This window comes from Calliphora vicina, chromosome 4 (assembly GCF_958450345.1).
Source record: "Calliphora vicina chromosome 4, idCalVici1.1, whole genome shotgun sequence".
NCBI lineage: Eukaryota > Metazoa > Arthropoda > Insecta > Diptera > Calliphoridae > Calliphora > Calliphora vicina.
In genome coordinates this window covers 8,179,658-8,413,941 of record NC_088783.1, presented here as the reverse complement: position 1 = coordinate 8,413,941, position 234,284 = coordinate 8,179,658, and the positions used below count along the sequence as shown (strand labels likewise).

General features: G+C 29.3%; 4 protein-coding genes and 13 non-coding genes across 21 annotated transcripts; 16 read left to right on the top strand and 1 right to left on the bottom strand.

Moving 5' to 3' along the window:
- Positions 1–15,186: 15,186 nt before the first annotated feature.
- On the bottom strand, positions 15,187–201,472 carry Adar (Adenosine deaminase acting on RNA). Of its 5 annotated transcripts, XM_065510013.1 has the most exons (13): positions 201,271–201,472; positions 196,535–196,810; positions 128,987–129,071; positions 128,632–128,757; positions 126,899–127,053; positions 37,065–37,233; positions 30,912–31,094; positions 28,050–28,330; positions 25,509–25,659; positions 21,834–22,002; positions 20,596–20,695; positions 16,818–17,297; positions 15,187–16,666 (listed from the first exon to the last, which is right to left on the bottom strand). In XM_065510013.1, the coding sequence occupies exons 2-13, from the start codon at positions 196,565–196,567 to the stop codon at positions 16,568–16,570; spliced, it is 2,031 nt and encodes a 676-aa protein (XP_065366085.1). In that variant the 5' UTR covers positions 196,568–196,810; positions 201,271–201,472; the 3' UTR covers positions 15,187–16,567. The 5 variants fall into 5 exon arrangements, with proteins under 5 accessions (XP_065366085.1, XP_065366087.1, XP_065366086.1 ...); XM_065510015.1 differs by lacking the exon at positions 128,632–128,757; XM_065510014.1 differs by lacking the exon at positions 196,535–196,810.
- TRNAE-UUC (transfer RNA glutamic acid (anticodon UUC)) lies at positions 20,151–20,222 on the top strand. The gene has a single exon. It is a non-coding gene; the product is annotated as a tRNA-Glu (tRNA).
- TRNAE-UUC (transfer RNA glutamic acid (anticodon UUC)) lies at positions 20,407–20,478 on the top strand. The gene has a single exon. It is a non-coding gene; the product is annotated as a tRNA-Glu (tRNA).
- TRNAE-UUC (transfer RNA glutamic acid (anticodon UUC)) lies at positions 21,501–21,572 on the top strand. The gene has a single exon. It is a non-coding gene; the product is annotated as a tRNA-Glu (tRNA).
- TRNAE-UUC (transfer RNA glutamic acid (anticodon UUC)) lies at positions 22,465–22,536 on the top strand. The gene has a single exon. It is a non-coding gene; the product is annotated as a tRNA-Glu (tRNA).
- TRNAE-UUC (transfer RNA glutamic acid (anticodon UUC)) lies at positions 22,821–22,892 on the top strand. Its single transcript has one exon. It is a non-coding gene; the product is annotated as a tRNA-Glu (tRNA).
- Positions 23,160–23,231, top strand: TRNAE-UUC (transfer RNA glutamic acid (anticodon UUC)). Its single transcript has one exon. It is a non-coding gene; the product is annotated as a tRNA-Glu (tRNA).
- On the top strand, positions 23,381–23,452 carry TRNAE-UUC (transfer RNA glutamic acid (anticodon UUC)). Its single transcript has one exon. It is a non-coding gene; the product is annotated as a tRNA-Glu (tRNA).
- On the top strand, positions 23,865–23,936 carry TRNAE-UUC (transfer RNA glutamic acid (anticodon UUC)). The gene has a single exon. It is a non-coding gene; the product is annotated as a tRNA-Glu (tRNA).
- Positions 24,254–24,325, top strand: TRNAE-UUC (transfer RNA glutamic acid (anticodon UUC)). The gene has a single exon. It is a non-coding gene; the product is annotated as a tRNA-Glu (tRNA).
- On the top strand, positions 24,798–24,869 carry TRNAE-UUC (transfer RNA glutamic acid (anticodon UUC)). The gene has a single exon. It is a non-coding gene; the product is annotated as a tRNA-Glu (tRNA).
- TRNAE-UUC (transfer RNA glutamic acid (anticodon UUC)) lies at positions 32,740–32,811 on the top strand. The gene has a single exon. It is a non-coding gene; the product is annotated as a tRNA-Glu (tRNA).
- TRNAE-UUC (transfer RNA glutamic acid (anticodon UUC)) lies at positions 33,222–33,293 on the top strand. Its single transcript has one exon. It is a non-coding gene; the product is annotated as a tRNA-Glu (tRNA).
- On the top strand, positions 33,745–33,816 carry TRNAE-UUC (transfer RNA glutamic acid (anticodon UUC)). Its single transcript has one exon. It is a non-coding gene; the product is annotated as a tRNA-Glu (tRNA).
- Positions 201,473–204,826: 3,354 nt separating the features above from the next.
- Positions 204,827–206,437, top strand: eIF2Bbeta (eukaryotic translation initiation factor 2B subunit beta). The gene is made up of 6 exons (XM_065507007.1): positions 204,827–204,971; positions 205,037–205,123; positions 205,190–205,322; positions 205,429–205,752; positions 205,807–206,195; positions 206,262–206,437. The coding sequence occupies exons 1-6, from the start codon at positions 204,916–204,918 to the stop codon at positions 206,332–206,334; spliced, it is 1,062 nt and encodes a 353-aa protein (XP_065363079.1). The 5' UTR covers positions 204,827–204,915; the 3' UTR covers positions 206,335–206,437.
- A 15,543-nt stretch (positions 206,438–221,980) lies between these two features.
- LOC135957701 (uncharacterized) lies at positions 221,981–228,883 on the top strand. Its single transcript, XM_065508495.1, has 3 exons — positions 221,981–223,477; positions 227,430–228,011; positions 228,070–228,883. Exons 1-3 carry the CDS (start codon positions 222,461–222,463, stop codon positions 228,673–228,675), a joined length of 2,205 nt encoding a protein of 734 aa, XP_065364567.1. The 5' UTR covers positions 221,981–222,460; the 3' UTR covers positions 228,676–228,883.
- A 1,811-nt stretch (positions 228,884–230,694) lies between these two features.
- Positions 230,695–231,704, top strand: MED20 (Mediator complex subunit 20). Its single transcript, XM_065507460.1, has one exon. The coding sequence runs from the start codon at positions 230,738–230,740 to the stop codon at positions 231,461–231,463; it is 726 nt and encodes a 241-aa protein (XP_065363532.1). The 5' UTR covers positions 230,695–230,737; the 3' UTR covers positions 231,464–231,704.
- Positions 231,705–234,284: the final 2,580 nt, after the last annotated feature.

The following is a 234,284-nucleotide window of genomic DNA, read 5'->3' as shown; positions in this document are numbered from 1 at the left end:
TCCGTTTTTATATGGATTATCCCATATTTTGCTTTTTAAAAAGAATACAACAATTTTAAAATTAGTTTCAAAAGAACATATTTATATTATTTATGATGTTGTAACTTTAACCCCCAGTAACACGAAGTCTGGTTATGTATTAACTAATAGTTAAACTGACAGTTTTCATACAAAACTATTTTTAACCGACAATATAACTATTAGTTAAGACATAACCAGTCATCATTTTAATGGGGGAAAGAATACAGTTATTTCACTAAAACGAAGTGATCGAGAAAAAAGCATTTCGATAGTCTATCGACTCCATCAAGACAGATTTGCTACACGAGAACATCTGGAATTTTTTTTTGTTATTAATAAAATTCACAAATGTTAAAAGTAGGCCATTTAAATTCTGCGGATTTTAATAAACTAAATTATGAAAACCACAATGCACTAACAATTTAACCATGTCACATATACTATCATGTTTTAACAACAATAATGTATCAATAACTCTAAAAGAAGCTATACAAAATTTTAATTACAATATACTAAAAAAAACATTTACCTTTAGATTTTATTAAAAACATATAAACTTTTTGAATAATTAAAAGATGAAGGCCTTAGCAGCCAGTCTTAATTTTAAAAAATTGTATTTCTTGTAAATTTGCTTTATAATAAATAAATAATAAATAAATAAATAAAAATTATGAAAAACATAAATATATGTATATAAAACGAATCAAATTCTGAACATTTAATTGTAATACAATATAAAATTTTTTTTTATTCTTTTCATACAAAATGTGTACAAAAGTCGCAGAAATGGGTAGATTTTAAGAAATAGGTAGAAATTTAAAAAATATTTCTCGTTACAAACACCTAGGCCATAATTAATTACATATATTTATCTGAAATCGAGCTTGAAATTTGTCTGTATGGCAACACTCCATGGTACTATAAATAACATATTGCTATAACTGGTTGATGCCTGTACTAATATATTCCACTTGTGGAATGTAAACGCTATGTTACTATAATTGTAGGATTTAGAATTTTATAGCTCTAATTTAGCTATAACATTATAAATGCTATAATTATAGTAACAAGTGGAATGTATCAGTACAGACATCAACCATATCCATTAGCAAATAACAACGTTCTGTTATGAACCCTTAATTTGCAGCTACGCAGCACCAGGCGTCAAATGTTTCCATTTAAGATATGGTGTTACCAACAATTACAAATTTATTACCGTTACTATGGTATTGCCAACTCTTTGTTATTAAGATAATACAAGCATAGATTTTCTGTTTAGGGAAAATTTGCAGATATTTTAAATAAGTTGCGAGAAAAGGTGAGCTTTTTCATCTTGTATTTTAAAAAAACCTTAAGATTGAAGTGAAATATTATAATTAAGAACTCATTCAAAAACAGCTTCAGTTCATAGAATCTGTTCTTTAGTGAAATGAATTATAATGAACTATTACTTACATAAGAACATGAAACATTAAACTGCATACTTTCAAATTTGTTTTTTTAAGTTGTTCTTTATTTTATGTCATTTACTTTTGAATTAATGAAACATTTAATGATTCACTAAGGATCATTAACACCTTATGGTGTAACATTTGGGTTATTTATATGAAAATATGTTTCATTTAAATTATTGAGAAAAAAAACTAATTGATTGATTGATTAAATTAAAGAATGATAAATAACAATGATTTTGGTGACGTCAAAACTAAAACTGATTTTAAATATATTCTATACCCTGAATTATTATACCTTTAACCATGAGTGGCAAGGGTATACATATTGTTATATAATAATATTACGTAAAAACTGTTAAATTACTTTTTGTTGTTTTTGCATGAATTTATACTTAACTCAATGAACTTTCAAACCTTAAAAATAATTTTGAAAATTAGATGCAAATTTTAATGAAAAACTACATAATATATAAATACTGTTACGAAATTGTACTTGAATTCAAATATAACGATTTTAAGGGCTGATTTAAAAGTAGCATAATGCTTTCAAATAACAGTGCTGTAATAGCAAACTGTAACATATCTGTGTGCATTATTAAATAAAAGCTTTCAGTTGATTTGATCGTAAGTTGGCAACGCTGTATTCGAATTCGAACTTTGACAGTTAAAGAGCAATCTAGAATATTCGAGTGCAGATGGCAGTGTAATAAATAGTGGCAGAGGTTACAGTCGTGAGTGAGTTTATCAGAGACGCTTTTCGAATAAACATCAACTGAGTGCCTTAAAGTGTGTTGTGTTTTCAAGTAAATTCGAGTACATTATAAAGTGTGTCTTTATTTCTGCGAATTTATAAACGTGTATAAAAAACACTAAGTGACTATTTAATTCTGTTGTTGTACATTTTAAATAAATAAAGAGTTGTTACAATTTTCAAACTACTAAACGGCTTTTATTTGCAATCAAAAGTATCCGGTTTATTTAAAGGAAATAAACCAACGTTTTGAAAAGGTTAAAACGTAACAATACCTAAGAAATTCATCAATCCAAAAATTAATAAAAACAAATTAACCAGAACAAAATTTAATTTAGTAAAATTATTATGGTTTGTAACGTCCTTAACACGTTATTATTAAAAGTAAAATATTGCTGCCTTTTGTTTTCGTATTTTTTGGCAAAAAAGAGATTGACCAGCTCCTACCCATAAATATTCTAAAATTTTCAAAATTTTGTATCGAATTTTTATGCCAAATATATTTTTTTATTCCCCAAAATAAACTCTTAAATATTTTTGGTTTCCTTTTAACCTTTTTATGACTTTTGGCCATCTATTTTTAATAAAATTGTGTTTGGGGATAACGCATTCTGTGCCACGACATTGACCTTTTAGCTTGAAACCCAAATTTATATCAATTTATCATTCCACAGATCATTCCTAGGGTCATAATTTCTTTGATTTATAGCTGAGTATGATTTTATCAAGCATTTGATCATATAAGATTGAATTATTTATTCCAAATATTCTTCGAAAGTTATAATAGAAAAACCACAATCAAACTATAATTTTAAAATGTGTGTTTGTAAGATAAGATGAATATATTATCTTAAATTTTGGTTGAAATTGGATTCGAGGGACATTCCATAGAAGTCTGATATCACCGTGCAGAACATAAATTCCTGGTTTTCGAAACGGTGGGCCTAGAGTGTTATGATTAAAAGAGATAAGCGGTTTCGAAACCTAAAATTTATATTTTTATTTCAACGCAATGTTTTTTAAACCATTTCCAAACATCTATATATAGTTTTATTCTGAATTAAGCTAATTTGTATGTTCAGAAAACATTATTTTTTAAACTAGAGATCACATATACCACTTTTTTTGTTACTAAAAAAATTTGAAAAGTAAAATTAATTTTTTTGTTTTTAATTTTATTCATTTCGATATAAATAGATTCAAATTATAATTTTATAACGATTTTTTAAAACGAAACAATGAATATTCTATATTTCTTCGACAATTTCTTACGATGCTGCTATTATTTTGACTGCACCAAATCTGGGTATTTTTCAAAAATTTATTGAAAGGTTAATATTTCTTAAAGAAAACTTTACTCATAGAAGATAAATTAATTATCTTATATTATATTTAATTAAAATTACTATGGAAATAAAACTATTTCCCATGTTAATTGCTTTAAGGTTCTGTGGTGCTATTATATTGACCGGCACATAAAAAAAGTGCATGACTTTGGTCAAAACTGGGAGACACGGGTCTTTTATTTGTATCCGTATATGGTTATATTTCCATGACTTAAAAAATTACACACAGCTAAATTAACCAGAGGTTGAGAGAATGGGGGTAAGTCTGTTATAGGTTTTCTAAACTTTTCGACTGTGTATTCACCACAAATGTATCAAAACAAATTTCGGTCATTGCATATAAGATTAGGAAACGGGCACACGAATTTACTTATGACAGCCAATATTTTAAAATTAAGGTAGATCCAAAGCTATACGTAGTAAAAAAAAATTAAAAACATTATTGATGTTACCAATACACTCCTAATACACGTTATCTCGGCACCAAAATTTGTTTTCTTTATTTATTAACCTAATTATATTGAATACTTACTTTGTTTTAAACGTCATATATTTTGAAAAATAAATTACTGAAATTAAACAAATGAAAATATGTAATTTAATCAATAATGAAATGATAAAAACTTTAAATTAAAAATTCTACTAAAATTTAAAACACAGTTTGTTTTTGTAATTTTGGTTTTATTATGATTTTTATTAAACGGTTTCTTTTCATTTAATTAAAATTCTAAATTACTGGATTTTTCTTTATTATTATTTTTCTTTGTTTTAATTTTTAAATAATTCATAATTCATTATATTAAGGGGGAGAAGGAGAATAATAATAAATAACTTTTTGTTTATTTGTTTTTGGTTTTTCAGTTTGGTTGTTGTTGATTATAAATTGTTATTGTTAATAGAAATTTCAGAAAGTTGTTAATATAATTTCATTTACTTTTTTCAATGTAGAATAGATTTCATTTCATCTTTAGAGTTGTAATTAGTGTTTTCTTTTTTTTTGTTTTTTTGGTTTTTTGTTTATAGTTTAACAAAACTTTTTGTTTATCATTTTCAAAAATGACTAATTAAAAATTAAATTTTCTTTGTTGTTTTGAATTGTTATTGTTTAATATTGTTGTTTTTATTTGTTTGTTTGTAAGTATAAATATTCGTTAAGATAAGTTTATTAATTAAATTTTATTTATTTTGGTTTTTTATATTCGAAATTGATTTAAAAATCTAAAATAAGCAACAGTTCTAGAGTATTACAAGATTTGTTTATTTATTTATTAATTTGTTTCTTGGTTTTTAAATTTGTCTTCCATTTGTTTTAACTTTCTTTTTATTTAATAATAATTATAATTTTATTAATTAATGATGAGATTTATAGAGAGAGATTTTTAGAGAGGGAGTTAATTGAAAAGTAAGTATTAGTGAGTTTTCTTGATTTGTTTTACTGTGTTTGATTCCTTTTATTATTATTTTTAGTTTTTAAGTGTTAATTTGTTTATTTTTAGTTTGTTTTTTTGTATGAAAAAGTAGGTTTAAAAAGCAAGTGGTGAAATTTGTTTGTTTAATGGTTAATACCTTACATCCTTGGTATGAGGGCAGAAAAAGTAGGGTTCGAAGGACCATATTTGGGTGTCAACAAATTTGTGTTTTTTTTATACATTAATCTAGAAAATATGAAGAATGATAAAAACTGACTAGAACTTGTGAGTGTTAATCAACCATCCGTTATCTCGCTTATTTAGCATCATGTCCGCATATAATCAACCGTTTTTAGTCCATTTATGTTATTTGGAAGGGCGTTTTTCTAACCTCAATATTTTGGATAATAATAAAGTTTTTACGATCATCTTTTCTAGCCAATAACTATAAAGAAATATGCACTTTACAGTTTAACAACATTCGATTCGACAAGTCCCACTTTATTTTCAGATTCAATATTATTTACTGAGAAGTTTCCATGTATTTCCATTTATTATTATCCGAAGATGTGTGGTGTTCCAGTAAAATACAGTTAAATCTATTCAAATTAAAAATATTGAAGAAATCACACAATAATGATTAACCACGAACGCATTTTCAGAAAGAACTCATCAAACATTCGATTCGAAAGGTTTTCATTCGAAGATGTTCATATTCACTTCTGAGTAGTCATCCTGTATTTGCATTTATTATTATACAAAGATGTGAGATCCATAGAATTATTGTTTAAATCGATTCGAAGGTGATTTTGTTTGCACTGATCTGCATATTTCAACATAAGAAATTGTATTATCAATTTGAATTTAACAGTCTGTAACAGCTGCTTGTAACATTCATCATGTTTATAAACATTTCCATCAGTAGAAACTTTTACTTATCAACAATGTTGATACCACGCTGTTATTAACATTGTGTGACAACATTAACTGCTAACAATAACATTAAATCTGCAAAAAAAACTTTAGGTGATCATTGTGGAAATAGAACATTCTAGTTTTGTCCGTTCGATAATTCACGAAAATTATTAACAGCGAGTTGCTGAGGAGTATATCGTAGGCGCTTGTATTAACTGTGTTTTCTTTTTTCTAAATTATAAAGTGTGTTTTAAAATTGTAGTGTAAATTTAAATAAAGAATTGTTACAATTTTTAAACTACAAATAGCTTTTATTAGCAATTAAAAGAATACGGTTTATATTAAAGGAAATAAACCACCATTTTTAAAAGGTAAAAACATAATATATTTTGTAATGCCTCCAATATATTATTTATCTTGAGAAGAGGCATCAGATCTTTGAAATTATGTATACACAAAGTCCAAAGTCTTGGATAAAAATCCTGTTTCTTCTATGTAACACCTGAGGCGGTTTCCTGTCGGAGGAAGCCCTTAATATGTTCCAGTTTAGGTACTGCATTCCCTAATAAATATTTGTCTCTTATTAGATCAAAAGCTGAACGCTGGCGGCATAACTATCTTGTTCGTTAGCCTCATGATTGCAAGGTACGACTTCAATAAATTTTGTCATTATAGGGATCTAACCATCGTATTATAGTCGTCTCTCCAATATATAATGAGCCCATTTTATGAGTTATTTTTGGAGCTTCCGCGAAGGCTTGAAGATATGTATATTTTTTCAGCATCAGCTGATCTCAAGCAAGAATTCGGTAATGACTTGCAATCACTGTCAGTCTGCATTATTTAGAAGTTCTCCAATAATAATGATTTATTTATTATCTAATCTATAAAGAATTATTTACTAGAGATTTACACAAGAATAATTGTAATAGCTTGTAACTTGATCCGTTACCGTATCGTACAGTAGCCTGGCGTTCCAGTTTTACTGATTACGGTTGTTGGAATAGTCGCTATATGTAAATAGGTGTTTTAGTGATATCGGAATAATGACATATTTATTGTAATTAACTTCTTATTTGTAATAAGTGGTAAGTAGTTCTTCACTCTAAAAACATGTAAATGTTATTGTGTTAGTAGTAAAAAGTCAGCATTTTAAACCATGACAAGGTAATGAATGTTTTCGTTTCGGGTCAGTGAAATGTAATCAGAAATGAGCATGATTTGCAGAGAAATAATGCATTTACGAATAGGCTAAATTGTAATCCTATCATCGCTTAATCAATTACAGAATTCTGGTTGTTTCGAAATTGCTTAGGAAATCGCAAGCTTTTGACGGTCTCATTAAGTCGCATTTTGATTTAAAATAAATTCTAATGCTTTAGATACTAAAATATAGAATAGTGCCCATTTCATACTGCTTTCGCGCTGACTAACAAGACACATATTCTCATTCTGTTTTGTTTAGTCGTCACTGAGACAGCGACGAATGCACATGCTAAGTATTGCTATTTTTTAATTCTTTTTTCATGATCGCTGAAAGAAATATTTGGATTGTTTAATCACCCTTATCGTGAAAAACATGTGAAATTTATGTTCCCATGAAATATCCATTTCCCTCGAAGGGATAATTGCTATCGTGATATTTCCCTAAACTTTTTATTCACAATAGTTAATTTTGTTCGTAGCAGCTGTTTATTGTTTACAAAATTTCATGTAAAAATTTCACAACATGGGGAACAAAGTTTATGAACGAAACATGGGAAATGGGAACATATTTCATGTGAAATATTGATTCGTGATAGGGGTGAATATATTTCTATGATAATATGTCGCAGACAATTTGATTATTGTTAAAAACAATACAGCCAAATAAATACTGACATTTTTTAGTTCACTAAACATTTCTATCAGTGGAGTTCTCTTTCGCTCACCAACACAACTGCAGTTTTAGCTTTGGGCATCCCTGATATTGAATGTAAGGTATTATACAATCGTTTTAGCACGATCATTATTAACATTTTTAAGGAGTGTGAAGAAACTAGACAAGAATTTAAATAATTTCAACAATTTTAGAGGTCTTTGTTTTAAGTATTTGAGGGAGCGAGTGTTTTCTTTATTTTTTTTTTTGGTGATTCCTTTATAATTGTATGATTTTATTGATTGATTATTTACGTTGTAATTTCATTGACTGTGTTTTTTTTATTTATTTTTTGTAAGTTTTGCAATTGTGTTATTACTTTTAAGTATTTTTATTAAGAATTTGTTTGCAAAGCTTTAATTTCTTTGTTCATGGAAATATTTCTGAATTTTTGGTATGTTTTCTGTGTAGTATTGATGTATTTTTTTTTTTGGTTTTCATTGGAAAGTTTCTTATACTTTCCTTAATTTTTATTTTAAGTGTTTATTTGTATATATATTTTTTTTTTTTGCTTTTTTTCCTTCTAATTTAATTAACTTATAAATATGTTTAAGTAATATTGTTTCCACAAAAAAAAAGGAGAAATATATTGCTTGCTTTTGTTTTTAATTATTTTCATTCTAAAAGAAACCAAACATTTTGTTGTTGTATTCATTAATTAATTAATTACGTGATGTTATTTGTTTTAAAATTATAGTTTATGTTTTTATTTTTTAAATATTTTGGGGGAGTTTTTCAAAAAATTTCTAATAACTAAACTATTGTATTTGTTTTAAACTTGATTATAACGTTTCTTTTAAATTATTTAATTATTATTTGTATTCATTTTCTTTTTTCTTGTTAATTAATTAATTTGTTTGTATTGTTGTTGTTGTTAATTAATCATTTTTCTTTTAGCATTTTCAGAATATTTTAGAATGGATAAAATGCAGCTATGCTGGAAGTACTAGTAAAATTTAGTATCACAGTATTTTATATAAGATCAAATTTATAATTTTTTATTTTAAATTTTTATTATTTTTTTGTAATTTGTTATAAATTTTTATTATATTGATGTTAATTAAGGTTTTATGTCCCAGACCAAGTCTTAAATCATTAAATTAAGAAATAAATTTCCTTAAAAATCACAAAAAACTTGGGAATCTATAAATTCTTGAAAATTTTTATTGCGCCTTACCATAGGCTGTATATTTTGTACTTAAACAGTTGATCTAAGACTTGCAGCTTTGTTGTTCTTGTTGTCCATGTTGTTGAGTGTGTAGGAAAGTGTTTATTATTGAATTTTCTATTTGAGCTGGTGTAAGAATGAGTGAGTGTTTGGGGGGAGAGGGAAGTAAGTTTGTTTGTGTTTATGTATGTGTGAGTGAGTTGGTCTTGATTATTTTGGTTTTTTCTTTTGGGAGATTATTGATTTTGAGAAGACATTTTTAAAAAGCTACTAATATTTTTAAATTTTTAGTTATTTGTTTTAAAGTCTACTAATATTTCGTTAATAAATGTTTCATTTTAAAGCCTTTTTGGTGTGATAAATATGTGACTGTTTATTGTTGTAGTTGTTTTTTATTTAATTAAAATTATAATTAAAAACAATTTTAAATTAAAATAATAATAAATCACAAAGAACTATTAATCAAGTCGAGATTTCTTTTTATAAAGAAAAAAATTACGATTGTAAAACACATCAAATTTTAAATCTAAATTCAAACGAAATTTTGATTTAAACTGATCTATAGTTAGACAATAATCATTGTAGGTACCCTTCAATTTCCAATACTTGTCGTAGATGTCAAACGATTCAAAACAATTCGATTTATAAAATGATTCCTTAAATTCATTAAAAACATTTAATTTTATTGCCAGCATGAATAGATTTTTTAATACATTTGATATCCAATGTAAATTTTGAATTATGGGAACTCTGCACCATCAATTTCAATGGTAAAAACGTGGTTTACTGAATTTCGTTGTGGCCGTACAAGAACGGAAGATGCCGAACATTCTGGACGCCCAGTTTAGGTATCTATACCCGAAACAATTGAAAAAATTCACGATATGGTGTTGTCCGATCGGAGACTGAAAGAGGAAGAGATTATGGAAGCCATAGGCATCTCACAAGGCTCAGTGATTTTAATTCTGAATGATCGCTTGGGTATGAGAAAGCTTTCTTCAAGATGCGTGCCGTGTGACAACTTGACAGAAGTGTTTGGAGTTGTTTAACCGCTATATGGACGAGTTTTTGTGCCGTTTCGTAAATGTGGACGAAACGTGGATGCATCACAACAACAGAGACCAAACAGCAGTCAAAACTGGGTTTCTCGGCTACAAAGAAGGCCGATGTGGGTTTGTCAGCCAATAAAGTCATGGCGAGAGTTTTTTGGTCCTGATGAAAAAAGTTCTTTTTCATCAGGACAAAGGGGTACATGTGCAGTTTCCATTGCAAAACTCCATGAATTTGGCTACGAAATGTTCACTCTTCGAGTGACCATTTATCGTTTCCAAACCTGAAGAAATGGCACGGAGGAAAGAAATTTGACTCCAACAATGAAATCATCTCACAAACAAATACCTATCCAAAAACCTGTGCTTCAAAGTCACGGACTTGTTGACCGGTCCTAGTTTCAACTATTTTTTCTGTGTGACGGAAACAGAAAAAAATTTATTAAAAATAGGAAAATTTCCTTTTCTAGTAGGTCGACTTAATTCAAATTGAAATTTCAAGTTCTTAAAGGAATTGTTAAGATATTTTGAGAATATAATGACAATTAAACCCGTTTAAATTTATTTATACACATTCGGATTTGAAAACTACTTTCCAGATTAAACTTATTCAAACCCCTTTAAAACGTAGAAGTGTACACATTTTTTAATTATGATCGATTATTTGAAACATTTTACTAGTTTCTATGTGCTTAAGTTATGAAATGAACAGATTTTTTTAATATTTCCCGGTACGTGAATTTAGCAATCCCATAGAGGATCCTACTCATTTTCTTATATTATTATTATAATAATTGGGTTAATGCATTGGTATTTTGGGTCTTATTTTTAGAAACATAAACAAATTGTGAACATTTTTTTTAATGTTTTTGGAAATTTATCTAGAATTGTTCAACTTTTTGTGTGTGTAATAAAATCCTAATCAACTTCATATTAGCATTAAATATATTTAAGGTATCATTTCATAAAACGAATATTTTTAACACCTTACAAATTTGAGTGACTAAAGTCGGCTGTCAGAAAAATGGCCTAATACTGTGCTATTTTTTTGGCAATAGGATTTTGTTCGTACAAATTCTTTTTACAAGTGTAAGGGAAATTTATAATGGAAAGATTTAAAAAAACATTTACAAATATTTAAAAAAATTAACACCCAAAAATTATACAAAAACAAAAGGATAATGTTTCACTTTATTCATTCACACACTAATTTATTTAATTGAATAACAAAAAAATTATTTTTAAAAATACAAAACTTACAAATAAATACACAACAAAGAATTGATTAAGACTAAGACAAAAAATTACATTAAATAAAAATAATACAATAATAAAATAATTTAACATAAATAAAAATATAACACAGCTGTTCTGAGGGAAATGGTAAAAAATAAAATTTAAAATTTACTTAAACTAGAAATTTTACTTTCTAGTAATGTTAAATTTTACTTCTTTGCCTTGTCTATCAGAACATTACATTGTACATTAAAACATTCTAAAAATTAAAAATAGTTTGTATTACATAAAACAAAAAAAATATAAAACCTAAAATAAAAAAAAGAATAAAATTTTATTTTCAATATGAAAATGTTTCATAAAAAAAAGAAAATCAACTACAACAATTTCTAGAATGGTGAAATAGAAATGTTGGAAGTTAATAAAAAATGGACAAAACAATTAAAAAAAAACACACAGTTAAATTCAAATTATCAGAGAATTTAGGTAAATTTTAGCTCTAGCGATTTGTTTACTGAATTAAACCATTTTGTGAATAAAACGAATACTTATTCGAATGTCAGATTTTTTATTTATTTTGGGATTCCCTTAATGATGCCATTTGAAAATTATCTAGTTTTTAATCGTAAGCTAAGCAACATTCGAAAGTTATTTCGATTGCGAGAATTATCCACCTGGGGTTTAGGACAGATTTATTTTGAAAACCTAAACTCTAAAAAAAAATCGATATCAATATTTTTATTGAATGTAACGAAAATTTTGATCACAATCGAATAATAAATAAAAGTATTAAAAACTGATAAAAGTAGTTCGAATCTCAATACGTAATAAGATTTGAAATTGAAACTTCGAGAATTTCTTCATAAGCTGTCATGTTAAAGTTATTTTTCGGTACTAGCAACAAAAAATCAGTTGACACAGAATAATTACAATTTAAATAACCGAATTCCTGTCATCCAGAGGTCATTTACCCCCATGTCACTGAATTCCATTCCGATCGAAAGTGAAATTAATTCCGCATTTTGCTTCTTTAGAAAAAGTAAAACGTAAACTTCTTTCGGAAAGAAAACACTTTCAGTTTTCAAAGTGGAATTGATATTAGTTTGTAATTATTTGTTGTTTTTCCATATTTGTAAATAATTTCCTTAGCAAAGACTTGACTTTTGTTTTTATATATTAAACATTGCCAAATTGAATTTGGAAGTTCAGAACTATACACTATTTTGAGAATTGACAAAATCAAACGGAATCTGAAGAAGATAAAACTAAATCGATCCGAATAATAACTACGAAATTGAAACCATTCCAAACAAAATGTTTGACAGGCATGTTAGATTTATTTATTTTATTAGTATAAAATTCGCAGCCAAAACTATTTTCTCCGTGAGACAAAAACAGAAAAATGTTTGTTTAAAACAGGAAAATTAACATTTCTAGTAGTTCAACTTAAAACAAATTGAAATTTTAAGTTCTTAAATGAATTGTTCAGATGCTTAACACTAAAACATCTAAGGATATGACAATAATACTGGTTTAAATTAGTTTGATTTGAAAACGAAACGAATTAAGTATTTTTTTCCAGATTTACCTTAGTCGGGCCACTTAAATATTTTAATAAAGGTATAAACATGATCGAATTTAGATCGATTGTTTGAGAAATTTTGTATGGTTTAGTATTAAAATATTCGGGAATTAAACGGGAATGTATAGATTTTTGTATTGTTTTCCGGTAATGGAAAAAGTCCGGGAAATTGGGAACTGTACATATGACATTCGATCATGATTGAAATTTTATTTAACATTTAATAAAATTTAAATGTTTTCAGATTGTTTTTTAGGGGTTTGAATGTTTTTTTTTTTTTCAAAATAAGGAATTTTAAATAATAGAATTCTATATTTAGAAACTAAATTTACAGCGAATACCAAAAAAAACATAGATTATTGAATTACAAAGGACAAACAAGTTGAATAAATTAAGTTAAAAGTTTAGAATTCTCAAATCCGTGGATTTGTTTACTTCTACAGAAAATAATTATAGTAAATAATAACACTGTTATTTAAGTTCTGTTCCAGTATCCAGTGGTATACTCCTTTTTAAATGATCAGGTAAAAATCAGGAGATATAGGGTAGTATATATGATATACTTTGTCATTTGAAAATGTACAGATAATATAACACTGAATTAACAAGCAGTATTCAAATAATTTGAAATTTACAGGAGAAGGTAAAAACAAAATAAAAACTGTATTATCCAAATTTAACTTTTTTATACAATTGCTTTAAACCCCGTTCTTTCTAATACTATTACATTATTTTTTTGTGTATTTGAGTGAAATGTATTGGTATCACTAAAAACTCAATTTCATGTTAGGGAATTTCTCCATGAGACCAACCATATGTCAAAGCTCATTATATTTACATTTCGTCCATTGTTAGTTTTAGTTTTGACAGTAAATAATTAGTAACAACTAATTTAACGCAAATCGCTTAAGAAAATAATAAAATTGATCTTAAATTAAGTTTAGTATTTCCCGTTTGTCATTTCAAAATTTTAAATTTTTCTTACATTGTAATTAAATATAATTTTTCAGGGACATAACTGTTATAACCAATATTGCAAAAAATCTTGAAAGAAATGTTTATTAATATTATTTTGGTCTTTGATAACCATTCACCCCTATCAGCAATAACATGTGAAATTTTGTTCCCATGAAATATCCATTTCCCTCGAAGGGAAAATTGCTATAGTGATGTTCCCATGAACTTTTAATTCACAATAGTTAATTTTGTTCTTAACAGCTGCTTATTGTTTACAAAATTCCATCTAAAAAATTCACAACATGGGGAATTTTTTCACGTGAACGATGTTGATGAACGAAAAAAGGAAAAGGGAACATATTTTATGTGAAATATTTATTCGCGATAGGGGTGAATCATTATAAAAGATTTTTATTTTCTTAAATTTGTATAAAACTTCCCACATTTAAAAACTTTGCATTGAATATCCTATATTTAAATTGATTCATGATTAGAATCAATTAGATCAATAAGAAAAATGTATAACCAAATGAAGATGAATAAAAGAAAGTATGTAAAAAGCATAACATTTTCATTTTACTCTCAAATTTATATCAGACGGGGTCAGTTACTGAGATGAAAGAACATAATTATGCTTTCTTAAACCCTATGTATACAACTTTCACTGTATTTTGTTGTTTTGTCAACCATTTTAGTAAACTATTAAGAGTCTTATTTCGATTAAATATAAAATCATTTGACTTTGTTTTCTTTTCTAAAATACATTGAAATTCGAAGATGTTTTCTTTCGAATCGAATTCTACAATAACCCCCAGAATATACTGAACATACCGAACGTGCAAGTTTTATTTAAATTTGGGATTCGATATCGAATAAAATGTATAGAAAATTATAATGATTGTACTCGATTACGAGTGCTACACAATTTTTCATTGAAATTGAGAAAATTCTATAAAATTGAGAATTTAAAATAGAAATTTAGAAAATTCCAAATGATATTTAGATTTTTCTCAATTTAATATTGAAAATCTCCATTTCATAATGAAATTCTCAATTTCAAATTGAAATTTTCAATTTAATTTGTGTTTTTCTGAATTTCAAATTGAAATCATCAATTACAATTGGAATTTACTCAACATTAATTGCGAATTTGAATTCTCAATTTCTTTTGGAATTATCTCAATATCATGTATAATGTTCTCAATATTACTTGAAAATTGAGTAGAACATTCGAACATGAATTCTAGTATACACATTTAAGCAAATTTGTTTTCAGTAACTATTGGTCTTAATGTTGGTAGTTAAATGAAAATTTCGAAATAAACAATTAAAAATAATTATTTGTATGTTTTCCTTAATAAATTATTTAAACATGGGAAATTGTTGTAGTGATTGTAGAGATTTATTTAAAAAATATTACATAAATGAAATTATTATTAAAAAGATAAAACATAAATAAAAATTACATAAATTAAATGTATGTATTAGATGTATTGTAATTGTAATTGTTGATGTAATTGAATTTGTATTTAAATATTCTATGTTTAGCTTATACGTATGCATGTATCTTTGTCAAATGTTTATTATATAGAGTAATTTAAATTTATAGATAGTATGTATGTATATGTAAGTGTAAATGTAAGTATGTAATGTATTTATATAGATGTATGTATGTAATTGTTTTATAAGTTTTTAATGATTATGTATAGATGTGTGTGTGTGTGTATTATTATTATTATTATAATGTTTAAATATTTGTTATTATTTGTTTTTAGAATTGTTTGATTTATGTTTTAGATTTGTTTATATTTACTTTATTTCTTTTTTTTTGTATTTTTTTATGATTTTTGGACTAAAACGCCATAATACTTGCTTTACTTAGTTCCAGCATCTTAGCTACATTCTATTCTAGAAATATTCTAGAGCTCAATTTATTTAATGCCATTAAATTTGCGGCAGCAGCAGCAGCAGATTTTTTCAAAGGTCCTTGAGAACCTTTTAAAAATGTTTTTATGAAATTTGTATTAATAATTTTCTGTTGAATGCCAAGAAAAATTTCGCTTATATTAAATAATTGTTGTTGTTGTTGTTCAAGCAGAGAACAGAAGGAGAATTTTTGAGAAAACAACATAAAATGCTCAATAATTTTGCAATCAAGGCAAAAAAATGTCTTTTGTTGTAAAATGCTGATAATGTTTGGATCAGCAGCATAAATTGTAAATTCAACTGCCTTAATGGTTGTTAGAGGTTGAAGGAAAGTTCCTGGACCTGGAGTAGGACGAGGACGACTTTGTTTATAATAATAATAATTATAATAATTAGTAGCATTTATATATTGAACTACAAAAGCCAGTTGTAGTAATTGTAATAAATAATTTATAGTTAAAATTACTACTAAATTTTGTTGATTTTTTACTTTTAAGTTTAATTGTAATTGTAATAATAATAAGTTTATTATCCAAAATACTAATTGAATTTTCAATAATAATAAATATTTTTGTTCTTGCTGTTGTTGTGATAATTTACTTAAGAAGTTATCCATAATGCCTAGAAGAAATATTTGTAAGAAATAACTCATCTTAAACATTATTTCGTCAATGACCCTTATGGGTAATTTTGGGTCATTAATCCTGATTTTATGCCATTGTAGCTGCTGATGTTGATGTGGTTTCTGTTGTATTTTCAATTGTATTGGATATTGGAAAACAAAATTTAATTGTAATGCTGCTTGTTGTTGATTAAATTCTTCAAATTTAAGCAGTCATTCCGGAAGCGCAAATTCATCTTGTTCTTGAGGTTTCTTCAACCAGCTGCCCAAGTCCTCACGTCTAAAAGCCGCAAATAGTTCACGTTTGGCAATCTTTACAAAAAAACGAAATTGTACAAAGAAAACAAATATTAATAAATAAATTTCTCTGGGGGAAAAAAACACAAAAATATGTTTTTTTTTTGATTTGAAAAATCATAAAATCATAAAAAAATATAAATAAATAATTCCAATTCATCTCCACCTGATAATCTTTAACTTTAGACTTCGTCTGCCCGTAATCGGTTTGTATCTTCTTTTCGGGCAAGCCGGGTAGATTTTTCACCAGACTCCCGTATTTACGGAAAAACATTTGTTTCGTTATGCGCGAGATTTGATTGTTGACCGTTTTGCCGGTCAACGAATTCACCACTTCCACCTCAGTATCACCGGTTGTCCAATTAATACCGAAATTCGGTGCCTTGGCCTGATTGCGCGGCTCCGACGAGGTGAGCTGGGCCAAGCGCGGCTTATTCAGATGATAGGGTGGTGGAAGACCTTGTATGGATTTTTCAATGCGTCCGCAAACAGCACGATACATATGCTCGGGATGTAAAAGACTGCCCAATACTATGGAATGCAAATAGATTGGTTCTATAATAGAGGACAGTAGAGATCCTTGGATGCCGACTATATTCCAGCGTGCTATTTTATCCGAACAAGACATGGTGAGTAGACGATGACCCTAATAAATTGTTTTTTTTTTTTGGTATATAAAAAAAGGTAAATAATATTAAATTAATAAAACGGATAGATTTTTTATTTTTAGAGAATAGAAATAGCTAAATTTTAAATATTTTCAATTACTAAGATGGAAGGAAATTTGTTTAACTATTTTTTGGAATTTTCTGATAAATTTTAGATCATTTTTATTTCATAATTTAAAACCACATTAGCGGTATTCACAATGTAGAGTACTTGGCCTATTAAAAAAGCAGAAAAGCTATTTATTGACAAACATTTCAATTTCTAATGTATTTTATTTTTATTTTTTGATATTGTGCTCTTGTACTACATTACCAGGCCAAGTACTCTACATTGTGAATACCGCTATTATATTTCAAGACTTTATTTTATAAATTTCAATTGTTTACGTACAATTTTTATAGAATTTTTCGTTTATTTCAATAACTATTTTTAAAACAAGCCTTTAAATTAAATTAAATCATACTCTTTATTACATTATACATTGTGTGTACATGATATAAAAGCTTGTCGCAATATATGTTTTGATGTTGCTAGATTTGTCGCTACAACCTTTTGTATCATATAAATTGTATAATAGCGGCATTCACAATCTTGTGGAAATGGTCTAGCATCATTACAAAAGCAAAATTTTACAGTTATACAATAACAAAATACACACAAAACCCATACAATTTTGCATTTGCAATGATGCAAGACCATTTCCACAAGATTGTGAATATCGCTAATGTAATAGAGAGTATGATTTAATTCATCGTTTAGAGCATTTAAATAAATGCTTGTTTAAAAAATGTTTCTATTATTATTAATTTATTTCTTCCTGTATAGAGCACCTTGAATTTAATTCGAGCTGATCTAAAGATTAGTTTAAGAGCTTTAAAATATGATCGAAAATAATTTCGAATTTTCTACTAGTTCTGATAATATTTGAATTTAAAAACTCAAAAATCCGGTAATCCTTACTAACTTTATAAATAAGTGTTAATAGCTTAATTTGTCATAAATAGTCAATAACTTTGTAAATATCTAAAATCAATATTTTTTTAGCAAAAGCTCAGAAAAATATAAAATCGTTGTTAATATGTATTGAGAAAGAGAGCTCGATCCGTTATCACTAACATTTTTGTAAACAGCTTTGTTATAATGCGTGTAACTGAGAAAAGGAGATCAATCTCCTATTGTGCACTATATTGCAAATACTTTAAAAATCAACATTTTTAAGTTCGAGATTCGAAAATTTAAGAAATTGGCCGCTTTTCGTCCATAAGTTCAAATTTTCGAAATTAATTTCTAACATAATTCCGATCGAAATTGGAATTAATTCCGCATTTTGCTTCTTTAGAAAAAGTAAAACGAAGTATTTTTCGGAATGAAACAACTTTCAGATTTCTAAGTGGAACTTTATAGTTTTTCTCATATTTTTAAAGAATTTCTTTAACAAAAACTTGACTGAAAAAAATGTGTACTCGTAAAATACGGACATTTGAAATTATCATAAAATCTATGGTTATTAAGACACTTTAAACTATTATTATAGTAGATACGATTTTTACGATTCAAGAGTCTCTCGGGGTTGTCATAGAATCCAATCATTGTCGGAATCGTTTTTGAAAACGACAGAAAAAGTACATTGGTCTTTTGAAATCGAAAGTTATCGGTTTCATATTCGATCTAAAAATTAAATTCTTTATCGATTAAACAAAAAATTTCATTGGATTTAATAAGACAAATGTACCTTTTTTGTTGTTTTCCAAACCGATTCCGATAATGATTGGATTCTATGACTATTTGAAGCAAGGGTTACTATTTGAGTGAATTTACCCGTATAATTGAATTTCAAACGGACTCAGGGTTTTAAACTCTGGTTAGAATTCTTCAGATTAATGTGAATTCTATTCAGTTTCTAATGAGCAGCTATGATACGAACTGACTGATAAATAAATTATATAAAACTATGCGGATGTAATGCTAATAAGAATTCTTAATTTGTATTAGCATTCTTTAATGAAGAACCACCATACCAATTCAGATCTATTCTTTAAATAGATTTTTAGATTAACGGCTTCTTAAAGTGATTTTTTTTTTAAATTAATAAGGCAATGAATTGATTCTTAGAGTAGTGATAGTCGAAAGAGCTAAAATTTATATTGTAGTTATATAAGTATCCCATATGGTCTAGTGGCTAGGATATCTGGCTTTCACCCAGAAGGCCCGGGTTCGATTCCCGGTATGGGAAGATTTTTTTATTATTATTTTTAATAAGAAAAATTATTGAAATTTTTTATATTTAAAAGTTTATTTGTTTTTTGTTAATCATAATATTAATTAAAATAAATAATTTTATGTGATAAAATTTTAATAATCTCAAAACCAGTGAAATTTGACAACAATGTAATGCTATTATGTTTTTATTTAGCAGAAACAAGTCACTGTTAATTCACACAAATTTTATATCCCATATGGTCTAGTGGCTAGGATATCTGGCTTTCACCCAGAAGGCCCGGGTTCGATTCCCGGTATGGGAAGTTATTTTTTATTTAGAATTTCTCTTTAAATACAAAATTATTCGTAGTATTCTAATAATTACAAATATCAAATTAATTAACATAATTAACTTTAATTTATTGGAATAAATCGATAGTTATTTAAAAAAGGAAATATTTTATGAATTAGTTGAAATTTTTTGATTTTTTCAAGTGATTTTGTAGTTAAGAACACAAAAGATCGTTTTTTTTATTGTATTTTCTCTCAAAGAATTTAATTTCGTTACGCAGTGTAATGATGTAAAATCTTTATATTTTCTTAATGCAATTTAAATAGATCTTGATCTATATCCCATATGGTCTAGTGGCTAGGATATCTGGCTTTCACCCAGAAGGCCCGGGTTCGATTCCCGGTATGGGAAGATTTTTTTAAATCTTACTTTTATAAATATTATTTTATTTATTTATTTAACTATATTAAATAAAGTTAAAATTAATATGAAATTCTCCAGAAAATGCTACTTTTTCAATTCATTATAAGAAGATACACTAAGTATCTTCTTATAATGAGTTGAAAAAGTTCTTTTAGTTTATTAGTATTTTATATCCCATATGGTCTAGTGGCTAGGATATCTGGCTTTCACCCAGAAGGCCCGGGTTCGATTCCCGGTATGGGAAGTTTTTTTTTTAAATACTTAACTTAAATATTACTCTAAAATTTATCAGAATCTTAGACAAATTGTTAAACAAATTTAATAAATTTTATAAAAGAAAATAATATTTGAGAAAACTTACCTCCAAAACACCATCCCAGGTTTGTATACCATCACTACTCTTAACGGGTATAGTGCCCTCACCAGACTCAATCTTTGTACGCAATTGACCACGGGCTTTTCTATTGGTTGGTGACGGTAGTTGGAGTAGCAGGAGTGAAGTAGTAGTAGTAGGTAGTAGTGGTGTTTGTTTTAGAGTTTGAATTTGTTAAATTTTTTGTTTGTTCAAATTGTTTTTTGTCAATACATATAAAAATTATTGGGTTAAAAAAAATTTTTTGTGTTAGAAAAAACAAAAAAAAAAAACGAAAAAACATTTTTACAGCAACAATAAGTAAAATATGAATTTGTAGTTGTAGTAGTAGAGTAAAAGAGAGTAAAGAATTGTAATGATTTTACAATAAAAACCAAACAAAATCAAAACAACTCAAAAGAAATTTTATTGAACACAGAATTGAATTGAATTTAAAACCACAATGTTTTCAAACGTAGACAAAAGTTGAGAAAAAGAGAGAGAAAGAAAGAGAGCGTACAAATAGAAAAACAAAATAATGAAATGAATAGTAAACAAATCGATATTGTTGTCGTTGTTTTGTTATTGTTTACAATAACAAGAAAACAACAAACAAGTGAACAGAAGTAAAAAGAAAGAGAGAGCGTAAGAAAACACACGTTTTTTAAAGTGATTAAAGTTATTCTCATTTAAAATTTGATTTTTTGCCTTTAAAAACATTGGGTGTGTGTGTCTTTTGAAATCATCAAACAAAATTTAAACAAAAAACAACAAAAACTAAATGGAATTAATTGGAATAATTAATTAAACTAAAATTAATTTTTGAGAACTTTCAAAAATTCAAGTATTTAAAAATAAATTTTATTTGTGTGTGTGCAGACAGCGGGTTGAATTTAGCCATTAGATCGTTAATATCCCATATGGTCTAGTGGCTAGGATATCTGGCTTTCACCCAGAAGGCCCGGGTTCGATTCCCGGTATGGGAAGTTTTTTTTATACATATTTTTCTCATTTTTTCATTCATTTTTAAATACTTTGGTTTTTGAAAATTTCAATTCCAAAAATTGCTTTTTTTTTGTCATTGTTTTTACTCTACTTGTTCTACAAAAGAAATTATTGGTAAATTATCTTTTTTTTTAAAAAATTTACTTTTTTATGTATGTAAAAATTGATTTTTTATATATTAAAAAAAAACAAGGAAAATTATTATATAAAAAAAGAATATATCAAAGATATTAATTTTTTACCTATTTGGGTGTTTATCAACACTCGAGTCATTTTCGTGGGGACTAAAAATGCGAGCATCCCCACAAGGCGCTGTGTTAATGTACAGATGAAAATGTACACCGGTTTTCAATTTGTACGGGTATTGCGCATTTTCTTGGTTCCTCACGAAAATTGACTGATTTGCTGTTGCTATAAAAATAAATAAAATAAATTTTTGTTTTCATTAATGTCATGGTTTCTTTGGCTGGCGGCTTCATTTCTTTAAAAATTGTTTGTAAAAAAATGTTTTAAAAAACAAACGAAAAAAATCTGTAGGGGGTGTTAATTATAATTTCATATTCTTTTTTTTTTTTTATTCTTGTAATCTGGTTAATTAAATATTATGTACGTTTTAATTTTAATTTCATAAATAGGTATTATTTTCTTTTTTTTGTTTTGAAAAATCTACTAAATAAACTGAAAAAAGAAATATTATTTAAAATTGAAAAAAGAGTTCTTAAGATGATAAATTAAAGTTTAGTACAAACAAAATTAAAACAAATTTTAGCTAGTGATTTTTAGTAAAAAACAAAATTAATAAAGGCTAAATAAAAATATGATTAAAAAATATATAAGATGGTTTTGAAGATGCTGCATTTGATTTTGCTTATATCCCATATGGTCTAGTGGCTAGGATATCTGGCTTTCACCCAGAAGGCCCGGGTTCGATTCCCGGTATGGGAAATATTTTTTTATTATTATTACCTTAACACTTTTAAAAACACACGTCTTGTATTACAATAATTCACTTTGTTAAATTTATATGTATGTTTTAAGTTAATAATCACATCAAGAATAAAATACAATTTTAAATATAATTAAAAAAACATAATCACTTTTGAATAAATTTATCCATATTTTTTTTTTTAGCACACATAAAACAATCATGCATTTTTATTAGATTTTTTTATGAAAAACATAAAATGTAACAAAACGAAAAATTAAATCTATGCCTTGGATTTTTTGTATCCCATATGGTCTAGTGGCTAGGATATCTGGCTTTCACCCAGAAGGCCCGGGTTCGATTCCCGGTATGGGAAGTTTTTTTTGAGAAATAATTTGGTGAAATTTACAGACTTTTTGATATGTTTTAAAAGGAAAACAAAGAAATTCTAAGATCGACAACAAAAATTATATTATTACATAAGCAAACGTGTATATGTATTATATAAAAAAAATTATGTTTTTATTTGCGATTAAAGGAAAAATTGTTTGGGAGTTTTACGGTTGATACTTGTTTCGAATTGTTTTTGTATAAATAATATTCATTAATAGAAAAAATATCTTTAACTCTCCAATTTTTTATATCCCATATGGTCTAGTGGCTAGGATATCTGGCTTTCACCCAGAAGGCCCGGGTTCGATTCCCGGTATGGGAAATTTTTTTTTACATTTTTCAAATATTTTTTTATGATTTTTAACTCAAAGTGAAATTTGGCAACTATTTGTAATTCATAATTCAAAATTGCTATTTCGATATATTTTTATCCGCCTTACAAAACAACTCCAAGTCTGTAGGTTTTTTATATCCCATATGGTCTAGTGGCTAGGATATCTGGCTTTCACCCAGAAGGCCCGGGTTCGATTCCCGGTATGGGAAGATTTTTTTATAATTTAAATAAATTGGTATATGCCACATAGTTTGAAGTTGTTTGCTCTTGCAAAAGTCATGTTCGATAAAATAAATAATTACTATCACAGATTTTTGTAAAGATAACTAAGGATGGGCCTTTTCGGAAATGCATCACTGCACTGCATTTGATGCGCATCTGTGATTAGTTTGCGATACTTATGCAAATCAGCTGATGCTGTTGCGCAGACAATGCATCAGCCATTTTTGTGATGCTTGTTTGATGGATTTTTGCCCATCATCTCTGTTTCTCTGTTGCTTTTTAGAACTCAAGACATTTGGAATGCAGTAATGCATTCAGTTGGAATGCAGTAATGCATTTCCGAAAAGGCCCGATTTTTGTTAAATTATTTAAAATTATTCTGACTTCTTAGTTTCTATATCCCATATGGTCTAGTGGCTAGGATATCTGGCTTTCACCCAGAAGGCCCGGGTTCGATTCCCGGTATGGGAAGGTATTTTTTTTCTAATAAATTATTTCTTTAAACTATATTTTATTTTTTAAGACTAATAACAAGTTTCATATGAAAAGCGTAGTAAAGAGATACTCTACAATTTTATTAATAAGTTAGTTCCTGTTAGTTTAGCATTTAAACAGTAAATAAATGAAATTTAGGATTTTTTTATTATGATTATTATATTAGTTAGATTTTAAATTAAATGTCCTTTAAGAGCTAATACAAATTAGCAAGTGAAATGTGGCAACTATTTATTTTGTTGATTTAATTCTTCAATGAATCAAAACCACCTTTTTTCTTTCAGGTTTTTGTATCCCATATGGTCTAGTGGCTAGGATATCTGGCTTTCACCCAGAAGGCCCGGGTTCGATTCCCGGTATGGGAAGATTTTTTTTTAAATTCGAAAAAAAAGATTTGTTTTAATTATTTTTACTAATTAAATGCTTGCATTTCAAGTAATTGCCAAAAATAGAATAATTGTTTAGAAAACAAATTGAAGTGAAATTTGTCAACTTTTCTTTAAAGTTATTTCATATAGTTTTACTATTTTTAACAGCAAAACAATAGTTACTAAAGACAAATAAATCTTAGGATTTTAACTTAAATGTGTTAAAATAGCTGTTAAACGTTAGCAAATGAAATGTGACAACCAAGTATTTTGTTTTTAATTGAAGTGAAATTTGGCAACTTTTGTTTAAAGTTTTCATTTAAACAGCAAAAGGTACACAAAATATATAAAATTAAAGACATTTTATGAATTGTCCTTAAAGAAAATATGAAAATTAAGCTGCAGGTGAAATATGGCAACTATGTATTAGTAAATAGAAATTTCGCTTTTATTCGTGATGGTTATTATATCCCATATGGTCTAGTGGCTAGGATATCTGGCTTTCACCCAGAAGGCCCGGGTTCGATTCCCGGTATGGGAAGATTTTTTTAAGTTTTTTTTATTTAAAAATCATGTTATATGAATATTTAAGTAGAATAAAATTTAATTTTTTTTAACAAGAGACCAATATAAAAACCCAGATTTTAATATAATATGTTTGACCAATAATGATTTTATAGTAAGGTACTACGAAAATTTCGAAAAGAGAGATACTAGCCAAACTTGAAGACTACAAATAAATTATTTACAAGTTTTTTTTACACACAAAGAAATGAAAGTATTAATGATTAAATTATAAAACAGAGTAAGTATGAAAATATATGAGCACAACATTTAGTTCAAAAGGACAATTATAAGAATAACCAAAAGCGTTAACCAATTATAAAAAAAATAATTGAAATAATAATAAACACATTTAAAAATAGGTACATACAAGCCATTGGAAATGATCAGTTACACAACAAATGATTATTAAATTACTATTTTTTGTAGTTTGTTAAAGGTATAGACTAAATTGAGGAAAATAGGAGAAACATGCAGCATAACAAATTGTTGTATTTATATTATTACTATTATTAATTAATTGTTTTTTTTTTACTCTTGCAATTTTTTTTTTAAATTAAAATTTTTTTGAAATTAATTCATCTTTTTGTAGAATATAGATTTAAGACCAACTTACCCTGATTAAAGTGTAGTTCCAATTGTGCATACAAAAATTTCATAAAACAGCGACGTGATACAATTTCGGCGTGTGAGTCATTAAGGACAGTGCCATTAATGCTCATGTGCTCGCCACTGACACACTTGGTACCAGTCGACACGGAAATGACCTGGAAGGAAAGAAAGTAAAATAATTTTTGGAAATTTGATATTTGCAGATTTATATGTTGGGAATGTTGTGAAACCTTCCTGACCCCATCTGTTGTGAGTCCATTATATGTCAGTTTGAAGGATACATATCTGTCATTTATTGTCACTAAGATATGGAACATTATTGATTTTTTTTTTTGGCTTCGAAAATGTTGAATGTTGTGCCAACAAAGCGACATATGCGGGAAGTTTCACTTTACTTCTTAAATTTGAAAAAAAAATGTCTGGTGAAGCTCACTGATTGATCACCGAAGCTTATGGTCAATGTGCTCTATCGGCTTTAACGTGCGAGAGATGGTTTGTTCGGTTCAGAAGTGGTGATTTTGACACGGAAGGCAAAGATCGACCAGGCCAGCCAAAAAAGTTTGAAGACCAAGAATTGGAGACATTACTCCATGAAGATTGTTGTCAAACTCAACAAGAGCTTGCAAAATCATTGGGAGCTCAATCAACAATTTCAAAACGTTGCAAGCAGCAGGGAAATTGGGTACCATATCGAAGATGAGAGACCTTGAAAGACAATTTTGTATGTCTGAAATGCATTTATTCACCGAATCATTACTAGCGATTAAAAATATGTAGATCCATTACGATAACCCGAAGAGATTGTATGTAAAGCCCGGCCAACCAGCCAAATCGACACCAAATCCAAATAATTCATGGTACTAAAGTAATGCTCTGTATTTGGTGCGACCAAAACTATCTATTATGAGCTTCTGAAATCTGGCCAGACCATTACAGGAAACCTGTACCGAACGCAACTGATGCGTTTGAAGCGAGCATTGGTCGAAAAACAAACAGAATAGGCGGCCAGACATGAAACCGTAATATTGCATCATTTAAAAAGTATTTAGAAAGAAGTGGTTGGGAAGTTTGGCCTCAGTCTCCTAGTCAAGACCGTACCCCAGCCGACTACTATTCAATCGATGCAGAACGCTCTCTCTGGGAACAGAGCATCACCAATAACTGCTGGGAAGTTGATATATGTTCACATATATTGTGGTACAATAACAAAATATCTGGCAACATGAATTAGGGGTTTGACTCTCAGTTATCTATCTAGTTGACTTTCTAAAAAATTTGTTAAACAAAATCAAGAGCTTTTTAATTGTAGCACGAAATTGTTGCTAATTTCATTCTTTTGACATCTAAGCTAAGGTTGAAAAAAGTCATCAAGCATATAAATTTTCCAACTGGTTCTCAATTCATTTTTTTATAGCTTTAAAATGCATATTCTAACTACAATACTGCCTTAAAACACGAGTTTAATTAAAGCAAATGAAAAATACCATAAATCTTAAAAACTATATTAAAAAAAAATGCAAATTCTTTGGGTTGAATAAAAAATAGATCTTTCAAATGTATACAAAATAAATGTCACAAAAAATAGTTGCACATTTTTCCATATTTGAATTACAGAAAACAAAAAAACAACCTCCTATGACCATGACATTTTAATTATCCTTGCAAAATGGTATTGAAACAAAAAAAAAAGAAAGAGCTAAAGCAAATAACCAAACCGACTCTAACATATTAACCCTTTAACGCTCACATGGTTTTTAATGACAAGTCTTGTGACTTGAACTTGCCTTTTTAGGGTGCACTTAGGTTATGGCCAAATTTTGACCGAATAACGAATATGTACTAGTATCTGAAACCAAATATTCTGACGGACTCTAGACTCTAATGTCGTTCTATTCTTAAAGATTTGATTATAGGTTTGGTATTAAATAAAAAAAGTAATTTTTTTTTAATAATTGACTTTGTGTGTGCTTGGTTTTATGTATGGGTCACTCCATAATATTTCAATCCATTTTGCAGTTTACCCACTCCGATTTCATTGAAATTCCTTATACGGTTCAAATTTTATAGCTGTCTAAAATAGGAAAACTGGAGCATTTTTGGTTGAAAAACTTAATAAATTGTATTTAAGAAGAGATTTTATTAATAAATTAAATTGAGCTTTACATAGACCAGGGGCGAATCCAGAGGGGCTGAAATAAGACCCCCCCAAAAAAAAAAACGGAAAAGAACAAATTTAATCCCCCCCCCCAAATGGTTGACCTGGATACGCGCCTGACATAGACCTATAATTATTATTATAGAAACCATAAATATACTACATTTAAAACTCATATAAAGCCATACAATTTCATTTGCTCTTGTTTATGATATTTAAAGGTTTAATACTTTTATCCTTTACAGCTTTACAGTCAAAGCTTAAACAAAAAAAATGTTGTACTAAACTCTTAATGTATTTTACATGCAAAATATTTCCGTTCATATTTCACTCTACTATATTTTGCTCTTTTTTAACAATTAAGTTTTTCTTAATTCTCTTTTAACTTACTTGAGCCTCATTGAAATTCATATTTTCGGTCATTACAATGCCGGCCAACACCTTACGACGCGAATACGACTCCTGACCTTTGATCACTTCCATGAATTTCTCCAATACCAAACGTCCTATGGTATCGGCATGTATTTGTGGTAGTTCCATAGAAGCTGACTTATCGTCCATGGGCAAGGGTAAACTCTTTTGGGGATGCATCATGGGACTGTAGGAGATGTTGCAGAGCGATGCAAGAGCTGCTTTGGCAGCAGCATTTTTGGCTAATTTTTTTGAGGGGCCTGAAAATAAAGAGATAAATTACATTTAATAAGAGTTGTTAATTTACTTATTTTAAAACCATTTTTATTTATTATATTTTTTTTAATTCCTAAAAAATTTCCCCATAAAGAGATTTTTCTTGTTAATTTTGGGAATGCTGAATTTAAGGTAAATCACTTAATCCACATTTTTTATATTCCCAGATATATTTTGGCAAGCATGGGATTTTTTTTTAATTTTTCGGAATTCTGGGATTGTGAAAAAATTTCCCCATAAAGAAATTTTTCTTTTTAATTTTGGGAATTCTGATTTTAAGTTAAATCAAAGCTTATAATGAAGTTTAAGCACTAAAAATAGCACTTAATCTACATTTTTGATAATCCAAGATATATTTTGGCAAGCATGGGATTTTTCTTTTAATTTTTGGGAATTCTGGGATTGTGAACAAATTTCCCCATAAAGAGATTTTTCTTTTTAATTTTGGGAATGCTGAATTTAAGGTAAATCACTTAATACACATTTTTTATATTCCCAGATAATTTTTGGCAATTCTGGGATTGTGAAAAATTTTCCCCATAAAGAGATTTTCAATTTTGGGAATTCTGATTTTAAGTAAAATCAAAGCTTATAATGAAGTTTAAGCACTTAATCCACATTTTTTTTTAATTTTTTGGGAATTCTGAGATTGTGAAAAAATTTCCTCATAAAGAGATTTTTCTTTTTAATTTTGGGAATTCTGATTTAAAGTTAAATCAAAGCATATAATGAAGTTTAAGCACTTAAATAGAACTTAAACCACATTTTTTATATTCCCAGATATATTTTGGCAAACATATGATTTTTCTTTTAATTTTTGGGAATTTTGGGATAGGGAAAAATTTCCCCCTAAAGAGATTTCTTTTTAATTTTGGCAATTCAGATTTTAAGCAATTTGGGAATTTTTTATATTCCCAGAAATATTTTTCAAATTTATCTGTAATTGATACTCATTAAAATACAAAAAATACGCTTTTGTAACAAAGGGACATATAAAGGGCAACATTTTCCATTCGTTGAAGAAAATTGCAAATTTTGCTGATATTTTAAAGTTTAAATTAAGTTCTGTATCATATGCAATGCATAAAGTGTTTTTATTGAAAGCTTAGCAAGTTTTTGTAAGCTCTTCTAAAAGCTTATTAACCTTAAATATATTTTTTTAAATGTTGAAATAGAGCTTTTGTTAAAAGTATTGTATAAAAAAACATTTTTGTTGAAAATATTCATATTAAAAATACTTAAACTTAAGTTAGGCTTTCTACTTATGGAGCTTATGTTTTAGCTTTTGCTTAAAGTTCAGCAAGTTTCAGTAAATGTTCGATCTGGTATTCTTTTATTAAATTTAAAAAAAAAATAAATAATTATTTAACTAAAATTAATTCTTTTATGGTTTTGCCATAAAGATTCTGTTAAAAGTATAAAAAAACACTTTTATTTCAAATATTTAATTTCAAATACATACTTTTATTTCAAATATTTAAGTATAATATTTATTTCCTTTTCTTACAATTTTTTTTCATATGATTGGCTTTGCCACAGAAATAACAACGGAAAATACTTTTATTTTTATTCAAATCCTTTTGCAAAGCCAGCTGAAATGCTTGATCAAAACTCTGCAGATCATGGTTTTCAATAAGAATGTTTCTTAAGCCCGAACTCTGCAAACCATTAAGAAACTGTATTAATAAAATGCGATCTTCAAAATTACACTGTAACGCCACAGATTTAAGAGATTCTGCAAAAGACTGCAAACTTTCATTTGATTTTTGTTTGCATTGAAAGAACTCCAAATCTTTAGAGAGTTGATAATTGTGGGCTTCGAAATGTATTTTCAGTTTTTCTACCACTGCCAAATATGAAAATTCCAGTTCCGTTTGAGGAGCCAAGAGTTCGGTTAATATTTGATAGAATTTCTTATTGGCCATACTGATCATAAATGAGATTTTCGTGTTATCTTCGTTTATGTTATTAGCGATAAATATATGATTTAAACGTTGTAAATATTGCGGGAAAATATTGATGGCCGGATCAAACAATTCCGTGGAGTTTAGAAAGTGATGAACAACGGAAGAGGAATGTTGATCTTCACACATGATCGTAATTGTTAAGGCAAATCGCGTGTGATCGTTTTGAATTTTGTATTAGAACTAAATGTTTAAAATTTATTGTACAATATTTTGCAAGTATTTTCTTTATTGTAATTTGAAACTTTAATATTGCAGAGACAGAGAGAATAGAAGAAAAAAATATTGTAAAAATAAACAAATTGCTTGATCACTCAACAAAAATGGAAATTCAAAGCAATAAGGGTTTTACAAAGAATTTGAAATAAAGTCTAAAGTAAACAATGTTCATGATATATTTGAATAAAATAAAAAAAAAAATTAAACATTAAGAAAGAAACACTTCATTATATTTTCAAATTAATTTTTGAGAGCTTTAAGCAAGAGCAATGCTAAGTAAGAGACAACTCTTAAGATCAACGTGATCATGCGAGAGATTTCAGTTAAGGAAAGCTTCAGGAGATTTATGTTAAGTATACAAGGAAATATTTAAAATACTTACCAGTTCCATCAAATTTACTGTTGTTAACAGTCACAGTCATCTTGAAGCGACAATTATTCTGAGCCCCATCAATGGTTGAGCATTCGAAATGTACATCAGTGAAAAGTTCATACAGCAACATTACAGGTCCCTTGTCTGGTACTTTCTTTTGACCATCCACACTTAATGAACTTTTATTGGAATCTAAGGAAACAAACAAGAAACACAAATAATTAGAAAAGTTCCTAAGAAAAGGAAGCACAAAAAATATTTTTTGTATTTAATATTTTTTGTTATTTGGAATTCATTGGAAAAGCTTAGATGGATGAATGAATTTGGATTGGATTGTTGTTGCCAGGGTTGCTGTTAATTAGAACACACCGAAAAATAGGAAATGAGGATTAGATTAAAAGGAAAATTTGTTTGATTTTGAGCATGAGTTCATGTTTAGTTTTTTTTTTTTTGTGGGGGATAAAAAACAAGGAATTAAATTAACAAATTATAAAGGTAAAATAATGAAAGAAATAGATACAGTAAATAAAAATAATAAATCAAATTTAATTAAACTAAACTTAACAACAAAAATAACACAAAATAAAAAAAAAACAAAACAAATAATTAAATAAACAAAAAGCTTAAATAATGTTTTAGTAAATTTATAAAACATCTGTATAATTATAAATACCTGAAGGAGTCCTTGTTAGTTTTTATTTTCTCAAATAAGACAATTTTGAACAACATAAATGAACTGAGTTAGAAGTTAAAGATCATAAACAAATAACAAAGTCTAACTAATTTATAAGAGTAAAATAAATAAAGCTTCTATCAAATCTCATGAGAACATAGCTAAACAATTAATTACTTCTATGTACTTTCTGGAATCATGTAAAAATAAACGGTATCTCTTTGTATAACCAGCAACTTACCAAAACCCATATCCGCCAGATTTGCCATAACCACATTAAATTGCCTTTGACTGAAAACTTTTACATGTTTCAAACTTGTGATCAGCAGAACTTTCTGAACCATTAATTTTAGCTCTTGAATTTCAAGATTTAAAAATTTAACTTGTTGCGATAAATCCTGTTTAGAATTCAAACAATTTTCACAATTAAAAACAATATTCTTTTGATCCTCCAATGAGTTGATGACAGTGTCATCATTAATGCCACAGCAAACTGTATGTAGTTTAATGTGGCAAATGTTGCAGGTAACAAATGATTTGCGAATGTTTAACAAACACTTGGCACAAACACCTTTAATAGAAGACTTCATAGCAAAGGATGTTACTTGACGATAGAAAAAAACGTACTGTAATAAGCGTACTGTGTAAATCAATTTTTATACAATTGTTTTGTTGTGTTCTTATCTTATTCATAATAAAGCGAATTTTTTTTTGCTATTTGGGAAAGTCCCCAATTGCATTTAAGCGGTGTTGGCTGTGTTGAATTACACAAATTAACAAGGTAGTTCCTATAGAATTATTTTTTTATGTGAACTAAAACAAAGAAAAGTATTTTGTTTAACATGCAATCTATAATAAACCGGATTAAAATCTGACTTCTCAGTTGATAACCGTTTCAACGCATTTTGTGACATTTCTTTGTTTTTATACTTTGTAAATATGTATTTCTTTGTTTATAAATAAATTTATATTATTGAATTATTTAAAGTTCATGAAGGTTATGCATTTACCCAAACTCATGAATTTTTTATAAGATAATGTTCCATGATGATTGGTTATTTATAAATATGATCTTAATGTATTTAGTGATCTTTAATTTTATATTTTAAAGGCAGTGAGATGATTTCTTTTTATAACTGGCCATTTTGTGAAGTTTTAAGAGTATCCCATATGGTCTAGTGGCTAGGATATCTGGCTTTCACCCAGAAGGCCCGGGTTCGATTCCCGGTATGGGAAGATTTTTTTTAAAAATAATTTTCTCATGTTTTTATAATGTTCTAAAGAATTAAAAACTCAATTAATCCGCAATATTGAACAAATTTCACAAAATTTTGCAGAATTTTTTGAAATTGTCTCAATGTAAGTTCACATTGCACAAAATTATGGTTTGTTGGTTTGGTTGCTACTTTTTCATTTAAAAAATAAACCAATTATTGGAAAATAGTAAAACTATCAGACTGTAATATAGCAGTTCTTCGAATAAATATTATTTGAGAATGTTTGCTCTTACAAAAATTATGTAAGGTCAAATAAATATTTGCTGTCAAGCATATCATTGCAATGTATTTTCTAAATTATTCATAACTAGTTTCACTACTTAATTCTTCATAAAATGGTAACTATATTCGATCATTCTAGTTTCTATATCCCATATGGTCTAGTGGCTAGGATATCTGGCTTTCACCCAGAAGGCCCGGGTTCGATTCCCGGTATGGGAAGGTTTTTTTTTTTTAATTTCCAAAAAATCCTTCAAAATAGTTTTTCATTATTAAACGAGTGATTAGAAAACATTTCGAAGTGAAATTTGTCAACTTTTCTTTAAAGTTATTTCCTATAATATTATAATATTTAACAGTAAAGCAAAATAAAACGTATGATGTTTGCTTAACTGTCTTAAATTAGCTGTTAAATATTAGCAAGTGAAATTTGGCAACTATGCATTTTGTACTAATTTACATATTAAAGCGAAATTTTTCAATTTTTCGATAAAGTTATTTCCTATAGTTTTACTATTTTTAATATTAAATAAGAAAAGAAAATTTTATATAAAAAAATATTTTTTTGGAAAACTTCAAAATTTGAATATAAGTGAAATGTGGCAGCTATGTATTTAGCTTTTAATACTAGTGTTTCTATAATTCTTTGCTTCTAATCATGAAGGTTATTATATCCCATATGGTCTAGTGGCTAGGATATCTGGCTTTCACCCAGAAGGCCCGGGTTCGATTCCCGGTATGGGAAGATTTTTTTTTTAATTTTCAATAATTTTTTAATGGCTAAAAACAATAGAATCAGAGACTTTTTATTATTTATAACTACTATTTAAAACACTTAAACAAACACCATAAAATAAATTTTAATGCTATGTGAAATTTGACAACTGTTAAATTTTCTGCTATTGTGTTCTTTTATCAAATTGTATTTATCTATTGGAAAACTACATTTAACAAGCCAGAGTTTTATATCCCATATGGTCTAGTGGCTAGGATATCTGGCTTTCACCCAGAAGGCCCGGGTTCGATGATTTTTTTGGAATTATTTACAAAATTAAATTTGCGAATTACTTAAAGTAAATTAAATCGTTTAAAGCTGGAATAAGTGATAAAGCACGCGGACCAAAAATTAAAATCATTACTGATACTGGGAATGGCCTCTTAGATATATTTTCTTAGAAACGAAAATAGAATACTCAAAGGACAAGTATTAATTAGAGTTCACAATGGCCCTGAAAAGATCAGAGGTTTATGACAACAGCGGATTTCTTATATTCTGAACTTTAAAATTATTAAAATGCTGGATTTACAATAGATGGAGTATCTTTGGAACGCTGTTAATGTTTTTAATATATGTCATTTTGAAAGGTCATTTATGCTCATTTAGTTATTGAACATTGAACGGAAATGTTTAGTTTTGCTTCGAAAATGTCGAATTTGTGCCAACAAAGCGTGATATGGGGGAAGTTTTGCTTTATTTCTTTAATTTGAAACAAAGATCCGCTGAAGCTTATGGTGAATGGGTTCCATCGGTTTCGATGTGCGAGAGATGGTTTGTTCGGTTCAGAAGTTGTGATTTTGACACGGAAGACAAAGATCGCCCAGGTACGCCAAAATTTTGAAGACCAAAAGTTGGAGTCATTTCTCCATGAATATTGTTGTAAAACTCAACAAATGCTTGCAAAATCATTGGGAGCTACTCAATTAACAATTTCAAAATGTTCGCAAGCAGCAGGAATTGAAGCCGAGAGAGAAGCCGTTCATAAAAAATATTGCACTTTTTGTACTAAAAATTTTTTATAAATTTTCTTAGTGTGATTGAGTCAGAACCAATGACTTGTGTTGAATATTTTAAGAAAATTTATACAAATTTTTTAGTATGAAAAAGTGCAATATTTTTGATGGACGGAGTTTTAAAGTGGCATATTTTTGAATGTAATTGAGATGTTTACTTGAAATTTTTTTCGGAAGACCAAAAATTAACTTATCTAAACAAAAAAATATAATTCAGTAAATGTGGATTGAATTGTTCCTAATATTTGCAATCCTATTGAAATTATGATACAAATTTTAGTTTTAGAATCTCAATAAATATGTTATATGTAATAAAATCTTTATTTATTAACGAAACTCAATGAAATTTTCAACATTTTTTAAAATTGTCATTCTAAATAACAAACTGTAAAAAAAAACTTGTCAAAAGGACAAAGGGAATCCCGCAACTCATAAAAATTGGAGCGAAAATCCCAAAAATGGTATTTGTACAATTTTGCCCATAGGGTCCACCTTTTCCTGCGGGGCTGGGAAAATACATTGGGGATAACTAGGGCACACATCAAGATTTCTAAAGATGCTTTCCGTTTTCTGATCCCAGCTTTGGGATTTTAGAACATATGTTCCAATGTTGAAATTTTGATAAAAAATAGGTCCATTTTCGAAGGACATAAAGCCAACATATTCGAAAAATAGAACATATTTTTTATACCAAAATGTTCTTCGTAGAGATACCTTACAGAAAAAAATATAATATTGTTATATGTTCTTAAAGTTTATTTTTAATAAAAAAGAGTTAAGTCATCCTTTCGCCCAAAAACACCAAAAATCTACTATTTTTGAATTTTTAAATTGAAAATCATTTATATTTGGACTCATAATTGATATTGCTTTGAAATCTTTTGTATGATATTTGTAATTTAGTTGTCTAACTAACAAAAAAAAAATTCGACTCCATTTGGTCCAAAAGTACGCCCCATATTTTTAAAAAAAGAGGACCAAGGAAATTATAAGAAATAAATAGCACACCCAAGCATGTTTTTTCAAGAACTAGATGAGTGCTTTCCAAAAAAATGGATGTCAAAGGTACCCTACTTTGTAGGTCCCAATTTAAAAACTCGAATACTCCTTGGCTAAGTCCACGTCAAATTTTTTTCCGATCTGACCAGCCGTTTAGAAATGCCAATTTTATTTCTAAAAAATTTCGATTCTGCCCACTGTGCAGCATGAGACATTTCCTGGTCGTGTACTCCCTCGTTTCGATCGATCAGAATTGGCTTCTTATTTGCTACAACGCTGTATCAACGAAATTCAGCAACATTTATTCGAAATTTTCAACAAAATAGTTCAAAGCCGTGGAGGCAATTTGTCGGATGAGCTTTTTCATACATAACCCTATCCTGTGTACTGTACGATTCAATTTTATAGAAAACTACCAATCTTATCTTAAAAACTGTGCTTTAATATATCACCCCATATATGGAGTTAATCTATTTGACAACTGAGCATTTCAATTAATTAATTAAATCTGCAAATATCAAGCCGTAACCGCGAAAATATATTAACCAACATTATATTCGATTTTCATATTTCAATGCAAATCGAAAGTTTAGAATCGTTTACATAATTTGTCGAGAATTCATAGGTGTAGTTATTGAGCATTGTCCTATTGAAGCTTCTCTTGTAAGGTTTGCTGTTATACACTTAAGATATTTTTGCGATTAGGGTTAAAGCCAATTTGAATACACTTTAATTTAAATAAATCATCAACCATAAATATATAAACGCTGACTTTTAAAATTATTTTACTGCTCTAATATCATATATACCCTCTTTTAATTGTTATATAAAGCTGTTGGTTATTTTGTTTTCTTTCAAATACTCTTTCTTGTCTTATTAATTTATCAATAATAATGAAAATAAATAGAAATAAAAACCATAAGAAATAATAAAAAGAAACACAAACAAACAAAAAATTAAAAAACAAATACTTGCTTGACTTCATGCTCAATACAATTGTCTCAAACATTAAATCGTTTTGGCTAGTGGAGGTTTTGAGTTTAGCGGCACGTTTAACATGCTTCAACCAATTGTCAACAAGCTCAACCAAATCACTCTGATTTAATGCCTCAACATCTAAGCTTGATGTGGCATGCGGTTTATTATTATCATTATTGCAACTAGGAGTAGAGGTAGTGGGTGTAATTCTTGTTGTAGTAGTACCATTATCCAAATGTTCATCACTGGTAAAGTCCAGATTACAGGCTGGTTTCAGCGGAGTCAAGACAGCACCATCTTTGAATTGTATAAAACTGCGCAGAGCTGTGGCGGCAGCCTCGATGCGGGCAATTTTTTTACTACGTCCCTGTCCCAAGTATTTTTGACCATCAACCTGCAATTGAAGGAAATGAGAAAAAATAAATAATTATGTTGTTTATAATAAATTTTATGCATTTTGCTTTAATACATATATTTATTTGAATACAAATTGACGAATTTTTATTTTTATGTTATAAGAAATTTGAGTCTTTGTTTAGTTTATTTTATCTATTGAAAAAGTAGCAAATTAGGGGAAAGTTTTCACTGGACAAATAATAAACAATTTGAAAAAGTAAACTTCAAGTAGTGTTATTCTCGGAATGTTGTTGGATAAATTAGTTTTGAATATAAAATAATGCTGACTAACATATTTTCAAAGTTTTTAGTTTAAATAGAAATGTTTAAAATTTAATAAACCGAAACGTAAAAACCGACCCATCACAGCTGCTGCATAATTGAAATCTCTCTCCCTTAAGAGTTAAAGATTTGAAATTTTTTATATTTATTTCTACAAACATAGCTCAAAATATTTATAATAAATATCACAAATGTAAGCATTAATCATTTATAAAACGAAGAGGAAATAAAAGCATTGAAGTGTAAAATATATTTTTTTTTGCTCGCATGGAAATCACCAAGAAATAAATGCATCATAATTATCACGAGTATTACACGCAGAGAAAGAAACATGGTTCCACATGGTTACGACAACTATACTATGTTCGTTGTAACAATATATTTTTGTCGTAAACATATAATTGTTGTTTTAATTTAAACAATATTTTGGTTACTGTAAACGTTTATATATTCATATACAACCATTAAATGTTATAAATATGTTTAAGATGGAAACAGAATATGTTAACAACAACTAAATAATGATAAATAGGTAAACATATTATATTATGTAGTCATAATTTGTGTGTTATTTTTACAAGTAAATTTTGAGTGTCTGTAATTCCCATTCGCTCTATAGTTTTATTTGTATATTATCTTTAACTTTCCTAGAGCGAATAACAATAAATTTCAGTGAATTTATCAATAATATTTTAATTGGGAATTTAGTACCTTAAAACTAAAATCTATGTATTAAAATAAAATTTTGTATTTCTAAAAATAAATTTTAATAATAATATGATTACTTTGGATTTAATATGATTTAATTGGGTCATAAATATGATTACTTTGGGTCATATTATGATTGATTTATATCATAATATGATTATTGCAGAACATGTTATGATTGATTTGTATCATATGATTATTTAGAACATATTATGATATTTCATTATACCAATAATGATCATAATATGTTTTGTACTACAACCATAAATCTGATCATAATATATTGCTCTTAGTTTATGGTTACCGCAACTATGGTTTTTCTCTGCGTGTATCAATTTAAAAGCTGCACACGAAATAATTCTCTAATTTCAGCATGACAATAGCTTTCGCAACATGATTCGACACATGATTTTCTCGAATTTATTAAATTAGTTTAATTTTCTATTGACAGAGATGGTAATACATATATGGGGGATTTCATGTCAAGTGAAACAACTTTTGAAATCGATGTCTTCCGATCGGGATGAAATTTACACCAGGGTTAGTTCTATTGGATAGTAATTCAGACACAAGATCGGTCGAGAACTCTCTGATTTAGAAAATAAAGTTAAATGGATGGAATATTACATGTCTGGTCGCATATTCTTGGCGTTTTTCGGCAAATGCTCGCTTCAAACGAATCAGCAATGTTCGGTACAGGTACCCTCTGATGGTCTGGCCAGATTTCAGCAGCTCATAATATATAGGACCCTTTTGCTCCCACCAAATACAGATCATTACCTTAGCGCCATGGATATTTGATTTTGCTTCGGGTTATTGTAATGGATCCATTTTTCATCGCAAGTACCTAATGATTCGGTGCAAAAATGATTTTCTTTTATGGCGTTCAAAAATCATTTAGGACATACAAAATCATCTATCAAGGTATCTCGGCTTCAATACGTATGGTACCTAATTTCCCTGCTTTTGGATGAATCATCTTGCTGCTCGAAAACCTTTTGAAATTGCTGCTTGAGTTTGACAACAATCATCATTCTTGGTCTTCGAACTTTTTGGCCTGGGCGATCTTTGGCTTCCGTGTCAAAACCACCACTTCTGAACCGCACAAACTCGCATCTCTCGCATGTTGAAGCAATCGTTGTGCTTCAGCGGCACTTTTTATAACCTTCACCTTCGTGAGAAGGTGATTTCCACAATATTATTTTCTGATAACGGAGTCGATTAAGCCATGTCCGTCTGTCTGTCTGTTGATATCAACTTTCCGAAGCCCCCAAATAACTTAAATACACTATTCATGCATCAATATATCCGGAATTCTTCCGACTCGGTTGCTATTTAAAATCGGTCCATAAATGGCTGAGATATAAGGAAAAAAACAGGATTGTTGACCTATTATTGACCTATATCTGGATTACTAAGTCATTAATATAGACAATATGGATATCTAATGATAGATATTTCATGGAACTTTGCAACGACGTATATACATAAGACCATAGTAATAGGTTAATTTTTAACCCGAATTTTTTTTTTACCAAAAGTTTTTTTTGCAAAAAATTAAAAAAAGAAATTTCAAATTTCAAAAAAAAAAATTTGAAAAATTTTCTTTCCAAAAAATGAAAAAAACAACTTTGGAAAAAAAGAAGAAATTTTGTTTACCTAAAAATATTTAAAATTTTTATTTTGAAGTATAATTATTTTATTTTGAATTATATAAGATCCGGCACAGCCGAATAAAGCTCTCTTACTTGTTTTTTAAACAAATTTTCTTTTTCAAATCTCAATACAGCCTTTAAACAAACAACAATTGCAGTCCAAAACGTTTATCGACAATCTGTGCATAAATTTTAGACTGCAACACATAATAAATTTGTATGTAAATGCTCTTACCCCATTTATGCACTGATACCTACTAAGAGAACGAATGAGCAATTGGTGTTTATGTAATTGCAAATCACATAAATAAAATTTTCCTATAATTGCCAAAGTATGTTCAAGTGTTTGTGTAGTTGTTTACACATACACAATGCGATTAAGACCTCTACGCCATATCTCAGCAAAACTATTAAATTGCAAATTGCTGGTTGCCTGATTAAAGCATTTAAAAACAATAATTACGATACACAAATGTTTAGCATTAAAATGCCCTGTAACACACACTAAAGAAACTTGCACACATGCCAATGAAGGAGCAGGGCAGGCCAGACGACTAGGGAATTTATGTTGCAGTGTTCTTGATTATCGTAAACTAGACGAGAGAGGTGGTTGATAAGTTTTATTTGGTCTCTAAAAAAACAGCTTCTTTTTGACAATTAAATTTGCTGATCTATCTGAGATCTACAATCTAACATGACCGATCATGTAGTCGTAAGTGTTTCCATAGAGCAGTGGTCGGCATAAAGAGATCATGGATAATAAATTATTAAATACATTTAATGTACATTCATTCACTGTTGATTAAGATTTTCATAAATTTTTTACGAACTTCGTTGACTTAATAAGATCGCCCTCGGGTAGCCAAACACTGCCATAGAATCGCCAACAAAATGCTCCATTCAACTGCCTTCACACTGTACCCTTGTTAGCTGCAACATTTCGATGCCATGCCGATAAAATTTGCTTTCCTTGTCACAGTCTTGCTCATTTAATCTTACAACCAGAGAATGGAACTTTATATTTATGACAGCCATACAGAGTTTTTAAAAAAATTTGTGTGACTGACCACAAGCCAACAATTGCTGCTGTTTGCTGGTTGGCTCCTTTTAAAAATCTCCAGAAATGTGTGTGTGTTATATATGTGGAATAATGTGTGTTTTGTACACACTTCAAATGAGCATTGCAGCAAGAGCAAAATGTTTTTTTTTTTGGGAACAAATTGATAAATGTGATTTTTAATTCTTAGGTTTGAAAATGCTTTTAAACCAGGTTAATGGGGCATTAAGTGTCAACAATAGATTAATGGTATTGTTTGGTTGAAATTAGAAGAGATGTTAAAAAACCTGCACAGAGAAAACTGATTCGTTCGTTGTTAATTGATTCGATTTATTCGGCTGTAGTAACAGTAAATGAAAATTTTGGAACCTCAACTTGAAAATTCGGTGATGAAGATTGTAGTAACAGTAAATCAAAATTTAGGAACCCCAACTTGAAAAGTCGGTCATTTGATTAGGAACAATCAACTGTTTTCTCTGTATACTTACTGGGCTCTTATGTGACTTCCTAACTACCTGTAAGTTGTAAAACATGCCCAGATTATAATGAGAGACGCTCCCCAGTGGAAGAATTTCAAATTTGTTTTGAACTTCATAGACCAAGACGGCGGAGTCTCAAGGTACCACAGCGGGGTACCTCGGGAATAAATTGTTCGTTTTGATCCGGATTTTAAAGGTTTGTAATATATATGGAATTTAATAGAAGAGTCTCTCTCATGGCACATTAGTAAATGTATTGATGTTTCACAAAATGAATTCTGTTATTTGTTTTCGTATTGGTAATTATAACCGGCTTTGCTCATATTAGTGTTGAGTAAACTTGAACAGTCTATGGTGTTGGCCCCTGGCGGCTTTGAGTGCCGACCACTGAATTATAAAATATATCGTTGAGAAAAAACTAAAAAAAATAAATTCTCATGAAAAATTTCAAAACTATTTTGATGATTGCATTGAACATATAGTTTTTAATATTGAGTTTGATTTTTACATTAAATATTTCCTTTTAAATATACACTTTGTTGCAATTAAACCTTTTGAAGTGTAAATACCAATTTTTTTTGTATTTGCATAAAAAACCTTTTAAAAATCCACTGTCAGTAGTTGTTAGTGACAGTGAGTGATACTTTTTTTAAATGTAAATTTAAATTAAATGCAGAAACACTAGCAAACATATAGAGTTTATAGCATTACAAGTAAAAATGCGGTCATTTGTGGAGCTGCAAGAGTACAAACAGTGAAATCCCAAATAAACAGACACTTATCTTGCAATATTGTTTATGTGTACTTTCAAGGGAATATTTAGAAAAATAATTTATCGTTACTTAAAGATTTTGTTATATAATTCTATATTTGAAAAAGGGCCATTACTTGAAATTTATCTGAAAATACAAAAATCCACAACAAAACCAAAAAAATATAAAACTAAAGAGAAATATTTTATAAAAAAAATACAAAAAAAAAACCAATAAAATATGCAACACACTTACAAAACACTTGAAATATATAAGAGCTTGAACAGCTTAAATAAAAATGAAATAAAATAAACAACAGCAGCAACAAAAACTAAAATTCATACAAATGAAAAAGTTAAAATATTATTTGTATGTTTGATGATGCATTAAGCGCTTAAAAAAAAACAACAAAAAATAGAATTTAAAAAAAATATCACACAAAAAGCTCTTTAAATGCAATTCAACTGCAGCAGCCGTAGCACAAGAAAACAAACACAAAAAGGACTCTTTTTTTTAGAAAAAAAAAAACTGTTACAAAATTCATACACCAGGATCATAAAACACTCACACACAAACAACAACAACAACCATACATATCAATGTAAAATTGTATAAATGAAAACAACAACAACTACAAACAACAAAAACACATTTATTTATTTACGAACAGGTTTTGCTATTCGTATGAAAGACACGAGTGCATAAACAAATATGTATAGCGAATGAGTGAATGAGTGAGTGGCAGGGAGAAAGAGGATGGTAGAGTAAATGTATGTTAGTGCAAATAAATCTAATGTTTGTTGTTGTAGTTTGACTTTAGTTAACGTTTGTTTTTGTATTCACCACATTCAATATGAATGGGAGCATGTAAATACAACAATAATATTCTACAGTTTTATACTCTCATATCTAGCCAGCCAGTCAGCCACCCACACACACAGTAATTTATGTTCATGTAGTGGAACAACAAAATGGAATCGAAACCGGAAATGTATTTTGTACATTTGGTGTGTGTATTGTAGTGCAATACTATACAAAATACCACTCACAGCCGTTTCTATTTCCAGGGTTATAAAAGCACTAATCTGCATAAAACTTTTCTAAAACTACGATTGTTAGGTAGTACTCAAAAGAGAAAAATTAACATGGATTTAATGTTATACATTTTCTAGTTTTTTTTTTAAGATTTATATAAAATATTAAAATATTCAAAAGCAAATGTATTTAAAATAGTGTAATAAAGAGTGACCCAAAATTTAAGCATGATTTGACTTGTATCCCATTTGTGTAGAAAAGCTTTGCCACACGTAGTCCACCTCTTTTTAAATTCGACCACACTTTTGGACACCTTTTTTGTTATCTTCAATTGTCTTTTAACAAGAGCCCAATATCTCTCTACTGGATAAGGCCAGTAGAGAGATATTGGGCTCCAGGCAGTTATTATTGTTCTAGTACCGAGTACTGAGCTAACCGGACTCTGTTTCCCTACCGGATGTGTTGGGAGCTCTTTTGAAAATACTTTCTATTTATTGGCTTCAGAAACATCATATGGACCATTCCTTCTACTTGAACCAGGTTTTCTATCAACGGACAAGATCTCCCGATATTGTTTAATAACATTGGAATCAGTTTGACGGCAGACCTTTGATTGTTTGGCCAACATTTTGTAGGACCAAATTGGGTTTTGTTGAAAATATTTAACAATTGTAGTATGCACTTTTTCAGATTAACAACAAATGAACATTAACCATTAAACATAATAACTGAAATACTTTCAAAGGTAACTTGATCACCAAGTAAATGAGTAAAAATATTTTTCTTTTAAAATATCAATAATTTATATTCGTGAGTGATTTTCGGAAGTGGGCCTTATATGAGAGCTATGATCAATTATGCACCGATCACCATGAAATTAGGTCGTGTGATTTATGTCTATATGAAAGTTATTTATTTTGAATTTTGTGAATATTTTTAAGTGATTTAAGCACGTTAAAGTGATTTTCGGAAGCGGGTCTATATGGGAGCTATGACTAATTATGGACCGATCGTAACAAAATTTGGTGACATGAATTTTGTATATATAAAACTTATTTGGAGTGAAATTTGTGTAGATATATATATAAATTAAACATTTATGACCCATAAAGTCCAATTTCGAGAGGACATTTGTATGGAGGCTAGGTGAAATAATGGACCGATTTCAGCCAGTTTCAATAGGCTTCGTCCTTGGGCCGAAAAAATTATATGTATCAAATTTTATCGAAATATCTTCAAAATTGCGACCTGTACTCTGCGCACAAGGTTTACATGGACAGCCGGCCAGGCTTCTAAGTCGATAGGTATACTTTAAGGTGGGTGTTAGACCAATATGTTTGGGCGTTACAAACATCTGCACAAACCCATTATACCCTCCCCACTATGGTGGTGTAGGGTATAAAAACGTGTGTTAAGGTTTTTCGATCTCACTTCTCAGATGGTGTGACAGAATAGTGCTTTTGCAATTAACTTTTTGTTGGTACAACCGAAAAAAATTCTATTGGTTGCCACAACGAATCTGTTTTTTGTCTGTGTAAAAATGCGGGATTGATAATAAATGGCGTATCTTTAGAATGCAGTTTTTGCTTTTAATAGCTATATGACATTTTGAAATGTACATATCTGTCATTTATTCTTACTTAGTTATTGAACATTATAGTGTAAACAACATAGTTTTTATGCTTTGAAAATTTAAAATTTTTTGCCAACAAAGCGTCATATGCGGGAAGTTTTGCCTCACCCGCTTTATAGTTCAGACTTGCCCCATCCGACTACTATTTGTTTCGATTGAAGCAGAACGCTCTCTCTAGGATACACTTTACTTTGAAACAGAGTATCCGATATTGGCTTGATTCGTTCTTGGCCTCAATAGACGAGCAGTTCAAAGATGGGAAAAGGTCATAGCTAACAGTGGTCAATACTTTGATATATTGTACAAATGTTTCAAAATATAAACTAAAAATTTTAAAAAATTCTGCATTTTTAAGTCATACAGCCAATATGTTATGTTTGTTGGGCTCAATCATATTATAATTGTGCTATAACCATAATATGATCGTATGATTTATGTCATCGTTGAGGTGGAATCAAAATATGGTTGGGCACAATCAAGTGTATGAGATATGAGCAAGAGAACACAACTGCACGCAGAGAAAAAATATAGTTGGGCATGGTTACTGTAACCATTTCAATATTGTTACAAGTTTTTTAACTATATTGTAGTCACAGTAACCATTAACATGATTGTGGTAACCATAATATGGTTAATTTACGATTCACATGATTGTACCAACCATATTTTTTTTTATTTTTTATTTATTTATTTTCTATATTCAGTCCCGCGAAGCCAAATAGCTTGTCTGCGGAGATATTAACTTAATAAGTGTTTCTTTATAAGTATAAATATATAAAATAGTTGGTAGTAATATATTTGTTTACTGTAACCATATATATGGTTGATACAATCATGTGAATCATAAATTAACAATATTATGGTTACCACAATCATGTAAATAGTTACTGTGACTATAATATTGTTAAAAATCTTGTAACACTATTTAAATGGTTACAGTAACCATGCCCAATTATATTTTTTCTCTGCGTGTGGATACAGTTTTGATATCAAATTCTTAACAATCCTTTACTAAACGACTGCTAAGTAATGATGACAGCATGTAGTAGTCATTACAAATTATGTTAATCAGTAATGACGACAAAGCTCTAGATGGACATGTAATGTTATTGGCAAAATTTATATTTCAAACTTTATTTAACAGATTTTCTTGCTTTATCCAAAAATAATGAAAAAAGTCAATTTGTTTTATAAAAAATTCAATTTAAAATATATGTAAACAAGTAAAACTTTATTATTACAATAAAGACAAACTTTATGTAGCTCAAACGAAACGAATGTATTTTTAATCATTTGTTTAACTTTTTTTTTTCTGTGTGGCAAGTTTTTCTTTTAGCTTTTGTAATTCATTGTAATTATGTAAAATAAACAATACTAAGGAATTAAAGTGGATGTTCGTATGTATGGCCATAAAAAAGTCTACTAAATGTAAATTTACAGGCATATATTTTTAATATCCCTAAAGATATGAGTTTTTAATTAATTCGTATAAAATAATAAATATAAAAACGAATAAGTAGGTTTTAAACAAATTATGCAGTTGTTTCGGAGAAATTATAATATTTATTTAAGTGTTTTTTATAGCAGATTTTAGTTATCTTTAGTATTTATATGAAATAATGAGAAAAACTACATTAAAATCCTTAAACTATGCAATACAAAATCGTTAAATTAAACAGGTATCAAGTTATTTGTTCTTGTGGAAAGAGAAATGAAGAATATGGAGTAGATGTCCCAATTCGAGTGTAAAGGATAACGAAAATGACTAGATCATTTGCTGCCTTCTTCTTTTATAACGGATGTGAAACTTGGGCATACAAGGTATCAAATTAAAGGAATTTCCTAAATTAACTACAATAAACAGGACAACACAAGTCAGTAAATACAAAAAAAAAATATTTGCAAAATTTAATATTTCACATGAAATATGTTACTTTTCCCATTTTTCGTTCATAAACTATGTTCATGTGAAAAAATTCCCCATGTTTGTGAAATTTTTAAATGGTTTTTGTACACAATAAACAGCTGTTACGAACAAAATCAACTATTGTGAATGAAAAGTTCATGGGCAATTTTTTCATGTCAACATAATTTTCACATTTTATTGCCGATAGGGGTGAATACAAAATCGAATATTTAAAAATCTCACAAGTATTTAAATATTTCCGAACATTATTAAAAATAGTTGGCTTAGCCTTTTAAATGCCGTTATATGCAATAAATAGAAATCCATAATATTGCCAAAAAGGGACTATAAAAGGCAACATTTTATTAAAAAAAAGAATAAACAAATAAAAATTATCTCTAAATTGTATTTTCCCTTAAACAATTAAGTTCCCCCTTAATATTACATAATCTGTGACATTTTTTTAGAAATTATATTTTAACATTACATATATTTAAAATGTATATTACAATCCACTTCATTTATTTTAAGTAACTTGTTAAACTAAATATTCCTTTATACTATCATAAAATTTAATCGAAATAAAAAAGTTTTCAAATATATAAAGGCACTTTCAAAGGAAACATATTAAGAAACTACTGCATATTTATATTATTGAGCCCTAGAGTATGCTACCAATAACTAGAAAAAAAACATTTTTACAAGAAATTCATTTCATTTGAAAATTGTTGTATTTGCAGACATTTTACAACTAAAAAGAAAAATATAAAAACCAAAAAAAGTATTTTAAACAAATATTATTTGGCCAGTAAAGAGGTATTTTAACCAAGAAGCAGAAGGAGGTAGAGAGAGAATAAAATTCGATATATTTGTAGTTAAGTCTTGCTTGTTGTTGCCTTTATGACCTCTTCATTTTACAAATAAATAGTTTTAAAAACAAACATTCAATTCCACCAAAAACAAAAAAATATTCCACAGACATTCACACTGGCTCAATCTTCAATGTTTATTTATTTGGCCCTTGCTTTTTACGTTTTTCTGCAGCATACTTTGTGGCCACATTTTGCCTGTTGGCTGGCAGTTGTTATTTTAGGCCATCATACCACCATGTATGTATGTATGTATTTGCTGCTGCCTATGCTGTTGTTGTCATTGCTGGGTAGATGGTTGGATGATGTTGGTTTAGTGACTCTATTCTGTTGAAATTGTAGCATATTTTTTGGCACTTCTCTCTGTATGAGTCGACTATTGTTTGTCAGTAAACATTCAAGTGTTCGATTGTTTTCGTATATCTGTTCATGGTTGTGTGTATTCGTATAAGAGAATGTTAGTGTGTATTGGTGTTTAATACTCTGGTGGTTGTGTTTTTTTATTGATAACAAACACATGACACTAATTTTATGTTTATTTTATAAATAATATACAAAATGGGAAAAAATCCAAATAAAAATCTTTAACAATTTCATCTGGCAATGATATTTTGAAATGAAAAGTATGCTACAGTGAAGCTTAATAGTGGTGGTTTAATAGAAACAAACATTTTTATATAAAAAATGAAATTGAAAAAGTAACTAAAAAAATATTTATGCTAAATTAAGACTCTGAATCATTTAGGTTAAGTTAGGTATTCAGGCAGCCGTCCAAAACCTTTCGTCACTTGGGTTCATTGATTGTTTCTTTTGTGGTACCTGAGAAGCATTTAACTCGTATAGGGTGAACCACGATAAGGGTGAATGATTTTGAAGTCGAATTTTGCACCAACGAATCGTTACATGCGAGAAGTTTTGCTTTACTTCTTTAATTTGAAAAAAGTGATGTGAAGCATACCGATTGCTCATAAAAACTTATGGTGAATGTGTTCCATCGGTTCCAACGTGCGAGAGATGGTTTGTACGGTCCAGAAGTGGTGATTTTGACACGGAAGACAAAGTTCGCCCATGACAGACAAAAAAAGACCAGGATTTGGAGGCATTTCTCCATGAATATTGTTGTAAAACTTAACAAGATCTTACAAAGTCATTGGCAGATACTAAGCAGCAATTGCAAGCAGCAGAATTCATCCAAAAGTAGGAAAATTGGGTACCACACGAACTGAAGCCGAAAGACCTTGAGACACGATTTTGCAAGTCCGAAATGATGCTTGAAAAGAATGATAACCCGAAGAGATCAGCCGAATCGACACCAAAGCTAAATATCCATGTGTTTGGTATGTATTTGGTGGGAGCAAAATGTTCATATCTATTATGAGCTGCTGAAATCTTACCAGACCATCACAGGAAACCTGTACCGAACACAACTGATTCGTTTTGAAGCGAGCATTGGCCGAAAAACTCCCAGAATATGCGGCCAAATATGAAACCTTAATATTCCATCATGACAACGTTCGGCCACATGTAGCAAAACCTGTTAAAAAGTATTTAGGAAGAAGTGGTTGGGATGTTTTGCCTCAACCGATTCATAGTCCAGACCATGCCCCGTCCGAATACTATTTGTTGCGATCGATGCAGAACGGGATATGCTTCACCTTAGAACAGATTATCCGAAATTGGTTTGTATCCGTTCTTGGCCTCAAAAGATGATCAGTTCTTTTGGCTCGGAATCCATATGGTAATATATGGATGGGAAAAGGTCATAGCTAACAATGGTCAATACTTTGAATAAATTTATACTGTACAAATGTTTTAAAATAAAAGCTAAAAATTTGAAAAATTTTCGCATTTTTAAGTCATACACCCCAATATTTTGACTTAAAATTGAGATAATATGCATATAAATATGCATTTTGAAGTAAAATATAACAAAATATACATTATTAATAAAATTTGCAATAATATGCCATATTATTGTTGTCCTCAACCATAATATGATTAAAGCACAACCATAATATGCTCATAGCTGCTATCATGTATTTCCATAATCATATTATGGTTGAGGTAGAATCATAATATGATTGAACACAATCATATTATCGTTGTGCTACTATTACATCGATTATGGTCATCACAACCATATTTTTAAACTACAATAATATGTAAATATACTTCTCTTTTACATCCCTTCACTACTCTTTATATAGGTACATATTTCAATATTTCTGCAACATGTCATTTAGATGTTTAAAAAAGTTTTCTTAAAACTCTTTCAAATCCCACTATAAATATTACTTTTTTTACCCACAAACAATTGTTCCAAAGACAACAAAACTCCTAAATCCACTTCATTTAAGTATAAATTGGAAAGCAAAACAACAAAACTACTTTTATGGCAATAAATTACACTCTCATATTTATTTATTTATTGCATTATTGAAAGAAAATCTCTATTTTATAAAAGAAAATACTTTCAGCAAGAAAACAACTTTTTTTTATTAAATTTTTCTTTCCCTAAAAGAAGCTGAGAAGGGGAAAAACAAATACATATTACAACTACGACATACTTGGAAAATATTTTATTTTATTACTATTTGCACAAAATAGAAACGAAAGAAAGAAAGACAGACAGAAAGAAACTTTATATTTTATTCATGCCAGTGTGAGTGCTTCTTCTTTACATATATTTCAAGGAAGTTGCCTCACAAGCCACCAGCACAAATGTGTGAAAGGAAGTGTGTAGTTATGTAAAATACAACAACAAGAACAAGAAAATAGCATGTGTGACTTGCAGGAATTTAAGTTTATACATGAGTGTGTGTGTTTATATGCATTGCTCCCTCTCAATTCCCCTACTCCACACATTTTTACTTGTTGTTCAACTTTTGCTCCTTCTGGTGGGAGAGTATTAAAGCCAAATTAGATAGAGAGTGTGTGAGTATCATCAACTCAATTCAAGTCTTGGTAATCACTTTTACAAACAACAAAACAATAGCAACTACAAATTGAAATAATAAACACAATTATATTTAAAATACAACAAAACAAAGACCATTAATAGTTTTCGGAGCGTTCATGTGTGTGAAAAGTTTTATTTTTCTTAATATTTATATATTTTATTAAACTTTGTGCCACAAATTAATGTTGCAATAAGAAAATCTATTTCACCATTGAGACCGACAAAATTCGGAAGTAGTTTTCTATGGGTCATTAAATTTTAAATTAAATTTATTAAAGAGCCATACAAACTTTGGGCAGAAAAATCTTTAATCTATTTGAAAAATTAGAGTATAGTTTTATTCAAATTTATCTAAAGGCTAGTGTTTGTAAACCGGTTAACCGAAAACCCTGGTGTCTTAGTAGTTAATTTACGGTTTATTCAGTTTTTTCCACTCGGTTATCCGGATTTTAATTTGTGGCACTAAAATCAAGAAATTTCATTGTTTTGCACATTATGTTAAATATTAAGGGCCGTTTTCTCGTTAGGTGGTTATTTTTTTTTCCCAACGAAAAACTGCAGATTAAAGAAATTTCGTTTTCTCAATGTGTTAACGACCTCATCTGCCAATTATTTATTTATCGTCAAAATAAATTCAATCAGCTGACTGCTGCTCATAGTTTTTATGTGTTTGTGTTTTTGTAAACGAAATTAAATAGATTTTATAAAAAAAAGTTTAATAGAGGAATTAACATTAATTTGATGGAGGATGAACTCGAAGAACACGAGTTCCAAGTGAATGCTGAAAGAGTTTATCATGCCAGGCCTAACTACCTTTCAGATATGCAGGATAATGAATTTTTCAAAAGATTCCGGCTGTCGATGGGCACATGTAAACATGTTGTCACTTGAAGGCAGGGTTTCTAACTTTCACATCGATTTTGAGAGTTATTGCCAACTGAAAATAATGTTTTTTGTCGGTATATTGCGAACTCCAAAATTGTTAACGGACAGTTTATCGGCCTAATAAATTTATATCGACATTTAGTAACAGGCTGTTTGTCGATACATTGAGCAAGCGGGCCTAAGTCTGACTAAAAATTTAATTGCTGACATAAAAAGCTCTTTCAATACAAGTTTTCAGGCATTACAATAATTCTAAATAGTAAAGGACGATGATATTACTTACAAACTTTTTCAGAATCAATTACACATAATGCTAAAATAAATGATGATTTTACAAAACTTTAAATTTAACGAACGCCAAGAACGAATCAAGCCAATATCGGATACTCAGTTCCAAAGTAAATCGTATGCCAGAGAGTGCATTCTGCATCGATCGAAACAAATAGGAGTCGGACGGGCACGGTCTGGACTATAAAACGGGTGGTGAGGCAAAACTTACCAACCACTTCATTCTAAATACTTTTTAAAAAGTATTGCAACATGTGGCCGAGTGTTGTCATGATGGATTTATTACGGTTTCATATCTGGTCGCATATTCTGGGTATTTTCGGCCAATGCTTGCTTCAAACGAATCAGTTGCGTTCGGTACAGGTTCCCTGTGATGGTTTGGTCAGATTTCAGCAGCTCATAATAGATAGGACCCTTTTGCTGAAACCAAATACATAGAATAGCGATGGCGCCATGAATATTTAGCTTTGGTGTCTATTCGGCTGGTTGGCCGGGCTTCACATACGATCACTTACGCTTCAGGTTATTGTAATGGATCCATTTTGCATCCCATGTATGATTCGGTGCAAAAATTTCTTTTATAGCGTTCATGCACAATTTCTCAGCTGAAAAGCGCATATCGCTTAAAATTTGCTCTGGTGTTCTGACAAACGAAAACGCTAGAAATTTGGCGTTTTCAAACCGCTAGTGTATACTGAAATAACGTGGTTTTCAGAGCATGCATTTTACTTTTTTCAAACCTGTGCACTGCGTTTTCCAGAAAATGGCTTAATTATTGTTGAACATTTTTTGAGAATTTTTCAAATATTTATTATTTATCATGAGTTTTGTGAGAATTTATTATTTATGTGAATTTTTCTTTATTTTATTATTAATTGCAAATTTTTTGAAAATTTATAATTTGCGATGAATTTTGTCAAAATTTTTTGTATTTTTTATATTTATTGTGAATTTTTCGAGAATTTATTGTTACGAAATTGCATTATCAAATACAATTTAAAGCTCTGTAATGGCTGCTTGCAACATTCATCAAGTTTATAAAAAAATTACACCAGTAAAAACTTATAAATAATGTTGATAACACGTTATAAATAATATTGATTGTAAGTAAAACAACAATAGCTTTAAAAGTTCTAGATGATCATTGTGCAAATATAACATTAGAGTTTTTTCGTTAGATAATTCTTGAAACTACTAGAAGATGACGCTGCTTTTATAAATATGTAATAACAGCGAGTTGCTGAGGAGTCAGTATAAGTTTATTGTTTAAGCTAACATCTATTACCAGTGTATAATATACATATGTACATAAGAATGTGTATTAAAATAGAATGACTATTTAATTTGTTGTCTAAATTTTAATAAATAAAAATTTTAAAATAACTTTTATTTGAAATTTAAAAAAAGTTGATGTATTTAAAAGTAAATAAACAACTTTTTTAAAAGGTTCACACTCATTATTATTATCGCCAATTTTTTTTTTTTTTGAGAAATTACTACTAAATATTCGAGAAATTTAAGAACTAACTAATTATCGTAATTTTATTAGGTTTTTATTACTTATTGCGAATTTTTATTGGGAATTTCGTGAGAATTTACTATTTATCGCGAATCTTTAGAGAACTTTAATTTGCTTTGCTACTAATGGTATTTATATTTATTCCGAAAAATTACATATTATAAATCCAAAATCGTATAATTTTACAGTGTTGTCAGTTCTTGTTATATAATCGGCCAAAAGTATACACTTAAATAAATGGTTCATGCTCAATTTAATGCAAAATCTTTTTTATATTATTTTATTTTTTCATACTCTTAACAAAATTTAATTACAAAATTATACATACACGTATTGTATTATAATAAACATTTTAATTTTTTTTCCCAACAAATACTTGTTTCTATAAAATATGTGCAAGTTTAAGTGTATGTATTATTTGTGTCTCTAATTAGTAAAGCATGCATAAATATGTAACAAATATGTAACATTATAATTTTCATACTGTTTTGTAAATCTTTTAAAACTAATTTTACAAACTAACACTTTGCAACAACCATCACTAAAAGCTTCTTCAAGTCAGATTTTTATTTACATGGATACAAGAGCACTAACAAATTAGACACATACATATGCACATTCATACATAAAAACACATACACATGGATTATTTTTTACATACTAACACAAATTCAAATGGATGTTTAAATCTTGCGCTTAGTTTGCAATTGCTGCTGCTGCTGTTATTGTTGTTGTTACTCTTATTCTACTTAGAAATGTTGACATCAATAAATCCGTATCTTTCTCTCTCTCTCTCACACAAACAACTACGTACGTATTCTGAAATTCAGTGTTGCCATTTTGACACTTTTCGGGTATTTTATGAAGTTTTTTTGGTTTCGTTACCCTTTTATTTTTATACCCTTCACCATCGTGAGAAGGGTATATATAAGTTTGTCATTCCTTTTGTAATTTCTACATTTTTCATTTCCGACCCTATAAAGTATATATATTCTGGATCCTTATAGATAGCGGAGTCGATTAAGCCATGTCCGTCTGTCTGTCTGTTGAAATCAGTTTTCTGAAGACCCCAGATATCTTCGGGATCCAAATCTTCAATAATTCTGTCAGACATGCTTTCGAGAATTTTGCTATTTAAAATCAGCAAAATCGGTCCACAAATGGCTGAGATATGAGGAAAAACCAAGACAACCTCGATTTTTGACCTATTTTTTTACCTATATCTGGATTACTAAGACATTAATATAGACAATATGGATATCTAATGATAGATATTTCAAAGACATTTGCAACGACGTATATAAGACCATAGAAAGTTGGACCTACAATGGCTCAAAATCGGGAAAAAAATTTTGAACCAGATTTTTTTTTTAAAAAAATAAAAAACAAAAAAAAAATTTAAAATTTAAAAAAAAAAAATTTAAATTTAAAAAAAAAAATTTTAAATTTAAAAAAAAAAATTTTAAATATAAAAAATTAAAATAACAATCGAAAAATTTTTTTTTCCAAAAAATTCAAAAAACAACTGGAAAAAAAAATTTAATTTTGTTTACCTAAAAATATTTAAAATTTTGAAGTATAATTTGGTGAAGGGTATTTAAGATTCGGCACAGCCGAATATAGCACTCTTACTTGTTTCAAATACCCTTTTTAATATTTAAAGTATTTTGCTTTTTATCATTGTTTTGAGTGCCAATTTTACCATTTTTACACGTTTTGAATGTGTTATTTGCAAGTGATAAAATAAATTTTAAATTTTTTTACTCTTTTTTTCGTAATTGTTTTACCCTTTTTACCCGTTTTTACTATACACTTGACGCTTTTCTTCATTTCTAAAATGGCAACACTGCTGAAATTTATCCACATATGGTGATGCATAATAATAATAATGATGATGAGGATGATTATGGGGTTTTTAAGGTACGAACAAAATTGTACTCATTTTATAGTCTACATATTTTTGGTTCAGTTATTTTTTTAGTTTTGTATGCATGTGTTTTTTTATAAAATTCTTTAATTATGTGTTGGAGGCAGTACTTTAAAATTGTGAATTCATATGTTTTTGCTTAATTCCAAAAAAATACTATACACTTTAATAACCATTGTATACCTTAGGGGGTAACTAATTTCTGACAATATTTAAAAACGTTTCAATTGAATACACTCTTTAAAACCTCTGCCTTGTATAGGAGCCAGAACGTTCATAATATTGGTAAACAAACACATGTTTCATTATCATTATAAAGTATCCTTCACCTCCTACCACACACTCGCACACACCCCTTTTCCTAGCTATTTTGCTGGCAACTTGCTGTTGGGCTCATTCTTTTCAGTTGTTTTCTCTCATCAGTAATTAAGGTTATAAAATATAATTAAAAAATGCGCTGCATAATTCTAATTACACAAAAAAAAACAACAACAAACAAGACAACAGCAAAAAATAAATTTCTAAAATTAATTTTGCATATAAATGATAATTTTTACCGTTTCAAGGGAAACGACACATTGACATGTTTGGTTGAATTTTAAGTTTTTCTCAAACTATAAAGCAGGGATTTAAACAAAAAAGGATTTTGTTTACAAAAAAAAGGATTTCTTTTCAAAAGCTATAAAAAATAATAAGAATTTTTGATAAATGATAGAATGTAGCAGCTTAAAATAAACATGAGGTCGTTAGGCCTTAATTGAAAAAAAATTCTAGGAATGAACTAAGCATTTAAAAGTTTGTGAAAATTTTTTGTTGAGATAAATAAATAGTTGGGCAAATTAATAAATGAGGTTTGCTGCATGTAATACCAAGTTGTGAGATAAATATTTTTCAGGCTAATAGGGTGGTTTTCTAATAAAGGTTTTGTTTTTCAAAAATTAGCTATTTATAGTAAATTTTTGTAAAACTAATTATTTCTCTTTATATTTAAAATAAATTTACTATTCATAATTAATTCATAGTAAATTTGCAATGTCTTGTAAATGTACTATGTCTAGTAAATTTGCTACGTCTTGTAAATTCAATGTGTCTTGTAAATTGATTATGTCTGGTAAATTTACTATGTCTTGTAAATTTAATATGTCCAGTAAATTTACTGTCTTGAAATTTACTATGTCTAGTAAATTTACTATATCTTGTAAGTTTACCATATCTTGTAAATTTACTATTTGTCGAGAATTTTTCTAGAATTTATTAATTATTTTCATATTTAGTTATTTTTCATTGCGAATTTTTTGATAATTTACAATTTATACGGAATGTTTTGAGAATTCATTATTTATCGTGATTTTTTTTAAGAATTTATTATTTATAACGATTTTTTTGAAATCATGAATTTATTATTTACCGTGATTTGTAAGAATTTATTATTTATCGAGAATAGAATTTATTATTTTTAGCGAATTTTTCTAGAATTTATTATTTTGTCTTAAAAATGTGGGATTATTTTCACCGTGGTTTTTGTTTTCAATAATTAATGTCATTTTGTTATAGCTTGGAAAATGTCGAATTTTGTTGCAACAAAGCGCCATATGCTGGCAGTTTTGCTTTACTTCTTAATTTGAAAAAAAAGTGAAGCTGAAGCACACAGATTGCTCACTAAAGCTTATGGTGAATGTGTTCCATTGGTTTTAACGTGGGTGAGATGGTTTGTCCGGTTTAGAAGTGGAGATTTTGACACGAAAGACTAACATCGCCCGGGCCAGCCAAAACAGTTTGAGGATCAAGAATTAAGGCATTACTACATGATAATCGTTGTAAAACTCAATAAGAGCTTATTGGGAGCTACTCAAGCAGCAATTTAAAAACATCTGCGAGCAGCACGATTCATCCAAAAGCAGGGAAATTGGGTACCATACGATCGTATGTGAAGCCCGGCCAACCTGCGGATTTGTATCTTTTAAACGCCGTTTTTGTTTCTAATAACTTATATGTCATTTTGAAGTGTACATATCTGTTATTTATTCTCACTTAGTCATTGAACATTATAGTGTAAACAACGAAGTTTTTTTAGCTTCGAAATTGTCGAATTTTGTGCCAACAAATGCCGCTACACAGCTCACCAAGCTTATGGTGAATGTGTTCCATCGGTTTTAACGTGGGAGAGATAGTTTGTTTGTTCCAGTAGTGGTGATTTTGACACGGAAGACAAAGATCGCCCAGGCCAACCACCAAAATTTGAAGACCAAGAATTGGAGGCTTTACTCCATGAAGATTGTTGTAAAACTCAACAAGAGCTTGCACAATCATTGGGAGCTACTCAAGCATCAATTTTAAAACCTTTGCGAGCAGGGTACCATAACAATTGAACCCGAGAGACCTTGAAACGATTGTGTATGTCCGAAATGCTGCTTGAACGCTAGAAATGAGAATAATTTTTACACCGAATCATTACATGTGATGAAAAATTAATCTATTACGATAACCCGAAGCGTAAGACATCGCATGTAAAGTCCTAAGTTCTCTGGGTGGGAACAAAACGAAACTTATCTGACCAGATCATTACGGGAACCTGTACCGAACGCAACTGATTCGTTTGAAGCGAGCATTTTTCAGCCAATGCACGCTTCAAACGAATCAGAATATGCGGCTAGACATGATCCCACTCCGACTACTATTTATTTCGATCGATGCAGAATGCTCTCTTCACTTTTAAACAGAGTATCCGATATTGGCTTGATTCGTTCTTGGCCTCAATAGATGAGCAGTTGTTTTGGCTCGTAATCCATATGTTGCCAGAAAGATGGGAAAAGATCATAACTAACAATGGCCAAACTTTAATAAATTTATATTGTACAAATGTTTCAAAATAAGAGCTAAAAATATGAAAAAATCTCGCATTTTAAAGTCATACATATTGATTTTCTTTTAGGTTACATTTACTAATGTAACACCCTTTAGCAGCCCTATTAGTTTTGAGGTCTTTAACAAACATTATTCTCATATTTCCTCTTTTGACCACCACATTCTCTCTCAACCTTTTTATGAAAATGACCAAATTAAGTTTTTCATATATTTATTTTTTTCGTATTTTTTATAATACCAAAAAGTAATGTGTTGTGGTCCACAGGTACATAATCGTTCCAGTCTTGTAGTTTCATTACAATTCACTGCCACTCTAATGTGTATACATGTGTTCTTGCCTCTTAGTATTGTGTAGCATTTGGCATGAAGGGATTATGTTTTTAAGCCACAAAATGGACAGCAGCAGCAATAGCAGCTACGAGTAACAACAGCATTTCTGGCAGACACACATCTAATTTTCTCTAAAATTTTTGAACGATGTTTGTAATGGAGTTGAACAAAAAAAAACAAAAAGGTTGCAGCTGACAGTGGTTAGGTATGCCGAGTTGTTTGGGGAATAAAATAAAATTAGATGTAAAAGTCAAGATTATAATCTGGGATTTGGTGGGTTTGTTAAAGGGAAAGTATATTAAAAGCATGTTTCTTTATATCCTTTTATATGATATCTAAAAGTTAAAAATTCAATATACATATAGGAAAGTTTTAGTTAAAGACATAAAATGAAGGCTAAATTAAGGTCGTAAAAATCGGGAAATAATTTTTCTACAATATTAAATTTTAGATCAATATTAACAGCATGAATTTCTTCTTGAATTTTTAATGTTTAAAGAATGTTGGCTGCTGAAAAGATTCTAGCAATGTCATGTTTAAACTAAAATTCATGTATTTTTTAGTAATTTCATACAAAGTTATTTTTTTTTTGTTTGGCTTTAGGTCATTTATAAAATTTATAATAATAACACCATCAATATGCAATCAAAATTAAAGCTGTAATAATTGACAATGGATTGACATTTATCTACAATTAACTGTAAAACTCGTAAATTAAATAAATAATGACCAATATAATATGTATGAGTCATATTTATTTGCAATATTTACCATAAATCATACGCTTGAGTGTCCTTTTGGCAAATTAATATAAATCATACGCTCTAGTACGAGTAAAACATACATTAATTTTAAATTTATAACAGGATTTTAATGTAATAAAAAAAAGAGGACATTGAAATGCAATTTTCATGCCAATTTTTGTTTTATGTATTACAAAATATTTCACGAAATGCCATTAAAATAAAATAACATTTCAATTGTTTTTCAGTTATCTTATGAACATATGAACATTTATGTCATTTTGTGTTTTTTTTTTATTATCGAGTCTCTTGATAAATTGTTAACAATCATCATAAAACAAAATTATTATTTTTATAATGTGGTTTTTACATCTTTCTAAAACGAAAAATTTTATTTTGCATAAAAAACCATGTGAGCCACCATTTATTTGCTTTATAACCCTCCTTAGGCAAAATTTTGTTGCCTTTTTTCACTTTTTATCGTGTCATCATATTGGTTTTTTTTTATTTAAACTACATATCTTTGGTATTTTATAGGAATTTTCTTTAAATAATAAACGACATGAATATAAATTATTATTTTGTAGGTTTATTTTATTATGGTTCAAGAGTGTGAAATTAGCCATTTGTATTTTTTTCCTCCAAGTGGTGGTTAATGTGTCTTTTATCAAAAAAAAAACAGAAACAAATTGAGGAAGTCTTTTTGGGGTAATTTAGTATTCTTGTTGGGTTTTTTTCCCAATGCTTTGTTACCCATACTAATGTTCAAATTTACCATGAAGTTATGCTGGTTTAATGACTTACTCAACCCCATTTCGAACTCCTTGTGAATAAAACTCATTTTCGACATTTTTATTGACAGTCCAAAGTGGTTAAAAAAAATAAAACAGGATGCATGTTGCAAACTTTATAAAAGTTACCATTAAAAGGGGGTGTTTTTTTGTTTAGATTAAAGATAAATTGTATATTGAGAGCGGGTGTTCTAAATTAAAAAGGGAAACTCCATATGTTTGCTGCTTAACATCGTAGCGAAAGAAGTTTTACCTTTTCTCATTTATTCCCCACAAAAAGTAGTAGAAATAAAGTAGTTTTTCTAAAACTTTTTCAAATGGTATGTATTTCTACTACTTTTTTTAAAATATTTGTATTTCTACTCCTTTTTTTAAAATAGTAGTAGAAAAAGTATTTTTAAAAAAGTAGTAGAAATACTACTATTTTAAAAAAAGAAGTAGAAAAAGTTGTTGTAATAATACTACTAAAAAAAAAAACTTTATTTCCTCTACTTTTTCAAATAGTAGTATTTTTTAAAAATTTTTCTACTACTTTTTCAAATAATAGCCTTTCTACTAGTTTTTCAAATAGTAGTATTTCTACTGCTATTTGAAAAAGTAGCAGAAATAGTACTATTTTTAAAAAAGTAGTTGAAAACTACCATTTGAAAAAGATGTAGAAATACTACCTTATTTCCACTACTTTTTAAAATAGTAGTATTTCTACTACTTTTTTTAAAATATGTATTTCTACTACTTTTTAGTGGTATTTTTACTACTTTTTGAAATGGTATGTATTTCTACTCCTTTTTTTAAAATAGTAGTAGAAAAAGTATTTTTAAAAAAGTAGTGGACATACTACTATTTTAAAAAAGTAAAAAAGTTGTAATAATACTACTAACAAAAAAAAAAACTTTATTTCCTCATCTTTTTCAAATAGTAGTATTTTTTAAAAAATAGTAGTATTTATACCACTTTTTTAAAAATAGTATTTTTCTACTACTTTTTCAAATAGTAGTCTTTCTACTACTTTTTCAAATAATAGCCTTTCTACTAGTTTTTCAATTAGTATTTCTACTACTATTTGAAAAAGTAGTATTTCTACAACTATTTGAAAAAGTAGTATTTCTGCTACTATTTGAAAAAGTAGTATTTCTACTACTATTTGAAAAAGTAGTAGAAATACTACTATTTTTAAAAAAGTAGTAGAAAACTACTATTTGAAAAAGTAGTAGAAATACTACTATTTTAAAAAAGTAGTAGAAATACTTCTATTTTAAAAAAGTAGTAGAAAAACTACAATTTTTAAAAAAAGTAGTAGAAATACTACTGTTTTGAAAAAAGCAGTAGAAATACTACTATTTTGAAAAAAAGTATTAGAAATACTAATATTTAAAAAAAATTAGTAGAAATACTATTTTAAAAAAAGTTGTTGAAATACTACTATTTGAAAAAGTAGTATTTCTACTACTATTTTAAAAAAGGTAGTAGAAATACTACTATTTGAAAAAAGTACTACAAAAACTATCATTTGAAAAAGTTGTACAAATACTACTTGATTTCTACTACTTTTTCAAATAGTAGCATTTCAACTACTTTTTTTAAAATAGTAGTAATCTAATACTTTTTTTTTAAAAAAAAATTAGTATTTCTACTACTTTTTCAAGTTTGTACATTGTACATACTATTTTTTTTTGAAGTTTGTTGTAAACAAGTTTGGTTTTAGAGATATGGAGCTTTCATTTAAGAACCCATCCAACAAGAATAAAAATAGGAATATATTCTTAGCAGTTTAATGATAGTGTTTTCTATTTGAAATTAAAAATGTTTCACGAACTTTACGGTAAAGAACACAGTGATACAAAAGTGAACGGAAAAAAATATGCAAATAATGTTATTAAATAATTGCAAGTCATTACCAAGTTTTTGCTGGATACTTGTGAAATTTTAAAAATCGTGGCCATTTTAATAGTTTAAAGTAAAATCCTTTTTTTATAATTAAAAAAATGTTAAACATCAATTTAGCACAGAAAAGGCATTAATTAATTCAAAAATATCTTTTGATAGCGAGTTACATTTATGAATTTATCTATGATATTTTTATGTTAAACATCAATTTAGCACAGAAAACGCATTAATTGATTCAAAAATATCTTTTTATAGCGAGTAATTTTAAAATTTACATTGATTATCCTGGTGTGTGGTTTTCCACACATATGTAATTTCTATGAATTTTTATTGTCAAACTAATAAAAAGGTGTAAGTATACTCATTACAGAAATGTTTGTCTAAAATGTGTTCAAGATAACGAAATATAAAAATGATTTTAGTGTTGGTAAATCATGATTAGGAATACAAAATACTCGTACGTAGACCGTATGTGTGGAAAACAACGCATAAGGCTAAACAACGTATGTATTTTTTTAAGCTGAGTTAATGACAACAAAAAAATTTAAATTTCAAAAACTTTTAGAATTAACAATAAATTTAAAAGAATTTAAATAATACTTATCATTCTCTTTTATTTTCCATAATTAAAGTAATAAACGTACCTGCAAGCAAAAGAAATGAAAACAATTTAAATTGGTATTTTAATTTAGTTAAAATTAATAATTCATAAAGTTTTCAAACATGGAAAAGAACCCAACAAATGTAGCTGGCTCTTAAAAATACAGTCATTTATTTTATAAATAATAGTTTAATAATAACATTTATTGATTTGCCATATTTTCTGAAATAAGTTTATTATCCCCTCTATAATCTACTGCTAAAGTAATTTGAAAAGTTTTTTCTTTTCAACCTACGACGGTTGTGTGTTAAACTTCAAACAGTGACAGCAGCAAATTAAATTCCCGCTGCTACTGAAGATGATGATGGTATTACTAATAATAGAAACAAACTCGGCAGAAAGAAACACAAACTAAACTAATAACACCTCTGGTTTAGCGACGTCAACCAAGTTTCGATTTAAACTTGAGCACTGCTGGCTGTCTGTCCTCTTGTTCTATTCATTTAGATTTCTATTTCCAACTGAGCTTTGGATTGTTATAAACAGTTTCCGTTTCCTGTTGTGATTTTTTTCTTCTTTCGCCGTTTTCTTTTATTTCCTTTCTTTATTGTTTTGTTGGTGGTTTTTTTTTGAGTTTAAAAAAAAACTAGTATATTGTAATTCAAGTGTGTCCATGATACTTTTTAGTTTGGAAATGAAAATATTTTGTATGTAAATAAAAGGGATAGCAAGTAAGTATGAATTTATAATATGTATTATATTCATGATGAATAATACCAAATTTGACCATACAAATGTTATTGAAAATAACTTTAAAATGTTTACAATACTTATATTAATTCTTTTTTTCTATTATTGAAAATTAAATTATTTCTAATCTAAACAAGTTGGTTTTTAGTTATTTGATAAAAAGAATATTGAAATAGTTCTCTTCATCTGCAACCATATACAGTATCAGTAAATTCATGGTAATGACTTATAGTTACTCAATAACATACTTTTCAATGTCTACAACATACCGTCTTTATTACTTAGAAGTCGTCGTGTAATGACTTCTTTATTAATGCTCATTTAGTTTGTGTTAGACAACAATTGATAGCAGAGTACCTAGTGACTTGAGGAGAAATTGGAAAAAGTGAATATCGTCGGCTCATTAAGCAATATTTCTGCGGAAAAAACCATCACTCATATAAAGGCTAAGCTTGATAAAAAACTATGTGAGCTCTGTACCATCAATTTCAATGGTAAAACAGTGGTTTACTCAATTTCGTTGTGGCCTTATAAGCACAGAAGAGATTGAGGAAGCCATAGGCATCTCACATGGCTCAGTGGTTTCAATTTTGAATGATCACTTGGGTATGAGAAAGCATTCCGCAAGATGGGTGCCTCATTTGCCCACAATCGGGTGAACAACAGAGTACACACATGAGCAGTTTCCATTGCAAAAATCCATGAATTATGCTACGAAATGATCCCTCTACCGCTCTATTCTTCGGATTTAGCCCCGAGTAACTATTTCTTTTTTTCAAACCTAAAGAAATATGATTCCAAGATGAAAATGAGATTTGATTTCATTGTTGAAATCAAATCTCACAAAAAATACCTACATATTTTGATGACCTAGACAAATCTTGTTTTTTGCAAGGGATACAAATATTGGAGAAACGTTGGACAAAGTACATAAAGCTTAAAGGAGACTATGTTGAAAAATAAAATGATTTTTTATCAAAAAAAACTGTATTTCATTCAAAAAGGAATGGACTAAGTACTTGACTCCGAGTAATGAGTTCAAATGTATTAGAATTTAGCATTTTAACTCATTACTTGATAATGAAAGTTTTAGCTGGGCGTGGTCTATTTCACTAAAATCAAATTTCAATAGTTGGTCAATAGTAAAGGGTCTATTAAGCAATTCCAGTCTTTAAATTTAAATAAAACAAAGTGTGTGTGGGATACCATCGACAGTTTTTATTAGTTTGAAAGTCCTACACAGAGAAAACAGATTCGTGTTTGCAACCGAATCATTCGATTGGCAACAAATTCGGTTGCAAACATAGAATTCTTCGGTTCTATCAACAGAAAGTCAGCTGATAAAGAAAAATTTCGGTTGAAGCAGCCAACATTTTGTTACCACTTCTAAAATTTGGTAGCCACAACTGTATAATTCGGTCACTAAGGTTCGATTGGCAACAAATTCGGTTGCTATCACGAATCTGTTTTCTCTGTGTATAGATGTCATTATGTATGATAAGACAACCATATTAGAAAAAGTCTAACGGGATCAAATCGCACGATCTTGGTGGCCAGTTCACATCACCTAACGTGAGATGACCATGCCCTCAAATCGATCGTGCAGAATGTCCAATGTAGTAGGAGCTGTGTGGCACGTAGCGCAGTCCTGTTGAAACCACATATCGTTGGTGTCCATATCAATTCAGACCAAAATATGTTGGTAATCATAGAACTCGCCGTTGGCGGTGATGGCCTGACAGACATGTGGACCGATGATCCAAACCAAAAAACCCAAAATCCACATCAAACAGTGACTTTTTTCGAAATTCATTGGATGCTCTTGGATCTCATGTGGACTGGAATCGTCCTAAATTCGATAATTTTGTTTGTTTACGTAGGTATTCATCCAGAACCCACTCATCATTGCTGAAGATAACTTTTTGTTGAATTCTATATCCGTCCATGGTGAATTTGCAAAAGTCAACTGAATAAATGACAGCCAATTCGACAGATGTAGCTAATACAACATGGTCGCTATCAACTGTCAAAGTTCAGAAGTCCCTTTTGGATAAAGCTTTACATACATTTTAAATGTAGAAAACTGCTTAAGTTTACATTATTATTGAAATTGCTGATGTTTAAATAAAAGGTACTACAAAGACAAAAGTGTCCTAAGAGGCCCCAGATTTTTACAAATTTCTAATTTAAATAACAAATTTAGTTTTGAAGTTTCACAGTAAAAATTTTACTTACAAATAAGCTTAAAAATATGGAGAATTTGACAATTATATATTTAAATAATTAATTATTTTTAATTAAATTCAGTAGAATAATAAAATTTAATTAAAAATAATTAATTAAATATATAATTAAACATAATTGTAATTACAAAATAAAATAATACATGTAAAGGAGCTAAATTCGCCGAATATTATATACCCTTCACCAAATTATACTTAAAAATAAAAATTTTAAATATTTTTAGGTAACTAAAATTTATTTATTTCTTTCGAATGAATTTTTTTAATTTTTTTTTTTGTTTTAAATTTTAAATGATTTTTTTGGTTTTATCTTTCGAATGATTTTTTTAATTTTTTTTTTGTTTTTAAATTTTAAATGATTTTTTTTTTTTTCAATTTTTTTTAATATTTAGCGAAAAAAAAACTTTTGTTCAAAAAAAATTCGGGTTAAAAAATATTCTTTCCGATTTTGACCTATTGTAAGTCCAACTTACTTACTGGTCTTATAAACGTCGTTGCCATTTGTGGACCGATTTTCTCGATTTTAAATAGCAACCGAACCGGAAGAATTCCGGAGGTATTGATGTATGAATCGTGTATGTATGTAGTTATTTGGGGTCTTCGGAAAGTTGATTTGAACAGACAGGCTTAATCAACTTCGCTATCTATAAGGATCCAGAATATATATACATTATAGGGTCGGAAAATTATATTGTGGAAATTACAAACGGAATGACAAAACACAAATTGTGTGGTCCCTAAGGCTACCCTTTATAAAGCCAAAATAGGCTTTTGTTGGAAATTTGGTATCAGAAATTAACATATTTATGGAAGACAGATTTTATATTAAAATTATTATTCTATCAAACCATTTGAATGAAATTACTATTTATTTCTAATAAGTTACAACATTTCCCCCCTTAAGTTAAAAAGACTACAAAACTTTTACTTAATGTCGTTCTAATTTATTTATTTAGTTTTTTTTTTTTTTGCATAAAACAATTGTTAAGCAATTTTGTATTCGAATTCTATTTTAATAATAAGTATAGCGTGACAAAGGCAAGTTAATATCCTTGAATACAATTTTTTTGTCCCACAAAAAAAACAGATTTTCATGCACATTTCATTGTCAGACCAAGTTAATTTTTTTCTAATAATACCTGTCATAATTTTAGTATGAAGTAACTGGAAAAGGGGGTTAAAAATTTGTTTTTTTTATTGTTACCAACATGTTTTTAGGGTTAGAAATACTTAACAACTTGTTTTCTATAGTTTTTTTTTTTGACGTTACTAAATTGTTCATTTGATTATATTTTTTTATACCACATATTTCTATTGCCATTTAAAGAATTTTACAACTACAAGTGAAATAATTTTCTATCTAACAACAAATGTTGTTTGTGGTTTTTTTATTTTTATTTATTAGAAAACTACTAAAACTGTTGGGGAAACAGTAATTTATTGTTTGTTTATTGTTAAATTTTTCAAACAAAAAGTTTTTTGTTATACAGTCAGGTAAATAGTTGTAAGCTAGGTTGGCTGCCGATTCAAAATGGTTGAAAGGTAACGTTAACGACCTTTCCATTAATAGATAAATTATTTAGAAAATTGCAATTTTAAAATAATTTTCTAAAACTGAAACATGTCTTGATGATTAAAAAATAACGTGGAAATAGCCAGCAAACACAAAGTCAAACGTTATAAACATTTGATATCAAACATGCTTTTCAAACACAATTCAAATCTAGACAGAGCTTTGAATACAATTTGAGGTTGATTTGAGAAGAAATGTTTCACAAATGACATATCAAGTAGAGAAAATTTCATTTGTGAAACGTATTTTCGAAAATCCACATCAAAATGAATTAAAATTTTAAACCTGCGTCTAGGTTTGAATTAAGTTTAAGAATCATGTTTGATATCAAATGATAAAGCCTTTAATATATTTCAAAAATTTGACTTGATGGGTGATTGGAACTTAAATTGAGAATGATTTTTAATAAAGACTCAAACGTTTGAGGTTTTGTAAATGGAGTTATTTTTTTCTCAAACAAAAGTTTGACATTATGTTTGATATCAAACCATTCAGTTACTTTTCTTACTTTCAATTTTGCATATTTATTATACATAATTCATATATTGAAAATTGTGTACCTTTACTTATAACACTTAGTGTCATTTGAAATAGTATTAGCAAATATTGTACTTGTTTAGTTAAATTTGTATTTCCACATAAAAAGCTTCTAATATTTTCCACATACTCCATATCTAATAATAAACAAAAATTCATTGTTGATATTCTATGATTATTATTCATTTTGTCAAGAGTAACAAACAACAAACAATCAATTTAATATTTATGATACTTTATTATCAACATCATCATTATCGATATATGTACGAAAATCAAAATTGAATTCAAAATAATAATAATCGCTGCCATTAACATGCTCGTACATGTTAGAAGTAGAGTATTTATTATGAAACGTTTGATTTGTTTGTCACTCCTTGTCTCTTTCTCTATCTCTCTCTATTTCACGCTAATATTATTTATTGACAATGTCGTTTAATTTATTGCAAAAATTCTAATAGAAAAATGCAAATTATACGAAATGAATCAAATTGCAAAACAATAATGAAATGGCGGTTTTGATTAGGTTTTGTAATGATATTTTGGTTTTCAAAATTAATATGAACATTCAAATGATGATGATGATGTATTATGATTTGTTTGATGAAATAAACGAAATTTGTAATGAGCAATGAAGTGGGTTAAAATGTGAGGTAAAATATTTATTTACTGCAGAGTAAAATGCAAAGCTGTGGAGAATTGAAAGTGGAAATATTAAATTAACATAAATTTAAAATTGTTTAAACAAAGTCTTTCACAATTAACACTTTGTCTACCGACGGTAGTTATAAGTACCATAACAATAATAAGCTTACAAAATGAAAACAAAACATATTTTGACCCTTTTTGCCCGAAAGTACTTTGAATTACACTCTCATCTTTGGAATAATATATTTATTTTGCCTATTGGCAACCTCGCTTACCCAGAATAATTTAAACAACAATTTATGAGTTTTTTTTTATCCTTTGGCTGATGCTGACCCAACGGTACCAGGTCCCTTTCGGATCCTTGCAAGGCCCTTTCGGTACCATTCTGCTCCCCCACAAAGTTAAAATTTTGTAAATAACTTCCTGAAGTCCTTATTTTCAATCTATATATATAAAAGAGTAACGTTACTGACTGACTGACTGACTGATTCATCATCGCACAGCCCAAACGGCTGAAGCTAGAATCACGAAATTTTAACTGTGGGTTCCTCCCTCCCCAAAACGATCCGATAAGAAGGGATTTTTGGAAATTCGAACGTTTAGGGGGTAAAAAAGGGTAAAAACGGGTAAATTCGGTAACCTTATATCTTCAAAACTAATAAAGATATACAAAAACTTAAAATAGCATGTTACTCCATTTAAAAAATAAGCTGACAGGTGTTTCGTACTTTTTGGAAATTCGAAACTTTTAGGGGAGAAAACGGGTAAAAACTGTATTTTGGTACTTTTTTTGCACCCTATGTATCTTTTAAACCAATAAACATAGAAACAAATTTTAAATCGTATTCTTTAACTAACAAAAAATAAAAAATATAAGTTTGGTACTTTTTGGAAATTCGAACCTTTAAGGGATAAAAATTGTGTTAATTTTTGGTACTTTTTCATAAAATATGTTTTTCTATAATTTGACATAGACATACGAATATTTTATTATGAGCTCCCACCACGTTACAGAAATTTATTTCAATAAAATTGTACCACCTCAATGGGGATAAAAAAGATACCAAAAAGGGGATAAAATCGGGAAAATATATTATATTTGAAATTATTAAGCCAATTTTGATAATTTTTTTTAACGTTGGTTCCTGGATTCATACAAAAATTAACTAACAGGGTGTTATTTGGAACTCGAGTACCAAGGTGTATATTGGGCCAAATCCGGGTAAACAGTTTGGTACTTTTTTTAAAACATATTTATTCTTGGGCACATTAACACAGATTTTAATATTTTGATACATGCCTGTAGCATAAACAATTTTGGCAAAATGGAATATTTTTAAATTTCAAACTTGAGGGCTGTTCAAGTAAGAAAAGGGAAATTGGTACTTTTCTCCTAATAGTAATTTTTTAAAATTTAAATTATTTCAGTTATCGACATTAAAGTTAGCTGATATGTATTTGAGTGAAGTTAGTGTTAGGAATAGGGGATATTATTTAGGTACCAAAATGTGTGAACTGTACTATAGGTACTTTTTCTTTATTCGAATGGTACTTTTTGTAATTTCTTCACCAATGAACCTAAAAACATGAAATTAAGACCGGAGTGAGTGGGAATCTACAAGTGACTGCTTTTTGGTACTTTTTCTATATTCGAATGGTACTTTTTTGAAATTTCTATAATAATGGACTTAGAAACATGAAATTAAACATATATGGTCCTAAGTGAGTGAGAATTCTAGGGGGAGACTTTTTGGTACTTTTTCTTTATTGGAATGGTACTTTTTGTAATTTCTTCACCAATGAACCTAGAAACATGAACTAAAGCTTATATATAAACCGAGTGAGTGGGAAACCACAAGTGTGGGTTTTTAGGTACTTTTTCTATATTCTAATGGTACTTTTTTGAATTTTCTATAACTATGGACTTAGAAACATGAAATTAAGCATATATGGTCATAAGTGAGTGAGAATTCTAGGGGAGACTTTTTGGTACTTTTTCTTTATTCTAATGGTACTTTTTGAATTTTCTATAACTATGGACGTAGAAACATGAAATTAAACATATATGGTCCTAAGTAAGTGATAATTCTAGGGGGAGACTTTTTGGTACTTTTTCTTTATTCGATTGGTACTTTTTGTAATTTCTTCACCAATGAACCTAGAAACATGAAATAAAGCTTATATGGAACCGAGTGAGTGGGAAACCACAAGTGTGGGCTTTTTGGTCCTTTTTCTATATTCTAATGGTACTTTTTTGAATTTTCTTTAACAATGGACTTAGAGACATGAAATTAAGCATATATGGTCCTAAGTGAGTGAGAATTCTAGGGGGAGACTTTTTGGTACTTTTTCTTTATTCGAATGGTACTTTTTGTAATTTCTTCACCAATGAACCTAAAAACATGAAATTAAGACCGGAGTGAGTGGGAATCTACAAGTGACTGCTTTTTGGTACTTTTTCTATATTCGAATGGTACTTTTTGAATTTTCTGTAATAATGGACATAGAAATATGAAGTTAAGCATATATGGTCCTAAGTGAGTGAGAATTCTAGGGGGAGACTTTTTGGTACTTTTTGTTTATTCTAATAGTACTTTTTTGAATTTTCTATAACAATGAACTTAGAATCATGAAATTAAGCATATATGGTCCTAAGTAAGTGAGAATTCTATGGGGAGACTTTGTGGTCCTTTTTCTTTATTCGATTGGTACTTTTTGTAATTTCTTCACCAATGAACCTAGAAACATAAAATAAAGCTTATATGGAACCGAGTGAGTGGGAAACTAGAAGTGGGTGCTTTTTGGTACTTTTTCTATATTCTAATGGTACTTTTTGAATTTTCTATAATATAATGGACCTAGAAATATGAAATTAAGCGTATATGGTCCTAAGTGATTGAAAATTCAAGCGGATACCTCATGGTACCTTTTGTTTATTCTAATGGTACTTTTTTTTAATTTTCTATAGCAATGGACTTAAAAACATGAAATTAAGCATACTACATGGTCCTAAGTGAATTAGAATTCTAGGGGAGACTTTTTGGTACTTTTTCTTTATTCGAATGGTACTTTTTGTAATTTCTACACCAATGAACCTAAAGCGATGAAATTAAGCTTATATGGACCCGAGTGAGTGGGAAACCACAAGTGGTGGATTTTTGGTACTTTTTATATATTCTAATGGTAGAGTTTCCAAAAAATCGAAGAATTTCAAAACCGCGGTTTCGGTTTTAAAAAATTAAAAACCGATCGGTTTCGGTTTTGTGATAATTTATTAAATCTTAATTATTATAGAAACAAAATTAGTTGATAATATAGGAAATGATATACAAATCTAAAATTCAAACTTGACGGGTTATGGTTTAGTGAATGCGAATTTAAAAGTGATAATCAATGGTACTATTTCCTTATTGCAATGGTACTTTTTGAATATTTTATAATAATAAACATAAAAATTTAAAATTTGGAACACATTTTGCATTTTCTATAATAATGGACCCAGAAATATGAAATTAGACATTTACAATTAGATTCACAAACGGAGACTTAATAGTACTATTTCTTTCTTCTAATTGGGGTGGCGAAGCGCACCGGGTCTGCTAGTAATTCATAAAAAAATAAAACTTTTTCAACGATTTAAAGCCTTGGTTCACAAGGGGTTAACAAGTGCAGTATTTTACATTGACTTGATCGCTGCATAAAATAATGACAAGTCAAAGGTTACAGGAATGGATGTCTATATCTTGCTTATTATACATTATACACGCAAAATGACTGTGTTGTTCCTGATTTTAAAAGTTCAGGGTCATTTTGACCCCAAGTGCTATTAAGGATTAATTTCCATTTTTGTGCTGTTATTGTAAATACTAGAATTCATTTTATATTTTTCTTAAGTTTCATCAAAATCGGCCCAAAAATATATAACATTTCGCTATCTTTCCATTAGAAATTCCAAATATTGAAAAATTGACCTTTGACCTTCACGATTTAAGGGTTAACGTTTTCCGATTTTAGGAAAACTTTCAGACTATATTTAAAATTACCTGAACTATAATATTCTGAACAGATTTTACTTCAAATTTATAACAGTAAGGAAATTGAGCTCATTCGCCAAAATATGGGCAAACAATTAGTTTTTCTCGAAAATCGCAAAATTTAAATCGCAGGTACGGAAAAACTATGGGAGGTATTGACATAATGATCAAAAAATTCTGAAATTTGTTTAACAAAATTTTTAAAAATTTGAAATTGGAGTTTTGAAACTGCCGTTAAAAAAAAATATTTTTTTTTGGTCATACCTGCGAATAGGTTAACGGTATCCTACGAAGACAAAAACTCATATACAAGTAAATATGTATATATTTTAAGTAAAAATTAGCTCTTATTGTAATATTTCTTAAAATATGTTTATTTTTTTCCTACGTTTCTTGTTCTAGTGGCCTGAGACACGTTAATAGCCTGGCGATTATTTAATAACTTTAACATTTTTTAACCAATTTTTGTGTTTTATATCTTATTAGAACGACAATTACGTACACATATCGATTCTTTTAAATTAAATTGCAAAAGTAATTATTTAATGGCAAAATTTTTACAAAAACTGAAAAAGTTGCATTTTTTTCCCCTTGTAAATGCACCACAAAACTAAATCGCAAGTCGGCACGGGTTGCAATCATGATAGAAAGACAAAATTTCATATTTAACTATAGTTTTATATATATAAAAAAATTAGATGGTATGCGTTCCGAAATTCCAAAAAAAAAAAAATTTTTGGGACACTCTAACGTACACATTTCGATTCTTTCATATTAAATTGCAAAATGCATTTTTTCCCCTTGTAACTAAATCGGAAGTCGGCACGGCACGGTTTGCTTTTCTTAGAACAAGCTAAACATTTTTTTGGTGTTATTTTAGATCATTACGAAAGTTTTCAGCGGGTACCGTTTCAAAATTTCAAAAAATCTAATTCTAAGGGAGACTCTAATGATCTTATTATAATATTAGTATGTACAACCATAATATGATTGTGTTCAATCATACATATAATGACTCTATCTAAACCATAATAATGTTATGTAAAAACGGGAACCTGATATGATCATATTATGGTAGAAGCACAATCATATTATGATTGAATAAAATGTTATTAAGATTCCGGAACATTCATAATCTGATTATTTTTAAACCTATTAGAGGACATGTCCACATTATGCAGGGGTTGTTGTGGTCATTTCATGATTATAAAATTAACAATATTTTTCCAGTTGTCATCAAAAAATAACATAACTCAGCTATTACGTTCCAATGCATGTTTCTAAATTATTCCAATTAAAATTAAACTTGAACTAGATTAAATTATTTCTATTAATGAATAATAAGGGAGATATTAAATATCTACTTTCTGCAAAAGTTACTTTTTGACTAATATTTCTTTCTTCCTTTGGATATGGACACAAAGAATATGCCACAATGCAACTAACTCTCTAAACAAGTCAGTCAATTTAAAGGTCTCTGCCACAAAACAACCTAAATACACAACAATTAATAAGTACTTACGACAATTTTAGACACATTTACAATGAATGCGGTATGTTTATTATTGCAATACCCCACCAACCAACCAACCGTCATTACTTGCAGCACGCCACCACAAACGAAGAACAATGAAGAGAAGAAAAACGGAAGTAATTCGTCTTGTGATTATTCATTTTCTTGGTAAAACAACAACATTTAGTAGTAGTGTTGGTTGGTGTCCTTTAAGATCTTTTGCAATCGAAACAACTTAAGGGCCTCAATCAAATAAACTGCTAAACCACCCACACAATCACACACACACACACAGAGACAGACAGTTGGAAAAGTCTGTGGAACTTAAATCAAATGGTAGTCAAACGTTTTGCAGGGTTAGGGTTGGTGTGGCAGCTGGTCTCAGTGGGTGCACTTACATAGCACACACACTGTGACAACCCACTTAGAGAAGAAAGCTTTAGACATTAGTGTCATTGTTGTTAGTTGAACTTATTGTTGTAGTCTTTGATTCACAGAATATTATAACTGTTGTTGTTGGTCAATATAGTTGCAGTGTGCTGTGGCATGCGGCAGTGGCATTATATTATAAGTGTATTAAATTTTTTAACTTTCAGTCTATTTACAACATATTTCTTGAGTGCTTTGGTCATTTCTGGCTCTTGTAGTTGTTGTTACTGTTGTTGCAATTACAAAAAGTTTAGAATTTTTCATTTGTCAGGTTCATTCAAAGATATTTGTGCGATAACTTGCAGTTGACCAACCAACCGCACAAATGAAAGTTAGCCAGTCATTTAGTTTTGTTAAACCAACAGAAAATTACCAACAACAACTTTGTGGCAGTAAATAGTACAAACTATTTTTATCTATCTAAAATTTCTCCAATTTACTGGCATTTTTAATATTTAATTATAAACATGTGCTTTCTAGTTACCCTTGGCTGTGTTAGTGCAAGTAATTCTCTTTTGGCTTTTTTTTTTCTTCTGTCATTATTTTCTTTTTCTATTTTGTTGGCAATTGTGTTTGAAGGACATTTAGACATCAATTGATGGTTTGATTTCTCTCTGTCTCTCTCTCTTCAACTGTGTGTGTGAGTGTGTCATTTCTATTGCTGCCATCTCCCATTGAAGGAAGACCTCTACTGTGTGAGTTGCTTGCTTTACACAGTTCACTTTTAACATTTAAGTACGTCACTTTTTGGATGCATTTTATTTTTGCTGTTGTGCTATTTATATGAATGCAGTAGATAGATTCTCCTATGTATTGAAGTGGTCATTTATAGTTGTCTCGTTGCAGTGTGTGTTTGTCATGTCATGTCTGTGTGTGTCATGTAGCTTTGACATTTTTTTTCTTTTTTTTTTGTATTTCGATTTTGTGTAAAATTGCGGTTGCAGTTGTGTTCTAATATTTGCGTGCCAAATCAACGTTAATTATAATTGTCTATTGATTTTTGTGGTTTATATTTTATTTTTTAAATGAATACTTACCAATGGCTGCTAAAATGTTTTAAAAACAAATGTGTACCAATAATCGTACATAATAATATTATTTTTAACTGGCGTTTTATGACAGCACCTTTTCAACGAATATTGATTGATGAAATTTTTAAAGTCTTCTAAAGTCCTAATTATTAATATAATTGTATTGAAATTGGGCTCCGCGAACCAAGAGTTTAAACTATTTTTTTATATGAATTAATAAGGAGTGAGATCGAAAAAACACACGTTTTTCCTTAAAACTTTTTTTTTCTGGTCAAGTTACTTTTGAAAAGTATGTCAGTTATTATGTTTAATGTCAATGATTTCAAAAATTTGTTGTTAATCTGATTACGAGAAAAAAGTGCGTACTAAAATGATTAAATATTTTCAACAAAACCCAACGTGGTCCTACAAAAAGTTGGCCAAACAATTAAAGGTATGACCTCAAACTGATTTGAATGTTATTAAACAGTATCGGGAGAACTTGTCCGTTGATGGAAAATGTGGATCATGTAGAAGGAATGGTCCACATGATGTTTCTAAAGCCAATAAATGGAAAGAATTTTTAAAAGAGTCCGGTTAGTTCAGTACTCGGACTATTTAGTACGAAAAGTTAAAGCCAATGCAAGTTTAAAAATATACAAGGCTCAAAAAGTTCCTGAGTTCCTGCACGGAAATTGAAGTCAAATTTTATTAAAATAATATACTTGCTGCATAATGGACGACGAAACGTATGTTCTGTAAAATTTTTCGCAGCATCCGGATCAATATTTTTATCTTGCTGATGCTCGATTTTTCCCAAAAAGTTCTTGGTATGCAGTTGCAGCAAAAGAAGCCAAACATTTGTTACAAAGGGCTTTAATAATACCGAAATTTACATCAAGGACTGTTTACAAAAGAGGATGCTTCCATTCATAAGACTTCTTAATGTATCCACTTATTTTTGGCCTGATTTGGCATCATGTCACTATCGTAAGCAAGGTTTTATTTTTACCAAGCTAGGTAAATCCTTCAAACTGCCTGGAGCTAATGCCAGTGGAGAGATATTGAGCTCATGTGAAAAGAGAATTGAAGAGCACAAAAAGGTGTCTAAAAGTGTGGTAGATTTTAAACGGTGATGGTCTACCTTTTCGAACAGAGTGACAGAAAGCTATATATATACACGCAGAGAAAAAATACAATTAGGCATGGTTACTGTAACCATTTAAATAGTGTTACAAGATTTTTAACAATATTACAGTCACAGTAACTATTTACATGATTGTGGTAACCATAATATGGTTAATTTATGATTCAGATGATTGTATCAACCATATATATGGTTACAGTAAACAAATATATGTTTGTGGCAATCATATTTATGATGAATAATTTTATCATAATATGTTGTTCTCAGATTATGATAAGCCGAGAGCCGACATAATATGATATATATTTGTTTACTGTAACCATATATATGGTAACAAAAAAAAAAAATTTTAATTTAAAAAAAATAAAAATTTTAAAATTTTTCAAAAAAAAAATTGGTTTATTGTATGGTCCATAGCTGTAGCTTGTGAATAAAATACAAAATATAAATATTTTTTATATTATTTTAGTTTTTGTTTCCAATTATAAATATTTATTTTCCAAATTATTTATTAGTTAAATAAAGTATTTGTCTAATTTATTAATAATATTTACAGTTAAATTTATCCATATTTATATCTTTTAAAACCAAATAAATTATAAATATAATCATTTTATATTAGTTTAATTAAATTATATTGATATTTTTTTAGAAAATAGTAAAATTTTATATATTCAAATAAAACAAAGTTCAATAAAATTTAAATTTATTTCGTTTAGATACAAAAAATCAACTAATTTCTTTGGAATATTTATTCAAACAAAACACAAAAAACTAAAATTATTCAAACAAAAAATGATTGAATAGAAATAATTCTAATAAAACTTTAGAAATATTTTTATTTCTCACAAATTTGAAACAAATAAATTTATTTTTCCAAAAATTACTGAATAGAAATAATTCTAATAAATGTTAAAGAATATTTTTATTTCACAATAATACTGATGTAAAATGTCTTCTGATTGCATTCTTAGTTGAAAAAGTTATTTTCAAAACGAATTACAAATTTTTTTCAGACCCTAATTCTCTGATATCTAATATTCTATTTTTAAAAACTACTACTTAATCATTGATTATCACTTGAATATGAACACAGATTTATGGTTTCAATTGGAGGTTTATTATTAATTTAAATTGTGAAGAACAAAATTCATGAATTATTTTTGAAAACTGTTTTTAAAGTAACTAGTTGTTCAAAATGATCGTCTGACATGGCATTCCTCCTACGGCTATTTATAGTTGAATTATTTTTGAGCATTGTTTTTGTTTTTTCATAGCAAACGAAGGATCTTTTTCATAATCATCGGATGAAAAATCTTCATCGTCCGAGCTCATTTTCACACACAAAAATTTTTTTTATAAAACTGTTCAAAAATCTGTTGTTAAAATATTTGACTTTATTTTCACAAATAAAATTATTCAAAGAAAATTTCTATGAATAAAAGTATTCTAAATTTTTTTGTTGTATATTTAAATATTTTTCTTTTTTTGGAGAAATAAAATTATTCAAAGAAAATTGCTTTGAATAAAATCTATCAACAAATGTTCGAATAAATAAAATAATATTTCATTTATAACTAGTTGGATAAACTAAATTAATATTTAATTTTTACTATAAAAATATAATTTGAAAATAATTACATGTTTTCATATTGATTAAAATATTATAAAATCTATTCATTATATATTGAATAAAATACAACTTATTGTTACTAAAATACAAATAATATTAATATAATTTTATGAATGTTTATTCAAAACTTTTCAGTATAATATATTTAATATCGTATTCTATTTAAATCAAATAATATTTATTGCTTTATATTCTAAATAGATATATATTAATTAGTATCCTATTTTGAATAATATCGAATGATTTCAATATAAATTTATTTTTTAATTAAGTTTTTGGAAATATTTTGAATACAAATATTCACAATTTACAGCTATGGTATGGTCAAACAATTTTTTTCAAAATTTATTTTTAAAATGTTTATACATTTTTTTTTTAAATTTATTAATGAAAAAAAAATTTTTTTGGTGAAAAATAAAATTCGGTTTAAAAAATATTTTTCCTGATATTGCCACATTGACGTTTATACGTCGATGCAAAGGTTTCATTTCATTTCCATATTGTCTGTATTAAAGACTTAATAATCCAGATATAGATACAAAAAATAGGTAAAAAATCGAGGTAGTGGTATTTTTCCTATATTTCAGCCATTTGTGGTCCGACTTTTCCGAATTTAAATATCAACCAACCGGTATTATAGCGGATATGTTGATTTATGAATCATGTAACTATGTAAATTATTTGGAGATTTCATTGATTGATTTCAACGTACAGACGGACATGGCTATATCGACTCCGCTATCTATAACGATCGAGAATATATTTACTTTATGGGGTCACAAATAAAAAAATGTACCAATTACAAACGGAATGACAAACTAATATATACCCTGAAGTGTCACCATGAGTAAACGAGATGTTGTGTATTGCTAGGCCAACTCCAACATATTGTCATGTTATGTCATTGCAATGCTAAAAAACTGTTGAGCTCTGTCATGAAGAATACTAGCAACTGATTTAGAATCGCATTTTAAATTATTAGTTTGGAAAGTATTGAATAAAGAATGGGCTTTTGTCTATCATTGCAGAAATGTTTCAAACATTTTTTTCGCATTTTATATGACGTTATATTTGACTTAACTCCAAATGACCTTGAATTGTACATCATCATTTCCTTTTCTTTTATGTCAGCAGTGAATGTAAGAAGTTTTCTTATTATTATTGTTGTTTTTAACGATTTTGTATATGTATATGAGAATAAATTACTTTTTCTTTTGCTTTTAAGAAATATACAATAAAATACATGAAGAAATCGTCATAAACCAACATCAAATAAAACTAAAGAATGTCACAGACGATTTAGACGTGTTTTCCTTTATTTTCTCTTGTTTTTTTGTTGCAAAATCATCATCATAGCCAAAAATATCATTGTGATTTTCAGCAACATCATCATCATTGTTGTTGTCAACAATGAGGATGAATGAATAAACGAATAAGTGAGTGAGTGATTGAATGCGAAGAGACAACTTGATGTATGAGAAGAACGAACATGTTGCAGTTGTATTTGTCAAGTTTGCGGTTTTTAGCCGTAAAAACGTGTCAGTGGGAAAATGTTGGGGATTATGTATTGTGTCCGTGTTGTTGTTGTTGTTTCGCTTTCATTATACGCTTAATTGATTTTCTTTTTTTACTTCGGTAATTTGGCAGATTTTCACATAAAAGATGCAGGAATAGCGTTAAATCGGCTTTATTTTCAGTATTTACAGAAAATAAATTACTTAGGCTTTAAGTAAATTCCAATTATTTATTTATTTAATAATAAAATTTTCACCACTTTAAAGGTATGTTCTTTTAAACAACTTTCAAAGAGAAATCAGCACTATTTGAATAAAAAATTTAAAAATTCTTGTAAAAAGTTTCCAAAGAAAGAACAGAAATAACCCGGATTATAAAAATATTCAGCTCTAATTTGATATCCTTCAGAGCACAACTTCCAATTTTCGTTATCACTTTTCACCACATTTTAATATAAAATTTCACTTGTTTTTCGCTTCTTGGGAAGTTCTTTTCCCTAGACAACTACTATTTATCTACAGGAGACGAAAGTTTAATTTGTTTTGGTTAAATTCAATTCGACTGAAAGCGAAAATTCATTTTCTAAAAATAACAATTTATAGCAAACTCCCTTCCATTGACTACTTTAAATCGTATTACACTTTAAGTTTAAATGAAAAGCTCCTTATATTTATTCCTGCATAATAATGCAACTAAGTAAAGTAGGTCCTCAAAACGTCAGCAAGTTATAATAAAACTAATATCATTATGATTGCAGTAAACAAACAGTCAAACAAACACTTTAATGATTAAAAGAATAAACAAAAAAAAAAGAAAAATTTTATGCTGGAAAAATCAACAAAAACAGCTTAGAGTGCTAAATTGGACGATGACGAATCTGATATGCGCTGCATGACAAACTAAATTTAAATGCTATTTTGTTCGATTTTTTTTAGCAATGAATTGAAAAATATTTCCGCTTTCAGTTGTTTTAATAAATTTCCATGTAAGTGCAAAAAAACCCGGTATTTGGAAAAAACTGTTTTTATTGAAACAACGGTTTTAACTGAAGCACAGTATTAAGAGATAAAACAGGTTTTAGTGACAGATGGTATGAAGTGAAAAATAGTTTTTAGTGAAACAACGATACTATTACTTAGTGAAAACGAATTTTAGTGAAACATGCTGTATTTAGTGAAATAACGTTTTTAGTGAAGCAACTGTTTTTAGTGGAAAATGTTTTAAGTAAGAAAAAGTTTTTGGTTAGACAACGGTTTAGAGACGGTTTTACTTAAAACGGTTTTAATTAAAAACCGGGTTTTAGTGAAAAACATGTTTAAGAGAAAAAACGGATTTTTAGTGCAAAATATTTTAAAGTAAAAAAAAAACAATTTTTAGTGAAATACGGATTTTTAGTGAAAAATATTTTAAAGTAAAATAACAATTGTTAGTGAAATACGTATTTTCGGTGAAAAACGGTTATAGTGAAAAACGGATTTTTAGTGAAAAATATTTTTTGGGTGACAAAACGGTTTTTAGTGAAAAATGTCTTTTAGTGAATATCGGACAAGGTTTGTAGTAAAACACATTCACCCCCATCGGCAATAACATGTGAAATTTATGTTTCCATGAATTATCCATTTCCCTCGAAGGAAAAATGAATATCGTGATAATACCATGAACTTTTCATTCACAATAGTCGATTTTGTTCGTGACATCTGTAAATTGTTTACAAAATTCAATCCAAAAATTTCACAACATGGGGAATTTTTTTGACGTGAACGAAAAATGTGAAATATTGATTCGCATAGGGATGATTACTTAATTATAAAACGATTTATGGAGAAACACGGTTTTAAGTGAAAACAGTTTTAGAGAATAATAGGTTTTAATGAAAAAACTTGAAAATTTTTTGTGAAAAACGTGAAGAACGGTTTGTAGTTAAATAAATATAGTGGAAAACGATTTTGAATGGAAAGCGATTGTAAGTGAAAACTAGGGTTTTTAATTTCCCGACCTTTTTTGATTCCCGGGAATCGGGAAATTTTTTTCTACATTCCCGGGTACCCGGCTATTCCCGAAATATATAATGATACTGTAAATTAGGTATATTATAGCCAAATTTCATATAAAAACTTAGTGTTATAATTATTAAATATCAGAGCTTCGAATTACTAAAATTTGAGCTTAATTCACTAAAATCTTAATCCGTAATTAAAAAATGTCAGTCTTTCATTCCATAATTCCATTCCTAATATTTAATTTTTTAGATTCAATCCCAATCCTTTGTTTAAACTGAATTAATTTTAAAGTTAATTAATAACAGAATTTATTCAAACAGAATGATTAAATTTTTGTTAAATCAAATCTTTTACAAAATTAATTGAAAAAATTGTCTTAAGCCTTTTTGTACTAGATTTGAATTGAAGAAAAATTTAATCAATTAATAAATTTGAGAAGCTATGTATTTTGCATAGCTGTAAATTGTGAATATTTTTATTCAAAATATTTCCAAAAACTTGATTATTTTTGAATTTTAGTTATATTTGAAAAAATAAATTTATATTGAAATCATTCTTTATTATTCAAAATGGGATACTAATTAATTCATATCTATTTAGAATATAAAGCAATAAATATTATTTGATTTAAATAGAATACGATATTAAATATATTATACTTAAAAGTTTTGAATAAACATTCATAAAATTATACTAATATTATTTGTATTTTAGTAACAATAAGTTGTATTTTATTCAATATATAATGAATAGATTTTAAAATATTTTAATCAATATGAAAACATGTAATTATTTTCAAATTATATTTTTATAGTAAAAATTAAATATTAATTTAGTTTATTCAACTAGTTATAAATGAAATATTATTTTACTTATTCGAAAATTTGTTGATAGATTTTATTCAAAGCAATTTTCTTTGAATAATTTTATTTCTCCAAAAAAAAAGAAAAATATTTAAATATTCAACAAAAAAATTTAGAATACTTTTATTCATTTAAATTTTCTTTGAATAATTTTATTTATGAAAATAAAGTCAAATATTTTAACAACAAATTTTTGCACAATTTTATAAAAAAATATTTTTGTGTGTAAAAATGAGCTCGGACGATGAAGATTTTTCAACCGATGATTATGAAAAAGATCCTTCGTTTGCTATGAAAAAACAAAAACAATGCTCAAAAATAATTCAACGATAAATAGCCCTAGGAGGAATGCCATGTCAGACGATCATTTTGAACAACTAGTTACTTTAAAACAGTTTTCAAAAATAATTCATGAATTTTCTTCTTCACAATTTAAATTAATAATAAACCTCCAATTGAAACCATAAATCTGTGTTCATATTCTAGTGATAATCAATGATTAAGTAGTAGTTTTTAAAAATAGAATATTATATATCAGAGAATTAGGGTCTGAAAAAAATTTGTAATTGCAATGCAATCAGAAGACATTTTACATCAGTATTATTGTGAAATAAAAATATTCTTTAACATTTATTAGAATTATTCAGTTATTCAGTAATTTTTGGAAAAAATAAATTTATTTGTTTCAAATTTGCGAGAAATAAAAATATTTCTAAAGTTTTATTAGAATTATTTCTATTCAATAATTTTTTGTTTGAATAATTTTAGTTTTTTGTGTTTTGTTTGAATAAATATTCCAAAGAAATTAGTTGATTTTTTTTGTATCTAAATGAAATAAATTTTAATTTTATTCAACTTTGTTTTATTTGAATATATAAAATTTTACTATTTTCTAAAAAAATATCAATATAATTTAATTAAACTAATATAAAATGATTATATTTATAATTTATTTGGTTTTAAAATATATAAATATGGATTAATTTAACTGTAAATATTATTAATAAATTAGACAAATACTTTATTTAACTAATAAATAATTTGGAAAATAAATATATATAATTGGAAAGAAAAACTAAAATAATATAAAAAATATTTATATTTTGTATTTTATTCACAAGTTACAGCTATGGTATTTTGTTATGGATTTGAAGAAGAAATTTAATGAAATTAGAATGATTCAGTAAGAAATAAATTATATAAATAATGAATTATTTTTTTAAATTTTCGTACGGAAAACCCCAAATAAATAATATTAAGCCGTCTATTATTGCCGAGATATAAGCAAAAAACTGTAAAAAAATTTTCACAGTTTTTAGGTGAAAAAATAGAGTTCTAACTTGTTTTCTATGTATTTTCGTCAGTTTTTAATTCCCGGGATTCCCGACTAAAATTCCCGGGAATCGGGTAGTGAAAAATTGGCAAAATTCCCGGGAAATTTGTACCGGGAATTCCCGGGATAAAAACCCTAGTGAAAACCAAAATAACGGATTTAGTTAAAAACAATTTTAGTGAAAAACCGGTGAAAAACGGGTTTATTAAAAAAAAAATTTTTTTGTGAAAAACGGTTTTAGTGAAAAACGGCTTATAGTCAAAAAACGGCTTATTAAATAAAAGTGTTTTAGTGAAAACCGTGTTTAAAGAAAAGAGGATTTTTGGTGAAAAATTATTTAAAGTGAAAAAACGGGTTTTGAATAGCGTTTTTTTTTTGGTGAATCAAGTACAAGGGGTTTAGTAAAACACGTTATTTAATGCAAAAGGTTTTTTATTGAAACACAGTATTAAGCGAAAAAACGGTTTATGGTTAAACACGGTTTTAAGTGAATAATGGGTTTTAACGAAAAATCATGTTTTATTGAAGAATATTTTTATATTTATATATTTTTAGTAATGAACGATTAGAACGATTTTTAGTGAAAATGGATATGCCATACGGGTTTTAGTGGAATAACGATTAGTTAAAAACGATTTTTGTAAAAAAAAGTTTTTTAATAAAAAAAAACAAAAATTTTTAGTGAAAAACTGATTTTAATAAAAAAAACATGGTTTACTGAATCAATGGGTTTTATTTAAAAATGGTTTCAATTGAATTTCGATATAACCGAAAAAATAAAATCACCATTTACCTCTGAAATACAATTTCTTTAGACTTTAAATTTAATTTCTTTAAAAAAGTTTATTGATTTCATAATATAAAACTGTTTCTGAATTTTGTTAAAAAGTCCGAAGTTGGAAATAACGCTACCGATATAATGCAATTAGCGTTACCGTTTAACCGTTTTGAATAGCTAGCCAACCTTAATGTCATTTGTAGTGGTGACAGCAAGAGGTAAGAAGCAACGGTATTTTATGGTTAACGGTAGTTATTTTTTCGTTAGCGAAGGCTTAACGGTAACTGTAGCCAAACTTCCATTAAAGAGTCACAAATGAATATTATGGCAAATGCAAACGTTATGACAAACCTATAATACTCATAGTGAATGTTAAAAAAAAGGTGCAAAAAAACCGTGTAAATTTTAGACCCAAATGCACGCAACACAAAAAAAACAGCCAGCAGAAAAACAAAACGACAAAGAAAATAAAAAAAAATATACACTTGAGATGCTAGACAAACGTAGAAAATAGGATGAAAAACAAGAAAAGATGCCAAAGAAGTAAAAGAACTGCATTTGGAACAACAAACAGAAGAAAAAAATAACTCTATAAAGTTAAAAAGACAGAAAGAGATAAAGAAGAATAAACGTAAGAACAAAAAAATTTATTAAGTACAAGTACTTTTACCCCCTAAGAATTGTAGAACAATTGTTTGCAACAAGCAGAAAAAAACGACTTAAGAAAAGACAACGAGCTTGAAGTTGGAAAAAAGGGGAGCACAACTTAAAAATCATATAAAAAAAGTATATGGCAGGCAATAAAAAGAAGACAAGCAGTAAGTACAGTGGGAAAAACAAGTAGGACAACACTAAAAAAACAAAATTATGCAGAAATAGTAAACAAACTGCAGATTTTTTTTTAATTCTAGGCTTCCAGGAATAGTTTTCTCCATTGTTATCAAAATTCGTCAATGGATATATAACAGCGTATAAGAGAGATCTAGTGCATTGAAATTGTAAAATTTGCAAATATTTTTAGCTGATTATGTATTTTGTAACCAACATAATCATTTTCTGAGGGGGACTATTTTTCTAAATGTATGGGGACTAAGGACAAATGTTGCCCGATTTTCGCCATACTTTAAAGTACAATTTCTGAGTACTTAGAACCAATTTGCGCAACATTATTCCGGCGGGACATTTGTATGGGCGCTAGATGAAATCATGGACCAATACTGCTCATTCACAATATCAAAACAAGTAAGAAAGTATGGTCGGTCAAGCCCGTCCATATAATACCCTACACTAAGTAAAAGAGCAAAAACATTTTTCTTTTAAAATTTCAATAATTTATATTTTTGACTGATTTTCGGAAGTGGGCCTTATATGGGGGCTATGACCAATTATGGACCGATCACCATGAAATTAGGTCGTGTGATTTATGTCTATATGAATGTTTACTATGTTGAATTTTGTGAGTATACCAATATTTATGCACATTATAAAGTGATTTTCGAAAGCGGGTCTATATGGGAGCTATGACTAATTATGGACCGATCGTAACAAAATTTGGTGACATGAATTTTGTATATATAAAACTTATTTGGAGCGCAATTTGTGGAGATACATTTAATAATTAAACATTTATGACCGATAAAGTCCAATTTCGGAAGGACATTTGTATGGGGGCTAGGTGAAATAATGGACCGATTTCATGAACCAAATTTGATCGAAATATCATCAAAATTGCGACCTGTACTCTGCGCACAAGGTTTACATGGACAGCCAGCCGACCAGCCAGACAGACGGACATCGTTTAATCGACTCAGAAGGTGATTCTAACATCTGCACAAACGCAATATACCCTCCCCACTATGATGGTGTAGGGTATAAATACCTTCGCAACAGAAAGTATTTGTGGATAATTTCAGTCAGCTAGCTCCTTTCGTTTGGGTCCTTTTCAGCAGACACACTGGCGGACGCACTTACAGACATAGCTAGACCGTCTTAGAATCTTACGAGGACCCAGAATTTATATATTGTCTAGTTATAAGACCAATATTTCGTTAATAATATATATTTGTTGATGGTGGATATAAAAATAGTTGTATTTCAGTGCTAACACCTGGGGCACAAACACCACTTCAAAGCCGCTTGGGCAAAATGCAAACTTGTGCGAAAATCTTAATTTAAGTTCCATTTATTTCAACCACTGTACTCTTATAACCTGCAGTCTAACAAACTCACTTTGAAAAAAACTTTTTTTCAAATTAAGAACAAAAAAAGCATTCCCTACCTGTAAGTGTACTTTTAGCTTGAAGTTGAAATAGAAAAAAACAAAACTGAAAAAAAAGCATATAAAATATTAAATCCTTTAAGGGATGTGTACAAGTAGACTTGTTTTTTTTTTTGCTCCCTTAGGAGAAAAAGTTAGTTTTAGTGCAGCTCATAAACATGTTTTACATGTGTGATTGAATGACTGCGCAACACAGCCCGAAGTCTAACTAGATGTCATCTCCTCTGAGGTGTTTGACTTGAGGGCAGAAAAACTCATAGTTAAAAGTTAATATGGAACAACATAAAACAACTCTAAAAGCTAAATATAGATTTTTTGATTTAATTTTTTTTGATATTTGTATTTTCAACATAAATCAATTGAAACTGCATGTGTGGAAAAATTGTCACAAGGAATTAACGCTTCAATAGTAGATTTTTGTGTGTGTGTGGGAAGCAAAAAAAAAAAAAACAAAATTTTACACTTGAATAAAAATGTTTGATATGCGGGTACTAGAAGTCAGGGGAGGAGAAAGGTTGGTGGGGGTGTCTATAGATGTAAGAATGTGTTAAAAGTGTAGTGATATGATTATAGAAATGAAAAAAACGAGGGTTGATTTTAATGGTTTGGGAATGTTTGTACATTAATAAATATTTTGTATATTTCGAAGCAAAGATTTACCGTTACCTCTTAAATACTGTTATCGTAATAATTGAAATTACCGTTAACGCTAATAGCGCTCCAAAATAATCAACTACACCATTTCCAATTGTATTTCAGAAGTTTCTAACTGTATTTCAGAAATTTCCAATTGAATTTCAGAAATTTCTAATTATATTTCAGAAAATTCCAATTCAATTTCAGAAATTTCCATTTATATTTCAGAAATTTCCATTTATATTTCAGAAATTTCCAATTATATTTCTGAAATACAATTAGAAAGTTCTGAAATATAATTGGAATATTCTGAAATATAATTAGAAAATTCTGAAATATAATTAGAAATTTCTGAAATATAATTGGAAATTTCTGAAATATAAATGGAAATTTCTGAAATATAAATGGAAATTTCTGAAATTGAATTGGAATTTTCTGAAATATAATTAGAAATTTCTGAAATTCAATTGGAAATTTCTGAAATACAATTAGAAACTTCTGAAATACAATTGGAAATGGTGTAGTAAGAGAGCTAAATTCCTATGTGCCGAATCTTATAGAGCCATCACTAAATTTAATTTTAAATAAAAATTTGAAACCTTTTTTAGGTTAAATTTTCATTTCAAATTTTTGTTTTAAATTTTTTTGTGAAAAAAAGCTATGCCAACTTTTTTTTGAATTTATTAGTGAAACAAATTTTATTTATCACTAAATTATAATTTAAACTAAAAATTTTAAACAAATTTTTTTATGATTAGCTTGGGTGAAAAAAAAATCGAGTTAAAAAATATTTTCCCGATCTTCTCTCATTGTAGGTCTGACTTACTATGGCGTTATATTCGTCGTTGCAAAGTTCTTTGAAATATCTATCATTAGATATCCATATTGTCTTAGTAATCCAGATATAGATAAAAAAATAAGTCAAAAATCGAATTTATCTTGGTTTTTTACATATATCTTAGCCATTTGTAGGCCGATTTTCTCGATTTTAAATAGCAACCGAACCAGGTCAACATTTTTTTATTTTTATAAATTTTATTTAAAAATAGTGTTATATTCACAATTTCAATAGCACTTATGAATTCAACTGAAGTCAACCTAAAAATCTATCATATCTACCCTCAAGGCCCTATGACCTGTCTCCTCCTCTTCACCATAAAGCATGTCAAATGTTAAACATGGGAGTTATTAAAAATAACCTTCATAAAGCAGAGATATAAAAACCGGGTAAATTACAGCCTGTCAAAGTTCACCACCGGGAAGACATTAGCCTGGACAGAAACCATTTAAGACGATCAAAGCAAAAGTTTAAAGGGAAGTTTTATTAAATACTGGTCATGATAATAATTTACTCTCTTAAAATTAAAACGTTTTCCTTCAAAGGTGTTTTAAAACCCAAATAAATCTTAAGTTACAGCTCGTCAAAGTTCACCACCACCATGGGGGGCCATTAACCAGTACAGAAACCATTTAAGACGATTAAAAGCAAAAGATAAAAAGGAGGTTTTATTAAATTATAATCATGATAATAATTTATGCTTTTTAAATTAAACTTTGTTCTTCAAAAGCATATTAGAACTCAAATAAATATTATTCGAGTACGAATTGAAAACCTGAGAGAGTGTCTCAGTGGCGCACATTTGGGGCCGATCGATAATTCTGTATCTTCTGAACTACTAGTCCGATTGCAAAATTATATACGAATAAAACTCAGCAACGCTCGCTTAAAACAAATTTTGCTCCAACCAAATACAGGGAATTACCGCCATAGATATTTTGCTTTGGTACCGATTCGGCTTCACATACGATCTCTTAGCTTTGGGTTATTGTAAGGGATCTATTTTTCATTGCTAGTAATGAATCGGTGCAAAAACGATTTTCTTTTATAGGGTTCAAGCATCATTTCGGATATGCAAAATCGTGCTTCAAGGTCGCTCTGCTTCAGATCGTATGGTACCCAATTTCCCTGTTTTTGGATGAATCCTGCTGCTCGTAAACGTGTTGAAATTGCTGCTTACTATATTCTTCATAGAGTAATTCCTTCAATTCTTGATCTTCAAACTTTGTTGGCTGGCCTAGGCGATCTTTGTCCATCGTATCAAAATCACCACTTCTAAACCGCACAAAACGTCTCTCGCAAGTTGAAATCGATGAAACACATTCACCATAAGCTTTGATGCGCAATCTCGGTGTACTTCAGCTGCACTTTTTTCAAATTAGAGAAGTAAAGCAAAACTTCCCGCATATGATGGTTTGCTGGTACAAAACATTTTCGAAGCAAAAAAAAAAACTTTATTGTTTAAAATATAATATTCAATAACTGAGTGAGAAGAAATGACAGATGTGTATCCTTCAAAATGACATATTAGTTACTGAAAACAAAAACCTCGTTCAAAAGATACGGCATCTATTGTAAATAAGTCATACACTCAATATTTGCTAAAGTAAAGATTTTTCATCAAAATCATCTTAAGATTCAATTAGATCATATTTGAGTACGAATTGAATACCTCATACCGCAGTGTAAGGAGTGACAGCTTTTGCCTGTTTTCAGACTTCCCTGAAGGTCTTAAAATTTTATCCCAATTTAGAATTATTCCATAATGGTTGAAAAGACCTTGAGGGCTAAGCCATAAAATAAAATTGTATACATATAAAAAACCTCTACAATAAATTAAGGTATTTTTAAAAACTCTATTATATGTACATATGTGACAAGGTTGTTCCTGTCCCACTGCTTAACCCCTCTCGTAGAAGTATTCGTCATGCCACCAGCCTCGCATATAACAGCTGGCATGTCAACGATTAATAGAGACATGTGTGTACAGGAAATTCGAGTTTAATGATTTAATATGCAAATTTTTTTTCGTAGCTATTTGCGATTAGTTTTGATTTTAAGGAAATTGCCATGAAATGGCAACTAAGTGGATTGCGAAAAAAATCCCAAAGAAAAAAAGTTCTATAAACAAAATTTCGTTAATTTAAGTAAATACAAAAAGTAAAAAAAAAAAAACGAAATGCTGCTTGTTAGCAAAATGTTTTTTTTTTAACTTCGAAAAACTAAAAAATGGTTATACAATTTAGCTTGTACTTACTGTTGAAAAATTGGTAGTATGAAAATTTCAATGTTTATCAAAGTGTAATTGATTACGTGCCAACATCGTTAAAACTTACCTGCAAAGAGAGAGAAAAAGAAAACGGAAATTTAAGTTAGAAAAATATTTACAAGTATGTAGTTGAAGAATATAAAGATATTTTCGTAGAAAACTTACTTAATTAAGTTGTTGCTAAGCATACTAAAAGTATGCTCTTAGAATAAGGATATAAAACTAATAGCCTAAAACTATGTTTTTAGATAAAAACAAAAATACAACTATTTTCAACCCCCTAATAGTATGCTTTATATTATTAATGTATTTTGTATAACTAATGGCGGGTCATAGTGGGCAAAACTGCTTAAATGATTGATATCTATAATATTTTCCTTTCACTTTTTGAACCTTTTGTTGCTTATTTTTCTTTTCCTTTTTTACTTACTCTCAAAAGGAGCTTAAAGCGCAAAAGGAGTTAGATAATTAAACATAGAGCAGAATGTGTATAAATAAGTTGATGGATTATCATAGATTATTTGAAGTAACACCTAGATGATGGTTTATCCTCGAGCTATGAGCTACTAATAAAGTTGTAGAGATTAACAATGTAAAGTATGCTAGGAAAAATAAGAAGTATTTATGCAAATGTGAAAATGGTGAATTATCCAAGGCATACACCAATTTACACAATTAAAAGCAAAATTAAAAAAAGATATAATGAAATACATAAATTATCGATTTATCTTTACCAACCTTAAGATTTGTTATTTGTTAAATTTCAAATAAATCATATTCTACATACTCCCCTGCAGTATCAATGACACTTTCATTTAATTTAAATTATTTAAATATTGACCAAATTGCTATATCTCTAAAGCCTGACAAACCAGTCTCCTCTCTCGCCCTTATAACACATAATTAAACTAAAACTATGAAATTGCAATACCTATTGAGTTGTAGTTCACTTTCCCCTGGTGGAAATTAGCCATGACAAAAACCATTTAAGACAATATCAAATATACTTAGCAGAAAACAATAATTTTGTCTTTACCAAACTCAAGATTTCTGGTCAAAATCATATTAAGTTTTAAATAAATCATATTCCTCATATTCCCTGGCAAATTCAACAACACTTGTATTTAATTAAACTCAACTATAAAACAAAAGTTCTATTACAAACACCTGTTCCGCTCTAGAGCCTACAACATTGTGGCCAAATTGCTTCCCCTCGCCCTCTCTTGTCCTTATAACACATAATTAAACTAAAATGTTTAAATATGGTATTATTTTAATTAACTACAAATGTTGGTTGATTGGTTTGCCCAACCAGCCAGCCGGCTGGTGGCTGGCTGGCACAATAAAATACATATATAGAATACTAATATGTGTATAGCCTACTTTTAGGAACCTACATCGAGCAAAAACCTTTTTGTACACATGGAAAATTTATTGCTTTTAATTTAAATTAATTTCTTTATAAGCAACCACCTCTAGTTCATTTCCTCACCCCCCACCAACAACATGATATATTCAATACGTAACTTGATTTATTGAAATTTACACTTTGCTCTCCAAAAACCAATACATGTTAAGAGATCGCCTGCATACATTCAGGCGATAACATACATACATAATATAGTATATATAGAATATTTTATGTGGTACAACAGCAGCATATAAATATTATCATAGAATTTCTTGCAATGCGAAATTTTGCGTAAATACAGCAGCAGCAACAAAGCGTAGAGCAGTCAGCCAGGGTGTTTTTGTGTATTTAGAATACACTCGGGGAAAAATGTTGGCAATACATAAGCGGTCAATATTTCTACAGAAAAATATACTCCATTAAGGAGAATTTTTCTATAGAAAAATTTACTCCATTAAAGAGAGTTTTTTCTATAGAAAAATTTACTCCATTAAATAGTGTTTTCTACAGAAAAATTTACTTTATTAAAGAGAGTTTTTTCTACAATTTTCTTATAGTCTTTTGCTATAAGAAAATTGGCTCTATTAAAGAGAGTTTTTCTATAGGAAAATTTACTGCATTAAAGAGTTTTTCTATTGAAAAAATTACTGCATTAAAGAGAGTTTTTATATAGAAAAATGTACTGCATTAAAGAGAGTTTTTCTATAGAAAAATTGACTGTATTAAAGAGAGTTTTTCTATAGAAAAATTGACTGTATTAAAGAGAGTTTTTCTATAGAAAAATTGACTGTATTAAAGAGAGTTTTTCTATAGATTATTACTGCATTAAAGAGAGTTTTTATATAGAAAAATGTACTGCATTAAAGAGAGTTTTTCTATAGAAAAATTGACTGTATTAAAGAGAGTTTTTCTATAGAAAAATTTACTCTATTAAAGAGAGTTTCTATATAGAATACTTTACATTTTACAAACGTTTTCCAGGGAATAAGATTAGAGGAACATAAATTTCGTGATTTGAAATGAAAGTAACTAGGTTTTTATTCTTAATCTACTGACTATAGCTAATTCATTACTGTCAGGATAGGAAATAATCTCATAGATTGTTTCAATCATGATCTAATTGTGGCCATTAATTATTCCCCATACAACTAACATTTTTCTATCAAGTGTATAACTATAATATAAACAGCCAATACTGATGGTGTACAATGATGTTAATGTAGTATGTAGGAAGTAAAATAAACCCAAAGGTACATTCAGTATAAACATATATGTAGAAATGTATGCCTGAAAGTATGCCTTTGCATTCGCCAGAGTATGTGTGTGTTTTTCCTAAATGTTTTATTTAAAACATAGATAATAAATAACAAAACTAGTACTAGTTAAAACAACTAATACTGGTGCTTTTCCACTAAAACAGTTTAATTTTGTTTACAATGCTCACGCATATAAAAACAAAAACAACTGGAATATTTGTAAATGCGTCTAAAACTAGTGAAGCCCAAAGGTATGCAATGTATGCTTTTGTTTTAATGTTGGTTTTTAATTTATTTAAATATGCGTGTGTGTCTGCTTGTACGAGCATTCATTTGAAAGCCTAAATATAGACTATAGAATATGCAAAACACTTTGCAAGCCTTTATTTTGTTTTAGCATTACAATTGACTCTGTTGTGTCTAATTATGTCAAAGAATTTTTTTGTTATTTTCTTTCTAAGACCCGGAAGTCGATTCTCTAAACACAGCACAACAAAACAGACATTATCTAAACAGCAAACAAATTGCTCAAATCAAAAACAAAATAGAAGCATTTATTAAAACCAGCTAAAATCTAAACAAACACCAACAATTCAGGCATTTCATATATAAAAGAAGTTTTTTGCAAGAATTGTATTGCCTACATTTAGGTGGTAAATGACTGGTTGACTATTTGGTACAAATCTCATAAATTCATAATGCCAAAGCAATTTTATGTTGCTTTTATGTTTTGCCGTCATAATTACTAACATTTGTTTTAAGTTTGTCTGTCTAGCTGACTGTCTGTCATTTTAGATAGGATTTTTGTGTTGTTTGTAAAAGTGGGCTTCGTTTGCACAACAATATTTGTGCAACAAAGTTTGTTTGTGTACTAAACATGTTTTGTTACAACACAATCACTCAAAAACTAAGCAGATGACATAAATTCATAAACAAAAGTCAAGCTAGTTTTAGCATGTTTTTCAAATTATTATCTAACCTTATTTCTTTTGATTAAACTCAAACAACTATAAAAAAGGGATCATTTATAAAAAAAAAACTTTCAAAATAACTATAATCCTCTTAGGCCCGTTTTCTCAATGTATCGACAAACTGCCTGTTACTAAATGTCGACATAAATTTATTACGCCGATAAACTATCCGTTAACAATTTTGGTTTTCTCATTATACCGACAAAAAACGTTATTTTCAGATGGCAATAACTCTCAAAATAGATGTGAAAGTTGGGAACCCTGCCTTCATGTTTACATAAATCAGCTGTTTAATGTGGCCATCGACAACCGGAATCTTTTGAAAAATTCATTATCCTGCATGTCTGCCAGGTTGTTGGGCCTGGAATGATAAACTCTTTCAGCATTTACTTGGAACTCATGTTCTTCGAGTTCATCCGCCATTTCTCAAATCTTATTTAATTTCGTTTACAAAAACACAAACATATAAAAACTATGAACAGCAGTCAGCTGATTGAATTTATCTGTACGATAAATAAATAATTGGCAGATGAGGTCGGGTTAGCTCTGCGACAGAATAGACGCAAATGAGACATTGAGAAAACCAAATTTCTTTAATCTGCAGATGAGAAAACGGCCCTTACTCTATTCCATATTTTCTTTTATTTTATTTAAACAAATACAACTTAAATATTTATTGCCCACAAATATATGCCCACTTTTTGTGCAATCAATTTAAATTAGTTACACATCAAAGCATACTTTGAGGTGTTATTATAATCCCTACAAACTTAATCAAGCTTTATACAAAAATTAAAATAAATTATTAATTTCACCATCAACTCTAAATACTCTACAAAACGTGAAATTAAAACAAGCCAATTGAAATCATATATCAGCGGTCAGCTCAAAAATTGAGATTATTTCACGAAAAACCCAAAAAATTCATACATATCAAACAAAAACAGTAAAATTTGTCACCATCATACATACACACACATTTTAATCATCGTGTAATAAAAGTGCTATACACCGGAAGTTCGATTTAACTATATACGAAACATTATGATACAAAAAATAGAATCAGTAATTGCAAAAGAAAAACAACAATTTTCACTGGACATGATGTGGAATTCAATCAAATTCAATTTAAATTCATAACCTTTCATCAATGCACAACCAAACTACAAAAAAAAATGAAATACATATTTAACAGAAATATCAATAAACAGGAGTGGAGAACAGGGAAAGGTATAAACAAACAAAAAACCGGAAAATTTCATCAGTTTTTCTATATCCCACTGGATGAGCTTATTATTTGTCTCCATTAAAGAAAGTTTTTCTGAAAAATTTTCTCAATTAAAGTGAGTTTTTCTATACAAAAATTGTCTTTATTAAAGTGAGTTTTTCTATAGAAAAATTGTCTTTATTAAAGTGAGTTTTTCTATATTGTCTTTATTAAAGTGAGTTTTTCTATAGAAAAATTGTCTTTATTAAAGTGAGTTTTTCTATAGAAAAATTGTCTTTATTAAAGTGAATTTTTCTATAGAAAAATTGTCTTTTTTAAAGTGAGTTTTTCTATAGAAAAATTGTCTTTATTAAAGTGAGTTTTTCTATAGAAAAATTGTCTTTATTAAAGTGAGTTTTTCTATAGAAAAATTGTCTTTATTAAAGTGAGTTTTTCTATAGAAAAATTGTCTTTATTAAAGTGAGTTTTTCTATAGAAAAATTGTCTTTATTAAAGTGAGTTTTTCTATAGAAAAATTGTCTTTATTAAAGTGAGTTTTTCTATAGAAAAATTGTCTTTATTAAAGTGAGTTTTCCTATAGAAAAATCGTCTTCATTAAAAAGAGTTTTCCTATAGAAAAATTGTCTTTATTAAAGAGAGTTTTCCTATAGAAAAATTGTCTTTATTAAAGAGAGTTTTCCTATAGAAAAATTGTCTTTATTAAAGAGTTTTCCTATAGACAAATTGTCTTTATTAAAGAGAGTTTTCCTATAGACAAATTGTCTTTATTAAAGAGTTTTCCTATAGACAAATTGTCTTTATTAAAGAGAGTTTTCCTATAGAAAAATTGTCTTTATTAAAGAGAGTTTTCCTATAGAAAAATTGTCTTTATTAAAGAGAGTTTTCCTATAGAAAAATTGTCTTTATTAAAGAGAGTTTTTCTACAGAAAAATTGTCTTTATTAAAGAGAGTTTTTCTACAGAAAAATTGTCTTTATTGAAGAGAGTTTTTCTACAGAAAAATTGTCTCTATTGAAGAGAGTTTTTCTACAGAAAAATTGTCTTTATTGAAGAGAGTTTTTCTACAGAAAAATTGTCTTTATTGAAGAGAGTTTTTCTACAGAAAAATTGTCTTTATTGAAGAGAGTTTTTCTATAGAAAAATTGTCTTTATTGAAGAGAGTTTTTCTATAGAAAAATTGTCTTTATTGAAGAGAGTTTTTCTATAGAAAAATTGTCTTTATTGAAGAGAGTTTTTCTATAGAAAAATTGTCTTTATTAAAGTGAGTTTTTCTATAGAAAAATTATCTTTATTAAAGAGAGTTTTCCTATAGAAAAATTGTCTTTATTAAAGAGAGTTTTCCTATAGAAAAATTGTCTTTATTAAAGAGAGTTTTCCTATAGAAAAATTGTCTTTATTAAAAAGAGTTTTCCTATAGAAAAATCGTCTTCATTAAAAAGAGTTTTCCTATAGAAAAATCGTCTTCATTAAAAAGAGTTTTCCTATAGAAAAATTGTCTTTATTAAAGAGAGTTTTCCTATAGAAAAATTGTCTTTATTAAAGAGTTTTCCTATAGACAAATTGTCTTTATTAAAGAGAGTTTTCCTATAGACAAATTGTCTTTATTAAAGAGAGTTTTCCTATAGAAAAATTGTCTTTATTAAAGAGAGTTTTCCTATAGAAAAATTGTCTTTATTAAAGAGAGTTTTCCTATAGAAAAATTGTCTTTATTAAAGAGAGTTTTTCTACAGAAAAATTGTCTTTATTAAAGAGAGTTTTTCTACAGAAAAATTGTCTTTATTAAAGAGAGTTTTTCTACAGAAAAATTGTCTTTATTGAAGAGAGTTTTTCTACAGAAAAATTGTCTCTATTGAAGAGAGTTTTTCTACAGAAAAATTGTCTTTATTGAAGAGAGTTTTTCTACAGAAAAATTGTCTTTATTGAAGAGAGTTTTTCTATAGAAAAATTGTCTTTATTGAAGAGAGTTTTTCTATAGAAAAATTGTCTTTATTGAAGAGAGTTTTTCTATAGAAAAATTGTCTTTATTGAAGAGAGTTTTTCTATAGAAAAATTGTCTTTATTGAAGAGAGTTTTTCTATAGAAAAATTGTCTTTATTAAAGTGAGTTTTTCTATAGAAAAATTATCTTTATTAAAGAGAGTTTTCCTATAGAAAAATTGTCTTTATTAAAGAGAGTTTTCCTATAGAAAAATTGTCTTTATTAAAGAGAGTTTTCCTATAGAAAAATTGTCTTTATTAAAAAGAGTTTTCCTATAGAAAAATCGTCTTCATTAAAAAGAGTTTTCCTATAGAAAAATCGTCTTCATTAAAAAGAGTTTTCCTATAGAAAAATTGTCTTTATTAAAGAGAGTTTTCCTATAGAAAAATTGTCTTTATTAAAGAGTTTTCCTATAGACAAATTGTCTTTATTAAAGAGAGTTTTCCTATAGACAAATTGTCTTTATTAAAGAGAGTTTTCCTATAGAAAAATTGTCTTTATTAAAGAGAGTTTTCCTATAGAAAAATTGTCTTTATTAAAGAGAGTTTTCCTATAGAAAAATTGTCTTTATTAAAGAGAGTTTTCCTATAGAAAAATTGTCTTTATTAAAGTGATTTTTCCTATAGAAAAATTGTCTTTATTAATGAGAGTTTTCCTATAGAAAAATTTTCTTTATTAAAGAGAGTTTTTCTATAGAAAATTTTCTTTATTAAGGAGAGTTTTTTTATAGAAATTTTAGTTTTTCATTTACTATACACCTATTTATTTAAAAGTTTCATAGGTATTAATGAGAATTTAAAAATAAACTAATGTTCTACCTTTTTGGCCAGCCCTATCTTTTATAACATCCTGTTCAATGTTTGTTGTGAATGGACATGTGGGTTTTTATTTACAACACAATAACAACAATAAAAAAATTTAACATTTTGTTGGCAAATACCAAGTTACACGTTTACAGAGTTTATTTGCCAACACATGCCAGCACATACGAAGTTACACGTGCATACTTTTAGGAGCTCTACAAAAAAAAAAATAGAAAATACTTTATAAAAAAAATAAGGGTTTTTATGGTGCAAAAGTTTATCTATTTGCCACCTCGAAATACACAGTGCAATTTGTTTGTTTACAGAGTTTTGCCTTTTTGGAGAATTGAAGGGGGTTTCTTTGGGCCTTTACTGGCATTGGGCAGCTAGTTGGGAGTGAAGCAATCAAATATATAAATCAAACGAAAACAGAAATGAAAGTAAGTAAAGTAATGAAGAAACTATATTTAAGAATTATTTTTACTGTACATAGTAAATAAATATATTTTGTTGTTTGGTAGAGTTCAGGGACACAGGCTCTGTTAGAAAGGAAGACAAAACTTGAAGTAATAGGAATAACAAAGGTACCTCTAGGAATTTTTCGGACTACATATTTAAATTATGAGTATAAGTACCCCTTATTTAAAAACAGACACTGTAAATTAAATTCATTGTGTCGCCTCTCTTTACACACATTATAAAGAATTAAATACAAATGATACAGAAATACAACAACGGAAACTATGAACAAGGATGATGACGATTATTGTACCCAGTTGTACAGCAAGCCACATTACTCTTGCACACTGCCACAAACATTCATACACCATTATTCCCATTTCAAGCATGCATACAGTCATGCATGCTTGAATGCAGTATTTTTGCACACATGGCCAGTGTGAATGTGTGCTTTTGAGGTCTGTATTTATTCAGATTCTGTGGAACATCAATGTAGTTGTTTCTTATCCAACAACGTGTACTACTGTATAGCTGATCCTGTGCTTCTGTTTGTATATGCTGGAACTTTACATCACAGTGCGGTAATGGTGTGACCCAAAATGTATGTTCTCTTGTGGTTTTATTCATGAAAATTGACACTTTATAAATATTATACACATGTTTAATTAAAGCTTCACTGTTTCCATTTTCATCTCTCTTTTGTTTTTGTTTTTCTTACTTCACGGTTTAAATATATTTTTGTTATAAATATTTTAAATAAAATACAATGTTCTTGTACTAATAAGGAAAAACAAGGTGAAGAATGCCGCAGAAGAACTCCAGTTAAATGTTGGCTTTACTAGAGCACGAAATACTGAATGGAACTTCATAATATGAAGGTTATTTACTGTAAGATACAATGGGATGGAAATTCATAATATTGGGAAAAAATCTATTTTCCAAATAAAAAGAGAGATTTTCTATAGAAATTTTGTCTCAATTAAAGAGAGATTTTCTATAGAAAATTTGTCTTTATTAAAGAGCGCCTTTCTATTGAAAATTTGTCTTTATTAAAGAGCGATTTTCTATAGAAAATTTGTCTTTATTAAAGAGCGATTTTCTAAAGAAAATTTGTCTTTATTAAAGAGCGATTTTCTATAGAAAATTTGTCTTTATTAAAGATCGATTTTCTATAGAAAATTTGTCTTTATTAAAGATCGATTTTCTATAGAAAATTTGTCTTTATTAAAGAGCGATTTTCTATAGAAAATTTGTCTTTATTAAAGAGCGATTTTCTATAGAAAATTTGTCTTTATTAAAGAGCGATTTTCTATAGAAAATTTGTCTTTATTAAAGAGCGATTTTCTATAGAAAATTTGTCTTTATTAAAGAGCGATTTTCTATAGAAAATTTGTCTTTATTAAAGAGCGATTTTCTATAGAAAATTTGTCTTTATTAAAGAGCGATTTTCTATAGAAAATTTGTCTTTATTAAAGAGCGATTTTCTATAGAAAAATTGTCTTTATTAAAGAGCGATTTTCTATAGAAAATTTGTCTTTATTAAAGAGCGATTTTCTATAGAAAATTTGTCTTTATTAAAGAGCGATTTTCTATAGAAAATTTGTCTTTATTTATGAGAGATTTTCTATAGAAAAGTTGTCTTTATTTATGAAAGATTTTCTATAGAAAATTTGTCTTTTTTTTATGAGAGATTTTCTATAGAAAATTTGTCTTTATTTATGAGAGATTTTCTATAGAAAATTTGTCTTTATTTATGAGAGATTTTCTATAGAAAATTTGTCTTTATTTATGAGAGATTTTCTATAGAAAATTTGTCTTTATTTATGAGAGATTTTCTATAGAAAATTTGTCTCTATTAAAGAGAGATTTTCTATAGAAAATTTGTCTCTATTAAAGAGAGATTTTCTATAGAAAATTTGTCTGTATTAAAGAGAGATTTTCTATAGAAAATTTGTCTCTATTAAAGAGAGATTTTCTATAGAAAATTTGTCTCTATTAAGAGAGATTTTCTATAGAAAATTTGTCACAATTAAAGAGATTTTCTATAGAAAATTTGTCTCAAATAAAGAGATTTTCTATAGAAAATTTGTCTCAATTAAAGAGAGATTTTCTATAGAAAATTTGTCTCATTTAAGAGAGATTTTCATTTAAGAGAGATTTTCTTTAGAAAATTTTTCTCAATTAAAGAGAGATTTTCTATAGAGAATTTGTATTCATTAAAAAATAAAATCCACAGAAAATCAGTCTTATCCCATTGTGCTCTTTTAATTCTTATAGAAATGAAACCCATCGTAAATTCATATGGCCATGTCATTACAAGAAGCCATATTAAAATATTACGCTAGAGTTTTTCATTGTATTTTCCACACTTTCATTACACTTTATGAAAATCTGATGGAATTATTTTGGGTATACCTACATTATTCCACATAAAACAACACAATACATATTAAGTATGCTGTATTAAAATGTGTTTCTGTTCTGCTTCAACATTCTGGGAAAATGTTAAAGAATACAAAATTTATTACAGAGTCATTTATAAAACCATTATAATCTTGGATGTCATACAAAAATAGAAATTTATTTATTCATTTATTTATGATTTACGAGTTTTAATTGTAAAAAAGCAACAGCAGCCCTACAACAACTAAACGAACGAATTATTATGGTTAAAAATGGTGTTGCTGAAAGACACTGTTTTCAACTCCTAAAAATGTGCTTTAAAAAAGTGGATCAAGTAGATAAAGCCGAAATTTTGGCAGCCATATAAATTATATAAATAATGTAGGTATATTAAAATTGAGGCATCAATAAATTTTTATTGCGCAAACACTTTAAATATGAAAAATAAATGAAAGATATTAAAAATGTAGAAAAGTAGAAATAAATATTTCATGGCGCAGACTTGTAGTGCCAAGTTTTTGCAGTTTAATTTCATTTCAATGTTGATTACATTATATTTGTATGTGTTATAATGTATGTGGCTGTCTGACATTAAACAAATTAAAAGTTTAAATGACATTTTTTAATAATTTGAATAACAATAATAACATTATGACACTTTTTATTAATAAGAACCATAAGCAGTTGATATTCATATTTAATTAATTTTAAATGATGTTTGAATACAATGAAATATTCATATGAGGCTGTAGTTCTCTGTTTTGTTTGTAAACAATTTTTGCTGAAATTTTGGAAGAAGTCCTCCTATTAGAAACGTGAATCAAAGTGCTTCAACACATACCTGATATTAAAACAAATTTGAACTAACACAAATTGAATGATGGCATACAATTACAATGATTTGTAGGTTTTAAACGAATTTCCAATTGAATTGTGTAGAGAAAAACGTTTTGTTTTTTTTTTTTTTTTGACAAAATGCCACTTTCATTGTTTAATTGTCACATGCCACCACAATGGCAATTGAAAACTACAATACTACTAAAATACCGCTGTAGCTGCTAATTGCATTTTCATGTTGAAAATTCAAAATGTCATTTTTCATTTAAAGCAAAAAACATCAAAGTGAAATATTCATTTTTTCATATTGCAATATTGAGATATTGTTTATTAACACCTTCAACTACAAAATTGTTTATGACTTTCAACCCTCAAAGAGCATTCATTACACAGCACCTCTGAATGAAAAACAAAATAAAACCAAGGTCATGTCTTAAGAGTTGTTCTGCAGTTTTAAGTACAATACGTAACATTGGTTGGCAAAAACTATAGCACACGTTAAGGCGCAAACATTTATGAGGCAGCAAAATTTAAATAAAATATGCCAACACTTTTGTATGTATATGAAAAAAATAAACATCATTTACTTGTCTGCATGTGCTTTATACTTTCTAAACAAGAAATGATTGTGTAAAATGTAATAAATTGTTAATAAATATTTTATAAACTCCTAAATGTATGCAATATATAATTATAATTTATTACCTTCAACAACCTACATATTTATATTATTCAACGCAGATACATACACTCTTTGCTGTTACCCGCTAGGTTTTGATGGGAAAATAAAACCTGAATTTTACACAAGAGACTAATTCATACAATTCACACTCCTTAAGAAATGTGAATTTGTACACAATTTTTCCGAAAACCTTTATTTAGCAGTTTACTGTTGTTTCCTTTGTAAGTAAAACCTGGTGAAATTGATACTCTATTATCCCCAAGTAATCTATTGGGGGTTGGTTGTATACTTAGAAATAGCCCAATACAAAAGTGCCTAGTCTCATCATTTTGGAAATAACCAGCGATTTACCCTTTATAATTACATAATTGTAACAAGTTTCACGAACTATCGGGTTTACTTACACAACAATTTAGAGTATTTTTGTGTTAGTTTGCATAACAAACTCAAATTTGCTGTTATTGTCGCAGTATGCTATTGTAATAAAACTAAATTATTAAGTTATTCAATAAATTTATTTATGATCACGTTACTTTTGCAAATGACATGCCATTAATTAAACTAATCATTCCCATACCCAAACATATTAAAATTAATTTGCACTCACACTTAGAAACAGTAGCGTTACAACAACAATTTTTATTAAAATCATCGTGAAATACTCTAGCTCGTTATAAATTCAAATTAGTTTAATCGTAAACGTAACACTTTATTAAACACACATTTGTTTCCCGTGTAATTAAAATTTATAATTTATTTTCCCCGAAATTTATTAAGAAGCCTAATTAATTAAATAGTTGTAAATTTAAATGAGTGGCTTTATAAAGAGAATATTATTTAACGCTCTCATAAATATGCAATATTTTTCAGGAATATGTATGTAACATATGGGCAATTCCACGAGAATCGCTACCACAACTGAAAATACAAAAACCCTTGAAACTTTTTTTCAAGTATTTAGATCATATTACAACATTTTAAAGACGAAAATAATAGTTTAAACTGATTACATCTCATTTTTTAATATTTTAGGCTAAAATTGCGGCGAAAACTAGGCTCCCCAATTAGCTTGTAGTATGAAATGAATTTGACTCTGATTGTTTTTTTTGCTATTGTCAAATTGTTTATTGAAACCGAATGTATATTTTCTATTAATTTTTTTAGTTTTTGTATACATATATTTACAGAATATATATTGTTGTATTATAAGAGAAAAATCTGTCACGTACGGTATGTCACGTACGATATTAAATTTAATTTTTTATAAAATCATCGAAAGATTGTTTTTATTTAAATATGACGGATTGTAAAGAAAAAATATTTCGTTTAGTGTAAGAAATTAAAAGAAAACAACGCCTCTCACGATTCGAATATTTTCGCATATTTCTACATGTACCTCAAAATGAGTTCCGTTTTATGTCATGTACGATATACCCTTATTTCGCTCAATATTTTGGACAATAATATTTCGAAAGAACTTTTTATTATTTTAAAATATATTACCCTCTGAAGGGAACATAAATTCCAAATTATTTTTCAGATACTCATATTTTTGGAAAATCTCTTCCACTCTATAGGCGTACAAATGTCACGTACGATGATATGGAATTGCCCATATGCTGCCACAGTTTCTTTGCTATTTCAAAAATATTAGGGGTTTTCATGTAATCTAATAAATGCTTGGTAAAGCTCATAATTAGTATAATTGCATGCAAATTGTTTTACGAGCTTTGAATCATATGCGGATTATGAGGTTTATGAGGTATTTATTCGATTACACGAAAATCGCTCATGTTCAAGTGAAAATCAGTTTTAAAAGGTATGTAAGGAGTGAGATCGAAAAAATCTTAACACGTTTTTCCTTAAGACTTTTAACCCAAGTATTATTTGATTTTTTTATCAAGTTACCTTTGAAAAATATGTTAGTTATTATGTTTACTGCCAATTATGTTCATTTGTTTGTAATGAGTGACGAGAACAAAGTGCATACTAAGGCCCGTTTTCACAATGTATTGACAAACTGCCTTTTACTAAATGTCGACATAAATTTATTAGGCCCATAAACTGCCTGTTAACAATTTTGGTTTTCCCAATATACCGACAAAAAACATTATTTTCAGATGGCAACACCTCTCAAAATAGATGTGAAAGTTGGGAACCCTGCCTTCAAGTGACAACTTGAACATGCCAGGCCTAACTCATGCCAGGTAGTTAGGCCTGGCATGATAAACTCTTTCAGCATTCACTTGGAGCTCATGTTATTTGAGTTCATCCTGCATCAAATTAATGTAAATTCTTCTATTAAACTTTTTTATAAAATCTATTTAATTTCGTTTACAAAAACACAAACACATAAAAACTATGAACAGCAGTCAGCTGATTGAATTTATCTGTACGATAAATAAATAATAGGCAGATGAGGTCGGGTTTGCTTTGCGACAGAATAGAAGCAAATGAGACATTGAGAAAACCAAATTTCTTTAATCTGCAGTTTTTCGTTGGGATAAAAGATAATCAACTAATGAGAAAACGGTCCTAAAAATATTAAATATTTTCAACAAAACACAACTTGGTGCTACAATAAGTTGGCAAAACATTCCAAGGTCTGCCTTTAAACTGATTCCAATGTTATTAAACAGTATCGGGAGAATTTGTCCTTCATAGAAAACCTGGTTCATGTAGAAGGAATAGTCCACATGATGTTTCTAAAGCGAATAAATAGAAAGCATTTTCAAAAGAGCTCACAACACATCCGATACGAAAGCAGCCAATGCAGGTTTAAAAACATATAATGCTCAAATTTTTCGCAGCTTCCGGGTCAATATTTTTATGTTGCTGATGCTCGAGGGAATGTCGTGGAAAAATTTATTACCCAATAGCAGAAAATGTTCCCAAAAGTTTCTTGGTATGGCAAGCAATATGCAGTTGCCGCAAAATAAGCCAAACATTTGTTACAAAGGGCTCTATAAATACCGAAATTTACATCAAGGAATGTTTACAAAAGAGGATGCTTCCATTCATAAGACTTCTTAAAGTTTCCACTTATTTTTTGCCTGATTTGACATCCTGTCACTATCTTAAGCAAGGTCTTGAGTGGTACAAGAAAAATAATGTGGTATTTGTACCAAGAGAGGCAAATCCTCCAAACTGCCTGTAGCTAAGTAATGCCAGTGGAGAGATATAGGGCTCTTGTTAAAAGAGAATTGAAGAGCACAAAAAAGGTGTCCAAAAGTGTGGTAGATTTCAAACGGAGATGAACTACCTGTTCGAACAAAGTAATATAATGTTCAATAAAATCCTTAATGGAAAGGTTCATAAATTCATCACTTTTTTTGTAAATTGTAATAATAATTTCAATCAAATATAAAGAAAATCAAAACAGTAAGTTTAGTGGTTTAATTTTTATTAACATTTATGTATGTTAATAATTTTTTTGATCTCAGTCCTTAGTAATACGCTGCAGCTTCGGAAACACCTTGTGAATCTTCACCATTCATACTACTTCTTATTAGGAAGAATACCAAAGTTTCTGAAGACTAAAAGCCATATTTTTATAGCAGTGTTTTTAGACTTTTTATTAAATATCATGGTCCTTTGTTGTGTTTTCTATGGAGTTGTGTGAAATCGAAAAAGATTCCCCATTAAAAATACAAATTTTAAATGTAGCGCCATATTTTCCTGTAACCCAATGCCTGTTGTTATTATTGTAGAGATTTATTTGTTTTTAGTAACATTTGAACATTTATTTCCATTTGTCAAATGCGGTTTTCAAAAAATTACAGCATAAAATGTTTTTTTTTAAATAAAAGTTATAAGTAATCGTTATATTGCGTGAGTGAGAATTAGAGTATCCAAAACCGAAACCGAAAAACGGTTACCCGGTTTTTCATCTTTGTAAACCCCACCGGTTTCGGTTTTTTTAACTTTCCGGTTTTTTGACAAACCGGTTTTTGCAAGACGGTTAACCGGTTTTAATGAAATATATTTTCTAAAACTCATTCAAACATATTTATGAAAAACTTTGATACCATTTTTAAAAATATTGATTTATTTTATAGAACATTGTAGCATTTGACAACATTTCGTAAAAGATATAAAATAATTGCATAAAGAATTGAAAAATGCTAAATTTCCATTAAATAAAAACAGGTTTTGAAGACAAAAACCGAAACCGCTTAACCGGTTTTTTTAAAAGACAATAATCGAAACCGGTTTTTTCAAAAACACACTTTTTCGGTTAAACCGGAAACCGGTTTTTTGGACACTCTGGTGAGAAGAGTGTCAACAGTTTTTATAATTTAAGGTTCAATTTATAATTCAAAATATAGAGAATAAAATAGTGATCAACTAAGAAGACTTTATGAAGTTATGAGGAAAAGAAGCTAATAAACATGAAGTTGTTCGTGTATTGTGATTATTGGCTTGTGATTCATTCATATTGGTGATATTCACACTTATCGCTGTTGGTGGAGATGTTTTACGCCATTAAAAGTTTCGTACTAGATTAAAGAAGCAGGTTAATTTTTATCTTTAATCTAGTACGAAACAGTCAACATCGATATAATATTTAAACAACCGATTGTTTGACCCACGCAGCTCCCGACTAATTACCGTCTGTTAATTCTGCAGATTGCAGTACAGTTTAAAAAAATACTAGCAGCTTACATAACAACTATTAACAACAATAGTAGCAGCTACAGCAAAAACACAAAAAGTCACTCATATTGTCATCATGGCAATTAATCATGTAAAACCAGCAAAGTTTTTTTGTTTGTTTGTTTTTTCTATAAAGATTTTCATACTTTTTTTAGCAGGGATTGTTGTCATCGTTGTTGAATTCATTGTAGTTGTCTGCAACTGTCATTTTGCGTGTTTTTAAATGTTCAAAATTTATATGTATGTATCCTACATATGTATGGGAGAGTCAGTATTTATGATAGAAAAAATTCCCTGCGGTTGTTGGAACTAGTTCAGCTAAGGCGAATAAATTAGCTGAAATAAACACTCTTGAATAACCCACAAATTATATACAAGGGTTTCAAAATTTCAAGACCATTTTCAGCTTTTTAAATTTAACCCTCTAACCGGCCAATTTTATTTTGAAAATAAGTTGGAATAAAAAAAAAGACAAGTGCGCGTTCATATTTATCACAATAAGTAAATTGTTTGTCTCTTTACACATATTTATCGTTATAACGGGAGAAATAAGCAAATAAAGCAGTATTACATACATTTAACATACCCGCCTAAAGGCAGCCTTGCCGGTTAGAGGGTTAATTTTGCTCTCACCTGCTTAATGTGGATATCGCGCTAGCGATTTTTCTGGCTAAAGGTAATGCACAGACATCCATTTGACAGTCTCTGGTATAAAGTACATTAGAAAAGTAAGCTCTAAATGAAAACCAGTCTAAGTACCGATATTAGATAGTCGATAGAGTAAGAGAAAGTTGACAGTGGCTTCCCTTAAAACTGCAGGGTTGGCATATAACTTTATGTGAATAAAGGTATGTACGCAATTTATATATTGTAAATACATGTAAAATGGTTTTTATGGTCTTATGAGGAAGTTTGTAGGACAACTTCCCACCATTATTCCCACAAAATATGTTTATTTTGTTGGGGAGGAAAAACAACATTGTTTTTTATAGGAATGTTTACCACTTCGGGTCTTTTTTTGTGGTAGCAGAACTTTAAACATGTAAATGAGCACATGACAGCGAGACAAGCAGGTATTATTAACATAAATTTGTCGGTTTTTGTACATACATACACACAGCCTGAAAAGTGAGTAAACACCCGCGATTTTTTGTTTTTGATTTTTTTAGGATCATGAAAATCATTATAGTCCGACTTAAATCTTTTTTTTTACAACCGAATCTATTATTCAAATCAATTTCCAACAAACCGAAACATTAAAATTTAAATCGATGAATAAATTTTAGGATTTTTTTTCTTAAAAAATCAAATATTTTTTGGTGTATACTAAATTTTGAGGCTCACTGTATATTACATGTATTTCCCCGTAACTATGTATTTATTAATATTCCTGTTATTGCGGTTAAATTTTGAAAAATGCTTTCAAAAGACATCAATTAATTCATGTCATTTATAAATTTTTAAGAAACAGGTAAAGCTGAGCAGAATTATTAACGCTACAATTAATGCATTACATATGGGGCATTTCATGTCAAGTGAACCAACTTTTGAAATCGATGTCTTCCGATCGGGATGAAATTTGCACCAAGGTTAGCTCTATTGGATAGTAACTCAGACACAATTTTTCAACAACATCGGTCGAGAACTCTCTGAGTTATAGGGGGTAAAATTTTGACAATTTGGTCAAACAGGGGTTTTTTCTTATCCATGTAACTTATTACCTATTGTTCTTAGCAAAATGTGTTCCAAATAGTATAGATAGCTATTTCTTCGATCTTTCGAAAAAAAATATTTAAAAAAAAAAATAAAAAATTTTTAATATTTTTTTTCCGAAATCAAAAACTTTTTTGACTTTTTTTTAAAATACGCTATTTTTTTTATTTTTTTTTTTTTCTTAAAATAAAGTTTAGATATTTTCCTTGAACACCTACTTGGTCGCTTAGTGGGATGCGAGTGGGATATCTATCAAAATAAATATTTTGTAACTCAAAACATAAAATTTTTGACTTTTTTTGCAAAATCAAAAACTTTGTTGACTTTTTTTTTCAAAATGGACCCTTTTTTAATCTTTTTTTTTAGGTCAAACAAAAGCTTAGATATTATCCTTGAAGACCCTTTTGGTCGCTTAGTGGGATGCGAGTGGGATATCTATCAAAATAAATATTTTTTAACTCAAGACTTACAATTTTTGACTTTTTTTTTTGCAAATACGATTTTTTTTCCAAATGGGCCCTTTTTTTAAAATTTTTTTTGTAGTCAAAAGAAAGCTTAGGTCCATTCCTTTAAGATATTTTTAGTCCCTTAGTGGGATGCGAGTGGGATATCTATCAAAATAAATATTTTGTAACGCAAGACATACAATTTTTTAATTTTTTTTTTGCAAAATCAAAATTTTTTTCCAATATGGGGCCTTTTTTAATTTTTTTTTTTGCTCAAAAGAAAGCCTAGGTCCATTCCTTTAAGATACTTTTAGTCCCTTAGTGGGATGCGAGTGGGATATCTATCAAAATAAATATTTTGTAACAATTTTTTAATTACTATCCAATAGAGCTAACCTTGGTGCAAATTTCATCCCGATCGGAAGACATCGATTTCAAAAGTTGGTTCACTTGACATGAAATGCCCCATATGTATTTAATGAATTTTGTAAATGAAACGCCAATTAATAATTGAAAAAAAAATGTTGAAATAAATTAAAAATCCCTAAGGTAGGCTATACATATTTTAAGGGAATAAAATGATTTTTTATAAACAATTATCAAGGTAATAATTATTGCCTTAAATTTCTTATGTAACGAGGGAATAAGAACGATAGGAATACAATAATACCCTGGTTTGCGTCGCTTCGAAATTGCGTCTTTTTAAAGTTTCATCGATTTTGTTCCAGTTTGCGTTGCATGGCTTCGAAGTTGCTTCGTTAGTGCTTCGATTTGCATCGTTTTTGTTTCAGTTTGCGTCGCATGGATGCTTCGTTAGTACGTACTTCGATTTGCGTCGTTAATATGAAAATGTTTGTATTGAAAAATCTATTTTTTTATGAATCTAGGAACCAATTAAATGAAAATCAATACAAATGTATGGCAATTCGTGCTACGTTTTTCGTTTAAGTATAAAAACAATGAAATGCATACTTTTAGGTGAAATTTTGTGTGATTGTCTTTGATATAGTCTGGACATTAACCATAAAGCAGACTTCGCTGAGCTTTCTATGGAGTTGTGTGAAAATTACAAAAGATTCACATAGGACACACATACATACAAAACTATATATGTATGTAGCGCCATATTTAGCCTGCTGTTTTTATTATACCCTTCACCTTCGTGAGAAGGGTATATCGATGGCTTAATATAAAAAAGGCGTAACTCGAATTTTTGTGACTTTACAAGAGAAGGAAAAAACTTAATAAAATCCATAAAATTTTAGACACAAAATAAGTTTTAATGCAATTTTTAATAAGAAGAGACATCGTATTTTATTTCTCATTTAAAATTTATTTTTTATTTTAATGAAGTTATTTAATATCAGCCTTTTTTCATTGATATTTTTGAAAAAAGAAAAATTAGTTACGCCTTTTTTATATTAAGCCATCGATATACATATAAGTTTGTAATTTCCACTGTATAATTTTCCGACCCTATACAGTATATACATATATTCTGGATCCTTATAGATAGCGGAGTTGATTAAGCCATGTCCATCTGTCTGTCTGTTGAAATGAACTTTCCGAAGCCCCCAAATAACTTACATACACGATTCATACATCAATATTCTTCTTCGGGCTCGGTTGCTATTTAAAATCAAGAAAATCGGTCCACAAATGGCTGAGATATAAGGAAAAACCCAGGACAACCTCTATTTCTGACCTATATCTGGATTACTAAGTCATTAATATAGACAATATGGATATCTAATGATAGATATTTCAAAGACCATTAGAACGACGTATATAAAACCATAGTAAGTTGGACCTACAATGGGTCAAAATCGGAATTTTTTCACCAAACGTTTTTTTTCGCTAAATATTAAAAAAAATTTTAAATTTAAAAAAAAATTAAAACAATTCGAAAATTTTTTTTTCAAAAAAATTAAAAAAAACTTTGTAAAAAAAATAAATTTTGTTTACCTAAAAATATTGTTACGTTTTAACCTTTTCAAAACGCTGGTTTATTTCCTTTAAATAAACCGGATACTTTTGATTGCAAATAAAAGCCGTTTAATAGTTTAAAAATTGTAACAACTCTTTATTTATTTAAATGTACAACAACAACAGAATTAAATAGTCACTCAATGTTTTTTATACACGTTTGTAAATTCGCAGAAATAGAGACACAATTTATAATGTACACGAATTTACTTGAAAAACACAACACACTTTAATGCACTCAGTTGATGTTTATTCGAAAAGCAAACTCTGCCACTATTTATAACACTGCCATCTGCACTCCAGATTGTTCTTTAACTGTCAAAATTCGAATATTCTAGATCTTACTAATACATACGCCATCTGTGGTGTACTTTCTACAATGTTCTTTAACTGAATATTCGAATTCGAATACAGCGTTGCCAACATACGAGCAAATCAACTGAAAGCTTTTATTTAATAATGCCCACAGATATGTTACAGTTTGCTATTACAGCTGTTATTTGAAAGCATTATGCTACTTTTAAATCAGCCCTTAAAATCGTTATATTTGAATTCAAGTACAATTTCGTAACAATATTTTAAATTTTTATTTTGAAGTATAATTTGGTGAAGGGTATATACGATTCGGCACAACTCTCTTACTTGTTTTTTTTTTATTAGTTTTTAGTAACATTTAATAATTTCTTTCCATTTATCACTAGCGACAGCTGTCTATTTTTTGACATTTTAGTAGTCAGCGTTATGCGGTTTTCAGAAAATTACTGCATAAACTGTTTTGTAACGCATACAAGTCATAAGTAATCGTTATATTGCGTGAGTGAGAATGTTTCAACAGTTTTTCTAATTTAAGGTTCTATTTGGAGTTTCTAAGCTAAGCAATTTATTATGTTGGAAAGTTACTAATACCAAAATTATTCATGATAGAGAGCCTTAAACATAAATTTTAAGAATTCTATTTTGATCTCCTGATGAAGGAGAAAACCACTGTGCTACTTCCTTTACTTTTAGCTAATAGAATAAACAAATCATAGTTTATGGAACGCCCGGACCATTATCATACTCATCATCATTGTCAGCAAATGTTATTATCGCTGTCTACAACGTCCACCACAGTCATAAACATTACTTTAAGCATCTTAACGAGAATGCATTAAAGCCAAGAAGCATTAAATCTTTTACTTTTTAACACTTAAACTTTAATTAGTGGCTAATTAAGGAAACATTAAGTAAAATACAACTTTATAGCATTAACTATAAAAAAATAGAAGAAAAAAACATAGAGAGCTAGAGAGCATGTATATCTTATGTCTTGCCTGTTTTTCACTCTAAATATCTGAAAATTTAAAAAAACCTCATACAAAAATTACTTCTTTTATTCATTTCCCACATTTTTTTTTGTACTCAGTTTGTTTCCGTTTGTTCTTTGACTCAGCAGTATAAGAGGAAAAAAATAGAAGACAACAGAAGAAATTGTTAGAAAAAATGTCTTGGATGCCAGCCACTCACTCGTTGGTTAAATAAGTAAAAAAACTGTATACGTTGCAAGTTGAAAAGCGTAAATAAATATTTAGAGACGTGCCACTGGCAGAGGAATCCTTTAACCATAAAATTTACAAAATTTAATCTAAAAAATTTCAACACAATTCTCTTCTTCTTAACCATTAAATTTGTGTCCTTTTTATTTTGTAGTACAACCAACTAACTATTACAATGTTTAAATTTTTGTTTTTGTTTCAGTATCCATTTGAAAGCTTCTTTTGTGACTTCCCCTAGTTTGCATTTAATTTTCATGTGTTTAACAATAAAGGCAAAATTAAATGATCAAAAAAAAAAACAACAAAAAAAACCATGTCTGTATAAAAAGATTGCAAACATTTTAATTAAAATATGTCAACTTAACACTATAAAATTGTCAGTTATTCATCACCACATTGCCACCACATATTTGTATGTTACATATTATACTTACATACAATATACATACATACTAAACATTTTATACTTTATACAATAGAAAGACCAAACTCACCATCATCATTGCTGAAATTTATTATAAAAACAAAAACCCCACCACCCAAATTACATTTCACCACAACTAAATATTATGAGTACCAGTATGACACTTGCATGACTACAAGACCCAAAGGGTACAAATCCTTTATGTGTTACACTTTTTTTATTCTAAAAAAAAATTTTAAAAATACTCTTTTCAAAGGACTTAAGTAAATAACAATTTTTAAATATCGAAAAATATTACTATAAATGGCAATCTTCTATATATATAAAAATGAAATGGTCCATGTATGAGAACGGTTGGAGCGATTTGGCTATTTTTTTTTTATTCGATACGAAATTTTCAGGAGATGGTTTATAAAAAATGGTTTATTAAAAAAAAATCAAAAATTCCGGGTAAAACTGGAAATTTTTTTTTGAGTCCAGTCAACTGTAATAAAAAATGCCCCCTAAAGTATGCAGTACAAATTTACACATCTTATTTGCAAATAAATAAGAACAGGCAGGTGTATGTGGGTTTGAGAAACTTGAAGAACTAACATTAGTAAACAGCTACCGGGCGAAGCCGGGGCGGTCAACTAGTTTAATATAAACTAGGATCGCCTGGTGGTCAAAATTCGACCACTAATAACTAAATTATACAGTTACTTTTGTTTATACGCAAAAATATTTTTCACGATTGTGTACAAATAATGCATAAACATGTTGTTGTTGTTTTTCAAGCTAATTTAAAATGCTTTTTACCACTTTTATGGAAAGAATTTTTTAAAAAAAATTTAAAATTAGATGTGCACAAATCTAGAGAAAATAATCTTTAAAACCATATAAGTTTCATCAAAATTGGTGGACAATAACATACTTAAAAGTGTACCACAAAAAAACGTGTGGCCTATTTATATATAAGATACCATATAAATAGTAGATTGCCATGAAATTGACTATTAATTTGATTATTAATAGCAGATTTCTAAGAGTTTGACTTTTAATAGCAGATTTCTAAGAATTTGACATTTGATAGTTGATTTCGAAGAATTTGACAATTAATAGCAGACTTCTATGAATTTGACTTTTAATAGCAGATATCTAAGAGTTTGACTTTTAATAGCAGATTGTAAGACTTTGAATTAAAATAGGTGTTTTTTTAAAATTTGACTATTGATAGCAGATTTCTAAGAATTTTACTTTTAATATCTGATTTCTAAGAATTTGACTATTAATAGCAGATTTCAAGAAATTTACTATTAATAGCTGATTTCTATGAATTTGACTTGTAATAGCAGCTTTCAACGAATTTTACTATTAATAGCAGACCTCTAAGAATTTTACTATTATTAGCGGATTTCAAGAATTTGACTATTAATATCAGATTTCTAGGAATTTCATTATTAATAGCAGATTTCAAGTAATTCACTATTAATAACAGATTTCTTGGAATTTCACTATTAATAGCAGACTTCTAAGACTTTGACTATTAATAGCAGATTTCCAAGAATTTGAATATTAATAGCAGATTTCTAGGAATTTGACTCTTAATAGCAGATTTCTAGAAATGTGACTTTAAATAGCAGATATCTAAGAATTTTACTATTAATAGCAGATTTCTAGGAATTTCATTATTAATAGCAGATTTCAAGTAATTCACTATTAATAACAGATTTCTTGGAATTTCACTATTAATAGCAGACTTCTAAGAATTTGACTATTAATAGCAGATTTCCAAGAATTTTAATATTAATAGCAGATTTCTAGGAGTTTGACTATTAATAGCAGATTTCTAAGAATTTGACTATTAATAGCAGATTTCTAGAAATGTGACTTTAAATAGCAGATATCTAAGAATTTTACTATTAATAGCAGATTTCTAGGAATTTGATTATTAATAGCAGATTTCTAGGAATTTGACTATTAATAGCAGATTTCTAAGAATTTGACTTTAAATAGCAGAATTCTAAGAATTTGACTATTAGCAGAGGATTTCAAGAATTTGACTATTAATAACTGATTTCTAGGAATTTTACTTTTAATAGCAGATTTCTAGGAATTTGACTATTAATAGCAGATTTATAGAAATGTGACTTTAAATAGCAGATTTCTAGGAATTTGACTATTAATAGCAGACTTCGAAGAATTTGACTATTAACAGCAGATTTTTAGGAATTTGACTATTACTAGCAGATTTCTAAGAATTTGACTTTAAATAGCAGAATTCTAAGAATTTGACTATTAGTAGAGGATTTCAAGAATATGACTATTAATAACTGATTTCTACGAATTTTACTTTTAATAGCAGATTTCTAGGAATTTGACTATTAATAGCAGATTTCTAGGAGTTTGACTATTAATAGCAGATTTCTAGGAGTTTGACTATTAATAGCAAATTTCTAGAAATGTGACTTTAAATAGCAGATATCTAAGAATTTTACTATTAATAGCAGATTTCTAGGAATTTGACTATTAATAGCAGATTTCTAGGAATTTGACTATTAATAGCAGATTTATAAGAATTTGACTTTAAATAGCAGAATTCTAAGAATCTGACTATTAGTAGAGGATTTCAAGAATTTGACTATTAATAACTGATTTCTAGGAATTTTACTTTTAATAGCAGATTTCTAGGAATTTGACTATTAATAGCAGATTTCTAGGAGTTTGACTATTAATAGCAGATTTCTAAGAATTTGACTATTAATAGCAGATTTCTAGAAATGTGACTTTAAATAGCAGATATCTAAGAATTTTACTATTAATAGCAGATTTCTAGGAATTTGACTATTAATAGCAGATTTCTAGGAATTTGACTATTAATAGCAGATTTATAAGAATTTGACTTTAAATAGCAGAATTCTAAGAATCTGACTATTAGTAGAGGATTTCAAGAATTTGACTATTAATAACTGATTTCTAGGAATTTTACTTTTAATAGCAGATTTCTAGGAATTTGACTATTAATAGCAGATTTCTAAGAATTTGACTTTAAATAGCAGAATTCTAAGAATCTGACTATTAGTAGAGGATTTCAAGAATTTGACTATTAATAACTGATTTCTAGGAATTTTACTTTAAATAGCAGATTTCTAGGAATTTGACTATTAATAGCAGACTTCGAAGAATTTGACTATTAATAGCAGATTTTTAGGAATTTGACTATTACTAGCAGATTTCTAAGAATTTGACTTTAAATAGCTGAATTCTAAGAATTTGACTATTAGTAGACTTTAATAGCAGATTTCTAAGAATTTGACTATTAATATCAGATTTCTAGGAATGTGACTTTAAATAGCAGATTTCTAGGAATTTGACTATTAATAGCAGATTTCTAAGAATTTGACTTTAAATAGCAGATTTTTAGGAATTTGACTATTAATAGCAGATTTCTAGGAATTTGATTATTAATAGCAGATTTCTAGGAATTTGACTATTAATAGCAGACTTCTAAGAATTTGACTATTAATAGCAGATTTTTAGGAATTTGACTTTAAATATCAGAATTCTAAGAATTTGACTATTAGTAGAGGATTGCAAGAATTTGACTATTAATAAGAGATTTCTAGGAATTTGACTTTCAATAGCAGATTTCTAGGAATTTGACTTTTAATATCAGGCTTCTAAGAATTTTACTATAATAGCAGATTTCAATAAATTGATATTAATAGCAGATTTCTAAGAATTTGACTTCAAAAAGTAAATTTAAAAGAAATTTTTGAGAAATTAAAATAGAAAAATTTCTGAGAAATTTGCTATAAAATAGAAAATTTTCTATAACAAGAAGCTTGGTATTGGCCCGATTTGTTAGCTAATCGAACACAACATTGTGTAAACTTTCCTAAGGGGTCGGTCTTTCCATTTTATAATTATTATTTTTATTTTCTTACTGTTAGCCTAGAAATATGCCAACCAAAATGCAAATTTTTGTACAAATAATTACAACTAGATTGTAACTGTAAGCAACCAGCAACAACCAACCAACAACGACAGTAATAATACTCGTAACAAATAAAACAACAAGAAAAACACACACAAAGAACAAAAAACAGTAACAACAACCCTCAAGACAGCAGCAATAATAACAATGACACTTCATCAGTGTCACTCAATCTTGAGTCTCATAAAATTTCTACTACAGCATACATTTAGGAGCAGTGAACAAAATAACAACCTACAAAACAACTGTGAAAATGGTTGCATAGAAAAACCCTAACAAAACCAGATGTTTGCTATTAACAAAAGCGACTTGAGAGAACAGAAAAAACAACAACTTAAATGGGAGGCAAACAAACAAAAAAAAAAAAAAGCTAAATAAATATAGAAAAATGCTAAAACTAGTAGATACCACTCAAAGTCAACAACAATCTATTTTGTTTTCTATACAGAGACAACACATATGTACATAAATACAATATGCATTCATATGAAGAATAAAATAAATGAAAATGCTGTATGACTCTTAGTTGAGGAATTTGATTGTTATCAGGCTTGATTTGGTAGGCTGATGACATAAAAACGCACTGATACATACAGCCTTAGAGTATGCAATAATATTAAAACAATGAATAATATTATGACGTGGTATGAACATGCATACATACATACATGAATGTGCTAGCACTTATCTTAGCTAGTCTACATTTAGGCTTGTTTAGAAAAGCAAATATAATATGAAAATTTAAATGCATACGAAAGTGGGTGGTTGTGAATTCATTGAAACAGAAAAACCCGCTTGCAGGTGAACAAAAAAGTAACCTTGATTTAAAGTGATTTTGTTTTTGGTTCTATTTTATTATTATTTTTTTCTTCTTGTTTTTTATACAACGGATGTTAATATTTGCATATGTAAGCAAGAATTTTATGCAAAAATAAAAAAACGAACTGAAAAAAAACTGTAAGGAGCTTAGAATATGAAAATAATGATAAAAAAAAGTAAAATGCATTTAAATTGTTGAAGAAGAAAACCCCATATACATTTATACAGCAGGTGACTGGTTATTGCATCGGCTCCACCTATAACCCAGCTAACATTAATTTGTGGTAAGAAAAAGACAGTGGTCGTGAAATCAAAAAAAACCTCTTGAACAGTAAGCCAACCGAGGCCCATAAAAAAAGTGCATGAATTTGGGCAAAACTGGGAGACATGGGTCTTTTTTTTTTGGTCTTTTATCACGTAGTGGTGTCCGTATATGGTTATTATTTTTTTTTACTTCTAGAGCAGTGCTCGGCATTAAGATTTAAGTGCTAAAATTCTTTACATTTATATCCCTCTTATAAATATTCTCCTTCAAGCCACTGTGCTCGGTTTGTCCTTAAATAAGTTGAGTGGAAAGAGAAGAGGTTAGTTTAGATTGTGTTGAATTGCTACGCTTCCTTGCATGCGTACGTCGTACATATGCATTCACATTCAGCAAAGTGTTCATGCCAAAACAGGCGACATCATGACTAACTTTACAACTGTATGACCAAATACAAAAATTAGAAGATGTAGAAGAAAAAAAACAAAATAAATGTGTTTTGCATTGCGACACAACAACAACAACATTGCAACACAACTACAACAATATAAGGCAACAACAACACAGTAAGTGAATGAGTGAGGATTGTATCTAAGCATCTTTGAATCTGTAAACAAAATGTAGTTTTAGGTACGTGGTGTTTATCTTGTCGAGCAAAGAAAGATTAAAATAAAGAGAGCAAGAGAATGGGGGCAAACAAAAAAAAAATAGGAAAAAGAAACCAAGCCAAAGCTTAAAATCAGTGCCAGGAAGTGATTATGTAAAAATCCTTCTTCTTCATTTTCACCATCTCCCTGAGAGGAAAAAACGACACTTCTTACTGCAGCACAAAAAAAAGGGGGAGATACTTTTATTACAGCATCTAGTTTGTTTTTCTTTTTTTTCATTAAACAGCCAGTACAAGTGGGTGTTTGAGATTTTTCTTTCTTTAGCAGTGCCCAGCTCTAGTTTAACAATAAGAAATTTATTTTATTACAATACTTGCACTTGCAGCAAGAAACCAAATAGACTTGCATTTAAATTTAATTTCATTTAACAAGAGGAAGTAACGTTGCAAAGAAAACCAACAAAATAAAGAATAATTATTCTTATTTTTAGCTCAGGCTATTTTGTGAAATGCAATTAACTGGTAATAGGGCCGGGCCTTAAAACAATGCCACAGAAATTTATTGTTTAAAAATAAATAAAACTGTATTTAAAATCAATTTTGTTGATTTGCAAAACAAAAATACAGAAATTGAAAACAAATCATATTCAAAATTAGGTTAGCAAGCAAATCATTGTGGTCATATTTGTTTGTTTGTGAACGTGTTTGGTTAATGGAAATGAAACACAACAGCGCCACATTTATTATGGCAAAAATAATTTTTCACCCTCACTTGAGATTATTTCAAAATTTCTTTTTTTTCATAACAAAATTCATAACAAAACCAACAACGCCCTCATCAGCACATTTATTACCAACTGCAAAACCACCAGCCAGCCAGCCAAACGACCATTCAAACCCATCAACCCAACACTTGACGAATATTTCGTACATCTTCAATTCCATTGAATTGAATTGAAATGAATTCAATTGATTCGTTTCATTTAATTTGTATAATTTGTTTTGAAAACTGAAATTTCTTTTCTTAAACATGCATAAATCAATAGCCATATAATAAGTTTTCAATTTGTTAAAATTGCATTTTTGCTAAATGTTGCTTAAACTGTCCGAGCAATAATTAAACAGAAAAATTCTCCCCAACATCATCATGATTTATTAAAATACAAAAAAAAAATACAACAACAAAATATAGCAATTTCTTTTTTTCTACAAAAGTTGAAATTATATTTAGCATGTTTGTTTTTCTTTACAAATTCCAATAATAAATTTTGTTTTATTGCTGTGAAAAAAATAAAAAAAAAAATTGGCAAATATTTGATGTTTTGTTATGCAAGTAATGTTAGCAGACAATGAAAAGAAAATATTCATTTGAAATTTGATCAAATTTACCATGAAGAAAATAATAATGATGTGAATTTGTATGCTTTTTTATATTTTACTTTACAAGCCTGAAAATAGGCAACGAATATTTGAATAGTAGTTATTAAACATACGATCGTATCTTTATGTGTGCTTTTTTTTGATATTTTGCAATATGTTTGGTTAATATCTGCATGAGATTTAAACCAATTTCTAGTCATTTGCAAAATAGTTAATTTACAATTTGTGTTTTTCACCAACTGACTATTTTATTTACTACAGGGGAATTACTTCCTATTTATGCAGGTGCCTGCAAGGGCGAATTCAGGCAAATTGAAGCGAATTTTTTTTACATGTGCTGCCTGTTTCTCTAAATGCGAACGTATTTTATATTGAAAACATCAAAAAAAAATAAAATTTATTTAGACGTTAGACGTTCACATGACTGAGAATTTAGTGCTAATGACAAACTCCATTTACAGAAAATATAATAAATTCGCTACAATTAGCCAGAATTCGCCTTTGCAGTCAGTTGCATGAATTCGCCTTCTAATAATGCTGTGAATGGTGACGACCACCTATAAATTCTATAGTATTTGCACCGATATTCAAGAATTAATTTAGCAAGATTGTCAAATGACAATCTTAAAGTTATAGGCATTTCAAAATTGACATTTTAAAATTTGGTCCGCTTTTTTAATAATATGGGTCGTACTTTTTGACCGAACAAACTCGAATTAATTAAACATACAAACGATTTTAGAGCAATATCAATTATGGATCCAAAAATAGTTGATTTTCAATTTAAATATTCAAAAAATAGTTGATTTTTGCTGTTTTTTGGGCGAAAAGGTGACTTATTTTTTTTAATTAAAAAAAAAAAACTTTCTTTAAGAACATATAACAATTTTATGTTTATCTGAAAGATATCTTTACGGGGAACATTTTGATATAAAAAACATGTCCTATTCTTCGAATTTTAAAAATTCAACTTTGGGCCACATGTTCTAAAATCCCAAAGTTCGGATCAGAAAACAAAAAGCAGCTTTGGAAACCTTGATGTGTTCCCTAATTATCGCCAAAGTATTTTCCCAGCCCCAAACGAAATGTGCACCCAATATGCAAAATTGTAAAAAATACCATTTTTGGGATTTTCGCTCTAATTTTTAGGAATTGCGGGATTGCCTTTGACCTTTCGACAAGTTTTTTTATACCTTGTTATTTAGAATTACAAACTTAAAAAACGTTGAAAATTTCATTGAGTTTCGTTAATAAATAAAGATTTTGTTACATACTACTAAAATTTATATAAAAATTTGAATAGGATTGCAAATATTAGGAACAATGTGACAATGTTTCTTAATGTGACTGAGTCAGAACTAGATATGCTAATCGGGACAGATTTTTGAAAATCCCGTGGATCTGGATTTGGTAAAGAATCCCGAAATCCCGACCCGGCTTCTCCCGCTAGCATTTACTAATGTTAGTTCTTCAGGTTTCTCGAACCCACATACGCCTGTTCTTATTTATTTGCAAATAAAATATCTAAATTTGAACTGCATACTTTAGGGAGCTTTTTTATTACTGTTGACTGGACTCAAAAAAATAAATTCCGAGTTTTACCCGGAATTTTTGATTTTTTTTCTTTACAAACCATCTCACGTGATGACATTACATACATGGACCATTTAATTTTTATATATATAGAAGATAGATGTTGTAGTGGAGTTGAGCTTAGCAACTATGCTGAACATCACTTTGCGATATTCGGACATGTAGAATGTCAAAATGTATAAAAAAAGGCACACAAAAATGACTATTTCCCCTACATATTTATTTATGAAAAACGGGATTTGGAAAACCCCGAAAATCCCGGGATTTAAAATTAAAAAATCCCGGGCTACGGAATTTAATAAATTCCGAAAACCACGGGATTTTCGGGAACGGGATTCCCCGTTTGGCATCTCTAGTGAGAACCAATGACTTGTGTACATCAAAATATTGATTCCCGATGAAGAATATGTAGAAATTCTAATCTGTTACATCTGAAAAGCCGGAAATATTTTTAGACCAACTTAAGATCAATTCGGAACAGTAAACCAGCCATCACTTTACTGATATTAGGAAAATCAACAAAGTTTGCTTCGAATAGGATTTTATTTTCATCCCCTTGATGTCTTGTCACGATCTTACACAACACCACCAAACAGCAATGCAATTTGTTAATAATTTTATGTTATTTAGCCTCCATTTCAATTGTCTTCCTTTAAATAAAACCTGTCAAATTGCCAGTATAACTGAGAGATGTTGGGAAAAGTTGCGTGATTATTTTACATATGTATAAAATTCCAAAAGGACAAACTTTTCAGCGTAGACATAAAGGTCGCAATATCTCTTAAAATAATCGCAATGAATAAAATAAACATTAGAAAAAAAAGAACAAACACATTTAGTACAACAATGGCAGGCATATCTTTTTGTTTTTTTTCCAGCAAACAAAAAGTTATGAAATTTTTTATAAAACAAATTGTTGTCACTAAACTTCTATTGTCAGGGAAAACTGGAAAAAAACAACCAAACAAACTTCAAATAAACGAAAAATGTGTAGTAAGTATTTACAACAAAGTAAAACCACATTATTTACTTGTGACAAAAGTCATGACCTCAAAGACAATACACAACAGCAAATAAACATATTTCGCATTCATAATGTATTTATTTATGATACAAACAAATATGGTTTGGAACACGACCAAGCCAGCCATCCAGCCAGCCATTCAGCCAAACAACCAACCAACCGCTGAAGTGAAGGAAGTAACAGAGAGTATCTAGGATACAACATGTTTTTTTTTTCTTTTTTTGTTGGTTGTTTTGTGTGTTACATCAGTATAAATGCGGCATATAATGGGGCTGATGTACATTTCCATTTTGCCATTTTTTTTTGTTCATTTTAGTTCTTGTTTTTACACGGTATTTTTTGTTATCTATCAACATTCATATGAGTGAAAACAAAAATATGTTTTTTGGGAAACTTGTAACATTTTGTTAGGAAATACAATAAATGACAAAACAATGGAAACTTTTCCATAATATTCATGATCGAAAAAAAAGCTTAAGAATTTTTTTATTTTATTTAAAATACGGATTTATTTCAAATTTTTGGCTTTACAATATAAATTTATTCAAAGTATTGGACATTGTCAGCTATGACCTTTTCCCATCTGTCAGGCTACATATTGATTCCGAGCCAAAAGATGTGCAAATATCTTTTGAGGCCAAGAACGAATCAAGCCAATTTCGGATACTCTGTTCTGAAGTGAAGCGTATCCCAGAGAGAACGTTCTGCATCGATCGAAACAAATAATATAGACGGGACAAGGTGTGGACTATAAAGCGGGTGAGGCAAAACTTCCCAACCACTTCTTTCTACATAGTTTTTAACAGGTATTGCAACATGTCGCCGAACGTTGTCATGGTGGAATATTACTGTTTAATGTCTGGCCATTAGAGTGTCCAAAACCGAAAAAGTGTGTTTTTCAAAAAACCGGTTTCGATTATTGTCTTTTAAAAAACCGGTTTCGTTTTTGTCTTCAAAAAACCCGGTTAACCGGTTTATATTAAATTTTTATTTAATGAAAATTTAGCATGTTTGAATTTTTAAGCAATTATTTTATATCTTTTACAAAATGTTGTCAATGCTACAATTTTCTATAAAATAAATCAATATTTTTCAAAATGATATCAAAATTTTTCATAAATATGTTTGAATGAGCTTTAGAAAATATATTTCATTAAAACCGGTTAACTGTCTTACAAAAACCGGTTTGTCAAAAAACCGAAAAGTTAAAAAAACCGAAACCGGTGGAGTTTACAAAGATGAAAAAACCGGTTTTCGGTTATGGATACTCTACTGGCCGTTTTTCGGCCAATGCTCGCTTAAAACGAATCAGTTGTGTTCGGTACAGCTTCCTTTTGATGGTCTGGCCAGATTTCAGCACCTTATAATAGATATGACCCTTTTGCTCCCACCAAATACAGAGTATTACCTTGGCGGCATGGCTTTGGTGCCAATTCGGCTGGTTGGTCGGGCTTCACGTAAGATCTCTTACGCTTCGGGTTATCGTAATGGATCTAATTTTCATCGCAAATAATGATTCGGTGCAAAAATGAATTTCTTTTCATCATTTCGGACATGTAAGATCATATTACAAAGTATCGAGGCTTCAATGCGTATGGTACGCAATTTGCCTGCTTTTGGATGAATTCTGCTGCTCGCAAACGTTTTGAAATTACAGCTTGAGTAGCTTCCAATGATTTTGCAAGCTCTTGTTGAGTTTTACAACAATCATCATGGAGTAACGCATCCAATTCTTGGTCTGTTTTGGCTGGCATAACCACCTCTCGCACGTTGTAACCAATGGAACTCATTCACCATAAGTTTTGGTGAGCAATCGGAGTGCTTCAGCGGCTCTATTTTTCATTTTTGCGAAACTTATAAACGACTGTATTATTGCAAAATTGGAGTGAGACCAATCCATAGCAGACCTTACAGACTCCAATACATCCAGAAAAATGCACCGTTAGGTGCCCTTTACACGCTGGTGGCATCATCGGACCTAATGCCGGAGCTCGAGTTACGGTCAATGAAGATCGTTACCGCACCACGATCAATGATTTTTTGTTTGAGAATATGGGCATTGATCAGAGCGTGATGTTGTTTCAACAGTATGGTATGGCGCTACGTGGTATACGGCGACCGCAACCATCGATTTATTGAAATCTAAATTTAGCGATAAATTCATGTCGAGAAATGGACCTGTCAATTGGCCTACAAGGTCGTGCGATATGACAACTCTCGATTATTTCCAGTGGAGCTGCGTGAAGTCACTGGATTATGCTGATAAACCAGTAACAATTGCCGCATTGGAGATCAACATTGTTCCTGTTATTCGTGACATACGGACATCAATGTTCGAAAAAGTGGCCCAAAATTGGAAGTCCAGAATGCGCTTCGATAAGAATAGCCAGGGAGGCCATTTACCCGGAATCATTTGCAAATGTTAATGTCATGTATTGATCTTTCGATTAATACATTTTGTTTGATTAAAATTTACTCTTTTTTGTTATTTTTTACAATTTGAAATTCTATTGAAAGTTTTAACTTAAACGATTAAAACTTAATTTAAATAAATTTGAATAGAAAACCTGGGAAATTTTAATTTATCTTAAAAATATTCATATAAATTTGGTAAAAGCTCATGTTTTAGAAAACTTAAATATTTTAAACCGAAAAAGTTTTCCAGTGTATTGTCAGTCACTGTATTTTGTGCTTCTGTTTTTCCTTGCTGTATATTCTTTAACCAATAACGTGCAGAAAACAAGCAAAAAAAATTCCCATAAATAACATGTGTTACAAAAACAGAACGACAGGAAAGATATCGCCTGAAAACGAGACAACACAGCTCGCTTGTCTTTAAATAAGTAGTTTTTTGGTTCATTTCCTTTTTTGTGGCCATAATTTAGAGGCAAAATTTATTGATTTTAAGGTTTAAGTGTTTGGAATTGAAATTTTAAGATGTTTAAAACTCCATATGACACATATTACTAGTGTTTTTTGTTTAAATATTATTGCTTTGTACCTAAAACAATAAAACTCCTTCGTAGCAAGACAATTTTCTGTTAAGAGTCATTGAGTGCTAAAACGGAATTTTTACACCGGAAGTATAAAATATAAATGTTGAAGAGAGAGAGAGAAAGAGAGAAAGGAGAAAAACAGCATAAAAACATCAAATAAAATAAAACTGCTGCTACCATAAAGAAAAATCATCGAATTCCGGTTGTAATGCAGACATAAAAAACTTAAATGCGCTGACTTTTTTCACAACTCATTCAATATGAGCCAAGTTTTACTAAAGTAACATTTTGCAGACATAAAAAATGGCTGCTCTTTCAGTTTATACGTTTCTACAATATGAGCCAAGTGTTACTGAAGTAACATTTTGTTTTTATAGACCCAACACATTGGCACAATGGGTTAGAATTGGCATATGTTTGGAAAAAAATAAAAATATGTATTGTAAATCAACAAAAATGTTTTTTTGTTCTTTTTTGCCGCATTATCTCAAAATTATAGTAAAGAAAAGTTTATACCAGTCCTTTCAATATATTGCTAAAAAATTAAAAGTTTTTCTTTAAATTGGTTCTTCCAGCATTTTTTAAATAGCAAAAACTACATGTATTTAAATCAAAAGTTTAAGAAATAAAAAATTATGATTCTTCAAGCCTAACTCCTAATCAAATTAAAAGTTCTGTTCCGAAATAACATTCTATGTAACAACTCAGTTTATCAAAAAAATGGTCCTTCGTACCAGCAAACAACATTTTTAGAACAAAATGTACAACATTTTTGTTTATTACACTGGCAGCATATGAGTCCATTGTTAGGACTTACTTACAACACCCACTCTCCCATCACATAGCACTTAAATATTTTATTGTACACCATAATAACCCGCATTTAAGAGCAGAAAAAAACAACAAAATAAAAGTAACATAATCCCAACATATGACAAAAAACACTGCTCATTTACAAGTATGAAAAAGAAAAACCGGCAGCAAAAAATAAATTCAGGATAAAAGAGTTTCACGACACTTACCTCAACAGAAATTGTAAATAATGGCGCATGCACTGGCCCACTCTGTGATTCCAATTTATAAATCAGTCCATGACGCAGTTCATTTAACATGGCAACTGTATTTTTGGGCTGTGGTACACGCTCCTTACTGGTTCTGGTCTTCTTTTTGGGGGTGCCTGTTTGAAAATTCCAAATGAAAAGGTAAGAAAATTAAATTAAAATAAAATATGTAACGAACGTACAAGATATTATTATTAAATTGATGCATGATTAATTGTTTAAAGGGCAGTGATGTTCAAAATGTTAATGTTGTTTATTGTTAAAGCGATTTGTAGTAAGTAAGAGCAAATGTATGATAGAGCAGGAGTGGAGAGGAAAATAGAAGACTTTTTGTGCAATAAAAGCGTTGATTTATGGCGATATGGAAAATCTATTTTCTATTTTGTACGTTAGAAGAATTCATTGACAATAAATTTAATCAAAATAGTGCGTGTTATGACACTGACTGTCACAATTAAAATGACAGTAAATGTAAGACCGTCAAAATGACAATGACAGTCATTGTGATCATAATCACAATGACTGTCAAAATTGTAACACTGTCATAATCATATAGAATGTTATAGTGGAAATGGCTGTCAAGATGACCGCATAATGAGACAACACCAACACTGTCAAAATGACAGTGACTGTCAAAATGACACAACTGTCATAGTGACTGTCAAAATGACACAACTGTCATAATGACAGTGACTGTGAAAGTTACACAACTGTCATAATGACAGTGACTGTCAAAATTACACAACTTTCATAATGACAGTGACTTTCGAAATGACAGTTACTGTCAAAATGACACAACTGTCATAATGACAATGACTTTCGAAATGACAGTTACTGTCAAAATGACACAACTGTCATAATGACAGTGACTGTCAAAATGTCAGTGATTGTTAAAATGACAGTGACTGTCAAAATGACAGTGACTGTCAAAATGACACAACTGTCAAAATGACACAACTGTCAAAATGACACAACTGTCAAAATGACAGTGACTGTTAAAATGACACAACTGTCATGACAGTGACTGTCAAAATTACACAACTGTCATAATGACAGTGACTTTGGAAATGACAGTTACTGTCAAAATTACAGTGACTTTGGAAATGACAGTTACTGTCAAAATGACACAACTGTCATAATGACATTTACTGTAAAAATGACAGTGACTGTCAAAATGACACAACTGTCCCTATACTATACAGACTTGCAGGTTTTAGTCCGAAATAGCACAACATAATGAAATTTAAGCTCGAGTGCGATGTGCTGTAAAACCTGCAAACCTGACAAGTCATTCATAATAACAAGGACTATTATAATGTCAACAACTAACACAATGATTACAGCTGTCATAATGACAATGATCCCTTCTTTGGATTAGATCCGTAAGATTTTCACTTTCACTTTCAATTTTAAAATTTCCTTTATTCAGGATTTTTTTTTAATTAAAATTTCAAACAATTTGAAAGAAGTCCCGTGATATGATCTTTCAAAAAAGGTTCAAAAACGAAATGTTGCATTCTTTATTATTGCAAAATCCATTTTCAATGATTTATATGAAATTTATCAATCAAAATAAGTATTATAAAACAAACTAATTATAGCAATTATTTCTTACGTAACACATTTAACATTTTAGCATAACCAACAAAACGAAAAAAAAAAACAAAAAAAAAGGTTGATATTTAAAGACATACCTGAATACTTTGAACCCTCATAACGACGCTTTGAGGGTGATTTACGACTGTAACCATTCATATCGCCCGATGAAGATATTTTCATATTTTGAGGACTTTTCTCCTCAGATTCAGATGAATTTCTTACTGTTTGTGAGAGAAAAATAGAATTGTAGGTGTTTTTTTTCTGATTTTTGTTTTTTTTTTTAAGAGAAAATTAAAAGTATAGAAAAAGGGGTATATATAGTTTTTGAAATTAAACAGAAAAGTGGAATTTCAGATCTTTGTATGATTAGAAAAAAATCTTTTGTTTAATGTTAAAAATATGATTCTGGTGAAGTTTCTTTTTCTGTTTTTCGTTTTGCAAATAACTTACCTGAATACTTGGAACCTTCATAGCGGCGCTTTGAGGGGGATTTACGACTGTAGCCATTCATATCGACCGATGGAGTTAAAACGTTCTAAGAAAGATGAAATAAAAAAAATTATTTTTAAATTAGTAAAAGAAATTTTTACAAAAAACTTTTTTTTACTTTTTTTTACAATAAGTATAGGAAAAAAACACTTAAAACAACAACTAAACATTTATTTACAGAGAGTTATGTTTAAACACCAAGTTAGTAATTAGTTAATTTTATAGATTTTTACACCTTATTTATAATTTGTTGTAATTATTAAACATTTAATTTTTAATATTTTTTTATTTTTAATTAGTTGTATTTTTTTTTGTAACATATTCATTAAAATTTACAACATTTACCATACAGACACACAACATTGTTAATTGGATTTTGTTTGTATCTCTCACATACTTTCAGGCTGCATACAAATACATTTAAAGCACATTTTATAAACAAATACATACTTAAACATTTAAAGGATATAATAGAAGGAGAGAGCGGAAGGGTAAGTGAAAGTAGTGTCAGTTTGAGATAGCTAGTGTATAATTACAATATATTTTTTAATGAATATTTAATAAAACGGTTGGATTAAATAACACCTACTTTTAAAATATAATTACAAGCAAATTATTATGTACATAATATGAAATTATAATATTCGTAACAAAATTGTTATACATATAATAAAATAAATTGATTAACAGGACTAAATATAAATTCAAAAAGAAAGTTTTTTTTTCAGATTTTGTCAATATATTTTATTAAGATAAAATTTTGAATTTAATTTTAATGATAACAAGAATTTAAAAAGATAACAAGTCAAAAATTGTTCGAACATTTTTTTAATTTTTAAAAATATCCTCGATCACTTCATGTGCCAGGCCTCATGTTAAGAGAAATTAAAACAAAATATTTACTCGTTTGGGAACATTTTTTAATGCAAGACTACTCTTTCCTGAGATTCATACAACTTTTGATATGAATTTTTGCCTAACAAAATTAACATTTACCCAACCCTTTTTGCTGCCAAAAAGAGCAAAGTTTTGTTTATACATTTTCAAAACTACAATTTCAAACTTTTTACAATTTTGTTAAACGAATTCGAAAATTTTAAGAAATTTTCTCTGGCATTTTATTAAGGATATATACGAGAATAAAAGCCAAAAATATTAAGGTTAATTCCTTTCATAATTTTGCCTTACCGACAATTTGAACTTTAAGGATTTCGGGAAAAACAAAATTTTCAGCAATAATTCATTATTTTATACTAATGTTCAGTTTTTATAAAGCAAATCTTCAAATTATTACTCAATTCCATATATGCTAGAGATTTTATAGAAATTATGAAAAATTGACTCTAAATATAGCTAATTTTGAAAAAATTCCTTAACATTTTTTTAAAAAAATGTGTAGCTTTTATTTTGAAACATTTGTACAATATAAATTTATTCAAAGTATTGACCATTGTTAGCCATAGCCTTTTCCCATCATTCTGGCAAAATATTGATTCCGAGCCAAAAGAAAAATTCCCAACCACTTCATTCTAAATACTTTTTAACAGGTATTGGAAATAAATCTGGCATTTCTAAACAGCTGGCACGTGTTTAAAAATGTTACATGTCGAAGGTACCCTACTTTGAGCCCAAATAGAGCCGCCCCTGGAGCCTTTATAAGATCCATTTTAATAACATAAACTCGAATACTCCTTGTTTACCATTTAGAAATGCCAGATTAATTTCCAAAACATTTTGATTCTGCTCCACTGTGCGTTGTCATGATGGAATATAACGGTTTCATGTCTGGCCGCATAGTCTTCGCTTCAATCAAATCACGGGTTCCCTGTGATGGTCTGTTCAGTAGCTCTTAATAGGTAGGACCGTTTTGCTTCCACCAAATACGGAGCATTATTTTGGCGAGATGGATATTTGGCTTTAGGATGGTTGGCCGGGCTTTTTATTTATTTCTTTTTTATAGCGTTCAAGCATCATTTCGGACATGCAAAATCTTTCAAGGTCTCTCGGCTTCAATTCGTATGGTTGTTGTTGTTGTGGCAGCAGTATTTGCTGCCTTGAAATTGCTGCTTGAGTAGCTCACAATGATTTTGCAATCTCTTGTTGAGTTTTACAACAATCTTCAAGGTGCAATGCCTCCAATTCTTGGTTCTTCCGTATCAAAATCACCACATCTGAGCCGCACAAACCATCTATCGCACGTTGAAACCGATGGAACATATTCACCATAAGCTTTGGTGAGCAATCGGTGTGAAAAAGTGACGCTGAACACTTTTTCTCTAATTAAAGAAGTAAAGCAAAACTTCCCGCATATTACGCTTTGTTGGTGCAAAATTTGACATTTTCGAAGCAAAAAACAACTTTTCTGTTTGCCCTATAATGTTCAATAACCCTACAAAATGACAATTAAGTTATTAAAAACAAAAACCGCCTTTAAAAGATCCGCCATCGATTGTAAATCCCGCATTTTTAATAAAATTTTGGTAAATTTTCCTATATAAAAAACTAATTATGAGAAAATTTCTTATTTAATAACAAATGTAAAGATTATATTAAAATTCTTGCTCCAAATCAAACATTAAATTTAAAATCTCCGACTATAATTCACTACGAGAGAGTGAGTAATGACGGCAAACCCAATTTATTATACCAACTTGTAGTTGAAATAAAACAAAGTATACTTTAAGGCACTCTAGCATTTACATTACTTAACAGTTTTCGGGTGAAAGTATGTTGTAAGTGTTTAAACACTTTCGTGTTGAAATTTAAGTTTTATTTTTAATTTTCTGTTCTACAACATAAATTTCCAGAAATTCATGGAAAAAAAACAAAATACTAAGAGGGGGTTAAAATCATTAAGTTTTGACATTTGGCTGGCAACACTCCACCACTACCACACATTATTGTAGTTGCAACATCACAGTTAAGGTAAAATAATGGTTGAAAACTCATTTCCACATTATTAAAGTTGTTTTCTAAAGCTACAACATTTACATTTCTTTAAATTAAATGTTTTACTAGTTTTGTAAAAGCAGCAAACAGAGGGGGGCATGAACAGGAAGGTAGGTTTGCTTTTATAGTTTTATAACAAAACAATATTTAGACAGAGTTCTGGCAATAGTACCAGTAGCAACACCAGTCAAAATTTAAGGACAAGGAAAAAAAAAAGAAAGAAAAACTCATTATTATGTATGAGCTGAGTGTGTGGCAAAGGCTGCTGACGGGGTTCATTATGATGTTGTGCTTGCTGGCTGGCTGGTTGTTGGTGGCGCTGGTGCGACTTCTAACTAAACAAACTTTAATAATTCTGTTCTCAGCTAAACTGCAAGAAAAAAAATTTATGTTTTCCGCCAGCAATTTTTCTACAACATGCATGTATGTAGTTACTAGTTGTACTAGCAAGTTTTGTACTACAACTTGCTATAAAACAAAACCCATTTACTCCTGGCTCTCTGGCTGTTATACCGGCACATTTGTTATACACTAAAATGTCTATGCTTCATTTAAGTATTAGTATGTATGTATAAGTGTGTGTGTGTGTAGGTTGCTTTATGTATTTGTGTGGAAATGGAGCTTAAAACGTTTTTACACTTGAGCAAAAATGCAAAAATTATGCAAACGGCACAAAAATACAATTGTGGTGTAAATAAAGCAACATTTAATTTAGAACAACATAAATTTTTATTTAAATACAGCACAAAACAAAACAGAAACAGCAACAAAACTATAAACTAAAACTAGAAACAGCAACAACAATAACAATAAATAAAACCTAAAGCAGCATTTACAATAATAAACAAATGAGGTTGTTTGTAGTTAGTTGCAGCAACAAAAGATACAAAAAAAAACCTAAAATAAGAAAAACTTGTAGCCTACTTTAAGGGTGCTTTAGTTTTAAATAGAAACTAAACAAAATCTATTTGTATAAAACAAAAAACATAAAAACAAATATTTAAATTAAGGCTGCATTGTCTAATTAATAAACACTTTGTTAGGGAAACACAAAAACTAAAGTATAACTTTAGGCGCTTTATTTAGAGAGAGAGAAACAGCTTAAATGCATTTTTATTTATAGTTTTATCTCTGTTTTTTTCTTTTTTCAATAGAAATTATGTAGTTATTTTGTAGTTGGTTTGCCAAACAACAATTTATTTTTTTTATCTTGCCAAAGATTTGATTTTAATTACAGTTTTTTAATAATTTAGTCTATCCACCCTTTGGCTAGAAAAATGCTAAATTGTGTTAAAAAAAATAAATTTGTTGTCTAAATTTAATTTGTATTTGCAGCTTAACTATGCTTTACTGACGTTTATTTGCAATCAGACCTTAAAAGTGCCACAAAATTCTTTGAATATTTGAAAAATTACATTAAAGCTCTACCTACACATTTGCTGCCAACTCAATGAAAATAGAAAAAACACTGTGAAAACAAATGACAAAGTGAAACAATGTATAAAATGTATGTATCTATTGGAAATTACAATGCAGTAAACTGTCAGTCTATAGTAGAATATTATAAATATAAGTACATGCTTGGAAACAATGGCAAATACAAGGGTTTTATTATAAGTTGTTGGTTTTTAAATATAAAGGTCACACACAATAGCATTTAAATTGTTAAGTTGTTAAATGCAAAGTTTGTTGATTTCACAAAACTCTATCGACTATTAAGATGTTCACAACTATTAGCGATATTGTTTAAAATTGTCAAAAGAGAAACACATTGTAGATTGTGATTGAGCCGATCACTGCTGTACATAAATACTGAAAAAAGTCCCAAATTATATTTCACAATAACGAGGATTAAACATATCGCACTGGTTCCTCTAAAGACAGCTAACTCAAAATTTTTCAATTTTCCCTTTTCCAAGAAATCGATGTCATATCTACCCACTGTAAAAATTTTACATCATTTTCTCAACTCTTTCGACAAAAAATACAGATGTATCCGTCTTCAACTTTTTAAATTTATAAATCGCCTAAAAATAGGCAACATAAAAATTCCAATTTTTAAAGTTCCTTTTTTATTTTTTACTAAAAAAGCTTTCTAAGCTAGAATTTTGTTATAAATTTGAACTGTTTGATAAATTTCCTAAAAGTAGGCAATTTTTTTGCACTTTAATTATGTTCTGTGCAGTATCTACCCACTGTAAAAATTTTACATAATTTTCTCAACTCTTTCGACAATCCGTCTTCAACTTTTTAAATTAATAAACTACCTAAAAGGCAACATAAAAATTCAAATTTTTAAAGTTTTCTTTAGTTTTTACTAAAAAAAACATTTTAAGCTAGAATTTTGTTTTAAATTTTGTTTGATAAATTGCCTAAAAGTAGGCAATGTGCAGTATAGTTTCCCAATATTTTTATTTTTCTTTTTTTAAAATTTTTAATGTTTTTCGTTTTTTTTTCTTTATAATTTCTTTTTTTCTTTATAATTCCATTAATAATTTTATTTTTAAATCAAATCATTTCAAGTGTAACTTTAATTAATCTCATTTGTGTAATTTAACATAAAAATTATTGCATAACTTAAAGGGTTGCTGTATTTACCAAAGAAAAAAACCAAAACAATCTTTCAAAAATGTGTTGAAACGAGTGGAAAAGAAAAGAGAGCATGTTAAAAGAAGTAAAACTTTTTGGTAAATACTATAAATAATACACATTTATAGAAATCAAGTCATGTAACAAAAACTTTGTTAAATTTTATTTTTTTTTCTTAACCAATTTATCAAATTAAATTCCATACACGTACGAGTACTTGGAAATATTGTATAAAAACTTGGAAGGAAAAAAAAACACAACCATAATTTTGTTTAAAGAATTTTTATTTTACTTTTTCAAAACTCTTTCTTGGCTCTTAAAATATTTGTTTTGTATCCTAGCCGCTGCTTGCACTCCTCACATATGTACAACTGTCTCTCTGTTTGCCTTGCCCTATGAATGTGAGTGAGCTGTTGGGAAATGAGAAGTCGAGTGAAAAACAGGACTAAAATGTCTAAATACAATTTGAAATTGTGCCAAAAAGTAATGTTTATTTCAAATGTGCATGTAGTAAAAAAAAAGATACTTGGATCCTAAAATTTTGTGCAGTTGCCTATTCATATTGGCTCGTTATACAAAGACACAAAAGGACTGACTAAACCATTAGAATAATTGTTAAGAGTTTTTTTTTTTAATTTATTATTACTGTATTTTTTTCCTTATTTACATATTAAAATTTCTATATGGCCTAAATTGTTGAACAACTGATTTCTTATTACCTTGTATATATATCTTGGATTATTTGGATTTAAAGTTATTAAAGAAAATTTAAATTTTGTGGTTCTTTTAAAGAAATCATTTTATTATTCTTTTAATTTCATTGTAAAACTAAAATAATTGTATTTTTAAAACCCAGTTATTATTGTTTGGAAATATGTATAACGTTACCTAAAAGTATACTTTATGTTTTGTTTTATTAAATATACAAAGCTGTGTTCTCTGCTGTGTATTTTCTATTGATTTAGTTGAATATTTAAAGTTTTTTTTTTTAAATATTTATAAAACCTAAACTCGTTTATTTTCTTTTTTCTCTCTATTCAGTTGTTAAAGCCAAAAATAAAGAGAAAAACTTTTTTATTACTTTAATTCTTTTCTATTTACAAAATCTAAAACATATTTATAAGGGCGGCCAAGTGTATTGAAAAAAAAAAACAAAATATTTCATTAGCATAACGTAGAGCTGCAAGTAATATTAGTATTTTTGATAAGAAAAATATCATAGCATACTTTTAAGAGGATAACCAAAGGAAATAATGTACAAGCTAAAGAAAATAACTGCAGGATTGTGTGTTTTGCATAAAAAATTTCGATCTTTATTAAAAGTTAAAGAAAAAATTCTCTGGGGACCAGAATAATTATTGGATTAACCAAATTTTTTTAAATAAATATGTTTACAAAGAAAGAGGGATTAATTTTGTTTCGCATGAATATTTAAAATAAACTACTATAGAATAGAATTTAAAAAAAGAGTAGAAGTTTTGTAAGTGCTGTTTAGGGAATTGTTTAATTTTCATATTTTGTTGTATAATTTTATAATGAAACAAGTAAGAAAGTATGGTCGGTCAAGCCCGACCATATAATACCCTACACTAAGTAAAAGAGCAAACAAAATGTTTTTTTTTTAAATTTCAATAATTTATATTTTTGAGTGATTTTTGGAAGTGGGCCTTATATGGGGGCTATGACCAATTATGGACCGATCACCAAGAAATTAGGTCGTGTGATTTATGTCTATATTAAAGTTAACTATGTTGAATTTTGTGTGTTTACCAACATTTTTAAGCGATTTATGCACGTTAAAGTGATTTTCGGAAGCGGGTCTATATGGGAGCTATGACTAATTATGGACCGATCGTAACAAAATTTGGTGACATGAATTTTGTGTATATAAAACTTATTTGGAGAGGAATTTGTGGAGATACATATATAAATTAAACATTTATGACCGATAAAGTCCAATTTCGGGAGGACATTTGTATGGGGGCTAGGTGAAATAATGGACCGATTTCAGCCAGTTTCAATAGGCTTGGTCCTTGAGCCGAAAAAATAATATGTATCAAATTTCATCGAAATATCTTCAAAATTGCGACCTGTACTCTGCGCACAAGGTTTACATGGACAGCCAGCCAGCCGACCAGACGGACGGACGGACGGACGGACATCGCTTAATCGACTCAGAAAGTGATTCTAAGTCGATCGGTATACTTTAAGGTGGGTGTTAGACTAATATTTTTGGGCGTTACAAACATCTGCACAAACGCATAATACCCTCCCCACTATGGTGGTGTAGGGTATAAAAATATTTATATGAGGCAGTTGTCAGGAAAGTGGTATAAGTCAGGAAATTAAGCAAAGACAGTTATCACTATTCATTGTTAAATAAAATGCCCATACTTTCAGTAATTAACAATTTTAAATATAAATATGTAAACAGAATTAAAAAAATTATTAATTCTTTAAAAATTTATTGTTTTTAATTTTTTTTTGTTAATTTTTTAGTAAAAAATTTTTAATTTTATTTAATTTTTTTTTTTTGAATTTATTGGTGAATTTTATGATAAAAAAATTTATTTTTGTGAAAAAAAAATTCGGTTTAAAATTTTTCCGATTTTTTTTTTTTCGACCCATTGTATGTCCGATTTACTATGGCATTATATACGTCAGATGGACAAGGCTATATCGACTCCGCTACCTATAAAGATCCAGAATATATATACTTTGTGGGGTCGGGAATGAATCATAAAACATTAGGATTTCTTCTTGTTGATTTGAAATTTGGACTCTATAAATTTAAAAATGTTGGGACTACTTTAGAATCTTTAAATTAAGAAATGTTGCATACTTTTAAGATACATTTTTTAGCTAGAGGTGTTGCTTATATTATGGGGCCACCGGGTTTTCTAAAGATTGTCAGTATACATTTAGGATACATTTCCAGATACTTTGGAGAAAGTAGATGTCACCATGTTTGACCAATGTGCTCAACTACAACAGTCTACTAATAATAGTATGCCTTCATTGACAAACAAGATAAGAAATTCAGAGCTAAAATCAGCAAGGGCCTTAAATTTCAAAACTAAACACAATAAATCTCCTTTTATCTCAACTTTAAAAAAACTTATTTCCACTTATCCTTTAAAAATAGCTAATTTGTTGATTAATTGCATAATAATACAAACTTCAACAGAAAAAACAAAAGAAATATTTTAAAACATGCAAAAAAAAAATAATGAAAAATATCCTTCATAACACTTAATAACACCTCATTATTAAACATTAAAAACTTATTTAAAATAATGTGCAATAAGTAACGACTTCGCGGATAAATGGTATAAAAATATAAAAAAAATACGTTGCTATTGCATATCGTGCGGTTCAAATGAAAAGAAAATATTTTAAATACCTCAGCAATCTTAAGAATTTGTATTTATATTTATGTCTTGTATGAAATCTGGGGAGGTAACAACACAAAAATGACAAAAGAAAAACTTTACTTAAAACTAAAAGGTTGAAGTAAAGAAAGAATATTGTAATAAAGGGGAAAACATTATTATAATATTGAATTTTTTTTTACTAAGTACTCATATGCAGTCGTCGCCAGATGTCAAAGTTTATAGTGTAAAGAATAATTATAAGGAAACGGTATTAATGCCAAGGGTTAAAGTTTAGTTTTCTTTGCTAAAAGTAAAAAATCTTGCAAGTTTAAATTTCCCCTCAAGCTATGCTTTACTTTATTTTACAGTTAATTGAAAAGCTTAGTTCAATAACCTGAACAGTCTCAAAGTCAAAATATACAAAAAATCTACTTGATTTAAAAAAATATATATGAATTTTATGAGAAACCTAGAGAGGAAATATACCAATATTTAAAATCTGTAATGTTTTGTTCAGTTAAACCTTTAATTTCCTTTCATTTACCCTAGAATTACCACCAGCATTGCAATAGAGTTTAGTTTTTTATAATATTTTTGTAACAAGTGTAGATGACATGAGAGAGCTTTCGAACTCTTACAAGTGAATGCACGTAATTTACATAAAAAATGTATTCAAATTTTCATTAATGACAACCAAAACACACACACTCGTACACTTAACATATACAACTACAGCTACACTTAGACACATATGTATGTATATTACAGACACACTTACATAAATACATACTTCAAAAAATAAATGTAGAATATGTAGAAAATGTAAAAAAAAAAACAAAAAACAAACAGAATAAGAAAGAATGTAGTACAAACAAAAAATAAAATTGGTGGGTTCATAAAAAGTGAGTAGAAGTAGAGTAGTATAGTGCTAGTAGGACGAATGTATGAAGGAATGTAGGTGTAGTAGTTATTATAGAAATTTATAGAAGAGTATAAAAATAATTTTCATAAACAAACACTGATGCAGAGCCTTAAAAGCTGGATTATTGTTGTTTAAAAAAACAAAAAAACTATAAAATTGTAGTTAGTAAACAATCGTATGAAACAGTATTTTAAAAATATGCGTATAACTGTTGCCTAGTTTAAGGTGTTAAAATAAACCAAACATTATTGTGTAAATTTTCGTCTCAAAATGCAACGATTTTGCTGAATTTCAATTCCAAAATTCGCAAAAACATATCTGATATATTGGATCCTTCAGATGCAGTGAGTGACAATACAATGGTTTTTAAAAACATGTCCTTTTACGAAATATAAAAGTATATTTCTAAAATATATTCAAATTTACTAGGTTTTTCTATTAAAATATAGCATTTTTAGGCATTAAAGTTTAACAAAAATAAATTTATGTGGCAAAACAATGGAAACTTTTACACTTTTTAACTGCTACAAGAAAGTAGACTAAAACAAAAACAAGCAAGAGAGCTATATTCGACTGTGCCGAAACTTAGATACTCTTCACCAAATTATACTTTAAAATAAAAATTTTAAATATTTAAAAAAAAAAAAAATTTTGTTTGTGAAAAATGTTTTATGGCAAAACAAAATAATTTTTTTATTTTTTCTTTTTAACTTAAAAACAAATAATTTATTAGTGTAAACAATTTTATGCCAAAAAAATTTTAGTTGAAAAAAAAAATTGGGTTTAAAAAATTTTGACCCATTGTAGGTCCGACTTACTATGACGTTATATACGTCGTATCATTAGATATTGCCTATATTAATGACCACATACATAGATCAAAAATAGGTAAAAATCGAGGTTGTCCTGGGGCCGAATTGCCGCATTCGATATCGAGTAAATTCGATCGTAATTTTCTTATTTGAGATTACGGCTTCGATATCGAGCATTTATTATTTTATTTTTCGAAACGATTGTTTATTCGATCACGAGTGCGGTAATTCGGCCCCTGGTTTTTACCTTATTACCTCTCAGCCATTAGTGGACCGATTCTCGATTTAAATAGCAACCGAACCGAGTCTATAGCGGATATATTGATATATGAATCATATATGTAAGTTATTTGGGGGCTAGAGAAAGATGATTGCAATATACAGACGGACATGTCTATAACGACTCCGCTATCTATAACGATCCAGAATGCGGTCGCAAATGAAAAATGTTTTGTGCTGTTATATTTGTCATTCCTAAAATTTACATGTATCATTTTAAAATTTTCTTTTATTTAGACATTTTTAAATTTGTTCTTCCACTTTTTCATTTGAAAGTGGATTTTTTTATAGAACCTAAATACGTTTTAGTTTTCCAGACAATTTAAAGAATTTAAAAGAAGCAGAAATTCTAATGGACAATATTTAACAAATTGTTACAGCTTGAATTTTTGTTCAAATTGCCCTTAAAGTATGCAACAATTTCAGCTAAAACTATATTCTAAAAATATGCAACATCAGATTCTTTTATACATTTGTTAAAATTTCATTAGGAAATTTCATTAGAAATTTTCGTACTACGATATGTCGCAACTATTAAATTGTGAAGATATTATGAGGGAGATTTTATTCCCTTGATATTTAATCAGAATTTAAGGGCATAGTCGACAAACTATCTCCTTGCTTTCTAGTTAAAATAAAATAGAAGAAATAATTAACATTTTTGTCAGCTAAAGACGAAATGAAAAGTTAATCGCCCTTAAAGTATACAATGCTGTGAAAAAAAATATATATTAAAAATATTCAACATAACAGCCCCTGACTGTCTCATATGATTGTTCAAATATCATCAGGACAAAGTAAGCAGTTTGTCAATAGTATATAAAAACCTACAAAGTTAAGAAGGAAAGTCAAATGTGGCATATGAGCACAGTTAACTAACTATTATCTTTATTTCTAGTAAAAGTTGCTCAAATTTTCATGAATAATATTCAACAAAAAGATTAATTTTGTAAATCGTAAAGCTTAAATTGTTGTCAACACTAAATGCACATAAAATGCCTCCTGAAAATATGCAACACATTTCACTTTTAAAACGTATTCTTAAATATGCAATATTTAATATAATACATTTGCATAACAATTCTATTTATTCCCTTACTTCACATTATTAAGAATAACTGCTAAAGCAAATATTTGTTGTTCTTTAATATAAATTGTGTCATTTTTGTAAACTCTTCTACGTACCGAATTTAGGCTGTTTGAAAAATCACCTAAAAATAGGCAACATTTTTCTATGAAAACTTAAGTTTGTTAATACATTTTTAATTGAAAATGCTGAATTTTATTACTATTTCCCTAAAATCGTTGTTGCTAGCATATAATTGGATATAAATAAAACCAGAGAAACTTTGCTGAGAGCAGCTAGTTTATTGTCTAGTTATTTATCAAGTAAAATGTATATTAAGAAATATTTTATTCAGTTAAAACATGAAAGATATTGCTCTCTTGAAAACGTCCAAGAATGATCATTTAGCAGTATTTGTTGTTATTGCGATAACATTGCCTACTTTTAGGTGATTTTCATAATAAATACATTCTATTACACCACTATTTCTTTTAAATATGCCAACTAGTTCTTTTTTCCCTTATATTTTCATTGTATTTTTTACAATTTTGTCTTGTTGCCATTATCAAAAGAGATTTAATTCTTTATGCGAAAAGTCGCTAGCATGTTTGGTTATTTTGCAAGTGTGGCTAGCAACTCAGTAGTTCGCTATAAAAAAAAGCAACCAAGAATACAAGTACATAGTAGCAAAACATAGTTGTTTATCATATCTTTGTGTTATAAACTGTAAAACTAGTGGGTGACAGAGATTTATCATGTGTATTTGCGTGCTACCACGTTGATGTATGGCAATTTTCTTTTATGAACTCGAAACAAAACAGGAAAAATTATTAAAAGAACAGAAATGTCATGAGAGAAAAAAAACCTAGTTATTTATGTTGATTTTAAGTCAAAAGGAATTAAGAGATATTTGAATTAGAAATATATATGTACCATATTTTATTTTGCAAACACATGTAGGTGTTTAGAGCACTCTTGCAGGCAGGACAACAACAATAATCAAGGACCCTTGGAAACTCAATTGAAATGAAAGAAAATATTTATAATAAAAAAAAATAAATATTTTTCAAAAAGTTGTACGTACACGTGTTTTAAAATGTCTTTAAAAGAAATCTCTCTGTATGTTGTCATGAATTGTAGGTTTTCTTTTGTTAATCATGTAGAATAAATTTGTTTGTACAAATCCTAAAAATATGCAAAACTTTTTAATAGCAAAAAATTGTAATAATAAAGAAATTGTGGCATATTTAACATGTGTAAAAAAAATTAGGTCATATTTTAGGAATACAATATAAGGGGAAATTAGGAGGCATACTTAAGGGAGTTTAGAAGTTCGTTTTTAATTTGAATAGTGCATAATTTTAGTATGAATTATAGCAATATTTTAATTCATGATTTAAACACAAACATGCACTAAATTTCTTTATATATTATAAAGTTTAAAAGTGAAAATTTCATATTTTTAGTGAAAATTTTAAAGCATACATCCAGGAGTTTACAAGAAATGGATCATAAAACATTTCAATATAAATTATTATACAAAATTGAAGTATAATTATTTTTTATAACAAGATTCTATCTAAATTTTTGTAAACATCTTTAAATCCGTCTATTTTTTGATTCGAAAAAATATTTCTTTCACATTTTTATTTTATTATCGAAAATATTTTTTATAGCGGTCTTTTGATAAGAAATATAAAATTTAAAAAAAAAAATATTCAGAAAATCCTAAAAAAAATCATAAAATTGAGGTTTTCGGATTTTTTCCCATTTAGTCCACACCTGGAATAGTAAAAGTAAAAGACTAAGATGACAGATGTGTAATAATTTGTGATTTTGTAACACTTAGCCTAAATTAAAAATGTCGATATAACATAGGTTGAATTCGAAAAGGCCTAGGAGAAATCCTTTTAGTAAATTTTAGATGTTTACTATTTTAAAACTATCTTTGTACAAATACCTTTGAGAAACATATGAAGAGAATGTCCTTAGGAAACATATCTTCTAGAAAAGAAAGATTAATAAAGGCTTTTCAATCAAAAAAATACTAAAGTTGAACTTTTTGTTAAATATGAAAATTTATGGCGTTTTCTTTTGTCATAAATGATGAAATGGTTCTGCATTTTAGCCTTCTTTGTATTCTTTTCTAAAAAAAAATGGAGTTTGGTAAGCGTACAACATGTTCTTTTCAAATAATGTTGCCCTATAACCCCGAAAATATTTTACTTTCAATTTTATCAAAGGGTTAGAAAGGCAGTTTTCTTGTAATTGTTTTTGAAGATCGCTTGATTTGGGTTTTTAAATTGAAATCTTCAAAAGTAACTCGATGCAATCATATATCTCGTTACATTAATAAAAACAATGAATAAGACGAATCCAGCCCCATTCAATGACATGCCGGTGTTCAATTATTTAATTCAAATGTTATTCTTCACCACTTTCGAATAGTAAATTGAACTTAAAGTGCACTTCGTTGGAACATATTTTGCTATTATTTCTTATTTTGTAAAATACTAATTTTAACTTTAAAATCATCAGACTGTAAAACATTTTTTTTTTTGGTAAAAACAACTATTTTAAGATTTCTTTAAAAAAAATTTAAATTTTATATCAAAATATATTAAAGAAATACACAGAAAACTCACACTTATACGTGAGGAAAACATGGAACGATGATAATGATGTTTATGGTTTGTATGGCCAAACCATTGTTCCATAAAGAAATCTTTGTGTACATAAAAATCCGGAAACATTTTCACCAAAAAATAATCAAAACTTTAAAAAAAAAATTCACTTTACACCTTAACACGAGCCTGTAGTACACCGGCTATTAGACGACAACAATTACCCAAGACACTTAAAATCAAACTGATCATAAAATTAATAGTCACAGACACAAACAAAAATTTTGCGTGTGTCTAGAATATGGACACAATACAGACAACTGCAGCTGATCTAAACACTTTAAAACCGAAAAAAAAGAAAACAAAACAAATAAAATCAAAATGCAAATGTCATTTTTAAGAATTATGCAAATTCAATTAAATTAAACAAAATATTGTAGAAAAAAACAAAATCACAAAATTTTATTAAAACTAAAAGCAAATATTTACCTCTATTTTTATTATTAAGCTAATAAATCATCATTATAACAGTTCATAATTTCGGAGGATGGCAGGGAGGGAAATTATATTTCTCTATTAAATCAAAATAAAAACAAAACATAAAAATAAAAATAAACAAATTTACAAATTAATTAACAAAACAAAACGCTCAACTGACAATTCTTAACACGGCTGTTGAAGAGGGGACGACACACAGCAAAACAGAGAAGAAAACAAGTAAGAGTGCTATATTCGGCTATGCCGAATCTTATATACCCTTCACCTTTGTTGTGGATGCATTATTATTTTTTATAATTAGTATATAGGTATGTACATTGCCCACTTTCAGCGTACAGCATCCTAAATTTATCAAGAACACAAAAAACAACAACAACGCCAAACGAAACAGAACACCAAAAGAAAAAACAAAAACAAAATACGCAAGGCAATGAAACCAACACACATTCAAACATACGTTTAATTGTATAAAAAACAACAACGCCAAAAGAAACAAAACACAAAAGAAAAACAAAATACGCAAAGCATGCACATTCAAACATACGTTTTGTTGTTTTTTTGTCAAAAAAACCAACACACAACCAAACAAACGTTTAGTTGTATAAAAAACAACAACAACGCCAAAAGAAACAAAACACAAAAAAAAAAAATACGACAAGCTGCACATCCAACCATACGTTTTGTTGCTTTTTTGTCAAAGCATGCAATACATTGTGTTTTTTGATGAAATTTTCAGAGGTTGTCTCGGATTTTTGCTCATATCTCCGTTATTTATGGACGGATTTTGCTGATTTTAAATAGCAAAATTCTCGAAAGTATGTCTGACAGAATTGTTGAAGATTTGGATCCCGGAGATATCTGGGGCCTTCAGAAAATTGATTTCAACAGACAGACGGACAGACAGACAGACAGACAGACAGACGGACATGGCTTAATCGACTCCGCTATCTATAAGGATCCAGAATATATATACTTTATAGGGTCGGAAATGAAAAATGTAGAAATTACAAACGGAATGACAAACTTATATATACCCTTCTCACGAAGCTGAAGGGTATAAAAAGAAGAAAAAACGCCAGCATGAAATATTTTTCAAAAATTTTCAGCAACAGTCTTGTGCTTGCATATTTACGTCAAAGTGTGTATAATTTTTAAAAAATATCTTTACCTTAACATAAAAGATTACATTGATAAGACGAAAAAAGACAAAAAAAAATAATAAGTGAAATTCCCTTACGCACAAAGTGTTAAGTAAAGTTAGAGCATTAGACGTTTTGTAACAATAGAAAAGGAACAATTTCAGATAGGTTTTGTTGTTTAGAGTAAAACTGGTTAAATAGGTTTAAGAAGTAAATCGATTTCGTCTCTATGTATTTTCTACATAGCCTGATCAAACCGAGTTTTCTGTATGACAACAATAAACTTTGACAAACCGGTTTTTGTTTGTATAATGTTACAATCAAACTTTGGTACTTTTTAAAGCAGGTCTCTTTTAAAGAAAGTACCTTTTAAAAAACTACCTTTTAAAGAAATTACCTTTTAAAAAACTACCTTTTAAAGAAATTACCTTTTAAAGTAAGTACCTTTTGAAGAAAGTACCTTTTGAAGAAAGTACCTTTTAAAGAAAGTACCTTTTAAAGAAAGTACCTTTTAAAGAAAGTACATTTTAAAGAAAGTACCTTTTAAAGAAAGTACATTTTAAAGAAAGTACCTTTTAAAGAAAGTACCTTTTAAAGAAAGTACCTTTTAAAGAAAGTACCTTTTAAAGAAAGTACCTTTTAAAGAAAGTACCTTTTAAAGAAAGTACCTTTTAAAGAAAGTACCTTTTAAAGAAAGTACCTTTTAAAGAAAGTACCTTTTAAAGAAAGTACCTTTTAAAGAAAGTACCTTTTAAAGAAAGTACATTTTAAAGAAAGTACCTTTTAAAGAAAGTACATTTTAAAGAAAGTACATTTTAAAGAAAGTACCTTTTAAAGAAAGTACATTTTAAAGAAAGTACCTTTTTTAAAGAAAGTACCTTTTAAAGAAAGTACCTTTTAAAGAAAGTACATTTTAAAGAAAGTACCTTTTAAAGAAAGTACCTTTTAAAGAAAGTACCTTTTAAAGAAAGTACCTTTTAAAGAAAGTACCTTTTAAAGAAAGTACCTTTTAAAGAAAGTACCTTTTAACGAAAGTACCTTTTAAAGAAAGTACCTTTTAAAGAAAGTACCTTTTAAAGAAAGTACCTTTTAAAGAAAGTACCTTTTAAAAAAATTACCATTTAAAGAAAGTACCCTTTAAAGAAAGTACTTTTTAAAGCAACTACCTTTTAACCCGTTTTTTCTGAATTTTCTTTATTATTTCCTTAAGGATAGCCATTGTCCGTGAATGCCGGAAGACTTCGCGAACTATGTGGTCAGAAATATGAATTCCAAGATCAGCCATTTAGTTTCCGATATAACAAACAACAACCCGTTCTGTTCGGTTGTCTAGTGTAAGAGCCTTACTTTTTATACTATCCATAACATCATCATCTCATCCTGTCTTTAGAAATTACGTAGAAAGCAAAGCGGGGTTTCGCTATAAATATAACATATTAACACTGATTTCCAATAGAATTTCCATTGATATCGTATGCAGTGATTTGTTAGCGATTAAAAAAGCAGGCTTTTGCATAAAGAAACCCAGGTCTAAATCGGTTTATCTATATAACAGAAGAAGCCAAACTAAATTTGTGTAAAAAAATCTTATATCTTTACACAAAAATAAAAAATTTCCTAAATAGCCTTGTAGTTCACTTGAACATTCGTTTTCATTCTCCTGACAATTAAAACTGATTTTATGGCTGGTCTTTTCCCCGCCATTTATACTCACTAATTTTTCATTTTGCAAAAATAATTATGCTTATAAATCACTAGCTCTTGCATTTTTGTTTTTTTTTTTCTTTTGCTTTCAATCTGCCACAAAATATACAAACACAGCAATCATAGAATGAAACGCCTCACCTCTAATGCGAAAGAGTAGTAGTATGTTGCATATCATTTCAAATTGGTATCAACACAAGCATCATGTTCAACGTTGGCGTCATTTTCAGTTGCAGCATCGTCATCGGCATCAAGCGTGCATAGCTTCTTTTTTTTTAATTTTTGTTTTTGTTTCTATGAGTCTGTCCATGTTGTACAGCTGTTGTAAACATTTCAAAAGCAAATAAAAGGTGTTTTATCGTTGTACGACGAGAGTGTGAGTAAATGAAATTTGTTGCAAGTTACAATACATGTTGTTGTATGTATTTGTAGTTGTTGCTTTGAGAAACAGAGCAGAGATTTAATGCCTATTAAGTTCAATGAATTTTATTTAACAGAAAGATTTTTGTTTGAGTTTATATACACTCACACAAATTGATTTAAGGTACAGATTTTCATGTAGAGATAGTTTTAACTTTGGCAGCCTAAAAGTAGGCAAATCAATTATAAAGTGTAATAAATTTTACGAGTTACAAAGAAGTATAAATTAGTTTATAGAGATAAAGATTTGTTTTAAATGGAAACTATGTAAATATGAACTTTTTAAACTTCCTTAGAATTTGTTATAATTTTATTCCTAATTTTTTTATATTTAATTTTATAAATTTTGTTACAATATGTTAATTAAAACAAACACGCTTATTTTAAAAACAAATACCATGGATATTAATACGTATGTATATCATGATTGCATTTGTAATTATAATTTCAAATAATAAAACGAAAAAAAGAGCAAACAAAACACATAACCCTAAAAAATAATAGAAATACACCCCACAGTGAAAAACACCGGAAGTCACGTTTATTTATTACAAATTATGAAATACTGAATAATATTTTAAATTAAACTAATAATAACAACAACAAATATACTTAACAGCTAAAATAAAAAGCTAAACAGCATAAACATATTAATAAATACAAGAAAAATAACCCTCCTTCCTCTTTTGGTTAAAATATTTGCCACACAATCCTGTATCCTTTCTTTATTAACATTGTTGTACTCACGTACAAAATAGACAAATTAAACACACACACACACGCTAATGTTTAAATAAATAAACAAACAACTCGTAAAGGGAACAACATGAAAAATCCCAACAAAACAGTGGGAGTGAAACTGTTATAAATGAAAACAAAACAAAAAGAGTGAGAGAGCTAAGTAACAGTATACATAAGTAGAAATGTGCGTGACTTTATGCCGTTAACTAATGGTGCAATAAAAAACAACAACAACATTGCAGGAAAAATATAACAAACACAACAACAACAACAATATGCACTAAAGATTATTTTCATTGCTTTGGCTACTGTTAACATTTATGTATGTAGGTTTGCACATGTGTTTATTGCAGAGTCTTAGGGTTTGTTGTTGTTGTTCCTATTGTCTTTTAAATCATGTTTATGCTCTAAACCAGTTTTCTTCTCTGGTTTTTGTTATTGTTGTACAGGGTGTCATTTTTTTGTTTACTTTTTATTTAATTTTACTTTGATTTCATGTTGCTATTGTTGTAGTTTACTAGACTGATTGACAAACTAGTTTTTGAACTGTGAAGTGTGTTAATAGAGTGTTTGTGTGAGGGTGAGTGGGTGAGTGATGGATATGTGAGCATGTTTTTGTGCTGCAAACAAACAACAACATGTGTGTGCATTTTTCTTAAGTAAAAAGTGTTGAAATGAAATCAAGTGCTTCTTTCTCTTGGGTTTTATTAGAATTAACTGTTATTTATGTTGACATGTTGTTTTTTGTTTATGTTTTGTAGTTTTGATGTTGTTTAAATTTAAAAAAAAATATTAAGGAGTGAATATTAATTAGGTTTGTATGATATAAGTTTTTTTTATTAAATTTAAATGGCTTATGAGTAATTTTTATAATTTTTTGTAATTTTTATTAAACATACGTTAGAGTTTTTTTTAGTTTGGGTAGCGTATGAGTATTATTTAATGTGTTTGAAACTTTTATAAATTATACGGCTGGCACAGAATTTAGAATCAGGCAAGGAAAAGTTTATACGATTGTAGTTTTTTTGATACTACTCATACTCTCTTCTTTTGATTTTCACAGTATTCTATAAAGAACATTTGTGTATAACCAGTTTAATCTATAGACAATTTTGTTTGTAACAGTTTTTTTATAGAAAATTATGTGTATCACAGTCTATGTCTGTAAAAAATGATGTGTATAATATATTTTTCTATAGAAAACATTCTCCAGAATAGTGTTTTACTATGGATAATTGTTTATATAACCGCTTTTTATAGAAAATTCATGTGTAACAGTTTATTCATATGATTTTATTCATAGACATTTAAGTGTCGCGTTCTTGTACCTAAATCATCGTTTGTTAACAGTACTCCGCAATCGTTCTAATCAAGGGGCTTAACATTTAAATCAATTCAAAGTTTTATTTTGATTTTTGAAGTGTGTCACGTTCCCTATCGTATCTTTTTTATATTTAACCCTTAAATACATGATTTTTACTTTTATTTTTCTATGAAGTATCAAATATTTATTTGATTTTTATTTATTATATTTCCTATAGCTTTAATTTGACTAAGAATTTCTTTAACTGAGACTTATCGTACTCCATCCATTTTGCTGAAGGAGAATCTGAATTAGCATCAAGCTTATTTACATTCCAGTTCCACTTAATTTTAGACGAACATTAAGTGGAACTGGAATGTAGACAATTGGCAACAATATGCATTAAAGGGTTAAGCTGGTTGTAGACGATAAGACTAAACGTATGTCGAACTAGTAAATAATAAATACGAAGCTTCTTTTCAACTGTTTCTTATTACAAACGTGACGTCAAAATATGTCACCTGCTAAATCATACTAAAGGTTGCAAAACAAAACCAAGGCAAATATTTCAACATGAAGACGAACTATAAAAAAATGACTGCTTAAGTCACACTAAACGTTTTATTTTAATTTTCAAATTGTATAGAGTTCGCTATCGTATATTTGTATATGTTAAAGCTGGCTTTAGACGATAAGACTACGTAAGACGAATCAATAATCTAATACATATATAAGCTAATATATTGCAAAGAACAAAAGCCACTTTTTGCATTAAAAATATTGCTTTTAGTAGCACTCGAAAAATGGAAACAAAAATTTGTTTAAACAATGTCGCGTTCTCGATCGTGGAAATCTGGAAAATACACAAATGTTGTACGAAAATATGCAATACTAGCTCAATTTGTACCAGTGATAGAAAATCAGGGTACAGTGTTAAAAAATTCATTAATTTCTTAAAAAAATTAACATCAATGTTTTTAATTTTACGAATAGTTTAGCACTCGGTAATCCTATGAAATTTGTTACAAGATACAAATCTCCATCATTTATTGTATGTTGTGAGTAAAAATCCCTACACATAACATTGCAAATAATAGGCAAGCCCTAAAGTATGCTCTTTAAAAATAATAATTAACAATCACACTTAACAACAGAAGACACATCTCACTGAAGACATGAAGAATGACTACATATCAAAAAATTTTACATTTAATTTTACTTTTCTTTTTTAATTCTATGTTAGACAGTTTTTATGTACTTTTTTCCTCAACCATTTATAAACTTTAGCAATGATTTGTGTCTACACAAAACGAAAAATTTACAAATTTATACACTTTAAATTGTCTAGTTTATGAAAAATGAAATGAAAAATCCAAACAATTATTTATCTTGTTAATCAAGTGAGCAAAATTATAAAATAAAAATTTTGCACCTGTTCGTATCATGGGGATGTCTGTGTCTAGAATTGTACGATTACAAAGAATGAAAAAATATAATTTTTTTTTGTTTTTAAAATTAAATAACAATGAATTGAAAGAAAAAGCAAAATGATGTCTGATGAATAAATTTTAGGTGGAAATAATGAAAAAAAAAGAAAATATGTGGTAATGTCTGATATAAACAATAAAGGCACTATATGCAGCCTAGAAGTTTTCGTGTTCGTTCAACTTTGTTTTGTTTGTAAAGTTGAAAAGACATGAAAGAAAAGTTGTTAAATTGTAGTAGAAGACGATTAAAATGAATACTACTTGTGTGTTTCTATACACAGATTTAGATATGGAAGAATAGGTTCAATAATATCTGATTTACTTATTTTCTTCACATGTCGAATGTTTTAATTTAGATTAAATTCATGTTTATTTATAAAATTTATAAATATTTTAACATAATTTGAATGCAGTCCTCATAGATGTGCCTTTTATTGACACACCAAAATCAATCAGCTCAAAAATTCGCTACACAAACTACAGCAAAAGATTTGCTTCAACCTGCATACTAGCATGGTCCCCCAAAAATTTAACTTTCTGTGAAATTTCTGTCCAAAGTTGCAACAAATGTAAGAATAATTAAATCAAATAGAAGAATTAGAAGTACATATCTTAGAAAATATATCTTAACTCAAACTAAAGTTTTATTTTATTTACTATGGGCCATCCTACTGCACACTCTTTACAATATTGAGAACAAAAAGAAAACCAGAACAAAAACTTTTGACACGCTACCACAACAACACTAAAAGAAACAAGAAAAAAAATCTAAAACAAAACAAGGTGTCAGTTAAAAATTTGATTGCAAAAAAATTCAAAAAAAAAAAATACACAACAATAGATAAACAAACAACAAAACATGTGCGAGAGAACATGTAATGCACAATTGTTGTTGCCTTTAATAGTTGATTAAATAAAATATTTATAGTTCATTGAATAACACACAGATGCACACACACACACACAAACAAACTGGCACGGCTATCCCTACGACTACACTCAAATAATATAGAGTATCAACAACAAATAAGATCTTTTTTAAATAGTTCTCTCTATGGATATATTTAAAAAAGAGACAGGAATGAGATGATGATATGGTACTTTTTAAATTGTACTCCTAAATGTACCAAAATGTGATTTATAATATTGTTACGAATTTGCACTAGCGTTTTGAATTTAACGGTCTGTAGCAACTACCAGCAACATCCATCGTGTTTATAAACATTTCCATCAGTAGAAGCTTCTACTTATCAACAATGTTGATAGCATGCGATTTTTAGCATTGTTTGATAGTATGGCAACACTGAATGCTTAAGCTGCGAACTTAAACATCAACAGCTCTAGAATTCGAATATAGTAGTTGTCCGTTCAGATCATTGTAGAAGGTTCACGAAAGTTGACGTGTGTATAAATAGTGGCAAAGGTTGCAGTCGTGGATGAGTTTATTATAAGCGCTGTTAGAGTTAACATCAACTGTCTTGTAAATTATAAAGTGAGTCTGTATTTCTGCGAATTTATAAACATGTATAAAAACACTGAGTGACTATTTAATTCTGTTGTTGTTGTACATTTTAATAAATAAAGAGTTCTTACAATTTTAAACTATTAAACTGCTTTTATTTGTAATCAAAAGTATCCGTTTTATTTAAAGGAAAAAAATCCAACGTTTTTAAAAGGTAAAAACGTAACAATATTCAAACGCGTAACGCAAATCTAGTAGGACCTTGTGTAAAGGCGTGGAAGGATCCTTGTTATATTCGGCAGTTTTACCAAGTTATATCATGAAATCTTGTGACAGCTGGACTACTAGCGGAACCCAAGAGCTTCCTACCATAATTTTCCTGGAAGTGTCCCTATCTCAGGACAGAAAATCTACGGTAGGCATTTGAAGGTCCTAGCTCCCATAGATACGGATTTATACGGCTCTGGAGAGATTAAACTACCAGTCTATCTTCAGCGTCATGCGGACATGATTAAATCCAGGATGACTCGGATATTTCAGCCCACTTTGCTGGTCCTAAATACCGGATTCCTAGATCACGTAGACAGTTGTCTTCATCCCTAATGGCTGAAGGCCTCTCATACTAGAGAGAAGGACTTTAGACCCATTACACAGTCGCATTTCCTCTTGAAAAAGATAATCGACTTGTCTCTGCGATAGTCGATAGATCCGGTCTCTCAACACGTCACATCAGTTGAGACTCGTGAGATGCATAGATAAATCTCTCGATCACAAAGAGTATGTGATAGTGATACTAAATCACATTAGTGTCATTTAATAATGTGAAACCGGTTTCGATCATCAATGCTCTGGAGGGACTGGTTGTTAAACAGTCGATTGTTCACTTCATAAAGAGTCCTCTGATGAATAGTCATAGCAGCTACTAAGGAAACAGCTGTAGTTTAAATATTAGCGAATCGAGGCACTCCAAGGGGAGGGCTGTTGTCGCCACACTTTTTTTGGCAGTCTTGCTGTCAATTCGGTGTTAATGGAACTCTGACAGTGCGAAGTATCTGGCAATCATTCAAACTGTCGTGGAACCTAAACATCCAAACGAGGAAAGGAAGCCTCGCTGATCTTCAGCGAAATTGTCGATTCGGATTTATTTAACATGACTGGCAGATCCTACTTTCCGGAATCGTTGACCAGGTGCACTGTTGTATTCATACTACGCACACTAGACCGGATAATAAATAATAAATGGATAATCTAACTGTCTCGGCGATCGCCGATAGATCCAGCCCGACTTGATAGCAAAATCACTTGAGCAAGGAGTGGTCTATCATAAAGAGGCTTTGATGGGACTGAATATTCACGAAGTCTACTTAGTCTCTGGAGCATCAACAGTGGTCTTGGTGGGAACCCAGGTAAAGCGAACCGCGAAGATTTCCCACTACTGCGGATTAATGGGTTGGAATTCAGTATCTAGGAATCATTCTGGACTACGAACTGGAGTTTTAGGAAAGCAAAAGGGCTAGTCGATATGGTAATCAAGCCCATACTAATGTGTGGAGCAGTGGTTTGGTGAATGGCACCAAATTGTACATTTCTGAACTGATGGTCATGTGGAAGCACACCAGAAAATAGTGGCATCATGGTACCACTTTGGGATGTGTCGTTAATATCCCGATGAACATAGACTATTTGAATATCGACAGCAAAATTTGTAAATAAATCTCTCTCTGAAATCTACATGACATCCAAATTGGTTCATTAATACCAGGTGTCTCTTAAGGCAAGACATAATCTAACTTTTAATGAATTATGTGGAAGTCATGACGAAGACGAGGAGGATTCAATGGAACATTTCCTACATTTCTACTCTGGTAACCTTATTAAGCGTCTGAATAACTGAATATTCTAAAGATTCTAAGGACTCATAGCCAATGTTCAAAGACACAAACTTAAAAATGGATTATAAGCCCATAAAAAGGAAAATTCTCCGTTTCTCAGAAAAAAACCATCAAAACAAGCTCCAAAATTTTAGCAAAAAATTTACTCCCAGGTGAAAAATTCTGTATCGCATTTAAGGAAGAAGAACTTCCTTCCAGCATGTATTTGGATTTTTTATAAACAGTTCGCCAGTCTTTATTCTGAGAAAATAATAATTATAACCTTTTTATCATTATGATCTTAATGAAATGTAGCTTTTATAAACATAATTTTTGTTCTCAATGAATTCGTTCTATTAAGACTCTGACTACAAGACGTAATGAATGAATGAATGAAAAATGTTCTACAAGTACTTGTACTCTATACACTGTATGCCTCACAGCAGGGCATGAGTTTAAAAATGACAACAGCCTTGTTATTTACAAACTTGAGGCGATAGAAAAGATGAGCCCAACAATAGCAACCAAAATTCATAAGAAATACAGTAAAACCTTTGTTCAAAAAACGCAATTAATTAAAAATCTTACAAACTTTGTTAGTTCAGTTTTAAAACAATAATTTAGCTTATTTAAAATTAATAGGCAAAAACAATAAAGAAATTAAAACCCAACCATATCATTTATACATATTTAGTATCCACTGTTTCCATACAAAACTTATTTGGTACCTGGTTTTGAAGTCTTGAATTTATGATTTTCTTTTGTTTAAGGCAATTTTGAAGTAGTTTCATTTCATTTGAAGTCATTCTATTCATAGGAAAGTTTATATACATACATATAAATTAAACAATTTTTTTAGTTTGAAAAGAAATAAATAATTCAAGTATGAGAATATTTTTTATTATTTTTCTTTTTTTTTGCACAAAAGAGAAAGACGAAGAGTAGTAGTGTTGGGTATAGATTGTGTTATATTGTAGCATGTTTTTAGGCGTTTGTTGCATTATTTCTTTTATTATTTTTGTGCAAATGCCATTTGCAGAATGCATTAAATTGCGTGTGTTCATGACTATTTAATTTAATTTGTTTAAAACAGCAACAGCTATAATAACAATAAAAAATGTATTTAAAAAACAATTAGAGAAACACACACACACACAGTTTTATATAGTTTGTTTTTAAGAAAAATATAATTTTCTCGCTAAATTTAACTATTTGTCGGGAAATTAAAAATTTGGCGGATTTTGGTTAACAGTTAATTATTTTCCATTATTTCTGGGATAAAAGAAATTCTAAAAATGGAATTTGTATAAAATATATATGGAAAATTTAAAAGGTTTCCCTTAGTTTTTAACTTACATTTAGTTAAATTTTATCAATCAAATCATTTTGGTTTCCCTCTGTGGGAGGATTCCGCCTAATTCAATTCTAAATTAATTATTTTACTCTTACATTAGATATTTTGTCTCATTTGTGGCACCACATAAAACCACTATGAATGTATGTAATTCATTGAATCATGACTTTAATTAGTTTACACACCATTTAATTATTGTTCGAACGTACATATTTTAAAATGACAAAATAGCGAGAGTAGTATAATTGAAAAAAAACTCACACCTTTAACATTTTGTTAAATTAGTGTTTTTGTTTTGTTGGTTGGTTGGCGCGATTTTTAGCAAATTTCGTTTTGGTTATTTTACAAAATAATTTATTCGATTTCATGTAAATGGCGAAAGAATAATTGTAGACATTAGTTAAAGAAATTAGACACACATTCATTCATTCATGTGGACTTAAACAGTTCGGAAGAAGAAAGGAATGGGGGCCTTTCTATATGCCACATCATTTGATTTAAGATTTGTGTGTCATAATTTTAAATTTGTTTAAACAAAATTTAATATTTTTTAATTTATGGTTAAAAATTTTTAATAAAATTTTTCTTTAAGACATTTTAAGGTTGAAATATTTAAAAAATGTTCATTAGAGGACGGCATAGATTTCATTAAAAAGTAGTAAAATAGAAAATCTCAATTCCTAAATTATATATTTCATTCGTCGCAAAATATTTTGAAAATAAATCTCTCATTTCTAAAAAAATTGAGAGGGCCTTTAATAATGTGAAACCGGTCTATCATAAAGACGCTTTGATGGGACTGGTTATTAACAAGTCGTAGCAAACATTTTGGATTTGGCAAAAGTACTTTTTTGGTATTTAGCAAACTTTTGTTACTGTTTTTAAAAAAAATTATAAGGAAGCATTTTCTTAAAAAAATAACAGAAGTTAAATAAAATTTTAGCAAAAAGTAGCAAAATTTAAAATAGTTCTTTTGGTATTTAACACCAAAACGTATTAAATAAATAATTTTCTACATAAATATTTTGAATTTTAACTATCATTTGCATAATTTTGGCATAAAGTACCATAATTTAAAAAAAATACTTTTTAAGGTACTTTTTAAAATATTCCATAAAATGCTTTTCTTTACAAATATTTCAAATTTGAACCAAAATTTTAGATTTAGCATTTTATTTGTTAATTTAGCAAAAGTACTATTTAGGTACTTTTTTGGAAAAAAAGTCCGTAACAACTTTATTTTTCGTATACAACCAAAATAAAATTAAATTTTAATAATTTTAGAAAAAAGTACCAAAATTTAAAAAAGTGCTTTTTTAGCAACTTTTTAAATTTTTGCTTAAAAAACTGTAAATAAAGAATTTTTATTATAAATAAACAACAATTTTAGATTTGTCACTTTTTAAAAAATTTGCTTTAAAAAAACTAAATACATACAATTAAATTTGCTTAATTTTAGTACAAAGTACCAAAATTTCAATAAGTATTTTTTTAGCTACTTTTGAAACATTTGCTTAAAAAGCTCTAAATAAAAAATAAAACTACAATTTTAGATTTGTCACTTATTAAAAACTTTTCTTTAAAAAAACTAAATACAATAATTTTATTAATTTTAGTACAAAGTACCTAAATTTCAAAAAGTACTTTTTTAGGTACTTTTTAAATTATTGCTTAAAAAACTTTAGATAAGGAATTTATGTTATAAATATATAAAATTTAAACTAAAATTTTAGTTTTGGCACTTTTTTTGTATAATTTAGCAAAAGTACTTTTTTGTTAGTTTAGTACTTTTTTGAAAAAAAGTCTGTAAAAATTTTATTTTTCTTAAAAAAACTAAAATAAAAAGTATTAAAATACTGCAAAAATATTGCTCTAGAAATATATAAAATTTAAATTAAAAATATTTACTCAAAAAAGCGTAACCACTTTTTATAGCACAAATTTGTTTGACGTGTTTACTCTTACTAGTGTTTTGTAAGATCAAATATATATATAAATATTTGCCATGTGTGACCCTACCTTTAGAATTGGCCCTTTTTTGGGGAGATTTTGCAAAAGTACTTTTAGTACTTTCCTGAACAAAAGTCAGTAAAAATCTTATTTTTCATGATTTGGTGGAAATCCAGGGAAATCGGACAGCATAGATTTCCCACTACTGCGTCTCTTAATGGGTTGGAATTCAGTATCTCCGAATCATTCTGGACTCCGAACTGGCGTTGTATCAAGAAATTTGATATAACATATCACATATTCGTAGCAGAGGTGAATTAGAGTTTAAGTTGCGATCACGAACACAACAAATAGGAAACATTTTTAAGTTTCAAAAACTTAATATATTCTTAAAGTCCTCAATTAGGCCTATAAAATTCAAATTTCAAAATTTTAATTTGATTTTGACTCCATTTGACGCCCACAATAGCTTATGTTACAAGAATTTTGATTTTAAATGTTCCAAAAAATTTGATCGACTATACTCCATATAAAACTTTTACACGGGACCTCGTCCTGTAAATAAGAGCAGTCAGTGGACTCTCATTTTCACACTAAAATACAAATGAGGGAAATTGATATTTTCTAGAAGATCTCAACCCAAATATTATAAAAATACCGAAAAATCAATTTTTAAAAAAAAAAATCGAAAAATTTAGATAAAGCTGAGTGCAAAAACTCGATAAGTCACAAAATAAAAATATTAAAAAATCGTTTCAGGATTTGAAAAAATTTCTAAAATGATGATTGTTTTCATATTTATAGGTCTTTCTCAGTAAACCCTTCAAATTTAATGAAAAAAAAGTAAATATTTTAAAATTATTATTTTCTGTCTTAATTTTTAATAAATAATTTACAATTTGCCTAAAAAAAAAGCTTTTAATAGAACCCAAAAAAAATCGTTGCCAAAAAAACATAGAGCCAAAGCAAATATTTAAATAAATTTATGTGTTGAACAAAAAAAATCACTAGAGCATAAAAAATGATTTTGAGTTGTATTTTATTTAATGTGTAGTTTTTATTTTAATTTATAAACCTTTGCTACTGTCAATTAACTCGTATAAATACGCGTATACGCGAAATTACATATAATTTAAATAAAAAATTCAATTAAATAAACGAGGGTTATGTGAAAATGTCTGAAATGAAACAAAACTTTAAAAAATAATAAAAATTTCCATTAAAACCTTGCTATAAAGATGATGTTACTGCTTAACATACTTTGTAATAACTACCACATACCCTGTGGATTACCTAGAATTGGCATAGTAATGTCTGCATTAAGTACTATTTATTAAACATTTCTGCACTGAAGAAAATTGTATGGTGCTTTTACAAACTAACAATATAATTCTCATTTAGTTAAGACTATTAAGACTATTGTGCGGGGAAGCAGTTTGTCCTGGAGCTAGTTTCTCTAGATTAGCACCAGCTAACACTCATCCTACAACCCTCATACAGCTGTTGCTTTATTATTGAAAACAAATTTTGTTTTTTCATAACCATTCTATTGTCACATTTATTTTAAATATATACAAAAAAAAACATTAAAATACCACATGGAAAAAATATAAATAAAAAAAATAATTTTTTCTAGGCTCTATAGCCATTAAACCATGACAAAAAAAATCCAAAATTGATATTGTTTTAAATAACATACTGGCTTTTATTAATATCGTTAAATGTGACCTAGTAATTGTGAATTATTTTGACCATTTTTTTTCTGCCCAGCCAACAATCAGTAAAATATGGCACGAAATGCAGCAAACTGATTTAAATTAAATTCAATTTATCCTTCTTTTTTTACTGCATATTCAATTGTTAAATGTTTCCAACTTGTTTTACAATTGTAAATTATTTCAATTTGATATTGTTCGTTAAATGAACTTAAAACCAGATTCAGAACCATGAGCAGAAAATTTATTTTAAAAATTTTCAAATAATTGTTGAGTGTGTTTTTCATACAAAAATTTTAAAATAGTTTTCCGTTTGTGTTTCAGAATCAAAAGGTAAGTTTAAGAGAAAACTTAGAAAAGTTTAAAAAAAACATTTGAGAAGGTTTTTGTTTAGAAACAAATTAATTAAAAACTTATTTTTTAGTGGAAAAATGTAACTTAAATTATTATGCTGCATTTAAGCAATATTATTGCCTTAAAGTCTAGAAAAAAAAAACGGCTTCAAACATAAAACCTCTTTATGCTCTAATTTTGAAATTTTCTTTTTTCTTGTTACACAGCCCTCTCAATTTGCCTATAAGCTTTTATGCGTGTCTCTGCATGAATACAAGTGGGTGTATCCTTTTGCTACTGTTTCTCTGTTTGTATTTCCCTTTAATCCTTTAGTTTTTAGTCAAGTGAAAACTATGAAACTTATACGCGTAAGTTTCCCCTGCCAACCGTATTTCCTTTACCTCCTGTTCATAAGTTTTTGTAGTTTGTTCTTTTAGGGTTTCATTAGTTTTTGCTTTATAGTTTTTAGTTGTCATCGTCTTATGTAGATTTTTGTTTGCAGTCTCTTGTACAACATAAAGGGTGTTCCGAATTGTTTATTGTAGAAGAAACATTAAGTCAAAATTAATGAAAGTTCGAGCACATGAAGCACACTTTCCCAATGTAAATTGTCAATAGTTTCATATATGGGATCTAGAGGTTTTATTGTGTAATTCGATTCGAAAGCAAAATCATTCGAATTTCTATGTTTTAACTTTTGAAATTGCTGCTTGAGTAGCTACTAGGGTATTCAATCGATTAACCGTTAATCGGTTAACCAGATTAACAACAAATGAACATAATTGACATTAAACATAATAACTGACATGCTTTACAAAGGTAAATTGATCAAAAAAAAATCAAATACTTGGATTAAAAGTTTTAATGAAAAACGTGTTCAGTCCTTAATTCAGACCTTGCCCCGTCAGACTACTATTTGTTTCGATCGATGCAGAACGCTCTCTCTGGAACAGAGTATCCGATATTACCCTGATTCGTTCTTGGCCTCAAAAGATGAGCAGTTATTTTGTAGCCAGAACGATGGAAAAATGTCATAGCTAACAATGACCAATACTTTGGATACATTTTTATTGTACAAATATTTCAAACTAAAAGCTAAAAATTTTAAAAAATCCCTCATTTTTAAATCATACAACCAATAATTAGATGTTTTAGGATATTTGTCGTGCTTAGGATAAAGAATTTCCTAGAATTCTTTTTCTCCCACTGCAAATGGCAACTCTCATAAAGGGCTCTAAAGCAAACTGTAACAACCATCTTTAAAACACTCCTGTCTCCTTCATTCCGATGGTTTAAATAGATAATCATAATCATAATACATATTCTATATACTAAACACGAAAAAAAAAACAAAAAACATATTTATGAGGATAATGCTGCACATTATATGAGTTTGGGAAAATGTGGGAGTTTGTTTCCCTTCAGCATGGTTTCTTTTCTTTATTTCTTTCTACCTTATTATTATTTTATCTTTTCTTTGTACTTCTTTTATACGCTAAAGTCAAACAATTTAAAGATGAATAAAAGGAACGTTCTAGTCGTTCCTCGTGTATTATGTTTGAAAGAAAAAGTTATGAGAAGAGCAAAGAAAATACAACTAAGGAGTGAGATCGAAAAATTCTTAACATACATATATGTTTATAAAAAAGAAACCACTAAACTTACAGCTTTAATTTTTTTTTTATTTGATTGAAATTATTATTACAATTTACAAAAAAAATTATTTTTATAGTTTTAATCACTAGTGATGAAATTTTGAACCTTTTTCGGAAACCCTTCCATTAACGTTTTTATAGTGCTTTCTGTCACTTTGCTCGAACATGTAGTCCATCTCCGTTTAAAATCTACCACACTTTTGGACACCTTTTTTGTACTCTTCAATTCTCTTTTAACAAGAGCCCAATATCTCTCCACTGGCCTTAGCTCCGGGCAGTTTGGAGGATTTGCCTCTCTTGGTACAAATACCACATTATTGTTCTTGTACCACTCAAGGGCTTGTTTACCATAGTGACAGGATGCCAAGTCAGGCCAAAAATAAGTGGACACATTATGAAGTCTTATGAATGGAAGCAGCCTTTTTTGTAAACATTCCTTGATGTAAATTTCGGTATTTATAGAGCCCGTTGTAACAAATGAGTGGCTTCTTTTGCCGCAACTGCATATTGCTTGCCATACCAAGAACTTTCTGGGAAATTTTGTCTGCTTTTGGGTCCTAAACTTTTCTTCAACATTCCCTCGAGCATCAGCAACATAAAATTTTTGACCTGGAAGTTGCGAAAAATCTGCCAGAACATACGTTTCGTCATCCATTATGCAGCAAGAATATTTTTTTATAAAACTTGACTTCAATTTCCGTGCTCTGTTTTTGGCCTCTAAATTTTTAGTAGCGTTCCTGTCAGGAACTTTTTGAGCCTTGTATGTTTTTAAACCTGCATTAGCTTTAACTTTTCGTACCAAATAGTCCGAGCACTGAGCTAACCGGGCTGCTTTCCTACCGGATGTGTTGGGAGCTCTTTTGAAAATGCGTTCTATTTTTTTGGCTTTAGAAACATCATGTGGACCATTCCTTCTACCTGAACCAGGTTTTCTATCAACTGACAAGTTCTCCCGATACTGTTTAATAACATTGGAATCAGTTTGACGTTAGACCTTTGATTGTTTGGCCAACTTTTTGTAGGACCAAGTTGGGTTTTGTTGAGAAAATTTAATAATTTTAGTACGCACTTTTTCCTCGTCACTAATTTTAATCAGATTAACAACAAATGAACATCATTGTCATTACAAATAATAACTGACATGCTTTTCAAAGGCAACTTGATCAAAAATAAAATCAAATAATACTTGGGTTAAAAGTTTTAATAAAAAACGTGTATTAAGGTTTTTCGATCTGAGTTCTTAGTTCAGACCTAGCCCCGTCCGACTACTATTTGTTTCGATTGATGCAGAACGCTCTTTATGGAACAGAGTATCCGATATTAGCCTCAAAAGATGAGCAGTTCTTTTGGCTCGGAAACCATATGTAGCCAGAATGATGGAAAAATGTCATAGCTAACGATGACCAATACTTTGGATACATTTTTATTGTACAAATGTTTCAAACTAAAAGCTAAAAATTTTAAAAAACCCGCATTTTTAAATCATACAACCAATAATTAGATGTTTTAGGATATTTGTCGTGCTTAGGATAAAGAATTTCCTAGAATTCTTATAAAACTAACCCAAAATCAAGCATTCTTTTTTCTCCCACTTCAAATGGCAACTCTCATAAAGGGCTCTAAAGCAAACTGTAACAACCATCTTTAAAACACTCCTGTCTCCTTCATTCCGATGGTTTAAATAGATAATCATAATCATAATACATATTCTATATACTAAACACGAAAAAAAAAACAAAAAACATATTTATGAGGATAATGCTGCACATTATATGAGTTTGGGAAAATGTGGGAGTTTGTTTCCCTTCAACATGGTTTCTTTTCTTTCTTTCTACCTTATTATTATTTTATCTTTTCTTTGTATTTCTTTTATACGCTAAAGTCAAACAATTTAAAGATGAATAAAAGGAACGTTCTAGTCGTTCCTCGTGTATTATGTTTGAAAGAAAAAGTTATGAGAAGAGCAAAGAAAATACAACTAGTTACACACACGGAAGTCATTTCTCCTTTTAATATCACAATAAATAATGTATGAAATTGCTCTCTACTCGGTGAGTGGGAGTGTGTGTGTGTAAGGATAATGATAATTTTTATATTATTTAATCTCAGTCGGACTATTGACCTGAATTGTTAATAAGGGCTTTTTAGTGTTTCCAACTCCTGCCTGCCTGCTAAAAAAAGAATATGTTTCCTTTATTTTATCTTTTGTGGATTGCATTGTTAGCAAAATATAAATAATAAACAGAAGTAGTAAAGTATAGAATTGAGAAAAAATGTTCAGCTAAATTTAAGAAATATTACAGCTATATAAGGAGTGAGATCTAAAAAACCTTAACATACGTTTTTCCTTAAAACTTTTCTCCCAAGTATTATTAGTTATTATGCATGTTAGTTATTATGTTTAATGTCAATTATGTTCATTTGTTGTTAATCCGATTAAAATGCGTGACGAGGAAAAAGTGCGTACTAAAATTATTAAATATTTTCAACAAAAGTTGGCAAACCATCAAAGATCTGCCGTCAAACTGATTTCAATGTTATTAAACAGTATTGGAAGAACTTGTCCGTTGATAGAAAACCTGGTTGATGTAGAAGGAATACTGCACATGATGTTTCTAAAATCAATAAATAGAAAGCATTTTCAAAAGAGCTCCCAACACATCCGGTAGGAAAGCAGTTTGGTTAGATCACTACTCGGACTATTTGGTACGAAAAGTTAAAGCCAATGCAAAAACATACAAGACTCAAAAAGTTCCTGACAGGAACTCCGCTAAAAATTTAGAGACCAAAGACAGATCGCGGAAATTGAAATTGTATACAAAAATGATCTGGACAAATTTTCGCAGCTTCCGAAAAATGTTGCTGATGCTCGAGGGAATGTTGTAGAAAAGTTTAGGACCCAAAAGCAGAAGATTTTCCCAAAAAGTTCTTGACAGTTGCGGCAAAAGTTGCCAAACATTTGTTAAAAAGGGCTTTATAAATAGCGAAATTTACATCAAGGCATGTTTACAAAAGAGGATGCTTCCATTCATAAGACTTCTTAATGTGTCCACGTATTTTTGGCCTGATTTGGCATTCTGTCACTATCGTAAACAAGGTCTTAAGTGGTACAAGAACAATAATGTAGTATTTGTACCAAAAGAGGCAAATCCTCCAAACTGCCTGGAACTAAGGCTAGTGGAGAGTTATTGGACTCTTGTTAAAAGAGAATTGAAGAGCACAAAAGTGGTGACCAAAAGTGTGGTAGATTTTAAACGGAGATGGACAGCCTGAAAATGTTCATAAATTCATCACTATTAATTAGAACTATGAAAATAATATTTTTTGTAAGTTGTAATAATAATTTCAATGTAATTGAAATTAATGGTTTAATTTTTATTAAGATTTTTTCTATCTCAGTCCTTAGTAATCCAGATATAATAAAAAATAGATTTTCTCGATTTTAAATACCAACAGAGCTGGAAGAATTCACGATATCTTGAGGTATAAATCATGTTTGTAAGTTATTTGGGGGCTACGGAAAGTTGATTTCAAAATACAGACGGACAGATGGACATGGCTATATCGACTTCGGTATCTGTAACGATCCAGAATATATATACTTTGTGGGGTCTCAAAGTAAAAATGTAGAAATTACAAACGGAATGACTAACTTTTATATAAACAATCATGGTGAAGGGTATAAAAAGCGGCCATTGTAGTTAATTTTTCAGATATTTACAGGCTTCTAAATAGAAAAATTTTGAAAGACCCTGTTGTAAGTCGACAAATACAAATAGCTTTTAAATATGATTTTATGATTTGATTTTAGAATTTCGAAGCCATAACATGTCCTCCAAATAATTTTGTCCACACGCAGAGCAAAAATATAGTTGGGCATGGTTACTGTAACCATTTAAATAGTGTTACAAGATTTTTAACAATATTATAGTCACAGTAACCATTTACATGATTGTGGTAACCATAATATGGTTAATTTACGATTCACATGATTGTATCAACCATATATATGGTTACAGTAAACAAATATATGTTTGTGACAACCATTCATATGATTAAGGACTTATCATATTATGTTGCTCTCGGCTTAAGGCTTATCATAATCTGAGAACAACATATTATGATAAAATTATTCATCATAAATGTGGTTGCCACAAACATATATTTGTTTACTGTAACCATATATATGGTTGATACAATCATGTGAATCATAAATTAACAATATTATGGTTACCAAAATCATGTAAATAGTTACTGTGACTATACCATTGTTAAAAATCTTGTAACACTATTTAAATGGTTAGAGTAACCATGCCCAATTATATGTTTTCTCTGCGTGCAGTTAACTTTGAATTTCGAACCAATGTTTTGTAGATCGATCTGGGTTCTAACAGTATGAGATTTTTAGAACTCAAATCCTATAAAGTAGAGTTTTTCCTCAGACAAACAAATTTAAGCTTAAACACTAAACATATTTTATTTTATTTTTTATGAAAAGGAAACAACAAAAATAAAGTAAAATTTCAACAAATATTGAGTTTCTGGTCGATAACACAAATTTAACGAGCTTATAAATAAATAAAAAAAATAATAATAAGCAAACAGCAACAAATAAAAGCTATCAAACATAAAAAAGTACCAGCAGCCTCAACAACAACAACAAAAAAATACTATGCAAAATCGTTAAAAAGGCATTAAATATAATCAATTCAATTCAATTGGAATGAAGCAAGACTCACAGTTCAGTTCAGAACAGTAGAAAGTTGGTTAAAACAGCAAATATATGATGTTTTTTTTGTTGCCTTGTGAAAAACATTAAGGGCATTTAACACACAACAAAAACAGCCAATAATTTCTGGGTAAAAAGCCATAAAGTAGCTTTGTATTTTGCTGAAAGCATAACTGCTTAGCAAACTAGCAACATTTTTCCTTTCCTTAGACAGAGTAGGAAGTGGCAAGTGCCACATACAAAAGATTCAACAGTTTTGTGTTTTTGGGTAAACACTATAAACAAAGTAATGACAAAGCACTTTCTGGACAAAAAAAAAATTAAGTATTTTCAAGATATTACAGCAGAATATGTAGTACAAGCTTTTGTTAGTTACTTTAGGGACTTTAGGAAATATAAATATTGTGGAATCTTATGTAAAAATGATGTTGTAATGTCTTTCTTTGGAAATGACTACCCAGCAAAAAAATGTTTATTTTCAAATTATTTGAAGAAGGAATTGAGAATACACTGGATATCAATATAGGTTTAAAAGAAACTATTTTATATTAGAACCTTAATATCTAGATCACTTTAGAATCTAAAGTTCATTTGGGGATCTAAAGTTTAGATCCCCAAATGAACTTCAAAAAAATCAAAATTACAAACTGCCGCTCACTTCATGTTAATTTCAAGTTTTCATTGCCTAGTTTATGGCGTTATTATCTTAACATCTTAACAATTGCTGGGTTACTTCTACTTACACATACAAAAATGTGTCCATTTACACATTTTCACTACTGGTAAATGCAGATTCAATTAAAACTAAAGTGGTAATTTGTAAAAACATATATTTTTACATTCTCTCTGTTATATATATTAAAAAAAAAGAAATATTTAATGGAAATGGCAAATTACATTTTACCAAAGAGTTGTAATAAAAGAGTAAAACCAAAAACAAAAAAAAAGAAATGCAAATAATACAAAGGATTTTAAGATAAAATTGGTCATAATACTGAAAAATACTGCAACTCTCAAGTAATAAAAACAATAAATAAGTAAATTCGACATGATTTTAAATGGAATTTCAAAGAAAGACTTTGTTGTTGTGCAAAACCACTGGCATTGAAGAGAACTTAATGAGACCACTTTTATTTTTAAATGTCTATTTAGGTTTTTAATTGCGTAATTACAGAAAAAACACTTGTGCAAATGAAAAACACTTGTGAGTATAATAAAAATATTCAACGAATTGCAGTAAATATGTACTGTTTTTGGGTTAAATGTAAAAGTGTATATGGCCTATTTTGTAGGATTATAAAATATAAACGAGGACCTTCCCACTGATATTGTTGCCAATATGAGGAGACCAGAATTTAAAAATACTTAATTCCAGCTGAAACACTGTAAATATACCCTACAACCGAGTCCAAAACTATCCCATAAATAACACGGTGCTACGATGGAAAAAAACTTGGAAAACGGCCTAGCGTGGGTTATAGGTTTTGCTGAGTACACTACAAATTATCTCTAAAAATTTCATAAACACCCTCAAATTCAGAAGTTATTCTGAAAAAATATTTTCAGTGATGTTCGTCGACTTATCGACCTGTAGCTTAGTAAGTTTTGGTCCGACTTTAAATCTAAAGCTTTATCTAAAAATGTATGAGTTAGAGGTACTAAAACAGTTTTAGTATGACCTCACCTAGGCCTACAACCTCCATTAGGTAGCTTTTCAAGTTCTGACAAAAAGTGTTATTTTGTAGCAGAGTGTAATTAAATTTATGTAATTTTTACCAATTCGTAGCCTAATTCATGGATTATTGCAATGGTAACTGCACATGTGTGCACTCGATTGTGAGCAAACGCGGTTCCCATCTTGTGGAAAGCTTTCTCATACCCAAGTGATCATTCAAAATTGAAACCACTGAGCCATGCGATATGCCATGCGAGATGCCACACAATCTCTCGCACTCTCAATCTCCGATCGACAAACATTATATCGTGAATTTTGTTCAATTGTTTCTCCTCTAGTCTCGCGTATCAATGTTTGTCAAACACAAACGAAATGACGCAACTAGTTAAAGTTTGACAGGAATCAACTGACAGATGCCTGTTTACAGGATCAATGTTAAGAGGCGGGAAATTCAAAAAGTCACCAACTTATTGTATCGCTGTAGACGACATTCGATTTCAACCAGACGTTGCCATACAGCCCTTAAAACAAACAATGCAACCATTACATGGTTCTCTCTCATTTCAGTGAATTAGCCGCCTAAATCGTGTGATTTATATCTTTTTTGGTTTATTTGGGCTTACAAGAAGCGCACTACTGTCTATGCATTGAAAGAGAAAAAAACTACGCAACATCAACTTAATAGTTATGGAAAATTTCAGCTGAAGAGTGCTTAGTACCATTATGATCACCAGGGCAACCAAAAATATGCTCTAAAAAAATTGTTTTATGCGCATAAAATATGCACTTAAAAACGAAAAATATGATCTTAAAATATAAAAAATATGCACTCAAAAATAGTTGGTTATTGTTTGATTGCAATGTTTTATTAAAAATAATATAAGTAAATAAAAATTTGTTTAGTAATAATTGCATAATATTGTAGGGAGAGGATATCAAGAATTTCTCGAAATATTTCTATTCTATATAAAGCTTTAAAATCTACTTTTTTATGTTTCGAAATCACTATAGAGAGCGTTTGTAATTGTTTGGTAAAAAATTGCAGTGGATTTTGGAGCATTCATCATATATGAAGATTAACATCTAAATATGACTTCCAAAATTTAAACAGAATTATCAAAAAGCCTTACAATAGTGTAAGGACTTGTTTTCTTTCAAAAATAAAAAAACCTTTTTTGCATTTTTATTACTGGAACTCAAAATACCGTGACATTTCCTATATTTCTTCCTACCTCATCAATTGATTGTTTTTTAATGATTTCCTAATATCTTTGTTACAATTTCTGTAAATCTATCAACGTGCTTTGAACGTTATATTTTCGATGGATCTTAATATTCTGAAAATTTGCTGAAAAGTTGTTTAATTTTGCATTAGTGGTAAACTGTTAATGCCCAACCATAACTGTCTCAAGCAACCTTAAGTTTTTTTTTTAAATTTATCCAACATTTTGTTAAGAAGTTTTCCATTTTCTTTTCTTTTAATTTTTTATGTATATTTTACTATTTGTTAAATTTTGATATTTGTGTGTGAATATTTTAATTTAATTCAAATATATGGAAACTAAGATCCCGTAAGTCAATGAAAATTTAATGAAGATAAGTCGATTATGTGGTACTCTAAAATTTTTTCTTTAAGTAGCTTATGCAAATTATCATTGGACCTTAACAAAATTGTAAAATATAGAAATAAAAATTACAATAAAATTATATTTAGAAAACAAAATAATGGAAATAAAGAAAATATGCAGTTATGAGTTATGAGTTAAATATGCAAAAATATGCTATAAAATGCAAAATATGCAGTAAAGAGCAAAATATGCACTAACAAATCGATGCCAAAATTCTTATAATTGTCTGAAACGGATAAATAACTAACTCATATGTTTATACGATGCACAGCAAAAAATATGATATTTCATATTTTTGGTTGCCCTGATGATCACACATGAATAGTCTGGGTGTAGATGTCTCAAAGTCCTTGACTTTGCAGCCGCTATTTGCCTCATTGTTTACAGATACAACATGCAGAGCAAGGTCAACGATCTTGTCGCCTCTTCTAAATATATGTGTTATGTCTGTACAAGGGGCCTTTGGGGAAGAATTGCGTTATAAGTTGCTCAGGCCTTAACTAGGTCTGCGTATATTCAAGATCGGTTAACTGAAACAAGACAATCGCAAGTTAACCAATTCTTGCGGATCATATAACACATGTTCTGACCAAATACTCTCACCAATATTGAATTATGGAGGAGGTCAAACGAAACACTCATTAATTGTCCGATTGGGAAAATATCAATCAAAAGGTCAGATCAAAAAAAAATCGTATTTTCTGACCAAATACAATCTCTAATGCTGAATTATGGAAGAGGTCAAATGCCCTAAGTATGTCATGTAACGCTTTCGGAAGCACAACCTTTGCCAGCCATATATTATTTGGACGTTGTCTTCTACGACTGCCCTAAGTATGTCATGTAACGTTTTCGGAAGCACAACCTTTGCCAATCATCATTTTCTTCTTCCAATCTGGCTATTAATGGATACTAGGATCGTCTGATGGTCAAAATTCGACCAGTAATAACGAAATTATACAGTTACTTTGAGTATACGCAAAAATATTTTTCACGTTTGTGTACAAATACACGTGTATTTAGATGTGCATAAACATGTTGTTGTTGTTTTTCAAGCAAATTTAAAACGCTTTTTAACACTTTTATGGAAAGAATTTTTAAACAAAATTTATATTGTGCACATCTAGAGAAAATAATATTTTAAACCATATATGTTTCATCAATATTGGTGGACAATAACATACTTAAAAGTGTACCACAAAAAAACGTGTGGCCTATTTATATATAAGATAAATGAAAAATCCATTAATAGCCAGATTGAAATAAGAAAATGATGATTGGCAAAGGTTGTGCTTCCGAAAACGTTACATGCCATACTTAGGGCAGTCGTAGAAGACAACGTCCAAATAATATATGGCGCCGATATAATTTGTTAAGAAATAATTTAATATTTCATTCAATAAAACAGGTTTTTCCAAAAGAACTAAACCCATTTGTGATCGAGCAGTTAATGTTTGACACAAGCTCTCCTTCCAAATTTCCTAGTTTTAAAACAATGATCTGCTTAAGTATCCGGTTTATTTAAAGGAAATAAACCAGCGTTTTGAAAAGGTTAATACGTAACAATATTAAATAATGTTTTCTTATTGTAATATCAAGAGTAATTCCCAAATTTGAGACAAAGCTGTATGAAACATTTGAAACATTTATTTTTGTTTAAAAATTTTAAATATTTGTTATTTGAGAAATGTCATGTTTAGTTTGATAATAAATTAGAGTAAATATGTTCAAAATTACACATCAATTTAGTCAAGTTGGAATTTGAGACCCTGTAAAAAAATATATATCTATACACACAGCCTCAAAAGTGAGGAAACACCAGTGAATTTTTTTATTTGTTTAAACCAAAACTTTTAAATTTGAATCGATGAATAGAGATTTTAGAATTTTCATTATCAAATAATTTGTGGTGTTTACTCATTTTTAAGGCTGTATGTATATTGAAAACAAACTGAGTCAACTGACAATTGCCACTCTTACTTGTTTAGCACACTGTATGCATATTTAATATTCATAATACATAATTTTTTTTCTTTTTTTGTTAAACATATTTTTAATTTCCTTGTTAAAAGGAAATTAATATTTATGTTGTTGTGTTTGTGTTTATATTATGTTTTTTTATTTGTTGGTATTTTAAAGTTTTAACTTGAACTCCATGAAGGAGCATGAAAAAAGGATGAAATGAATGAATGGATGGATGAATGGTTGTTATAAATGAATGGTTGGTTGGTTGATATAATTTTTGTTTGAATTTTAATAACAGTAAATACTTAGCAGTCAGTGTAAATGATGATGGGCCGTGTTCCATACATTTTCATCATCTTGATTGTGTAGAAAATTGTCAGGCAGGCTGTCGGTATGTTTGTCTGTCTATAATGTTTTTATTTTTCAGTGACTGCAGTGCGGTGGTTGAGTTATTCTTAAGGTGCTCGGTTTTTTTTTTATTTATTTTTCCATTCTCTTATTTTCTCTGTATTGTTGTTTTTGTCTAATATTAAACGTTGTTGTTGTTCTAGTTGTAGTTTTATATTTTAACTAACATTTTCAATGCATCCATCCATACATGGCATATCTCCCTGCTTACCTTTCTCTATTTTCTACCATTTTGTTACAATTTTCGTTGTTGCTGCCGTTGTTGTCTATCTGAGTGTATCTCACTTAGAGCAGAAAACAACAAAACCAACAATGTATATGTAAAAGTATGTTGCAGCAATTTGGCACGGTGCCTAAATCAATAGAATTGTTGTTGAGCTGCAGTAGCAGCAGCAGCAGCAATAACAAAAAACAATAGAAATACTTTTTAAAATGGTTGCAAATTGAAAAAACAAAAAATTAAAGAGAGAAAAGACACGAACGAATACAAAAAATATTCGTTTGAGGGTTCTGTCTTTTGTCGTGTCATTTGTAAGCAGAGTGTTATTCTTCGAGTTTTTCTTAGCTTGAGAACCCTCGAAAAATATATACCCTAAATGAATAAATCTTGTTATGTATTATAAAAACTGGCCAAAATTTATTTATTTTATTTTTATGTACTGAGAATAGATGAGGCCGGACTTGGAGAGTATATTGCTATTTTAAAATAAATCTTAGTTGGGTCTTAGCAAGCATAAATTGAGCATTAATGAAAGACTATTTGCGAATTAATATAAATACCAGATGTGGCCTAAGTCGAGATAAATTTCCTACTAAGCAATAAGATCGAAAAACCTTAACACACGTTTTTCATTAAAACATTTAACCCAAGTATTATTTGATTTTATTTTTGATCAATTTACCTTTGTAAAGCATGTCAGTTATTATGTTTAATATCAATTATGTTCATTTGTTGTTAATCTGATTAAAATGAGTGACGAGAAAAAAGTGCGTACTAAAATTATTAAATATTTTCAACAAAACCCAACTTGGTCCTACAAAAAGTTGTCCAAACAATCAAAGGTCTAAAGTCAAACTGATTTCAATGTTATTAAACACACGCAAAGAAAAAATATAATTGGGCATGGTTACTGTAACCATTTAAATAGTGTTACAAGATTTTTAACCATATATATGGTTAATACAATCATGTGAATCATAAATTAACCATATTATGGTTACCACAATCATGTAAATGGTTACTGTGACTATAATATAGTTAAAAAACGTGTAACAATATTGAAATGGTTACAGCAACCATGCCCAACTATATTTTTTCTCTGCGTGCAGTATCGGGAGAACTTGTCCGTTGATAGAAAACCCTGGTTCAGGTAGAAGGAATGGTCCATATCATGTTTCTAAAGTCAATAAATAGAAAGCATTTTCAAAATAGCTCCCAACACATCCGGTAGGAAAGCAGTTCGGTTAGCTCAGTACTCAGTAAAAACATACAAGGCTCAAAAAGTTCATGACAGGAACTCTGCCAAAAATTTAGAGGCCAAAGACAGAGCACGGAAATTGAAGTCAAATTTTATAAAAAAAATATACCTGCTGCATAATGGATGACGAATCGTACAGCTTCCGAGACAATATTTTTATGTTGCTGATGCTCGAGGGAATGTTGAGGACCCAAAAGCTGAAAATTTTCCCAAAAAGTTCTTGGCAGTTGCGGCAGTTTGTTACAAAGGGCTCTATAAATACCGAAATTTACATCAAGGAATGTTAACAAAAGAGGATGCTTCCATTCATAAGACTTCTTAATGTGTCTTGGCCTGATTTAACATCCTGTCACTATCTTAAGCAAGGTCCTGAGTGGTACAAGAACAATAATGTGGTATTTGTAGCAAGAGAGGCAAATCCTCCAAACTGCCTGGAGCTAAGGCCAATGGAGAGATATTGGGCTCTTGTTAAAAGAGAATTGAAGAGCACAAAAATAGTGTCCAAAAGTGTAGTAGAATTTAAACGGAGATGGACTACATGTTCGAACAAAGTGAAAGAAAGCTGAATAAAACCTTAATGGCAGAGTTTCCGGAAAAGGTTCATAAATTCATCACTATTGATAAGAACTCTAAAAAAAATATTTTTTGTAAGTTGTAATAATAATTTCAATAAAATCTTATTTATTAACCTTTATGTATGTTAAGATTTTTGCGATCTCACTCCTTAAGCATATTATTGTAACATTTAATTGCTTTTGGCCACCTAATGATGTCGTTGCCTGTCACTCTGCTTTTCTATTGAATTTTCCCAATACTGACTGACTGACTGACAATTTGAGTTTTCTAATTTAAGTATTTGTTTTATTTATTTTAAATACCACATAATCATTATTGTAAACAAATGCAGAAAAGCATGTTTTTTTTCTTTTATTATTTATCAAGTCCCTTTTTATTGTCTGTCTGGGCCTCATGTTTTTGGTTTTTTTGTTTTAGAAAATTTAATGTGACATTGATTACTATTTTTTTCAGTTTAGTTGGCTTTCTATTTTGTTTATTTGAAAAACATTATATGTAAAATGGCATACGATTAAATTTAATGATTCATTGAATTAAGTTTTGTTTTATTTATTTTATAGAGAAGAGATAATGAAATGCAAATATTAGAAAAACTCATTAAAATGAAAAAAAAATTTAAGAAAAATTTATGAACAAACATGTATGATAAAACTATTAAAGCACCCTGATTCAAAGCCATTTTATGTGGCACATTTTGTCTTAAACTAGATTTTTGCATGACCCTAAGGGTTAGTGATTAGATTATCAATATCAGTGTATTTATTAGGAAAAAATGTTTTTCTATTTTAATGCATTTAATATAAAATGCAAAACAACGCATGAAAAATGATTTTATTATTGATCACGATTTACTCACTACATCATATTACATACTTTTACAAAATTTCACTATCAAAATTAACCAAGTTATAACCAAAATTCAAAACAACGTATCATCAAGTGCATGATTTTCTTATACAAAATAGTATTTTACTTTATTTTAGGTAGTTTTTTATTTTAAATAAAAAACATACTTTTATTTAAGATTTTATTTTCTCATACAAATTTATATTGATAAAATTGATTAAATTTTATTGATACGTTATTCTGATTTTAGAATTTTCTTTTTAAGTGTAAAAAAATATATTTTTTTATAAAATATATTTCTATTTTTATTGTAATTCAGATTTAAATTTTTTTTATCAATATCTCAAGTAGTTTTCATTTTATATTGTTTTTTGCTTCTTCTTATGAAAAGTGATAATCACACCTATCGCGAATCAATATTCACATGAAATATTTTCCCTTTTCCTTTTTTCGTTCATCAACTTTGTTCACGTGATTTCCCGTTTTAGATGGAATTTTGTAAACAATAAACAGCTGTTACGAACAAAATTAACTATTTTGTGAATGAAAAGTCCATGGGAATATCACGATAGCAATTTTCCCTTCGAGGGAAATATTGGCGATAGGGGTGGTTATGTTATTTTGCATTTTAGGTGAAGATTTGAATTTTTTAAATGGACTCAATATCAAAGACAAATAAGAACTGAGTTCGAAAAAATCTTAACACTAAACTTACAGTTTTGATTTTTTTTATTTGATAGAAATTATTATTACGATTTACAAAAAATATTATTTTTACGGTTCTAATCAATAGTGATGAATTTATGAACCTTTTCCGGAAACCTTTCCATTAAGGTTTTTATAGTGTTTTCTGTCACTTTGATACCTGTTCCATCTCTCCTTTTAAAATTTGTGCTTTTTGTGCTCTTCAATTCACTTTTAACAAGAGCCCAATATCTCTCCACTGGCTTTTGCGGCAGTTTGGCGGATTTGCTTCTCTTAGAACAAATACCTCTCAAGACATTGCTTACCATAGTGACGGATGCCAAATCAGGCCAAAAATAAGTGGTCACATTACGAGGTCTTATGAGTGGAAGCATTCTCTTTTGTAAACATTCCCTGATGTAAATTACGGTATTTATCGAACCCTTTGTAACAAATGTTTGGCTTCTTTTGCCGCAACTACATATTGCTTGCCATACCAAGAACTTTTTGGGAAAATTTTCTTTTTTTTATGGGTTCTAAACTTTTCTACAACATTCATTCCCTCGAGCATCAGAAACATAATAAAAAAATCACACGGAAGGTGCGAAAAATTTGACAGAACATACGTTTCGTCATCCATTTCGTCAAAATTTGACTTCAATTTCCGTGCTCTGTCTTTGGCCTCTAAATTTTTAGCAGAGTCAGGAACTTTTGGTGCCTTGTATGTTTTTAAACCTGCATTTAACTTTTTGTACCAAATAGTCCGAGTATTGAGCTAACCGGACCGGACTGCTTTCCTACCGAATGTGTTGGGAGCTCTTTTGAAAATGCTTTCTATTTATTGGTTTTAGAAACATCATGTGCAGCATTCCTTCTACCTGAACCAGGTTTTCTATCAACGGACAAGTTTTTCCGATACTGTTTAATAACATTGAAATCAGTTGGACGCAGACCTTTGATTGTTTGGCCTACTTTTTATAGGACCAAGTTGGGTTTTGTTGAAAATATTTAATAATTTTAGTACGCAATTTTTTCTCGTCACTTATTTTAATCAGATTAACCACAAATGAACATAATTGACATTAAACATAATAACTGACATGCTTTTCAAAGGCAACTTGATCAAAAAACAAGTAAGAGAGCTATATTCGGCTGTGCCGAATCTTATATACCCTTCACCAAATTATACTTCAACATAAAAATTTTATATATTTTTAGGTAAACAAAATTTTTTTTTTGTAGTTTATTCTTTTTTTTGAAAAAAAATTTCGAATTGTTTTTTAAATTTTTAGATTTTAAAAGATTTTTTTTTTAATTTTAAATTTTTTTGTTTTTAATATTTAGTGAAAAAAATCTGTAGGTGAAAAAAAAAATCGGGTTAAAAAATATTTTTCCAATTTTGACTCATTGTAGTTCCAACTTACTAAGGTTTTATATACGCCATTGCAAAGGTCTTTGAAAAATCTATCATTAGATATCCATATTGTCTATATTAATGACTTAGTAATCCAGATATAGGTAAACAATCGAGGTTGTCCTGGTTTTTTCCTCATATCTCAGCCATTTGTGAACCGATTTTGCTGATTTTAAATAGCAAACTTCTCGAAAGCATGTCTGACATAATTATTGAAGATTTGGATCCCGAAGATATCTGGGGTCTTCAGAAAATTGATTTCAACAGACAGACAGACGGACATGGCTTAATCGACTCCGCTATCTATAAGGATCCAGAATATTTATACTTTATAGGGTCGGAAATGAAAAATGTAGAAATTACAAACGGAATGATAAACTTATATATACCCTTCTCACGAAGGTGAAGGGTCGTTTCTCAGCTATATGTATTTTGGTATTTAGTATCATCTCTATTTTACTCTATTAGTTCAATTATTATAACTTAAAACATTCAAAACCATCAATATCTATTTTATTGTATTACAGTTGTAATATGGCTCAATAATTTCATATCAATTTAATACATTGAATGAAAAATTTAACCCAATTCATGTTAGATTAAATTAAACTAATACTCTCATTCATAAATACATAATGGCAATTACAATGATAGATAGTCATATTTTCCACCGCAAATAAGACATCTATAAAATTTGCATTATAATTACAAAATTCAAATTGTCATCATCTGTCTCAATGTATTGCCATCCAAAATAATAATGTATAACAACCAACAACACAATCCCTTTAAAATATTGATTGGCAACTCATCCACATCGGGAAAAGGAAAGAGGCCTTCATAAAGGCCTTATTTTGCAGGCACAAGGACACTCAGTAAAATCTTTTAAATTTTACACGGCGAGAGTCATGGGAGTCAATGCCTTGTATACTCGCTTCTGCTAGAGGGCTACTCGTCTATCCGTCTGCATGTTTAAATCAACTTTCCGTAGCCTCCAAATAACTTACACATACGACGTATATAAAGAAATAGTAACTCGGACCTACAATGAGTTAAAATCGGAAAATTTGTTAATTCGATTTCGTTCACCAAAAAACAAATTTGTTGTCATAAAATATTATTTGAACCACATTTTTTCCACTAACAAATTTTTTTTCATCCAAAAATTTTTATTCACCAACAAATATTTTCAATCTTTATGTCTTTTAGAAGGCCTTCAAAGTGAAGTCCTAGCATTTTTCCCGCTGGAAAGTAAATCATTCACATACATTAACACCATAATAAACCGAATGGCCAATCAGCCAGCATAATCCACTTTATTGTAATTTAAAATGCCAATGCTGATGACGATGATTATGTTGAGTTTATTAACTCCCTATTCTTCCTCCCTGATTGAGTCTTTTCAAGTCACAACAAAACACAAAAAAAAAAGGGGGGAAGAAAAATAAGATGATGAGATGTGTACTAGGTTTTGTTGGACAAACTTGATGTAATTGACCGTAATATTAGAAACAAAGGCAATAGAGAACTAAAGAACTAAAGTGTTGGTTCGGTTTTCAATAAAAGGGCAATGAAATTACTCTGCAGCATTTTAGGATAAAGGGTATTGAAAAATATATAGAGACTGTAAGGACAGATAGAAATCTAATGTAACAGAACAGAGCGAATAAATATGTGACCACAAACGTTGGATATTAGAAACTGTGACTGGTGTTCATCTGGAAATTGCAATTGTCAGCAAACATGAAGGGTAATTCTGTTCTGAATGCGAATTAGTAGGTAGTGATATCTCTCGCTTGTAAGAATTAGTGGATATATTTGATATCGCAGCATGTCGAATCACAGTCGAATATTTAGGTTCTAGAGGACCTGTGATCTTTAGGATTCATTGTGATATTTATATCGCAGGAGAACGGTATTGATGATTTTAACTGCTTTCATAGTCGAACCATTATTCAACTATAGTGAGGCTTCGATTATCCGTGATTCGATTATCCGGCAACATCAATTATCCGTGAAAGAAAAAGAAACAAATTTTGGATCGATTTCAACTTTTTTGCATCGATTAACCGTAATTAGCTCAATTATCCGGAATTATAAGCAAAATTTTTTTCTATTTTTAAAAAGAGCAATTCCCCATTCGAAACTGAAAATATTTAAAGACTGCTGAAGAACCAAAAGTTATGGATTAATAGTGAATGAAAAGGCTAAAATATTCCACTCAAAATTAAACAAAAAAGCGACATGGAATTCACAAACTTAGGACAAAAATCTTCAGCTGATTATATAGCTGCCACAATTCATATCAATAGAATAGAAAAACTCAGCAATGAACGATTTATACAATTTTAAATGTCATTATCGAACAAATTTAGTGCAAAAACTATTCACGTCAATCAATAGATAAGTATTTCAGAAAGCGTTTAACATCAAGTAAGCACTGTTGTCAATTAATAATGCTTGGAACGCTGTTACTTCTGCAGTTTTGAAAAATGCGTGGAATAATTTACTCTGCCCAGAAAATGAAATGCTGGGCATATGTCCGAAATTTAATAAAATCCTTATATTATTTAAACATGTACATAAAATCCTTTATCCAGAATGCTTCCGGTCCCGACCAATACGGATAATCGAGGTCTCACTGTACTTCTAACTATTACAGATGGTATGTGGTAGTCATTGAAATTGATGTTAATCAGTAATGTCAAGTCATTACCAAGTCTCTCCTGGGTAATTACTATAGATTATGAATGTCCTTCAAAAAAACTTTTAATATCATTACAAATTAAGCAATTGCATATTAAATTAAAACTACAATAACTTTAATGAGGCATAACAATATTCCTTTACACAATTTTGCAATAAATCTCTATATTTTTAGATGTTTTTTTTTTTGTTTGTTTGTTTGTTTGCAATTTGCCACACTTAAATATTCGCAAAGAAACTAAATCATCATGTCATTAGACGTGATGCTGAATTACAATTAAATTTACTTGTGATGACAATGACAATTTATAATTAAACAAGATTAATGCTGGCAAAAGCTCACACAACAATAACAATACAAAAACAAAAGGGATTTTCCACAGAAATCTTTTGTAGCATTATTCTAAACATTTTGTGTTTATTTAAATGTAAAATTAATTAATCTTTTTTACATGAAATGAAAAATCTCTTGTAAAATTAGCAGACAATTAAAAAGAGTTAAACAAACCTCAACAATGAGGTGCCAATTATTACAATTTAAATGTAAAACAGAAGCTGAATTATAATTTTCATTTAGAGAAAATTAAGACAATTATTTTAGAAAAAAAAGGAAACCAACATAAATTCTTATTAAACATAAGAGACCAGTATTTTTCAACATTTCATTAAAAAAATCAGTTTTCTGTGACCTTTCAAATTTTGTTTAAACTATTGCTGCTGTTACAGAAATTGTTGCAGCAACAATTATAAAAAAAGGCAAAGGCGCCAATCTAAATATAATTATTTTAGATAAACATTGTTTTTTAGCAACTTTGTTTTATTAATTTTTAGCTAATTATCATTATCATCTTAATTATTAACATGATTAGTATCAATTTTAAATTACATACCTTCAACAATTGCAACAATTACACACAAAAAGAAAAACAAAAATACAACTATAAGAAGACTAATTCGTAACAAGAAAATGCCACATACGACACAATCGAGCCAATTAAAAAGAATAAATAAAACTGAAACTAATACTAAATAAACTAAAACTGTCAAACACAACACATGCTCATGATTAAATTGTGTGTAGATCCGAAATGGCCAACCTTTAAATGATTAAAAACAATTAGAGAACAAGAAAATTGGAAATTGAAAAAGGTAGATTCAAAAATGTTTAAAGTGTGTAGGCACTTTTAGTGGGGTACATTCGTTACCTCCATTTATTTCTTATATTAAGAGAGTAATAAACGATCATGAGGTCAGTTATCGATCACCTCTGCAAAGCTGTATAAAGAATTTTTACATTTACAATTTACAAAAATGCGACAGAGATTTCAATTCAACTTCCAATAATTTCTAGACTTATGTCGCCAACATAAGGCACTTTCAGTGGGGCACATTCGTCACCTCTATTTATTTCTTATATTAAGAGAGTATTAAACGATCATGAGGTCAGTTATCGATCACCTCTAATACAATAGCTAAAAATTTGTTATGGTATGGAAAAACAAAACATAGACCTTAAATTGCCTAATATGAAACGGATCTAACAAAAATCAACTTAAAAATGTATTTTGTTGTTAGACTGTTGAACTTTAAAACGAACGGTGAGTGCGGGACACTGATACCAATTCACCACTTAACAGTTCTGCAATGACTATTAAAAAAGTCAATGTATCCTTATTAATATCTAATTATGTACTTAGATGTTCCCAATTGATATATGTTTAGGTCATGTGCTCTATGTAATGCAAAGAAAAGTCAATTGGTTACTTTATACATCCCAGGTAATCTAGTATGTAGTCAATTGATACTTACTTTACTGATAGACTTTATAAAGTAGTTATTATGCCCACCAAAAGTAATCTATTGTGAATTCAATTGTCACTTACAGTCCCTTAGTAGTCTAAAATGTAGTTTGTTTAAATATGTTATTTTAATTAGCCTTTAGGGATATGCATTTAACCCACTAAAATGTATATTTTGCTGGGTGTATTATCATTTTACTGTCCTTTGTTAGACCAAGCTGTAGTCGTTACGAAAGTTTATTTATATTTCAATTTAAGGACTAGCTACTTTACTCAGAACTAGTATTATCAATTTCCATATTACTGTCCCTTTGGCTGACGTACTTCAGGTGTTGCTAGGAGTATTTTGTAAGAAATATATCGTGCTATGGCTATTAAAATTAAGAAGGGATTACCACTTCTAGGAAATGATTGGCTTTCTGCTTCTGATTTGCAGATTTTGGATTCTGCCAAAGTTTGTGCTTCTTACTGAAGCGATGTGGCACACTTAATGCATTTTTTAATAAGATGAGTTTATCGGACACTGAAGACTGCGGGTGTGTGAAGGACCTTGAGGACGTACTGACAGAGTGTCCTTAGTCGCGGTCCACACTGTGAAACATTTGCTGCAAAACATTTTTAAATTCTCTTTTGAAAGTGCATTCGTCTCCACACAGTTATTCAATTTATTTGTATATATGAATAAATGTGGATGACATACTCAACAAAAACTGCATGTACATGAACCAGATTACCCTTTTCCATTCAGCTTTCCCCTTTTCATCAACAAACTCAAATATTTTGTAGCAAATGTTGCAACAGTATGGACATTAGAAACATAGATGGTATGATCCCGTCGTTGTTTGATCGCTGTCTTCGTTCCTTGACCTTTTTATGTGATTCCTCTCCGGCACCATTACTGAGTGGTGGATGGTGTCACCCGTGATAATTGGTTGGTGTAACCCCAAATTATTTACTTAGGGGTAGGGAAACTTACACCACTTTTGCTCTATTAATTTGTTATATTATGCTCTGTTTTGATAATGTAAGGAATGTTTGTAACACCAGAAAAGCAACCAACCAAAAATTGTGGGTTACACAACTTTTGCACTGATGGCTTCATATAGTCCTACATTAACTTCTTTTGTAGGTCTTTAGATAGTCCCAGTATATATTCAGTCATAGGTCTTTATAAAGTTCTATTTTAGCTTCATTCGAAGGTCTTTCTTTATATAGTCGCAGTTTAGTAACTTCATTCGTATGCCCTTATATAGTATCAAGTTTATCAGCATTCGCCTTTATATAGTCCTAGTTTAGCTTTAGTCGTAGGTCTGTTTATACTTAGTCTCTGATCAGTTGCACTCGTAGGTCATCTTTATATAGTCCCAGTTTATATTCATTCATATGTCTTTATATAGTCCCAGTATAGCTTCCTCCGTAAGTCTTCATATTGTCCCAGTTTATTGTCATTAATAGGTTTATGTAGTCTCAGTTTAGCTTCATCCCTAGGTCTTCATATTGTCTATGTTTAGCTTCATCCGTAAGTCTTTATATTCCAATTTTAGCTTCATCCGTAGTGGTTTATCCGTTGGTCTTTACATAGTCTCACTTTAGCTTCATCCGTAGGTCTTTATAGTCTCAGTTTAGCTTTATCCAAGTTTAGTTTCATTGGTAGCTCTTTATATTGTCGAAGTTTTGCTTTATCCGTAGGTATTTACATAGTCCCAGTTTAGCATCATATATCCTAAACAATAGATTATGTCCAAAAACATAGCTTCAAATTGGTAGCTGAGTTTGGCAGTCTGTCATGTATGGGGCCGTTGGCCTTACTCACGTTATATAGATACAATTATGAATAAAAAATTCCGCGGGAGTTTGTTCCCAGGGAGTTTTTTCCCATTGTATTTGAATAGGAAAAATGAGAAAAAGGGAAAAACTAAAGGGGAATTTTTGTTCATTATTGGGCTGAATAAGTTTAACTCTTTCAGGTTTAGTGGTCACTTTTCTAACCACCTTTTGTAGAGGCTTTAAAACATTTCTTAGTGACATCTATTGGTATTTTGTTAAACAATTAAGTTTTTGTATGTCATCATCGTTTGGCAAAACTTTCCCGTCAAGTTGCTCTGGTTAGATTAATAGATCAATTTGAAAATATTGTAAACCGCAGGTTTTCTAAGGTGGTTTCCCGCATTCAATAACAAAAGCTCAGAGCGTTTATTGTTCAACAAATTCAGTGTTACTTTGTTATTTAGTTTTTGTTTGGTTGTCTTGAGGACGAAGAAAAGAATTATGAGGAGCAAGTCGATCTGATGGTGCTTGGTAACATATTTTTGATTGCTCCAGTCAAAATTTGAAGGTGATTTTAGATGATCACATACCTCTATAAAATTTGGCTAATACTTCTGTTAGTGACTTATCTATCCAAACAGCTGTGTTGGAACCAAAATGGGGAACAAATTGTGGATTTGTAGAGCCGGTTGTTTAAACAGGAGGTGGAGGTATGCAAAATTATATAAAAGAATTGGAGAATGTCTCAACTACACAACTATTTCGTTTGTTATGTTTAGAGAATTTAATTAAACTACTGCGAAATTGTTTATAATTATTGTTAATGTCAACCGCCATGGTGGTTAATAAACTAACCACCTTATTCCATAAAAACCTTTAGCTGTATTTTTCATAATATATGACCTTAATTGAAGTAAAAATGCGATTATTGTGTTTCTAAACTTATACACATAAAACTATGGCTGAAAGAGTTAATAAGAAGTTTTACGTGGTCGAACTTGGCTACTTCAACTCAAGTGATTCTGATGCGATTGGTGGAGTTTGAGATATCTAAGGGACTATTAGTTTCTACAGTTATAAATGCATAATTTCCTACTTACATAAGTGGTGGTGATTTAGTTTCGAAAATGTTTAAAAAAAGGGCGCTTGATCCATCTTCTAAACTACTCCAAACTAAATGGAAGTGCTTAATATTAACCACAACTGCATTTGTACCCAAACACACTCTCGTTTGAATGTATTTCGGGGTAAATAAAACTTGTCGATTTATCAGTTTAATGCAAAAATAAAAAAACGTCTACATAGCTCGTACATAGATATAGAAGAAATCTTTCATTCACTTTACCTTAGGGGAGCGAGCATGTGTCATGTGTTGTTGCATGTTCTTGTGATGCCATTTGAGGATTGTGAAAGATTAGCACTTGTGGTATTTTAAGTGAATGATTAACGAAACAACACAAGAAACAAACTGTAATTTATTTTAGCAAAAAGAAGCATGTTGCACTAATAAGAGAGAGAGAGGAGAGTGAGCACAAGTGCAAGTATGTGAGGTTTTGCTTAGTGATCAGCAAAAAATTACAAATAAAATGAAGAGGACCAAAAATAGAGTTGCTAGAAATAACAACAACTTAAAACATAGATATGTATCTAGTTTTAGGTGTTTAAAAATGAATTTGAATTTTTCATTTATTTTTTTGGTTGTGTTTTGTTTTTGCACTTGTCTTGTCTGCTCTTGTTTAATTAAAGACAACCAACTAACCATCCATCCAAAAACACACACATTTGTAAAGCAAACATACGTAAAAGAGATAGTACGTGGCATAAGTGGAAAGTAATTGAAATTTTGATATTCCAAGGAACTTAAAAACAATGTCAAAGATGCCTCTAGCACCCAGTAAGATTTTTCTGTGTGAGTATTTTAACTCTTTGCGGTTGGGTGGTCAGTTTACTAACCACATTTTCTATAGTCTTCAGAACATAGTTTATTGTCATCTATTGCCATTTTGCTAAACAATTATATTTTTTGAAGTCATCGTTTATGATTTTTTGCAAAACTTTGCCATCAGGGTGCTCTGGTTAGATAAATATGTATATTAATTTGAAAATATGGTAAAAATCCGATTTTTTTAAGAGATTTTCACGCATTCAATAAAAAACAGCACAGAATGTTTATTGTTCATCGAATTCAGTGTGTTACTTTGATATTTCGGTTGCTTGGTCATAAAATTTACTTCAAAATTTTCGATTTCAAAAAAATTTATATTTTTAATGGTAACCGCCACGGTGGTTAGTAAACTAACCACTTTTCACTCCACAAAAAACCTTGAAATGAGTGTTTTTTTCATGTTTTGATTAATTCTTTGATTTTAAACTTATACACAAAAAAGCGTAGCTGAAAGAGTTAAAGACTGTAGAAAACAAGAAAACTGTCCAGTATTTCGCAAGTCATAATTGTTTATTTTGTCATAAAAATTAAAATAAATAAATTCTCAAATGAAAATCTGTAAGGAATAGGAGTTGTGTACATTTCTATTTTACAAACTAAATTAAATTGACAAGAACAATTCAAATTTTCATTAAGGATATTTGGACAAAATTCAATTTAGCCCCCAAAAAAAATAGACAAGACAAGTTATTCATGTATTTATCTTTCTAGTATAAAGAGTAAAACATTTTAAATGTTTTTGCAGTATTTTAAATATAAATATGTGGTAATAAAAATGGTTTTTTTTTTTTTTTTTTCAAAACATATTTGAAACATGTCCACATTTTTCCTTTTGTTTGTCATTTTACCCTTAATGTTTTACATTTATTTTAAACTTTGTTTGGCTTTTAAGCAAAATTTCTCATTTATTTAAATGCTGTAGAAATAAAACCTTTTTGTGCCGGGTGTTTTTCATTAAAAAAGAAAATGTTACACAAAATCGTAATTCAAAATTTTTACATAATTTCCTATTTGGAATTATGTGTGTTTAAAATAAACAGGAATACAAAATAAGCAATTTCAACCACATGTTACCAGGCATCTCCTCATACGTTTCTTTATATACGAGGGAAGTAATAAAAATTGTTATCGCTTTTTATTGTTTTAAATATGCGGTAATATAAATCGGTATTGAAATGGTGGTTGATACATAAATTTAGGGTTTTATGTTAGTGGTGGTGGATATTTTTTTTAAAAATCTTAGGGACGAACAAATGTTGCTTTCGGGAGATTGACATAAGGATTGAGATCGAAAACTTCTTAAAATACATAAATGTTAAATGTTAAGACTAAGGACAAAAAAAAATTTTTAGTGATGAATTTTCGAAACTTTTCCGGAAACACTTCCATTAAGGTTTTTATAATGCCGTTCTGTCACTTTGTTCGGACACCTTTTTTTTGCTCTTCAATTCTCTTTTAACAACAGCTCAATATCTCTCCACTGGCCTTGGCTCCAGGCAGTTTGGAGGATAGAACTCTCCTCGTACAAATACAACATTATTATTCATTTACCACTCAAGACCTTGCTTACCGTAGTCATACAAAATAAGGCCAAAAATAAGTTGACACATTAAAAAGTCTTATGAATGGAAGCATACTCTTTTGTAAACATTCCTTGATGTAAATTTCGGTATTTATAGAGCCCTTTGTAACAAATGTTTGACTTCTTTTGCCGCAACTGCATATTGCTCGCCATGCCAAGAACTTTTTGGACAAATTTTCTGATTTTGGGCTTTAAACTTTTTACAACATTCCCTCGAGCATCAGCATAAAAATATACACAGTTCTTGTCAGGAACTTTTTGAGCCTTCTATGTTTTTAAACCTGCATTGGCTTTACAATTTCATACCAAATAGTCCAAGTACTGAGCTAACCGGACTGCTTTCCTACCGGATGTGTTGGGGACTCTTTTGAAAATGCTTTCTATTTATGGGCTTTAGAAACATCATCTATCAAAGGACAAGATCTCCCGTTACTGTTTCATGACATTGGAATCAGTTTGACGGCAGACCTTTGATTGTTTGACCAACTTTTTACGAGTTAGGGCCTTTCTACATGAGACCAACGATATGCTATTTTGTTCCTAGCAATTATTCATTTAGGCAGTTAATGTCTAGTAACCCTCCTAATGTCTAGTAACTTTGCTGACTCTAATTTATATATTTTTGGAATGTTTGACACTCTTGGGCTCTTTGTAATGCAAATAGAAGTCAACTGTTTATTTTATATATTCCAGGTAATCTAGAGTGAAGTCAATTGCCACTTTAGTGTCTCTAAGTAATCTAGGATGTAGTCACTTCTACCATTTTAGTACTGGACTTTAAGTCCAGTATAATAAGTAATCAATTGGCGTTACTAAGTGTGCTTTTGTAATCTGTAGTTTAGTATTTTTAATCTACTTATGTAAGGTTAATTGACTTCCGCTCAGGCCATAACTATTCTCATAGCTAATTCTGTAACCCGTAATAATCCTAACGATAGGTAAAATAACTAGTTCGGTAGAGCCGGAACTGCTGGGTTACCGCGGTTGTGGCTTTTTTAGCAGTGAAGCCAACTATTTATAACCAAAGCGCGAAGAGAATCCCCTCTTCTCATTTTGATCGAAACAAATAGTAGTCGGGCGGGGCACGGTCATTCTAAATAGTTTTTAACAGTTATTGCAACATGTGGCCGAGCGTTGTAATGATGGAATAATACGGTTTCGTGTCTGGGCGTTTTTCCTGTAATGGTCTGTCCAGATTTCAACAGCTCATAATAAATAGGACCCTTTTAATCCCACCCAATACAGAGAATTACCTTAGCGACATGGATATTTGGCTTTGGTGTCAATTCGGCTGGTTGGTCGGGCTTCATATACGATCTCTTACACTTCGGGTTATTGTAATGTATCCATTTTTTATCTCAAGTAATGATTCGGTGCAAAAATTATTTTCTTTTATAGCGTTCAAGCATCATTTCGGAGATGCAAAATCGTCTTTAAAGGTCTCTCCCTGCTTTTGGATGAATCCTGCAACTCGCAAACTTTTTGAAATTGCTGCTTGAGTAGCTCCCAATGATTTTGCCAGTCCTTGTTGAGTTTTACAACAATCTTCATGGAGTACTGCCTCCAATTATTGGTCTTCAAACTTTTTTTTTGGCTTGACTGGGCGATCTTTGTTTTCCGTGTCAAAATCACCACTTCTCAAACGCACAAGCCACGTATCGCACGTTGAAACCGTTGGAACACATTCACCATAAGGTTTGGTGAGCTCTGGTTCACACCATGTTGCCTTAATAATCACAAGATAGAAATTTAACACTTCAACAAAATTAACTTAAAAACATTTCAAAGTGAAAGGCGCCAATTTAGTGAGTTTTTCCATAAAAAATCACTGAGTGAAAACTCTAAATCTAATGCAAAAATAACTATGTTGACAACACTGCCTTTCAGAACTTGTAGCTGTTGCTTTAGACCAGTGATTGGCATAAAAAGAACGTAAAAAATGGATTATAATATCTTGTTATGCTCTCTTCTTTTCTGTTGTAATCTGAACAGCTATTGATTGTGATTTTCGTTCGTAATTTGATATTTTTTATGAACCCCGCTGACATTCGTATTGTTTATATATAAATAACCGATTATATTCTTCCCCTCATGTCTATGAGATCTAACCATTGTTTTAGACAAAATAGTAAATGAAACGATGACTATCCGAATATCCTTAGTACCATTTTACATTGCAAAAATGGAAAGGTAGGCAGACGAAGTGTGTTGGTAAGGGGTTGAAGTGAATGTTGGTAAGGGTTGAAGTGAATGAGAAAATTTGCCTGCTTTCAATTTCTGCATTGTTAATGGGGACTTACTAAATTCGATTTGAAGGGCGAAGGACCAAAATAACACGGTGGTTCGGAATTTCACTTTATAACCAAAAAGTCGAAGCAAGTTGATACGTACACTGCCTATGTGCCGATAATAAATAAAAAATAAACGAAAGTTTAAGAAATTTTCGCAAATTTTTATTTGCGCTGAATTTTAGTTCGATTGCAACATCTGTAAGAATTGTATGTCCGCAAAAGCGTGAAAGTTATTGCAGGTTGCTAATCGTGACCTGGGAAACTCGGTACTGCAGTCGGAAGAACTTATAATTCCATCACAATTCGCCGACATTGAATGCCCTGCCTTATTTGCGAGTTTTGTGAGGAAAGGCTGACCACCTATCAAAAGAGTCTTGTGAAAGTCACTTTGCTGACTAGTTTTTGACAACATTTTGCTGCAACCCTCGCACCTATCTCTTTAAAAGAAACTATATACAAAAATAAAAGAATCTAATCAAATTGTATTACATATTTCAAAATGATGTTACTGCTGGTCAGAAAACATGATGGCAAGAAATGCAAAAAAGAAATTAGAAATATTTTGACACAGTTTGTTGTTTTTCACAAACACCTGAGGGCATGTAAATCATATTTGAAGGGAATAAATAAATGAAAACGACAATTTGAAGTAAAAATACAAGAATATGCAAGCAATAAAATGATTTTGTAATTTGAAGCTGACATAATTAGGATTTTTTTCATAAAAAAAAATAAATATATAACAGATTCCTCAGGAAATTCAATATTTTCCTTTATTTCTCTAAAATTCCACAAAGAATATATCAAGTTTGGACAAAAAGTAAAGCACTTCATTAACTAATTACCAATTGTCTCTATTGCTATTTAAATTTCAATCAATAGCAAATAAAATTAATTTAGACATACTCGTACTTATAAAATCTTTCAATAGAAAGTGTAGTGTACTTACCGAAAAATTTATTATTATTTATTATATTTTATTAATTAAAATAGTCTCATTTCCAGTATGGAAATTTGCCTATTAAATCTCAGTGTTTGGATATTCAATCTTAAATCACCAAACATTTTATGTTGTTAATAAATATTTCGTATACAAGTTAAATTAAACAACAGGTGAACACAAAAATCAAATTAAATTAAATGTTTGTTAATTAAACAAAACACAGACTGACTAACACACAAAACAGCTGTCTAAATTAACTAAAATCAAATTAAAATTTAAACAAAAACTTTTTTATACCAACAAAATAGAAAATACAAAAGATTTTTTTTTTCTTATACAAACAATTTAGTACAAAATATTGCTACTTAATATTAATTGCACAATTAAGAATTATTTTATTTCTTTCCGCTTGATTGGCAAAAAGATCAAACTGTTTGAAACAAATTTACAAAAAAACAAGTAAGAGTGCTATATTCGGCTATGCCGAATCTTATATACCCTTCACCTTTGTTGTGGATGCATTATTATTTTTTATAATTAGTATATATGTATATTAGAGTGACAATCAGTTGTATGGAAAAAATTTTTTGTTAAAATTTTGAAGAGTGCCGGGTGGAATATTGTGACACTATGCCTAAAAGTTAAGTGCTGAAAATTTGAGCCAAATCGGTCAACGATTTCTGGACGCGCATCGAGGTCAAAGTTCAGATATATGCAAAATTATACTATTTATATGGAATAAATAGGTGAAACTCGTTAAATTTCTGCATTGTTTTCTAGAAATGTATAGATTTATTTATATTAATGAATATTACATTAAAAAAAATTTTTTGGAAGTTAACCCTGCATCTCCTTTGGGTCAAAATGACCCAAAAACTGTATTATTGCCAAAATTGAGGAAAAATGCAAATTTTTCAGATATTTTAAAAATTTTGCTACTAAATAAATACTTTTGCAATTGAATGCAAAATAATCGAAATGTGTACGTAATTATCGTTGTAATGAGATATAAATGACAAAATTTGGTTAAAAAATGTTAAAGTTATTACAAATTCGCCAGACCATTAACGTGTTTCAGGCCACTTGAACAAAAAATTTAGGAAAAAAAATTAACATATTTCGAGAAAAATTAAAATAAAAGCTAATTTTTATTTAAAATATGTCCGTATTTACTTGTGTATGAGTTTTTGTCTTCGTAGGATACCGTTAACCTATTCGCAGGTATGGCCAAAAAAAATTATTTTTTTTAACGGCTGTTTCAAATCTCCATTTTCAAATTTTTAAAAATTTTGTTAAACAAATTTCAGAATTTTTTGATCATCACATTGGGATTTATTGAGATCAAAATAGGGAATAAAAATATGAAAAAATTATGTCAATACCTCTTCCAGTTTTTCCGTACCTGCGATTTAAATTTTGCGATTTTCAAGAAAAACTATTTTTTTGTCCATATTTAGGCGAATGAGCCCAATTTCCTTAATGTTATAAATTTTAATTAAAACCTATTCATAATATTATAGTCCCTGTAATTTTAAATATGGTCTGAAAGTTTTACTAAAATCGGAAAACGATAACCTTAAATCGTGAAGGTCAAAGGTCAAATTTTTCAATATTTTGAATTTCTAAAGAAAAGATGGCGAAATGTTATATATTTTTGGGCCGATTTTAATGAGACTTGAGGAAAGTATAACTTAAAGTCCAGAATTTAAAATAACGGCACAAAAATGGAATTTAACTCTTAGCAGCACTTGGGGTCCAAATTACCCTCAACATTTAAAATCACGAAAAACACAGCCATTTTGACCCCAAGTGCTCTTAAAGGACTAAATCCATTTTTGCACTGTTGCTGTAAATGTTAGACCCCAATGTATATTTTGCTCAAGTTTCATTAAAATCGGCCCAAAAATATATAACATTTCGCTATCTTTTCTTTAGAAATTCCAAATATTGAAAAATTTGACCTTTGACCTTCACGATTTAAGGTTATCGTTTTCCGATTTTAGTAAAACTTTCAGACCATATTTAAAATTACAAGGACTATAATATTATAAATAGGTTTTAGTTAAAGTTTATAACATTAAGGAAATTGGGCTCATTCGCCTAAATACGGACAAAAAATTTGTTTTTCTTGAAAATCGCAAAATTTAAATCGCAGGTACGGAAAAACTGTAAGAGGTATTGACATAATTTTTTCATATTTTTATTCCCTATTTTGATCTCAATAAATCCCAATGTGATGATCAAAAAATTCTGAAATTTCTTTAACAAAATTTTTAAAAATTTGAAAATGGAGATTCGAAACGGCCGTTAAAAAAAATATTTTTTTTTGGCCATACCAGCGAATAGGTTAACGATATCCTACGAAGACAAAAACTCGTACACAAGTAAATACGGATATATTTTAAATAAAAATTAGCCTTTATTTTAAATTTTCTCGAAATATGTTAATTTTTTTTCTAAATTTTATGTTCAAGTGGCCTGAAACACGTTAATGGTCTGGCGAATTTGTAATAACTTTAAAATTTTTTAACCAAATTTTGTCATTTATATCTCATTACAACGATAATTACGTACACATTTCGATTATTTTGCATTCAATTGCAAAAGTATTTATTTAGTAGCAAAATTTTTAAAATATCTGAAAAATTTGCATTTTTCCCGAATTTTGGCGATAATACAGTTTTTGGGTCATTTTGACCCAAAGGAGATGCAGGGTTAACTTCCAAAAAATTTTTTTTAATGTAATATTCATTAATATAAATAAATCTATACATTTCTAGAAAACAATGCAGAAATTTAACGAGTTTCACCTATTTATTCCATATAAATAGTATAATTTTGCATATATCTGAACTTTGACCTCGATGCGCGTCCAGAAATCGTTGCCCGATTTGGCTCAAATTTTCAGCACTTAACATTTAGGCCTAGTGTCACAATATTCCACCCGGCACTCTTTGAAATCTAAGAAAAAAAAATCGGCTGTCACTCTAATGTATATACATTGCCCACTTTCAGCGTACAGCATCCTAAATTTATCAAGAACACAAAAAACAACAACAACGCCAAACGAAACAGAACACCAAAAGAAAAAACAAAAACAAAATACGCAAGGCAATGAAACCAACACACATCCAAACATACGTTTAATTGTATACAAAACAACAACAACGCCAAAAGAAACAAAACACAAAAGAAAAACAAAATACGCAAAGCATGCACATTCAAACATACGATTTGTTGATTTTTTGTCAAAAAATCCAACACACAACCAAACATACGTTTAATTGTATAAAAAGAACAACAACGCCAAAAGAAACAAAACACAAAAAAAAACAAAATACGCAAAGCTTGCACATCCACACAACCAAACAAACGGTTAGTTGTATAAAAAACAACAACAACGCCAAAAGAAACAAAACACAAAAAAAAACAAAATACGCATAGCTTGCACATCCAACCATACGTTTTGTTGTTTTTTTGTCAAAGCATGCAATACATTGTGTTTTTTGATGAAATTTTCAGAGGTTGTCTCGGATTTTTGCTCATATCTCCGTTATTTATGGACGGATTTTGCTGATTTTAAATAGCAAAATTCTCGAAAGTATGTCTGACAGAATTGTTGAAGATTTGGATCCCGGAGATATCTGGGGCCTTCAGAAAATTGATTTCAACAGACAGACAGACAGACAGACAGACGGACAGACAGACAGACAGACAGACAGACAGACAGACAGACAGACAGACAGACAGACAGACAGACAGACAGACAGACAGACAGACAGACAGACAGACAGACAGACAGACAGACAGACAGACAGACAGACAGACAGACAGACAGACAGACAGACAGACAGACAGACAGACAGACAGACAGACAGACAGACAGACAGACAGACAGACAGACAGACAGACAGACAGACAGACAGACAGACAGACAGACAGACAGACAGACAGACAGACAGACAGACAGACAGACAGACAGACAGACAGACAGACAGACAGACAGACAGACAGACAGACAGACAGACAGACAGACAGACAGACAGACAGACAGACAGACAGACAGACAGACAGACAGACAGACAGACAGACAGACAGACAGACAGACAGACAGACAGACAGACAGACAGACAGACAGACAGACAGACAGACAGACAGACAGACGGACATGGCTTAATCGACTCCGCTATCTATAAGGATCCAGAATATATATACTTTATAGGGTCGGAAATGAAAAATGTAGAAATTACAAACGGAATGACAAACTTATATATACCCTTCTCACGAAGCTGAAGGGTATAAAAAAGCCAAAGAATTTTTGAGGGGAAAGAAAGCTTGTATATGTGTTGTTTTTAAATTCAAATAAAAAAAGATTTTGTTAAATTTTAATTAGGTGCGAAAATGTGTGTGTTCTTTAAGAAGTACTAAATAAAATGAATTAAAATGTGCATAAGTAATTTTGAATATAAAGTGCCTCATAAAACCTAGGCTTTGGATATTTCCTTATTCGGGTTAGGATCTAAGTGAGCGAATCACGTTTTGTTCAAAATCTCTCTGTATCGCTACTCAAGTACAAATTGTTTTGCCCTATCGAGAAAATATGTGAGCTTTGAGCCATGAACTTTTCATTCACAATAGTTGATGTTGTTCCTAACAGCTGTTAATTGTTTACAAAATTCCATCTAAAAATTTCTCATGTTGGGGAATTTATTCATGTGAAATATTGATTCGCGAAAGAGGTGAATGTTTGCTGGACATGTTTTTAATTCCTATGAACGTATTTAAAGGTTAAAAAATTATGCTTGCGAGACATTGTCACATATTCACTATAATCTCATTCACTATGTCCAGACAATCCACATATCGTCGTCGAAACTACAGAGATAAATTTGTTCAGGTTCTTCAGAGTGGGAAAAACGTGAAAATGGTGAAATTGTAAATTACATTTAATAGCAGACATCGCTGTCCGAACCAATGTTCTGACAACGTTGTTTACACAAGAACATAAAATCGACAAGAGACAAATCCATGTGGGGACAAGAAACTGTTCGCTGAGTGAACAAATTGACGGCTCGTCAAGGAGGGAGTCGATTAGCTACGATAATGGATGCATGCCTAGCTGTCGCTTTGTTGTCATTATGACCACTGCCCGACAGCATCACTTTCAAACGCGATAAAAAGCGCTACTGAAAATTTGTTTCAAATGAGATATTTTATTAAAAATAGTGTCATAATTGTATTAACAGAAATATTTGAAAGCAAATTGAAATTGCATAGATTCCATTTTACCGTTCGCATTAATTCTGGTTTTGATAATTTTTGATTGCACCCAACATATTTCATTGAAGTTTCGGGTATTGACAGCCTTAAAAGAGGACATATAAAAATAAATTACCTATCTGTCAACTGTAGTATTGAAGAAAAATACTCTTAAACGCATCAGCTCTGGTGTCAATCACTTTACCTTTATAGTTGATACTTCGTGAAACAAAAGTATGCTTCAAAGCAAAATGCCATCTAGTGTAAAATCGCTGACTGTCTAAAATGCTACTTTTGGGTTATTCAAAATAGCTAAATTTACAGCAAAGAGTGGCTGCTGTTCAGGAAAGATCTCGCTGCTCCAGATTTCTATTGCTTTAGACCAGTGGTTGGCTAAAGAGAACGTAGAATATGGATTATAATAAGGTGTTATGCGCTTTCTTTCACCGTTGTAATCTGACCAGCGATTGATTGTGCATGTGACTAACCGATCATATACGCCCCCACAGTGCCGATCAGTGCTTCGAAAGAATCTAATCAAATTTCAAAATGATGTTACTGCTGGTCCTTACATTCCATCAATACCTGTTAAAAAGTATTTAGAATTTCCAAAAGGCTGCTATCTATTATGAGCTGCTGAAATCAGACCATGGAACCTGTACCAAAAGGAACTGATTCGTTTGAAGCGATCATTCGTCCAAAAACGCCCAGAATATGAGGACAGTCATGACAACGCTCGACTACATGTTGCAAAACCTGTTAAAAAGTATTTCCAATGAAGTGGTTGGGAAGTTTTCCACATTTTCTAACTTTAGTAGAGTAACCCTCGTAAGACAAAAATTGTTAAAAGATCCCAAAGAAGTGCAAGAAATAGTTAATTTCAACAGCAAAAGCAAGTAAATATAAACAAACAACTGAGTAGAATAAGAACTTAAAACAAATAAATAAAAGTAACAAAATACTCATGAAATGTAAACAAATGTTTATTTTATGCAAAAACCAGTAGTTTCACACATTCAGATAACCGACAATGAAGGCAATGGTGACCAAAGCAACTGATAAGGAAAAAATTTAATGGAAATATAAAAAAATATAAACAGCAAATAAAACAAAAAAAATAAACAAAACTGCAATTATAGCTACATACGTATATGTAATTTGTTTTTGTAAAAATGTAAATAAATTTTAAAATAAGAATTGTATAATATTGTTTGTTTATTAATGTTTAAGAATAATGACACTTTTTGTAAATAGAGAGTAAGAACCAAACTTATAAATAGAAGAGAGTTAAATAAAATTATCGTTTTCCAATATGTTAGCTGTCATAATATGTAGGTTTAATGATAAAAATTAAAAGTAATTATTAGTATTTATTCATAATTAAATAAGCTTTTTATAAACTACTTTGTTTTATGGTTAAACTACAAATAATTTCAAGAATTTCTACTGTTTACTTGAATTTTTATTATAGGAATAAAAAAAACAAACGTATTTTATAACAGAGAAAAAAATTGTATTTATTTGGAATTTTGGAATTTTGTTTTAGAAAGAAAAAAAAACTACTTACATGCGGCGAAAAATTTGTAGCGTTGTTTAACATGATTTGAATTTTGAGGAATTTGTTTTTGAAGTTGGTTTCTTTTTTTTTTCTTGTGGATTTATCAGAGATTTCAAAACTTAAAATTTCTTGCTAAAATACTTTTTTTTTGGTATCAACTATTTGTATTTTATATGTATGCAGTAATATGTAGGTAGGTAGGTATATTTTAGATAAATTTGTTTTCAAATCAAAATTGTTTTTGTTTTTTGGTATAGGTAGGAGGTATGATGTACAGTTTTTATGCTTAAAAGAAAATGGGAGGAAAAAAAAAAGAAAATTTAAGGGTTTTAAAAAAATTAAAATAAATATTGTGAACAATTCAATGTTGTGTGTTGATTGGAATTGTTTATTGATTTTAATATGTAGTTTATTTTATTAATTTTATTTAATTATAGCAATTTTATACAAAAAGCAAAAATTTTTGCGGTTTTTTTGGTGAAAACAAAATATTTATATACAAATGTGATAAAGGATTTATTTATTTATGCATACTTAGTAGGATAAATATGTTTAAATATTTAAAGCCTACTTTTAGGAAGCCAACAATTATTGTTTTATAATTTTCTAGTCTACAGTAATAATGCGATAAATGTACCTAATTATCCCTGCAAATGTGTATATCTGGATCTTTAGATAATCAAGGCTTAAACAAAATATTTGAAGAATAATGCTTGTAATATTATTTAACAATTTTTGGATTTATTTTATTTACATTGCTATTTTATTTTCTAATAAACTTATTGATAAAATTACCCATAAACCGGTGATTTCCCTGATATTAAATAAATAGATTTAAACAAGCTAAAACAAAATTTTTTTATTTTATTTAATAAAAACAAAATTCTCTTGTAATCAACGTTCCTAAATTACTCAACATCTCTAATACGATTACCTATTAATTTAACACCAAAAATTACTAATCAAGAGCCAGAAAAGAAAATAAATACATTCAGAAATAATCCAAATGGAATAAAACATGATTCTAATTAGTTACAACTTTTTTTGCCCATTAAACACAACATCATACAAAAAAAAAAACACCCTGCTTCTCGTTTCTTTCAACATTTATTACAACAATGTTGAAAAATGAAAACGAAATACAACAAAATAAAATAAAAAAAAACTCTACTATTTAACGTCACCGCACTGGCATATCTACAAAACGCAATGTGACAACAAATAAATGGCAACAACAATAAAAACAACAGCAAGATTTTTACGGGAATACGAGGAAAAAGAAAAAATCAATAAAATGACAACCGGGGTAAAAAATAAAAACTGAGAGAAACGAAAATATCACCGCAACAAAAACAAATATATGGAAAAATGAGAGGCTGCTGCATATTGTTTTTTTTTTTTGTACAAGAAAGAAAGAGCAGATGAAAAGCAAATAAGAAAAAAACGCATTAGTGAAAAATAACAAAAAATAAAAGACCGGATTCAGTGTTGCCGTATGATAGATGCGTGAGATATGTAGAAAAGTTGGATGTAAATGGGGAAAAGTAATTGTGGGTAGTAATGGAATATGTTTAAAATATTTAAATCGCAAAATATGTATTGTAGAAATAAAAAACATAAATATATCAAAACAAATTTATTTACTTGCTCATTTTTGAGCGTTTTTTTAGATTTTAATTTAAAAATGAAGACTTATGTGCTGTTTTTATAATCCAACGAGTAATTTGACTGGAAATTTTACATGTGTTTTGTTATTGTAACAAAAACAAAATACATGTACAATTTCTACTCAAAGCACTCGTTTGCTATAGAAAAACAGCACATTAGAATGAGTAAAAATAACAAAATCATTGAATAAAAATTTTCAAAAGTCATCATTGGATATAAATTTTGTGAAAAGTATAAAAATGAGAAATTAAAAATTTGTAATAAGCTATTTTTTTAGAGAATTAGAACCAGCATATTGTGTTATTTTTTCTTACAGGAGATAGAGCATAGAGTGAAGTTTATAAATTTATTTTCCACAAAAGTTGATTTTCATAAAAATTTAATTTGGAATGTTTTGAATACATATTTATATGGTCTCGATATGGTTATGGAAATCCGAAAACAAATAAGTATCATAATAGACAAGACCGATATCCGAAAATACTTAAGACTTTTTAAGCATATTCTAATTTCTAATAACTGCACAGAACCAATTTTGAACATAAATAGTAAAATATTTAAAAAATAATAGTTTTAACAGTTTAAATTTTATGTTTAAATACAAATAAAATCCGGATGGCTTGATGAAAACTATAAATTTTTAAAGAAAATCTTCGTTGGCATTTAGAGAAAGAGGCAATCACTTCATGAAAGTTTAAGAATCTATTTGGATTTGAATATAAATAGCATTTATTGAGTTTTCTTAATTCTTTAACTTTAATTAATTCAAAGAAATTTTTAAATATTTTTAAATCCAAATAAAATTGAGAAGGATTGAAGAAAACTTTTTAAATTTTTATGACATTTGTTCTTAAATATTTTCCTGTACTAAAAATACTATTCCTGTAATATTATTGATTTATAACATTTGATAAAAATTCTATTCCGATTTGAAAATATGTATGAACAATGCATAAATATGTCATATAATTTTTTTGCAGTTTTAGCCAAAACAATGTTTGTTTAAATACTTTATTCACAGAAATTTATTATTGTTGTAGAAACTAGTTCTGTTTGCTTAGACAAGATCATCAAAGACTTAGGGATAGCTAAATTGATTTGTTATTATAAAAATATTACTTTAGAGTGAATAAGAATTACAAATACTCCAGCTGTATTTACAGAAATATCTAAGATTGAGAAAACACCAACAATCTTTTCTTTTCTTACATGTCACGGATATTTCCAAATAGAATTGTAGTCGATATGTCAAAATAAAGGACACATATTGAGATGTTAATACTTTTTTAGAAATGATTTTTTTATACAATTAAGCCCCATAACGTCTACATACCGGAGAAATAATTGTGTTACTTAAATTTAAAGCAGTTTTTTTAGATTTTTTTAATGAAATGTATAATAATATACGTCTTATGTCGATTTTAGCAACAAAAAAAATTCAAATAATGCGCAAAAGCTCAGCATTATTAGAGTTATTGATTCTGAGTATAATTACGAAAAATTTATTGTCGTCAAGCCTACTTTTTGGTGGGCGGGTCTTTTAAGTTTCATAATATTTTGGACACTAAAGCCCAAATAACCCCAAAAAAATAATTATTCGACTCAGAATCAATAATTCTACTAAATTTTAGACGTGATAGGAAATGTTTCGAAACCCGACTTCAGTGATGTGGTTTTAATTTTTTTAGTATGAATTTTTTTTTAACAAATATATTTCATTAATTTTAACTTGCAAATACAGCATTTAATGAAAAAAATGTAACTTGAATTCCTGTATGTAGACTTTATTGGGCTGCTATACATCATTACATTTGCTGCAATAATAATAATTCCGAGTGATATGCAATAAAAGTTAAAACTAGTACATATTTGTTATACAAATGTAACAATTTTAAGAGACCTTAGAAATTCATCCAAAATTCTTATCTACTTCTCTACTACTTTACTAGGGTGGTCCCAAAAAAAAATTGTGGATGTTCCTAACTAAAATAAAAGTCATTCTATGACACCGTTTCTCAAAACTTTTGTAAAACTTTTATAAAAAGCTCCTTTTTAAGAATTTTATTTTATGCAGCGTTTAACCCTCTAACAGCAGCGAGTATGCATGGCCTTGACTGGCAATAACACGCCGTGTAAAATTGAAATGATTTTGCCATGCCACTAGAAGCCTCTTTTACTGTATATTTTTCCCGCTGGGAAATATTCAATTAAAATTCAAACTATGTACCTATATTGAAAAAAAATAAATTAAAAAACTTAACATTTTTGTAAAAAATAATAAAAGTTCAAATAGGTATTTTTGGACTTTATACAATAATTTTAGATACGGCATAGAAACCGCCTTTCACATGATACCATTATTTCATGTTTCCTTTGCGAAATCCTTAAAAAAGTAAATAATTAATTTCTTATTATATGAAAAATTGGCTGTTTCTGCTATATATGGACCGAATTGAATAATTACTGATTTAACACTGAACGAATTTGACAAATTTATTTCAGCCAAAACACCACCTGGCCAGCAAAAACTTCGCCTACTAAACAACCAGAAATTTAGTAGGAATTTTAAAATCACTACTAAACTACTTACAACTCTACTACGATAACTACTTATTTTTGTTCGCAATGTCCCAAAAGTAAGCCATTCAAATTAAAATTAAATAATTACTAATGAAACCCAAAAGGAATTTAAAATATTCGCAGACATATACATATATTTATTAGAAATTCATTCCATAACAATATTATGAATTTTGAATGAAAAACCTAAAATAAAATTAAATAATTAGGAATTTTTGGATATTTTTCCCGTTTCCTTGGGTCAACATTAAATACATTATCTGGCAACACTAAAAAGAGTAGTATTCCCATTACAAAAAAAATAAAATTCTGAGCAGAGAATTTCATCCCAGAGACAACCGACTGACTTATTAGTTTGCATAAATTTATGAAATTATTAAAATTGTATATAAAAATGAAAAATTTTTGCTTTTTGTATAAACGAAGAAAAATAATAAGGACTTATTATTTTGTTAAAAGAAATAAAGAAAATTAAATTAATTTTGTTGTATGCCTACCTTTCGTTTAATATTAAATCATAGACTTTGAAACGGTTCTTAGAAAATTGTTTTCTCTTTGGCTTTTTTCTTACTTTTTGTATTTAGTTAAACAACACACACAGAGAGATACAAATTATGAACGACACTAATTAAATTAGTTAAACAACTAACAAAGAAAGAGTTTACAAATAAATTTTGTTTATTAAATTTGCACAGTATTATTTTATTTATATATTTTTGCTTATTTATTCACTAGATAGACAATAGATGTAGTAAGATAGATTTAGTGGTGTTCTTTTTGTTTGTTGTAGTATGTATTTATTTGTTAAATACTTTCTTCACTACGTCACAATGAGAATTTAACGAAATTGTATTTAGAACGGTTACAGCAACAAAAAAAATACAGAAAATAAAAAAGTTTAAGAAAAAAAAATATATAGAACTAAACAAAACTCATACATATACACACACTCTTAAACACCACTAAAATCTGTGTGTGTGTAACACAGGAAAAAACCAACAACAAAAAAGGGTGCAAGTTTTAGCTTGTTATGAACGAATGTAAAGAAAAAAATTTACTTTTTTCTCAATTTTGTATTAAGCTTTTTTTTCAGCAAATTTGCAGTTATATAAATGGAGTACAGATAGATACACTTTTTTATTCAATTAAACTATTATTGTTGCAGTTATTTTGTGTAGTTATTATCATATCATCTTCACTTTAATTTATCCAAATTGGAATTTTTTCTTGCTTCAAACAGACACAAAAAAAAAACAAAATTATGCACACGCGACTCGATGAAACATGACCGTACCGTACAAATGCTGAATTGAGAATGAATGCAAAATGGTGCTCTCAAAATGCAGTTAGTTTCTTTTTTCAACCCCCTCCAATTCTAATTTGCAAATGTCAAAATAAACGGGAACGATAGAAAATTGCAGTAAACAATAAACAGGGTAAAAAAAGAAAGCAGAAACGAATGTACTAAAATGTGATGCCACTATAATGCTACCCAAGCATTGTTGCCACATAAGGCGATTTTTAATGACTAGGTAAAGGTAACGGTAGCGTTATTTTGGATTATTTTGGTAACGGTAATTATAGTTATTTCGGTAATGGTAGCTTAGCGGTAATATGAGTGTTCTTATTTCGGTAACGGTATTTCAATGATAACGATATTAACGATATTATCCTGAATTAAATTATTAATAAAATTTAGAAAAATTAAAAATAAATTGAGAAAGTTGGTATTTTCTCATATTTTAAATTCTCTAGATTCAATAAACTGTATTATTGAAATTAAAATTTTTTTTATAAATTTAATTATTTATAGAATAGCGGTAATGGTAACTAATCGGTAACTAAAGGATATTTCAGCGGCAACGGTAGCCAACATTCTCCGTTGCCTTTTTCCCCAATATATTCAGATCAAGTTCCTCTTCTCACACATGTTAACAAAGTTATTGACGATTTTGTTATAGCGAAATTCGATTTTTTATCAGAAATATGAGTGATCATTAAAGGCATATTTACAAATTCATTGACGATTTACGATTCGATTTTTCAATGAACTAACATGCATAACTACAAAAGCTCAAAAATCGATTTTAAGACTGCGAATTTCATTTATATCCTGGCCATTTATGGATGGATTTGTTATTTTGAAAATTAAAAAAGTACTTCTAAATCGAGGTAGTCATGGGTTTCAGCCATTTATTGTCGGATGTTTATTCCACCAATTTTTATTTGCGTACAAGGTCGTAGCAAAAATTATTTAAATACATTTTTGTAAGGGAAAATCGAGATACTCTTATTCCAGCACCTTGTGCTGAAGCAGATCGTAAAAGTTTTTAACACTAAATGCAATAGTAAGCTTTTAACTTATTAAAAGGACAAAATAAATTTTGTAGTATAAAAAGGCACATCTGTATAATTTCTTTTAAAACATAACTGGTACATTCAAACATACTGTTACGAATTTGCAATAGCGATTTGAATTTAATGGTCTGTAGCGATTGCTTGCAACATTCATCATGTTTATAAACATGTCCATCAGAAGAAGCTTCTACTTATCAACAATGTTGATAGCATGCAGTTATTAATTTGCATTGTTTGTAAGTATGGCAACACTAACCGCCATTTTCTCAATATCTGGTTATCGTTTTTCGTAACGATAAGCTTCCAATTAACATTTTTTTTTGTATGAGAACTGTCAGTTTATCGTCACGATAAAAAAATAACCAGAGATTGAGAAAATGGGGGTAAATGTTTAAGTTGCTAACATTAACCTTGAATGCTCTACAATTCGAATATACTAGTTTTAAGATCTTAGTAGAAATAAAGCTTTCAAGAAGCATCTAGGTGGTAATGCAGTGTATAAAAATTGGCCGTGAGAACACCAATCAGTCGGTCTAATTTGAAGCATCGTTAAGTAAGGACAAATTAACTGCCTTAAAGTGTATTTTTAAACTGTGAATTAAAAAACGTGTATTAGTACAAAAACACTGAGTGACATTTAAACTGTTGCTGTTGTACATTTGAATAAATAAAGAGTTGTTACAATTTTAAACTACTAAACTGCTTTTATTTGCAATCAAAAGTATCCGGTTTATTTAAAGGGAAATAAACCACTGTTTTTAAAAGGTAAAAACGTAATAATACTTTTAAAACCCGATCATCTCTTTTTTACGCTTTTTACACGCTGAAGTACTTGTTTTTGTTCATACAAAACGCTATTGATGATGAAACACTATTGAAGATAAAAAAAAATTCGTTAGCAAATTGACTGAAATTTAAAAATAATAAAAGATAAATTTCATAAGATTTTTTATTGGATTATGTCATATTAGTTAAATATTTGTATTGTCAACCACTATATATACAAAATTGCACTTAAATGCCACGATTTTTAATCTTTTCACCATTAGTAATGCTTTAGATTCCTTATTTATAATAAATTTTTGATTTTATAAAAGGTTTATAAAACAGAATTTCCATACAAAATTTGTTTTATAAACCTGTAATAAATTTAAAAATTACTTATGTATAAGGCCTTATGGATAAGACTAATGGTTTAAAAATTTCTTCTTGGTCTATTTGGATTTAGAAGTTATACAGTAATAAAATTCATTTTTTGCATGTGGCGGTTATAATAACTGCTTCCTTCGGACAAATGCTTCTTATTAAGGTAAAAATTATTATGCGAAGCCGTTGAAAGTCCCGAATGCCGATTATTTAGTAATGTTGTAATTACAAAAGAAATTATATTCTTCGTAATTGCCAATTCAATACCTTTGAAATCTTATCAAAATATTTGAGAGCGAATAATTATTTTAGAAGATATTAACGAACTGTTTACCGATGTAAATGAATTTCGAAATTTGGATTTTAAAAAATTTGATCAATGTTCAAAATTTGGTAAATTGAAAGTAATTTTGTAATTACTTCCAAAGAATACCCATTTATACCCAACTAATCTGGCAACTTTACAAACCTGGTAAATGGTAACAACCCTGTGTTTACGAAAAAGAGAACAAACAATTGAGAAACAGCTGTGAGGCAGGCCACTGTAAACATTTTTTTCCCAACTTTCTCACAAATTGCGTGGACAATTTGCTTTTTTTATTAATTTCTTGCAATAAAACTAAACTATAAATATAAAAATGAAAGAACTACCACTGCCAGAGGTACAACAATTAATACATGATATTAAATTGAAGTAAGTTAAAAGTAGTTTTCTATAACCATAAATAACTTTTGCAATCAAATCTGTTCTACGTGCAGAAAAGTCGATGGCTCATTTAATATAACCACAAAATCGTTGGAATTATTCAAAAATTTAATATTGAATACCAAATGGCAACATGCAGAGTAAGTATAAGGATGTTAATGGTAAAAACTGAAAGAATTATTAATAATTATTGTTTTGTTTTCAAGGGAACTAATGAAAATCATACGTAGTCAGGGTCATATTTTGCAATCGGCTTTGCCACAAGAGACTGTGGCCGCTAATATGACCCGTAGACTGTTAAAGATTATAAGAGAGGAATTTGATGTTTTACAGGCAAAGGTAAGGAAGAAATAAGCTAATTCTTTAAATAAGAAGAATTTGAATTCCAAATCACAAAAATACAACAAGCTAAATTGTTCATCAAAACTTTTCGTTTTCCAACTAGGTCCACCATTTTGCTGATGATTCTCAGGCCACCTTATCACTACACAAATTGGTAACACAAACCAGTGAATGTGATATTTGTGTTGATTACGCCAAGCCAACATCGGGACTGAAAGATGCTCTGTTAGATAATTTGCAAGAAATTGAAACGGAATTGGAAACAAGCTGTGAAAGTATTTGTGCTCAGGCTGAACAACACATACACTCGACCGAAGTGATACTAACATTGGGACACTCGAGAAGTGTGGAACATTTCTTAAAGAGAGCCATCAAAAAGAGACAATCGTTAACCATAATTATTGCAGAATGTGCACCAGCTTGTAGAGTAAGTTTTTCACAAACATAAATCGAAATCATATTAAATATGTATTTTTCATAGGGTCACAATTTGGCCGCCAGCTTGGCCAGCAACAGTGTGGAAATTATTGTCATTCCCGATTCGGCCATATTTGCCATGATGTCGCGTGTAAATAAAGTCATTATTGGCACACATAGTGTTTTGGCCAATGGCGGACTTAGAGCAGCCTGTGGTTCATATACTGTGGCTTTAGCAGCTAAATATTACTCAGTTCCTGTTATTGTTTTGGCTCCCATGTATAAATTGGCTCCCGTACATTTGTGTTCCTATGAACAAGATGCTTTTAATTCACTGGGCTGTGCCGAGGGGGTATTGCCCTATGATTCGTCTGCGGCTCGTTGTGCCAAAATCTACAGTCCCATCTTTGATTATGTGCCTCCAGAACTAGTGACTTTGTTTATATCAAATACGTGAGTTTTTAATTTTAATTAATCATGATTTTTTATAAATTTAAATTATTTTTCTTTAATTTCCAGTGGTGGCCATGCACCCTCTTATGTTTATCGTTTACTTACTGAACTTTATCATCCTGAGGATTATGAAATTTAAAAAAAACAACTGTTCTTTTTGTTTCTTCGTAAATAAAACAAATCAAATTTGTAATGAAATGAATGCAAAGTTATGCATTTGTTCAAAGTTTTGTAAATTTAAACCGCCTTTTCTTAAATTCCCATTTATATAAACCCAGATGTAGGTGGTGTCATTTATTTTTTGTTGATGTCAACATTTTACCCTTTTCTGGTATTTCATTTAAATAGAAATTGGTTTGTTAAATAATTACTTTGCTCATTGTTCTTTTGCATTAATCCAATTAGTTTAGTTTGTATTTGTTTCCCTTTTTTATTTGAAATTTCTTTCACAGTTTGTTTTAATTTCTTCGACTAAGTCAGTATTTACGCGACTTTTACTCAATCATACATAACATTTTGATGTTTCTGTTGAAAAGTTTTGGCAAAATTATAAAATAAATTTACTTTTGTATATAATATTGTTGGAACGCTACAAAAATAAATATAAAACCTGTTTAAAATATAATTTATTTTGGAAACAATAAATTTTTCAAAACAAAACTTTAGACCTCTAGTGGTTGGTCGAACTTTGCTAATAAAAACAACAAAAATAAATTTAAAAAAAAGTTCAATTGGATTTTAAACATTTTAACAGTTATTGAAATTTGTATAACTTTAAAATTTAAACATTTTGAAAAGTAAGTTGCAGGGTAACATTTTAAGAATATTTCCTTCACCGTCTGAATATGTTACCTTTTCTTATGTTAAAAATATAATTGTAGTGGTACTAGGAAGTCAACTGTTATTATTTATTATTCGGTCGCATTGAAGATGTTTCATCATCATTGTTTTAAGAAAGAATGCAATAAATAAGACTTCGTTTAATTAGTTTTAATTTTCAATCAACAAATACAAGCAATTCCAACTCATTTACCTACAGTGCCAAATTATGAATTATTTGGGATTAAATAAGTACTGGGCGTATAACTTCACCACAGATGGCGTATCTTTTGAACACGGTTTTTTGTTTTTAATAACTTATAAGTCATTTTTAAAGTTATTTATTGAATAATATAAAGCCCAATCATGAATAAGAAATCAGCGGGAGTTTTTCCCTTTTCTCATTTTTAACACTGAATTTGAATAGGAAAAATGGGAAAAGGGATTTTTTTATTCGTGATTGGGCTGATAGTGTAAACAACAAGTTTTTTTTTTGCTTCGAAAATGTCGAATTTTGTACCAACGAATCGTCGTGCGGGAAGTTTTGATTAATGTACGTCTTTAATTTGAAAAAAGTACCGTTGAAGCACACCGATTGCTCACCAAAGCTTGTGGTGAATGTGTTCCATCGGTTTCAACGTGCTAAAGATGGTTTGTGCCAGGCCAGCTAAAAAAGTGTGAACAACAAGAATTGGAGGCATTACTCCATGAAGATTGTTGTCAAACTCAACAAGAGCTTGCACAATCATTGGGAGCTACTCAAGCAGCAATTTCAAAACGTTTGCGTGCAGCAGGATTCATCCAAAAGCAGAAAAATTGGGTACCATACGAATTGAAGTCGAGAGACCTTGAAAGACGATTTTGCATTTCCGAAATTACGCTTGAACGCTATTAAAAGAAAATAATTTTTGCACCGAATCATTACTTTAGCAAGGGTTGGCCGAAAAATGCACAGAATATGCGGTTAAACATGAAACCGTAACATTCCATCATAACAACGGTCGGCCACATATTGCAATACCTGTTAAAAAGTATTTAGAATGAAGTGGTTGGTAGTCTAGACCGAGCCCTGTCCGACTACTATTTGTTTCGATTGATGCAGAACGCTCTCTCTGGGATACGCTTCACTTCAGAACAGAGTATACGGAGTTGGCTTGATTCAATCTTGGCCTCAAAAGATTAGTAGTGCTTTTGGCTCGGAATCTATATGGAATCCAATTGCCTACACTTTGCATAAATCTATATTGAACAAATGATAAAAAAAACTAAAAGTTTGAACAAATCCCGCATTTTTAAATCATACTAAAACTTTTAAATTTTTAAAATAATAAATTTTTCATATTTTTTCTTAAAAATAATTATGATAATAAAAATAATTATTTGTTTCAGAAAACGTATCATACATAACTTCAAAAATATTTCATAAAATATCTGTTTTTCTTTTGAAATAGTTTTGTTGTTGTGTTTTAAGCCGATATACCCCCATTAACACGAAGCCTGGTTATGCCTTAACTAATAGTTATACAGTCGGTTAAAATTATTTTTGTATGAAAACTGTCAGTATAACTATTAGTTAAAACATAACCAGACTTCGTGTTACTAGGGGATAAGATAATTTGTTTTTATATCTGAAATATTTTTCTTTTTATTACGGTTTTTGTTTCACCTGAACAATTATAAAAGTGATGCTACGACCTTTTGGATTTTCGACGACGATATGAAGATAATCTATAAACAGTTATGATGTCAAATAAAAACATCGAAATACTTAATGTTTCTTTTTAGATTGTAATGAAGAATAAATCACAAAAAAATTGGTATGAATATAAGAGATCACAGATTAACCTTATTTTCCTTAAAATCGCAGTATTTACAAAGTTATTAACGCTTTAAGATATTTGAGTTTTTTATTTGAAAAAATTGATTTTTGATATGAAATATAAGTGATCACAGATTGAACTTATTTTCCTTAAAATCGCAGTATTTACAAAGTTATGAACGATTTAAGATATCTGAGTTTTTTCTACTAAAAAATCGATTTTTGATATGAAATATGAGTGATCACAGATTAACCTTATTTTCCTTAAAATCGCAGTATTTACAAAGTTATTAACGCTTTAAGATATTTGAGTTTTTTATTTGAAAAAATTGATTTTTGATATGAAATATAAGTGATCACAGATTGAACTTATTTTCCTTAAAATCCCAGTATTTACAAAGTTATGAACGATTTAAGATATCTGAGTTTTTTCTACTAAAAAATCGATTTTTGATATGAAATATGAGTGATCACAGATTGACCTTATTTTCCTTAAAATCGCAGTATTTACAAAGTTATTAACGATTTAAGATATTTGAGTTTTTTCTATGAAAAAATCGATTTTTAATATGAAATATGAGTGATCACTGATTGACCTTATTTTCCTTAAAATCGCAGTATTTACAAAGTTATGAACGATTTAACCCGGCAATTCCCATACCCTCGCCAATGGGAGAAACAATTTGTTTTTATTAAAAATAGTAAAAATACGTCTAGTTTACACTATAAATAAGTTTAAAATAAAAAAAAATATAGCTAGTTGCGATTTTATAGCGGGGTCACCAATAGGTGACACTGGGCAGAGAAAAACTTATTTTCTAAAAATACTTGCTGATATTGTTAGCCTGAATATCTAGCAGTATTTATTAAAAAAAATATTGTGGTACTTAACCGTTTGGCATTTTTATAACAACTTATTTATCATAAGACACACACCAGTATGTTAAAATCAAAAACACTGCTTAAAGATTTTTAAAAATCCCCTAGTTAATAAAATTCTAGCGTTGCCAAAATAAAATCAGATATAAAACAGGATCTTGTCTGTATATAAATAATATCAATATTTATCAGTGATATTTGTTTCTATGTTTAAAACTACCGTTAATGTTTGTCACCTGTAGGTGACACTGGGAATTGCCGGGTTAAGATATTTGAATTTTTTCTATGAAAAAATCGATTTTTAATATGAAATAGGAGTGATCACAGATTGACCTTATTTTCCTTAAAATCGCAGTATTTACAAAGATATTAACGATTTAAGATATTTGAGTTTTTTCTACTAAAAAATCAATTTTTGATATGAAATATGAGTGATCACAGATTGACCTTATTTTCCTTTAAATCGCAGTATTTACAAAGTTATTAACGATTTAAGATATTTGAGTTATTTCTATGAAAAAATCAATTTTTGATATGAAATATGAGTGATCACAGATTGACCTTATTTTCCTTAAAATCGCAGTATTTACAAAGTTATTAACGATTTAAGATATTTGAGTTTTTTCTATGAAAAAACCGATTTTTGATATGAAATATGAGTGATCACAGATTGACTTTATTTTCCTTAAAATCGCAGTATTTACAAAGTTATTAACGATTTAAGATATTTGAGTTTTTTCTCCTAAAAAATCAATTTTTGATATGAAATATGAGTGATCACAGATTGACCTTATTTTCCTTTAAATCGCAGTATTTACAAAGTTATTAACGATTTAAGATATTTGAGTTTTTTCTATGAAGAAATCGATTTTTGATATGAAATATGAGTGATCACAGATTGACCTTATTTTCCTTAAAATCGCAGTATTTACAAAGTTATTAACGATTTAAGATATTTGAGTTTTTTCTACTAAAAAATCAATTTTTGATATGAAATATGAGTGATCACAGATTGACCTTATTTTCCTTAAAATCGCAGTATTTACAAAGTTATTAACGATTTAAGATATTTGAGTGTTTTCTATGAAAAACTCGATTTTTGATATGAAATATGAGTGATCACAGATTGACCTTATTTTCCTTAAAATCGCAGTATTTACAAAGTTATTAACGATTTAAGATATTTGAGTTTTTTCTATGAAGAAATCGATTTTTGATATGAAATATGAGTGATCACAGATTGACCTTATTTTCCTTAAAATCGCAGTATTTACAAAGTTATTAACGATTTAAGATATTTGAGTTTTTTCTACTAAAAAATCAATTTTTGATATGAAATATGAGTGATCACAGATTGACCTTATTTTCCTTTAAATCGCAGTATTTACAAAGTTATTAACGATTTAAGATATTTGAGTTTTTTCTATGAAGAAATCGATTTTTGATATGAAATATGAGTGATCACAGATTGACCTTATTTTCCTTTAAATCGCAGTATTTACAAAGTTATTAACGATTTAAGATATTTGAGTGTTTTCTATGAAAAACTCGATTTTTGATATGAAATATGAGTGATCACAGATTGACCTTATTTTCCTTAAAATCGCAGTATTTACAAAGTTATTAACGATTTAAGATATTTGAGTTTTTTCTATGAAGAAATCGATTTTTGATATGAAATATGAGTGATCACAGATTGACCTTATTTTCCTTAAAATCGCAGTATTTACAAAGTTATTAACGATTTAAGATATTTGAGTTTTTTCTACTAAAAAATCAATTTTTGATATGAAATATGAGTGATCACAGATTGACCTTATTTTCCTTTAAATCGCAGTATTTACAAAGTTATTAACGATTTAAGATATTTGAGTTTTTTCTATGAAGAAATCGATTTTTGATATGAAATATGAGTGATCACAGATTGACCTTATTTTCCTTTAAATCGCAGTATTTACAAAGTTATTAACGATTTAAGATATTTGAGTTTTTTCTATGAAGAAATCCATTTTTGATATGAAATATGAGTGATCACAGATTGACCTTATTTTCCTTAAAATCGCAGTATTTACAAAGTTATTAACGATTTAAGATATTTGAGTTTTTCTATTAAAAAATCGATTTTTGATATGAAATATGAGTGATCACAGTTTGACCTTATTTTCCTTAAAAACGCAGTATTTACAAAGTTATTAACGATTTAAAATATTTGAGTTTTTTCTACGAAAAAATCGATTTTTGATATGAAATATGAGTGATCACAGATTGACCTTATTTTCCTTTAAATCGCAGTATTTACAAAGTTATTAACGATTTAAGATATTTGAGTTTTTTCTACTAAAAAATCAATTTTTGATATGAAATATGAGTGATCACAGATTGACCTTATTTTCCTTTAAATCGCAGTATTTACAAAGTTATTAACGATTTAAGATATTTGAGTTTTTTCTACTAAAAAATCAATTTTTGATATGAAATATGAGTGATCACAGATTGACCTTATTTTCCTTAAAATCGCAGTATTTACAAAGTTATTAACGATTTAAGATATTTGAGTGTTTTCTATGAAAAACTCGATTTTTGATATGAAATATGAGTGATCACAGATTGACCTTATTTTCCTTAAAATCGCAGTATTTACAAAGTTATTAACGATTTAAGATATTTGAGTTTTTTCTATGAAGAAATCGATTTTTGATATGAAATATGAGTGATCACAGATTGACCTTATTTTCCTTAAAATCGCAGTATTTACAAAGTTATTAACGATTTAAGATATTTGAGTTTTTTCTACTAAAAAATCAATTTTTGATATGAAATATGAGTGATCACAGATTGACCTTATTTTCCTTTAAATCGCAGTATTTACAAAGTTATTAACGATTTAAGATATTTGAGTTTTTTCTATGAAGAAATCGATTTTTGATATGAAATATGAGTGATCACAGATTGACCTTATTTTCCTTAAAATCGCAGTATTTACAAAGTTATTAACGATTTAAGATATTTGAGTTTTTTCTATGAAAAACTCGATTTTTGATATGAAATATGAGTGATCACAGATTGACCTTATTTTCCTTAAAATCGCAGTATTTACAAAGTTATTAACGATTTAAGATATTCGATTTTTTTCTATGAAAAAATCAATTTTTGATATGAAATATGAGTGATCACAGATTGACCTTATTTTCCTTAAAATCGCAGTATTTACAAAGTTATTAACGATTTAAGATATTTGAGTTTTTCGTACTAAAAATCAATTTTTGATATGAAATATGAGTGATCACAGATTGACCTTATTTTCCTTAAAATCGCAGTATTTACAAAGTTATTAACGATTTAAGATATTTGAGTTTTTTCTACTAAAAAATCAATTTTTGATATGAAATATGAGTGATCACAGATTGACCTTATTTTCCTTAAAATCGCAGTATTTACAAAGTTATTAACGATTTAAGATATTTGAGTTTTTCGTACTAAAAATCAATTTTTGATATGAAATATGAGTGATCACAGATTGACCTTATTTTCCTTAAAATCGCAGTATTTACAAAGTTATTACCGATTTAAGATATTTGAGTTTTTTCTATGAAAAAATCGATTTTTGATATGAAATATGAGTGATCACAGATTGACCTTATTTTCCTTAAAATCGCAGTATTTACAAAGTTATTAACGATTTAAGATATTTGAGTTTTTCGTACTAAAAATCAATTTTTGATATGAAATATGAGTGATCACAGATTGACCTTATTTTCCTTAAAATCGCAGTATTTACAAAGTTATTAACGATTTAAGATATTTGAGTTTTTTCTATGAAAAAACCGATTTTTGATATGAAATATGAGTGATCACAGATTGACCTTATTTTCCTTAAAATCGCAGTATTTACAAAGTTATTAACGATTTAAGATATTTGAGTTTTTTCTACTAAAAAATCAATTTTTGATATGAAATATGAGTGATCACAGATTGACCTTATTTTCCTTTAAATCGCAGTATTTACAAAGTTATTAACGATTTAAGATATTTGAGTTTTTTCTATGAAGAAATCGATTTTTGATATGAAATATGAGTGATCACAGATTGACCTTATTTTCCTTAAAATCGCAGTATTTACAAAGTTATTAACGATTTAAGATATTTGAGTTTTTTCTACTAAAAAATCAATTTTTGATATGAAATATGAGTGATCACAGATTGACCTTATTTTCCTTTAAATCGCAGTATTTACAAAGTTATTAACGATTTAAGATATTTGAGTTTTTTCTATGAAAAAATCGATTTTTGATATGAAATATGAGTGATCACAGATTGACCTTATTTTCCTTAAAATCGCTGTATTTACAAAATTATTAACGATTTAAGATATTTGAGTTTTTTCTATGAAAAAATCGATTTTTGATATGAAATATGAGTGATCACAGATTGACCTTATTTTCCTTAAAATCGCAGTATTTACAAAGTTATTAACGATTTAAGATATTTGAGTTTTTTCTACTAAAAAATCAATTTTTGATATGAAATATGAGTGATCACAGATTGACCTTATTTTCCTTAAAATCCAGTATTTACAAAGTTATTAACGATTTAAGATATTTGAGTTTTTTCTACTAAAAAATCAATTTTTGATATGAAATATGAGTGATCACAGATTGACCTTATTTTCCTTTAAATCGCAGTATTTACAAAGTTATTAACGATTTAAGATATTTGAGTTTTTTCTATGAAAAAATCAATTTTTGATATGAAATATGAGTGATCACAGATTGACCTTATTTTCCTTAAAATCGCAGTATTTACAAAGTTATTAACGATTTAAGATATTTGAGTTTTTTGTACTAAAAAAGCAATGTTTGATATGAAATATGAGTGATCACAGATTGACCTTATTTTCCTTAAAATCGCAGTATTTACAAAGTTATTAACGATTTAAGATATTTGAGTTTTTTCTATGAAAAAATCGATTTTTGATAGTCTTAAATACTCGAAGAAAACATAACAAATCTTGTTATTGTTTTGCATTCATATAATCATTGTAAAAGAAACATAAATTACAAATTTTCAATTTTAATTATTTACAATTAACAAAGAAATAACATTTCCTTGTTACAACTAAACACATTTTGTTTTCCATGTTTATAAACCATGTCAGGTCCTTGACTTTGAATAAATGTAATAATTTTGTTAAGAGTTTCTGTTTTTTTTTTGCTTTACTTTTTTTTCGTTGTTCTTCAGAACAATGTCCAACCTAATGTAGGTATATAACAAACTATATACAGATACATTTATATATACAATCAAACTAAGTATGAATGTACATATGTAGGCAAGTGTAAATAGGGTATGAGTGTATGTTAAATATCTACATCAACAAATGTAAAAGGAAAATTGCATATTTTGTAATAAATGCGGTCATTTCCGCTTTTACTGAGTAAAATTTTCCCCCACACCACCATCCTGTTGGGGTTGGTCATAAAGAAAACTGTACGAAAACCAAATAATAACAACAATGACGATTTTATTTTATTTTCTTTAAACTAAAAAACAAAAAAATAATAAAATCAAAAATATGGCTACATATTCAACCACCCAACATTGAAATATTTACAAATTTACAGCATGGAGGTTTAAATCCTTTTTTTTTAAAGGTAATTATGATGTCTAGTAAAACATTCAAAACAATAGAATGTTAAAACAAATGTTTACATACAGTGAAAACTGTTAAAAACGGAAACAAAACTTTGTAAATGTAGAAAGTGATTCTGAAAAATAAATTTTAAGGATTCAAATGAATGTTTTTAGATTGTGAGTTACATTCCATTTAACCGTCAGTAAATTGAACTGTGTCTAATAACTAGTTTAATTAAACTCCAATAAGTTATGTTAAACAGCATAAAACTTACTGATTTACTAACTATTAGTTCGATCAGTACAAAATCAGGACTATCTAAGTGGAAGAACTTAAACATCCGAAACTATATTTCTAGAAATCTGCCAACTAACTTAATACTGAAACAGATTATTTTCATTATGTATCATTTTCTAAAATTTGAAGTGATTTTGGTAAATTTGAAAGTTTTTAGATTGTTGGTTAATTTTCATTTAACAATCAGTAAATTAGACTGTGTTTAACTAATAGTTAGTTAAATTTCAGTAAGTTCAGTTAAACTACATAAAACTGGCTGATTTACGAACTATTAGTTTGATCACTACAATATCAGGAATATTTAAGTGGAAGAATTAAACTTCCAGAACTGTTGGGTGTATGACTCAGAAGTGGCAATTTGACACGGAAGACAAAGTCGCCCAGGTCAGCCAAAAAAGTTTGAAGACCAAGAATTGGGGGCATTACTCCAAGAAGGTGGTTGTCAAACTCAACAAGAGCTTGCAAAATCATTAAGCAGCAATTTCAAAACGTTTGCGAGCAGCAGGATTCATTCAAAAGCAATGAAATTGAGTACCATACGAATTGAAGCCGAGAGACCTTGAAAGAAGATTTTGCATATCCGAAATTAAGCTTGAACTGTAAAATTATGCTTGAGCTAATTACTTACGATGAAAAATGGATCGATCCATTACGATAACCGGAAGCGTGAGAGATCGTATATGAAGCTGAAATCGACACCAAAGTCAAATATCTATGGCGCTAAGGTAATGCTCTGTATTAGGACCGAAAGAGTCCTATCCTACCTATGCAACCTGTACCAGACATGAAACCGTAATATTCCATCATAACAACGATCGGCCACATGCTGCAATACCTGTTAAAAAGTATTTAGAATGAAGTGGTTGGGAAGTTTCTTTTGGACCGGAGTCCATATCCTGTATTTTTATATTGCCAGAATTAACTATCTTAATACTGAAGCAGATTGTTTTCATTTGTTCTGTTTTCCCTAAATAATTTTCTTAAGAAGACCTCCATTAACACAAGTTTCCACAGTTTCATAGTTTTAAGGTGTTTCAATGCCTAAAGGGGTTTTCCCATAAATTTTACCCCCCTTGATATTAAGCAGTCTTCTTATTTTTTTTTTTTTTTTGCAAACAAAACCGCAAAACTAAACCTTAGTAGTCGGTTGGCAGTCATTGGCTTAAGGTTGGTTTGGACATTAGAATTGTAATTTAAATAATAGTTAAATTAAAACAAAAAAATTTATTTAAAGTTTGTTTTTCCAAATTAGACAGAGAGAACTACACTACATTTAAACTGGGCAATCAAATTCAAATAAATAAATATTTTATTTATAAAATCAATTGCAAATATGTAGAAAAATATTATTTTCGGTAAGTCTTTTATACAAATGAAATGGAAAAGTGCAAGTGAAACAAAATAAAAAATACAATTTAATTGATATATCTATAGCTACAATTAAATGTAATTAGTAACTGATTCTAGTTAGTTTTGCTATAAATATTAAAGTAAAAAGTGATATGTAAAAGATAAGCGCACAATGTACGTAAATATTGTTTATTTATCGGCTTTAATTATGAAATGGATTTCACAGATAAACCGAATTTATTATTGAAATAATTAGAAAACACAATACAACCGAAATTGTTTATTACGCTAATAAATTACAGCAAACAAAAAGGTTTGGCATTTAAACCTTAAACGGCCAATTGTGCTGGATTCAGTTGGAAAAATTATCAATGTTTTTATTTAAGAATAGCTGGATCTAGGAAACCTTTCCCATAAAGTTGAGAATTTTAGGTCGGGTTAATATGCTATTAGCGAAATATAGTTACTTTCGAAATGAATTACGATTTTTTTCTAAATTTAACTTAGTCGGACCTCTTTAATATTTAAAGAAATATCGTTACCTTTCAACACACCTTGTAATAAAGGGATAGAAAATACCAGGGAACGTACATACTTTTTTAATTTTTCCCGGCAATAATAAAAGTCCGGGAAATCGATACCTTTCAACACACCTTGTAATAAAGGGATAGATCGAAGTCATAAAGGAGATGAAGAAGAAATAAAATCCCATGGATATCGGCGTGGAGATTCAATACATTAGAAAGACACTAGCTGAATTACTGCTTGTGAAAAGCTCAAAAATGCGACCAGAACAGTTACAAGAAGACATGAATGATGGAACTGATACCATTATTTGAACACTGTGATATCATTGGAGGCAAATACTTACCACAAACGCTTGCAAGTAGTGTGTGAAATAAGTCATTACATTGGCATCACTAAAATAACTAGTTACATGTAACAATATGCTGGGCTATCAATCCAAGACTTGCGGGTTCAATTCCCGTCAGAGACTCTGTCATTAAAAAACGGAATTTGATGTTAAATACTACCATACAATACGCTAAAAAATTTAATGGTGAAAATAAGTTCAAACTATGAGTTAGCAGAAAGAAGCCTTCTTGAAGATTCGATCAGATCCTCAAAATAAATCGGGAATAAATCTTCAATACGGATATACTTTTAATTACCGAACCCTGTCACAGAAATCCATAATCACAAGTTTTGTATAAAAACACTGACCATCGCAACACCATTAAAAGCAATGCTTGCTTTTAATTTGTAAAGCGAGCAAAATGTACTACAGCGAATTTGAAGAATCCCTAAACGCACTTGAAGATTCCATTAGGTCCTCAAAATATAAGGTGATTATTGGAAAAGACTTCAATAGTAAATTTCCAGAGGGGAATTCCGATAATAACGATGTCACAACTTTTTCTCCTTATGAAACGCAGGTATCCGAGAATGCTGATCCACAGGATTTTCAGATACCTGGGTATCACTTTCTATCGCTTTTTAACTTTCATCGGGGCATTGCCATGTATATACGCAATGAAGTCGTGTACCAGTACCAGCAATCATTAGGTACCTATGATGTAGAATTTAACTGTCTCTGGGTTAAGTTCAAAATCAGGACACACTGTTTGCACTTCGGGTTTCTTTATAGAAGTCCAAATACGGGAAGGGATATTACTATATCTAGCTTCGATGCCCTTTCAGATACCATATCGAAGATTCTTGAGAGTTGTCCTAACAGTGAAATTGTTATTGCTGGTGATTTTAATGTTCACAACTCCTCTTGGCTTTGTCATTCAAGTCATACAACCACATAAGGCCAATATGTTGAACTATTCGGGGCGCACAATAACCTTGCGCAATTAGTGAATGAACCAACGCATATTTCATGCGTTGATGGGCACCAAAATAACACCCTCGACCTTTTTCTAACTTCACACCCTGACAAGTATGAAGTAGATGTTTTTGCACCTCTCGGCAATTCAGATCATTGCACCATTTCCGCCTCCTTTTCGCTCTCTGAACTTCGTATCGTTTCACGATCAGCTACGAAACTTTAAATTTTTATTTACGCAAAGGCTCGTTGAGCTGAGCTATTTAGAGGACGCTCTACGGGAGACTTGCTAGCTTTCCTATAGGAAAAATGGTGTCGATCCATACACCGTGGTGGCTCTAGATATTTCTAAAGCATTTGATAGAGTTTGGCACGGTGCGCTTTTAGCAAAACTTATTGCTTTTGGTGTCGGTAATAACTTCTCTCGATTTATATCGAGCTTTCTCAGAGATCGCACTATACGAGTTGTTATAGATGGAAAACGAGTTTATGATCAATTCAGGGGTACCGCAAGGCTCCGTGCTTTCTCCTACTCTATTTCTTATCTTTATAAACGACCTTCTACGTCAAACTTCCAACCCAATCTACTCTTTTGCAGATGACAGCAACATTTGCCATTCATATGCATTCAATTATAGACCAAGCCTGTCGGAGATTGGCGCAATGAGGCAAAACATGAAGGATACGCTCAACCAAGATATTGTGACAATCTCTGAATGGGGTTGTGCGAATAGAGTGTGGGTTGTGTTTCACTATTCTACCGATACTACAATGGTATGTGCTCCGCTGAAATTAGGGAACTTGTTCCCGAAACCCGTAGTTTTTTACGCAACACACGCTCTTCGGTAAGGGCACATCAATTCGTTGTCGAATGGACAGTGGATCGCACAACACATTACAGGGAAAATTCGTTCTTTAGCCGTACTGTCCGTATGTGGAATAAGCTTCCTCCTGAAGTCTTTCCTGTCACTTTCAATATAGGAAAATTCAAATCAAATGTCCACAAACACTACTCCCTCTATCCTTCCTCCCATAACCTATTTTCCTAGTTCCAACACAATGTTTTGCATGAAAAAACAGGATTCATCCAAAAACTAGAAAATCGAAGCCGAGAGACCTTCAAATGATGCTTGAGCGCTATAAAAGAAAATATTGTTTGCACCGAATCAGTACTTGCAATGAAAAATGGATCCATATATATTATGAGTTGCTAGAATCTGGCCAGACCATGACAGAGAACCTGTACCGAATGCAACTGATTCATTTGTAGCGAGCAATGGATGAAAAACGCCCAGAATATGCAGCCAGACATGAAACCGTAATATGCCATTATGACAACGCTCGGCCACCTGTTAAAAACTATTTAGACGGAAGTTGTTGGACTATAACACTCACCCGCCTTATTGTCCAGACCTTGCCCCGTTCGACTACTATTTGTTTAGATCGATACTGAATGCACTCTCTGGGATACTCTACACTTCAGAACAAAGTATCCGAAATTGGCTTGATTCGTTCTTGGCCTCTAAAGATGAGCAGTTCTTTTAGCTCGGAATCCATATGTTGCCAGAAAGATGGGAGAAGGTCATCGCTAACAAGGGCCAATACTTTGAATAAATTTATATTGTAAAAATGTTTCAAAATAGAAGATAAAAATTTTAAAAAATTCCACATTTTTAAGTCGTACACCAAATACAATTTTCAATTTTGATGTACAATAGCTTGGCTAGAATAATGCCAAATTTGATAAATAGCAAAATATAATAGTGAACTCTGGTAATATGTCCCAGCTACATAATGCAGTAAGCACCATAACGGAGTATCGTACAGTATCCAAATGCGGCATTAACGGCTAGCTTTGTATGATAAGAAAACCTTAACATGGATACATGAATATTGTATGAACAAGATTGCCCCACCAATCCCGAATCCGCATAGATATAAAACGTGCCGGTAGGCCAAAAATTAGTTTTCTCCGATATTTCCAGCCAAAAGTAAAAAAATTAAAAAATAATGTAGACCTGTGATAAATTTTCCACTAAAAAACGATTTTTAGTGCAGGTTTTATAGCTATAGTAATCAAAAATAACTCATATTTAAAAAGGAAATAATGAAAATCGTGATCCAACAGAAATCAATTTTTATATGAAAAATAAAAAACTTAACAAACAATTTGCAAACTAAAGGTTTTAGATAGAAATAATTAAAACCTGTCATCACTGATATTTCCCACAAATAGATTGATTTTGATAAGAACAATTTTAAAATCCGGTTTTTATAAAAAAAAATTTAAAAGAATCGTAAATAAATATTTTAAATCGACAGCAAGATAATTTAGAGGAAAACCCGAAATATAAAGAATTTAAACAAATATTTGAGGATCTACTCTCAGTCATTCAGTGCATATTATAACGTAAGTTAACTACATACATCAGTTATTATTTGTATAATAATTTTATTTAAATTAAAGCTAATGAATTAATTTTCGTTAGTTATTTGTACAAAAAATATTGTCAATATGAGCGACTGACTGACACTGTGTTTAGTATTTATTTAAATTAAAATTTCCATACATAACTTAATAATTCGCATTTTTTGTGATGTAGTTCAGTTCAAATCGTGGCATGTGTTATATAGATAGAACATGAATCAATTTCATTACTATCGAAAGGTTAAAACCCACAGTTATTTCAACAAATTCTCCTACATTGTGACCGTTTTATTTTTTTGTTGTTTGTTTTTGATTAAACTACGTCAACAAGTCTGAGAGCTTTGATGAGTATTCATTCGCTTAACATCCATCCATACTGACAAGTTTGCCGTCGTGACGTTTACCTAAACTGTAATCTAACTTAGCAAAACTTGCTAAATACTCTCACTTTGAAATGAAATAAAATGAAATGTGAGTGAGGTGGAAACAACTAAAGATGATCGAAAAAATACATTCGTTTCAATTGCTCAATTATAAGTAAACCTGTGGCAGAAAAAGCCCTCGATCAACTTACTGATAAAAGGCACCCATTCTCAATTAAGTGTTGTTCTGTTTAAGTTCTGCAATATTCAACGAATTTGCTTATTAAAGCTTAATTTTCTTAACAAATTTTTTTAAGAAAAAACAATTCTCTGTTTAATAAAGAATACAAATTTTGTTGAAACACAAAAATACACAAAACAAATAGAATTTTTATATGAATAATTATAACAATAATTTTGATGTGAATAAATAATACACTCATAAAAGAAATAATTTAGCTGTCTATAGTTTGGTTACCTTTTGAAGTGTTTTATTGATAAGATATAAACCAATTATTAAACAGAGATATCAACAATAACAAAAAGTAAATAAAATAAAATTGAATTCAAAGAGGGCCCAACCAACAATAGCACTCAATAGTATCAGGCCGTCGTCATTTAAAGTTTTCAATTTGACACTCATAACGTTTTAATAAACTGAACGGTTAACAAGCATAAAACGGTTAATTGATAAATACATGGTTAAGAGTAAATGGTGTTATTTATAAGCTAATTAGTTATTATTTGCTAAAAATCGTACCCATAAACACCTAAATAGTATACACAATCATTACAAAATTAAAAAAAAACAAACAATAATCAAAAATAGCATTCCTAAATTTGTAAATATGAATACGATTGAAGAAAGCACTGAAATCTCCCAAACGCAGGGAGAACAACTCAATGGCAAAACTTCAACGATAACAACTAAAAAAATTACCACTAGTTCTTCCAGTTCCCACAATTCGACAACATCAGCCACTAACGGTGCTGCCTCACCAACAAATGGTTCTCCTACCTCTCCTGTAAACGGCCTAAGTACTTCTTCATCCGAGGATTATTTGGAAGATTTGAAAATCATTGGTCATCTCAAAAACATTGAGAAACTAAATGAAAAACGTCGAATCTTCTTATCGAACTCCCTAACGTCCGAATATCAAAGTGATGAAAAATCTGAAACGCAAACAAAGCAAACCGAAAACGGTGCTGACGTTGGCGATGTACAGTATTCAGCGTACAACGAGAAAAGAACTTTGTTGCAAGAACAAAAGATCGACAACAACAACAAGTCTGAAGTGGATACGCTATTATTACAAAAATATGCAACTCTTCCACTAAAGACGCCGCGTTCGCCTATGACACCACCACCTAAACCTCCCATGCTAAGTCGTACACGTAGCATTGGTGTAGGTGATAGTCTCTCGTATAATTCTTCTCTAGCGTCTCCTCCTCCAACGCCAAAGTTTGCGCCTCCACCGACGCCCAATTCGACTTTAACAACTACCAATATCCAGATCCAACCAACCGCAAGTACAATTGTAACGTCAACCAAACTGGCGGAACCTGTAAAAGTTACCTGCATTCAATTGAACGACACGGCTAAACTCAATGACACCATGGACATTGAAGGCGATGCTGTGGTCTTAAGATCGAGTCTGATGCCCGAGAATATGAATGGACCATCGATAACATCGTCTCCATCATCGTCTAAGGAAATATCTACTAAACATTATGAGCGCATCATTGAAGAGCTCAAGTGTCCGGGCTGTGCTTATCCCATGAAGTCGCCGGTGTATTTGTGTAAAACTGGTCACAGTGTTTGTGATCAATGTACAAGGATTTTATTGCTGTGTCCACTGTGTAAGGTGAGTTTTATTTTGTATTGATTTTTTAAAATAGTTTTTAAGTTAAGATCTCTAAAGATGAGTTTACACTATCTGAGTTGAATGTTGAAAATCTGAATAGGAAATTGATTAATATTTCGCAGCTAAAACTATTTTCTTATATATCCAGTTAAACGATTAATTTGCTCAGTGATTCCTTTCAAATTGTTCAACTGGCATAATAACACAGGCCAACAAATGTTAAACTCTGAGACCAAAGTATACTTTTCTAAAAGGTTGAGCTGTGAAACCAAATTTTTCGCCATATTCGACACGTTATAATTGCTCGAATTCTCCTTTATTTATAAAATTTGTTATGTCGTCTTAAGCTAAAGCTTGGAAAAAAAAACTCGGGTTTCGGCTGAAGTGATGGAGAAATTCTGAGGTCAGATTCGGATTCAGCGCTACCCAAACTGTATACTCTAGTCCATTGGTAGGCAAAAAGAGGCATTTAATTTATGTGATCTTTTGGGTAAAAAATAAAATATCCACAACAACATCAAGAAACTGAATGAATTGTGTGTATTTTAACGCCCTATTACGCTCTTTTGTTCACATTCGGGTTGTTTGACGAAAATCATCGTAACCTGAACAATATGAACGCCTACCATGGCTCTAGTCCCTGGGTTTCGAATTTTCAAATTCGTAATTAGATCATTCCAAAAAGACATCATTATTCTATGAAATATTTGGAAGCTATATAACCACCACCAAAAAAAATGTTCATAGACCTACAGAAGAATATATATTCTGGGTCCTTGTAAAATTCTACAAATGAAATTTTCCACAAATATTTTCTCTTGATCAGAAATAGGCAAAATCGATACAACCAAAACAAATTTTAAGCAAAATGTCTCTCCGTCTGACGTTTTAAATAAGTTATTGCTAAAATCTAACTTATGTGTCCAAAAATAAACATAATAGGTTGAAACGGTATACAGTTTAATATACAAATATATGAGAAACTTTGTTCGGATTCGAATTATATGGGTGGTGGGTATATACGATCCGACACAATCGGAAATAACCCTAAACTTGTTTATAAATTCTTTCACTTATTCATTCAAATTTTGGATATATGTACATGTTCTCTGCATTTTTATTAATAATCAAATAATCAATCACTTTTAATGTTTAAATGTAAGAAATCTAAAAGGTGTAATGTTATTCCAGAACTCTTTTATGTAGTGTTAGAACCAGAATATGTTATTATACCTAAATAACTAGTCGTAGCAAGTTTCTTGTAGGTGATATTGAAAGTGAATGACTATAAATATAGAGTGGGGATAGAAAGCAAATTTAATGGAACCGGAAGTACCATTGAACCTCGATATGTCCCTGTGAAAATTATGTCTACATACATTGTTTTAAATGTCCTTCCTGGTAGCGTGACATGTTAATGGAGGACATATCGCTGATAACTGATCTAGATGTTTAAACATTTAGATCTTTTATAAATGAATTTACTAATCGGTCAACAATTTAATTTATTTTAATCACCGAATGTGACCGACTATTCATATTTACACAAACGAATGCAAGCGAAAATTTATAAAATTATCAATAGCGAAACAAATAGGAAATTATCCATCAAAAACACGATCAGAAAATTCGTTTTATGCAACATGTACCAATCTCTTTCACGTAAGCCCTGAAAGAGATTGTATTGTGAAAAGAAGACATATCACACCACATTCCCGAGGAACCAGTAATGTGACTAATTCTGTGTCGGTTAGCTTTCTTCCAGGAAATTGTTAGATCTACAAAAGATCCCTATCACAGTACTAGTACCAGATTTGTTGTCATTAAAAACAATATCGAAGTTTCAGATTTTTGTATTGGGTGTATGACATAAAAATTCGGTGTATAAAACATAAAAGATGGCGTATTTTTTGAACGCGGATTTTTATACCCTACACCACCATAGTGGGGAGGGTATAATGCGTTTGTGCAGATGTTTGTAAGGCCCAAAAATATTAGTCTAACACCCACCTTAAAGTATACCGATCGACTTTCTGAGTCGATTAAACGATGTCCGTCCGCCCGTCCGTCCGGCTGGCTGGCTGTCCATGTAAACCTTGTGCGCAGAGTACAGGTCGCAATTTTGAAGATATTTCGATGAAATTTGGTACATATTATTTTTTCGGCTCAAGGAAACTGACTGAAATCGGTCAATTATGTCACCTAGCCCCCATACAAATGTACTCCCGAAATTGGACTTTATCGGTCATAAATGTTTAATTTATATATGTATCTCCACAAATTCCGCCCCAAATAAGTTTTATATACACAAAATTCAGGTCACCAAATTTTGTTACGATCGGTCCATAATTAGTCATAGCTCCCATATAGACCCGCTTCCGAAAATCACTTTAACGTGCATAAATCGCTTAAAAATGTTGGTATACTCACAAAATTCAACATAGTCAACTTTCATATAGACACAAATCACACGACCTAATTTCATGGTAATCGGTCCATAATTGGTCATAGCCCCCATATAAGGCCCAATTCCGAAAATCACTCAAAAATATAAATTATTTAAATTTTAAAAGAAAAATGTTTTTGCTCTTTTAATTAGGGTCGGGCTTGACCGATCATACTTTCTTACTTGTTCTTTTATAACTTATGTCATTTTAAAGGGTACATATCTGTAATTTATTTTCACTTAGACCGCTTTCACACTAGGCAATTTAGTTGCACAAGTCTCTTGTGTTTGTAGATGCCAGAGGTAATGTCGGGTTAAGGAGAAGAAAATTTAGCATGCTGTTTTGTTGTTGGGCAAGAGATTTGCATAACTAAATTGCCTAGTGTGAAAGGGGGTCTCAGTTCTTGAACATTATAGTATAAAAAACCAATGTCGAATTTTGTGCCAACAAAGCGACATATGCGGGAAGTTTTGCTTTACACTGATTACTCACCGAAGCTTATGGTGAATGTGTTGCATCGGTTTCAACATGGGAGAGATGGTTTGTGGAGGCATTACTCCACGATCATTGTTGTCAAACTCCACAAGACTTTGCAAAATCATTGAGAGTTACTCAATCAGCAATTTAAAAATGTTTGCAAGCAGATGCACTCATCCAAAAGCAGGGAAATTGTGTAGGTACATTTTTCAAAATAAAAGCAAACATTTTGAAAAAAAAATCCAATAAAAGATCTGTCATATTCTTATACAAATATCTCCGTAACCCTAAATTAATTAAATTTTTAATTGTTTACAAATAAATATCTTCTAAATTAATTACTTTTAGTACATCACTATCTTCGTGTTATAGAAATGATATTTATTTAATTTACAAGTTGAGTTCCCTTCAATAATAATTCTAATTTTAATAGCAGAGTGTCTATCAAAATTTTAAACTAGTAAATCCTAGTTAGTATTGACGTCAATGAATTTTTTTCTCTGTCGTTTTCATTTGCCGTTGCTTCACTACTAATAATACATTATTTTATTTTATTGGACTTAAGGTGTTGTCAGATTGGTAATATCAAGTGTAAAACAGAAGGTCTTACGATAAGAATTGTCAATGACGTCATTGATATTAAAACAATCTTGATTTTGATAGGATGTGGTAACTAGGAATTGATTCTTAATTTATTACGAGACATCAATTAGGCCAGTTTAATAGAAAATTTCAAAAATGTATTATATAAAATAAATAATATAAAATGTATAGCACGTTTGGAGTGTTTTTCTATAAAAAAAAAAACATTATCTGTAACGATATTTATCAAAATGGGCGCGTATAGTATATAAACTAAGTATGTGTATGTGTGAATATTTGCAACCGTTGCCGGTGATAAGACTGTTTAACTAAATATTAGTTAATGATTAAAAATTATAATTATTTATATTGATTTTACGAAATACAATAATTTATAACACAATGCTTAATTTATTTATTTATGTATTGTATATTTGACATTTTAGGAAGGCTTCACCAATATACGATCTCTGACAGTAGAGGCTTTATGCTCCAAGGCCCATTTCAAATGTCAAAATGCCTCTGGCGGCTGTACGGTGCGCTTGCAAATTGATTTACTGTCTTGGCATGAGAAACAATGCATTTACAAGCCCATGAAGTGTTTCATGGGCCGTGTTTGGGGTGATTGCCTGTGGAATGGACGAGAGGCATTTTGGAAAGATCATTTGGATGAAGAGCATTCAAGTAAAGTTTTTACCAGCCCAACAGTGGATCTGGTATGGGATATGACTGGCAAACAGAAACCCTTGTCCGGTTACTATGTATTCCAAGTGTTTAATGAAATGTTCAATTTCTATGAGGTGTACGACAAGGAAAGAATACTCTTCACAATGACTTGTACTTCGACGCAAAAGGAGAAGAAACATCAATTTGCCTTCGAGGTAACTTTGATAAGTGAGGACAATGAAGCTTTGTCGATAACACAAAAATTCCCGGTGCACAGTGAATATGACAAGGACATTTTGGCTGAAGGCACCTGCATTAGTTTTCTCTTAACGGATTTGGCTAAATTTTTAGATGAGGACAGGGTAAGTTTTTTTTTATTAGACATATTAATTTGCTTACTTTACTCTTTTATCATTTTAGTTATTGCATTATCGTGTGCGAGTTTTAGAAGTTAAATCTCCTAGAAGATCTCGTGCCTTACGTGCCATTAGCCCTGACAATGGCAACCATCCCATAGACTTTCAATTGACTCAAATTCAGGGTGTGAATTTAAAAAAGGTACCCTCAGATGTTATACTTACCAGACGTCTCGATGACATACCATTCGCCGATACTGCTTCCACGGTGGCCAGCACCAACGAGGCAACGTCCGAAGATGAAATGGATAAAATGAAACGTGAATATTATCAATCAGTTGAGGCCAAAAAGAAACGTGACAGTGATGACTCTGATACAGATCCAGAATTTGAAGCATTCATTGCCAAAAAATGGGGTACACCTCAGTTACATTTCAATCGTAAATACCTTAAACCAAATGCTACATCAAGTGATGGTTCTTCCAGTGAAGAGCATCCCCTATCGCCCAGAAGTCCAACCGCCGCTGATAAAATCTCTATAACAAGTGTCAGTTATAAGAAACGTGTATCGAATACACTGCGTAAAAGTTTTCGTTCTTTAAAGTCGGATTTAATTGAAATGAAACCATTTGGTAAGAAATCTTCTCCAGAGAAAAGAATCACTGAGTGAACGAAGAACATATCTGTTATTCTTTTCATATTATTATGTTGTTATTATATACGTATGTATGTATGTTTGTATTTTATAATTTAAGACTCCAAGCCATGTATTTATATTATTATTTAAAAAAAATGAATTTTAAGACACCAAGCAATATTTTTCCAATGATTTTACGTTAATAAATGGTTGTTATAATAAATATTACTAGAAATTAAAATAGTTTTATGTTAATTTTGAACCTGTTTTAAATGTAAGTTAAACTTGGCTTAACGAGTAGTTTAGTTAAACTGGAAAAGGATTAATTTTAGTTGAGCTAAAATTTATACCTTTGTATTTTAAAGAATATAAAATCTGAAAACCACAAATTGAAAGAAACCCCTTAAATCAAAGTATTGAATAGTTCGAATGAAAGGTTTCAAGTTTTTTTTAGAAATATTGTATACACATGAAACCACAGTGAAACCAGTTTTAATAAGTGAAATTATTTAATTAATACCATAAGTTTAATTAAAATTTACGTTTAAACTCTTTATCGGAAAATTACAATGAGTTTTAAAACATTTGTCAATATTACGAACGTTTTTGTTTTTGATCCTGCTAAGTAATATAAATATTCTTAGATAAATCATTAATTATTGTATTGTACCTTTTTAGAATATTGATTTACATTTCAGATATACATTTTCTCGAAAATTTAGGAAAAAAAACAGAAAATTTAGAAATCACTTTTCTGAGCAAAAATTAATTTAGAACGAAAAAGTTCAAACATTTTTAATGTTATTTTTTAAACAAAAACTAAATTTTATGCTATAAAAGACAAGCAGCGTTGACAATGCAATGGAATACAGTAGTTTTGACTTACCTGCCTTTCACTTAAGAGCATTTTGCATATAAGTGCACAAAACTTGTGCTTTGTATATTTATTTACCAAACTCCATATAAATTCGTTAATTAAGTGCATTGTAAAATCACGAGTTTGAGATAGTCTCCTAGAAATGCTGGTATGTTATAGGTTATAATTAATTTATAGTGACGTCTCTAGATATCTACGATTATATCGATAACATTAGCTTAGCGGTAACGTTAGTTGAGCTGAAAATATATTTATGAGGTAACGTTAGGTTAGCGGTAACTGTAGCCAACTTTGGGTGGATATTTTGATTGTTGTTTTTTCATTGAAAAATATTTTTTGCCAGATAACAGAATTGTGAAATCCCGGGAATTCTATTTTGCTTTTTCACAAAGTGTAAAACGAAAAATTTTTGAATAAACCACCCCTGTGGAATTGAATTTTGTTTTATATCATTGGGTGGTTTTCTTCAAGTTTTAATTAACCTCTTCACTTAATACATTGTCAATTTAAAATTAATTGGAATATTACGAAGGTAGAACAAAATCTAATGAAAATTGAAGCCCTTTCGATACGAACGACAAATGTTGACCATAATTAGAAATCAAGTCAGTTTATCTCTTTATATTAAATTTCTATTGGATTTTTTTATTTGTATCCAATTACATTTTATAAGCAAAGACAGTTTTTAAATTTTTAACGAAGTCTGCATTCTTAAAATTGAATAATTTGTTCTAGGCGGGAATTCCTGGGATATTTCAATATTAATACTTACTTCCCGCGAAATGAAAAAGTGCGGAAAAAACTCTAATTTTCACATTGTTATTCATTTAAATTTATTTTTTCTGTTTTACTTTTGTGACATGAAATTAAATAATTTTTTTTAAGTGGATAAAGTTAAATTTTTTTAATTACAATTTCTAAGACTCTAGAATAGTTTTAAAATAAATAATTTCAATTAAATTATATTAATTAAAAAAATCAAAAATTAAATATACATAATTACCACATTCCGTGACGATTTCAGCAAACCGTTTTAAAAAAATCGCTATTTTCTAGAAAAAAGAACTACGATCTGGTAGCTTTTGTCAAATACAACCCTGTGTGGAAACAAAAATCACAGCTGATTTTTGCATTTGTTTACAAATCAGTTTCTTAGTAAATTTAATATTTCACTATTTTAATAAGTTTTAAAGTCTTTTCTATTACAAAATAAACAAAATGGGAGTTACTGTTTTACAACCCTATCAGATACCAGAGGGCAAGTCAGGTGCCCAGGCAATAGATTATCTCTCCAAAAGGCTGTTAGCATTGGGTGCTGTGCACACCGGCCAATTTCTAGTGGATTGTGAAACCTATATATCCGCCCCTCAACATGGACCCTCTAAAGCTGTTCATGTTCTACACGACTCCGAATATCCAGTAACAACCTTTTCTATACTTGACACTGGTACGGGTAAACAAATTCCCTTAGTGGCTGATAATTTATTCGATTTGCTCATGCTAAAAATGACGTCGGTGTACACGTCCAAGAAACAAACGAAAATTGAAGCAAAAGGAGCCAGATTTGAATATGGAGATTTTCTTATAAAGTTGGGTTCTGTAACTATGATGGAAAATTTCAAGGGCATATTGATAGAAATCGAATATCGTCCTTGTGTGGTGTTGTTCTATTGCTGGGAAATGATACGTGAAGTATTGCAAAGTTTTCTAGGCGTAACAGTACCTAAAGAATTTCCGCCTTACTTTACACCGCAACCGGTGGTTAATGCAATGGGTCAGCAGCAAATGCATGCTAAACAGAATGATATTTATGAGCCCATCGATACAATTAATCAATATCTAGAACATTTCACCAACTATCGCAAACAAAATGTAATGCCTCAATCACAGGCTACAAGTCAACAGGCCAATATGCCTCTTAATACCGGCATGAGAGTGGGCTAATTAGTAATTACTACTGGTTTTTACTTATAAATTAAGTTATTTAAATAAAGTAAATTGATATTTTTTGGAAAAAAATAAGATGTTATTGTTTGCTTAACTTACCCTTTTGGTATATGAAACTCATCCTTTGATAATGCCTATGAAGCACTCGCGAACCGCCGTTATATTTATTCAGTTTTCTAAAGTAATTTTTAATGTTATTTGCCTATTTATATTTACGAAATAAAATACGAAACACAAACCGCAATTGTGTTTTAATTTAAAGGCGCTTTTAAATTTGTTCACGAAACTATTAAACCTATCGAAACATCCAACAACACAGACAGAATTTCATTATTTTACAAAAGGAAATTGCGATTTTTTTTAAGTTTTCCAAGAAATAAGTATAAATACCTACATCGAAACACTTATTTTACATCAAAATGACGAAGTTCGGCACATAAAAAGTGTGCCGTTTTGCTTAAGCGGGAGCCAAATACATTTTTAAACTAGTGAAACATTTTTTCAATATTTATCTTGATATTCAATTAATTTTATGACAATTTGTGTACAAATTTTAATTTGTAAATACTTTTAGTAAGTCATTATTAAGTTCCACAAGCGAAAAGTTTATACATTTTTGTAATTTGTAAAAATGGCGACATCCTTTTATTGCTAAAATATCCCCTCAAAGCTTTAAAACAATGCCAATAACTACAGTATTGTTTTTATCTTTAAACTGTTTAAACATATTTACTCGCGAAGTTTTAGTTTATTGCTAATTTTAATATTTGTTCAACTTTAACTTAAGTTTGTCTCCGCAAGTCTTACAATTTGACTTGACACAAAATAGGAATGGCTTTTACGAACGTTTTCATCAATGAAAAATAATATTTGATACAAGTTTTGAACACAAATTATAGAATACTATATTTGTTTTATTATTTATAAAGTTTTTAATTAATTTGTTAACTTTTTAGTTGATATTTTTCTAATTTTAAAAGAAAATATTTGCTGTGAATATTTCATGAAGAAGAACCGTTATTATGCTACTTTGCCAGATGTTTGTTGAATGCATTTGTTTTTAGTGTAATGCTACCAGATCACAAAAGATGCCACCTAATGCTTGATTTAAGGAAATTGCTAAGTGGCAACTTTTGGAAAGCCGTTATATCAAATAAATTATTTAGACGAGTATCTCTGTTGAGTCTTTTGCCTTTTCCCTTTTTTAACACTGAATTTGAATAGGATAAATGGGAAAAGGGGAAAATCTGCCTCAGATTTTATTATTCATTATTGGGCTGTATGTAAATATTCAATATACATCATGTATAAAAATTCCGCGGGATTTTTTTCCCATTGAATTTGAATAGGAAAAATGAGAAAAGGGAAAAAACTCCCACGAAATTTTTATTCATAATTGGACAGAATATACATCTTGTAGGGAAATATTGATTAAAGTAGAAAAACAATGAAGAAGCTAAATACAGAATTAATTCCATGTTCAATTGGAATGGAATTCTGTGACAGGGCTGATATCCCAAAAAATTTTTGAGAATTTTTTAAATCACGCCGTTTTTGGTATATTTGACACGAAAGACAAAGATCGTCCAGACGAGCCAAATAAGTTTGAAGACCAAGAATTGGAGGCATTACTCCATGAAGATTGTTGTCAAACTCAACAAGATCTTGCAAAATGAGGAAAGGAAACAAACTACCGTGGAATTTTTTATTCATAATTGGGCTGATTATGATTTTTGCAACTATTAAAGCAGAATATTAATTATAATGTCCCAAAATTTTGTTCGGAGTGGTTTCAATTTCATAGTTTTAATTCCTATCGATTTGGTTTCAGGTTCTTCAGATTCGGTGTAATTTATAAATTCCAAAAAATATTTAATACTGTATTTCTGATACAGAAATTGATTAAAAATTGTAGAAAAACAATGAAATAACAATGAAGAAGCTAAATACAGAATTAATTCCATGTTCAATTGGAATGGAATTCTGTGACAGGGCTGATATCCCAAGATTTTTGAGAATCTTTTAAATCACGTTGGCTAACGATTCAAAACTGTTAAAAGGTAACGGTGGCCGTAATTGCAATTAGTTAGGTAACGGTATTCTAATGATAACGGTTACTTTATCCCGAATTAAATTATTAATAAAATTATTGGGTGTAAACTTAAAAATGCGGGATTTACAATGGAGTGGCGTATCTTTTTAACGCCGTTTTTGGTATATTTGACACAAAAGACAAAGATCGTCCAGGCGAGCCAAATAAGTTTGAAGACCAAGAATTGGAGGCATTACTCCATGAAGATTGTTGTCAAACTCAAGTCGCAATTTCAAAACGTCTGCGAGCAGCAAGGAAATTGGGTACCAACTAATTGAAGCTGAGAGACCTTGAAAGACGATTTTGCATTTGTTGACCGAATCAGGGGCCAAATTACCGCATTAGTGATCGATATCGAAATTATGATAAAATGTACTAAATTTATTGCTAGATATCGGATGCCATAATCTCAAATAAGAAAATTACGATCAATTTTACTCGATATCGAATTTGGTCCCAGTACTTGCGATGAAAAATGGATCCATTACGATATCCCGAAGCGTAAGAGATCGTACGTGAAGCCCGCCCAACCAGCCGAATCGGCACCAAAACCAAATATCCATGGCGCTAAGGTAATGCTCTGTATTTGATGGGAGGAAAAGGGTCCTATCTATTATGAGCTGCTGAATTCTGGCCAGACCACCACATTGAACCTGTACCGAACGCAACTGATTCGTTTGAAGAGAGCATTGAAACCGTAATGTTAACAGCTACATATAATGAAGT

What these genes read in the sequence shown, in the direction of transcription:
- Adar (XM_065510013.1), bottom strand. Translation starts at nt 196,567, where the DNA reads ATGTTAAACAACGCTACAAATTTTTCGCCGCAT. An exon ending in TGAGGGTTCAAAGTATTCAG is followed by an intron (nt 127,054 to 128,631) that starts GTATGTCTTTAA and finishes ATTTTCAAACAG; the next exon opens with GCACCCCCAAAAAGAAGACC. An exon ending in CAGTAAATTTGATGGAACTG is followed by an intron (nt 28,331 to 30,911) that starts GTAAGTATTTTA and finishes CTTTATTTTCAG; the next exon opens with GCCCCTCAAAAAAATTAGCC.
- eIF2Bbeta (XM_065507007.1), top strand. Translation starts at nt 204,916, where the DNA reads ATGAAAGAACTACCACTGCCAGAGGTACAACAATTAATACATGATATT. An exon ending in AATGTGCACCAGCTTGTAGA is followed by an intron (nt 205,753 to 205,806) that starts GTAAGTTTTTCA and finishes TATTTTTCATAG; the next exon opens with GGTCACAATTTGGCCGCCAG. An exon ending in ACTTTGTTTATATCAAATAC is followed by an intron (nt 206,196 to 206,261) that starts GTGAGTTTTTAA and finishes TTTAATTTCCAG; the next exon opens with TGGTGGCCATGCACCCTCTT.
- LOC135957701 (XM_065508495.1), top strand. Translation starts at nt 222,461, where the DNA reads ATGAATACGATTGAAGAAAGCACTGAAATCTCCCAAACGCAGGGAGAA. An exon ending in TGCTGTGTCCACTGTGTAAG is followed by an intron (nt 223,478 to 227,429) that starts GTGAGTTTTATT and finishes TTGACATTTTAG; the next exon opens with GAAGGCTTCACCAATATACG. An exon ending in AATTTTTAGATGAGGACAGG is followed by an intron (nt 228,012 to 228,069) that starts GTAAGTTTTTTT and finishes TTATCATTTTAG; the next exon opens with TTATTGCATTATCGTGTGCG.
- MED20 (XM_065507460.1), top strand. Translation starts at nt 230,738, where the DNA reads ATGGGAGTTACTGTTTTACAACCCTATCAGATACCAGAGGGCAAGTCA.